Source organism: Ptychodera flava, chromosome 5 (assembly GCF_041260155.1).
Source record: "Ptychodera flava strain L36383 chromosome 5, AS_Pfla_20210202, whole genome shotgun sequence".
Lineage (NCBI taxonomy): Eukaryota > Metazoa > Hemichordata > Enteropneusta > Ptychoderidae > Ptychodera > Ptychodera flava.
In genome coordinates, this window is record NC_091932.1 from 39038206 (window position 1) to 39288082 (window position 249877).

The window sequence follows — 249877 nt, forward strand, 5'->3', positions numbered from 1 at the left end:
AAAAAGACAGGCACAAAATAAAAACACAACTGTATTTTAATTTTAATTAGGTTTCTTTTAGAAAAATAATAATTTTATTTTAATAGTGTTAAGATTGTGTTTTCTTCTTGATTTTCTCTGAAAGCCAATCAGCACCCTGACCGTGGCAAACAAAGAATTTTATTTAAAGCGCCCAATGCAGTGAATTCTAACTGTAACTTATGTTTATTTCTGGAGCTATACGTCATACGACATGGCCGTTCGCGACATTCTAAAAGATGGGGATTCCTGGACCGAAGCCATTGCCACCGTACCGGTTCGGACTGAATTCCAAATGAGTAGAGTGAGCATTGATGGTAGTGAAGGTAGAACATGTCGATGAAGTAACCCCTTAGATTACGTAGACATTGTACAACACAAATCACAAGATCGCTCTGTGCACTCTCTCCCAATTAATCGTTCAGTAAGCAACTCATATACTTTCTGCCTTAATATTCGCAAGCTCGCTGACGTGGGCTCATGAAGGGCTGAATTTTCGAAGAGAAATGTTACAAATTAGCTGCCATCTAACCTACAGTTAACGCTAATACCCTCTTTCTGACAAAATAAATTACTCAATATTATAACATATTTGTCACTTTTATATGACAGTTAACTCCTTTTCATTTCGATTTTTTTCCGTATTCAACCATATTCGCAGGGTACATACAAGAAAGATCTGGTACGGCAAGTAGAGCAAAATATTTCGGTGAGAATAACATTATATTATGTTAAACTCTGACACAATGTTCTTGCATACATTGCAAAACTGTGTGTATTGTATCTCAACCATATACCGCTTAACAAATAACAAATTTAATGATAATACCATTTAATGCATCTGATTTGCAATTACAAGTTGGTCAGTACCGATGTTGCACAAAGACAATGACTTTCCTATTTTCTGTACTAAGAGGTACGATGGGCTGCAACCTACGCTAATACGTGCTGACCCAGAGCTTTGTGAGAACAGGCCTGTGAAAAACAGTTAACGTAGTTTTACAACAAAAGAGTGACTATCTGCAGGTTACAGGAGGAATATAGAATCAAAATTTACGGTTTAAAATACACAACAAATAAGAATAACGATGTTTCTATCATCATTATATAAGAATAATGTTCACCTACTTTTGGAATACATGAATGGTACCATGGGATCAAACTGCTACAGAGTAAAGACGATGTTTATACGCCTTTCGCATGTTAGCAAGAAAATGCTTAACCTGCTCCAATTGTCACGGCATTTTCGAATTATCTTTAGCAATACATTTGTTTCAGTCAAACCAAAGCTTCTCCTGCGCTTATGTGCTGGTCGTATTTAAGTGAATCGTTGTGCACGAGAGACTGCGGCTCACTGCTTCGTGTTCTATATCGACGGTCACACTTGGACTCGTGACCGATAAGCACCTTCCTATGGTGCGTAATCAAGGCAAGACCAATAGTCGCATTTCAATTTTTGAACTCTCACTTTTTGACTTACTCCCGGTTTTTGGACTGACTTCCATTTTGATATCGTATTAGCATTTTCAACTTTCGAATTCTCCCATTTTTGAGTAACTCCCAGTTTTGACTGACTAACATTTTGGACTCATAAATCGCGTTTACAACATTCGAACTCTCATTGTCCCCGCGATTTATAAGTCCGAAATGTTAGTCATCCAAGCTATCCTCCATTAAGCTTATTCATACTCTTGCTCCCTCAAGGTGAACTTGTCATAGTTTCGTATTTGTGTCATAGATAAAACCCTGTCACACCTTGACGATTTAGCCAGTTCGCACACGTTACCAATAAGTTACTCATCGGTCGAAATGCGTCGAGATAATTGTCCAGCGTACCCGAAACGTATTTTAACCTATGAGTACCATTTAGCCAGAGTGTGCCGACGAATCAAAATTTCTCTAAAACGGTGGCTTTTTCAATTTTTGACGCATACACAGCGTATTCATAACGTCCTGAAAATAAAAAAATACGTTTTAGGTACGCTAGAAAATTATCTCGACGCATTTCGACTTCTGAGTAACTTAAAAGTAAGGTGTGTGAACGTGTCTCAACGAGCGCGAAACCTACCTATACAACGTATGGTCCGCGTGTGCGGGACGTATGAGCCATACGCTGGCATATGTCGAAAGTTTTGAGCATGCACAAAAGTTTCGACGATCTCGCCGTACTACGACGTATACCAGCGTGCTTCAGCGTGTCCTTAACTTATACAAAATTTACCCATAACGTATTCGACGCACGCCCAGCGTATTCGCCAAATTTTTCATACGTTGGCATGTGCTGGCTAAATCGTCAAGGTGTGAAAGGGCCATGATATTGAAAAAAAATCATTAGCCAGCGTTTTGGAGAAATTTTTAACAGGGCCATGATATTCCAAAAAAAGTCATTAGCCAGCGTTTTGGAGAAATTTTGATATGTCGGCGTACGCTGGCTAAATCGTCAAGGTGTGACAGGGCCCTTACCGTCAGGTTGACAAAGACATTGGAACTAAACAACCAGTCGAGTCTTCAAAATTACAGTGAACGCAATATGATGTACAACGATTATACATTTAGAATTCAGAGCTTCAATGTGGTCTCATAAAATACAGATAGACATCACAAATAATGATAGCAATGAAATGCTCAAAATGTAACCTCGTTCGATATTACATAAATTTTGATTTTCTCCCGAAGACAGCAGAGACTTCATATCTATCAATTGTAAGAAGCAGATAGTCAAAAATACTTAAACGTTTTTCTTATGTTCATTAATATTGAGACAGTGCAGTTTGAATACAAGGGGATCTCAGCTCACATAGTCTTTGAAAAAGTCCAACAATTTAGCGTTTCTTGTATGAATAATTTTCTTCTATCCACGTACTGTGACTTTATGTCTACTTTTAATTTTCTCTCTTGCTATGCTTTTCTCTTCTTCTGTTTTCCTTTATTATAAAAACGAAAGTGTAAAGTCAGCTCTGTGTTTTCGATTTTGTCGATTCAGTATGTTAAATTGTATGCGTCCGTACAATAATAATCTCTAAACGACCATTGATATTTCGTTGGAAGTTATTACATGAATGAAGTATTTAGATTAAAAGTATAGTTTCAATTGGTGCGTACAGCCTGTCATTAATGATGTGAAAACGATAATGTAGATACAAAAACAAATCTCACACCATTACTTACAATTTTATAACCAATTCTTGAATTGTAGAACAGAAAACAACATAAATGTTAGACGACAAGTGCACGGAAAATCTTTAACGGCAGATACACAGATATTTGAAATTTAGGTTATATGCATACTTTTTTAAAAATCACAATTTTTGATATTCATTCTGTATTTTATGAATTATCTGACAAACCTTCGCATATCAGTCGAGTGAGTCGAGATATTTGCACGGCCATCTCACACTGGGCAACTCAAAATGCCCTCAAAGTCTTTTGCCGGTACAGAGTAACTGCAGGTTCTTACTTTATGCGGATGAATATCATTAATTCTGCGTTTCACATGCATTCTTAATAGCGAGCGACCAAATAAATGTTTGAACCGGTATCTTTCTCTTAACTGTAATCGCCATATTGTTCAATTATTTGCATGCTTACGCTTCTTTTTACTTTCATTAGCTGTAGAGGAAGGTAAACGTACGGATATGTGTCCGTTGAACGAAGTTGGGAAAGCAGACCTGAAGAGGTCACTATAGACCCTCCCTTCTATGAATTTTTACATACATTAGATGCTAATGGAGGAATCGCCATGGTGCGCAGGTCAGTATCATTGTGCAATTACTGCTCCCTATGGATGTAACAAGCGGATGTCTTATTCAGCAGAGCAGATCTGATGTGTAATTTTCTGCTATAAAAAATGCCGTGTTGGACGTAGACGAGAGTGATCAGCGCTGTATCGACGTTTCATTGCATGGATGTCACTGAATAGGTGTTATCAATTCACTTACCTCTCCCTAGTGAAACCAGCGCACTATTTCTCCTTAGTCACTGAGCTACCCTAAATTCACTTAAATAAGATGTAAGACGGTTCAATATTCCTTTGTCGCCATTTGTCGTCTTTGATGACCCTTCTGGACTTCAAAACTACAGGCATGGTGAATCACCTCGTATACAACAGAATTCAAGCTGATGAAATTTTTACAGATTCACAATTGCTTTTTAGCAAATATGCAAATCATTTCACGTCACATATGCATTGATTCCTTTCCTTGGTGCCAATATTGTGGACCATGATGAAGTCGATATTTTCAAAGATGTGTATATGGCAGTCTCCATGTGCTCTGCAGTCAAACTTGTGTAAACTGATCTGCATATCGATGTTACTCGTGGGAATTTAGAGCGCCCTCGTTGTCGTAATATGCATTCGGTTAAAATGCCTGCTGAAGTTTCCCATTTCTTGCGTGACGAGAGAAGTCATGCGTTTTGTTCACTTTATATTTTTCGAATAGGGTTGTAGCAAACACCATTATGTTGTCATACAGGTAAGAATATTTCTTAGTTTGAAGCAAACTTCACCTTTAAATTCGATCTCTTTGAATATTTCAGACCCGTACCCAAAGAATTGCAGATTCTTGTGTTTTTGGACATGAAAATTGCATTGAGGTACTTTGCAATCGATGACAGATACTGTCTCATTTACATTAACCAGTCACAAAGGTGACATTTCGTTAAATAACTGATAGTACATGTTTGGTGCAAAGGACAAACAAATCGATGTGTTTGCTCTCAACACTTAGATACCGAGGAATTAACTTGTAAACGCACAAACATGAGCAAGCCACGCGATATAGGTACGGAAAATTGGACTGTGTGCGAAAGACGCCACTGTCTATGTTAATTCTGACATCAATATGCACAAAGAAATGTTTTTCCGTAAATTTAGATTACATTGTTGTGAAATAACGCATGCAAAAACGACGAAAATACAACTCATTAGACGACTGTTAATGTTTTGATGAACACCAGAAAAGACTCATTAAGGGCTCAGACTGCAAGCTACAACATCAGCTACGCATGCGACCTAGACAAAATTTGTGCGAATTTATAGCAGCCGTGTCCGATGTCCCGCGTATGTATCTATATCTACAACCGCGACCACCTCTATCGTGACGTAGCCTTCGAAATTAAGCCATACTTCACCTTTCTCATAAAGCGCAACTTTTTTAAGTGATTATCTTTGTTCTGTTCCTTTTTTTGAGTCATATTCATCCTGTACTTCTCATGTCACATTTCTCAGCAGCATAGACTGAACAATTAATTTTTAACTTTTTGCCATAGATGCAGATACGACAACTATACAGTAGATCGGTGACCTGAACATAGCGCGTCACCTGTTTTGACTATGTAAGGCAATGTCTATTCGCATTGCACCAGCCCTGTAAACAAAGACTTAGAGTACAAAGTTGGGAGCTATACTGACCTAGTTTACACATTCAATAAACCAATTCAGCGGCGTGTGCCGATGACGTCAGTTATGTGCGCGCGCATCGTGCATCTAGATGTACTGTGTCCTCTCGCCAGTTTGTGGAATGACCCGACAAGGACAACAGGAGCATGGAACTCTTTGGCTGTGAACTATCTATGTCCCTTCTCCTTGTCATCACAGTGGTGATCCTTCTCTACCTGTAAGTATGCCGATCTGTCCGGGATTTTGTTATGCCCCCGAGACTTTAGCAAGGGACTCGGGATCATAACTTGCTTGCAACATATGATTAGCCCGCATATACGATAATGCACGTATTGTTAACCCCGACTCATATTTGAACCATTGTCATTCGGTACCTGTTTTAAATTTGTTTATGTGTTTTAGAAGGCAGAGTCCTTAAAAAGTATGGTGATATTTCACCAAACAGTTATGTGCGTTGCTCAAAAATGTTCGGTCCAAGTATTGTATGGCGTTTCATACGTTTTATAGAATAACCTCTTGATAACCCTGTTGGTGGCGCACGACTGAATGTACAAAGGGTGATAAAGTGGGTAGTGGAGTTTTAACGAAAACCAATAAATCTTGTGATAGCTACGTTTATGGGTTTATTTAAATTTTGAATACAGGTGTATTTACTCGAGTACTCAGAGACCGCTACGGTGCTTCTTCACGACTGCGCACGTGCCATTTTTATCAGCAGGTTTCGGTGACTTATCCCATGACTTCCATATCGCCCCCTGCGCGGCTGCCGGGCGCGGCTGATCCCCTTACTTGTACTCGGTTAGACTTGCCCAAGTCTGAGGGCCTACGCATACCACAACAGAGTAAATTGAAGGTATAAACTTCAGGTGACAGTCATGGCTATGGTTGAAGCGATATACTTAGCAGACTGGTGTAGATAGTGGTGTGAACGTAAAGCTCTGCGATAAAGCACAGTGGTGGAATAGTCTAGTACTCATATAGTCACTGAGACAGCTCCAATGAGATCATATTAACGTCGATTCTGTGGTACAACCGTAGACCCAAGCAAAACAAAATCTACGGTACAACCTATAATACAACATAACTTGTGTCAAGAATGAAATAGCTAAGTTGATACGAACTTGCAAGTGCGTATTATGGAAAACATGTATCCTGTATTCAGTGTCACAAAAAAGTGACGGAAGTTGTGTTGATCGGTTGTTGTAAAACAACAGATCGTAGCTGATTATAATACACTGCCAAGCTGTTGGTAAACCAAGTTCGTTGTAGAGCTTCTAAATGTATTCCATTTATCTTTTGCTAATACTTGACATCAATAAAAACTTGTTATGTGCGGCATCGCGACAGTCTAATCCGTCAGTTACGAATGTATAACCAAAGGGCGATCTGCTCATCTTATGCGAAACCCTAGGGCTTCTACCAAGACGTGGATAATTCTTGGGTTAAATTCTTTTTGTTCGTAAAGGTACGCGACATGGCCGTTTTCGACATTCAAAAAGATGGGGATTCCAGGACCAAAACCGTGGCCACTTTTTGGCAACATATTCGAGATGAGTGCTGTGAGTATTCTAAAGTTTTATTCAGGAAATTCTCATAAATATCCACTGTGACAAAGAATACAAAAAGGTCTCATTCGCTTCTGTGACGTATGTTTGCATTCTCATAAATTCTGGATTTTACGGGATAGAAATAGCTCACATCAGGTAAGATAAACATATCCTTCTCGCGAAGTTATTACGTTTATGAGGATCATAGAAAATCGAGGTTTGCATTGTCTACAAATATCGCATGTTCTGTAAACTTCGAAAGAAGAACTAACGTGGCCACTTTGTGTAAAGAGTCAAATGTAAATTTTACTTGATGAATCTATTCAAGAAAGAACCGTCCTTTGGTATTATATGGTAATTTGAGGACAACATGCCATCGTAATATCTTGCAATGTTACAAATATAATCCACACAAGTTGTCAGCGGCTGTCTTTCTAATAGTTCTCAGTCAATCTTGGGATTCGAGTGACGTATATTAATATGCAATTGTAAATTGCAGTGTATGTTGCCGTGTTACATTTTGATGATGGAAAAGAAAGCTAGTCATTCTGTCGATTATGAATCTTATGTTCATCTTTGATATTATTTTACAGGGAATATACAAGAAGGACCTCGAGTGGGTTAACAAGTATGGCAAAGTGTTTGGGTAAGTGTGAAACAAAACTAAATGTTGAAATGGTTGAAGTATAAAATTAGGCGTGATTTTAGTTTCGATGAGTGAATTTTTCTTCTGAATCACTGCAGTAACTACTTGGCCCGAATACAACTTTGTAGTACGCCTGAGGTCGCAACGTGTACACGTCATATCCTAAAATTAGGCTCTCACATTTGGCGCATAAAGGTATCTTACATGTTCGAATGCTTGTATTGGCTTATAACAACTGTTGCTTATTTCCATCAATAGTTCGATGAGTCGATCTCGCCCATTGTCTGCTGATGGCACTGTTAAATATGGATCCTCTATTATTCGGTGTTTTCTTCTCCTTCCAGGACTTACGAGGGAAGACAGCCGGTGTTAGTCTTTGCTGACCCTGAGATTTGTAAACAAATCTGTGTGAAAAATTTCGCGTCGTTTTATAATAGAAGGGTAAGAACTTGGATTTCAGACGAATGTTCAACTACTGTAGGTCAGTAACACACTCCGGTATGGGAAATCTCGAAAGACGATATACATAATAAACGATGTATTAGACTCGGAAAGTTACACATAGCATACAAAAAACGTCATAAAGAAACTAAAGAGTGCTGGCATTACGGTGCATCGTGCAGCAGGCTTTCACTCATTTATGCTTGAAAGGGACAGCAGTATAGTTATTTGACGAAAACGGATATCTTTAGTAAAATATATGACTAATTGGTTGTGTGACATTTCCTTACCTTCCAGATTCTACCCATTAACAATAAACCTCTGGATTCTGGATTGTCAATGCTTGTGGATAAAAACTGGAAGGACAAGAGGAACACACTAACACCTGCATTTAGTGGATCCAAAATGAGAAAAGTGAGTTTGGAATATAATGGATCATCTTAGGCACTGCTAGCAGTATTTTACAGCATAAAGATTACGATAGTTCTTTAAAAATCGAATGATAATTTCAACTCTATAGAATTATGTCTACTTACATAATAACAATATACATTACAGATGACACCTATCGTCAACAACGCTGCGGATACAATGGTTAAAATTTTGGAGAAACACTGCAAAGAAGGCACAAGTTTCCAGTGCAAAGAGTAAGTGATATCACAATAGTGTTTGTTGATGTTGCTGTTTTATGTCCTTAAAGTGGCACTCCCACTTGGTAACATTTTTAAAAAAACATTTTTTTAATACCAACGGTCGATATTTGATGTGGCGACTGCGCGCGGATCGCGAGATATCGATAAAAACATGTCCTCAAAAAAGTAAAAGTTTGAATTCCGGTGGCCCACCTAAATTCAGCTTCCGAACATCGAACGTTCGGCACTGGGGCCATTGTCAACTAAGCTATGGAGTACGAGTCTACGCTGACGCTGCTGTCTGTACGCCACAGTACCACTCGCGTCGGCGATCGGTCATGTCCCGCGGGAGAAAGCCGAGTCTCACTGACTCGGCAAAAAAACGAAAAACAAAGTTTGCTGATTCCACCAGAATTCGCATAGGTGACCAGCACAGTTACGTTTGGTTGATACATAGCGGCCGCCGCGTGGTATGCAGACCCATACCACGTCGCGGCCGCTATGTATCGAACCACGCGTAACCGTGTGGCAGACGACAAAATGTAGTCATCACAGGCGGCTAATACTTTACACGTAAAAACTGATATCTCTGTGGTATTGGTTAAAAGTCTAATACATCTGATTGAGAATAATGAAAACGACAAAAACTAAGGAGAAGTTTTTAAAAAAATTACCTGAGCTAAAGGCATAATGATGTATATAAAGTCTTCACAGTGAGCGTCATTCGAACGTTTTTGGACTCCCTAGAATATCGTCCATCAGCACAACAACAAACCTTCGGGGGATTTCGGGTCATAATCAGAAACTTCGGGATGTGAAAAATACGCTCGGGAAATGACATGTTTTTATCGATATCTCGCGATCCGTGCGCAGTCGCCACGTCAAATATCGACCGTTGGCATTAAAAAATGTGTTTTAAAAATGTTACTAAGTGGGAGTGCCTCTTTAAGACTGAGCTACTTCATTGAACAGACTAAAATTTAGTTATAAGATGTACAAATAAATTTTACCCCTCAAATTCAAGCCCTTATGCAATTTCTTCTTCGTCACTCCCGCATTGTAGTGTATTTGGTGGTTACGTTGTGGATAGCATAGCAAGTGCTGGCTTTGGTGTTGACATCAAATCACAGGAAACACCAGACCATCCATTTGTCAAGAATATCAAAGAAGCCTTTGATTTTGGGTTTGTAAATCCAGTCTTACTGATAATGTGTAAGTATCATTTGATCATACAGATAGACAGAACAGATAATAAATATGTCAAGACTGTCTTCTCAAAGTGAATTTAGAAAACAACTGATGAATGTATTCAACTGTCATAATGTATCGCATGTGTGTATCGAAGTGTGTATTCATATATAACTGTATGTACTGTGATGATAATCGACGAACAGATGAGCAGATGATGAAAAAATTGTGAATCTCCTTTTGCCTTTGTCAATCTTCGAGTATGTATGTATGTATGTATGTATGTATGTATGTATGTATGTATGTATGTATGTATGTATGTATGTATGTATGTACGTACGTAAGTACGTATGTGTGTGTGTGTATGTATGTATGTATGTATGTATGTATGTATGTATGTATGTATGTATGTATGTATGTATGTATGTATGTATGTATGTATGTATGTATGTATGTATGTATGTATGTATGTATGTATGTATGTACGTACGTAAGTACGTATGTGTGTGTGTGTGTGTATGTATGTATGTATGTATGTATGTATGTATGTATGTATGTATGTATGTATGTATGTATGTATGTATGTATGTATGTATGTATGTATGTATGTATGTATGTATGTATGTATGCCGTGCTGTCATGACAGTTTTACAAAAAGGTGACCCGATAAATGGAGACATTGAAGCATGGAAAGCATGTTCAACGAAATTTCCAGTCGCTAAAGCTTTAGGGGATCCCGCGCGTCGTTCGTTTTAATGGCTCAGTAGCGTCGCTCAATGTAGACGTCGTACCTGACGATCCTGGCTGGAAGAGACACCCGAAAACTACCGTATTATCTTCGGGAAAGCGACATAGAAGGCACAAGCATAAAGTAATTCGACGAATAACAATACATTTCCTTCATCAAACAAAAAATTCCATGAATTCTTGATCGGAATCGAACCCGCGGCGTATAGGCTGTAACGAAGACATAAGCTGTCGAGCTGTAGTCTAGACTCTGCAGTGCAGCGCTGTATCGAAAGTTGACTCGGACAACAGAACATAGTTTCCGTTAAGTAAAAAGAATTGGATGTATCCACGGGCGAGATATGTGTCACTGCAAAAATGAAAGTCCAGACGAAAACGTGGAAGACCGAGATCGGGATCGACGAGTTGACACCGGCGGAGACCGGTGACGGCAGCGTTGTGCCTACATTGAGGTACACTCTGTGTGCCATCAAATCGAATCTTTCGGGCTCGCCAAGGTCGTAAACGTGTGATATTTTTAAAAGCCACGGTATCTCTCAGAATGAAAACTTCTTTTTCGATCGTGTCGTTGTATTTACATCATAAAGATATTTGGAAATATTCTAAATATCTCTGAACACTATGTCTATTCGTCGTGAAAGCGATGTCCTCCGATAACCGATAACCGACCTGCTTTAGCGTCGGGACAGCGCGAGACAATGATTGACACGATCACATGACCGTATCCGTATGTCTGATTGATGGAGATACGATTCGGTGTATCAAAATTTCAACTTGGTCGGGTTTATGAATGAAAGAACCTGTAAATCATTTGCATATCTCCTTGGTGACGGACCGCTTTACTCATAAAATGAAAGTAATCCTAGTAAACAAAACACAAATCGCGACAAAAATCAGGCAATTTGTGACAATAATTTTGATCCATCCATGTCAAAAGAAAAATAAGAAGACTGTTCATGTGATAAATACATAATCTCATGTCTTTTTTCTCTGTTTGACGTCATCGTATACTGGTGTTTTTCGCGCAGCCGTACGACTTCGAGCCGCACGAGCCGCATATATATATATATATATATATATATATATATATATATATATATATATATATATATATATATATATATATATATATATATATATATATATCTGTATGATGATTGCAGGATGCATGAAACTTAAGTAACAGACACCATTACTTTGTACTTGAAGTAATTTTGTGTTTATATATATATATACATATATATATATATATATATATATATATATATATATATATATATATATATATATATATATATATATATATATATATATATATATGTACACACACGTAGTTAGTAAGAAGTAATGAGGAAGAGTGGGCGATCCTGCAATAGAGCAATACTATTCATCTAAAACACCCGTTTGTCTTTTTCGTTTCTAAATATTATTCCAGTCTTTTTCCCATTTTTGGTACCTCTCCTCAACTGGCTGGATATCGGGTTCTTTCCCAAGAGGATCATGAATTACTTCACTGATTTAACAGAGGACACCATAGCGGTGAGAAAAAGCCAAGATTCTTCTTCAAAGGTGAGCGAAATCTTTCGTATGAATCGGATGTTAAATGGTTTAGCTCCGAGGTACAATTGTGATGGAAAGTTACCATCTTAAAATGACCTTTGCCTTAATAGCAGTTATTCTATACGGCATTTCTTGAAAACTGTTCATTTACAAATAATATTAAATTCATTTTCAGAGAGTTGACTTCTTACAACTGATGTTGGACGCGCACGAAGTTTATGAACAGTACATCGAAAGTAATGAAGCCCAACAAGATGATGATGATGTCACATTCGTCAGGGATGGAAAGTCGGACTCTGATGATAACTTCCATAAAGGTTTTACAAATCAGGAAATATTAGGACAGGTGAATGAGTAGTTTCTGCCTTGCAGTGACTAGAATTTTGAAGATATTGATACTTTGAGTGCAACACAAACAATCTTTACATTTCAAATCATTTGCAAAATCCACAAAGAGTAAAACTGAGCGATGTATAGTCTTGACGGACGATGACATAATGATCAAATATGGCGAACTATTAACTACGGTAGCTGAATGAAGCCAAAGGCCTGGAGTAATTTTGTTCTTTCGTACCTGTAATTACGAAAAACATTATAGGTATGAAAATATACAGGTATTGAATAAAAAAATAACTCCTGAAGCGTCATTAAGTCGAAGTTTAATTGCAGTACTTCCTTCAACTATGAAAAAATGCGTTTCTTATTTTAAGGCAAATGATTCCAGACTGGCGCTTTCCCTTTACGGTGCCTATACGACTTCTTCCATATTCACTATCTTTAGACCGACCGAATTCTACGATTCAAAACGTTTGGGGATAATGTCTTTTCAGTTGCGGAAATCAAAAGTAATATTCTCTTTGTTTAAGGCACTGACTTTCTTTTTCGCTGGTTATGAGACAACAAGTACTTTGATGGGGTTTCTCGCCTACTCCTTGGCAACCAATCCGGACATACAAGAGAAGCTGTGCGCAGAAATCGATGACGTAATGGCGAAATATGGCGAGCCTACCTATGAGGCTGTTTCTAAGATGTCTTATCTGGATATGGTTGTCTGTGAAGCTCTTAGGATGTATCCACCAGCTTTAAGGCAAGTGACTGTGTGGTAGTGTATTCGTCCCTGTAATATATATGTTGATAAAAGATGCATTACCCACCCAGCAGAGTTCGCAAATTCTGTATTTGTCCTAACAATATGCAACCGTATTATTTTCAATATTAAGATAGTTCATGCCTTGAAACTGAAGGACTTAAATATATGTGACTTTCCACAAGAAAACCTTAACTCTCGAAATAAAACATAAAATATTAGGGTCATCGTACAAAATATGGTACTGTAGAAACAAATCACCAAATATTTACTTACACTTAAAATTCAAAATGGCCACTATCCCTGCATTAACTGCAAGGGAAAAATTAAATTTTGGATTTTCACAAAACTATGCTGTGAAAACTCTGTTTACTCCATAAGCTTCAAAATGAACCCCCACAAGTGGTAGGCCAGAAATGTATTGTAAAATGCTGAGACTCCAAATATGAGGGCAATATACTTACGAAGGAAAAGAACCCTGTGTATTGGAAATTGTAAACGTCGTTGATTTGAGCAGAATGGAAAAATAGAAAGTGGAATTCACAAGTCAGCAATTCTCTATACAATTGCAATACTCGCTGGATTGAACTTTTGATTATGACATCGTTAGCTAAGAAATACTAACCAAATAAATTCAACTGACCAATCAAGGGTGGAATTTCTCACAGTCTGCTTTAGCATGTTCATGCACCAAACTTTGTCGAAAGTATGCAACAAGACAATAAAAATGGGAATGTTTACAGAGGGATGTAAAATTATTCGTTTTTAGGTTTGACCGACAGTGTACAGAGGATGTCACTATCGCTGGAATTCACATCCCTAAAGGCATGGTCATTGCCGTGGCACTTTATACAATCCATCATAATCCAGAATTTTACCCTGATCCCGAAAAATTCATCCCGGAAAGGTAAGTATTCTTCCTGTTACGAACTGAGCAACAATGGCTTCAACGTTGCTTAAGTTGACATTGATAAGCGCTGATGAAATTTCGTTACGTAATGATCAGTTATACAAACGTCAACTGTTGAAATTTGTTTTTTAGATTTACGAAAGAAGAGAAAGAGAAACGTCATCCTTACGCATGGTTGCCGTTCGGAGCTGGTCCTCGTAACTGTATTGGAATGAGATTTGCCTTGATGGAAGCTAAGATTGGTCTTGTGCGCGTGTTTCAGAATTTCACCTTTGAGCCCTGTGCGGAGACGGAGGTATGCCAATTACACTGTGTTACTCGTTCGTAGCAAAAACAAATTTACAGACACTAAATTCCGCCCAGTGTGATGTTATCTGGTCATATTTGCCCTCTGTTCATAAATTAAACACTATGACAGGCATTGAACCATGGGGGTAAATGTTATTGAACGTTTAGTCATAAGGAGTATAAACAGATGCCATTCTTAAAATAATCATGATGACAACTAATCCAAAGTACACAAATATTTCTTGTTTTTTGCGACAAGATATCATTTTTCCTTTGAAGATCTATTAATAGGACAAATATTCCACATTTGCCTGCAGATACCCGTACAACTTGGCAAGACCGGTTTCATATCACCGAAGAATGGCATCAAACTCAGCGTGAAGTCGAGACGATAACTTAACATGGGAGAAGTCTTGAGTAAACTAGAAGGGTCTATCGACAGAATCATGTTATGAAGACCCCTAGTTAAAGATTCACTTTTGCATGCATCATATCCATGAATAATATTTGCCAGATTTTGTTTCAATAATAGTTTAGACAGATAACAATAACGAGATGCGCGTGTCGAGTTTACAAAGCCGGATAGAATGATGACAATCGACCGTTTTCCATTGAATACATGTGTTGTCGATCTGCCCTTAAGTTTTATGTTTCAAATTGTTTTTCAGAAGAAATACGTTCTCTATCAAAAATTTGAAAATGACGTAAATCATGGAATTATTCCCTTGCATTTAATGCAACCCTAAAATAATTTTTTTTTGTGTTCTGCCAAGTTCCTCGCCCATCTCTTGTTCTCTTAATATCACACGGCATGAATGTAATTTTACCTAGCCTCTGTACAATTTCTAATAAATAAAAGGATTGAAACTCAACATAACAGGACCAAGTAGAGTTCAATTATACTCATCTTAGAGTGGCTTTATGATAACCATGACAAACACTCTGCATAGAAATTGATCGTTTTTTGACTGTGTGTACAACTCGTAGTCAAGTTGTTAAAAAACACCAAACTATAGTATCGACTGATGTTTGTTCAGGCCAGTTCAAGTTCGTCAAATGCCGAACGTAAACTCTTTTTGTGTGACTCAAGTTACATGGTTTTTTTCATAGAGCGGGGAACTCTTACGAGTAAACTCCTTTTTTGTTTATCGCATCTTGTATTCATAACTAGTTTATATTGCATCCATATAGTATAAATTCAAAATCTATACGCAGAAATTATCAAATATGGATCATGATATCAAAGACTAAAAGTAAAATTATAGTTGAGGTAGTACGCGACTCGAAAATAAAATACTTAAAACAATTTTTGCACAATTTTTCCCGATGAAACTTTCAGCCGTTCCCTTTCGAAATCAAGAATAAAAATTAGGGGTGGCGGAACAAAATTTTGGTTCTAGAGAAATAAATAATCCTAGAATTACCAATATTTGAAATTGAAAAATGGTCACCATACCCGTGTTGACTCAATTGATAAATCAAATTTTCGACTTTTGAAAAGGTAGGGCAACGAAAAACTTTCTTTCACCAAGAGCTTTAAAATGACTTCCGCCTTAAGTGGACCAGAAGGTTTTTTAAAAAAATTCATAGTAAATATCTGTTCTAGCACGTTCTAGCCTTAAGATTACCGCACCTGCTCAAACATTTTGCAGATCTGAAGGACCTAAATTATTTTAAATGTATAATATTAGATGTTTTTTAATCTATAAATGTTGTAAAGTGTTGTTAAGGGCTACAACACAATTTATATTTGATTTGAGAAAAAATGAATAAACAGTCTACTTGACGCCAAATAAAAGTAAATTTTTCACTCAAAGGTTGGTTTCCTTTTATAAATTGTGTGCACCATGTGTCCCTGCCTCTGTCTCCAAGACGTTATCTCTACAGTAAAATGTCTTTGGTTCACCATAATACAAAGTACAGCCTCGACCAGGTCTAAAACATTGTTATAAAGGTTCGTTTATCGTTTGAGAAATACATTTTTGTAATATACCGAATAATGTACTAATAACTGATAAGACATTTACACAATCGAAAAGTTGAATAATTGAAAAAACCTCATATCGAATAAACAATTTTATCCTCTTATATATTTTGATTGATGTCCCCTAAAGGAATGTAATTGTAAAGTACTATAAAATACACACTAAAGGTAAAACGTTTTGTATGTTGGTTTTGTTTTCTCTTGTTCACGGAAAAGTCCCATCTTTCATTTATTCTTGTGTTTGTCTCCTATCAAAATTAGATGACTAGATTCTTGTATTGAATCCGAACAATAGTACCAAAAGTTCCACAGTGACGAACTCGTTGTAACAGACACATTCAGAACAGCACATTAGATAGACAACAAACAAGTACTGGTACATGATCCGTTTCCGTCGTTACTTATTATAGGTTGTCAGCTAATATTAATTTCGAAAAATGTATCGTAGGTTAAAGCCAGAGTGTTGTCAACAACTTTATCGTCTATCACTTAGGCGGGTATCAGAGAGACTGTGGACGGCGTGCATTTACTATACAACAAGATTACATCTCATATATATATATATATATATATATATATATATATATATATATATATATATATATATATATATATCATATATATATAAAGTCATAAACATTTTCAACGAGAATGTCAATAACTCGACTAGTGTTCATGATGATATTTTGTTCTGAAAAATGCAGTTCGTTACCCTTCTGTCAAACCCATGAACGTGCATGTCCTGTGTTGAAAAATGTCTGTGTGTATGGCTATCTATCCAGTATTAGTGTTGCTATACTATATGAATTTTAGTACAGGCATAGCGGGAATTTATTCCTAACAAAGCAACAATATATTGCTTAGAATGCTTTGTATTTCAAAGCTGTCATACATAAAGGTGAAAAAATGAAATATGGCCGTTTCTTCGAAAATATATAATGAAAATGTCTTTTAAGTTCAACGACAAAGCAAGTCAAATGCACTCTTTGGCGCCGTGTCATTTATATTTCCTTTGACCAAATCCGAAGTGAACTTGTGAAAGTTTTGAAAACAGTGTATAACTGCCATATCAACGGAATATCTATCCAAATATTTGTATTCACCAGAGGAAGCAATTCCCTCGAGTCTTGGACGGTACTGTGCAAGGAAGATGTCAAAATCAATATCCAGTATCCTTTCAATCCCTGAAAAAAACAGTGAAACAAAGGTACAGAGGTTTGTATATTCAGTTGCCGATGCAGTCTCATGCAAAAATGATATCTACACTATGAAATCTCATCCAACAATGAGTTGGGATTCAATCATAATTTCTGCGACAAAAACAAAAAGGCAACATTGTTAAAGGTACGAGAACAGCCCTCCACCAGATGCATTTTTCAAAGAGTAATTCTTTTCTTAAGCAGATTATTACAACTAGAATTCTAAAACAGATGAATGCGACCAATGAAATATTTTTAACTTACTATCATTCAGTATGCGGCTAGAGACAGAATCGTTGGGTTTCCAGTCGTAGGGCCACTTGTGAGTAAAATATTCCATCGAGTTTCGCAACAGCTCCTTACCAGCTTCGGCTTGCTGTTTTTGGTCCAGGCATTTGGACTGCACAGAACTTTGTAGTTTATGTTGTATTTCTAACACACGCTTCATGAATTCAATATCTGGTTCCCAGTGAGACTTGTGGAGAGGGCGAAATGGGAATATACCCTCTTGTTTCTGCTCAGAAAGTCTGTCACTGAGTGCTATGAGAACACTGTCATTTATTTTGTGAAATAGGTCTCTTTCAGGGATGAAATATGCAGGGCACCATTTTTCGTTTAAGCATGAATGCAGGTCATCTAGTAAGTCTTTAATCCGGTCATTTTTGTCTTCTTCTGTCCATCTTTCACGTGGGATTTTCTCCAACGCCCAAAAGAAAATATTTTTCAAATGATAGGATTTAATGCCGCGCAATATCGGATGCGTTAGGTAGTGTTGCACAATATCCTTGAAACCAATGTATGTATCCTTTTGAGTTTTCGATAGATCGTTTGCAAGTGTACGTTCTGCCTCTCCGAAGGAAAGTCGCCACTCGGGTGAAGTTATATTGTCTTTTGCTGGTTTTGGCACCAGTCCACAACCTTTGCCAATAACCTCTCCGACAAGATGGTTACATGGCCATGCACTCGCTCGTTTTCTGTTCATCCATTCCTGGCACACACGTGGCCACCCATGGACCGGTATAGTAATGGCAAAATCACACTGTGAGGTTTTATCTGCTTGATAATTTGTAAACACACAGATGGCTGGATACTTTGTTGTAATATATATTTCAAATTGCTTCGACTTTGCCATATGCTCTTTAGCTTGTCTGTTGTGAACTAATGCAGAGTATTCACATCCCAGTTGAAAATCATCGAGTACATCCTTTGCTTCAAATAATCTGCTACCAGCATCTTTCGCGTCATGCATGTTAATGGTTTGAGTGTGTTTACTCACTTTAAGGTCAATAAAGCCAGGTGTATTAGACGGTTGCATTTCCAAGCAGGTCTTCCCTGAAGTTTGGTCACCATATCCACGGTTGTCAACAGCATGAGGATCAACGGCAATCACAGATTGCAGGTAAACATTGGCATCAATCTCTAGATATGACTTCTCAATGCGTCCATACAATGGTCGATCCTTTCGGGAGGAAAGTCCTTCAAAACTACTACCGACGCCTGCAACTCTGAACTTTTCAGCATGAAAAAGAGAATGTTTCAATTTGGGATCTATCAACGAATGGGGTCTGGTAATGTTTGATAATGAATGACGTATGAAGAGCCTTATGTTCTTAAGACAGTCGTCATGGTTCTTGGCAAATCCTTGAATGTGTCTGGAAGACATCTTAAAGTTTGGTTCACACTGACGTATACTTCTTCTTGCTGTTCCAAGGCAACACTTAACTTTCTTGAGAAACATTCTGCAAGATGTATTCTTAAAAAATGGAAAATAAAGACATTCTATCTATAACATATGTTTTGGTGGCTACATTTACTAAGAAAGTTTGTTTTACAGCATAGATTTATCAGCATATATTGTAGCATTTCTGATATACAAAAATAATAATCGTTTGTTAGTTAGATACGAGGAACTTAATGCTCTGGCAATCAAAATCTTAGTCCTTGTGATCAAATAAAGTTTGATAATTTAGTAGCACTGTTCTCATACTTTTTTTGTCGAATTCCAGTCATTGATTATCAATCACAACTCAGGCTATTGTAGTAACAACAGTGATGCCAAATGCAAATACATTGACACGGGAGTAATTAAGGTGTTACACTTTCTAATTGACAACATATGTATATCGCATTTACAGGAATGTCATGAGACATTCAATAGGCATCCCTATGGGGACAAACTGTGCAGCAATTCTTGTAACTCTTTTTTGTATTCTTGTGAAGCTGAGTTCATGCAGTCTCCTCATAGTTCTGGGTCTTAAAGACATGCAAATGATACCGATATACATCTCGATGATCTGGTTAGTTTGAACACTCCTAGTATTTCTAATTACCTCCATCACATCTATCAAGAAGAATTAGAGATAAAAATAACAACAGATAATGTGAACTCAGCGTCATAACTTGATCTGTAGACAATGTAAATTTCGCTGTATGACAAAAGGGACGATCTTCATTTTAAAATAAGTAACTTTCCCTACTTAACCAGTAATATTCCATCGGGTCCAGCTTATTGTGTATACAATGCACAACTCCTGGGATTCTGTAGAGCTTCTGATTCATATGAAGACTCTCAAGTGAGACACAGCTTTCTAGTCTATAAGCTAGTGAGACAACGATTTTCACTAAGTAGGCTGGCTAGACCATTTACGAAGGTCCGTGGTAGATATTGAGATATTATATCAAAATATGACAAATCAGTTACTCAGGTGATGAGAGACAGTATTTCCTGGCTTTGACTCACAACAGCAATTTGGCTGAATTACCGTACAACTATTTTGTCACTTTAGTTCAATCTTGGTGTGTGTAGCATGCTAGCAGGGTATGCTTGCCCATTCCGGACATCTGGTACCACCACTTAACTGTTGGTTTGAGATTGCACTATTGATTTTGTCAGTGTTTTGTTGTTGTTGTTGTTGTTGTTTCTTGGACCTGGTGATTTACTTGCCTTTTATGATAACGATTGATGGAATTGATTTGATGTCATACAAGGCAAAAGTCTCAATAATAGTCAAAATAGACACAGTTTGTTTATATTAGCCTCATTGATAACGCCTTCAAGGCACGCTTTGCAAACACGTTGACTGATAACGCCATCAAGACACGCTTTGCTAATCACGTGGCATCGTTTACTTGGATGGACAAAAATCGATTTATGTTTTTTCCAAGGATCACTCTCAATTAATGATATAACAGCACATAAACTAACAGATATGCAAATGCACGGCTTGCAGGATAATTTCATTCTGAATTCGATCCAGTTAAAATGCGGATACACCGAATGCTGTTTTTACCAAGGCCAAATAAAAAATATACGTCTTTCTAGTATCCCAACCTACCCAGAAAACCCACACGTACTAAGAGCTTTTTCGCATTACAAACGATCGAATGAAAATCTCAATGTTTTACTATAGTTTATGGGTTTCAGCCGATAAATAAAGAAAAAATCCAATGTCCTGCTGAGCCTAATTTTCAGAGGCATGGTAAACTAAACGCTCATATTGTTTCACTGGGCCCAAGCAGATAATACAGTTAAAACCCTTGAAAGGTATAAAAACAGCACCAGTGCGAGTGTGAAAGATAAAAAATTACTAGAAAAACAGATAAAAACACTGAGAGTCAGCTAAGTTGGTGTATTATATTAAATGTATACGTTACGATAATTTGTACGTAAGTTAGACCACGACCGATTTGTCGAACACGAACTAACTTTTCAAAGACAAAAAAAATCTCGTTTCCTGTCATCAAACATTTTTGTACACCACCGCACCGTGGTGCTGTTGACATCAGCATGGCAGCTTTGTAAAGTTTTGATACAAAGGGGAGATATCATTCGCCACATCATGGAACAGTCAGTTATTTTCAAGCTTGGCACTTTCATATATTCCAGTTCTTTAGTGGTTGTCGTTAGTTTTTAATGTATTCGCCATGCTTTCTTGCTCTTAGATCTTGACACATAGTGCCTTTCTTAGTCACCTACGAAGGGTCGAACCTCGAAACGTCTGTATTTTTAATCCTCTACACCCAGTGTTTTTGTCTGCCGTTTTTTTCCGGTTTTGTAACTTTATCTCACAAGTAGTACAGATTCAGTAACGTTCACTTGTCAATCGTTGTCTCACGCTGTCTGGATTAGTCTATGATTAAAATTTAACACGATTGGAAATATTTTGGGATAATAGGATATTGTAGTAATATTGGTTATTCAGTAAATTTAAGCTCATCTACTCTACTGTTTTTGCAATCCACATGTTTTTAAGGGTAATCTGTAATATTGTAACTTTCAGCTATAGGGTACCCGACACTTTTGATAAATTTGCACAATAAATAGATTTCTACCATTTCAAAATGACAGATCCTATTGTTTTCTTTGAAATTGTCATTATTGTTTTGTCCATTCCCCAAGTTTTGGTAATTTGAGAAAATAGAGGGTCATTTCCAAGGTGGCCCTGAAAAATAGAGGGTCATGTCCAAGGTGGCCTTGAAAAATAGAGGGCCATGTTCAAGGTGGCCTTGAAAAATAGAGGGTCATGTCCAAGGTGGCCCTAAAAATAGAGGGTCATGTCCAAGGTGGCCTTGGAAAATAGAGGGTCATGTTCAAGGTGGCCTTGAAAAATAGAGGGTCATGTCCAAGGTGGCCCTGAAAAATAGAGGGTCATGTCCAAGGTGGCCTTGAAAAATAGAGGGTCATGTTCAAGGTGGCCTTGAAAATTTAAGGTAGTGTTGTCATGTACAATTTTTAGACATTTTCAACTTTTCAATTTCAAAATATGTTTTTAATACAAATATTTCACCAGCTACTTGAACTCCTTGTATTTTTTAAGTAGATAGAATAAAAAAATACAATTTCAACTATTTTACTTTGCCTTATTGAGGTACTAACTTCAAAAGTATGAAATAGCTTAGTTTCCTGAACATCTACCACACAATGAAAATGACGGTTTAGCAAAATAGGAGAGTTTACAATGTACTATCAGCAGTCAAACAAAGTAGTGGTTATAACTGTTCGAAAAATCGCAATTTGACAACCGTGATATATCAAAAACAGGTAAAGGATCAAAATTTGTAAGATTCAAAACATTCTGCAGAATTATATGATAAGTACAGTTTGCAAAATTTTGTTTATTTCACTGTATTACATTTGCAAAAAAGCAAATTTGACTAGATTTAGTAAAAAGTAGTTAACTTAACTTTGTTGCCAAGTAGATTGAACAAAATAAAGAAATTTAGCTTAGTCTGTAGCAACAAATTATGGTCTGGTGCCTTATTTTTCAATAATTTTTGACAAACTTTTCAAAATCCTATAAACCCAAAATATTTCCAATCGTATTAAATGGATGTTAACCATTAATATTCATTATGCCAAATTATGGCACACTTATTCTGGCTAGTTTTGTGAGCAACACCCATTTAATAATTAGCCAATCATGAGAGGAACATTTTGACTGATTGACTTTAAAAGGAGCGCCAGTAACGTCATGGTCTCTACTGGAGCACATTCACTTTTAAATGAGCTATTTTGCATTCTATGGTATAAAAGGTGAACCTCGAGACTAGATGGAGTGTGTGGACGAAGGCCAAAAGACGAACACTAGGGTCTGGACTACTCGACCCCTAGCTTTCCCACAATTAAGTTAAAATGATGGCTTTTGCATGGCACCAAATGCACCGTAACCCATGGATTTTGGACCGTTGCACCTGTGGCACCAGACCCTCTGGCTTACCAAAACGGTTAAAAATACGGAACCTTACCATTTAGTTCATCAAGAAATGTTTCAATTGTGGTAACCGACGCCGTAGCTTACCCTAAATAGATGTAAATGGAAAAAGAACACTTTATCGGTGTACCAATCCATCCTCCTGTATCACCACAAGTGCTATTGTCCCAAATCTGGGGGTTATGATGCCAGTGTATATTATTAACATTTACCAACAAGTACCACGTCCTTATTGAGCCATACGATTGAAGCTGTGAACTTGGGTCCGTCGAGCCCTTGTACCGTGTAGGCTATTAGGAATTGTTAATTAAAGCCTGTAATAGGACTCAAAATTTCGTTAGACACGTGCTTAACATGTCTAAATGTACCGCATCACCTTTCTGGGATTGTTGTGAGAACAACGTATCGATCGCGTTATATCTGAAATGCTGGAAACAAGTTTGACTTTCTGAGAACGTCACTCATTATGTTTTGTCATCACAATGATCATTACCTGGATGCTCCCTAATACCAATCAAAATGTAGAGTAACGATTTTACTTACATATTTAACGACGGAAAAGTTATGCAAAATAGTCGTTGAATAGAAGAATTTGAAATTCATTGATTTCTGAGATTTTACTTGTTTTAAGTAGGGATTTAATACTACTGTATTAATACTTTTGACTTTTAAATCATAATTATTTACATTTTAAATTAGGGTCGCATTCTAACAAGACCTGGCCCGGATCGCCAAGTTTTATTTAGAACGAACCGGATTAAAATTCAATCATACTCGTTATGTTTTTCTTGTCACCTTTAGTAACTTTTATTTTTCGTACAGGCTAGATAATTCATTTTACCGCAACCTCAGGAAAATAAATAGGAGGGCTACAGGTAGTTAATGGCGTTTTACTCGTTTTACGATAATTGAGTACATTTGGACACCAATTAAGATTGACCAAAGGACAGCACTTATTCTTCAATCTGAAATTGCCCGCTGGCATTACAATATATGACAGGGACGCACAACTATCTTCCAAAATTGTATTTCCTTTATTATTGAATTGAATGTTATCATTCTCTTTCAAAATGTCGCATGTACTTCTCAAGGGCTCCTAAACTATATATTTACTTCATAGTATTTTACTTTAAAATAGATTTATTCAAGAGCAGTTTTATATTCATCACAGAGTATGTTGAAGAAAATGATTAATAAGCGTTCTTTTCACGAAAATTAATTTCGGCCACGCAATCAAAATGACTATAATGGCTATGTACTACATTCCAAGCGTACTGAGGACATAAGTATCACCGACGATGTTCGATGATAAAGAATCAGAGACCTTTTATTCGATAAAGTTAATCTTTAACTACAATTTAAGTTGCCAATGTACAATACATATTGGCTTATTGATCCTTGGCGCGCCCTCGACAGGTTTGGTTGCAATCTTTGAAACTTACAACTTCGTGTGCAAATGGAAAATCGATAAATTCCGTTCGACTAAAGCATAAATAAGGTGACCAAAATCCCAAGATAGACTAAAGGCAAGCTTAAAGCAGATTTATAACACATCCAAAAAATCACTGGATCCAGCCCAATTTTTGGCAGCCGCTATGTAACATTTGAGCAATAGCATTGTAAGAAATGTTGGTCGTTCACCGCCGAATCTCACGCGAGTTACTATGTAAACAACAATTCATCAGTTATTTAGCATTCTTTGCTGACTCATTAAAATTTTGTCTTGTTTTCAAAGCAGTGACTGTGCTTGAGCCGTAAAGTCTGAGTCGTACGTTTACAAATTCATCCATATTTTTCTGACACCATTCACTTGTCGGTTGCGCCAGTAATCTGAGAGATTCGCAAAGAAAAACTGTAATCATATTGTAATATATTGCGTGTATTTTCTTTTCGATAAGACTAGTGACAATCGCGCTGCAGTGAATTATGTATAGCTAATTTTGTGTATTCCCATGGAAGGAGTTGTTGGTTAATCACATTGCAAAATAAGGACAGATAATCCAAATATTCTCCAATTAAGCCGTCCTGTCAAATAGACCGAAAAGTACACGTCCTTCGACCACATTTACGCTGCCGTACATTCAGAAAACGGATAGAAGTCAGGATTTTGTTAAGCTGAAATAACTTGGCCATTTTTCCTACTTACCCACATAGCGTCACTTTAGCGTAACAATGACAGGCTTTCCTAGATCCTGACAACTGATCGAACAGTCACGTAGTCCTTTTTTATAACAATGCCACGCCACAGTCATGTGAGCTAGCGTCATGGATGGTTATGCAAATAACAAAGGGATACTAGCATGCTCCTCTAGAGCCAAATGACATGCCCTTATAAGGAAGTGAACAGAGAAGTTAGAGAAAAAATTAAATAAATAATACTGTTCTATACATTTATGCCAAGTATAAAACGGAATTTAGAAAATAAGTCGTTTGTAACTTTCAAACACCTACTAACCAATGAATTAAATAAATTAATTCACGTGATCGAACAGAAAGAGTCTGAGAGGATGGGTATTATGTTTAAATGATATTAATAATAAATATTTAGCAAGTCCAGGGGCGTTCAGCGCTCATTTGAAAAAAGGGAGAGAGATTCCACATGTAAAGTTTCTCCAAAAACCTCCATAGTCTCATAGTCTCACTATGTTGACATCATTGCGACGTCAACAATCTGATAGGTGAATAGTGATAGATTTTCCAATAAGCTATAAAAAGTGTAATAACATATTTCCTGAAGATGAGGAGTTATATTTTTATTATAAAGTTTTCCATATTGGAAGCTAAGATTGGTCTTGTACGCTTATTCCAGAGTTTCACCTTTGAACCCTGCGCTGAGACTGAGGTATACTCAAACACAGAGACACATAGACAGAGTCGCAACGGGTATTGTTTAAGGCGTAAAGCGGTAACGTAACCCATCCATGTTCGCCTCGCCTCAGGCTGCTCTCACCTCTCTTTTCCGAAGAGTGCCGACCATGTATCCTTCGGTAATTTTCGGATTTTCGCCAATTGTTAAGCGAAAGTATGTTCGACAAAGTTTGTGTTGTTGTTGTCGTGTGGTGCTGAGCGGAATTGACGTGCTGGCGAAAACGGGAGTGTTTAGAACTTCGGGAAAGTGAGTTTTACCGTTTTAAAAATTCCATATTTTTATGAATATATAATGAGTGTGTTTGAACCAAATTTGAAAGTCTTTTATCGATACTGTCTGGTTTTACTCAATGGTTTACGGTCAGCCATTCCGTCTTTTACACGTGCGTCAAGGAAGGACATGTTTATGAAACTGCTGGCGTGTTATGTTTTGATTTGCGTGAAGCAGTGTTTCTGGCCTGAGAGCTAACAAAGTAACTATGGTTGCTACGCGACTGGCAGTACGATGCCATCTCGTCGTATTTTTCGCATAATCTCGTGCAATTATCAACCACAAACAAAGCCTCTCAAAGGTTTAACACCTTTGAAGCTCATTTTAATATGAGAAGCCAATAGTCTACCAGGACGACCATGGAACAAAAGGCATGCCGTGTTTCCAGTCTGTCTATATTTGTCTGTGACTCAACCAGGTTTTTAAGTTTGACCTGATTAAACCTAAGGCATCGAACCATTCACTTTTCTGCAATTTTTACTTTTGTTCATCACAAATATCATTATACAGAAGGTTATAGAAGAATGCAGAATGATTTTTGGCAAAATAGGCAATTTCCTTTTTATATCCTTAAAGGTACACGGTAACCGTAAATTTGCATAGTCCATGGTAAAGGGAGCGGGGCTTAGCGTACGTACCGTCGACTGATTGTTTTCAAGGATGCCATTTTCTTCATCACGAAGTTTAAATGTTTTCGTCGTTACGATGGACCATGGACGTAACCAACAGTCTGCTATAGCCCTATTTAGTGTAATTGAAGCCGGTTACATCTAAGTAAATGAAGGGGTAACGGGATGTGACCCAACTGTCGCAGAAACCCAGTCTACTTGTCGCTGCAAGGGAGCTGTCGGTCCTCCATATTTGATACGTCAAAGATTATGCAGACGACTTTGCTAAGCATGTCAAGGCTTGTCGTTTGGAGCGCCTTTTTAAAAAGCGGCAACCCGATTAAAATCTGTGATTAGCTATTAAAAACCAGGTGACCGAATACCTTTAAGGTACCCGTACAGCTTGGCAAGACAACTTTCTTGTCGCCCATAAATAGTATTGAAATTACATTGAAGACGAGTAATCTATACGGGATAAAATGAATAGGCCTACAGCACTTATGTTTTATTTAATGATATTCATTCGGACGGTAACTTAATGAAAAACCTGTAAAGCGTGGAAAAACTTACAATGCTGCTAGTGGGATAGGCAAGGCCACGTATTTTGTATTAAAGGTAATTGAAAGCCGGCACTTCTAAATTTATCGAAATTTGTGGTTAGATTCAATCATTTAAATAGGAGAAATCCTGATTCATCCGCTACGTCATCTTTAAATTTATTTAGCGTCAGGGGTGAAACATTTACCCAGATAAACTAATTCGAGAATATGAGTTTCACGTATTTTTGTGAAAATGTCTCAGAGGTTTATCAATACCATAATATTACTTTGCTTCACCAATGATAATGCAAGATACGGCTCCGTACAGGTCAAAACACAATTTACCCTTCACCCATATAAAATAGGTTCAATTATCACTTGAAATATACTATTTTAAATTTGTAACAAACTGAATGATTTGTTAATTATTGATTACATATTTACTCAAACGGAAGGCCAAATGTAGGAAACTTCACCTATCAAATGAATAATTTCCAACATTTTTACATAATGATTTTATGAAGAAGTGTAATTGTACTCTACTCTGAAAGGCATACCGAAAGATTATCAATGTGATGTCTTCCGTCGTCGTTTTGTCCGTGTTAATGAAAAATGTGCCAGCTTTCATTCATTCTTGTAATTGTCTCGAATCTCAATGCAAATGAACTAGTATATTGAATAGGGAAATAGTTTGATTTGTTTCCATCGTTACTCAGTGAAATCTAGCTTCCTATTGAACAGACTACATTCTACATAGGTTGTTTGCTAACGTTGATTCCGAGAGATGTGTCGAAGAGGTGTTGTAAACATGTTCATCGTCTATCACCTACAGGTAGATAGATGAGTACAAGAGAGAGACTGGACGGCATGCCTTTTCTGTACAACTTTTACAGCTCTGTATACATCAATAGGCATTTTCAACGTGAATGTATATTACTCTGCATTAATTAGTATCCCCCGAAATTTGTTCTGAAAAAATGCGGTTTGTTGCATAACTTTAAGAACCGTGATGACCGAGCGTCGAGTGCTGAAAAGTATGTGTATGTCTACTGTCCAATATTAGTGTTAATATATGAATTTTAGTCCAGGCATCGCAAGTATGCATTCCTTAGCCAAGCGACTCTAGTTTGCATAGAATGCGTTGTATTACAAAGGTATCATACTCAAAGGAGAAGAAAATGAAGTGCAGTCGTTTCTTGGAACAGAAATAATCAGTAAAACAGGACAAATATTATCAAAACTTCTTCTAGCTAATATACTTTACGGTTTGATTCTTCTAGTAGATCGTCATTTGGATATTATTGAACTCGAGGTTCACAAAGTGGAAAAGTGTCTGTTTTAAGTTCAACGACGAAGCAAGTCCAATACGGTCTTAGGCGCCATTTGATGAACATTTTCTTTGACCAAATCCAGAGTGAACTTGTGAAAGTTTTGAAAACAGTGTGTAACTGCCATATCGATGGAGTATCTGTCTAAGTATTTGTATTGAGCAGAACAAGCAATTCCCCCGAGTCTTCAGCGGTACTGTGCAAGGAAGATGTCAAAATCCCTATCCAGTATTCTTTCCACCTCTGAAAAAGATAACAAAAATAGAAAGTTATTACATTTTCAATTACCGATATAGTGCTTAACGTCTCATGCATAAATGATATTAACGCTATAAGAACTCTTGGGACAATTTTATCACATAAAAATATTAATTAAGTGTTTTTAAAAAGTCTTTGGTTAAGAAAAATTACAGTTGGGTATCTCTTTGGTTAAGAAAAATTACAGTTGGGTATCAACCATCTTCATCCTGGGACTAAAATGACAAGCAATATTGGAAAGGATAAAGGAACGAAATTGTCAGCAAACATTTTCCTCCACCAGATGCGTTTTTCCTAATTAGTACTTATCCTGAGTAGCTTATAACAACTAAAATTCGAAAGTTGATGAATGCGACAACTGAAATATTTGTAAGTTACCATTTTTCAGTGTCCAGCTAGAGATAGGATCGTCGGGTTTCCAGTCATAAGGCCACTTGTGAGTAAAATCTTCCATTGAGTTTCGCAACAGCTCCTTACCAGCTTCAGCTTGCTTTTGACGGTTAAGGCGTTTGAAATGCACACAAGTTTGCAGTTTATGCTGTATTTCCAACGCACGCGTCATGAATTCTATATCGGGTTCCCAATGAGACTTGTAGAGAGGGCGATATTTGAATCTCTCCCTTTCTTTCAGGGCAGAAAGTCTTTCACTGAGAGCTATGAGAACACTGTCATTCATTTTGTGAAATAGGTCTCTTTCTGGGATGAAATGTGCAGGGCAAATCTTTTTGTCTACGCATGAATGCAGGTCATCTAGTAAGTCTTTAATCCGGCCATTTTGTCTTCCTCTGTCCATCTCTCGCGTGGGATTTTCTCCAACGCCCATAAGAAAATATTTTTTAAATGATAGGACTTAATGCCACGCAAAAGGGGATGCGTCAGGTAGTGTTTCACAATGTCCTTGAAATAAATGAAGGTATCCTTTTGAGTTTTCGATAGATCGTTTGCAAGTACACCTTCTGCCTCGCAGAAAGAAAGTCGCCATTCTGGTGAGGGTACCCTGTCCTTCGGTGCTTTCGGTACCAGTCCACAACCTTTGCCAACAGCCTCTTAGACAAGATAGTCACATGGCCATGCACTCGCTCGTGTTCTGTTCATCCATTCCCGGCACACAAATGGCCATCCATGGACTGGTATGGTAATGGCAAAATCACACTGTGAGGTTTTATCTGTTGGAAAATTGATAAACACACTGATAGCTGGAAACTTTGTTGTAATATATATTTCCGATTGCCTCAACTCCGTCACTTGCTCTTTAGCTAATCTGTTATGAACCGATGAAGAGTATTCACATCTTAACCGAAATTCATCGAGTACATCCTCTGCTTCAAATATTCTGTTACCAGAATCTTTGGTGTCGTGGAAGTTAATGGTCTGGGTGTTTTTACCGACTTTCAGGTCAACAAAGCCTGGTGTATAAGACGTCTGCATTCCTAACCAGGCCTGCCTTGAAGAAGAACTCTTTCGGCCCTGGTCTTTTTGAGATAAGATATTATATCCATGGTCGTCAACAACATCCTCGTCAAGAGCAATCATTGATCTTAGGTAGACATTGGCATCAATCTCTATATATGACTTGTCAATGTGTCCGTCCGTTGATCGATACTTTCGAGAGGAAAGTCCTTCAAAACTGCTACTAAAGCCTTCAGTGCTGATTCTTAAGTAGCATCAAATAGGAAATGTTTCTTTTTTGAGATTATCAATCAGAGGAGGAGGAGGAGGTCTGGTAATGTATGATAATGAATGACCTATGAAGAGCTTTATGCTATTTAGACAGTCTTCATGATTCCTTGCAAATTCTCGAATGTGTCTCGAAGACATTTTGAAGCGTCGCCCACACTGAAGTATTCTTCTTCTTGCTGTTCCATAGCAGCACGTAACTTTCTGAGAAACATTCTTGTAGAAATATTATTTAAGAAATGGAAAATATAAACATTACATAAATAAGATATGTCTTCGTGAAATATTTCCAAACTGTTAGCTTTGTCTTACAGAGTGAATTTATCAGCGTTGATAACATGTACCTTTTCTGATAGATAAAGGTACAGGTCTTCGGCTGTGAACAAGTGCATGTTCATCTGTTACAGAGATTATTTATGTCACACAAAGGTTTATGCACCAAGGTGGCCATCGACACAAGCAAAATTATTCATTAAAACAACAAGATCTCAATTATATAAGTCCATATTAACCATATTGGCGGCAAATCCACAAAGACGCTAATTAGCCTTTACGATGCTGTTATCGAAGTTTAAATGCAACGGACGTTTGAATGATATCAAATAACGAAAATAAGAGTAGCCTACACTTGTAAAGGAAAATGAGAATTTCACATGATGTGTTTACAACGTGTCACGATGACGTTTTAATATTAATTGTGACAAATAAATATAAGATGAAGACCTGTATTAATGTTTATGATTGGATGTCTCATTTTCTCTTTAATTCATATCTATCGTATAATCAATGTCATGTCTTAAAGATGAAACCCCTTTCTAAAACAATACGAGGGAGAGAGGAGTACAACGGACAAGGGAAAGGAATACAATAGACATTGCAGGAAGACAGAACGACCAACGAGTAGTCCAAGAAATTTAGACATTTGGAGAAGCGTATCTTGGGCGATTACTCTTGTCAAGCTCGTCTACCGAGAAATAAAGTCTATGTAGTGAACACAACCTCTGTATGTCTCGTGTACTTTCATTCATAAATCCGATCTATTTGAAATTGGGATACACCAAACGCTGTTTTTACGAAAGTCAAATAAAAGATATACATTTTCCGTAAGTCGAACAACCCATGAAAAAACCCGTCGACCCTAGACATTTTTCGCATATAAGGTAGTATGCACCCCGAAAGGGAAAGACTTAAACTTTTGCTATTTTCTTGCCAAATCAATAATACAAATCGGGCGTCACCATGCAAAGTTTGGTACTATTGACACAAATTATGCAAGATTTACCGATATTTTAAATTCAAAATGGCCGCTATCCCTTTGTTAACTCTATGGAGAAAAATAAAATTTCGATTTTCGAAAAACTAAGCATGTGAAAAGTTTTCTTACGCCATGAGCTTTAAAATGAACCCCCACAAGTGGTAGGTCGGAAATGAGTTGACAAAGTTTGGGAGTCCGAATATCTGTCCCCGAGGCGCTTTCTACCTCAAAAGTCTAGTAAACACCTATATTTTACCATATTTTATTGGTCTCAGTAAAAAAAGAATTGGAGGTCTGATACAGAATACACACACATTTCCGCACTGAACCCAATCAGATAATACAATTCAGTGACTTCAGCTTGTGAATCATATTGTCTTTCGCTGTTGGGACGTCAAATCAAGATACCCATTACCCGGCTAGGGAATTTTACCAGCCTTATGGTGTACCGTCAATGTAATAAGACTAATTTAGACACAGTTTCATGTAACGACAAGATCTAAACAGCATAGAGCATTATTTATCCTGGGAGGTGTCGTGACTTTCAAAACAGCCTCAAGCATTCCCGAATCAGCGAAACGAATTTGTTCGACGGTTTGCGGGCGACCTCGTTATATGCTTCAATTGTGGCTACAACGCCGCCGTTACCGGTCTCTTATCTGCCGATTTCATCTCATCAATTCCGATCCCGGTAGTTAATGTTTAAGTTTTACTGAGTATGATGTTCTCGGTAGCAACTATCCTCTTCGTAGATTCCTTCAAACTTATGTCACTTGACGAAAGCTCTGTTCGATGTTCGACAGTATATCCACTGCTGCAGCACTGCAAATTAAAGCGGAGTTCAGGCTTCAACTGGCAGCTAGATGTGTTCGCTAGCCCTACGCCGCAGGGTCGAATCTGATCGAGATTTTACAGAATTTTTTATATGATAAAGAAACTGTATCACCATTTGTTCATGGACTCAAGACGTTTGTGCCTTGAGTGTCGCTTTTTGAAGATCATGAAGAGATTGACTTCATTTATTAAGTTGAACTTGAGTGTATATGTATCTTCAAGGTTTATTGCCAAGAAGACATCTGCATTGGCAGTACAACCAGTGCCGCGACCTAACTATTGAAGTTTATCGGATCGCATGCATGCATACATCACCTATTACGGATTACAGGTATTACAGTCGATCCCTAGTTACCTTTAAGGTTATTATGAATAGCTATAGCTAAAGCTTTACCAGCGACTCAACATTTCTTTGGACATACTTTCTATGTCAAAATGTATCGCAGCACCTTTTCGTAATTGTTGTGAGAAAACGACATCGATCGCGTCAGATCGTTATCAAAAGTTGAAAAGTGTAACGACTGGTGAGCTAGAGACAATGAGTTGACGCCGACTAATTGATTATTTCTCATATATGTTCAAAAATTGTATTTCCTCTACCTTACTATCTAAACCATCACCATAATTAACCGTGTTTAAATTTTATCATTCCCTAACAAAATGTAATACCTGCACAGTAATTTATACCAAACTTTGAGGGATATATTTTACACTAATAAAAATGAAATTCTAAAGGGCTTCCAAATTATATAATAATTCAATTTTAGAAATCTAACAATTCAAGTGACGATATTTAACACGCAACTTTGGCCCGTTATAATGCATGGTTTGCAAAAGTTTATAATAATTAGAAACATATACATGACCCGTTCACTTTGCAGATTGTCAAATGATCGGCTACAATCACGGTTTTACACAAGGTGGTATCAATTAACGCTTACGCAGATAGTGTAATGAAGAAAAATAACTTATCCGCATTGATTGAATTTCGGTAGCGCAATGTAGTATTCCAGAACTAATCAATCTGACTATACCGGCGGTGTTCTCTCATTTCAAGCATACTGTGAAAATAAGTATCAGTTAAGATGATAAAACATCTCAGTGAGCATTTGTTCGAAAAAAGTTAATCGGTTACCGCAATGTAAAATTTCCCGATGTACATGACTCTATCGAGTTTTGGTTGTATTCTTTGTACTAACACCTCTCTATGCAAGTGAAAAACTCGATTAATTATGTTCGACTGCATTGTGTTCGACTGCATTACAAATAAGGTGACCAAAATCCCAAGATTAATAAAGGCAAGCTTAAATTAGATTTGCAACAAAACCAAACATCACTTGATCAAGCCCGATGGTTAAAAGTTTTTGACAACTCCTCTGTTACATTTGAGCAGTAGCATTATAAAAAGCGAGGGTCGTTTATCGCTGGACCTGTCTCACGCGAGTTATGTAAACATTATATCAGTAAGTTGTCGTTCTTTGCTGACTCATTAAAATTTCATGCTGTTTTCAAATCAGTGCCGGAAAGTCTCAATTCATGGTACATATTTTCTGACACCACTAACTTGTCAGTTCACAAGTCATCTGAGACCGGCAAAGCGTAACTGTAAAATATTGCAACATTATTTAAAAGACTCGTGACAATCAGGCTGCAATGTAAAATTATCCCTATATTTGCGTATTTTGCTTTGAAGGCGTTGTCGGCTATTCAGATTGTGCAAAAATTAGAAATTAAAGCTGTTGTAGCACTATCCTTCAATTCAGTCGTTCTGTTTAACACACCGCAAAGTACACATCCCTTGACCACATTTACGCTGATGTAGATTTTAGGAAACGTATGGAAGTCAGAATTTTTGTTGAGCTTAAATGCTTTTTCATCACTGTTGTAAAATTACTGCGGTTTACCATAATGAAAGATACAGTTCTGTACAGGTCTAAAATTTTCGACGTTTATGTAATAAATTCGGATATAACTTCAGAAATACTACTTTTATAACATATTGAATAATTGACTAATATTTAATAACATTTTACTCAAACGAAAAGCTGTATAAAGGAATCAATTTTACATGTCAAATGAACAGTTTCCAGCATTATACATATGTCTCCCAATATGTAATTGTACTGTATTCTGAAAGGCAAACCAACAGATTAACAATTTGGTATCTTCTGTTTTCGTTTTGTCCGTACTCATGAAAAGTGCCAGCTTCCATTTATTCTTGTAATGGTGTCGCATTACAATATAATTAACTCGTTTCTTGAATTTTTGATTTTTTTGTATCGCTACTGAGTGAAATCTAGCTTCTGAGAAAAAAGACTGCATTCTTCATAAGTTTTCTGCTAACATTGATTCCAAGTGATATATACTGAAGATCAAAGCCAATGTATTGTAAACAAGTTCATCGTCTATCACTTCGACGAGTGATAGAGACACTTTGGACGGCATACTTTTTCATAACAACTATTTTACAGGTCGTCTGTATAAAGCAATAGGCATTTTCAATGTATAGGATAAAGCCCGAGTACGAGGGCTCTTCTGGTATATAAAGTCCAACCCAACGATAAAATGTCGAGGCCGCAGGCCGAGACATTTTATCGTAGGGTTGAACTTTATATACCAGAAGAGCCCGAGTACGAGGGTTTTATCCGACTTAAAAACTATCGCCCCTGACTGATATATTTTCGTTTTCAATGTGTTTACGTCAACCGTCCCCTTTGTCAATGTAACATGTTTAGGATATGAATTAAAACTTTTATTTGTGAAATAGCCTTCCAATGTAATGGAACATCCTATAAATGCCTTAGGGCACATTATATAAATGCCCTAGGGCACAGCAGATTTTGTGTTGCAGCTGGTTTCCGCTGTGTTACCAAATTTGAATATTAAAACGTACCAGATGTCTACAGAATATGACATGTTCACTTTTGATTGGACAGTACTTTACTACGGCGCTGTCATTCGTTTCTGGAATTTGGTGACCAAGGCTTTACGAGTAGATAAAACACCCTGAATTGAGCACTCTGATTGGTCAATCAACAGTAGATAGTTTTTAAGTGAATATAAATAGCTCTACTTTGAAAAGTGTCCGCCGTATATTGTTCTGAAAAATACAGTTTGTTGCCCTACTTTCAAAACCATGACTGAATGTCCAGCATTGAAAGCGTCACTATGTGTACATGTATGTCTACTGTCCGATATTACTGTTAATATATGAATGTTAGTCCTGGCATCGGTATTCCTTAGCTATGCAACTCCATCTTGCATAGAATGCATTGTATTTCAACGGTGTCATACTTAAAGGGGAAACAATGAAATGTAGTCATTTCTTGGAACAAATATAATGAAAACACTATCAAAGTTTCTATCAATGATACCTTTACCATTTGATTCTTCTAGAAGACCGTCATTAACGATATTCTACTTGACGTATTGAATCGATGTTCACAAAGTCGGAAAATGCCTATTTTCTAAGTTTATCGACGAAGCAAGTCCAATGCACTCTTTGGCGCCATTTGATCAACATTTCCTTTGACCAAATTCAGAGTGAACTTGTGAAAGTTTTGAAAACAGTGTGTAACTGCCATATCGATGGAATATCTGTCCAAATATTTGTATTGAGGAGGAAAAGCTATTCTCTGCAGCCTCCAACGGTACTGTGCTAGGAAGTTGCTAAAATCTCTATCCAGTATCCTTTTCATCTCTGAAAAGAAAAGTTGACACAGGTAAAAGATGGTTAGTTTTCCCAATACCGACGCATTGCTTAACGTCACATGCATAAGAGATATCGACGCTAAAAACATATTTTAACAACTGTATCACATAAAATATTAATCAAGGATTTTTAAAAATTCTTTTGTTGAGGAAAATTACAGTTGGGTATCAAGCATCAGTATCCGATGACTAAAAGGAAGTTTTGTAAAAGGTAAGGGAACGAAAACGTCAAGAAACAGATTCCCTCCATTGCATGCACTTGTCCAAAAGTAGTTCTTATCTTTAGTGGCTTACAACTACAATTCGACAGAAGATGAATGCGACCATTTGAAATACTTAAGTTACCATTTTTCATTGTCTGGCTAGAGACAGGATCGTCGGGTTTCCAGTCATAAGGCCACTTGTTTGCTATACTTTCAATCGAGCCTCGCAACAGCTTCTTACCAGCTTCGGTTTGCTGTTTTCGGTCAAAGCAGTTTGAATGCACAGAATTTTGCAGCTTATGTTGTATTTCCAACACACGCGTCATGAATTCAATATCGAGTTCCCAGTGAGACTTGTGGAGAGGGCGAAACTGGAATTTTCTCTTTTCTTCTTTCAGCGCAGAAAGTCTTTCACTAAGTGCCATGAGAACACTGTCATTTATTTTGTGAAATAGGTTTCTCTTCGGGATGAAATATGCCGGGCACATTTTTTCGTTTAAGCATGAATGCAGGTCATTTAGCAAATCTTTAATGCGGTCATCCATGTATTTCTCCGTCCATCTCTCACGTGGGGTTTTCTCCAACGCCCAAAAGAAAATATTTTTCAAATGATACGATTTAATGCCGTGAAAAAGGGGATGCGTCAGGTAGTGTTGCACAACATCCTTGAAAAAAATGAAGGTATTCTTTTGAGTTTCCGATAGATGGTTTGAAAGTATACCTTCTGCCTCGCCGAAAGAAAGTCGCCATTCTGGTGAAGGTACACTGTTTATAGATGGTATCGGCACCAATCCACAACCTTTGCCAACAACCTTCTTGACAACACGTTCACATGGCCATTCACTCACTCGTGTTCTGTTTATCCATTCCCGGCACACGTGTGGCCACCCGTGGACTGGTATGGTAATGGCAAAATCACACTGTGAGGTTTTATCTGCTTGAAAATTAGTAAACACACTGATGGCTGGAAACTTTGTTGTAATGTATATTTCAGCTTGCTTTGACTTAGCGACTTGGTCTCTGGCAATTCTGTTATGAACCAAGGCAGAATATTCACATTTCAACCGAAAATCATCGATGACATCCTTTGCTGCCACAGTTCTGTTGTCGAAATCTTTCATCACCATGTCATGCGGGTTAATGGTTGGAATCATGATTTCCGGAACTTTGAGGTCCACAAAGCCTGGTGTATCAGAGGAGTGCATTTCCAAACAGACATTCCCTGAAGAAGAGTTCTCTCGGAGTCGTCCATTTCGAAGTAACACGCTATTTCCTTGGTCGTCAGCAGCATTGGCGTCAACAGCAATTACAGATCTGAGCTTGACGTTAGCATCAATCTCTTGGTAGGAATTCTCAGGGCGTCCGTAGAATAATCGATCCTTTCGAGAGGCAAGTCCTTCAAAGCTGCTACCAATGCCTTCAATGCCAACATTTGTGGCATCGAATAGGGGATATTTCGATCTGAGATGTTCTACGGAAGGAGTTTTGGAAATGTGTGATAATGAATAACGTATGAAGAGCTTTATCCTGCGTAGACAGAGTTGATTGTCAGTTGAAATATCTCGACGGAGTTGATAATACAACTTGAAGCGTGACTGAGCCTGAGGTAGCGTTCTCCTTGCAGTGCTAAAGCAATAACTAACTTGCTTGAGAAACATTCTTGTAGAAGTTTTCTCTGAGAAAGATGTAAAAACTATGTGAATACATGTAGATATTCTGCAACAAGCAAAACAAAAACAGCATAAACACACAAACAACATGTTTTCCTTTGTTATTTACCTATTGACAAAACAGGGAGCCTCAGAATTCGTAGCAAAGCGCGTCACATAATTTTTTTCAATACATGGGAAAGAAAATATTTATTTTATCGAGTAAGAGGAAAGTACATTTAAGTCGGATTTCATGATTTCGCTCTTCCTCGCTATTTACTTATTTATGAACCAGGGAGCTCTATTTTCCACTGGTCTATTACGGGATGGTCTAAATGCACCAAATCATTTAAGCCAAATTTAGCTACCGCTAAAACATTGTAACAGAGTAGTTCTTATAGCCCCTTTCATTCTTTAGGCAAACACCTGGACGTGTGCAACGTGTTTAGACCCAAAACGGAACTCGGAGTTTAATAGAAATGGGTTCTGAACACATAGTATGTGAAGAGGGCATTGTTTGTGACGAATAAATAATCAGGTTACAAGTATACCGTTGATTTCGTGTTTAGCTTATGAATAAAATCTTCCCTTTACATAAGGTCGACTTAAAAAAAATCCCGTTGCTCTCTGACATTGGTATGAAACATTGCAATCAGCATTTTGACAACAAAATAAATTAAAACACATGTCAGAGAAACAAGTACATTCTCGAGCAAGACTGGTTTGCACACGTTCGTCGGGCAATTTCTTTTCGCTAATGAGAATAATAAATCTTGGGAAAACGGTAGTACGTCTTTGGGTTGCCATACACCTGCTCGACCACCGTGTCCCTTTATAATTAGATCAAGTCAGAATAACTGCATTATTCATGTGCATCGTGGCAATTTTTCTATGAAGGTTGACGCAAAATGACCCAATGCGTCAGGATACAGACCCCTTACCGTCACCTGTATACCTACCTTTCGACCGTCAAATGGTGGAACTCACTAACTTCTATTTATTGCGTCCACTTTTTGTCCTTTTTCGTTTATGAGTAAATACAATACAATACGAAAGATTTGTTTGCACCTGTAGTCTCATACAATATGCAGTCAAACGAGTAAATCCATCATGATATAACGGAGGTGTATGGAATGAGACGCTGCTGTAAGAGAGGTTGGGCTGTGAAACAGTGTTAAAAAGCGGCTACAATTATAATTCCTCTACAATTTATAGTTTCACCACAGGGACCTATGGATTTAGAAACATTAAACAAACGAATAAACTGACAAATTACGTCAAGAAATAAGAAAAGAACATAATTAAAAACACCAGACAAACCAGTGATAAACAACCACATACATTAGCAAACTAATATATAAATATACAAACAAACATAAAAACAAGTGTATAATCATTATCACCGTCATTTCCGTGAGATTGCTTTATGCTTTTAAAATCGCAGAATAAATGACCAACTTTCTGTTTATTTGTGCAAATGTATATGAAAGCTGGAAAACCTGACGACTCATTTTATCTAAATTAGTATCATACAGTATATAAAATAGTGCTCTCATACTATCCTGCGGTAGCAAATCGATTGTCCTCCTAAGTCGTTCTAGCAGTGTGCATAGCCGAGAAAGCTTAAAGCTTATTTTATGGCTAGATCATCATTGACATTGAGAACAGTCAATCATATACACAATAACCTTGGTCTCAGACTTTTTAAGTTGCATTGAAAGGGCCGGTATACACATATGTACTGCGGTTTTGATCCCCACCCTTATCGCCTCATGTAGATTGTTTACTGAGTGTTTAAAAAAGATGCATTTTACCACTATTTTTTACTCTGAGACTGCGGCAACTTTTAATCAAATACACATATTTGACCAATCATATATTGTTTTTACCCTAAGGGTAAGGCTTTCGACTCGGTATGGAGAGTTTGTCTTTTTAATAAACTTCTCGAAAATAACATTCATGGCAAATTATACAGACTTATAAAACACATGTTCGCCAACACAAAAATACACATCAAAACAAATAATTTTATCTCGCCCAGCCTGAAAGTTGAAAAAGGAGTAAACAGGGCTGTGTTCTAAGTCCTAGTCTGTTCAATTCATATGTCAATGACTTGAAAACAAATCTAGGCAAAGTAAATACTCATCCACCAGTGTTGAATAATACCCCAGTTAACTCATTATTTTACGCCGATGACCTAGTCTTAATCTCTACTTCAAAAGAAGATTTGCAGAGGGAGTTAAATACACTACACACATTTTGCTGCAATTGGAAACTTGATGTTAATTTACAGAAAACCCAAGCAATTAATTTTAGTAAATCTCCTTGGATAGATAAACATTTATTTAACTATGGTAGTACATGCATCAAATCTGTTAAGAGCTATACATACTTAGGACTGACAATTTTAAATCAAATGGTAGTTTTAGTGCATGACACAATTACAAATTTGGCTGATAAAGCAGCAAAATCTTTGTATAGTTTAAATAGGGTTTTATTGCACAACAAAAAGACAAAATTTTCCCTACATCTATTCAATGTTTTCATTAAACCTGTTTTACTGTATGGCTCAGAGATTTGGGGGCAAGATATTATGGATTACAAGAAGAGGGATAAATCAGCAATTGAAAAAACTCACCTCAAATTTTGTAAGAACATTTTACAGTGTAATAGACAAGCTTGTAATGCTGCTGTGAGGGGTGAACTAGGACAATTCCCATGAGATCAAACATAATATTGTTAAAGACTGGCTTCATATCGTACAACTGCCACATTGTAATCTTGCTAAAGAAGCTTTTCTGGAGCAAATGGTAAACAACACTAACAATAGATCCTGGTTTATCTGTTTAAGTGCTTAAATTAAAGACAATGGAATGGACTTTCTCCTTGGTAAAGCTCCATCACTTAAACACCGCAAAGTTATAACTTGATTAATGGAAACAAATTAAACAAACAATTATGAAGTCTTTTGGAAAAATTTGATCACTGATGAAAATAGTAAACTAAGAATGTATGCCAAAATAAAACGTAATTATAGATTAGAACCCTACTTAACACAGTTACAAGATGAGAAAAGAAAATTACTCACCAAACTTAGCATTAGTAATCATGATCTAGCAATTGAAAAAGGGAGACACACTGTTCCAAAAACCCCAATTACTGAAAGATACTGCAATCTGTGTAACACCAACAGTATTGAAGATGAAACACACTTTTTATCAGTCTGTCAGAAATACAAAGTCAAAGGAAAGAACTTTTTCAGTAAAATCAATTTCCCAAACGACAATACTGAAAATCAGCTTATTTCTCTACTCACAAAACAAGAGTTATCTTTTAATAAACAACTTGCAGATTTTATTTTTACTTTACATAAACAAAGAAATGCCTAGTTATATTTATTATTAGCTACTATTATAATACTGTAATACTTTAATATTGAAGAAAATTTGAACTTATTTTTGTATCACACTTTTATTGCCACAAATGTGATGTAAATCCTATATTTACAAGCAAGCAATAAAAATATTATTATATTATAATCTGCGGAGTAGGCTGAACTGCATGCAACTATTACACCATTTCAAGTTCTCTAGTAACTAGTACCACAATATTAATGGTGACCCCTGATTTTTTATTCTTTCTTAGAACGTTTCGTTGACTGAAGACATTTTTAGAAAATTTTAAGACTCTAAATTTCAAGGACAATACTAACCCTAAAACCTAAGAGAATGTGCAAAACACTTTCAAACGCATGCAGCTTTATATTTCACAATACTGATTGGTAAGCCGTCCAAAATAAAGTTGAATGCATACTACTGTATATACTTTAACTCATGCATGCATAAAAGTACATTAGCTACACATCAGTGGTGCTGGCATACGACCACCTATAGGCTAGTCAATTCCACCAATGTAATTGTATTGTAAATCATCTCTCGTGAAGAATTGAGCGGGTGTGTGTCAAGTTTTACATTTCATATGAGGCTTACCTTCCACGATCGCTCTCAGTCAAAAATGAAGGCTCCCTTATTCGAACCCACTTTCAGTCTTATTGTTTTTCCTCCATTCATGGCTAAGCTATTTGGCAGAGCTCCAAGGTTCTCTTGACGACAGGTCAAAGACATTAGAGACAACACAAACATATAGCGACAAACGTTGTTTCAAAACCGCAAGGTGTCAGATTGGACAGTCACCCAGGCCTTGTTAAAGCAGTGGACTCATCTTCGCCCGCCATGGTTGTTTATTCGCTCAGCGTCCCTTCTTCAAACAGCGCTAGCGGCAGATTACACTGCGTTGAACTAAACAGGCAACCAAGCAGGGCGGACCCGATGATGCCAGTAAGCTTTACCTGCTGTGTAGTCAGTGTAGTACCTGGGAGTTCTTGTATGTGAATTGGTACTTAGATAGGGGGTCAATATTTTTCACACTTTCGCTGCGTGAAGACACTGCGCATGAACGTTTTATCAGGGTTAGTTATTATTAGTAAAATGGGGAGATAGGGGAACAGGGTAACCGAAAAATTGTAAATTAAATAAATAAAGGTAGTGAGGGATGGAAAACATTAGATAGCAATGTAATTTTAACGATCAAATTTGACTAAAGGACATTACCGTGGCCGTTCATCTCTTTCACACTCTCATCTAATCTCTTTCATTCATCTTCGTCCACCATATGATAGCTGGATTTCGCATTTCAAGGACGAGGGTAGCGTCTGCTCCTCTTTCTGACTCATATTTAGTTTGGATTCGAAGATTCAAATTATTAATAGCTAACTTGTTGCAATTAGTAACGCATAGACGTGATGTGTGGTCGTTATTTCATGACCCCATCCCTTAATGCAGTTATATAAAGTTACCGCCATTTTCGAACTTGGTGTCTCCGCTCGAGAAATAAATTTGGCTACAATTGGGTCACTTTATCGTTTTACAAACCCTTAAAACTTGGTTATACCAATGTGATATCATGTGATGTCGCAGTATGCCGATAACGGTCTCGTATACCAGAATATCACATGATAATCATCTCAGCAGAGGTCACAGTGGTTACGCTATAATTCAGGACCATCAGTAAGGTCAAGGGTGTTAAACTTTGTTAATAGGTAAGCACTGGGATCGTTGATAGATTTAAAGACAACCAAGGGTAGCTGAACAGCTGACTCCGAAAAATGCTTTCACCAGCAGCTTCTTGACACTTTATTTTCCTCGTCTCAGCTGACAAAGAAAAATCTTTTCGTTCAAACTTTGGGAAAGCCCGGGGGGGGGGGTAAGATTTGTTTGCTTGCGAATTGATCGTATGGATTTACCAATGAAGGAGGTCAAAAATCGTTAATGCGGAGAGGACAAGTAGCAAAATTTCCCACGAACTTGTTCCTTCTTTAATAAAAAAGATAACCGTCAAGAGAAAAGGCGTTCATATCCCGTGGATATAAGACTCTTTTTGGCAGATTGTGTTTAGAAGATTACCTGCACATGGATTCATTGGATATATATTACATTTGCTTGTGAAATTTATCTTTTGTGCCATGACAACATCTACCGGAGACATATCCTACAATATCGCAAACAGCATGTACAGCGTGTAATCAAACTTAGATTTCAGTAGTATACTTAGGCTACTAATTTACATGTACCAATGCATTACGTTATTTAGGAAATGAAAGAAAAGTCTTGTAATTAAGTTTAGGAGATAAATAAAAAACAGTCATTAAAGATGTGCCTAAGAATCTATTTCAGGTAAAACCACAGAAATAGTGTGTAACGTCTTTAAAATGAGATATATAAAAATAACGATATTATCAATATTATTCTTCTTCGATTTTCCGCCCATTTTAACTTTCATATTTCATTTATTTACGGCTGTCGTGACATGCAACTTCCTGGACTGGTGTTTTTTTTTCCTGTTTTTCTGCTATTCGCAGAATTTCATTGATGGATAAACACCGACAAAATTATATCCTGTACTCGATGATTTCAACGCTAAAGAAACTGTCCATGAAAACCCAAGAGTTCATTGACAAGACTCATTATCTGGAAAGCATTACTGTAATCTCTGAAAAGCTATAAATAATATCATAATTATTGAATGGTCATGTTGAATAATCTGCTTGTGGCTGGATCACAGGCCGAATCCAAACTACGCATTAAATTGTTGTAATAAACACTACAATATATTTTTGAGATATTTGCGACAAAAGTCTCCCTTCTCAGTTAAACGGTACTCTGGCTAACGCACCGTCTCTCATGATAGAATTGGCACGGTATCGACACTCGACTGCCTTGTCATGGCCCTTATAGGGTGACCTGAAAGTGCTTGATACTGTGCAAGGGTGCCTGAAAGATTCAGCTTTGATTGAACCTACATGTTTGGTGCTTGATAAGTCACTCGGGTGCCAAATCGATCATATATTCACCAAAAAGTTTCAAAAGAACCACAATGCACAAACAGACAAATATAGAATAGCATTGTCTATCATACTTTTGTCAGTGCTAATTTCATTTTGTGTTGTGTTAGCTCAGCACTATTTTTTTCTTCCATTTATTTGTCAAAGTCCATGAAAGCAGTTCTCACACGGTTTTTTAAATTTTATTCCCGATTTATTCACATTAAAACTGTTAAACTTTTGAAGTGACAGCGACTGAGAAATAGTGAAAGTGGTAGTTCGATTCTGACATTTTTATAATACACCATTGCAGATGCCATGATCTATAATACATTTTGTATGTTGCATATTTATAAGATTGCCTTGAGGTAAAGAACACGGTACAAAACTAGCGATTGTGAAAGTATCAAAGAAAATTATAGTAAACTGATAATAATGTGATTTTTTTACAACTTTTAAGTAAGGTTGAAGAACCAGTTAGTGTAGCGAAAACGTAGAGACACCATTATTTAATAGAATCTCCCATATTGCAACAGGGGAACTCGCATCTTGCCCATACTGTTACTAAACATAGAATAAACGATAGCAACAAGAATGCAGTATTTTTTAAATAACAACGACGGTGTGATTGTTGTACAATCGCAGAATGCAATGCCCAATATACTTCAAATGTGACTAGTAATCGAAAAAATTATCGTCCAAAAAAATTATGCGTTTCACCCAAAACACTTATGAAACTTGCTTCTGTCTTATTTGTGTGAACAAAATCGTTTTAGAATTGCCTATTGTGCGCACCATCGTCAAATATATTCAAGATCTACATAACTAACGACCATTGACTACCAAAATATTTATATTGCGCACTTTCGAATTCGAGTTCGTTCACGTCACTGCCAATTATTGCAAGTATTTTCGAATATTGCAACCACCAAATACTGAGTAATAATACTGAGTAATATATGTTTCATGTTATATAAAATGTATGACTCTGCACACATATAGATACAGACATACATATACATATACAAATTATACTGATATATGGTATATACAAACATATACATGTACACAGAATAGATATGTAAATTTCTAAATAGTTTGTTTACATATACAAATTATACTTATATATGATATATACACACATTACATGTACACAGAATATATATATATGTAAATTTCTAAATAGTTTGTTTGGTTTTCTGTGCGTCAAGGACGATGTCAAAGTTGTTTAATGACTGCACTTACAAACGCGAGGGCTAGTAAGTGTTCGTCAAGGAGTTTTTCAACCTCACGAACTGCGATCGAATGCATAGGGTCATCTCCAACGGTGAGAAATTGTGATAAATTGGCGGACGCCAAGCTTGAAGTTCCCATCTCATTGAACTCTGTACGGCTGGACTCCACCAAGATTTTGTGGAACGTTTCGAGGCTGTCTATGGCGGCAAGATCGATTGAGCTTTGGTTGAAATAGTCTCCCTTCGTAAGTGGCGTTATCCCGACGAGATCCCAACGGTAATCTCTCATGGAAGTTACAAAGTCTCCGCAAAGAATGGTGTCGATTGCTAGAAGAAAGGAACATGAATAATTTGATGTAACAATGATCATTTGTCCGTTCAGTGTTATTTTTTTGGTTCATGATTCTGCTGAAAAAATTTACAGCATTCTACCGACGATATGTTTCCAATTAAAGATACTTAATTGCGCGACAAAACAATGTTTAATGATCAAAGTACACTTTACCCTAGACTTGGTTCAAGTCGGTGGAATTTAAAAAAATGAAATAATTTGCAAGTGTCTATCGTGTCTCTCCTATTTCATGGTAACCCAATTAAAATATGGAAGCTCATGACAGATTTTCCTGACGATCGAACGCGTTACCTTTGAATCAGAGCAGTACTGATTCAAGGTGAAACTCCCGCTTACTTCTTCACCCCACTCACACGTTTCATTTTGAAAACAGAACACAAATCGTCGTTTTACCCCACTCAAACATTCACAAATCACAAGTCTAACGTAATCCAAAGACGAAGAACCAATACAGTAACTACCATACGGTCCGATTGAAATGAACAACCCTATCCATGCTTATTTAAAGTATATAACTTTAAACCCAAACATGGCAAAAGGTGATGTGTCACATTATACCTAGCCTTAGATTATGGTTAAAATATTCAGACTCCAGGTGATCATCGACTTGGTGCCACTTAGCAATCATCGCTTCCATGTTATCCCTCAGCAGGCCGATGGCCATCTGCATCTGCTTTTCTGGCACAAGTCGTTCCCAGTGTATTGAATCCTGCAGCCTTCGCTTTAGTTCGAATACGCTCTTCATCATCTCGCTGTTCGGAGTCCTTCGAGATTTACGCTGAGGGAGGAACGCAATACTGATGTCCCTGTTGAGTATGGACGGAATGTGCAGTATGGCCGCCTGTAATCGTTGGTGTACTGCGAACAGTAAATCACCACTAATCTCGGCGAAGAGATTTCTCTGTGGGATAAAGTACCCTGGGCATTTGTGGCGCAGAAGACACCAATTCAGCCGGTGCAGTAAGTCGATGACTCTCTCACAGATTTTATCCTCACTCCATTCACCGCGGGGCACTTCTTCCAATGCCCAGAAGAAAATATTCTTTAAATGGTAGGATTTCAGTCCAGTCAGGAGTGGTTGTGTAAGAAACTGTTTCGAGACCTGTTTGAAAAGAATGTAACACAATTTTTGCTCCCGCGTTAGATCATCCGCCAGGACTCTCTCCGCTTCACCGAAAGATATTCGCCACTCTAGTGATGTCACGCTCCCCTTTGGTGACCTTGGCAACAACCTGCATCCTATTCCCACAATATCATCGATCAGATGCCTCGGCGGCCATCCACTCGGACGTTTCCGTGTGATCCAGTCCCGACACACCGAGGGCCACTGACGGCAAGGGATCGCCACCGCCAGATCGAATTGCATTATGAACTCGTGGATCTTTGCAACGAGGCATATAGCTGGGAAATTTGCTCTGACGTGCAGTTGTACCAGCTGTAGGAAATTCTCCCTCTGTGCAATCCTGCTGTGCACATGCGCACTATACTCACAAAATAACTTAAACTCCTTCAGTATGTCAATCGGTGACAAGTAAGTCTGAGCTTCTTTTTCCCCAATAGACATCATATGGTAACTCATTGGTGGATTTACCGTTGGGACTTTTACATACACGTATCCTGGTTGATCACTTTGTATAATTTCAACGCGTATTGGACCTTCCGGAAACGTTCTAGAGCCTTTTTTCTTCTTGTGGTGCGTTTTACCATGCTCTACGTCTGGGGAGGTCTCAATGGCAGTAATCGAACCCAAACACACATTGATATCAACCTCGTCGAAGAGTTTCTTTTCCCCTGTTGATAGTGACTGCAACTCAGGGAACGAAAGCCCTTCAAAGCTACTGCCAACGGCTTCGATCTTAATATTCCTGACGTCATACAAGGGAAATCGCGTTGCTAGCATCTTTATTGGGGGTATGGCGTCTTTCTGTGAGAAAGGTAAAGACAAGAAGTGTTTTATCATCTTCATGTGGAGACGATAGTTCGTTTGCAGTTTCTTGGATTTCCGAAGCAGCATAATTAAGCCCACGTGGATCGGAGGAAAACCTGTTCGTCTTCTCGGAGCTTCACAGCAAGAATATTTTACAAGTTTCGAAAACGTCTTTCTCCATGCAGTCCTAGAAGAGATATATAGGATATATCACTTAAGAGAGTTGATGCTGTTTCCTCTCTCCTCTCTCTCTACCGCTCTCTCTACCGCTCTCTTTACCTCTCTACACTGATAAAGGTTACAGTTTCAGTGTATAAGGTTGGAGTTGCATGTTATGACCTAATGGTATAATACTGCTTGAAAAAGAATTGTCCAGTTTTAAGAACACAAAGTAACTCATCTACTCCACGTTCTACCCGCAATGAAACATTCAATGTCGTTATTAGAAAGTAGTTTGACGTGAGAGTAAGTTCTATCAAAATTAATCAACGTCTACATCGAGATAATAATTCTCAGAGGTAAATACGGATTTATTGATTTTTTGTTTGTCTAGGCTATAATATCCAAAACATTACAGTCCGGAGGAAAAGTGCTCGTTTCGAGGATAGTTTGATAGGCAAAAACGGGAATGTATGCATTGATTTATTGTCGCCTTTGATTAAACTGTTCTGCCAATCTCTTCCAAGAGATCAAGGTGAAATTTGATCTTCTCACACAATATTTTGTCTATTTTCTAATGTGTTTGTCAATACTTTGTGGAAAATTATCCACCAGTGACAAAGGAAAGTATACTTATTTATAATTTACTAATCAGAACAACATCCGAACAACAATGGTTATGCCTGGACAGATAACAGTCTCTCGTTAAATATGATCTTAAACATAAATCATTTAACAGTATGCGTGGTAGATATCAAAACGTGACGCACCTGTCGCGAAAATGATATGAGGCAGTATTGCTGTCTTTAACCACGGAAAGGATTTTATATTGACTTTTAAAATACAGCATGAATTGATGAGCAAATTTGACGATTATCATGCTAGAAGGGTACGCTTACCCCTCTCCGGACACGTTGTATATATTAACTACTTTAATCGAAAAGGTCCATCCCCGCATTTCTTATCCCCTTACTGAACCAGAGAACTGTTAATTTTGTTACCTTAGGTTTGTAAGATTACATTATTCTCTTGGCGTTCACGTCAAACGCGAGCCACAAAAGACACTGTGCCTCTGCATGCTTGGTTAATGAAGCGTTTAAAGTAATCAGCCATAAGTGCAAATAACAATAGCTGAATTCTATCGGATCTGTTAAGAAGCCGTTTAAAAATTGAAATAAATACAATTGGAGCGTGAAAATAACACAACAACAGAACCGCTGCTGCTACTGCTCCTGCTGTTATCGCCAAATATTCACATATCTGGACAGTAAATATCTGAAACAATGCATGGTCTCCTCTGTCTAAAAACAACGAAGGTAAAAATAGCTTTTGCGTATCCTCCTTCCATAAACTGGTCCTCCGTAACACTTCACGTGCAGAAAGGGCCGTATTAAAGAAATAGGTCAGTCCCTACTTAATTAATTGGAGGTATATCATTAGCTATAGAGGGTATGTGTCGCCGTATTTTGAGTTATATCTTAAGGACACTGAATTTTTCATGCCTTCGAAACACTACGCGTGGACACCAGCCACTTTGTTTTATCAAATTGATGTGTATTTGCAATTGGTCTTTTAGAATAGGTCAACGTCATAGAGAAGTGATTCTACAGATAATGAAGAAAAATAGTGACTATTATATACTGCAGTGCTTCTAATTGCTTTTAATGGAGTTCAATGTGACAGTGATACTTCCCAGAGAAAGTCAGCTAACCTTTCAACCGAGTAGGTGTCATAGGTCAGGATCGTATATTATCGAGCAAAGTCTGTGATCACGCAAACAATTGTAAACATAGCCACAGTCCTTCCGTGGGTGGTGGGACTGGGACACAGCCTTGGTCACAACCCGACAACTACAAACGATGTGCAAAAATGGTACAAATTGAATCAGTACGTGACAACTTGAGACTTAACATTCACTTGTGCTGTTTTGTTTATGTACTGGGTCGACGTCATTGTCGATCGCACTAAGGAGCATGTTTTCATGACTGAGTATTTACCTACATGGTATGGCAGAAGTGTGCTGCAAACACGAGATCAATGTGTACCGGATATCCGCGTTACGTACAAGCCGAGAGATAAGTATTCACACAGAATTTGCGCACGCAGTTTAGTGAAATTATACAAATTAAAGGCCAAAAGCAAAAAGTGCACAGGCTAGACCGGCTGCAGTCGACATAGAGACAGCTTGACATGTCGGAAATTAAGGGTCTATGGAAATACTTACCGTAGGATTACATACTAACAACAGCCCGCTTTCTCTTTTCACCTCCAGAAATCGGTGAATATGGAGATCCCCATGTCACTTCTGAACCACAGCAATTGTCATAGCTTGTCTCCGAACACATTGACGAATGACGTAATCAACATTAAAACTCGGAATACTACATTCACACACACTCAATAAGTTCGATCGCGACAGTCAGTGCTGCCATTATGGCCGCTGTCACCCGGCTTCACAACAATGAAAGTAGCTTGCTGAAAAACAAATGGCATTGTCTGATGTCTCGTGTCCATTGATATGCAAATGAGCAACGCAGGTTGTAACCTTAAGTAGGGAAACTTTAATGTCCTTGTATACTGGTATTTGTCTGTCAGGTTTCACCAAAAAGACGTAAATCGAGCACAATAAGTCATTGAAATCGAAGTCTCCTTAAGTGTCTCTCTATGGTAGATAAAAATCCCACGGATAAGTGATCTAAATACGGCTTATTGTATGGGGGACTTTGAGTTAACCACAGACAAATAGTGGCCTAAGTGAAGTTCTCGTAACATAGTTCGGGTTCACCTTTAACCTAGCATGATATAAATACTATGGAGTACACTCTACAATTGGTATTATATGGTAAAAGGGAGGCCTGAGGAAAAAGAAAGTTTCTTGACAAAAACGCTCATTACTTGCCGGGAGGGTGATCCAATACACTGCCGAGATAATATGTATACAGATTGTCAGCGCCTTATGGAACCAAATCAAATATAAATATTGTTGTTCCATACTCACCGACACAAAGTACAGTGACTGTAAGGGAGAGGTGATTTCGTTTCGGTCCACTTCACACAGGGAGTGTGAGGTATGAACATTAGGTAAAGTACTATAAATAGGGCAATACCAGTGATTTCATGGAAGTGAAAGCGTTTGCCGAGAAGAAACACGGAAACAGGAATTTACACTAAACTGGATATAGAAGAACGTTAGAGAAGTGAAACATTCATTTACAAATGTTTGTTCTTTTCACCGCGGAAAACTGTCTGAACAGAACATGTTGCATGTCAGGCGGTCGTCTGTGATCTCAAAAAGAAGATTAATCTATGATTGCACCGTAGATAAATTGGACGTGTCCACACGTCGTGTGTGCCGAAAACGACTATGCCCAGTTCAGCAGCCTTCAAGTCAAAATCAGTACATTCTTCTCAAATTGCTGGGATGGCGTCTCAAAATTGAGTACGTTTGTTTTTTTCCCCGACATAAAGATAAAGCCACATCATGTAGCGACATCGATATCTGGTTCTGATTGCGTTGTAGTTGTTGTGGATTTCGTTTTGCCTGTTGTTGTTGGAATCTAACGATAGACTGACCAATGGATTTCAAACGGGAATATCAAATACGGAAGAAAACAGATTGTTTTGTGAGATGTATAAAGTTGAATCATTCAATTTTCTATCTATATGGTGTACTGATGGTTACATGATGATTGGATAAAATATTATCAAGCGAATTCAATAAAGGACGAAAATTGCTACATCACTGCGGATCCTCATTGAATTGGGTCTTTAGTAGAAATATCAAACACTTGGTTAGTCGATAAAATTTCCGATTAAATTAGAAAGGGTACGTATAATCATGAAATATTTACTTATGTAAACATATTTATACAAAATAAAGTATTTAAATCTGTCGTTCATTAACTAGTAAGTCCCATAACATAGTAAAACGGTAAGCTCATACTTGCTTTTGATAATATCGATGCGAAAGGGACAGTCACCAAATCATTTTGCCTTGCATCAGACTGTCTTTCACTTCTTTCACACTTCTCACGCACAGGCATTTTTGTGAAAAATATTAAGCTCACAAAACACTCATTTACTTTTTTTTGCTACTATAAAAGAGTATGCGTCATTTGGTTTTTAGCTTTTTAAGGTAGTATGTACTTCAAATTTGCTCAAACTTTTCTCAAGAAATCTTTTAACCTTTCTCTTTCAAAATCAAAAATTAAAATCGGGGGTCATCGTGTAAGTTTTGGTTCTAGGGAAACACATTACGGGGGACTTACCAATATTTGGAATTCAAAATAGCTGCCATTCCTGTGACGAAGCAATATAAACTTTTCGATTTTCTAAAACTAAGACGGTCAAAGTCTTTCTGCACCAAGAATTTTAAAAACGAGTCCCCATAAATGGTAGACCAAAAATAGCGATTGAGAGTCCGAATTTCTGTCCCCAAGGCGCTTTCCACTTCAAATGGACCAAACCAATTATGTCAATATTGTTACTTATCGTCTTATTGCTAACGAAACAGTCCTTTTAGAAGAAAATTTATTGGCTTTATGCTCTTAACGACTGTGCGTTATATTTTTCTGATTATTGACATTGTCATTAGGTAAACAAAAAACACGGCGTCTATCAAACAGTGGCTGTTAGCATAAGACAGAGATTCTTGTAATAACCAAATCACCTTTCAATACATCCTCACCAACAGCTAAACAGCACCACATTGTGCACGCAATGTCAAATTCAAATCCTAGCTAGCGTCGTCTCTTCACAGCGAGAGTTATTCCTGCAGGTGGCGCTAAGAATCCACCAGCACCAAGTTTGGGTGGTATCTGAAAAATAGAAGTGTAGCTCTTCATGACTTTGTATTTTAATATCATAACGTTGGTGACAGTGTATATAACAGGAAATGTGACATATTAGGCAAATTAGTTTCCTTTATACTTGCAAAGTGTTCTTTAAATTACCATTGATTTAAAGTCTTTTGCTGAAAAAATAATCAAAATTAACTTCAAAAAAATAAACAACATATATTCAGAAACCGTAAGCTATTTATCATCTTGTGAGAGCGTATGATGTCCCAACAGTTTGTTAACAGCTGACTTGTTAAAACATAGACAATAGCTATGGTTAAAAGTAGTGGAGGATGTCAGAGCAAGTTACAGAACAAAAGACCTATGTTTAAACATCTCTATCTTCGGACACGCACTACGATTTAAAAAGTCTGATTGTGCGACGTTGAAGATTTGAAGTTTAGCAGGCCAACTCAATTTGGTAGGTTTTAAGGTAATAGTCTCCGCAGCGGCTGCTAATTAAAGTAACTTTTCTTTATACAAAAAGTTCATGTGCGTCAGACGACCATCGCTTTGGAGCTATAGGTCTCACCTCAGTCTCCGCACATGGTTCGAAGGTGTATTTGGTGAATATGCGGACAAAGCCAATCTTCTAAACGTAATAGTTCGGTCTTGGAGTCTCCTTTGCGATACGGCTATCTGAGATGTATTCCTTGCTTACTGGTTTCAAACAAGTATCTCACTACTGTTCTTTTAATGTTGATAACTTTTCACCTTGAAGAACCATGTCAATCGAAGGTCAGCTTAGGTCCACCAGAGCTCTCTTGTAGATCGAAGTAAACTAGTTTAAACCCTTCGTTTTCACAGGAATAGATGATTTAATGGCACTTTCAAGTTGACCTCAGATTATCAAGCTTGTCGTGAAAGTAGACTTGATACAATTTTGTTTGGAAATCACGAATTTTATGACAAATCATTTTCGGATGAGAATGTCTATCACTATTAAAGCTACCATAGTCTACATCTTTGATACAAACGTAAGCGCAAATGTGGCAATCTCTTTCGAGAAAGTTGTCTGAAAATATGATATGTGAACGATAGCAAGTACTATATCTGTTTTAGCAGATGATCGGCATCCCATTGGTTTCGGCCTCGCAAGATGGATCAACTTTTGGTAGTTGCCTGACCCACTTGGCTCTGGTTCATCCATGACCTCCACTTCACTGCTTATCGGAAGGAAGCCTCTTCCATATTAGAAATGCTAGTAGTGCATTACTTTACTTTACAGACGTCTTTATTTCATTGCTTGCCAGTGTTTTTTCTCTCCAGACTGTTGGTTGCTAGACATTTTGCAATAAACCATTCTCAGCTTATCACAATGCAGTTGTGGTTTGTTCACAAATTTTAGTTTGCAAACGAAATATAATTTTTGCATGATGATCTGGCGGGAAATAATCAGGCAAAGTGCAATAAATGGAAACCACTGCAACATACAAAGTGATTCATTTTCTGATGGGGCGCTTTGGTAAAAATAGCAAATGCTTGCTTTATCGATAAAATTTTCAGTTAAACAACATATAGCATGTATAACCATGAAAATATGTCTGTTATATTTTGAAATTATATATTAACAATAAAATATTTTATTAGTCATTCTATAAAATCAATAGTTATGTAACAAATTAAAACATTAAGCGTATACTTGATCTGTACTATCGACACCAAAAGGGCAATAAATGAAGCAGATTCCTAGTAGGATTAGGTCTTTGGTAGAAATATCAAATACTTACTCAGTTGTTTGTTATGAAACATTAAGGTATGTATTTACATATTTATACAAAATAAAGTATATCAATCAGTAGTTCATGAAATAGTAAGTCCCATAACATAGAAAAATGGTAAGCTCATACTTGCTTTTGATAATATCGATGCGAAACGGACAATTTATGCCGCCAAATCATTTTGTCATGCATCAGACTGTCTTTCACTTCTTTTACACTTCTCACGCACGGGAATTAGGGCGAAAAGTATTTAACTAACAAAACATTTATTTACTTATTTTTGCTACGGTAACAGAGTATGCGTCATTTGGTTATTAACTTTTTATGGTAGTATGCACCTCGAAAGTGATTCAGAAAGACTTGAACTTTTGCTCAAATTTTCCTCAGAATCTTTCAACCTTTCTCTTTCAAAGTCGAGAATAAAAATCGGGGATTATCGTTTATAGTTTTGTACTAGAGAAACACATTACCAAATATTTGCCGATTTTTGCAATTCAAAATAGCCGCAGTCCTGTGTTAATTCTATGAAGAAGAATAAAAGTTTCGATTTTCAAAAAACAAAGATGGTCAAAGTCCTTACACAAAGAGCTTTAAATGAGTCCTCACAAGTGGTAGACCAAAATGAACTGTAAAAGTTTGAGAGTCCGAATTTCTGTCGCCTAGGGGAATTCTACCTTAAATGAACGAGACTAATTGTGTCAGTATTAATATTGTTACTTATCACTTCATTGCTAACGAAATGGTCCTCTCAGAACAAAGTTTATTCGCTTGATGCCCTTCACAACTGTGCGATTTAATGTTTTGCTGATTTTTGAAATTGTCATTAAGTAAACAAAAAAAACGGTGTCTATCAAACAGTGGTTGTTAGCATCAGACTGAGGGATTCTTTTTATAACCAAACCACCTTCCATTAAATCATCATATAGATCCAGACCAACAGTCATACAGCACCACATTGTGCACGCACAACCGTACGGCACATTCAAATCCTCGTTAGCGGCGTCTCTTCACAGCAAGTGTTATTTCTTCAGGCGCTAAGAATCTACTGGTCCCAAGTTTCGGTGGTATCTGAAAGTAGAAATAAGGCTCTCTATGACGATGTATTATAGAAATAAAGGGCGACGCTCTGGCCACTAGCGTTTCTTTATAGGCAAGTGGCGGCAGGAAAGTCAAAAATTAACGGGCGAGGCTTGCCAAGCACATTAATTTTGGCTTTCTCTCGCCAGAGTCAAAACGTTAATCGTCAGGGCGGAGTCTGTTATTTCAATTATATTATCAATGAACCCAAGAAAACGTCAAAATTTATGAAAATTTCCCACGCAAAAGACAACAGGGCCCAAGACCTTGAAATTGCTGAACCTGGATCTCTGGACACCATAAGTCGGTTGTTTATCACCTCTTAAAAGCGTATGGTGACCTAACAGTTTACTAGCAGTGGACTTGCTAAAAGTAGGGGAGATTGTCAGGGTAAGAGAACAAAAGACATATTTAAACATCTCTGTCTGCGGACATGAACTTGGGATTAAAGTGCTTGATTGCGCCACGTTGAAGCATAGAAAGTCGAAAGTAGACAGGCTCGACTGTCTACGGTTGAAGTTTTCAAGTTAAGCAAGGTAACTCCATTTTGCATGTTTAAAGTTAATAATCTCAGCAGCGGCTGCTGATGTCCTTTTGTCAAAGTAACTTTTCTTTATACAAAAAAGTTTATCGTTTGCATCAGACGACCAACGTTTTGGAGCCATAGGTCTTACTTCAGTCTCCGCACAGGGTTCGAAGGTGTATTTGGTGAATATGCGGACAAATCCAATCTTCAAATCCAATAAAGCAAATCTCATTGCGATACAGTTACGAGGACCAGCTCCAAATGGCAGCCACGAGTAAGGATGACGTTTCTGTTTTTCTTCTTTGGTGAACCTAAAATATGGAGATGTTTCGTCAAATTTTGTGTAGCAAGGATTTTTGTGTTTGATGAATTTTGTTGAGTGACCAACAAAGTTTATCCGGTACGTATTTTCGGATAAAAATTCTTGCAATTCTTCGCTTATATATAGCTATAGATTTATTTTGTAACACAAAAACGACATTAAATTTTTATCTTCTTGGTTTTGTAGACTCGTTTTTTCAAGAGTTAATTAAAGGAAATGAAGGCCAGTTTGTTCGAAATATTTTATATTTAAAGTCAAAGTGTGCGATCCTCTTCTAATCTGAACATTTTAAAGTGACCATTGATTTTATTCCTTATGGCGAAACTTCGATTTTTGAGGTGTATACGTTATATGAAATATCTATCCACAGGAATGGTGGTTAATTTATGCATTATCCAACAATCTACACACAGAAGTCGTTATTTCGTTGTTAAGTATCCACTGTAAAGAGAACAGGAAGCTTAGGGAGCCTTCAGTAAATACAGGGGGTGGGCCGGGGGAATTGGGGGGAGGGTCACTTTTTAGAAAACAGTTCAAGGGGCAGGGTCACTTTTTATAAACCTATCTTCGGGGACGGTCACTTTTGACAGAAGCTGATTTTATGGCCAAAGCTTTGATTGTCCGTGTGATATTTCCTGAATAGGAAATCACCAACAAAATATGTACTTATTATCAACAAGTTTCACAAGCAAAGAAGATGCAGGGCATCCTACATTAAACACCTTGAACAGTTATAACTGATAAAAGACAAGAGACAAAAACATTTGCAACCGGTGGAAAAGTGTTTATCAATTATCAAATGTACACAAAAGCAAAGATATTGTCAGTTTTATATTAGTTCTCTCATAGACTACCATGTACAGTAAATCAAGTTTTGAGTGAAATTCCAAAATCTAATTTCTTGCACAACTATGGACTTATAACCACTCTAGTCTAATCGAGAACAATAATCTAAATAATCAAGCGCACATACATGCACAGATTTACCTAGTTTTGTATTGGGAAAAAATTATTCATAGTTTCATCATAGACCGCCATGCATAGTTAATCGACATTTCAGTGAAATTCCAAAATCAAATTTCTTACACAACCATTGACTTGTAACCACTCTAGTCTAATCAAGAACAATAATATCAATAATTAAGAGTACACAAATGCAAAGATATACCTATTTTTGTATTGGAAAAAAAACTATTCATAGTTTCCTTATAGACACCATGGATAGTGAACCAACTTTATAGCTAAAATGCAGAAATCAATTTCTTGTACGCAAAATTAATGCACATTTTACTTCCCATTCAAGCAAAGTACTTTTAAATACATTATCAAACATATATAATATACAGATATAGCATGTTTTTTTTGGGAAAATTGTCAATAATTTGCCGGATAGAATCCGTGTTTTTGGATGAAGCACTAAATCAGCCACATCTTGCCTTCTTATAGTTGCACAAAATATGGTGACCCTCCCTCAAATGTATGAAATACCACATCTCTTCAAAAAATGTTCCGTGATAAATTGCGACTGTCCCTCCAAAAACACCAGCCCTCTCCTCTCTAATTTGTCCCTAACATAACAATTGAACCAATTGTTATGTAAATTAGCTTATACTGTTTAAGTTATTCCTGGGGAGAATGCCGTAGTGGTTGGGGGAAGGTCAAGTTTTAGAATGTCCGATAAGGGGGAGGGTCACATTTTAGACAGGAGAATAGGGGAGGGTCACATTTTACGGTACAGTTGTGCACGAAATTCCCCCGGCCCACCCCCTGAAATTACTGAAGGCTCCCTTACATACCTTTCTGGTATAAATTTCTCGGGTTCAGGATAAATATCTGGATTGTGGTGTATGGCGTTGGCAGCAACGCTTATGTACATTCCTTTTGGGATTCGAGCACCTGCTATTGTAACATCCTCATTGCACTCACGCTCAAATCTACAATTGAAAATTTCAAATCATTTTATTCTCTGACATCACCACAAAGCTTGACTTTGCCAGTATTAATAATTATGCTATTCTATATAGGAAACAATAATAGACGGATGATAAATCTGTAACTCTCTACTTACCTCACAGCTGGCGGGTACATCCGAAGGGTTTCACGAACGACCATATCCAGGTATAGCATTTTAGCAACGGCTTGGTAGTTGGGCTCGTCATATTCGGCCATGACGTCATCGATTTCCTTGCACATTTTGTCCTGAATGTCTGGATGGGTTGCCATGACGTAGGCTAGGAAAGACATCGTTGTACTGGTTGTCTCAAGCCCGCCCAAGAAAAATACCAATGACTTGGAATAAAGATTGACAATTTGTTAAAAAAAGGATATAACATATGTATAGTTTTAGTGTCGAACATAAAAATAATTCGTGTCACAATCTGAAACTCAAACAGCTAATTTCGTTTCTAGTCATGAATCTTCTCACAATAAGATACATGTTCACGGTTTCCGTTAGGTTTTCTGAATTCAGGTTTTTATTCTTTTTACTATCAATTTTATTTTGAAGCTTTAACTCAATGTTCAATAATTCCACGAAAAAGTAGTTGCAAAATTCTCCGGGTTGCCATTCTTAAACAAATGTTACAATCATACGGTGCAAATATCACTGCTTTTCACAAGTCGATACGGCCAATGCGACCTAAACAGTAACTACTTTTGTTTGTTTGTTTCTCTTTTTTTAGGGTCCGGATGAACTGACCTGGCCAAGTATATCCTCGTTCGTGAATTTTTTACAGAATTCACGAGTGTCTGACGTCCCATCTTTGACAAGTTTTACTCCATTTTCATCCTCCTCTTCTTCATCTTCATTTCCTTTGATGTATTGATCATATACATCATGGGCATCCATCATCTGCTGAAGTAAGTCCACCCGCTGGAAAAAACCCAGCAAGATCAGGAATCAGGGGATCTACCAATGTACTGGTATATCCGGAGAAGGCGTCATTCGAAATATGAAAAATTGTGTTGACCTCTGACATTTTCGATGGTGGGCTTATATAGAATGCAGTGTACGATTCCCGAATTCAGGAAAGAATTTGCACAGATCTGGGCAAGTTGTCAATTATTCGCTTAGACAGAGATCATTCCAGAGTAAATGGTTTCGGCAAAATTTCCTACCTTAACAGAGGGGTCTTGGCTTTTTCTGAGGGCAACAGTTTCATCCACTAAATCCACAAAGTACTTCATGAGTCGCTTCGAGTGGAGTGTAATATCAAAGAACGCGAAAAAAGGAATGAGAAAAGGGAAGAAAACTGCACAAGAAAAAAATACGGCTGTTAGTTGAAGTGAAAATGGATTGACTTGATTATATGGTTCATGAAAGGGCGACACTGTAAACAATTATATTGTCGCTTCAAATGTTTCACACCCTACAATACAAAAAAATATAAGCCGTTTGTAAATTCCTTCCATTCACCCCATAATGCTATATTTCACTATTCTTTGCTATGACAAAATGTTCTACGCTGTAAATTGTTCAAAACTATCACTGGTACATTATACTCTGTAAATACGATTAGAACTAATTTGGGATAATTGAATCTTCATATTTTTCAAATTTCTCGAAAATGTTAGGCTATAGCTGAATGTTGCAATATTACGAATTACTCATAAAAAACAAGTATTTAACATAAAAAGAAAGAAGATCCATTGCAGATTAAATCGACATTACTTCACCGCCCAATTATAATAATCCTAATAAAATTAGTTCCAATCGTGTTTAGAGTACACCATACTATGCTGTGGCCCGCTATCTTATATTATGTTGCACAATACCGCTACGGGGAGACACAACATACAATTCCATGCTGCATTATACAACGCAGAGTTTTTAAATGTTGTCCTGGTAATGACCAACAATACCGTATAAAACTTACATATTACGATAAAGATTGGACCGAAGGAAAAGACTTTCTTGGCATATCTGACAAATGGATTATCAGGGTTTTCTTGAGAATTAACATCCACGCCAAAACCTGCACTAGCCAAACTGTCAATCCCGTAAGAACCAAAAACGCTGAAAAAAATAAAACAATGACAAATGGCATATTTTCGTTCCACGTATTAAAACAAACTACGAAAAGATTTATCGATGTTACTTTCTGAAACAAAATTCCTGATGCTCGATCAACATGCTAAAATACCTTTTCAAATGAAAGCTATATTGAACACTACAGAAACACCAAATGTTCCTTCCAATCATAAAACATAGGAGTCCAGAGAATATAGTTTTTCGCTAAGTAATATTAACACTTAGAAATGATTTGAACAGAAGTGAAATGTAACTTTCCCAAAACGAATGTGATATTAGGTAACAAAAGCTTACGGCAGTGAACTTACTCTCTGCATTGCATTGGTTTTACACTCTCACAGTGTTTTTTCAGATTTCTGACCAGGGCGTCCGCGGCAGTGTTTACAAGTGGCGTCATCTGCCAATAGGGTACAATCAAAATATAGATTACTTAAGAGAAAGCTAGAGGATGGCACGATTAAGATAGGAAATTATCATACCTAAGACTAAATCAGGAATGTCATTTTATTTTTGGTAATTGGGGTGAGCTTTATCGCCGTTCAGAACACTTTTTAAGCCTGTGATTTTAAGCCCGTGATCCTCGGTCTAAATCCATCGTTGTTTACCCTCTCAAAAGTATTCAACAGAAATGATAAATGAATGTAGTTATTTGTGATAATCATATAAAACTGTCGTGGCATACAGCTCGGTAATACAGCAACGTGATATTATTTTTTATGTGAAGAATGCTAAACCAACTAAAGACCGGGGATATTAGAATGCAGTCTTGTTAATCTGAGAAATTCGACAAGACAGTTTCTACAATTTTCAAATAACGTTCGAAAATGGGTGGCTTAGGGGCTTCCAGACCTATTATTACGATTTTCAATGTGTACTTACGCTCTCACTTCGAACGGCGACCTCGGAGACATCCGCTTAGACAACAAAGAACTGTATATAAACTTACCGCCTTCATTTTGGATGTACTGAAAGCTGGTGTCAATGCATTACGCTTGTTCTTCCATTTCTGATCTTTCAACATGTTAAGGCCCGTCAGAAGTTCTTTGTTTGTGAGAGGTATTGCCTGTGGATAAAATCATAGCAAAATGGATTTGCAAATATGCTATTGCATTCTCCTAACATTTTTCATTTGTAAATGAAAGAAGTTACACCATCTTGACTATCTAGACTCGAGGCTTTACAACACTTTTCAATATTATGTGCAAACTCTTTGATTTCTTCAATCAGAAAATGGAGTAAAATCCTCGATTTCTAACCCTGGATTATTCAAAAGTGTTCTAAAGAAGTTGAACCAGGCATTTTGTATGATTCGAGATGTTAAAGCTGATTTACCTTTAATGAGAGACCAAAATATATATACACAAGAATTTGAAACATCCATCGATCCCTCGATCTATCGATTCATTGATCAATCCATCGATCCATCTATCGATCCATCCATCCACACACACATACATACATACATACATACATACATACATACATACATACATACATACATACATACATACACACATACATACATACATACATACATACATACATACATACATACATACATACATACACACATACACACATACACACATACATACATACATACATACATACATACATACATAGGCAGACAGACCGATGCCTTTTTCTGCAATCGCCTACATGTAGTACGCGTATGCTCAATGTATATAACGAAAGTCTTGAAGATCAGAACTTGATCACAGAATCCGTTATTTTTCGGCGGAGAACAGGAACGTTTTCGGTTCTTCCTTGAATTTAACGTAAGACAAAGGCGACTGTGATGACAACCATTTTTAAGACATTACATTCGTCTTTGCGCTTTTATCATATTTTACTCTTCTACATGATGTATCTACTGTCAATCGACTTTAAAGCCGCCTTTTAAGGCCTTAACAGTTGCATTTTGCTGTCCGTCTCTGTAGTCAAAAGCACAAGGAATGCATGTGACCGACATCATACACCAAAAAGATTAGTAAGCCATGGAGGTAGAGTAGCTCTCTACTACCTCCATGGAAAAGCTGATACTCACCCTTCTGTTGTAAAACGATGTAAACTGCTTGACACAAATCTGTTTACATATTTCTGGATCTGCGGTAACCATCATCGGTTGGCGCCCTTGGAAGGTTCTGAAAATCAAATCATAGATTGGGTTCCACCAGAGTAATACTTTAAGTTTTGCGTGGCGATAATCTTATATTTATTACTTATACTCACGGCCATACTCACGTATACAGTAATTGTAAATAATGCTACCGCAAAGACCCATCAAAATGAATGTCGCCATAACTCGACGTTGAAAAAACTGAAAAACTAATGGAAACGGTATTTATATCATATTTTTAGCTTTAATCGAAACGAACTCTTATATCCTGGTGGCGACGATTTTAAACTGTTGGAACACGTTTTGCACGATTTATGAATATTGTGACTTGCCCGAACAGTTTGCCATACTTCTTAGACCACTCTATGTCCATGTTGTACATGCCCTGTAGAAGAAAACATGTTACACTCAAAATCCTTGAAAGTAAAGTTTGGCCTCATAAGCGACACTACATTGGTCATGGAATGACTAGGCATTTAACATAGAGTTGATCATGTCACACAGATAACATTTTACATAAACAACGCGCTAACTGCCACTTTTGTGTAAACCTCCAGCCAACAAATTTTATGAAATCCTCTTTTATATTCAGGTAGAATGCTCCTCGGGGGCAGATGTTCAGAATCTCAAGTTTTGGCAATATTTTTAGTTTTTTATCGCTTCTGGTTCATCATTTTAAGTTCGTAGCATAAATGCAGTCTTAGCCAGCTTATTTTTGAGAAGCCACAATGTAATTTTAGCCCACTGAGTTAGATAGTGGGCAAAGGTAATTTTGATTTTGGAGTGTTGATAAATATTAGGAGATTTAACACCATACTTCTGAATTTTGTGAGATAACAGTGATTTGTATTCTTGATTCTGAATTGAAATGGGAATTAAACGTTCTTTGGGGAAAGTTGTAGCACAAGGTTGACGTCTTATATTTTTGAAGCGTTCAGCCCCTCTAATCAATATTTATACTGTATTGATGTCATAATTCATTTTAGTATCACTAACTATTCCAAAAATTCCAATTTCAAATTTGTTTACGCCGACTGCTAGTTGATGACCTTCAATGTTGCCAACTCAAGACTGACCCAAACTGTCAAATTCATACATAAACTCATCATGTGGCCTTCAGAGTGAGGAAAGTAACAGTAGTTTAGCAGTACTATCGTTATATGAACCCCGTTATATATCACAAAAAGGGCAGGTTCAAGACACGTCACCTGAACTAATGGGCAAAAACTAATATGCTAAAAGCTTGACCTATATTGATTTCTCTCAAACCTTTACTCGCAATTGGTGTATTTTCTATAGAAATGTCATTAAAAACTTACAGATTAACAATGGTATTATACTCACAGGACCCAATTGGTGCATGTTACCGAATACAGGCCATGGTGTCGGACCAGGGATACCCAGTTTTTTGAATGTGCTGAATGTCCATGTGTAGTACCTAATGTATCAAGTTTTAATGTCAGCAATGTAAGTGCCACACGTCTATTTTTCAAATATATAACTTTTTCTGATGATTGTTGTCAGAATGTTGAATGCATTTCAGGTATTTTTGATGCCGAGTTAAGATTGTTATTGAAACATTATCGTTCGCCCAGTTAAAGCGATGAATTCGTTTCTTCGCTTCGATAAAGTGTGTATGTGCGATGTATGATAGTGAGCATACTTGCGTGAGTGCTTCACGAACTCTACAACGTGTTGAGCGGTCTCAGTCAAAAAATGTAACAACTTAGCCGGCTATTGAACCACTCTTTTTTGGGAGTGGAGATTTAGCCGAGCGGTTCTGTCTGTGGCCTCTCAGCTAGGCAACTGATGCCGTATGTTGTGGGTTCGAATCCGATTGAAAACTAGCCGTATTTTAAATCGATCAAAATAGCCGCAGCTGTACACATACAAAACAGAGAACTGACAGTCGTCTAATTAATCTTAAGCTCGTTGATAAAGAGATTTCAAAATGGACATGGTCGGCCTCGATAGTGCGCCGAAGAGAACAGTAATGCAAGACTTGTCAGAACTGTAGCAGTCTCTCATTGATGAAAAGTGAAATCACGGCTACAAGCACAATTTGTGTAGTTATCTTGTCGTTTGGAAAGTCTCCGACATAATTCAAATTATGTTTAAAGTATGTCAACGAAAAACGGTTGACTCTGCTTACAGACTGAGCTGATTAAAAGAGCGGTAATGTCATTTTTGTTGGCTGCTTGAAAGATGTCGATACTTACACATAGAACACGATGATGAGAATTGCAAGTGCAAGGAGAACCGACGAAAGAGAGCACAGTTCCATTTTAGTTCTGGAGAACACAGCTCACCGCTAGTCGGAGGTCAACAGACGTTTTGTCCTCGTTACAATCAGCTGTCCTCAATGACCTACTGGGTGTTGTGTCAGTGTATTTATGTACTCAAAGATGCGCACGCAATTCTTCAACAAAGAGACCCACAGTGGTGTGTACCTTGTGACCTGCTCACGCTCTTGAAATTCTGCACATTGCTTTGTTGGTCCGGCGATCAATCAACGTATTTTACGAACTGCCTCCTACGTTTCTGTATCGTAAACGTACTAATTTCAATGCGGAGTGTAGCGGTTATTTCATGTGGCTTTGGAGTCTCTTTTGCGATACTGCTGTCTGAGATGGGTCCCTTGTAATTACTGACAGTTTTCAAACAAGTATCTAATAACTGTTCCTTTAATGTTCATGACCTTTCACCTTGAACGACCATATCAATCAGAGTGAAGCTAATTTTAGATTCACCAGAACTCTCTTGTAGATCGCCGTAAATCACTTTTACCTTGCGTTTTCACAGCGACAGTTGATTTATTCGCACTTTCATCAAGCTTGTTTCCCAGGAATCTGATAATCGATTGTGAATGACAACAACTGTTTAATCATTCAATTTTACTTCGCAAAATATAACTGTTACATGATGATTGATAGGAAATTATCGAGCAAAATTCAATAAATGAAGGAAAACGCCACAACATCCTAGAAAATTCTTTTCCAGTTGGTATTCACACATTATCGAAAAATACAAGTTTAATAACAAACAAAACGTTTCAATATGACATTCTTTAAAGGTCAATAGTCCTGTAACAAGTTAAACAGTGATCGTGTACTTTTTTCTCTAATATCGACACCAAAAGGACAGTTTGTGTCGCCAAAACTGTCATGCATCTGATTATAGTTTACTTCGTTTGCATTCCTTAAGTACAGGCATCCGACCCGGTGATTATTGTAAAGCACAGAATACACCTACTGTTATGAAAATAGTAATATGCCTGTCTACATTAATCGTTGGGTGTGATTGCTCATCTGTTCAAATGGATACAGCCAATTATATCATTTTTGATGCATTCGGCAATCGCTTAATTGGTAACGACATGGTCCTCTCAGGTGAAAGTTACATCGCCTTAAGCTCTCCGTGATTTTGTGATGTAATGTTTTTCTAATTTTTGACTTTTTTCTTGTTTAAAGTAAACAAAAACAAGTTATCACAAAGTGATTGTTGACAATAGCATCAGGCTCTCAGATCTATATGATAATAAAATTTCTTTCATTAATGCACTATTTACATTCTTGCAAACATCCGAAAAGTACCACACTGTATACATCGTTATATTCTTCGCTAGTGTCGTCTCTTCACAGCGAGAGTTATTCCTGCAGGTGGCGCCAAGAATGCACTATTGCCAAGTTTCGGTGGTATCTATAAAAAATAGAGGTGTAGCTGTTTATGACTATGTACTAGAATATCACCGAGTTGGTGACAGTGTACAAATTAGGAATGCGACATAAGCAAATTTGTTTCCTATATACTTGTAAAGTGTTCTTGAAATTACCATTCGAGTTATTTATAAAAGTCTTTTGCTGAAACATAATCAGAATAAAGTTGACAGCAACATATGGCCATTTTTTGTAACCACATATATATATTATTTATCGCATTGTAAGTGCATGTGGTGTCCCAACAGTTTCTAATACATGTAACAAGTGGCGGGGTGTAAGAGCAAGAGTTCAAAACACGTATGCACCTCTCGACACTGTTTTCGGATATGAGCTCTTAATGATGGGAGAGGTCGATTACTTCACCTCTTCTCAAAAATAAAACAAAACAAAAAAAACCCGGTAAGTTCGATTTGCCTGGCTACTAGTTAAAAGTCTTCACAGAGAAAAACTGGGGGCAAAGTTACTTTTGGTAGATGGAAAAGTTTTAATATGAGCGTCTGACGACTAACGCCTTCAAAATCATGGAAATCCTTCAGTATTACCTCAGTCTCCGCACACGGTTCGAATTTGTATTTGGTGAATACACGGACTAGGCCAATCTTCAATTCCAAAAGAGCAAATCTCATTCCTATACAATTTCGAGGACCAGCTCCAAATGGCAGCCATGCGTAAGGATGACGTTTCTCTTTCTCTTCTTTGGTGAACCTAAAATATGGAAACGTTGTGTCAGATTTTGTGTGCTAGGGCTTTTGGTGTCCGCTGTTATCCTTGTTTCCATGACAAAAGCAAAGTCCCGCGTGTTTGGATTAATTACATTAACATTAATTGTTATAGCTACAGCTATAATAATTTTTCTATGCTGCTGTTATTGATTTGATATGTAACATGAGAACAACATTACGTTTTGTCGTCATGATTTTGTAGAAGTCTAAATTTAGAGTTAAGTGACCCTTTGCTAATCTAAACAAATTATAGTGACCCCTTTTTTATGCATGATTACTGAACGTCCATTTTCGAGGCGTATATGTAAATTATCTAGTATAGCTTTCCACATGAAGAGAGGTTGTTTCATGCATTACCTTACAATCAACGCACATATTGTCACGTCATTGCTTCATATCAATTACAAAGGGAATATACAAAGCTTACATACCTTTCTGGTATAAATTTCTCGGGTTCAGGATAAATATCCGGATTATGGTGTATGGCGTAGACAGCAACGCTTATGTGCATTCCTTTTGGAATTCGATAACCTTCTATTGTGATATCCTCAGTACACTCACGATCAAATCTGAAATTGATGAAGTCGAATTATTTTATTCTCCGAAATTATCACAAAGTATTACTTTGCAAGTGTTAGCCTCATTCTCTAAGACAAAATTATCGATGGATTCTAAATCGGTAACTCTCACTGTTGCACAAATCCTTACCTCACAGCTGGTGGATACATCCGAAGGGTTTCACGAACAACCATATCTAGGTATGGCATTTTAGCGACGGCTTGGTAGTTGGGCTCGTCATATTCGGCCATGACGTCATCGATTTCCTTGCACACATTGTCCTGAATTTCCGGTTGGGTTGCCATGACATAGGCTAGAAAACACATCGTTGTGCTGGTGGTCTCAAATCCGCCCAAGAAAAATATCAATGACTGGGAACGAAGGTCGAAAATTTGTTAAAAGACAAGAATATTACACAGTAATAATAGGATAACATAACACACGCCAAAAGACAACACGTTGATTTCATTTTAAAGGAGGGGGCTATACGCATGTGTATTGCAGTAGCAGCCTATTCTATTGGTTTGCATGCAAGAAAACATCCTTGTTATATTGTCATTTTCTTGAAATTTTCGGAAAAGACTTTGCATAAGAAGCCATTTTGAAAAATATACTCAAAAAGTGGTGTCACTGTGATCGATTTCAAGATAAAATGGCAAGATTATTCCTTTCTCTACAGAAAAACTTGCAAAAAATGCTGGCTTAGTAGTCTATAGTGCTTTTGAAACATGTGATAAACATGTACCCTTATTTCGCGGTCAACTTTGCAGGGTTTTCTTCATACCAATTTGAAAGTCATTCTACACCTTCCTACATGTTTGGGGCTACAATTTGTTATGAAGAAATGTGAACCGCCCAAAGTAAAAGGTTATATGATCATCGTACTTCTTCTCTACTCGCTATACCTGACAACAAGTGCAATATTAAAGAAAATGACAATATTATTGATATTGCGCAGTCATCCACCCTTAATCATGTTCTTTCTCTATTTGGAGATATATGGTCACTTGTTTGATGTACCGTTTTCAATGATTCATGGTTTGATTGATTTTAGTTTTGAAAACTATGGCGCAATATTCACTCAAAAATTCCAGAAAATTCTCCTTCATCACCGTTATAATTTCAATACATGTATACCCATCATATCGTGCACATATTACTGTTGGCCATCTTTCTTTCAGTTTTGTTCATTTCAAGTGACGCGTTGACTAACTGACCTGGCCGAGTATATCCTCGTTCGTGAACTTTTTAGAGAACTCATGAGTGTCTGACTTCCCATCTTTGACAAGCTTGACTCCATTCTCATCCTCCTCTTCCGCATCCTCGTTTCCTTTGATGTACTGATCATATTCATCATGGGCATCCATCATCTGCTGAAGTAAGTCTACCCTCTGGAAAAAATTATAGAGTAAGGGATCCACAATTAGATATAGCGAGAGGTGCGCGCCAGCCAGAACACACAATCCTTTTTTACCTGAGACGTTTTACGTCATGACGCGCAATAATAAGATCACACCGAAAGTAATATGTGTTTTATAATGGTTAATATTCAAGTTTGCACGACGTATATTTCGAAGATATTTGAATTCTAGTCAGGACCAGTATTCACTCATCAACAAGAACCATGAAGACTGTACGTGAAGTGTATTGACTCAGTCGACAAGCTGAATACTGTGTATCTCATCGTGCTTTGTGGTGTAGAACAAGAACTATAGTTGACGTTTAAAACAAAAATATGACAAAATCAACAAAATTAAAGTTACTGGCCCTTCGATTATTTGCCCGAAAACAGATCCTTCAGATGTAAGTCAGCAGCCTGACTCATAAATCTCAAGGGAACTGGTTTCTGCAGAATTACTCACCTTTACAGAGGGATCTTGGCTTTTTCTGAGAGCAACAGTTTCATTTATTAGATCCAGAAAGTACTTCATGAGTCGTTTCGGGTTGATTTCAATATCAAAGAACTCGAAGAAAGGAACGAGAAATGGGAAGAAGACTGTAAAAGAAATAATATGATTAGCAGATAGCTATCCCGTAAGGCGTATTGATTAGTTTTCTCACAGTTGATGGAAGGATGAAAATTGCAAAGATATGTTACTACAAATGTTTCACACCCCTTCAATATGGGTACCTTTCTTAAATAATTTCTGTATTGTACCATACAACTCGGCACTGTTTCGAGTATTACTTCAATATACCTCATAACGCTATCTTTTCCGGCGGCGCTCTGCTGTGCTATATTATGCTATGCTATATGCCATTATGTGCTATGCTGTAATGTATAACGCCAGCACTGCTACTCTATACTACATCTGCCCAGTAACCCCATTTGGTACTGTGCTATGCGATGAAATATCACGTGCAATGCTGTCCTGGCAATGGCGCACAATACTATATAAAACTTACATATTACAATAAAAATTGGATGGGTCACTCCAAAAGAAAACGCCTCCTTGGCATTTGTGACAAAAGGATTATCTGGGTCTTCTTGAGAATTGACATCCACGCCAAAACCTGCACTAGCCAAACTATCAATCGCGTAAGAGCCGAAAACGCTGGATATAAGAAATAATAATAGAAAATCACAAAATGTCATGTCAAATATTTTAATGCTATGTATTGAAAAAATATACCGACTGGTGCTAGGTGTCCTGTATAAATTTCGGTAAATTCTCGATGGGATTCGACCTCATCTCGTACGGCATCCAGTCACCAGCGATAACATCACAGTCAAAACGGCTCATACTTTTGTAAAAAATCCCTTGTGCTCTGACAAAACTGAAAACATCATCAGAAATCAAAGCAATATTGAACAATAGGGGGCGTTTACGAGTCCCATCAAACCATAAAGCATTCGAGATCAGAGAATATGATTTATTTGCGAGACAATATCTGAATCAACACTTAGAAATGCCTTGCCCAAGTAAAAGGCAGACGTCTAAATGAAACTTTACCTCAAGTAGTGAGATTTATTGAGGGTATATATAAATGGCAAAGCATAAGACAAATGACTCACTCTTTACACTGCATTGGTTTTCCACTCTCACAGTGTTTCTCCAGATTTCTGACCAAGGCGTCTGCGGCAGTGTTTACAAGCGGCGTCATCTGTACTGATCGAGTAATCAAAGGACACATTCTTTGAGAGATAGCTTGAAGATGGTACGATTAAGACAGAAAGACTTTATCATAGCTGATAAAGATTGAGGAATGCCATAGTAATCGAAGTAATGGAGGGTGAACGTAAATTGGCAGTACACAACACTCTTACACTCTAAATCCATCACTTTGTTTCGACTGAAACGTATCCTAAATAAATAAAAAAGTCTTGATCTACAGTTTGCCACTGCGGTGATCTTATGTTTGCGGAGAATATCAGTCCGACCAAGTGCCGTGAAAATCAAAAGACAGTTTTTTTATCCAAAAGAGTAGATACCACCACTTGCAATCATTTCCAAATAACGTTTGAAAATGGATGAGATTCGGGCCACAGGGCTTATTATTGCGATTGTTAACGTGCCCATCATACGCTATTAACTTGGCACAGGAAGACCACGAAGACATTCGTAAAGACGACCAAAGCTACCTTTACAAACTTACCGCCTTCATTTTGGATGTACTGAAAGCTGGTGTCAATGCATTACGCTTGTTCTTCCATTTCTGATCTTTCAACATGTTAATGCTGGTCAAAAATTCTTTGTTTGTCAGAGGTATTAGCTGTGGACGAAATAGTAGGAATATGCATTTTGCAAATATGTTCTACGCATTATTCATCATTTGTGAAAATATCTGATCTGACAGTCTTAAGGAATTCTTCTGTAATTTCCTGAGTGCAAAATTGTGACAAGGTAAATGGACGAAGAAGTAATTGACTAATTGATAGACTTGCCGAACATTTTCAAAAATTATACTCACCCTTCTGTTGTAAAATGACGCAAACTGCTTCACACAAATTTGTTTACAGATTTCTGGATCTGCAGTAACCATCATCGGTTGGCGCCCTTCGAACGTTCTGAAAATGAATTGATAGAAGAATTATAGTTGAGCAAATGCCAATATCGTATAAGTTTTGCATTGCCATAATTCTTATATAATACTTTGGTATACAGTAACAGTTTACCACAGTACCGCAAAAACGTGTCAAAATGTATCTCGACATTACTCAATTTTGTAAAAAAGTGGGAAGCGATTTGTTTGATATTGTTAAGTTGTAGTCGAAACAAAGACATTTATTTCGGTGACGTTTTTAGACTTCTATTACGTATTATTTGATTCATGGATATATTATACTTGCCCGAACAGTTTGCCATACTCCTTTGACCACTCTATGTCCACATTGCGCATGCCCTGTAAAAGAAAACATGTTACATATGCCTTTGCCTCTCAAGAGACCGTACATTTGTCATTGAATGACCGGACACGTGACGTGGAGTTGAAGAGGTCACAGAAAGAACATTTTACTTGCAACATACGTAAAGAATTTTGGCAAAGTCCTGGCGTGAAGAACTTGAAAACCAACGAAATTTGAAATTTGTGTGAAATCCTCATTTTAAGTTTAGTTATAATGCGCCCAATGAATAGATACTTACGTGTTTTGCAATTCTATATTTTAGTCTACCACTTCCTGTAGGATCATTTTAAGATCGTAGAGTAAATGAAGTCTTCACGTCTTATTCTGTGAAGACGCAAATTCAGTTCTTGCCAATAGAGTTAACAACGACCACTTTAAAGTGTTTATAAATATTAGGAAATTTAGCACTCTACTTCAATATTTTGTACGGTGGCCCTTATTTGTATTCTTGATTTGGAGAGGGAATTGTTAAGTTTGAGCAAAGGTGTACTGTATTACAAAAGTGTACTGTACTACCATGGTACTACCGTCATGCTTACTGTGGTGTTGCGTACGTGCTAAATTGTCTGTATAATTCCAACTGCCAGTTGACTATTTTCAATAAGCTGTCAATTCAAATCTGACCCAAACTATCCAAATCATAAGTAACCTCATCACTGTAGCCTTTAGACTGAGGAATTTTACAGTTGTATAGCAACGTTATCATTATATCCATCACAGAAAGGGTCGTTCTCGACACGTCACCTGTACTTATAGGTAAAAAATTAATAGTTTAACGAAGAGCAAATAATAATTTCTCTCGAGTATTCAATCTTACGAGAGGTATTTCTATACAGGAATATCATTTCAGGCATTGGGATTAACAATGAAATTAATTATCAGGGAAATATACTCACAGGACCTAATTGATGCATGTTACCGAACACAGGCCGCGGTGTCGGACCAGGGATACCCAGTTGTTCGAATGTGCTGAATGTCCATGTGTAGTATCTGCAAGATTAGTTATTAATGTCAGTAGTACAATCACCAAATATTAAAATGTCTGAACACAGTGCAATTCTAGTGCTGTTAGATGATTGTGGTAAAAATGGACCGATAAACTAAGCAGTGGCAACATATTATAGGAGAAAGTATATCAAAGGTCAAAAGGCATGAAAACTAATAAATGCAAAATCTAGAAATGATTAACAATACACTTAGATCCCCATTTTTTCAATCTTATAATCTGCATCTTATATGCATTTCGTGTTTGACATAAGTGTATTATGATGACGATTTACATATTTTTGTTGAAACAGTCTCCCTAATCGAGCCAAACAGTGTAACATTATATGTACAACATGGATAATTGCTGTTAACAACCTTTGACTCCTAGATAAAGAGATTTCACAATCTGCGTGGTCGGCCTCGACAGAGCGCCGAATAGAGATAGCAATGCGAGACTTATTACTCAAACTGTAGCATGTTATGTTCGATCGTAAATAGCAAGTGAAATCGCAGTTGTAATTAAATATTTTTCACCATATTGTAGTTTGAAGAGTCCCTTCTGTCGGTTAGAGTATGCTGGATGTGTGGTCAACAAATATATTCGGTCGACCAATATTTGACTGCACAAATGTAGACGCGGAACCTAAATTGTGGTTGGTGTAGTAAATATGCTGATACTCACACATAGAGCACGATGAAGAGGATTGCAATTGCAAGCAGAACCGATGAGAGAGAACACAGTTCCATTCTAATTCTGAGATCACAGCTCACCGCTAGGGGGAAGTCAACAGAAGTTTTCAACGGTCTTCGGTACAATTAGCTGTCCTCACTGACCCCACAGTGTCCTAGTTCTTATGAATAATTAACAACGATGCGCATGCAAGTGTACTGGATACTACTATTTCTATGTGTTGTGCAATACCGTGAATTCTAATAATATCGCATTGCACAATCCAATATTGCTGACATACGCCAATAATTACACAAAGGATCTCACAGTCATACCTTGTGACCTGCTCGCTGGCACGATGTCAAAGCACATTACATACATGCCAATGTTGTTTGGTTGATCTCGACTATTTATCAATACTGTGCACATCTTGCACAGTTTCTCATGAGGAGTGTATATGTGCCGTAAAAACTGCTTATAATGATCATATGTCGTAAATGATTTGAATTTTAATTCAGGGGAGAGCTATTAGGGGGACATGCAAACTTAGGAAAGGCAATTATCTGAAATGGCCTTGGAGTTTTCTTTGCGATATGTCTGACGCCTTCACCCCTTGGAGACACATAAATAGACAATGTACCACATAGTAAAATTACCATACTTCGAGTGACACAATGTAAAATGAGCTGCAACTTTTTACTTAATTCCGCAAGTCACAATTCAGGACCATCCCTTTACATATGTGACATAGCCAATGGTATCAAATATAATTATCCTCCTTATTAGATGGCTGCACGGCCGGGACACTTTTGGAGTATAATAATTTTCACGTTCTGTGTGTGAGGCAATAAACAAAAATGTCTTGTTGATGTCAATAAATCGCGAACTCCTGATTCGTCTCGTATGGAAATCTCCTATGCGTGGCCATGATCTGATGAAATTCATGTTAAGCGTTTTGTCGCGGAATTAGCGATGGTCCAAGAGTTTGGATGTTATTGAAAGCGGGCGCTAGTCACGATAAGTACCGGTGGCATCAAAGCGTATAATATTTTTCATAGCATTTCCCACAATTTTTTCGAATTCTTACACCAACTTGCAAGTTTGCATGGATCGTAGAGGGCATCAACAGTTGAAAAGGACACATGGATGACCTCATCTGTATCGTAAATCACTAAAGCATTTGAATCTGCCATAGTGTTTTAATCATCGATACTCATTGAAAAAAAAAACAAAGCCACACATATGATACTTTGGACCTAAAGTCTATAGTCGACAAAAGAATACAAGCTTTTAGGTCTGTAGCCTGACCAAATTACCAAGGGGGCAGAACGTAGCTTAATTTGAATTTGGGTAATTTACATAAATGTACATATTGACAGGATGTAAAATGTCAAAGGGGACAGCTGCTTCCCCCTACGACCCTGCTAATGACGGCACATGATTAGTAACCTTCGGCAGCGTTGTGAAAAAGAACATGCCTATATCAAGTAGGGCAAGGTAACCATCAGCTTTTGTGATGGCTTTTAACACCAACCCTCTCTAAGACGTTGACCCCTTTTATCAGTTCACATCAGTAGACCGACAAATTCCATAACCTCTATGGACGCCATAAATAGAGAAAATCTAACAATAAAATGAAATTCGATTAAAGTACAATATCTCTCTGCTGCATTTACTACAGCTCTCTAAATGGTCAAGGTAGACTTAAGCGAGCATACTTTTCTTTGTCAGGCTTATTTGCACCATTTCTGTAATATTTCTTTGGAGCAATTTTGCTATACGCTTTACACGACGCCCAAGGTGAACCTTTCGACCGGTCATGCAACTTTATTACAATGCCTCTTTTTGACAAATCACTCACGATGCAATCGGTGCACTGAAACTGGGCTAACCCCGTTTAATACAGTGTGGAAAGTGTTGTGCGTTGGAGAAGAAGGCATTCACATTCGACAACTAGAATACATCGTACAACCGTCAAAGTTATTCTAATACGCGCAAAAGAGTAAAACCAAACGCATTCAAGCTAACAAAAGCACGGCCATACAGATAATTGAGTATGTTGGGTCCACAAATTCCATAAGATACAAACATATAACATTTAAATGACCAAGTAAAAAGAAACATGTTGCAGATGACACATTTGCCGACTTAAAAGGTTAACAAACTTTTCGTTGCAAGCCTAAACATTTTGAAAGTAACTGAACGGGATATGTGTGCGTCCCATCGTCAAGAATAAAACTTGTCTAGAACCGTCATTGGTAAAGTAAGGGTTAATTGTAATTTCGGTCTTTTTTTTAATCAGGCGTTGCTCTTTACCTTGTACCTAAAAATATGATTCAAGCGACGAAGACAAATGCGAGTGCTAAACCTTTTCAATCGTGAATAATGAATGGGATGCGTGGATTTATTACATACATGGTAAAACTGACACGGACAAGACACAGTGGATAGATTGATCAACGTGTTACCAATACTTTATTTCGATAGGCAATGCAGTTCAATTGAAAACTTTTCTGTTAACATGACGATGGCGTTAACAGAGGATACCCATCTTTCACATGAATAGATATAGCTTTATCATACTGCGTTTCGTGATCTAAATCAAAATATGTTTGTTTTTATCATCCACAGTAATATATAGAAATGTATAGATGACTTACTGTTTGAGAAAAAAATTACTTTCCGTAAAGGTCTAAATCCGATTCAACCATAGTAACTTTTGGTCATAAAAATATCTATTTAGTAAATTTAACAGAAAATTTCGTTCGCATATTTCTGTTAGTCTATTTACCATCTCTAAATTTCGTCTTGTAAAAGTATTTTCCAGTTATACTTGTTTCTAATGTCGCGGATACGTTTAAACTGCATTCATAGATGTGCATAATGCATATTTTTTATCTCAGCAATCTCACACTCCGGTATGGATACAATTAATTTCAAATACTCCTCATTACATGAATTCTATTAAACAATTTGACATTAATATAAAAAATACGTACTCTGAGTACATATATGGACAATACCATATTGACATTTGAATTAGGAATTATATTGCAATAATTGATGTCAACAATATTATTGCGATTCAAGAAATGCTGTCTACAGACTACTATCATTATCATTGGATTATAACATTTGCTGCTTAATACGTTCCTTTAGAAGCTCAGTATTATCGTGAATACCGAAGCCTCTTCATTGCTGGCAAATCAAGATTTCGCTGTTCGCATAGTGTAGGAGTTGTATGCCAGATACCAGGTTTCAATATGTTTATTGAGTCGCATCCTCCAACCATTTAAGTGATGTCAATATAACAATAGCATTCCAGGTCATATTCTTGCCTTCACATTAAGTTTGACACCATTCGGTGGTGTTAGAAATCCAGCCTTGCCGAGCTTTGGAGGTATCTAATAAAGGATTAGATAGATTAGATACATTCATGAAACTTTAAAGGAAAGTTAATAATAATAATACCTTAAGTTAATAATAATAATAATAATACATTCATTTTACTTCTACACTTTGAAACTCTACCAAACTTTGCATGGAGTAAACGTTTATATACATCATGCCATTTACTTAATATACTTGTTCGTAGAAAAAAATCAATTCTAAACAGTTCATACCTCAGTCTCGGCGCAAGGTTCAAAGGTGAAGCGCTGGAAAATACGGACCAGACCAATCTTAACTTCCAACAAGGCAAATCTCATTCCGATGCAGTTACGAGGACCAGCTCCAAATGGCAGCCATGCGTAAGAATGACGTTTCTCTTTTTCTTCTTTGGTAAATCTAAAGAAATGTCATTATATTTTACAAATAATGTAAGCATTAAATTGCCCTAGTATTTTATTGCACCATTGTTGTTGTTGCCTGTGTTTCATGGTTGCTTTTATTGTCCTTCGTATTGAGATTAACCTTGTTTATATCGCGCAAAATGTACAAGTACGTTATGGCAATTTGTACATTGACACTAAATGCCGTTCGACATTTTAAAAAGATATTGAGAACTTCACTGCAACAATTGTTTGAAAGAATATTTTTGAATGCTTGTTTCTGAAGACATCCATTAACTTCATGAAGTATTTTGTGACTCAGCGTTGACATCAGAAATGTGTAGCGAGGACATGATATAAAAAACTAGTTAACCGCCTACCTTTCCGGGATGAATTTCTCAGGTTCAGGGTAGATCTTTGGATCGTGATGGATAGCATAGACAGCAACTGCAATAAACATTCCCTTCGGAATGTGAATCCCAGAGATTGTGACATCCTCATTACACTCTCTGTCAAATCTGTAGAATAATTAACATATTTAGCATTTGCGATCAGAACTAATTCTCCTAAATAGGTCAACACATATATGTAACGACTTTGATCACATTCAGAAACGGTTGTAAGGAATTTATATTTTGAAGTTTCTTTCAATATCAGGCAATATCAGAAGATTTAAATTTAAAATTTTTCCGATCTAGGATAAAATCCGTCATTATCCAAATGATGATGATGGTGGTGGTGGCTGTGCTGGTGGTGGTAGTGACGGTGGTGGTGTGATTATTATGATGATGATGATGATGATGATGATTACAAATATTTATGATCTTTACAATCATCATCATCATCATCATCATCATCATCATCATTATCGTCGTCGCCGTCGTGTCACCACCACCATCATTAATATTAATATGTTTTTATGTTGCAATTGTTCAGCAAGTCATCATTTTGTCGCGAATTAGCTCTACTCATTTTGTACTTCTGTAAGATTGATCATGATCATTTTGTAGCTCATATTAGTGCCCCTACCCATAATATAATATCTTTGTTATTATTTATACCAGCTTAAGGCAAAATTTTCAATGTTAACAATCGTTTTACGCTTGATTTCAACATGCGGAAAATGTATGAAGTACGTCGCTCTCACAGTATCGTAGGTTTTTAATTCATTTTGCTGACGTTAAGTTTTGCTGCACATATTATACATAAATGGCAGTCGGAGCATAGATGTTGAGAGTCAGATTTGAATCTTCTTTCATATGTCAGCTGATAAATGCTTTTTCTAACCTTACGAGAGGAGGATACATTCTGAGAGTTTCACAAACAACCATATCCAGGTAAGGCATCTTAGACACAGCCTCGTAGGTAACTTCGTCATAGTTTGCCATTACGTCATCGATTTCAGCGCACAATTTGTCTTGCACATCGGGGTTTGTTGCCATGGAGTAAGCGAGGAAACTCATCATGGTACTCGTCGTCTCATAACCAGCAACGTAAAATATCAATGACTATAAGAATAATAATAGATTGTCATGTGATCATGTTTCACATAGTACTGAGACAAGAACGACTGAATATTCATGTCTAGTTGGTCTTGTTAAAGGATCATTGTTACATGTACAGTTTACATTTTATAGAATAACAGAATGAGCACAATAACAGAAAGAAATGGCTAAAGACAATGAAATTTACTTCAAATGTATATTTGACCTTCAACAATAATTGCGATTTAAAATAATGGCAATAACAGATCATTGTGAATCTCGTAATCAAAAACATATTCTATTTAAAAACTGGATATCAGCAATGATTTGATATCAGCAGTACTTATTTCTATGATACAAATATTTACGTGAAAACGGATTTGGAAAAATGCAAGTCAATGCCCAAATAACACTGTTCGGCATATTTTCCTTTGTCTAAGAATATATCTCAATATAAACATATTGGTATACACTGTAGAGGGTATTATCGATGCACATCATTCTTCCGCGATGAAACTGTTTTTCACTTTTCTTACCTGTGCCAGGAGCTCATCATTTGTAAAACCTTTATGGAAATCATGTGTGTCTGATTTTCCATCTCTCACAAGTTGAACTCCATTCTCATCTTCGTCTGCTTCATTTTCTTTGACGTACTGATCATATACTTCACGGGCATCAAGCATTTGCTGCAGAAAGTCGACTCTCTAGTACAAAACATGTGCAAGTATTTTGAAGTATAACAAATTTAAAAAAAAAACATTATGTGAAAACAACATCTAGGGTACGCTTTCTTCTTCGGACATAAAACTTCGATATCAGCCTTTGTCAGTCAGCTCGGGATCTTACTAAATTTAGAAAATATCTTCACATTACCAGATATAGTATTTCTTCAAAAGAAGGCTAAACAGCATACGCTATAGGCTCAAGCTGGATGACTATAGCATACACATTAAAAACATCCAATGTACATAACACACAAACTTCTGTAAAATTTGGAGCAGGAATAATCCAAACTGGTGGTAGTAGCCGTTAAATCGATTTTGTGAAGGAAATCAACGTGAAGTCCAATTATAGCTTGGCGACTATCTCCTACGGCCCGCCATGTTGGTTACATTTTGTCGCTTTAAACAACCTTGATTGAGGTCATGGCAGGAGAATTGTCATAAACGATTTACTATGTGGGGTAACAATTCGACGTTTCATATATTTTGTAAGTTTCTGAACTGTCTGGCCCGCTCTCCTAATTTGACGGTTTGTTTTCAATTTCATCCTAGATTCTAAGTACAATCATCTGTTTTTACATTTTTTTCAAAAAGTAAATCCTACTTTCCGACTAAAGGCAGAAGTTCTCTCGAAGTCTATCCAAATGTTGTTATCTACTCTACAACAGAGAAATCTATAATCTTGCAATAAATTAATAAAAAATATGTTGATTATCTACCTTCTCTGAGGGATCTTGTTTTTTTCGCATTTCGACTGTGGTTTCAGTTAAATTTACGAAGTAATCGATGATTCGCCGTGGGATAAGTCCAATATTTAGCCAATTCAGGATCGGTGATACAATTGGGAAAAGGACTGCAGTTGGATGAGATGAAAATGGTTGAAGATTTTGTATAAACAAGACGCGGGATTACAGATTGGATGTTTACAACATACTATAATTTGCATATTTTAATGCTCCATGACCATGTTTGATTTACCTTATGTTCACGAAAATTATCGAGTTACAAATGCATAAACGTTAAACCTGGACATAATTCTTTTCAAACAATATGACAAAAATCTGAAAGTGATTTGAAACCATATTATCTTTCAGTCGTATTCAACAGTTACGGATGCGTGAGCGATAGACACTTGTACAGACGGAAGTTTGGAAAATAAAAACTCTTGCAAGTGCATGTATTTCGCACAGAAATAAATAAAACACTATTTTAAATGATTAGTTTTATCGCAATAAAACCTACAGTTATTCCGATTACGTTTTTTTACACAATTTTTTAGTTAAATTATGTTTTTTTAAGATTACTCGAACTAGCTGATCCGTTACGATCATTCATAAACCAAGACACATACACGTAGCCATGTCATTTGCGGGATAGCTACTTACAAACAGCCAAAAGCACTGGATTAAAAAAGTCAAAGGCAAAAGCTTCCTTGACATGCTTGACAAAGGGATGGTCAGGTTGCTCTTGTGAGTTCACATCCACTCCAAATCCAGCACTGCCGATACTATCAACCACATAGCCACCAAAGACGCTGAGGTAATAAAAAAGACAACTTCAGGTGGAACGTTTTGCTAAATGTGCAATATTATTTTCATCAAAAGGCAATAACTGTATCTGACCCATGGTTCGTTGAGTTTCCAGGTTTCATATATGCGCTTGTCCTTGGGCGCAGCTACGACAATTGCCTTTGGGACGAAATCTTGATGAAGAATATGAGCGCACTTGTTATGAACTCTACTCCATTGGAGCCTTTCAGAGGTAAGGTAGAATGTGCCTCAGGAACAGATATTCAGACCCTCGAACTTTTACAATTCTTTTCTAATCAACCACTTGTGGTGGCTCATTTTAAAGCTCCTGGCGTAAGAAAACATTTCACCGTCTTAATTGTTCGAAAATCGATTTTTTTTCAATATGGTTAACACAGAGACGGCGGCAATTTTTAATTTCAAATGTCGGTAAATTTTGTGTAATTCCTTTCTCTAGTACCAAAATTTGTACAGTGACCTTTGATTATTATTCTTGATATTGAAAGAGAATGGTTTAAATATTCCTTCGAGAAAAGTTTCACTGAAGTTTATAGGTCTTTCCTTTTCGAGGCACGAACTACCTTAATGACTTACTCTTTGCATTGCACTTGCTTTCCTTCTTTGCTGTGTTTACCAAGAATTCTTATCATAGTGTCTGCAGCATTGTTGACAATAGGAGTCATCTGAAAAGATATAATGTGATATGTTTTGTTTCAGGAGGTATTCATGAACTTCCAATTTATCGTAGTTACTCGAGATAAGGACCTCATATGTGAGGTTTAATATTTAATCACAGACTGGTTTAATTCATGAAATGAGATTTCCATGGCGTTTCCTCTCCATTGTGATGTCTCGATCGTGGTGACTATTTGTAGTCTTCTTACAGACAAATTGCACATTGCAGCTTGTATTATCATTTTTGTTTTATTGTTCTGTTTGATAAGTCTAAATTTTTGCAAAATGGTCATTTCGATATTGTGTAATTTACTCTAAAAGAATCAGTCTGCGAACTAGTAAAGATTTAACATATACGTATTACAAGTATTAAAGAAATAAAAGAAATCTGAAACAATTACTTTGTAATATTATTTTCTTATAATTTTACTTGACATAAATCTGTGTTTCGGCCTCATTAACGGAGAAATTTCACCTGTCATCAATAACAATGAAGCCTACATGTGTGCAGAGTGAAGCATGATGATTCGTATGTTTACACGCTGTGGAGTTGCTATTGCACAAAATGCTATGATTCAAACAAAACTAGTGAAAAATTTATTAACAGTTACAGCTATGTTGTTCAAGTTTTCCTTTGTCGAATCATCAGACGTGAAACTAGACAGAAACATGACGTTATCTCACAATTCTCATTTTCGCTCCGCTGAAAGCTGGTGTGAGAGTGTTTCTCTTGTCTTTCCAATGTTGATCAACGAGGACCGTTAGCGCATGGTTGAAGGGTTTACTCTCGAGTGGAAAACGCTGTAAAACGATGAATGCATTCATGATGAGTACAATCAATGTCATTCCATTGCAGGCATATCAATACAAGGTCTTATCAAGTACAAGATTACAGTAAGTTTGTTTACTCTATGCAAATATTAATTTTCAAAATCAAAAGTGATAAATTTCTTGTCGTCGTCATTCTTTACACTATTTCTAATCGCAATGTCATAATGCCAGCAGTGGTTGAAACGATTCTATTCTTTGATGTACATTCATTAATACAATTTGGCTGGCCACAGAAATATCTGTGCTTTGCATGATACTAGAACCGTTCCTCTGTAAAAATGTACATCTCTCGAAATGTATGTCACAGAGAATAAGCCATTTAAACCATTGTTATTTCACAAAGCTGATCAATTAAAGGTTAAAGAATGAATATTTCACGGAAACATTAATGCACTCACTCTTCTGTTGTAAAAGGAGGTGAAGTGCTTGACGCAAATCTGCTTACACATCTCAGGGTCTACCACTTCAAGCACTGCTTGACGACCTTCGTAGATCCTAGGCATATTGTTGTTAAAATTAAATTGGTTTTTTACATTGACATTGTCATTTGACAATAAACCAAACAACAGCTAGAGAGGATTTTTATAGCTGGCGCGTTGTGGATGAGTGACAAACATTGCAACTTTGTTAACCTGTATGAATACGAATATTCCTTTTGTGACTTTTTGTTTTCTGTAAAGTTAGATATATCAAATGCTCTCCAAGATATAGTTTCGTCTTTTTAGGGCTGGTGCAGTTCTCATGTCAGCAGATTCCATATCGACAATTTGCAGTCGCATATCTTAGCTCGAAGGAATAGAGTGATCTTGAGTTAACGCCACATTGCAATCACAACTATTTTGCAGTCTGAAAATTAATTTCCCCAATTCCTGTTTGAAAGTTTTGTATGGTTGGCCTAGAATGAAAATAAAACATTAATGTTTTTCTTTCACATGTTTCCCTAGTAGCCAATTTTGTGATATGAAAAATCCTACATGCGTGGTACTAATTCAAGGATATCAACATCACAGATATCAAGGAATTCTAAGCCTGAAAAGATTCGTCCGAAGGAATCACAATAACAGCTATCCTGGGATTCGAAAATTAATTTAAAAAAAATTATATTTCTTGGCATTTTGATCGTTTCGGAGAAGATATGGGAGGCATTATGGGGTAGTAGTTAGAGTACTGGTCCAACAATAAGAGGATGGTGAGTTTGAGACTCTAACAGGGTGTTGTGACCTTAAGCAAGGTACTTTACTCCTCATTGCTCCATTAGGTAGTGGGTTTTGGGTACCTCATCCTGTAGTTTGGCGTTCGCCTGTCTGATTATGGATTGAATAAATAAATTGGCCCATATGAAAATAATACTGCCCATATTGCTGTTAATTGATACAGAGATATCAAAATAACATATGGAATATCTACTGATGTTTTCATTTCTTGTTGACATTGGTCTACAACGATACTTTGTTCATCCCCAGTCCCTCATCCTACGACGGAAGGACCACGGTTCTTCATTCATCCATAGAGTCAAAATATCGAAGAATGTTTTTTTTTTTGCTGTCATTTTGTGTTCGTATTAATATTCTTGTCAAGTTGGCCTTAATATGCAGCATATTTGATATTTGACCGAGTAGAAAATAATGTGGAATTCAAGCCTATCTAAACAGCCAATCGGATGATAGAAATATCAAAATTTATCTACATGATACTGACGACAGCCTTGACCCTCCCTTTTCAATAACTTTGCAGTTGAAATATATGGCAGTCGAAGTTTTACTTATGATGCTAATATCTTTGAATCAGCTCAACATACAGATGATTTACAGCATAATCAAAATGACAACAGAGGAAACATAGCAAAAGTGATTCTTCATTATCTTTGAGGGCAAAAATATATCATGTAATTTTGCAACCATTTAAATCTCACAAAACAGAATTTAGTGGAAATTCATTTTTAGACTTAAATAATAGTTGCGATTGCAATGAGGCCTTGCACTTGGCATCAACGCTTTTCCCTCCAGCCAGCGTATATGGCGTATAGTTCCTATCTTAGCATTAATTAGCATCAATGTACGATACGACAATATCGTTGAAATTATGAATGTTTTCGACGTTAGTAATGGGCCCAACTATCACTTACCCAAAGACTTTGCCGTATTTTTTGTACCACTCCATCTCCTTGTATTGGACACCCTACAAGTACAAACGTTAATAACATATAACGCTTACAACAAATTATTTCGAACTACTTAATTTTAAATGCCAGCAAACCATATCTGCAGAGTGATCTTTTTCATAAAAGGAATTTTTGACTCTTAAAAACAATGCATTTATAGTGATGACACATATAGTTAGTTTTTGCTTTTCGTCATTAACTTAATAATAATAATAACAATAATAATAAGATTTATAGATCGCCATATTTCCTTAAAAGTTCATAGGCGCTTTACATGACAGTAAGAATCACAGTAAAAATATCTGCAAAAATGTAGTCAAAAATACGTTTACAAAATTTCAAACGCTACACTCAGATATTGTAAGCCACTTTAAAATGATGGGTCTTCAGTTAACTTAAACATGCACTATCATCTTTCTGTTAATGCATCGCCATTACAAACTTTAGTGGATGTCCCAAAAGTCAACCCACATTTGTTAGATATGAACATATATACCAATTTTGACTAAATTGTCTTGCCGTGGGAACGCTATGGAAACATTATCAAGCATTAATGCAGTACTGGCGTACGTGAGGAACTCAGTTTTGTCGATATGCTGAAAGACATCCGTAAAATAAAACCGTTTGCCTCGTGTCAAAACGGAATTTAAGAACAAGTGCTCGTAAATTCACTAAGTAAATAGAAAATATGGAAGTCAAAGTAACAGAGAAATAGAAACATGGAGGGAAGCTTAGAAATTAGAGAACGTCACATGATCAAGGGAAGATGGAAAAGACTGACATATGGACCAATGGGAATTGTCAGTCAATCGGAAGATAATACAAACGCTCTATGCAGCTAAACAATAGAGAGACAAAGAAATGCGGGAATACATACATAAATACAGAGAAAGACAGATATCAAGGTATGTTCATGTACATAATTGATTGACTGACTATGTTATAGTAGGTCTTGGAAACTCACCGTGCTCATTTGAAAAAAGTTTCCTACAAACGGCCACGGTGCTGGTCCAGGAATTCCCAATTTTCGGAATGTGGAAAATGGCCATGTTGCATACCTACGATAGATATAAAAACAACCTGTTAGTGTTTTGTTGTTGACCTCAATCAGATGTACTGTTGTCATAATGAACATTACAGTTTGTGTTTAAATTCGAAGGAAGTTTCACATGAAGAACTATGGCAACCACACCGTGTATTTTACTATTTCGTGCCTCGCGTGGCATCAAATTAGCAAACTTATGCCCATTACATTCATTTGTTGGCTACAAATTCTTTGAGAAGGAAGCACGTTTCTATAAATTCTATACCAAACTTGTAAACTATATATCAGACAGAAGCCCTTGCCCAAACTAAATCCGATGACCACTTTAGCAATGTCATTGTACATTTACACGTTCACACAACATGGTGTGAGTTTACTTGACGTCCAAATAGCTTTGTCTATATAATATTCTGTTATATATGCAGGATGCCTTTACGGTTAAGATATTTTCGTTTCTTTTCTGTTCTTCGCTTCTCATTTCGCTTTTTCTTTCTTCTTTTATTGCCTTTTTGAAATTTTTGATTAACAATTTCAGTATTACAAAAATTAATATAGGAAAAGGCAAACATGGAACCAAAAAAATAGCTATGTACCTGCTGCTGATGCAGTACCGAAAAGCCAACACTGTCCTGAAATGGTTACAGTTAGCAAAGGGGGCAGGGCGAACCTTGCCCCGAATTTTAACACTCTAGCTACAGATGGCATTGGTTTTCCCCGTTCCGAAAGGGGTTACTTGTGTCGTACTTATTTTTCAACCCTCTTATCTTCCTACCTTACCTTAAAGTTCCAAACCTTATTGTCGGATCTCCAAATATCCATTTAATCGGACAAAACCAACTATCTCAAATTTATATAAGAAACCTGAAGAATATACGAATTTCACTGATGTGATTTGACATCAATGTTAACGTTTAGAAAATGCGGTGAAGACTACCCTTCTGTCAGCTTCTAAAAAGACTCGTCCGTAAAACGTGACTTGTATTGCCTTCACCATTACTTGACCGTTTTGAATGTCAAATGTATTGTCGTCATCTGACACAGATATTTCAAGTTATTGGCCGGCAGTAGTAGACGCCAAGAGTGCTCTCACCACCAGGCTTATACAAGCTCCCGTTGTGAGTACGTCATTGACTTCAAACTTGTGCTGACACAGCAGTCGCCCTCTCTTTCTGTCTGCGATACGCCGTCTTTTGTATGTTATTTCCGCACAAAATGGCATGTCAAATACTTACAAGTAAAACAGGACCATTGCTATTACAGAAAGTACCATCCAGGCAGATATTTCCAAGCCCAACAATTCCATGATTTCGTCGATCTCAGGCCAGAAAGAACGGTGTACTGTACAATGTGACTTGCGTAAATGTAAATGGAGGTGTTGTATGCACGTATGTACACTCTTAACAGTTCCCTTGCCTTAAATACTGTTGAAAGTGCGCACGCATCACACAGAGGTCGCTCACCTTTTTTGTGCAGAGCATATGAATGAGTCATTCGAGAGGCATATAGGTCACGAAGAATTTAAACGCGATCTACTTTACGGTGTCTGATAATGGCACTAACTAGTACAAGTGTGTCATACTGGATAAATGTTACGATATTGATATAAACAATGCTGCCATTACGATAACCGATAAATGTTAAAAACAGCGTAGTTGTACTGAACATGTCCAACTTATGACAATTTACCATGCGGAAGAACCTTTGAAGCAGGTTTCGAATCTACGTTAATGTCTTCTCATACTTTACAAACACTATTACCAGGATAACCCAAACTCACTTCTTACAGAAGTGGAAATATTTTCACTTTTCTTGTAGAAAAATTAAGAAGCATGTTTTAAAAATGTTGAAAATTATCACATCGAGAAACTTAAAATCGAGCATACGACCAGCTCGGTGAGTTCATAAACATATCCTACACAATACTAAGAAACTCTAATAGGGAACTAACAGAACGTCATCGGCATCTTAAATAAACAGACGATTAAACATAAAACAAAAGCAAATAACTGGAGACATGGCGTTTTGGGAAATTTAGTCTTCAGAAAGTATGGAACAAGTGCGCCATCGTGAGTTCACATTTATACTCCACATGATCTGAAGACGAAACAAGTAGAGTTTTATGGTAACACTAATTATGCACAAATGTAACAATGACGCGCATTTCAAATCGCCTAGGTGCTTACCGGTATTAGCGTCTAGGAATCAATTACCAGTTTAGTATGATCTTATCACAGTCAGATTATCTAGCTTGATCGAAACTTGTCAGATGGAGTATCAGTGAAAAATAGAGACAATAGACTTACAGATGTTAGCGCCCAGGAATCAATTACCAGTTAGATCTTACCGGAGTCAGATTATCTAGCTTGATCGAAACTTGTTAGAAGGAGTATCAGTGGAAAATAGAGAAAAATAGACTTACAGGCATGACAGGTATTGGCACCAAGGAATCAATTACCACTTTGGTACAATCTTACCAGAGTCAGATTATCACGATGGATCAAAACTGGTTAGATTAAGTATCAGTGAAAAATAGAGACAATAGCGAATTTAAACATATGGAAAGTTGGTGTTGTCGGAAAAACAATTTTTCCATGCACCAATTCTATGGTCTTTTCATGAACTTTGTGATCGCAGATCCTACTATAACTGCTAGTCGTATACATTGCATTTTTCATGTATTGCCGCAAATCAGAAAGGTTCATAATATGATATTGAAAAAAACTAATACCTTTGAACGTCCATGTTTTAAAGAAGTTACAGAATTTTGTTACACGAAGTATTACGTCGGCATGTGAGTTGCCTAGAACATTAACCCAGATGTAGTTCTAAATTCGTTTTCTTTATTGCACCCCTTAAACTTTGTTACTCACTTTCAGACATTGCACTCTATCTGATGAACATTCAGTTATAAGTATTTTTTATAAATCATGTACAGATGATACAAAATTGGTTCAAATAAACTTTGTCAAGGCATAGTTTTGCTTGATTTATATTCATTTTCTTAGAAACGGCCAGTACTTTCCTTTTTTACGGAATGGGTACTTTTAATGTATCCGAATATGCATTGCTTTCATGGTTTTTATCGCAACAAACTAATTCCTCTGTATTGAAAATCTATTATCATCTTTAAGGTAGAACGCACCTCGGGGACAGACATTCGGACTCTCAAACTTTTAGAATTCTCTTCTGATATACCACATGTGGGGTTCATCTTAAAGCTCTTGGTGAAAGAAAGCTTTTCACCGGCTTAGTTTTTCGAAATTCGAAAATTTTTCTTTTTCTCCATCGAGGTAACACAGGGATGGCGGCCATTTTGAATTTCCAATATCGGTAAATCTTGGGTAATTTGTTTCTCTCAAAATTTGCACGGTGACCCCTATTTTATTCTTGATTTTGAAAGAGAATGATTGAAAGATTCCTTGAGGAAAGTTAGAGCAAAAGTTTAAGTCTTTCACTTTCGAGGTGCACATTACCTTAAGGCGATACCAAAGAATTCGGCGCGCGCTATTGCTAAGGCTGACAGCGTTCCAAATGCGCGCGATTGCACGTGAAAATAGGACTGTGAAGGAGTATGTCAAGTATCACTACGTAAAATCTCAGGGGATTTTGAGCAAATTTAGAGTAGAATCTTTTCAAAAACATGTTGTGTTAATTTGCATATCTATGACGTCACCCGTTCCATGATCGGCAACCATGTGTCTGCTCGGTTTTGATGCCATTGTTTTGCATCTTCGGGCCTATAAATGCAACAAAACTCATATTTTCGGGGATTTGACAAATTTTCCTTTGCAACCGTTGCCTAGATACTTGAATCCTTCGGTATCGCCTTAAGGATGTACGACCAGAAAAATTGAAACTGTTATCAAAAGTTTGGATTGGAGAATTTCTAAATCGGGAATATCGGAATGATGACAAATTAAAGAAAAAAAGATTAGGTCACCGAACTTGATTTGTCGGCGTGGCGAAGCGATGGTAAAAAGTCATCGTCTTTCACGAATATCACTGAAAATGAATATTACAAGCCGTTCATTTCACGTTCTTGCAGAAAATGAAATTCCAGTATTCTCATTGTACAATAACACAAAATTAAAACTTCACACAGTAAAGATTATTGAAATAAAAGAAATATGTAACAATAAACAGCATCATTTATTTTTTTCAAAATGTGCCATAATTATGCCGAATATTTCAGAGATATATAGTTTTATTCAGTGGAAAATAAATTCTAAATATTATCTAGACTTCCAAAAACATAATTTTATGAAAATTCACCATCCTAAATTTTTCACTATTAGTCAAAATGCATCCAGGAATTTACAAATGCACAATCTGTAATGGTCATTGGGTTTCTGAGGAGCGGCTATCATGCATTGACCTAGACAGATTTCTTTGAATTCAAGTTGGCTAAGACAAACAGATTCAGGAGACAAATTAACAGACAAATGATGTATCAACTTAATACCTTGATTGAGGATTTACAGTTCAATAAACTGCTGAAGGCATCACTATCACCATTATAGAATATATATCAAAACTTACGTACTCTGAATACATATATGGACAATACCATACTGACATTTGAAGGTAGGAATTATATTGTAATAATCGATGACAACAATATTATTGCGATTCAAGAAATACTGTGTCTCCGGAGTACTATCATTATTCAACGGGAATATGACATTTGCTGCATAATAAGTTCCTTAAAAAGCTCAGTATAATCCTGAATATCAAAGCCTCTACATTGTTGGAAAATCAAGATTTCGCTGGTCGTATACTGTAGGAGTTATATACAAGATACCAGGTTTCAACATGTTTATACGGTAGCATCCTTCAACCATTTATGCGATGTTTATATATAGCTTTCCAGGTTTTTTTTTTTTTGTTTTTTTTTTAACGTTTTTATTGGAGTTGTCAAAAATTTTCAAATACATGTCTCATTAAATCTGAGAAAAAAAAGACATTACAGAAATCAATAAAGTAGTGATCATACATCATTATTGTGTATGTCTGTTGTGCTAGGGTCTTGGTGGATATTAGTACTGTAAATTCTCCACTTTTTATTATGGGCAAAAATTTTATCTTTTCTCAAGGCAATGTGATACTCAGTTTTTTGTATAGAGTTCACAAATCTTTTGTATGCTGTAAAGTTAGGCAAGGTCTTTTTACAACGACAAATATAAATGTACCTTTTTCTTGCCTTCACATTGAGTTTTACACCATTCGGTGGTGTTAGAATTCCGGCCTTGCCAAGTTTTTGAGGTATCTGATAAAGAGATAAGATACATTCATGAAACTTTAAAGGCATCACCGAAAGTTCATTGCCTTAATAACAATAATATCAACAACAGATAGTATTCATCACCTACATCATCATCATCATCATCACCAATTCATTTATTGTAATTCTGCACTTTCCAATTCTACCAAACCTTGCATTAACTAAACGTTTATGTACATCATCCACCAGTCTGTTCTGCAGCATATGTCATGTCATTTACTTAATATGGTCGTTTGTAGAAACATCGGTTCTAAACAATTCATACCTCAGTCTCGGCGCAAGGTTCAAAGGTGAATCGCTGGAAAATACGGACCAGACCAATCTTAGCTTCCAACAAGACAAATCTCATTCCGATACAGTTACGGGGACCAGCTCCGAATGGCAACCATGCGTAAGGATGACGTTTCTCTTTTTCTTCTTTGGTAAATCTTGAAATTTCATAATATTTTGAAAATGATGTAAGTATTAAATTTACGTTAGTGTTATATTGCACCATTGTTGTTGGTGCGTGTCTCATGGTTGTCTTTATTGTCCTTTGCATTGGGCTTAAGCTTGTTATATTGCACAAAATATACAAATACATTATAGTTATTTGTAAATTGTCACTAAATACAGTTGTAAAATTTGAAAAATATTGAGAAGTAAGTCATGAGCTTCATGCAGTATTTGTGACTTTGCGTTGACTTCAGGAATGTATATAGCGAAGGCATGATATGAAATACCAACCACCTACCTTTCCGGGATGAATTTCTCAGGTTCAGGGTAGATCTTTGGATCATGATGGATTGCATAAGCCGCCACTGCAACAGGCATTCCCTTAGGAATGTGGATCCCAGCGATTGTGACATCCTCATTACATTCTCTGTCAAATCTGTTGAATTATTAACCCAATTTTGCAGTAGGACTATTTCTTCTAACAGGTGTAATTACGGAATTAAATCACATCAGAAACGGTGGTAAGGCATTTATATGTTCAGGTTTCTTTCGATATCAGGCACAGAAAGCCAACAAAGCAAATTGAAATTTTCCTTCATTATCCCAGTGATGATGATGATGATGATAAAGATAATCACCATCATCATCATCACCATCATCGTCGCCGTCGTCGTCGTCGCCATCGTCGTCGCTGTTGTATCATCACCTTCACCACTAATATTAATATATTTTCTTATGTTGTTATTGTTTAGCAACTCATGGTTATTGTCGCGAATTAGCTCTACTCATCTTTTACTTCGGTAAGAGCGAATTCGTAGCTCAAATTAGTGCTCCTACCCATAAAATAATATCTTCATTGTTATTTACACCAGCTCAAAACAAAATTTTCAATGTTTACAAGCGTATCTTACACTAGTTCTCAACATGCGGAAAATATATGAATTACGGGACGGTCTCACAGGATCGCAGGTTTTTAAATTCATTGTGCTGACGTTTCTTGCGGGACATTCATTCGGTCTTTGGCAGGTTTCACAGATATTTAATGATAAATGTTTTTACTAACCTTATGACAGGCGGATACATTCTTAGAGTTTCACAAACAACCATATCCAGGTAAGGCATCTTAGACACAGCGTCGTAAGTAACTTCGTCATAGTTTGCCATTACGTCATCGATTTCAGCGCACAATTTTTCTTGCACGTCGGGATTTGTTGCCATTGAGTACGCGAGAAAATTCATCATGGTACTCGTTGTCTCATAACCAGCTACGAAGAATGTCAATGACTATAAAAACGATAACAACAGTTCACTGTCACATATTACAGTTAAAGTGGATGCCGTTGAAGCAATACTTAATGAAATTGATCCACGTAAAGCTAGTGGCTCTGACAATATTTCAGGTATTGTCTTAAAAAACTGTTGCAAAGAGTTATCTATCCCCCTTTCCATCATTTTCCAGACGAGTATCAACGCAGGAATTTTTCCCACCGAGTTTATACATGCTAATGTTATGCTTGTGTTCAAGGGTGGTAATAAACATCTGCTCAATAATTATCGCCCAATTTCACTCTTGCCTCTAATGGGAAAAGTTTTTGAACGCATTCTTCACAATAATGTGTACCCTTTTGTTGAAAGCTATGTAACTGAATTTCAACATGGTTTTGTAAAAGGACGATCAACTGCAACTAATTTAGTTTCATATGTTGATTTTCTTTCTAAGTCTCTTGACTCAAGAAGCAAGCCGACAGCATTTATATTGACTTTGCTAAGGGAGCCGTCATTATTTACGACCTGGGGTCGGAGAAATCGCTTTAGAAACTCCAAAATTTCGAGTACCCCCCTGCAAACCAAGACGTGTTCGATTAGCCCCGGGCCCCCACTCTGCTACAGAAATTTTGAGTGACCCCCCCCCCCCAAAAAAATGGAAAGTTAAATATCATACAGTAAAATGGATTGCTGCTGCGACAGGATCTGTACAGACCCTGATTAAACCCTGATTAAACCCTGCTGTACAGATCTGTGTGGGAAGGAGGTTCCATTGCTCTGACAGGGGCTGATGTAGAGGTCTGTATCCAGTGCTCTGATGTCATGCAGTGTGTCTCCGAGGGATGTTTTTACAAGAGGGCGAAGATGTGGTGCGAAAGTACCACAAGCGACAGCTCGAGCAGTCGCGGGGGGAGGTCAAAAGGGGGGGGGGTGTCCCCCTCCTGCCATTGGAGCTTTTGAAAAATAGAGATTAAAATGGTGTTATTTGGTGGCACTCGGGGAGTATTTTTTTCAGATTTTTTTTCGTATAAAACACTCAAAGGAACAGAAATCTGAGACAGTATTCAAAAAGTTATATTCCAGTTCACTGATTTCAATGAAGATTACATTTTTTGAAAACGAAAAAATAGCGACAGACATACATTTATTCACATTTATTATTTATTATTATTTTCCTGCAATAAAAGATGGGTTTGTTGTCAAGGCATTCCACTGGTTTTAAACTTTATACAATCAGAATTAGCTTGCTTTACACATTTTCCCCTATCGGTAACCTATACAATGTAGAATATAGAAAGCAGACGTTTCTCATGAATGATCAGGCAAGTATATCAATCTTTAATCGGGAAATACTGAAAAATGTACTCAGTACTAGCCTGTAAGGCTTGCCACGTCGAATAGTTGATCATTCTCGTCTGAAGATCGCTATAACGTGAAACACATAAAACACATAGTGTAATGAGATTTTAGTTTCTACTTGAAACCACCTGTATTATACACACACACACACACACACACACACACACACACACACACATATATATATATATATATATATATATATATATTTATATATATATATATATATATATATATATATATATATATATATATATATATATATATGTGTGTGTGTGTGTGTGTGTGTGTGTGTGTGTGTGTGTGTGTGTGTGTGTGTGTGTGTGTGTGTGTAGGTGTGTACATATACCGGGTATGAACATACATATCTCAAGCATATATATTGCTGTTCTTTACTATTATTGTTGTATAGTCCGTGGGCTGGAGGGGCCCACCGTGCACTCCCCATAAACCTACTACATGGGTATTTTTTTGTTCTTTGGGATCTGCTGAACTGTAAAAAAGATGTTAACATTGGATATTTTGGGATGCACTACCTGTCTGCACTGGTTTTTGATTGTATGTACCGCAAAAAATGGCGAAAAATGGGTAGGGGTAGGGGTACTATATCCTCCCCTAAATTAAATAAACCAGCATGAAATAGCACAAACCTTACATTTTGGAAAGCTCAGATACTGCTCTTTCTGAGGAATACCAACTTTAGCAAAATTGATTTGTGTACATTGAATAGGACGACTTTAAAGTGAATTTTTTTGACAATTTTGAAATTTTTTACCCTAATACCATGTAACAATTGTGATTTACTTTTTATTAAGCAAATTTTCACAACTTTTTGTGTTTTAAATTATTTATTCCAATATATTAAACAAGAAAAAAAGTGTTAACATCAGATATTTAACTCTACACTACTTCTCTGGAGTCAATTTTGAATTGCGTGTATCTGTATGGGATGTACAAAAGCTAGGGGTAGGGGTACAACATTCTTTCCTTGATGAAGTAAACTGGCTTGAAATGCCATATACCTTATAGTTTTAGAAAGCTGAGATACTGGTCTTTCAAAAATGCATAAGTTTTTAGTAAAAAAATATGACGTCATAGAATTGGATAACTTTCAATCGATTTTTTTTCTTGTAATTCAGTAATTTTAACCGGAAGAAAATACGATAACGATTGTTTTCTCCCAATGAAGCAAATCAAACAGATTTATGGATGTTATTTACTAATTGCAATGTGCTGAAGAAGAAAATAAATGTCAAAATTGGGTATTTACAATACATAATTGTCTCTTCTCACTAAAATTGCAATTTTGCTACATTGGTATATCGTGAATGGGCATTTTATTGTTATGCAATGAACTAATGCACAGCCTTAAAAAGAAGACTTTAAAACGCGCACACATAGTCATATTGCCATTTTCTCCTTAAAGTAAATAGATTGTTGATGACTGTCTATTTTTATAATTTACTTTTTAAATATTTTTTTATAAAATAATTTTGATAAGACGTATTTGGAAAATTGTCTATGCCACCTTGTCTTACTTATACAGCAAGCATTACTAAAAATCTATTAGGCCGTGGGCTAGAGGGGGCGTCTACGTGCACCTTCCCCCATCCCCCCCAACTCCACAGGATAACAAAACTTTATTTTTCAGAAGCCTTGGGATCCCTAGAATAAGTAACAGACAACATACATACCGGTAGGGACTGAATAGCTGTCACGGTCATGTTTTGAAGGGTACCGCAAAATCACGATTTTGTGACCCACATGGATTTTTGTCAAACCTGTCTTCATGTACGTCATCTGCTGAGCTTACTGTTTAATATGACCTAGCTTATGGGGTATCTTTAGAAAGGTGATTTATTCTTCTTGAAAATGGTATATAGCAATATGCAATATCTTCTATAGTTTTCATGAAATAGGGCCATAATTTACCCCATACCCCAAAGTTTATGTCGCAAATTACTGTCAAAACTAATCTAAATTATACCAATTATTTACCTATACATAATACAAAGGGCAATACTGTGTATTAACTTTGTTTTATTTTCTACAGGTAAATGTTAGAAACCAGAAATAATCTTTTGACAGAAAAAATATTGTGATCCTGTAGCTGTAACAGTCATATTTTGAAGGGTCCCGCAAAATCGCAGTATTACTGAATCACATTCGTTTTTGTTAAACTGTCTTCTTGTAAGTCTTCTGCTGAGCTTATTTTGAACATAACGAGGCATATGCGGTATCATTAGAAATTTAATCTACTTTTCTTTAAAATGATATATTGCAATATGCAATATATCTTCTATAGTTTTGATGAAATGAGAGCAAAACTTACCCCATACCCCTAAGTTTTATGTCGCAAGTTACAGTCAAAACTAATCTCAATTCTACCAATTATTTTCCTAGACACTTTACAAAAGGGATACTTTGTATAAATATATTTGATTTGGTCAGCAGATGACTTACAAGACGACAAATTTAACAAAAACATATGCGAGTCGTTAATACTCTGACTTCACGGTACCCTTCAAAATTTTGTCTGTTAAAAATCTAACTCATATTTTTGACATGTCCCTGTACCAAATCAAATATATTTTATACAAAGCATCCCTTTTGTAAATATATTAACTTTAAGGAGAAAATGGCTATATGACTATGTGTGCGCGTTTTAAAGTCTTCTTTTTAAGGCTGTGCATTAGTTCATTGTATAACAATAAAATGCCCATTCACGATATACCAATGTAGCAAAACTTGCAATTTTAGTGAGAAGAGACAATTATGTATTGTAAATACCCAATTTTGACATTTATTTTCTTCTTCAGCACATTGCAATTGGTAATAACATCCATAAATCTGTGTGATTTGCTTCATTGGGAGAAACAATCGTTATCGTATTTTCTTCCGGTTAAAATTACTGAATTACCAGAAAAAAATCGATTTAAAGTTATCCAATTCTATGACGTCATATTTTTTTACTAAAAACTTATGCATTTTTGAAAGACCAGTATCTCAGCTTTCTAAAACTATAAGGTATATGGCATTTCAAGCCAGTTTACTTCATCAAGGAAAGAATGTTGTACCCCTACCCCTAGCTTTTGTACATCCCATACAGATACACGCAATTCAAAATTGACTCCAGAGAAGTAGTGTAGAGTTAAATATCTGATGTTAACACTTTTTTTCTTGTTTAATATGTTGGAATAAATAATTTAAACACAAAAAGTTGTGAAAATTTTGCTTAATAAAAAGTAAATCACAATTGTTACATGGTATTTTGGGTAAAAAATTTCAAAATTGTCAAAAAAATTCACTTTAAAGTCGTCCTATTCTATGTACACAAATCAATTTTGCTAAAGTTGGTATTCCTCAGAAAGAGCAGTATCTGAGCTTTCCAAAAATGTAAGGTTTGTGCTATTTCATGCTGGTTTACTCAATTTAGGGGAGGATATAGTACCCCCTACCCATTTTTCGCCATTTTTTGCGGTACATACAAATCAAAAACCAGTGCAGACAGGTAGTGCATCCCAAAATATCCAATGTTAACATCTTTTTTCTAGTTCAGCAGATCCCAAAGAACAAAAAAATACCCATGTAGTAGGTTTATGGGGGGGGGTGCACGGTGGGCCCCTCCAGCCCACGGACTAGTATTAATTCATAACTTCACTAAATGCTTCAGTACATATCAACAAAAATGAGTAGGCCCCCCTCTTCTTGTTCTCAATTTTTGAGCAACCCCCTTTGTAGCTTTCGATTTTGTGAGTGACCCCCCTTAGATTCCTCCGACCCCCCAGGCCATAAATAATGACGGCTCCATAAGGCCTTTAACACTGTCAACCACAAACTGCTCTGTCGTAAGCTCAGTTCATTCGGTCTGTGTGGTCTTCTTCTTAAACTTTTTACTTCTTATCTTACAGACAGATTTCAAAGTGTTATTATTCATGGAAAATCATCCATTAGCACCCATGCTCCATCAGGGGTGCCTCAGGGTTCAATTTTAGGACCCCTGCTTTTTTTCACATTAACGACCTTCCTAATGTCCTTCTTCACAGCCAGATCAGTATGTATGCTGACGATTCTAAATTATTTCGCGAAATTCATTCTATAGGCGATTGTACTCTGTTACACGAGGATTTGTTGAGGATTGTTAATTGATGTACTTTGTGGAAGCTTAACCTCAATATTCTGAAATGCAATGTTATTTCCTTCAACAACAAGAGAAATGTTATTTTGTACGATTATTCCATCGATGGTTGTCTGTAAAAGTATGTGTCTGAAATTGCAGACTTGGGTTTTATATTAGTTTCTGATCTATCATTTAAAAGGCATATTGAATAAATGTGTAAACGAGCTTTCAAAATGCTCGGTTTGAGATCCTGTGATACATTTTTCTTCTTCGAGAGCTTTGACATCCTTGTATGTATCTTTAGTAAGAAGCAGATTAGAGTACTGCTCTGTGTTATGGTCTCCGAACTGTCAATATTTGAGGGATCATGTAGAGAAAGTTCAAAAAAGCTTTTTGAAATATATGTGTCTGAAGTTTATTGGGTACTATGATAGTGATTACAAACAGTCCTGTATGCATTTTAATCTCCTTTCTCTCTCGTTTCGGCGGAAGGATTTAGATTTCATACTTTTAAACGGAATAGTTTCCGGGATATTTTCTTGTCTCTACCTTTTAATTTTTATATCAATTTATGCACCACACATACGCCTCAGGGCCCCGTCTTTATTTCAAGTTCAACGTTGCAGGGTGAATCTTAGAAAATATGCTTTTATCCCAAGGTCTATAACACTATGTGATGACATTACTTTGGATATTTTTTTTACCTAGTACTGCTTTTAAGACGTCCGTGTCAATATATTTTTATTCTTAGGGCCCTTTCTCTGTATTCATTCTGTACATATTGTATTTTTAGTTTTTATTATGTTTGTTGGTACTGTACAGTTTGCTTGTTTGTTTGTATTTATTTTCTCGGAGTCTGTTATTGGGCCTTCGGGCCTGTTGACCCGTCAAATAAAGAAATAAAATAAATAAAAATAATACATTGCCATGTGAACATCTTTCACATAGTACTGAGACAAGAACGACTGAATATCTATAGGTTTGTCTTGTTAAAAGACGAGTGTTACATTTTATAGAATAACAATTAACATAATGACAGAAATAAATCGCAAAAGAGAGGAAATTAACTTCAAATATGAACTTAAGCAATAATTGCAAGGCAAAATAATTGCAATATCGGATCACTGTGTATCTCGTAATCAAGACCGTATATTATATAAAAAAAAACTTGATATCAGCGATTCACCAGTTGGTACAAGCAATACTTATTTCTAAAATACAAATATAAGCATGAAACTGATTCGAAGAAATGCAAGTCAATACCTAAAGGAAATTAGAACATATTAACCTAAAGAACGCTGTTGTGCATGTGTTCTTTTGTCTGAGGAAATATTTTAATATCAACATAGTGGTTTACACTGTACAGGGTATTATCGATGCACATCATTCTTCAGTGAGATGTAATAACTGCTTTTCAGCTTTCTTACCTGTGCCAGGAGCTCATCATTTGTAAAACCTTTATGGAAATCATGTGTGTCTGATTTTCCATCTCTCACAAGTTGAACTCCATTCTCATCTTCGTCTGCTTCATTTTCTTTGACGTACTGATCATATACTTCACGGGCATCAAGCATTTGCTGTAGAAAGTCGACTCTCTAGTACACAGAAATGTACAAGTATTTTAACTATATATTATATAATAGCAAAAGTAAAAACATAATGTGAATACAACATGTAAAGTACGCTTTTTTCGGACAAAGACTTTCCGTTCAGCCTTTGTCTGTCAGTTTCGGAACTTACTAAATATAGTAAATATCTTCACGTTACCGTATATAGTATGTCTTCCAAAGAAGGCTTAAACAGCGTACACTACAGGCTCAAGTTTGATGACAATAGTAAATACATTAAAAACATCGCCTGTACATAACACACCAACTTCTGTAAAATTTGGAGCAAGATTAATCCAGACTGTTGGTAAAAGGAAATCATTAAACAATGTTGTGACAGAAATCAACATCAAGTCTGGTTTTAGCTGGGCGACCATCTCATACGAATCGCCATCTTGGTTATTGCTGGTCACTTTCTAAACCTTTAATTGAAGTCATGGCAGAAGCATCTATTTTTATTTCATTTATTTATTTATTTTGCATAAAATGGTACGTAAAATGACCAGCAAAAACAACAAATCGTGCATGGATTACACAGAAAAGTCTAAAGATTTATTTCCACTGTGGTTCAATAGCATTGTCATGAAAAATTTACCGTGTATGGTAAAAATTTCTCTTTAATATATTTTGTAAGTTCTAGAACTGTCTGTTCTATTTTCCGATATTGTCAATCGGAATCAATTTCATGGCAGATTATAAATACAGTCGTATGTTTTTACAACATTTCAAATAGCAAATTCTGCTTTCCCACTGAAGTCACAAGTTCTATCGTAATATAAATTATTGTTGTTATCTACTCTACAACAAAGAAATCTACTGTTTTGAAGAACAGAATGACGAAAATTTTGATTTCCTACCTTCTCTGAGGGATCGTGTTTTTTCCGCATTTCGACTGTGGTTTCAGTTAAATTTACGAAGTAATTGATGATCCTTTGAGGGATAAGTCCAATATTTAGCCAATTTAGGATCGGTGATACAAACGGAAAAAGGACTGCAGTTGGATGAAATGTAAAGTAAAAGAGCGGTTGAACAGTTTGTATAAACAAAACGCAGGATTACAGATGAATACGCAGGATTTCAGATGAGATATTTACAACACACTATAATTTGCATATTTTGATGCTCCATGACCATACTTGATTGACCTTATGTTTACGAAAATTATTCCACGGCTTAAAGATGCATAAACGGAAACCCTGGACATAATTCTTTTCAAACAATATTACAAAAATAGAAAGCGATTTGAAAGCAGTCGTATTGAACAGGAGAGGACGCGTGCCAAATAGACACTTGTACATAAGGAATTGGGGAAAATAAAATCTCTATAGCAAGTGCATTTTTAAAAGAAATAAAAAAAATATTATTTTGGACGATAAACATACTTTTAGCGAAAGTTTCTTCGCGATAAAACCTACAGTTATTTCGATTATGTTTTTATGTAATTCTATATTTAAATTACTAATAGGATTCTGTAAGATTACTCGAACAAGCTAATCCGTTGCGATAATTCATAAACCAAGACACATACACTTAACCATGTCGTTTGCAGGAGAGCTACTTACAAACAGCCAAGAGCACTGGATTAAAAAAGTCAAAGACAAAGGCTTCCTTGACATGCTTGACAAAGGGATGGTCAGGTTGCTCTTGTGAGTTCACATCCACTCCAAATCCAGCACTGCCGATACTATCAATCACATAGCCACCAAAGACTCTGAGGGAAGTAAACAAAAACAATTTCGGATCAGCTGGTTTGCTAAATGTGTAATTTTCTTTTCATTGAAGGAAATACCCGTATCTGACTCATGGATCGTTGAGTTTTCAAGTTTCGTATAATGTATATCTATTCGCCTGTCCTGGGGGCAGTTACGACAATTGATACTCAGATGAAATTCGACGGAGAATATGAACGCGGTTATTATTCCTTTAAAGCCTTTCAGAGTTACGGTAGAATGCGCCTCGGGGATACGACAGATATTTGACTCTCCAACTTTAACAATTCTTTTCTGATATAGCACTTGGGGGGGGGGGCTCATTTTAAGCTCTTGGTGTAAGAAAACATTTCGCCGTCTTAGTTTTCGAAAATTGAAAATTTTATTTTTCGCCATAGAATTAACACAGAGACGGCGGCCACTTTGACTTTCAAATATCAGTAAATTTTGCGTAATTTCTTCCTGTTGTACGAAAATTTGCAAAGTGACCTCTGATTGTTATTCTTATTTTTTTGAAAGGGAGAAGTTTAAATATTCCTTGAGAAAAGTTTCACCAAAAGTTTATAAGTCTTTCATTTTCGAGGCACGAACTACCTTAATGACTTACTCTTTGCATTGCACTGGCTTTCCTTCTTTGCTGTGTTTACCAAGAATTCTTATCATAGTGTCTGCAGCATTGTTGACAATAGGAGTCATCTGAGAAATACAATGTGACATACTTCGTTCCAGGAGGTATTCATGAACTTCCAATTTATCGTAGTTACTCGAGATAAGGACCTCATATGTGAGGTTTAAGGTTTAACCACAGACTGGTTTAATTCATTAAATTTGATTTCCATGGCATGTCCTCTTCATTGTGCTCTCCATCGTGGTGCCTATTTTTTGTCTTTTGACTGACAAATTGGCACATTGCAGCTTGTACTATCATTTATGTTTCATTGTTTTGATAAATCTTCCTTTTTTGCAAAATGGTAATTTACACTGCAGTCTGCGAATTAGTAGAAGCTAACACATTTACGTATTTCAAGTATTAACAAAATTCAAAATGAAATCTGAAACAATAACTTTGTGGTATTATGTTCCGATAATTTTGTTAACATAAATCTTTGTCGGCCTTATTATTGCAGAGTGACTTGACAAGCATGGTGATTCGTATGTTTACGTGCTTGGGAGTAGCTATAGCGCAAACATTATGATTGACATTAAAACAAAACTAGTGAAAAATGTATCAACAGTTACAGCTATGTTGTTCAATTTTTCCTTTGTCGTATCATCAGACGTGAAGGTAAACAGAAACATGACGTTATCTCACAAATCTCATTTTCGCTCCGCTGAAAGCTGGTGTGAGAGTGTTTCTCTTGTTCTTCCAATGTTGATTAACGAGGGCTGTCAGCGCATGGTTGAAGGGTTTACTCTCGAGTGGAAAACGCTGTAAAACGATGAAAGAATTAATGATGAGTACAATCATTCTCATTCCATTGCAGGCATAACAATGCAAGGTCACGAGTAAGTTTGTTTATCACATGAACTGGCCCGTATCTCCACCTGTGTAATGTACACCAGCACAGATAAGAAATCCGTATTACCCCTGTTGTACGTCATCAACCGGAACTTTTTTCCTGCTATGGTACCCTTCACGCATGCACGTATACACGTCGCGACACAGACCAATTTTCATGACCGATGCCGTGCTCTCATGGCAACCAGAGGAAGGTGACCCGATAAATCCAGATATGGAAACAAAGAAGGCATGTCCAATGAAATTTCGAGTCGCTAAAGCTTTAGCTATTCCCAAGAATCGAATGAGGATACCGTCGATCGTTTTAATGGCTCAGTAACGTCACGGCATCAGTCGAACCTAGCGATCGCCAAGCAACGTCGTACCTGGCGATCCCGGTTGGCGATAAACCCGAAAGATACACCTCAACGAAAGTTCAACTTAATAAATGAATACTGTATAATCTTCAGAAAAGCGACATAGAAGGCAAAAGCATAAAGTCATTCGACGAACAACGATAACTTTCCTTCATCACACAAATTATTCCGTTGTTTCTCGATCGGAATCAAACCTGCAGCTTGAGGCTGTAGTGAGGACATAAGCTATCGACCTGTACAGTGCAGCGCTGTATCAATCCTATGCAATTTCGAAAGTTGACTCGGGCAACACTCACAACAGAACAGAGTTCCCGTCAAGTAACAAAATTGGGATGTACCTACGGGCGATATATGTGCCACAGCAAATACCAAAGTCCGTGAAAATATTGACGACTGAGATGACCACAACCGGTGACGACCGTGCCCACTACAAGCCTACACTGTGTGTGTCATCGATCTGAAACTTTCGGGCCAAGGTCGTAAACTTGTGATTTTAAACGCCACTGCATCTCTAAGAATGATAACTACTGTTTCGATCGTGTCGTTGCATTAACTTCATAAATGCAATTGTAAATATTCTAAATAACTCAAAATACTGTGGTTATCCGTCGCTAGCGCAGTAAAAGCTATGTCCGCCGATGGCAGACTTGCCTTGGCATCGGTCCAGCGCGAGACAATGATTGACAGGTGCACGTGACCGAATCCGTATGTCTGATTGGTGGAGATACCATTTTCAGCTTAATGGGATTTATGAATGAAAGTATACCTGTAAACATTTGCACATCTCCTTGGTGACGGGCTGCTTTACTCATAAAATGTAAGTAATCCGCGTAAATAAAACACAAAATCGCGATAAAAATCATGCAATTTGTTACAATAATTTTGATCCATCCACACCAAAGAAAAATAAGAAGACTGTTCATGTGATAAATATACAATCCCATGGAATTTTTCTGTGTGTTGACGTCATAGTATACTCGTTTTTTTCGAGGAGCCGCACAACTTCTCGCGTTGGGCTCGAAGTTGTACCGCTCCGCAAAAAACACTCGTGTACGATGACGTCAAACAGAGAAAAATACCATGGGATTATATATAATTACTCAATGCAAATATTAATTTCAAAATCCAAAGTGGTAAATTTCTTGTCGTCGTCATTCCTTATACTATTTCTAATCATGATGTCATAATGCCAGTAGCGGTTTAAAGCCATTCTATTCTCTGTTGCACACGCATTAATACCATTTGGTTGGCAAGAGAAATATCCGTGCCTTGCATGGCACAAGAACCGTCAACATTTCTCTGTAAGCATGTATATCTCCGAATATTTTTGGTATTCTGAATGTATGTCAGACAAGAGAAGCCATTTAAAACATTGATATTTCATAAAGCTGATCAAACAGAGGGTAAAGAATGAATTTTTGGCTAGAACATTAATGTGCTCACTCTTCTGTTGTAAAAGGAGGTGAAGTGCTTGACGCAAATCTGCTTACACATCTCAGGGTCTACCACTTCAAGGACTGGTTGGCGCCCTTCGTAAATCCTTGGTATATTTAAAAAAAATTAAACGAGTTTTTTACAAGTCATATTGACAAGAATCTTAAAAAAATTAAAACCAAACAATAACTTTAAAGGATTTTTATAGTTATCGCTTTGTCGATGAGCGACAAACTTTGCAACTTTGTTGACCTGTATGAATACAAACTAAAATAATATTTCTTTTTTGATTGTTTTTGTTTCTGTAAATATCGTGAATGCTCTCCAAACTGGAGTTTCGTCATTTGTGGGGCTTATGCAGTTCTAACGTCAACAGGTTGTACATCGACAATTTGTAGTCGAATAACTTAGCTGGAAGGAAGAGAGTGATGTTAAGTTAACGCCACATTGCAATCACAACTATTTTGCTGTCTGAAAATTAATTTTCCCGATTCCTGTTTGAATGGTTTGGACTATTGCGAAATTAACTTAGTCTACAGAGATAATTTGGCTTAGAAAGAAAACAATACATTAATACCGATCTTAACACATGTTTTCATGGTAGCCAATTCTATGATGTAAAAAATCATACATACGTTGTACTAATTCAAGGATACCAACATCACAGACATCAAAGAATTCGAAGCCAGATAAGGTTCATCCAAAGGAATCACAACTGCAGCTGTTTTTGGGTTTGAAAATTTAGTTCCCAGAAATCTGTTTCAAAGCATTTTGATTGCTTCGAATAAGATAAAGGAAGCGCCATAGGGCAGTAGTTAGAGTACTGCTTTCACTATGAGGATGGTGAGTTCAATACTCTAACAGGGTGTTGTGCCTTTGAGCAAGGTACTTTACTCCTCATTGCTGTATTGGGTATAGTAGGTCATGGGTACTTTATCCTGCAGTTAGGCGTTCACCTGTTGGATAATGGATTGAATAAAAAAATATGGTCCATATGTCAACTATACCGCACATATTGATAATAATTGATACAGAGATATCAAACCTAAAATGAAATTAGATATCTAGTTTCACTCTTGTTAACATTGATGTACAACGATACTATGTTCATCCTCAATACCCAATCAAATGATTGAAGGACCACAGTGTCGCATAATCTTAGCGATATACTTGCGTGGTCATTGCCGGTCTAGATAGTATAGTTAATACTCACTAAGTTGGCTCTTAGTGGCTGAACATATTCATGAACTCTGTGTAAGTTCTATGTGCCTGAACTTTGACTCTTTTCTAATGTAATGCACGAAATTCACATGCTCATCTAAATTATGCATGAGTCTAATTCATTTCCAAATTTTTGAGCTATTTTTTTCTAAATTTGGATTGATATTTCTGTAAATACGCAAAAGATGATTTTGTCGTAATACAAGAAAACAAAAACAAACTGAACAACTGGCTCTTAAATTGGGTCTTAGCCTATTTTCTAGATGTCAACTGTACATAGATTTTGGTCTGTGCCGAACATGACAGTTTACTCTTTTGTATCGTAGAGGAGTTCTTTCCGAGTGATGTAAAGTTGTTGCTGCATTATCAACTTTTGTCGCGTGATTAACGACGCAGCCCTCAACTGCTGACCTGTGATTTGATGCTGAAACTTGACTGACTTTTCGACACTTGGGTTCGTCATTTGTATGTAGAGTTGACCTATCGAAGAATTATTTCTTGCTGTCATTTTATGTTCTCATTAAATTCGTGTCAAGTTGACCTTGAGCTTTGACTTCCCATATGTGCAGCAAATTTGATATTTGACCGAATGGAAAATAATGCGACATTTAAATCTATCTCAACAGCCAATCAGATAACATGAAAATTTATCTACATGATATTGACAACAGCCCTTACCCTCCTTTTCAATAATTCTGCAGTCGAAATCTGTGACAGTCGAAGTTTTACTTGTGATGCTGATATCTTTGAACAAGTTCAACATACAAATGATTTACAACATAGTCATAATGAATACAGAGGAAACATAGTATTCAAGCATTCAAACTCCCAAAACAGAATTTAGTGGAAGTTGATTTTCAGATTTAAAAATAGTTGTGACTGCAAAGAAGCCTTACAATTGGCATGACCGCTTTCCCTCCGGCCAAATTATACGGCGAATAGTTAATATCTGTTTATTAATTAGCATCAAGGTGCGATACGACAATACCCTGAAAATTACGAATGTTTTTGGCTTCAGTCAATGTGCCCATCTATCACTTACCCGAAGACTTTCCCATACTTTTTGTACCACTCCATCTCTTTGTATTGGAGACCCTACAAATACATACGTGTAATGAAATCAATTGCTTTCAACGACTTATTTTGAACGACTTTGTAACTTTAAATGCCAGCAAACCATATCTGTAGAGCGACCTGTTTCGAAACAGGGACTTTGAACTCTTAAAAGAACGCATTTATCGTCATGATTACGCGTAGAGTTTGTGTCCGTATCCCTTTCGAGTTAAACTAAAGGTTGAACTTTGGGACTTCATCAAAATCTTTACGTTTGCTTTTTGTAAATTAATATTCAAAGGCTCACCGATGACAACTTAAACGCTCAATATTGGTTAATGCGTCGCCATTTTAAATATAAGTGAATGTCCTAAAAGCATCCCACAATTGTAAGATATGAAAATCTATACCAATTTTGACTGAATTCTAAAGTCGTAAGAACGTCATTGAAACGTTATCAAGCATTGATGCAGTACTTGCATATGAGGAAGTCAATTTGTCAATATGCTGAAAGCCAACCGTGAAATAAAACCATTTATCCCATTTTAAACCGATCCTCAAAACAAGAGCGTGTACAAACACTAAATAAATAGAAAATCTGGAAGTTAAAGTAACAGAGAAACATAAAGTTTGAGGGAAGCTTAGAAATTATAGAACGGCACACGATAATGGTAAGATAGAAGAGGCTGCTGTATGGACGAACAGGAATCGGAAGGCAATACAGACGATCTATGTAACTAAACAATAGAGAGACAAAAAAGGCCAGAATAAATACATACAGACAGAGAAAGATGGATATGAGGCTATGTAGATATACAAATTGATTGACTAACGGACTGTATTACAGATAGAGCTTCGAAACTTACCGTGCTCATTTGAATAAAGTTCCCTGCAAGTGGCCACGGTGCTGGTCCAGGAATTCCCAAATTCCGGAATGTGGAAAATGGCCATGTTGCATACCTACAAAGACGTGAGACAACGTGTTAGCGTTTGGTTGTCGACCTTTATCAGATGTAGGATTGTCATAATGAGCATTACAGTTAATGTTTAAATTCGGATCATCAAAGAAGTTTCATCATATAGTTTTCACCACGTATTTTGCTCTTTTGTGCATCGTGTGAGTTTATTCGAAGTCCAATAACTTTCTCTATATAACATTCTGTTAGATGTGCACGATGCTTTAATAGTAAAATGCATATTTCTGCAACCCACGGTCGGAAATTGGCTGTTCTGTTAGTTGGGCTCCGCCCCTCATTTGAATGCGGACTATTGTAAATTATGAAGTAGTCCTTATCTTAAATTCGGTAAACTCAGTTTATTAGTCGAAGACTTATCATGATCCTAATACTCCAACGATGTTAATTCTCTTGAATCGCGGTACAACAATATGCCAGAAAACGAAACCAATAGTTACCAACGCGATGTAAATTGATACAAAAAAGAGAAATACAGGCCACTCTGTAAAAACGATGCATCATCACAATAGTGACAAAGACAATAACGAGCCAGGGCACGAAAACACATGGGTTACTAACATGACGTGTTATATACCACAAGGAGGCACCCGATTTTTATGATCAGTATAAATAATAACATCGTCAAAGCTGTTGGATAGTCAACATCAAAATCGTATCTACGATCAATAAAAAGTTCCACCATGACAGGTTCTGATAAATAAATCGACAGCGACAAGATCTTTCGTTGTCATGACAACATCCAAAAAAAAAGGTATAAACCAAATTGAAAAAGGAATGCGATTGATTCTGAGACTCTCAGTTCATAGAAGATTCAAAGTGCGATCACGTATGCGACTATACTTGAGACTCGCATTTCGCTGGGGGATTTCAGCGAGTGAATTTGAAACCGCGTCTGAGACTCTTAAACGGCCAATACGACCGTTCGAAACCCAAAGATTTCTAAAACCAGATGTGAACTGAATGTGCTCACGTGTTTCACAACAGGTTCATTAATAGTAGTACGCTTCACAAAACAATCAGATATCTGTCATAAGTGTTATATGCAAATGACTCCTACAGATTTTAAGCTTGACAAAATTACAAACTTAGTTATCACATTGAAATTGACTGCTGATGACTCGACATGTATTGACATTTATCAGACATTATATTACCATGCCCTGTCTGTCGCATTTTGATTGGTCGAGCTGAACCACGTGACTGACCACAAATACACAGTAATGGTCTGTTTATATGCCCGTGAATATGAATAATAAGATTAATAACTCAAAGTATCGTAACTTTACAGCTCAAACGTAAATCATAATCAATCACAAAATAAAATGGAGCACTTGTGGGCCTAGTTGAGATACCTTTTTCTGAAAATATTTCCAGATTTGCCAACATTTTACAGTGCGCGTAACAGTGCGTCGCGTATTGCTCAGTTCTGGGGCCCAGTTGTCGTTCGCTCCTGAAATTTTCGGAAATTTTTACGGTTTTCTTGGGTTCGCTGATAATATAATGGAAATAACAGACTCCGCTCTGACCATTAACGTTTATTTGTGGTCGCGGGCTCGAGGAAAGCCAAATTAACGGGCTCGGCAAGCCTCGCCCGTTAATTTTTGGCTTTCCTCTCGCCCTTGCCCACAAATAAACGTTAATGGTCAGCGCGTCGCCCGTTATTTCTATAATATTGGACGCATGAAATAAAACAGTATGGCATGAATTACTGCATACTTTTCGGCTGTTATGAAGTTATGTAAGATAATTGTACCTTTGACCTTTAATTTGACAAAACAAGAGCAAGGAGATGTTACGCAACATTTGCAGACCTCATTAGGATAATCACTAACCAAAACAAAAGAACAAAGGCTGACATTGTATATTCTGACAGCAGTTCAATTGAGCACACAGCTCGGAGTGGAAGACAGACTACTGATACCACTAAACGTGTATCCGGTCTACTGCCAAACTACATGTAACGATCTCTGGCGAGTACTTATTTTATTACGTTTATCAATACTTCTCTCAATAAACCCAATTCATACTAATATAATCGACATCCAAGTGAGGCGTGTTGCAAGAACAATCAAATATCTGTTATATTATTATATGTAGCAGGTTTTATAACCTTTCGCACCGTACTGTCAGAGTGAAATAATTAATCGCAAAACTTTATTTAATATGCAAATCAGCTATTTGTTAACTTGACATTGCTCATGCTAATTCACACGTTTTATCAATTTTAATGCTGTAATTGTGGAGTAATATCACTAATTATAAAGTTAATTGAATATGCAAATGAACCCTTCATTATCTTGATACTCATCAATGTTTCATATCAATATTAGATATTTACCAGATCAAACATCTGTAGCAGGTTTCACCAAATTTGATGCCGTAATTTTAGAGTTATATACCCAATTACAAAGTTCATTAAATATGTTAATAAATCCTTAACTTTACACAGCTAAATGCTTTACAACACAGTCAGATATCTTTCGGACCAGTATCTGCGGAGGATTTCATCTCATTTAATGCATTTATATCAGAGTAATATGACTAATTACAAAACTTCATGAAATATGCGAATGAGTTATTGATTAAATTGACGCCCAATGCTTCTCAGTACGATTAGATATTTATCAGATCAATATCTGTAGCAGGTTTCATCGGGATGGGTACTGTAATTTCAGAGTTATATAACTACACACTTGTAAATACTTTACACCACAGTTAGATATCTGTCGTCTTAGTATCTGCAGCAGACTTCATCAAATTAGGTGCCCTTATTTCGGACTCATATGACTAATTACAAAAATTCATAAATATGCAAATGAGCTATTTATTAACTTGACACTGCCCAATACTTCTTATTACAATCAGATATATATCAGATCAATATTTGTTGCGTGTATAATCAAATTGGGTGCAGGAATTTCAGAGTAATATCACTAATTACAAAAGTTCATTAAATATGCAAATGAGCAGATAATTGACATGACACTCACAGTATCATCATAATGTTCTGAGATTGTCACCTGTGAAAAGTTCCATATAATTTTGTTGAGTATTTCTTGATATATGTCGACACTGTCATTAGTGTCTCAATAGGAACCATTATAAGACAAAAATGATGTCATAACTTCATTATTATGCAAGCCGCTCTAACCAAAATCTAATCAGTTATGTGACGTAGTGTCATGTGATTATTATTCATGAGCTGTCATTACTATTCATTAGGGCATGTATATCTCTCTTAGCCCACGTGTACTCAAGCCAGTCTACAGCTTACCATCACTCTATGTACGTAGCTAAGAGCTTAGTGAATAAAGTACCTCTTAGATTATCTAGTGCTCGCTGTTTCCAGTCGTCTTTACATCCCTTCATCATTGGAATACCAGCCTTGCCGACCCCGACACGCTACCACATATTCGACTATACCATCGTAACCTCGATTATATCACAAGTTCCTACAAGTAGCATATGGTACCAGTCTACCAAATCTTATTTGAATCTGTTCAGGCGTTTTTGAGTTATCGTGTAAACAGACAGACAGACAGGTAGACAAGTAAATAGACAGACAGACAGACACACGCACACACATGGACAGACAGACAGACATCGCTATGAAATTTGCTCACGTGCGTGAACACCTGAGCTTATAACGACGATTGTGATGAACGCGTTAAAAAATACTCGAAGTTCAGTGTACAGAGAAAAGACAACAAGTTGTTGCAGGGTAGAAATACATCAGTTTGGAATATATATTCTTTAAATTGTCGCTTGAAGGATGTGTGATTTCCATGGCAATGCTTGTTAATCACAGTCTGTTAATGGAAGCGAAGTTCACAAAAGGTGAAACGGCCTTGAAAAGAAGAAGATATTTATTCCGTAAAAAAGTGCTATTCACTCCACTAATGTTTACTGAATTTCACAACTCACGAGACTCAGTATGATTGACAGCAGTTTTAATCCATTAAAACTGCCGATGTACCATTCCTTTTTTGACCAAAGCTACCTTTTTGATCAATCTCTTACTCTCATGCTCAGAATCTGACATGTATCAAATGGTAAAAGAGTGTTCTTGAATCGGGATTAAGGGATTACTTCAGACCACAGTACGCGTAGATGGAGTAACTGGCGACACGGGAATTAACGTTGCGCTCGAAACTTTATTTCCCCAGGTCGGCCTGATGGCTGCCTGGGGCAACTCTTAGCTCCGAGAGCCTGGAGATATGCTCACTCCAAGGCCCCCAAGGTCCGACTCCCAAATTTACAATACTTTGTCGACAAGAAAACTTGCCAACGCTTGTTTCACAATGATTAATACATAGTATGCATGAGACATGTCACAACACCATTGTTTTAAATCCAAGCTGTGAAAATATGAAAAGCGATACTTAACAGCTACAGTTCTGATAAAAGTTCGACTACATTGTCTTTCTATTGTCCAACCTTGCGTGAGACATTTCATGCATAATCATAGGAATTCACAAGACATGCGGGTGCCTGGAATGGCGTTGCCATTGAATTTAAACAGAAGAGACTTGAAAATGTAAATTGCCGCCAATTTTGAAGAATTACACCTCCGGTAAATCGTGGGAAGAGAAGCCCAAGTGGCGAAATGTTGAAATTTGGCGAATTACTAGAATGAAGATTTACAGTAACCCGTGCAAATTATAGAAACATGACACATGTTTGGATTGCGATGGCATTTTATAGATGTTTATGGGTTTGTGAAGCATGAAACGTTGCCCAGAAAATCCCTTCACAAGGAAACTGCTTTTTACGGAGCCATCTTTTACGTTGTTTGACATCTGCCATTTAAATTACATATGCATCCCGCGTAGAAGGATCCTTTTTTATATCCTCGATAGGCCTTTAAGATATTTTCTTTTTTCTTTTCCTCTTATTTCTTTTCTTTTCTTTCTTCTTTTATAGCAGTTTTGGAATCTTTGATTTACAAGTTCACTTTTACAAAAACTCATATAGGAAAAGGCAAAAACTCTGTCCTGAGATGGTTCAAGTTAGCATAGAGGACAGGACGAATCTTGCCCTGAATTTTTACATTTCACGGTCGACTTTGGATCTCCCCGCTCAGAAACGGGCCACTTGCGCCGTCACGTTACTTATTTTGAAACTTGTTATCTCCCTACCTTACCTTATAGTCCTAAACCTTATTGTCGGATCTCCAAATATTCATTCCATCGGACAAAACCTATAGTCCAGAATTTATATGACAAACTTGAAGAATATAAGAGTATCACTGCTGTTATTTGACATCAATTTTTAGAAAATGGTACAAACTATCCTTCTGTCACATTCTGAAAAAAGTCGTTCCATAGTGTTGCCTACAACAGTCAGTCACCATTACTTTACCGTTTTCAATGTCAAAATGAATTGTCATCTGACAGATATTTCAATTCATAATTATTGTACGGCACTAGTAGACGCCAGGAGTGCTCTAACCACCAGGCTTATACCAGCTCCCGTTGTGAGTTCGTTTTTGGGTTCCACTTTCTGCTGACACAGCAGTCGCCCTCTCTCTCTGTCCGCGATACGCCGACTTTTGTCTGTTGTTTTTCGGATTAAATGCCATGCCAAATACTTACAAATAAAACAGGACCATTGCTATTACAGAAAGCAGCATCCAGGCAGATATTTCCAAGCCCAAGAGCTCCATGATTCCATCAATCGTACGGCAGAAATAGCGGTGTATCGTTCAATGTGACTTGCGAAAATGTAAATGGAAAGGTTGTGTGCACGTATATATGTACACTCTTAACGGTTCCCTTACTTTAAATGTGATATCGCTCTTCGATTGTTTAGAATTTTAATCTTGATAATTACTGACAAAAAACTGACCAACAGTAACCCCTGCACGTGGTGCATCGTGAGAAAGATCTCCCTTGTTTATTTTCCTGACCTTTGAAGAAACCGTTTATCCTGTGGTGAATGTGTGTTTTTGAGAATAGCCCAAGTCAATACATTGGCTAGACGCTTAGATGATGATGTTCGTCCTGTTTGACATTCTCCTTTAGTGGGAGCAACCTTCCTGCCTTTCGCCTTTCCGACTGTCTTTAGATAATTATAGTCGGATACAAAGTCATGGTCATATGTAGATTTTGGAGATGATTTATGTTGTACACTATATAGACAGACGTGCTCTTTACTTTACGCTTACCTAGGCACCGAGATGTACACGCTCTGTGACGTTGACGTACTGACTGTCGTGAGAAGTCAAGTCTGTTTGACTATGGTGAACCACGTAGACAGCCGACTTTTCTAGATACTGTAACCATGTAGATGTATATTGATTAAACTAACTGAATCATTGTGCACTACTCTCCTCTATGTGCGTCATTACCGGACCCCCGTACGAGCAATCGAAATAGCACCGATCACCACGAAGAATATACACACCGGAACTATTACGACCAAACTACCACTCGACTAAGTCACGTTCGTTACACTAATATTGGGAGTGCGCGCGCATCTCAGACATATCGGTCAACTCTTTTTGTGCAGAGAATATGAATAACTCATTCGAGAAGAATTTTGGTCGCGAAAATTAAACGTGACCTACTTTGCGGTGTCTGATAATAGAAATAACTAGTACAAGTGTGCCATACTTACCGGATAAATAATACGATATTGATATACCGGTAAATAATGCTGCCATTACGATAACCGATAAATGATAATAAAAATATCGTCACGGACGCTGTGCTCACATTCGGTTTGAATAAGTCTATTCAACGAATATTTAAGGTGGAGCTGCAGGTCGCCAACACACTTTTTTCAAAGTAATATTTCTCATCAAAGATGACAAGGAAACCCCCTCATACAATATTTTTACAAAAGGTTCAGTATGAGAGTAATAGTTTTACTCGAAGGATGAAATTGATGTACATTTTGGGTAAAAAGCTCCAGCTCACTTTTGGTATTAATGATATAATTTAATTTAAATCAAAAACTTGAAACTATCTTCTGAAGTGTAATATTTCGCTTGCAAGAAGAGTATATGTAGAAAAAACGACTATTTTATCTGGCATTTTTTATCTCTCCTCATTCTAAAATGGCATGGGTTGAAAGACTAACACGAAAAAAGTTATTAAAATCATGATCGGTAAAATTAAAATGCCTGTTATTCAAAATGTAACCAGTATAATGCCAAACAAAATAGTCGTTTTGTTCAGCAGCATTAAGTGAACTATAATAAATCTCCATTAACAACAAACATTATTGTAACGGTTTATTGTTGGGACTGTGCTTTCAACAAACATTATTGTTACGGTTTATTGATGACAGGCGGGAGTAATCCTGGTTTTTGGAGAAGCCGAACAACGTCACTATGTAAATTACACAACGTTGTGTCATTCAAGATGGATTTTGCAAATAGCGATGCAAATTTGTCCACGATATTTACAAAAGCCCCTAATTTGACATGGGATAGCCACGTGTATTTGTTTTGATTTTTAAAAATCGTGAATTGCACGGAAACCATTACTTATCTTGAAATATATAGCGGCACATCTCAATGACAGGCCTTACTTTAAGGCGTATTCTCGGAGAATTTTAAAAACTTGACAGAAAAATGATCGATTTTGTATTAATCATCCTTAAATGGATACAGCCAATTATATTTTTTTGTTGAATTCGGCAATCGCTTAATTGGCAACGACATGGTCCTCACAGGTGAAAGTTACATCGACTTATGCTCTCCGTGATTGTACGACATTTTTTTCTAATTCTTGAATTTTTTCTTGTTTAAAGTAAACATAAACAAGTTATCACAAAGTGATCGTTGACCATCGCATCAGGCTGTCAGATTCATATAATAATCGAAGCATCTTTCATCAATGCACTATTTACATTCTTGCAAACAGCCCAAAAGCACCACACCGTATACATCGTTATATTCTTCGCTAGCGTCGACGCTTCACAGCGAGTGTTATTCCTGTAGGTGGTGCCAAGAATGCACTATTGCCAAGTTTCGGTGGTATCTGAAAACAATAGAATAGTGGCTGTTTATGACTATGTACTTGAATATCATCAAGTTGGTGACAGTGTATACAAATCAGGAATGCGACATAAGTAAATGTGTTTCTTTAATACTTGTAGAGTTTTCTTTAAATTACCGTTGGAGTTATTTTAAAAAGTCTTTTGCTGAAACATAATCAAAGTAAACTTGAAAACAACATAATCTGAGACCATACATAAGTTATTTATCGTATTGGAAGTGCATGTGGTGTTCCAAGAGTTTACTAATTCATGTAACAAGTGGTGGGGTTGTCAGAGCAAGAGTTCAAAACACGTATATATACCTCTTGACTCTGCTTTCGGATTTGAACTCCTTAATGTTGGAAGAGCTCGATTACTTGACCTCTTCTCACAAAAAGCAGGGTAAGTTCGATTTTCTAGGCTAAAAGTTAAAAAGTCTCCGTAGAGGAAAACTGGGGGCAAAGTAACTTTTGCTAAATGGAAAAGGTTTAACATGAGCGTCTGGCGACTAACGCCTTCAAAATCATGGAAATCATTCAGTCTTACCTCAGTCTCCGCACACGGTTCGAATTTGTATTCGGTGAATACACGGACCAGGCCAATCTTCAATTCCAATAAAGCAAATCTCATTCCGATACAGTTACGAGGACCAGCTCCAAATGGCAGCCATGAGTAAGGATGACGTTTCTCTTTCTCTTCTTTGGTGAATCTAAAACATGTAGATGTTTTGTCAAATTTTGTGTGCTACGGCTTTTGGTTTCCGCTGTTTTCTTTGTTTCCATGACAAAAGCAAATCCCGCGTGTTTGGATTAAAAACATTAATTGCTATAGCTACAGCTATAATAAATTTGTTCTGTGCTGCTGTTATGGATTTGATATCAAACATAAGAACAACATTCAGTTTTTGTCGTCATGGTTTTGTAGAAGTCTAAATTCTGAGTTAAGTGATCCTTTGCTAATCTAAAAATTTTTATAGTGACCCCTTATTTTATTCATGATTACTAAACTTCCATTTTCCATGCGTATATATAGATTATCTACTATAGCTTTCCACGTGAATAGTGCTTATTTCATGCATCACCTTACAATCAACACACATATTGTCACGTAATTGTTTAATATCAATTACAAAGGGAATATACAAAACGTACATACCTTTCTGGTATAAATTTTTCAGGTTCAGGATAAATATCCGGATTATGGTGTATGGCGTAGACAGCAACGCTTATGTGCATTCCTTTTGGAATTCGATAACCTTCTATTGTGATATCCTCTGTGCACTCACGATCAAATCTACAATTGACAAAGTCAAATTATTTTACTCTCCGAAATTACCATAAGGCATGACTTTGCGAGTATGAACGCTATTCTCTAGGGCAAAAAATCGAACGATTTTAAATCTGTCGCTCTCACTTCTGCAAATATCCTTACCTCACAGCTGGCGGGTACATCCGAAGGGTTTCACGAACGACCATATCTAGGTATGGCATTTTAGCGACGGCTTGGTAGTTGGGCTCGTCATATTCGGCCATGACGTCATCGATTTCCTTGCACACTTTGTCCTGAATTTCCGGTTGGGTTGCCATGACATAGGCTAGAAAACACATCGTTGTACTGGTGGTCTCAAATCCGCCCAAGAAAAATATCAATGACTGGGAACGAAGGTCGAAAACTTGTTAAAAGACAAGAATATTACACAGTAATAATAGGATAACATAACACACGCAAAAGACAACACGTTGATCTCATTTTACAGCAGGGGCTATACGCATGTGTATTGCAGTAGCAGCCTATTCCATTGGTTTGCATGCAAGAAAACATCCTTGTTATATTGTCATTTTCTTGAAATTTTCGGAAAAGACTTTGCATAAGAAGCCGTTTTGAAAAATATACTCAAAAAGTGGTGTCACTGTGATCGATTTCAAGATAAAATGGCAAGATTATTCCTTTCTCTACAGAAAAACTTGCAAAAAATGCTGGCCTAGTAGTCTATAGTGCTTTTGAAACATGTCATAAACATGTACCCTTATTTCGCGGTCAACTTTGCAGGGTTTTCTTCATACCAATTTGAAAGTCATTCTACACCTTCCTACATGTTTAGGGCTACAATTTGTTATGAAGAAATGTGAACCGCCCAAAGTAAAAGGTTATATGCTCATCGTACTTCTTCTCTACTCGCTATACCTAACAACAAGTGCAATATTAAAGAAAATGACAATATTATTGATATTGCGCAGTCATCCACCCTTAATCATGTTCTTTCTCTATTTGGAGATATATGGTCACTTGTTTGAATGATGTACCGTTTTCAATGATTCATGATTTGATTGATTTTAGTTTTGAAAACTATGGCGCAATATTCACTCAAAAATTCCAGAAAATTCTCCTAGATCACCGTTATAATTTCAATACATGTATACCCATCATATCGTGCACATATTACTGTTGGCCATCTTTCTTTCAGTTTTGTTCATTTCAAGTGACGCATTGACTAACTGACCTGGCCGAGTATATCCTCGTTCGTGAACTTTTTAGAGAACTCATGAGTGTCTGACTTTCCATCTTTGACAAGTTTGACTCCATTCTCATCCTCCTCTTCTTCATCTTCATTTCCTTTGATGTATTGATCATATACATCATGGGCATCCATCATCTGCTGAAGTAAGTCTACCCTCTGGAAAAAATTATAGAGTAAGGGATCCACAATTAGATATAGCGAGAGGTGCGCACCAGCCAGAATACACAATCCTTTTTTACCTGAGACGTTTTACGTCATGATGCGTAATAATAAGACCACACAGAAAGTAGTATGTGTTTTATAATGGTTAATATTCAAGTTTGCACGACGTACATTTCGAAGATATTTTAATTCTAGTCCGGACCAGAATTCACTCATCAACAATAGCCATGAAGACTGTACGTGTAGTGTATTGACTTAGTCGACAAGCTGAATACTGTGTATCTCATCATGCTTTGTGTTGCAGAACAAGAACTATAGTTGACGTTTAAAACAAAAATATGACAAAATCAACAAAAATTAAAGTTACTGGCCCTTCGATTATTTGCCCGGAAACATAGATCCTTCAGATGTAAGTCAGCAGCCTGACTCATAAATCCCTAGGGACTGGCTTATGCAAAATTTCTCACCTTAACAGAGGGATCTTGGCTTTTTCTGAGAGCAACAGTTTCATTTATTAGATCAAGAAAGTACTTCATGAGTCGCTTCGGGTTGATTTCAATATCAAAGAACTCGAAGAAAGGAACGAGAAACGGGAAGAAGACTGTGAAAGAAATAACATAATTAGCACGTAGCATTTCCTTGAAGTTGATTGACACCCTGTCACGAAAATTGTAAAAGGCATGTTATGACAAATGCACACCCTTACAATATAGTTACCTTTCTTGAATAATTTATGTATAGGTACGGTTTTGTGTATTTCTTCAATATACCTCACAACGCTATCTTTCACTGTGCTTGCCATGCTTTGCTGTGCTACGTTATGCCATCCCATGACAAGTCATCATGTGCTAGGCTGTATAATATGTAACGCGAGCTCTGCTACACTGTACTTCATCTGCCCCGTTATCCCATTTGATACCATGCTTTGCTATGCAATTACACGTGGATGCATACTACGCTATGCTTCACAATGACACGCTGAGGTGAATTAATGCTGTCCTGGCAATGGCTCACAATACTAGATAAAACTTACATATTACAATAAAAATTGGATGAGTCACTCCAAAAGAAAACGCCTCCTTGGCATTTCTGACAAATGGATTATCTGGGTCTTCTTGAGAATTGACGTCCACGCCAAAACCTGCACTAGCCAAACTGTCAATTGCGTAAGAGCCGAAAACGCTGGATATAAAAATAACAATAGAAAAATCAAAATATGTCATGTCATATATTTTCATGTTATGTACTGAAAAAAATACCGACTTGTGCTAGGTGTCTCGGTATAAATTTCGGTAAATTCTCGATGGGATTCGAACTCATATCGTACGGCGTCCAGTTACCTAGCGATTACATCACATTCAAAATGGCTCATACTGTTGTAAAAATCCCTTGTGCTCTGGCAAAACTGAAAACATCATCTGAAATCAAAGCAATATTGAACAATAGGAAGCGTTTACGAGTCCCATCAAACCATAAAGCATTCGAGATCAGAGAACATGATTTATTTGTGAGGCAATATTAACACTTAGAAATGCCTTGCCCAAGTAAAAGGCAGACGTCTAAATGAAACTTTACCACAAGGAGTGAGATTTATTGTGGGTAATGCCAAAGCATAAGACAAATGACTCACTCTTTGCACTGCATTGGTTTTCCACTCTCACAGTGTTTCTCCAGATTTCTGACCAAGGCGTCTGCGGCAGTGTTTACAAGCGGCGTCATCTGTAAGGATCGAGTAATCAAATGATGCATTCTTTGAGAGATAGCTTGAAGATGGTACGATTAAGACAGAAAGACTATACCATAGGTGATAAAGATCGAGGAATGTCATTGTAATCGAAGTAATGGAGGGTGAGCGTTTTTTGGCAGTACACAATACTCTTAAAGCATGACATCTAAATCCATCATTTTGTTTCGACTGAAACGTTTCCAAAATAAAAAAAGTCATGATCTACAGTTTACCGATGCGGTGATATTTATACAAACTTACCGCCTTCATTTTTGATGTACTGAAAGCTGGTGTCAATGCATTACGCTTGTTCTTCCATTTCTGATCTTTCAACATGTTAATGCTGGTCAAAAATTCTTTGTTTGTCAGAGGTATTAGCTGTAGACGAAACAGTAGGAATATGCATTTTGCAATTATTTATTTATTTATTTATTTATTTATTTCGAGAACCAGCTCATACACAAAAAAACATACAGAAAAAAGGGGGACTGATAAACTATAAAAAACTATAAAAACACTAATCATGAAGTAAATTAAAGCTGACAGACAGAGAAACTTTAAAAGCAGTCGGAAAACAGTCTTTTCCAGAACAGGCTACCACACATAATATATGTATTGATAGCAGCACTAATAAGAGAATTTTCACTATTCATCAGCCTCATATAAAATTTCGAGCGTAAAGTGCGCTGTTTACTTTCGAAAGTCAAAATGTTGCTCTGAACAAAAGTGTTCGAGATACTTAATCTTCTGTCAATACCAAACAAGATTCTAAAACCGTGTTATAAGCAACGCGAACATTATTGATACACTGATTTGTGAACTTACTCCAAAGATGTGAGCAGTACATAGAAGTACAATATGTTATAAAAAGTCTCGTTGTGACAGAGTACGAACAGTTCCAAAACTCACGGATTAACATGTTAGCTCTGGCATAAAACAACCTCATTTGACGCTTAATATCATCATTATCATCGCCATTGCTGTTGAAAATGACACCAAGATAAGAATGCTTACCTACAAAAGAAAGCTCTTTGTCATACAAGTACACATGCGGAATCTTACAAATATTAAGCATATTAGGCAAAATGGCAAGACACTTAGATTTCAAAGCATTAAAGACAATATCATGGTCATTAGCATATTGAGTACAAATATTCAAGAGGTTGTTGATACCCTTTACACTATGACAAATCAGTACTATACCATCAGCATATAACAGGTGATTCATGCACTTTCCACCGAGGAAGCAGCCGATATTTTTCTTAACAAGTAAATGACTAAGTTTATCAACATAAACTGAAAAAAGACGTGGAGAAAGTATGCCTCCTTGTCTCACACCATTACATGTTTTAAAATGTTTAGATAACACAGAACCCCATCTTACAGCAAATTTTTGATGCCTATACCAATAAACCAACATACGAACTATAAAATTCGGAATACCTCTATCAATCACTTTGCGAAATAGTGTCCAATGATTCACTTTATCGAAGGCTTTTGTCGCATCAAGAAAACAACGGAAAACAGGGGTATTATGACGCTTATAAAAATCAATTATTTCTTTTACTAAAAATACACACATATCAGTTGAGTGACTTTCTTTAAAACCAAATTGATGATCACTTGTGTACAGTAGACTATCACACTTATCAAGAATGAATAATTCATACATCTTAGAAATGGCAGTGGCAATAGCAATAGGGCGATAATTCCCAGAATTAGTAACGTCACCATTTTTATTCTTTACAAGTGGAACCAAAGTGGTGTCCATCATGCGAGATGGCAAGTAACCGTGAATATGCGCTGCAGTAAGCATCACTGACAGAAGAACGTGCAGGCGTGCATGCGCAAACTTTAAATGCTCAGCTGTAATGCCATCTGGACCAGCAGATTTACCACTGGCCAATTTTGCAATGGAATTTCTAATGGCAGTTTGAGTGACAATCATATCCTCATCGAATGAAAGAATCGAAATAATATTTTTCACAAAACACTCATTACCGTTGTTGGTGACAGAGGAAAGCAGACTTGCAAAATGGTCACGCCATAAATTAGCAATGTCATGATGCCCATAACAGCCATCAATGGTTGATGCAAGAGGAGACTTCTTTTTACTACTAACACGCTTCCAAAACTCCTTTTTATTATTGTTACAGAGGTTATCCGCTAAGGCGTTAGCTCTCATTTGAGACTCACTCTTTTTACAGATCTTAAAAACATACTTAAACTTAGCACGTAATGTCCTCATGAGATCAAAAATCGGACCTTGTCTGGGACTGCCAGAGTCCCGCCACAACAGGAAAGCATCACGAGCAATGGCATGATATTCTTTAACATGTTGATTCCAACCTGGAATTGATTTAGCCCCATTATTACACTCAATGTTAGAAGGAATGCTTTGCAAACCAGCATCCTTTAAAGCTTCAACAATATCATCATACAGTTTTGAAATTGATTGCAAATGAGAAGAGTTATTACAGTTTGAATTTCAACAAAAAGAAGGCATCTTTACCAATGTTAATTTCTCCAAGGTTATTACATGAACTGTTGAGATAACTATGCAATGATATATGATTCACCTTGGACCAGTTAATGTGAGAACATCCAGAGTTAACGACGGGAGTTGAGTCATACTTTTGAAGATCATCAAGGTTACAAATGACACGTAGCGGTAAGTGACCAGATCCAATATACTCGTGTAAAATACTAATATCTGTAATACAGTTATATGCAGGAGATGTTGAAATACAGTGATCAAGCCACGAAGTTGAATGGTGTGCTTCACTTTAATATGTAAAAATACGTTGATTGTGAGTACCAAGTAGATTGACATCAGAAGAAATGTAATTATTATCTTCACAAAATCTAGACAGTTCGTTACCTAAGTCAGAATTGCTAGTGATATCGGCATTCCAGTCACCAATAACCATAACACTATTAGTCGGTGCTTCCTCGATGCAATAACGGATTTTCTGTTAATATTCTAGAAATTCATGATAATTGTCTCTGTTATGTGTTGGCATATAAACATTTAGAATAAGTAAAATACCTCCACTGTGTCTGATCTTAATACCAATTAAACGACTGTCATTGTAACGTTTTACATTTACAGTACCAAGAGATTTCCTCCACATTACTGCAACACCACCAACGGGCGACCAAGGCGAATACCGACCTCATCGTCCATAGCTGATTCACCAACGGCGTTGAAATCTTCATTGATACGGAGAGTAAACTGAGCTCAGGCTTTGACAGCCAGTGTTCCTGAAGAAAACATATGTCACAAGAACCACATATGTCCTTTATGGTTTCAATCGACGATTTAATTCCACGACAGTTGTACGATGTTATAGTAAGATTCATAAAGATTACTGCTAGTTTCTTGCAGGATAGAACTTCCTCACCAAAGTGCCAGTTGGCCACACACTAGCAGATTTACAGATTTCCGAAATCGAAATAAGCTTGAAAGATGAATACGAATCATATTTGGTCTGCAATGTCATTATTTTTACTTCACAAAGGCCAAGGTTTTCTAAATGTGCTGATATGTCATCTGCTTTAGTACCTGGAGAAAGACGGCTAATAAACAATGCACTAGACTGGGAAGTATTCGAATTCACAGCTTTAAGTGACGTCAATTCTGCATTGTTCCCAGTGATGACCGATTTAGGTTTGGGGGCAGATCGTTTCGAAGGTCGATGCCGACGATTAACAGTGACGAAGCCATGGTTGCTGGAGGATGAAGGCAGGCGGGTGGGTGCATCATACGATACTCCTTGGCAAATGCTGACTACTCGATCTGGTACCGAACGATCGACGGCTGGGATGCCAGAAGTTGCTACTTCGCTATACGAACGCGAAACTATTTCTTTGACAGCTGTAATTTCATCATTATCAGCATCGCCAGCAAAGGTCGAATCATCAGTATTTCTCAAGTGTGATTGGTTACACTGTATATCAGGTTGCTCATTCATGCGTTGACCATCTGTGGACACGTCTGCTTTGGTATGCAATTTATTGTTCAACACTTGTTGCGTGAACGATTTCTTCATGACATTCAACTCCCGTCTCAGGGATGCAAATTCTTCTCTTAAACTTTCACGTTCATCGAAGGTACCATTACCCTTCAACTGAGAAACCTCCCGTTGCAGTCCTCTGATTTCGTTTATCAGGATGGACACATCAATGTGAGAAACGTCAACGTGTCAGATCTTGTGCGACAAAACATGGCACATTACTCTGATCAAGTTCATGCAATAAATTCACCATATCGTGTAGGTTATTATTACGTTTGTGTTGGCCCTGGCGTCGTATAAAGCGAATTTTATCAATATTGCATGAATCAAAGAGAAGCCTTTTCGCATATTCGACCTCTTTGTCATCATACGTATCAGTACAGAGTTTTACAATCATGTCTGTTGGTAGAATGTCAATTTTGTTCCACAGAAAGCATAACAGCTCATTTACAATGACGCTTCTTTCAGTTACACCGCCTTTCTTCACAGACTGGGCACAAGTCCAAGTCACCCTGGCATAAGGATACATTTTCCAAACTTCCACAGTCCACACACTGCATTTTGACAGTGGCCTCACCAACGATGTATTACGTAACAGCTGTACCGGTACATCAACTGAAGATCTGGTGAATTTTATACAACTGGTTTTTCTAGCGAACAGTCCACAAAAGCGCTCAGAAAAGACAAGTCAGCCGACCAGATAATGTTCATGAAGGGATTTGACCTTCAAGAATACCAAAAGTACATCAAATTCACACCAGAAAGACTTACAAAGCAGGACAGCAAAATGTCTGATCTGATAGTTTAAAGGAATTCTTCTGTGATTTTCTAAGTGGAATATTGTGACAAGGTAAATGGACGAAGAAGTAATTGACTGATTGATAGACTTGCCGAACATTTTCAAGAATTATACTCACCCTTCTGTTGTAAAATGACGCAAACTGCTTGACACAAATTTGTTTACAGATTTCTGGATCTGCAGTAACCATCATCGGTTGGCGCCCTTCGAACGTTCTGAAAATGAAATGATAGAGGAATTATAGTTGAGCAATATTGTACAAGTTTTGCATTGCCATAATTCTTATCTTTCTTTACCAAAACTTAGGTTTACAGTAACAGTTTACCATAGTACCGCAAAAACCTGTCAAAATGTATCTCGACATTGCTATATTTTGTAAAAAATGTGGCAAGCGATTTGTTTGACATTGTTAAGCTGTAGTCGAAACCAAGACATTTATTCCGGTGACGTTTTTAGACTTCTATTACGTATTATGTGATTCACGAAATTCAATATATTATACTTGCCCGAACAGTTTGCCATACTTCTTGGACCACTCTATGTCCACGTTGCGCATGCCCTGTAAAAGAAGACATGTTACACATGCCTTTGCCTCTCAAGAGACCGTACATTTGTCATTGAATGACCAGACACGTGACATGGAGTTGAAGAGGTCACTGAAAGAACATTTTACTTGCAACATATATAAAGAATTTTGGCAAGTCCTGGCATGAAGAACATGAAAACCAACGAAATTTGAAATTTGTGTGAAATCTTCATTTCAAGTTCATTATAATGCGCCCAATTAATAGATGCCTATGTTTTTGCAATTCTATATTTTTGTCTACCGCTTCCTGTAGGATCATTTTAATATCGTAGAGTAAATGAAGTCTTCACGTCTTATTTCCGTAAAGTCGCAAATTAAATGCTTGCCAATAGTGTTAACAGCGACCACTTGAAGGTCCCAAGATGAGAAATTGACCTTTCTAAGATAACAATTCTCTAGTACTAAATAAGCTCAGAAGCCCCGTAAATTATATATTTTTGGAAAGCCTAGATATAGGGAAACATTTTAGTTACCATAGTGTCACTATTTTTTACATAACTATCACGTGACAGGTAATTTGCATAACCTTTCAAAATCCGTTTTCCCTATGTTTTGTTTCAATGCTTTGAGATACGTGGCTGAAATTTTTGTGAGTGCAAGCTCTTCTAAGGATCTCTCAAAGTCTGTCTAAGAATTTTTTTAAACCGTCTTAAACAATTTTTATGCCAGAAAAACTTCCAGACCGGTGAATTTAACCTAGTTGATTTCTTTAAAATTGTGCTCCATAAAAAACTAGGCAAGATATAAAAAATCTGAGACATACTTTTGAAGAGCGTTGTGACAGCTTGCATTCCAGCAAGTTTGAGTCAGATAATTTGAAGTATTGAGACAAAACATAGGGAAAACCGATTTTTGAAAGGTTATGCAAATTACCTGTCACGTGATAGTTATGTAAACGGTGGTGACACTGTGGTTACAAAAATGTTCCCCTATATCTAGGCTTTTAGAAAATGTATAGTTTACGGGGTTCTGAGCTTATTAACTACAAGAGAATTGTTAGATTAAAAAGGTTTATTGTTTGTCTTGTCTTGATAAATATTAGGAAATTTAGCACTCTACTTCAATATTTTGTACGATGGCCCTTATTTGTATTCTTGATTTGGAGAGGGAATAGTTAAGTTTGAGCAAAAGTGTACTGTATTACAAAAGTGTACTGTACTACCGTCATGCTTACTGTAGTGTTGCGTATGTACTAAATTGTCTGTATAATTCCAACTGCCACTTGACTATTTTCAATAAGCTGTCAATTCAAATCTGACCCAAACTATCCAAATCATAAGTAACCTCATCACTGTAGCCTTTAGACTGAGGAATTTGACAGTTGTATAGCAACGTTATCATTGTATCTATCACAGAAAGGGCCGTTCTCGACACGCCACCTGTACTAATAGGTAAAAAATTAATTGTTTAACGAAGTGCAAATAATAATTTCTCTCGAGTATTCAATCTTACGATAGGTATTTTTATACAGGAATATCATTTCAGGCATTGGGATTAACGATGAAATTAATCATCAGGGAAATATACTCACAGGACCTAATTGATGCATGTTACCGAACACAGGCCGCGGTGTCGGACCAGGGATACCCAGTTGTTCGAATATGCTGAATGTCCATGTGTAGTATCTGCAAGATTAGTTATTAATGTCAGCAGTACAATCAACAAATGTTAAAATGTCTGAACACAGTGCAATGCTAGTGCTTTGAGATGATTGTGGTAAAAATGGACCGATAAACTGATGAGAAGGTAAACTAAAGGTCAAAAGACATTCAAATGAAAACAAATAAATGCAAAATCTATAAAAATATGTGATACACTCAGATCCCCAATTTTTTCAACCTTTATCTAATGCTTGATAATCTTCATGTTAAATGCATTTAATGTTTGGCATAAGTGTATTATGATGACGATTTACATGTTTTTGTTGAAACAGTCTCCCTAATCGATCCAAACAGTGTAACATTATACGTACTACAAAATGGAAAATTGCTGTTAGCAACCTTTGACTCCTAGATAAAGAGATTTCACAATCTGCGTGGTCAGCCTCGACAGAGCGCCGAATAGAGATAGCAATGCAAGATTTGTTACTGAAACTGTAGCATGTTATGCTCTCGTAAATAACAAGTGATATCGCAGTTGTAATCAAATAATTTCCACCATATTGTAGTTTGAAGAGTCGCTTCTGTCGGTCAGAATATGCTGGATGTGTGGTCAACAAATATTCCGTCGACCATTGACCGTACAAATGTAGAGCGCGGAACCTAAATTGTGGGTGGTGTAGTAAATATGCTGATACTCACACATAGAACACGATGAAGAGAATTGCAATTGCAAGCAGAACCGATGAGAGAGAACACAGTTCCATTCTAATTCTGAGATCACAGCTCACCGCTAGGGGGAAGTCAACAGATGTTTTCAACCGTCTTCGGTACAATCAGCTGTCCTCACTGACCCCACAGTGTCCTAGTTCTTATGAATAATTAACAATGATGCGCACGCAAGTGTATTGGATACTAGTATTTCTATGTGTTGTGCAATACCGTGAATTCTACTAATATCGCATTGCACAACCCAATATTGCTGACATACGCCAATAATTACACAAAGGATCTCACAGTCATACCTTGTGACCTGCTCGCTGGCACGATGTCGAACCACAGTACATACATGCCAACGTTGTTTGGTTGATTTCGACTATTTATCAATATTGTGTACATCTTGCACAGTTTCTCATGAGGAGTGTATGTGTGGCCATACAAACTGCTTATAATGATCGTATATGCAGGGGAAAGCTAATAGGGGATTTAACTATGAAACCTGCAAACTTAGGAAAGGCAATTATCTGAAATGGCCTTGGAGTTTTCTTTGCGATACGTCTGACTTCTTCACCCCTTGAAGACACATAAATAGACAATGGGCCACATAGAGTGACACAATTTTAAATGAGCTGTAACTTTTAACTTACGTCCGTAAGTCACAATTTAGGACCATCCCTTTACATATGTGACATGGCCAACATAATGGTATTAAATATAATCCTACATTGTAGATGGCTACACGGCGGGGACACTTTTGAAGTATAATAATTTTCTTGTTCTGTGAGTGAGATAATAAAGAAAATGTATTGTTGATGTAAATAAATCGCGAACTTCTGATTAATCTTGTATGGAATCCTCCTGTGCGTGGCATGACCTGATGAAATTCATTTTAAGCGTTTTGTCGAGAACTAGTAATGGCCCAAGAGTTTGGATGTTAAGCACCGGTGGCATTCAAAACGAATAATATTTTTCATAGCATTCCTTACATTTTTTTCGAATTCGTACACCAACGTGCAAGGTCTCATTGATCGTTGAGGGCGTCAACAGTCAAAAAGGACACATGTACATGTTTTATGTCATTAGAATGGATGACCTCATTGGTATTATAAATCACTACAGCAATTGAAACTGCCATAGTGTTTTCTAATCAACGATACTCATCGCAAAAAACCCAAGCCACATGATACTTTGGACCTAAAAGCCTGTAGTCGATAACAGAATACGAGCTATTAGGGCTGTAGCCTGACCAAACTATAAAGGGGAAGAACGTGGTTTAATTTGGATTTGGTAATTTACATAAGTGTACATATTGATAGGGTGGAAAATGTCCGAGGGGACAGTTGCTTTCCCTATGACCCTGCTAATGACGGCACAACATTATTGAGCTTCGGCAGGCATTGTGAAAAAGAACATGCCTATATCAAGTAGAGCAAGGTAACCTCTAGCTTTTGTGATAGCTTTGACCCCTTTTATCAGTTCACATCAGTAGACCGACAAATTCCATAAACTCTATGGACGCCATGAATAGAGAAAATCTAACAATAAAATGAAGTTCGATTAAAGTACAATATGTCTTCGCTGCATTTACTACAGCTCTCTAAAGGGTCAAGGTCGACTTAAGGCGAGCATACTTTTCTTTGTCAGGCTTATTTGCGCCATTTCTTTAATCTTTCTTTGGAGCAATTTTGCTATACGCTTTACACGACGCCCAAGGTGACCTTTTCGACCGGTCATGCAACTCTATTACAATGCCTATTTGTTGATAAATCACTTACGATGTAATTGGTGCACTGAAACTGGGCTAACCCTGTTTGATATAGTGTGGAAAGTGAGAAGAAGGCATTCGCATTTGACAATTTGAATACATCGTAAAGCAGTCAACGTTATTCTAATACGCGCAAACAGAGTAAAAACCAAACGCATTCCAGCTAACAGAAGCACGGCCATGCAGATAATTGAGTATGTTGGGTCCCCCAACTTCCGCTCAATACAAACATATGAACTTTCAATACTGTAACCGAGTAAAAAGAAACATGTAGCAGACGACACATTTGCTGACTTTTCAAGGTTAACAAACTTTTCGTTGTAAGTCTAAACATTTGGAATGTAACTGAAAGGGATATGCGTGCGTTCCACTTTCAAGAATAAAACTTGTCTACAGCCGTAATTGGTAGAGTAAGTACATTCATCTATCGAATGTACTTTTGGTCTTCGAATCAGGTGTTGCTCTTCACCTACCAAAACAAGTAGTTTAATATTATTCAAGCGATGAAGACGAATGCGAGTGCTAAACCTTGTAAAATAAAGAATGGGATGTGGATTTATCACATGCATAGATAAACTGACACGGACAAGACACAGTGGATAAATTGATCAACGTGTTACCAATACTATATTTCGATAAGTAATGCAGTTCAATTGAAAACATTTCTGTTAACATGACGATGACTTAACCCTTTGAACCCGGCTCGGACAGAAATGTCCGATGACGTCATAGAGTACCAGGGGGTCAGGGTGCAATGGGTAGAGTACAGTGCATCTTTCAAATGAATAGTTATAACCATATCCTGATTTTTTTCGTGATGTAAGTCAAAATGATTTTGTTCTTATCATCTACAATGATATATAGAATAGTATAGAGCAACTTACTGTTTGAGAAAAATGACTTGATGTAAAGCTTTAAATCCAATTAAAGATAGTAAAAATTTGTACAGGAGTTTACATGGTAATAAAAATCTTTATTTAGTACATTAACTGTACATTTCGTTTGCATATTTTTTCTTGACTATTTACCGTCTCTAAATGTCGTCATGTAACACAGGCGGCCCAATCACTATTATTAAGCTTATTATTGAGTTTTTCTCAGTTTTCTCTGTCACTGTCTGTCCATCTCCTTTTCTTCATGCTCTGACTGATCGTAGTAAATAAAATAAATGACTATATATCCTAATCTATAGCCTCTTGACTCTTTATTTATTTTACACCCCATTACAAGGACGCTTATCTCTCATATACACATCTTGTAATTAATTAGTCAACACAACTAATTATGCTAATCCGTGGACTTATCAAGGATTCGTCAACATTGCAAAGATAGAGATGTAAATGAAAAAGGAGTTTTTCTATCTTTCGCGATGTTGACTAACCTATAAAATCCCTGATAAGTCCACGGATTAGCATAATTAGTCATGTTGACTATTAATTACAAGATGTGTGTATATGAGAGATAAACGTCCTTGTAATGGGGTGTAAAATAAATAAAGAGTCAAGAGGCTAGGTTAGGCTATAAAGTCATTTATTTTTATTTACTACGATCAGTCAGAGCATGAAGGAAATGGGAAGAACTGATAGATAAAACTCAGAAAAACTCAATAATAAGGTTATAATCGTTTCTAAAAACGCTTAAATGTAATATAATGCGTATTCTTTAGCTCAACAATTCCACTCTTAGGTATGGATAAAATTAATTTCATTCATTACATGAATTCTATGAGACAATTCAACGTTACTATAAAAAGTACGTAATCTGAATACATGTATGCACAATATTATACTGACACTTGAATATATAAGTTATTTTGCAATAACTACTGAAAATAACATTATTGTGATTAAAGAAATACCATGTGTACAGAGCACTTTTATTATTGGAATATAATATTTGCCGCTTGATATGTTCCTTTAAAAGGATACAGACGTCAGAACTGCGCTCAAAGGTCGTTAGGGACCCACACACCAATGCAAACACTATTTCCTAGGTACTGTGGTGATTAATGAGACTTAACACACGTCTGTCATAATCTACATCGTGTAGTTTAAATGTTGCAGCTATGATGACGAGGTGCATCTAGATATCGTGCACCAAACACATTGTTTGTAAACAGGAAACTCACACAGGCGCAGTTCCGATGACGGTTTCCCTTTAAAAGTTCAGCATGATCCTGATTATCGAAGCCTCTTCATTGTTCGCAAATCAAGATTTTGCTGTTCGTATACTGTAGGAGTTTGATACCAGATAATATGTTTGCACATGTTCATTGAGTCGCATCCTTCAATCATTTAAGTGATGTCTATATAATAATAGCTTTCACATTCTTGCCTTTACGTTGAGTTTCACACCATTTGGTGGCGTTAGAAATCCATTATTACCGAACTTAGGAGGTATCTGATAAAGAGATTCGAAAAATTCATGAAACTTCAAAGGCATCTAGAGAAAGTTCATGTCCATATCAACAAGAGTAAGTCATCATCATCATCATCATCATCATCATCATCATCATTCTACGTCTTAACGTTCAAACATACTCAAATCTTGCAGTAAATAAACTTTTGTGTGCATGCTTAAATGACTAAATCATCCCCAATTCGTTATGTGGCGTATGTGATGTCATTAACTAAATGTGCTTGTTCGTACAAAAGTCAGATCTTAACTATTCATACCTCAGTCTCGGCGCAGGGTTCAAAGGTGAACTGCTGGAAAATACGGACCAGGCCAATCTTAGCTTTCAACAAGGCAAATCTCATTCCGATACAGTTACGGGGACCAGCTCCAAACGGCAGCCACGCATAAGGATGGCGTTTCTCTTTCTCTTCTTTAGTAAATCTGTACATATGTCACAATATTTGCAATTAATGTGCACTTTTTATGTGAGCGCAGTACAATATTTCACCATCGGTGTGTATCATATGGTCGTTTCTATTGTCTTTCGCGTTAGGATGAATCTTTTTTACCTCTCAAAATGTTATACAGGTTCATTGTAACAATTTGTGCATTGTCATTAAATGGCGCCGGATAATTTGAAAAATATAGACATCTTAACAGTAGCAATTTTTTGAAAGAATATTATTCGAACCTGTTTCAAAAGTCAGTCATGAGCTCTTCGGTAGTATTTTATAACTCGGCGTCGACATCATAAATGTGTGGCAGAGAAAATCTACTTGTGATATGACAAGTCAACCACCTACCTTTCCGGGATGAATTTCTCAGGTTCAGGGTAGATCTTTGGATCATGATGGATTGCATAGACCGCCACTGCAATGATCATTCCTTTCGGAATATGAATCCCAGCGATTGTGACATCCTCATTACACTGTCGGTCAAACCTGTTAGAAATTAACCCATTATTTCAACAATGTCAGTTTAAGTGAAATCTTCTAAACAGGGCAATATGCATTATTACGGAATTAGACTAAACTCAGAAACAATGGTAAGGCATTTATATCCTGGTGTTTTCCGATATCAAGCATTGATAGTCACTCCAGGCACAATGTAATATACAATAATCGCGTTTCTATCCAGGCTAAAAATCCGTCATTATCGCAATGACGACGACCACCACCACCACCACCATGATGATGATGACGACGATTACGATGATAATGATGGTGTTGATGATGGTGTTGATGATGATGATTACGAATGTTCATGATCGTTATAATAAGTCATCATATCTGTTGTCGTAATCACCATTATTAATATTAATAATATTGTTATTATTGTTGTTCAGAATTAGACGTATATAATTCATCGTTTTGGTCGAGTCATTTGCGCTCATGCCAAAAATGCAATATTCTCGTTATAATTTATACCAGCTCAAGACAAAAATTTCAATGTTTTAGAGCGTATTTTATACTCGCTCTCAGCATGACGAAAATCTATGGATTACCGGATGCTTGCACTGGATCATAGGTTGTGTTGTTTGTTGATTGTGCTGACGTTGATGTTGATTCACCTTATGCTGCTTTTATAGACAAATGGCAGTCTAGGCCTTGCTGTTGGCAATCGTACTTCAAAGGTTTAGAAGATGTTTAAAGGCATACAGTCACCTGTAATCTAAATATGTTCATATACAGTCAAAGGGGCGTTCCTTTTCCTTTGTATTCAAAATGCCCTTGTGAGGGCGTTGTTTTTAAACAGCGGCCACCCGCTTAAAGTCTTGATTGGTTAGATTTTCTCTTTCCATGGTAACTGTGGCAAAAATTGGAACAGCTGACGGTATACCTTTAATGATAAATGATTTCTCTAACCTTACAACAGGCGGATACATTCTGAGAGTTTCACAAACAACCATATGCAGGTATGGCATCTTTGACACAGCGTCATAAGTAACTTCGTCATAGTTTGCCATTACGTCATCGATTTCAGTGCACAATTTTTCTTGCACGTCGGGATTGGTTGCCATGGAGTAAGCGAGGAAACCCATCATTGTACTCGTTGTCTCATTACCAGCCACGAAGAATACCATTGACTTAAAAAATAATAGATTGTCATGTGACTATCACTTTCGCTTCATTGATATGTACGGAAGAATATTTATTCCTAGTTGGTATTGTCAAAGATCAGTTTTTCTCTTGAAACCTAATGATTTTAAAGTTAATAGATAATAGAATCAGCACAATAACGGAAATAAATGACAAAAGAGATGACATTAACTTCAAATGTATATTTAAACTTATCTATAATTGCAAGTAAAAATAATGACAAAATCAGGTTATTGTGAATCTCGTTTTCAGGATCACATTTTGCAAAAAACTGAAGATATCAGTTATGCAGAAGTTGACATCCGCATAATGGTGTTCCTGAAACAGTAGTGCACGCGCGAAATTCCGTTTGGAAGAAATCCATGTCAATTATTTAAGAAATGAAGACATGTAAACCCGACGAAAACCTTTCCACATTCTTCCTCGTTTGTCTAAGGATATATTTGATTATCAACAAAAATTTATTCAGTGTCACTCTTAAAGATATGATTGAGGGACACCACTCTTTAGGAAAATTTACCTGCTTTTCAGTCTTCTTACCTGCGCCAGGAGCTCATCATTTGTAAAACCTTTATGGAAATCATGTGTGTCTGATTTTCCATCTCTCACTAGTTGAACTCCATTCTCATCTTCGTCTGCTTCATTTTCTTTGATGTATTGATCATAAACTTCACGGGCGTCCAGCATTTGCTGCAAGAAGTCGACTTTCTAGTAAAAAGTAGATGTGCATATATTGTAAACATATCAAAAGTAACTGTTAAACATAAATGTTAACATAATATGTAGGGTTCGCTTTTTTAGTATGTGAAACTCTTTGATTTCTGCCTTTACCAGGCAGGCAGGGAACTATAAAATATCTTCAAATATCTTCATATCTTCAAATAGTAAATATCTTCACGTGACGTATATATGCCAGATATAGTATTTTTTTAAACTTGGCTAATCAGCGTACACTAATCTAGGATCAAGTTTGGTAGCTAAATACCTTAGAAACTCTTAATATGCATAAAACACTGACTTCTTTAAAGTTCGGTGCACGGATAATCCGAACAGTAGGTATAAGAAATGATTACATTGATTTCGTGAAAGAAATCATCAGAAAATAGGGCTTAAGAGAGTCGGCCGTCTCATACGGACCGCCATCTTTGTTATTGTTTGTCGCTTGCAACAGTCTACTTAAGATTGAGGTCATAGCAGGGGTCATAGCCTCATTTTGATGAAAAATATACCGTATATAGTACAAATTATAATTTATTATATTTGGCAAGTTCCCGAACTGTCTGTCCTGTTCTCCTATATTGAATATTTGTTTTCGATTTCATTGTAGTACATTCAAAATTCATTCGTACGTTGTTACATTGTTTCAAGTAACAAATGCTACTTATAAATTCATTCGTACGTTGTTACATTGTTTCAAGTAACAAATGCTACTTATCCACTGAAGTCACAATTTGCTAAAGTTCTAGCGAAATCTATCCAACATTTTTATCAACCCTTCAACGGGGTAATACAAATTTTAAAAGAAATGTGTAACGAAGATTTTGATTTCCCTACCTTCTCAGAGGGATCTTGTTTTTTTCGCATTTCGACTGTTCTTTCAGTTAAATTCACTAAGTAACTGATGACTCTTCGTGGAACAAATCCAATATTCAGCCAGTTCAGGATTGGTATCATAAATGGAAAAAGGACTGTCGTTGCATTGAGATATAAAATAAAAGACCAGTTGGATAGTATAAACATAACGCAAGATTGAGGAGTTGCTATTTACGATACACTGTAATTTTTATATTTGATGCCCCGTGACCATGTTTTATCGACTTCATGTTTATCAAAATTATTCAACGAATTAAAGATGGATAAATGACAAATCTAGGCATGATTTTTTGAGACAACATGACAGAAGCGGAAAGAGATTCGAAACCATATCATCTTGGAGTCGGATTTTAAAAGATACAAATGCGGGAAAAACTCTAACAAGTAACACCCGCTAGTGTATTTAAGTTTCGCTCATGTAATTTTAGCTGAGTCATTTAACGTTAAAGTTTGATTAAAACAGAAAAATGATGAACAATTACGATTTATCGGTACATTTTCTTGACTTATCGGTAGTTGTACCTATGCTAAAATGTATATTGTTATTCTGTCCCTCTTATAATCGCATTTTGACTGTGATGACTCAGCAAGAATTAAATTAACGAAACCCAAAAATACATCAGGGGCGTTCAAGTGTATTTTGAAAAGCAATAAAATGTATTATTCTGGACTCTGAACACCCTTCAGGCGAAAGTTCCTTCGCAAATCTATTTCGATTGTGACATTTTATATATATTCTGTATTTAAATTTTGATTTGTGTATGATTGCTCGAACTAGCTTATGTTATGATCATTTCTAAACCAAGACACATATACTTAGTAATATCGTTTGCAGGAAAGCTATTTACAAAGAACTATTAACACCGGACTAAAAAATTCAAAGGAGAAGGCTTCCTTGATATGCTTGACAAAGGGGTGGTCAGGTTGCTCTTGTGAGTTCACATCCACACCAAATCCTGCACTGCTCATGCTATCAATAACATAGCCACCAAAGAAGCTGAGGGAATAAAAAAGACAACTTCAGTTCAGCTGTTTTGCTAAATAGGTAGTTATCTTTTCATGAAAGGAAATACATATACAAGAACCAGACCCATGGATCACTGAGTTTCAAGGTTTCGTATAACGGATATATGCAAGTCGAAACAAACCTGTTCTTTGGTGAAGCTTCAAAATTGTCTTTCAGGCGAAATTCGGCGGAAAATATGAAGACGGTTGTATAGGAACTCTATTTCATTACAGCCTTTCATAGAGAATGACTTACTCTTTGCATTGTAGTGTCTTTCCTTCTTTGATGTGTTTACCAAGAATTCTTATCATGGTGTCCGCAGCCCTATTAACGATGGGAGTCATCTGTGAAGATATAGTATGATATTCTCCGTTACGGGCGGTATACATGAAACTTCCTCCATATTACTCTTACTCGAGTAAGAACCTTATGAAAGCAAAGTTACATTTATGAATGTGAGGACTTTCAAAAGGTTCTACGGTCGACATGATGACATAGTGGCCAAATATGACACCTCGGTCACTCAAATGAATAGTGACAGCATTCCATTACAGTGATTCATATCCTGTATCATTTCATACAATATTTAGACAATTTTGGGACCAATTCTGACGGATGTGGCATGCTAGCAGGGTATTCTTACCCATTCCGGCCACCTGGTACCACCACTAACTGTCAGTAGTTCAGGATGGTCCTACTTAATTTTTTAAATCACAAATGTCCCATGGACCTGGTAATGTATTACCTTGAATGGAAAATATTATTGGACAAGTTCAATGTCATATTCCTTGGCGTGTCCTCTCTATCGCCATGCTCCGATCGCGCTATCAATTTTAGTTTTCAAACTAACAAGATTATACATTGATGCTTGTATTATCATTTATGTTGTACTGTGTTATAAACATCTTTATTTTTGCGAAATGGCCTCTTCCTTATTGCGTACGATACCTCAGAAGAAACAGTCTGCCAATCAGTAGAAGCTTAAACATTTAAGTATCAAAATTATCAACAAAATGTAGACGGAAACGTGAAACAATGTTATTAATATTATGTTCTGATAAATTTTGTAAACTTGAATCCGTATTTCGACTTTATGAAAGGAAAACAATTCACCTGTCGACAACATAACAACGCAGCTTACACTTTGGCAAGGTTACTTGACAAGCCTGATAGCGCGTGCCTTACCATGCTTTGGGAGAAGCACATGTCACTTTGGTTATCATTAGAAACAAAACTAGTGAAAATAATATCATCAGTAACAGGTACTGTACTGATTGTTCACTCTTCCTTAGTCGTATGTCATCAAACTCGAAGCTAGAAAGAAACAGGACGTTATCTCACACTTCTCATTTTCGATCCGCTGAAAGCTGGTGTGAGAGTGTTTCTCTTGTTCTTCCAATTTTGATCAACGAGGAGCGTCAGCGCATGGTTGAAAGGTTTACTCTCAAGTAGTAGACGCTGTGGAAAGATGAAAGCTTTGATGATGAGTACAATCGTTGTCATTTCAGTGCAGGTATGTATATTCAAGGTTATATTAAGTCCACAATTACAGAAAAGGTTTGTTCATCTAAATGCCAACACAAATTTGCACATCTTTAGGGTATAATAAATTTCAAGTCGTCGTCATTTGTCATGCGATTTGTTATCGTAATGTCGTAATGTTTGTAGTGGGTTAGGGTCAATTCTATTCTCTATTGCACAATCATTAACAGCATTCAATGGTCACAGTATGTTCGCCTTCCTCGAAATATATGTGCTTTGCATGACTCTTTATAAATGTTTAAGTTAGAGTGCCAATTGACTTAAATGTGGAACTCCTCTGTAAATATACACATCTCCGAACATTTTTTTTGTCATCTAGATGTATGCTACACATAAGCAGCAATTTAAACCATTGGAATTTTGCAAAAAAAAAACCGGATCAAATAAAGATTCAAGAATATTTCGCTGTAACATTAATGACTCACTCTTCTGTTGTAAAACGAGGTGAAGTGCTTGACGCAAATCAGCATACACATCTCAGGACCTACCACTTCAAGCACTGGTTGACGCCCTTCGAAAATCCTGGGAAAAATAATTTTAAATACTTAAATGAGATTATTACAAGTCATACTGACAAGAATCTTACAAACGTGAATAAAAATAACAGCTAGAAGGATTTTTTATAGTTTGCACATTATGGATGAAAGACTAATATTGCTTCCTTGTTGACATGTATGAATATGAACCAAAAATAATATTCCAGAACTGCTTATTTTGCTCCTTTGTCTTCTATGAACTTAAATGGCAAATGCATTCTAAAATGCGGTTTTGTCATCTTGGAGCTGACGTAGTTCTGATGTTTAGCAGACTGCTATGATCTGCTGTCAAATTCGTTAGCTGGAGGCAACAAGGCAGGAAAATATAACGCCACATCGCAATCAAAAGTATTAGCAATCTTAACATTTATTTTTCCCAGTTTCCGGCTGTAACTTAAGGTCTTTGCAAAATTAACGTCTTGGCGATAATTTAGTCAAGAAAGATAACAAAACGCCAACTTTACTGTTGCATGTGTCAGTGGTACCTAATTTGATGATGTCGAAAATCATACTTATGTGATATCAGCATCACAGATATCAAAGAATTGTAAGCCTGATAAGGTTAGTCCAAAGGAACTCCAATGATTTACTTGAAAATTTTGTTCCCAAAACTCATATCTATAGTCGCGCATGGGGCTTACTTACTACGCATGCGCAGATTCATAATATACTATGCGAGTAACCGGAAGTGTACCCATTTTCTTGGGAGCAGCCATGTTTTTTTGAGTGATCGTAAATAAACAAATACGAAACGTACAAAGTATTATTTTATAACATACCATTAATAAAATATATCTCTTTAATTGGCTTATGAATATAATTATCCAACTTGTCACTGATACAAAATATTACTATCACGCCTAAAATATAGAAAAAAGAGAAAACTGTCTTGCATGTGAACGAGAACATTCGCAAAGAATGTTGGGATTTAATTTTCGAAAAGCGCCCTCTGTGTCAATAATTAGATGCAAAATTTGCTAGTTTTCAGACGGAATGCTATAGTTTCAACTAGCAACTTGACGTTGAGCAGTGTAGTTACTACTACAACGATAATGATGGCACAATACGTTCCTTGTTAAACACAATAGGTAGTTAGTTAGAAAGACGATTTTCCAATTTTGGACAATAAAGCTATTCTAATTCTAATTCTAATTCTAATTCTATCACGGTAAAAATTGCCAATTTTTGCCCAACATTTTTACACATTACAGAAAATCTTTACCTGCAGGGTATGACATCTTGTACGTGAACTGTTTTTATCAGAGTGTAAACGTATATAGCAATATAAATAACATTTCAAATCTTAACCCCTAGTGCGACACCAAGGGCTGAGCCCAATATAATATTAAGCATTTTGATTGCTTTGAAGAATATATGGTCCGTTTTTCAAATATATACCACATATCGACGATAATCATTAATACAGGAATATCAAAAAGTGACATGAAAATTCTAGTATTGTTTTCATTCTTGTTAACATGAGTATCAAACAATATTATGTTCGTCCTCGGCCCCTCATCACGTGATGGAAGAGCCATTGTTATTTTTTTAAAGAAATGCCTATCTTAAAGCTTGCTGTCATTTTGTGTTCTTATTAACATTGTTGTCAATTTGAATTCAATTTTAACCTTCCAATATGCGGTATATTCGATGAACAAGTAGAAAATCATGCGAAATTCAAATCCATCTAAATATCCACTCAGATGATAGGAGAATGAAAAGACATCTAAGTGATATTGACGACAACCTTGACCATCCCTTCCGATAATTCTGCAATCGAAAGGTGTCTGAGTTTTACTTGTGATGCTGATATTCTTGAATCACCTCAACATTAAATGATTTGCATGATCATTAAAATTGATACCATGGAAACACGCTAGAGCAAAATTGATTTTTCTATATTTTTGTTAGCAAAAACATACGACGTTGAGTTTTGCAACCATTCCGACCTCACAAAGAGAATTTAATGGCGGTTAACTTTTAGACTTAAAAATAGTTGCGATTTCAATGGGGCCTTACAATTCACATCATTGCTCTTTAACTGTGTATAAAGGTATTAAATAATAGTATCGTCGAAATTAGTCATGTGCCCATCTATCACTTACCCGAAGACTTTGCCGTATTTTTTGTACCACTCCATCTCTTTGTATTGGACACCCTACAAATACAGATATACATGTAATGAAGTCTTACGCTTACATCGAACTATTTAGAACCTCTTGGTAACTTTAAAATGCTAGCAAACAATATCTGTAGAATGATCTGATTCATGAAAGGAAATTTGGACTCTTGAAACGATGCATTTAGTCACGATTCATATAGCTTGTGTCCGTTCTCCTTTCGAGTTAAACTGAAGTTCGAACTTAGGGAGTTTATCACATGTTTATGTTTCATTTTCGTAGTTAATAAACAAACAACTTAATCGCGCAATATCATTTTTTGTTAATGCATCGCCATTAACAAAAATATGATATTGCGCGATTAAGTTGTAAACTTTTGTGAATGTCCCAAATGCAAAACCTATATTTGTGAGATATGAAAATGTATACCAACTCTTGACTAAATTCTATTGTCATATGAACGCCATCTAAACGTTGTCAAGCATTGATGCGTGCATAAAGGGATTCAATTTTTTTGATGTGATTTAAAACAGCCGTAAAATAGAACTCTTCTTTTCAAAGTCATCTTAAAGTTAGAACTCGTACACACACTAAATAAATAGAAATCTTGCGATCAGACAAATAAATTGAAATGTGGAGGGACGCTTAGAAAATATAGAACGGCACATGAGCAAGTAGAGATAGAAAGGACTGACATATGAACAAGCAGGTATTGCCAGTCATTCGGCAGGATATACAAATGTAGCTATACACAGATAGACAAACAAAGGCGGGAATGCATACAGGCAGAGAAAGACAGAAAGCAAGGTATGTAGATATACAAATAGATTGACTGACTTTTACATAGAGAGGTCTTTACAACTCACTGAGCTCAATTCAATGAAGTTTCCTACAAGTGGCCACGGTGCGGGTCCAGGAATTCCCAATTTTCGGAACGTGGAAAAATGCCATGTTGCATACCTAATATAGACATGACAACAACCTGTTAGCGTTTGGTTGTTACCCTCTTCAATTAGCAGATTTAGTAATGATATAACATACATTTCGGTGAATGTTAAATTTGCGTCACAAAGGAAGTTTTACCAAATATATCTCTATTATTTCCATTTATCGGCTGCAAATTCTTTGTGCCGAAAGCAAGTATCTAGAAATTCTGTGCCAAACTTATTGTCATTACGCCACATGGCGTAAGTTAAGGGCGTGCTGTACCCATCACAGCGTATTTTGCTCAAAAGTTACTTTTTTCAAATATTCATTCAATTTTAATTGATTTGCTTACCCAAGATTAAAGTATTGGTTTGGTTGACCCTTCAGGTTGTCAAGCAGACGTAAGTTGCGTGATGAAGACATGTTTATTTATGCAAATGTATGCACATCACTCGACTTCCTGGCTTCGTTTTCCTTAGAATTTCAGAATTTCCAAATAATTTAACACCCTTCTGGCTTGGTCAAATTTTCTAAAATTTTCATATTATGTTATTTAAATGCTATTTAACAAAACAACTATTTTGTTTGGCAATATAGTTCTTACATTTTGAATAAGAGGTTTTTTAAGTTTGCTAATTATTATTTTAATCACTTTTCTATAGTGTCAATTATTCAACCCTTGCCATTTTAGAATGAGGATAGGTAATGCACAATAAGTGAAATATTACATTACAGAAAATAGCATCACGTTTTGACTGAAATTAATTTTTATCATTAATACCAAAATTGAGGTTTTTAACCCCAAATGTACACCAATACTACCATGGTACCATACTAAACTTTACAGTCTCTTTTTTAAAATATATATATTATAAAGGAGTTTTCTTGTCATCTTTGATGAGAAATATTGCTTTGAAAATAACTGTTGGCAACATGCAACTCCACCTTAAATCAAAGTCCTGTAACTTCCTCTGCAAAAGGTTCTGTTAGTCGTGCACGATGCTTTTTAAAGTTAACATTCTTTTTTTCTTCTTTCTTTGTCTTTTTTAAAATCTTTGACTTACCATTTCAGTATTTCAAAAACTAAAATAGGAAACAGGCAAATATGGGACCAGAAAAATAGCCATGTAGCTGCTGCTTCTGTTGCAGTACCAGAAGAGCAAACATTGCCCTGACATGGTTATAGTTAGCAAAGAGGACAGGACAAATCTGGCGCCGAATTTTTGACACCTTGGATTTCCTTGCTCCAAAATGGGTCACTGACGCTGTCACATTACTTATTTTCCAACCATCTAGTCTAACTACCTTACTTTAAAGATCTTTAATCTTATTGTTCGATTTATTATTATTTGCTTCATCGAAAGAAACGTATAATTCCCAAGTTTAGATGAGAGACCTGAAGAATATACGAGTTTCACTGATGTACAATGCTGTAATTTGACATCGATTTTTAGAAAATGCGGTACGGACTACCCTTCTGTACATTTCTGAAAAAGAGCCATCCGTTAACGGTGACTTGTGTTGCCTTCAACAGTCGCCATTACTTGACTGTTTTGAATAACAAATGTTGTTGTCGTCATCTGACACTGAGATGTTTAAGTTATTGTCCGGCATTGGTAGACGCTAGGGTTGTTCTAACCACTAGGCTTTTACCACCTGCCTTTGTGAGCAAGTAGGTCATTGAGTTCAACATTTTGCTGACACTGCAGTCGCACTCGCTCTCTCTCTGTCTGGAATACGCTAATCAACGTTTGCGTGTTGTTTTTCGGGCAAACTGACATGTCAAATACTTACAAGTAAAACAGAACCATCGCTACTACAGAAATCAACATCCATGCAGATACTTGAAAGCCAAACAACTCCATGATTTAGTCGATCTCACACAACAAATCACCGCGTACTGTTCACTGTGACTTACGTAAATGTTAATCAGCTCCCTCGGTTTTAAATACTATTATCGTAAGTGCGCGCGCATCACTTCGAGGTCCCTTACTTACTTTATGCAGAGAATATGAATGACTCAATCCAGAAAAAATATAGGTGACAGAAACTTTAAACGCGACCCTAATGGAAATAAGTAGTGTAAGTTTTGACTGCCGGCATGGTATAATCTGATATCCGTCATACTTACTTGATAAATGTTACGATACTGATATAAGTGATACTGTCATTACGATATCTGATAAATTAATGCCAAAAAAAACTGCGTAATTGTACGGAATATCTTTGCCAAGAATTTACCATACGGAAGAACCTTTTAAGAAAGATATGTATATGCATTAACGTCTGGACGTATCATACAAACACTATTACCAAGATAACGGAAACCCCAACTCTTACAAAATATGTGTTTCTTACAAGTTAATCAAAATGTGCTTGAAAACGTGAGAATGCTGCATATAATCACATCGGGGGAACTTAAAACCAAGCATAGACGAGTTCGGCGAGCTCATTAACATATCCTATACAATACTAAGAGACTCCAAATGGGGACTGACAGAACGTCATCGGCATCTCAACTAAACCATACACCCTAAAGAAAAACTAAACTTTCTCTGGAGTCTATGAATAAACCGACAGGTGAACAACAACAGATACACTGAAATAACTGGAAACAAGGCGAATTGGAAACTTAAGTTGTCAGAAAGTACGGATGTCAAAAGCGCGATTGTCAGCTCCCGCGGACTCCCCTTCAACGAATGAACGAATGTACTGATGACATATTTCAAATCGTCCCCGCGCTTTTTTTGGCAATGGCGAATGAATTCGAATATGCGTGGCTTCGATAGTTTTGATCAAGTAAACTCGTTGTTCAGTATCGAAGCGAATACCTTCTAATCTTGTCTTTAAGGTTGTGGGATCAGAAAAATAGAAACTATTGTCATACTTTTTCATGATGAATGGTTTTCTAAAATCAGGCATTTCGGATTGGTAAAAATTAAAGAATTGAATTTGTTTATAAAAAGTCCCTGTCAATTCATTTCAAGTCCATGCAGTAAATGAAATGCCCGTATACTCATTGTACGTATACTCGTTGTATACTCGTTTTATACTCATTGATAGAGATTATTTAAATAAAAGAAAAAAATGTGTGAATTAACGGTGTAATTTATTATTTACCAAATTTGCCATTATTATATCAAACATTAAAGAGATAAAGTTTTGATCTGTAAAATAATACAATCTTGTACAATTGTCAAGTTTGTCAAACTTTTACAAGTTCTAGGTAATGTCTAGTACTTTAAAAACATAATTGCTTTGTAAAAGTCACCAAGCTCAAAATTTTACCATTAGGTATGATGTATCCAGGACTTTAAATTGCGCAATCTCTCATGATTGCTTTTGGGGCGCTTATCAGCGGCCATTACACATCGGCCAAGCCGAAATTCGATTGTCTCTAATCGGCCCAGACTGACAGATTTAGGCGAAAACTTCACAATAAAATGATAAATCAATTTAGTTTTGACAGAGGATTTTAGGCTAAACAAACTGCTGAAGGCTTCACTTTTACCACTGCAGAATATTTACATGTCCACCGTGAAAGGTAGCCTCGAACAACTGCGCAATACATAATTATTTTTTTCATCGCGTACAGTTCAACTAAATATAACAGCAAGTTTGCGGTCTGAGTATATGTATGAACTATATATGTTATACCTTCATTTCAGTGTAGAAACAATTCGCAATATTTCATAATGACCATGTTCCAATAAAACTTTCACCACATTTACTACGTTTCTGATGTTGCAGCTACATTTTAGTGTATTCAAATATATATAGTGCATATTTTTATCTCAGCAAACTCGTCATTTTTCGGTATACCTTGCTTGCTTGGCGAATTAGACAATCAAACTGGTCAGATAATAGATGCAGCATGCTGATAAAACGTTTACGCAAGATTGTCAAGGGCAGTAAAAGACCAAAACACCAAAGTTGGGTAGAATAAACTTTTATTAGCAATACAACAAAACACTTAACCAACCCCTGGGGACGGATACATAGGCTACCCCTATGCCCCATCCCACGGCCTTGCTTATGATGGCACAACATTATTGAGCTTCGGCAGGCATTGTGAAAAAGCTAATGCCTATATCAAGTAGAGCAAGGTAACCTCCAGCTTTTGTGATAGCTTTTAACCCCAATCCTCTCTGAGACTTTAGCCCCTTTTATCAGTTCACATCGGTACACCGAAAAATTCCATGAGCTCTATGGACGCCATAGACAGAGAAAATCTAACAATAAAATGATGTTCGATTTAAATGCAACATGTCTTATTTTTCAAGCGAAGAAGACGAATGCAAGTGCTAAACTTTCTAAAATAATGACTGGGATATGTGGATTCATCACATGCATAGATAAACTGACACGGACAAGAAATCACAGTGGATAAATTGATCAACGTGTTACCAATACTTTATTTCGATAAGTAATGCAGTTCAATTGTAAACATTTCTGTTAACATGACGAAACAGAGTACAGTGCATCTTTCAGCTCACTTGAATAGTTATAACCATATCCCGACGCTTTTCGTGATGTAAGTCAACATGATTTCCTTCTTATCATCTACAGTGATATATGGAAATGTATAGATGACTTACCTTCTGAGAAGAATGTCTTTGCGTAAAGATTTAAATCCAAGTAACGATAGTAAAATTCTGTGCAGAGTCTATTTGGTAATAATGATTGGTATTTAGTAAATTTAAGCGTGAAGATCGTTTGCATTATTTTGCTTGATTATTGAGCGTCTCTTAATGTCGTCATGTAAAAGTATCAGTTATATTTTCAGTTATATTAGTTTCTAATACCATGGCTTCATTTTAAGTGTATTCACACATACGCATGATGTTCTATAATGTTCGTATGTTCTATCACAGCAAACTCACTCTTCGGCATGGATAAAATTAATTTGCCAATGCTCTTCATTAAATGAATTCTATGAAACAATTCAGCGTTACAATAAAAAGTATGTAATCCGCATACTTATATGGACAACATTATACTGACAATTGAAGATAGTAATTATTTTGCAATAATTGATGACAACAATGTTATTGCTATTCAAGAAATAATATGTGCACAGAGCACGTTTATTATTGGAATATAATATTTGCCACTTAATATGTTCTTTTAAAGGGAAACAGTCGTCGGAACTGCGCCCATAGGTCGTATGGGACCCACGCGACCGATGGAAACACTGTATCCAAGGTACGGTGGTGATTGATGAAAGTTACAGGAAGTCTGTCATAATCTACATCGTGTGGTTTAAATGTTGCAGCTAAAGGATGAGGTGCATCAAGATATCGTGCACGAAACACATTGTTTGTAAACAAAAAACTCGCACAGGTGCAGTTCCGATAACGGTTTCCCTTTAAAAGCTCAGTATAATCCTGAATATCGAAGCCTCTTCATTGTTCGCGAATCAAGATTTCGCTTTTCGTATAATATAGGAGTTGCATACCAGATACCAGGTTGCAACGCGTTTATTGAGTCGCATCCTTCAACCATTTAAGTGATGTACATAATATAATAATAGTCTTTACTTTCTTGCCTTTACGTTGAGTTTAACACCATTTGGTGGCGTTAGAAAGCCAGACTTGCCGAGCTTTGGGGGTATCTGATAAAGAAATTAGAAAAATTCATGAAACTTCAAAGGCATCTAGAGAAAGTTCATGTCCATAGTACTAATATTAACAAGAGTAAATCATCATCATTCATTATTCTTCTCCCAAATACTTAAACTTACTCAAATCTTGCATAAAATGAACGTTTGTGCACATGCTTAAATTACTAAATTATACCCCACCCCCCTCCCCCAAATTCGTTATGTGGCGTATGTCATATCATTTACTCAATATGCTTGTTCGTACAAACGTCAGGTCTTAACTATTCATACCTCAGTCTCGGCGCAGGGCTCAAAGGTGAAGTGCTGGAAAATACGGACTAGGCCAATCTTAATTTCCAACAAGGCAAATCTCATTCCGATACAGTTACGGGGACCAGCTCCAAATGGCAGCCATGCGTAAGGATGACGTTTCTCTTTTTCTTCTTTAGTAAATCTAAAGATAAGTCATAATGTTTTGCAATTAATGTGCACCTTTATGTGTGTGCAATATCATATTTAACCATTAGTGTGTATCATACGATTGCTTTTATTGTCTTTTGCATTGGGATAAATCTTCTCTATCGCAAAATAATTTATACAGGTTCATTATAACAATTTGTACATTGTCATTAAAGAGTGTCGGATAACTTGAAAAATATTGCCATCTTCACAGCAACAATTGCTGGAAAATATTTTTGAAAACCAGTCAGGCATGAGGTAGTATTTTATAGCTCAGAGTTGACATTAGAAATGTGTGGCAGAGCACTTCTTGTGATATGACAAGTCAACCACCTACCTTTCAGGGATGAATTTGTCAGGTTCAGGGTATATCTTTGGATCATGATGGATTACATAGACCGCCACTGAAATAAACATCCCCTTTGGAATGTGAATCCCAGAGATTGTGACATCCTCATTACACACTCGATCAAACCTGTTAAAAATAAACCATTATTTTAGCATTATCAGTATAAGTAAAATCTTCCAAACAAGGCAACATGTATTATTACGAAATTAGACTACACTCAGAAACGACGGTAAGGCATTTACATCCTGAGGTTTTTCCGATAGCAAGCATTGACAGTCACTCCAGGCACAATGTTATATACAATAAGTGCGCTTCTATCCAGGCTATAAATCCGTCATTATCGCAATGACGACGACCACCACCACCACCATCAACATGACGACGACGACGACGACGAAGATGAAGATGATGATAATGTTGATGATAATGATGACCACGAATGTTTATGATCGTTATGATAATAATAATAATAATTAATTTCATCATATTTCTTGTCGTAATCACCATCATTAACATTAATATATTGTTGTTATTGTTCAGCATAAAAGGTATATATTCCATCGTCATGGTCGTGCCATATGCGCTCATGCCAATAATGCAATACGGTCGTTATTATTTACACCGGCTCAAGGCAAAATTTTTATGTTTTCGAGCGTATTTTATACTCGCTCTTAGCATGACGAAAATCTATGGATTACTGGCCGCTTGCACTGGATCATAGGTTGTGTTGTTTGTTGATTGTGCTGACGTTGTTGTTGATTTACCTTATGCCGCTTTTACAGACAAATGGCAGTCTAGGCCTAGATGTTGGCAGTCGCATTTCAAAGGTTTCGCACATGTTTAATGATAAATGTTTTTTCTAACCTTACGAGGGACGGATACATCCTGAGAGTTTCACAAACAACCATATCCAGGTACGGCATCTTTGACACAGCCTCGTAAGTAACTTCGTCATAGTTTGCCATTACGTCATCGATTTCAGCGCACAATTTGTCTTGCACATCGGGATTGATTGCCATGGAGTAAGCGAGGAAACCCATCATTGTACTCGTTGTCTCATAACCAGCCACGAAGAATATCATTGACTTAAAAAATAATAATAGATTGTCATGTGACCATGACTTTCGCTAAATTTATGTGTACGAAAGAGTATTTATTCCTAGTTGGTTTTGTCAAAAGATCAGTTTTACTATTGAAACCTGATGATTTTAAGCTTAATAAATAATTGAATCAGCACAAGAACGGAAATAAATGAAAAAAGGGATGACATTTACTTCAGATGTATATTATAGAAATAACGGGCTACGCGCTGACCATTAACGTTTATTTATTGGCAAAGGCTAGGGCAAAGCCACAAATTACGGGCGAGGCTTGCCGAGCCCATTATTTTGGCTTACCTCGAGCCCACGCCCATAAATAAACGTTAATGGTCAGGGCGGAGTCTTTTATTTCCATTAAATTATCAACGAACCCAAGAAAACCGTCAAAATTTGCGAAAATTTCCAAAGCGTTTGGCAAATTCGAAGATGTTTTCAGAAAAAAGTCTCTCAACTTGGCCCACGAGTGCTCCATTATAATTTGTGATTTATTATGATTTACTTTTCAGCTTTACAGTTACGATACTTTGTGTTGTTAATCTTATTATTCATATTCACGGGCATGTAAACAAACCATTATTGTGTATTTGTGGTCAGTCACGTGGTTCAGCTCGACCAATCAAAATGCGGCTGGCAGGGCATAGTAATATAATTAAACTTTATCAATAATTGCAAGTAAAAATAATTACAAAATCAGATCATTGTGAATCTCGTTTTCAAGACCACAGTCTGCAAAAAACTGAAGATATCAGTTATGCACAAGTTGACATCCGCATCATGTGTTTCTGAAACACAAGTGCAGGCAGAATGGGACACCACTCTTTAGGAAGATGTACCTGCCTTTCAGTCTTCTTACCTGCGCCAGGAGCTCATCATTTGTAAAACCTTTATGGAAATCATGTGTGTCTGATTTTCCATCTTTCACAAGTTGAACTCCATTCTCATCTTCGTCTGCTTCATTGTCTTTGATGTATTGATCATATACTTCACGGGCGTCCAGCATATGCTGCAAGAAGTCGACTTTCTAGTAAAAAGCAGATGTGCATGAATAGTAAACTTATCAAAAGTAAAACATAAATGCTAACACAACATGTATGGTTCGCTTTCCTCGTATGTGAAACTATTTGATTTCTGCCTTTCCGGTCAGGTAGGAAACTATAAAAATATCAAATATCTTCACGTGACATACATATACCAGATATAGTAGTTTTAAAACTTGGCTAATCAGCGTACACTAATCTAAGCTCAAGTTTGGTAGCTACCTACGTTAAAAACTCTAAATATGCACAAAATAAACACTTCTTTAAAATTCGGAGCACGGATAATCCGAACAGTAGGTATAAAGAAACGTTTACATTAATTTCGTGATAAAAAGCAATAGAAAATAGGGTTTAAGCGAGGCGGCTGTCTCATACGGACCGCCATCTTTGTTATTGTTGTCGCTTGCAACAGCCTACATGTAGATAGAGGTCATAGCAGGGGTCATAGCCTCATTGTGATGAAAGATTCACTGTATATAGTGCAAATTATGATGTAATATATTTGGTAAGTTCCCGAACTGTCTGTCCTATTCTCATATATTGACAATTGGTTTTCGATTTCATTGTAGATTCTAAATTCATTCGTACGTTGTTACATTGTTTCAACTAACAAATGCTACTTATTCACAGAAGTCACATTTTGCTAAAAGTTCTATCGAAATCTATACAACAAATTTATCAAGTTGAACTCAAAATATGAAAGCAATGTGTAACGAAGATTTTGATTTCCCTACCTTCTCAGAGGGGTCTTGTTTTTTCCGCATTTCGACTGTTGTTTCAGTTAAATTTACTAAGTAATTGATTATTCTTTGTGGAACAAGTCCAATATTCAACCAGTTCAGGATTGGTATCATAAATGGAAAAAGGACTGTCGTTGCATTGAGATGTAAAATAAAAGATTGGTTGGATAGTATCAACACAACGCAGGATTAAGGAGTTGTTATTCAAGATACACTGTCATTTTTAATAGTTGATGCCCCTTGACCATGTTTGATCGGTTTCATGTTTACCAAAATTTTTCAACGAGTTAAAGGTGAATAAATGACAAATCTAGGCATGATTTTTTCAGACAACAGGACGAAAACGGAAAGTCGTTTGATACCATTTTATCTTGGAGTCGGATTCACCAGAATCTATGCAAATGCGTGCTGAATAGACACTTATCCATAACGACATTGGGAAAAAACTCTAACAAGTAACACACGCTCGTGTATTTTAAATTTCGCTCATGTAATTTTAGCGGAGTCGTTTACGTTAAAGTGTCATTAAAACAGAAAAATGATGCAAAGATTACGTTTTATAGGTATATTTTCTTGAATTATTGGTAGGTGTATCTGTGCTACAATATATTTTTATTCTGTCCCTCTGAAAATCGCATTTTGACTGTGATGACTCAGCGAAAATTGAATTAACGAAACCCAAAATACATTAGAGGTGTTCAAGTGTATTTTAAAAAGCAATTAAAGTTATTATTCTAGACTATGAACACCGTGAAGGCAAAAGTTTCTTCGCAATCAAAACTAGCGCTATTTCGATTATGATATTTTATATCATTCTTTATTTAAATTATGATTTTTGTATGATTGCTCAAACTAGCTTTATATGTTATGATCATTCCTAAACCACGACACACACACTTAGCAATATCGTTTGAAAGAAAACTACTTACAAAGAGCCATTAACACCGGACTAAAAAAGTCAAAGGAGAAGGCTTCCTTGACATTCTTGACAAAGGGGTGGCCAGGTTGCTCTTGTGAGTTCACATCCACACCAAATCCTGCACTGCTGATGCTATCAACCACATAGCCACCAAAGACGCTGAGGAAATAAACAAAGACAAGTTCAGGTCAGCTGTTTTGCTAAATGTGCAGTTATCCTTTCATCAAAGGAAATACATGTATCAGAACCAGACTCATGGATCACTGAGTTTCCTTGTTTCGTATGATGGAAATATGTACGTCGAAACAAACCTGTTCTACGGTGCAGCTTCAAAATTGTTTTTCAGGCGAAATTCAGAAATATGAAAACGGTTGTACAGGAACTATATTCCATTAAGCCTTTCATAGATAATGACTTACTCTTTGCATTGCACTGGCTTTCCTTCTTTGCTGTGTTTACCAAGAATTCTTACCATGGCGTCCGCAGCTCTATTAACGATGGGAGTCATCTGTGAAGATACAATATGATATTGTTCGATACGGTTGTATACATGAAACTTCCTCAATTTTTCTCTAACTCGAGACATAGACAAAAAGCAGGGTTTAATTCATGAATGTGATTTTCTTAGCGTGTCCTCTCCATCGCGATGCTTCGATCGCGCTATTAGTTTTTAGTTTTCAGACTAATAGGTTGACACATTGATGCATGTATTATCATTTATGTTTTATTGTGATTTGAACATCTTTATTTTTGCAAAATAGCCGCTTCTTTATTGCGTATGATACCCCTGAAGAAACAGTCCGCTAATTAAGTAGAAGCTATAAACATTTAAGTATCAAAAGTATCAACAAAATGTAGATGGAAACCTGAAACAATTACTTATTGATATTATTTTCTGATAAATGTTGTTAATTTGAATCCGTATTCCGGCTTTACTAAAGGAAAACAATTTACCTGTCAACAATAACAACGCAACTTACACTTTGACAACCTAGGTGACTTGACAAGCTGGATAGCGCGTGCCTTACCATGCTTTCGGAGAAGTACAAAGTGCTTTGGTTGCCATTAGAAACAAAACTAGTGAGAAATATATTATCAGTAACAGCTACTGCATGTACTGATTGTTCACTATTCCTTTGACGTATGTCACCAGGCGTGAAGCTAGAAAGAAACGGGACGTTATCTCACAGTTCTAATTTTCGATCCGGTGAAAGCTGGTGTGAGAGTGTTTCTCTTGTTTTTCCAATTTTGATCAACGAGGAGCGTCAGCGCATGGTTGAAGGGTCTACTTTCCAGTAGAAGAGGCTGTGAAAAGATGAAGGCACAGATAATGAGTAAAATCGTTGTCATTTTATTGCAGGCATATCAATACAAAGTTATATTAAGTCCACAATTACAGAAAAAAGTTTGTTTACCTCAATGCTGACGTTAATTTGCATATATAAAGGTTGTTATAATTTCATGTCGTCGTAATTAGTCATGATATTGTTATCGTAATGCCATAATGTTTATATTGATTTAGAATCGATTCTATTCTCTATTGCACAATCGTTAGAACACTTCGATGGCCAAAGTGTGCGACTTTAAAGGTCATGTGCACTTTACATGACCCTTTATAAATGTTTCAGTTAGAGTGTCCATTGTCTAAAATGTGACATTCCTCTGTAAGTACGCCATCTCAGAACATTTTTGTCATCTTGATGTATGCCAGACGTAAGAGGTAATTTAAACCATTGGAAAAAACTGATAAAATAGAGGTTCAAGAATATTTCGCTGTAATATTAATGTACTCACTCTTCTGTTGTAAAACGAGGTGAAGTGCTTGACGCAAATCGGCATACACATCTCAGGACTTACCACTTCAAGCACTGGTTGACGCCCTTCGAAAATCCTGGAAAAAGAATTTAAACTACGTAAATAAGGTTATTACAAGTCATATTGGCAAGAACCTTACAAAAATGAATAAAAATAACAGCTACAAGGACTTTTTATAGCTTGCACATTATGGACGACCGACTAATATTGCTTCCTTGTTGACATGTATGAACATGAACTTAAAATAATATTCCAGACGCCTTAATTTTTTTTTATTCGCCTATTACAAAGTTATTCATTGTAAAATGTGGTTTCGTCATCTTGGAGCTGAGGTAGTTCTGATGTTCAGCAGTCTACGTATCGAGGATTTGCAGTGGAATACGTTAGTTTGAAGGAACAAGGCTTGAATATTTGATGCCACATTCCAATCATAACTATTTTTGAAAATTTAGTTTTCCCAGTTTCCGTTTGTAAGCTGTGGGCCTTTGCAAAATTAACATCTTGGAGAAAATTTAGCCTAGAACGGTATCAAAACATGAATTTTGCTGTTGCATGTGTCCCTGGTACCTAATTTGATGATGTCGAAAATCATACGTATATGATATCAGCATCACAGATAGTATCAAAGAATTATAAGCCTAATAAGGTTAGTCCAAAGGAACCACAACGATTTAATCGTTGATAGTACGTTGAAATGGCATCTAGTTTTAGGTTTGAAAATGTTGTTCCAAAAAATCATAAATTAAAAGCATTTTGATTGCTGCGAAAAAGATATAGTCCGTATTTCAAATATACCGCATATCAACGATGATCATTAATACAGGGATATCAAAATTTGACATGAAATTTCTAATATTATTTTCATTCTTGTTAAATTGAGTCTAAAACATTATTATGTTCGTCCTCGGTCCCACGTGACAGGAGAACCATTGTTAATTTTACGTCCATAGCATCGAACTATAGAGAAATATCTTTCTTGAACTTTTCTTTTTTGGTTTCCCTAAACTTTCTGCATTGAATCCATAAAGTGTAATTTAATGCCAAGTATTTGGCATATCAATATAACCTATATGAGTATAATCTACATTGTTATTGTTGACAGTTGTATTCAAGTCCAGACTATAATTCATTTGTAAACAATAATCACTACACACATACAAGCTTTGTTGACAAAAATAATACTCGAAATTTCAGCATGACAGATGGATTAGGGTCAGACACGGTACTTGATGTACAGAAGCAGAATACTGAAAAACTTGCCACAAGTGACAGCTTATGTCCCTTAAAGCCTGCGTCATTTTGTGTTCTTATTGACATTCTTGTCAATTTGACTTTGAACTTTCACTGCATGAAAACCCAATAATTCAGATAAATTCACATTAATGAGTTGCCTGTATTATAGTGTAATACACGTGAATTCACATGAATCCACATGAATACAGGCTTGCTGAATACAAAAAATGGATTCTTGACTGTATTCATCTGTATATGCACTCTTCAGCTAAAATACAGGCAATAATCCATGTTAATACAGTAAGTATTATAGGGTTTTATGAAGTGTTTAACCTTCCAATATGCGGTATATTCGATGACCGAGTAGAACATAATGCGGAATTCCGACTCATGTAAACAGCCAATCAGATGATAGGAGAATAAAAATACATCGAAATGATATTTACGGCAGCCTTGACCATCCCTTTCGATAATGCTGCAATCGAAGAGTGTCAGAGTTTTACTTGTGATGCTAATACCTTGAAACACCTGAACATACATAATATTATGATTTGCAGTACCATCAAAATGGATACCATGGAAATACGCCCGAGCAAAATTGATTTTTCTTTATTTTTGTTGTCAAAAATATACGACTTTAAGTTTTGCAACCATTCAGACCTCACGAACAGAATTTAATGGTGGTTAATTTTCAGACTTGAAAATAGTTGTGATTGCAATGGGGTCTTACAATTGACCTAATTGCTCTTAATCTGTGTGTTAAGGTATAAAATAACGGTATCCTAGAAATTAAGAATTTTTTCGACTTTACATGTGCATCTATCACTTACCCGAAGACTTTGCCGTATTTTTTGTACCACTCCATTTCTTTGTATTGGACACCCTACAAATACATGCATATAATGAAGTCTAACGCTTGTATCAAATTAGTTCGAACCTCTTGGTAACGTTTAAATGCCACTAAACGATATCAGTAAAGTGATCTAATTCCTAAAAGGGAACTTTAGACTTTTAAAACGATGCATTCAGTCATGACGCATATAGCTTGTGTCCGTACCCCTTTCGAGTTAAACTGAAGGTAGAACTTTGAGACGTTATCACAAGTTTACGTTTGCTTTTCGTAATTAATAAACAAAGGAAAACTGTTGACAACTTAAACATGCAATATCATCTTGTTTTTAATGCATCACCATTGTACATTTTTGTGAATTTCCAAAATGCCACCTATATTGGTGAGGTATGAAGATATACACCAACTCTTGACTAAAATCTATTGTCATATGAACGTCGTCTGAACGTTGTCAAGCATTGATGCAGTATACGTGCGCACATGAGGGATTCGATTTTGTTGTACCCGTAGAATAAAACCCTTCATTTCAAAGGATCCCATAAAGCTAGAACTCATACACACAATAATAAATAGATAGAAAATCTTACGCTCAAACAGAGAAATAGAAAGATGGAGGGACGCTTAGAAAATATAGAACGGCACATGACCAAGGAGAGATAGAAAAGACTGATGTCTAAACCAACTGGTATTGCCAGTCATTCGGCAGGGTATAAAATGATCTATGTAGCTATACAAACAAAGACAGGAATACATAAAGACGGAGAAAGATAGAAAGCAAGGTGTGTAGATATACAAATAAATTGACTGACTTTTACGTAGACAGGTCTTCTAAACTTACTGAGCTCAATTGAAGGAAGTTCCCTACAAGAGGCCACGGTGTGGGTCCAGGAATTCCCAAGTTTCGGAATGTGGAAAAATGCCATGTTGCATACCTATGATAGAAGTGACAACAACCTGTTAGCGTTTGGTTGTTTACCTCTTCAATTAGCAGATGTAGTATTGACATGACATACATTTCAGTGAATGCCTAAATTAGCATCACAAAGGAAGTTTTACCTGAAGAAACTATGGCAATCACAACATAAATTTTGCTATGTTGTGCAGTGCATGGAATCACATTAGCAAATATATCTCCATTATTTTAATTTGTTGATTGCAAATTATTTTTGCCGAAAACAAGTTTCTAGAAATTCTGTTCCAAACTTGCAAACTTAATATCGAACAGAAGTCGTTGACTTCTCTAAATCCGATGACGACAATAGTAACGTCGTGATACAGTTTCACATTCACACAACACGATGTAAGTTAAATCGAAGTCCTATAACTTTCTCTATATTACGTAAAGTTAAGATTCTTTTCTCTTTTTTTTCTTTTTTCTTTGCCTTTTTGAAAACTTTTTACTTACAAATTCAATATTTCAAAAACTGAAATAAGAAACAGGCAAACGTGGCACCAGAAAATTGGTATGTAGCTGCTGCTTCTGTTGCAGTACCGGAAGAGCAAACACTGCCCGGACATGGTTATAGTTAGCAAAGAGGATACGAGGAATCTTGCCCCGAATTTTTGACACTTCATAGTCGACCTTGGATTTCCTCGCTCCAAAATGGGTCACCGACGCTTTCACGTTACGTATTTTCCAACCATCTAGTCTCATTACCTTACCTTAAAAATCCTTAACCTTATTGTTAGATTCCTATTATTTGTTTCATCGAACAACACTTATAATTCCCGAGTTTAGATGAGAAACCTGAAGAATATACGAGTTTCACTGATGTAGAATGCTGTGATTTGACATCAATTTTTCTAAAACGCGGTACGGACTACCCTTCTCTACACTTCTGAGAAAGAGCCATCCGTTAACCAGGGCTTTCATTAAATTTTTGATCAATGGCGAAAAAGAAATATCAACAGGCTTGTGTTGCGGTGACCTACAGTCACTGCTGCATCGGCAGGGGGATGAGCTCGAAAAGGGCTTTTGGGAAATGTGCCCTGGCCTCTTGAAAGGGGGTCCTTGAGATTTTACGGTTTTTAGAGGCTATTGTGAACCCTTCTGTACACGTTTTGAAACACTTTTAAGGATTTTCATAGGTAATTTGTCAAATTTTAAAGTAATTTTGAAACTTTCTGATTGGTGGTAAGTTTTAGAAGCTATCTAAACTGTACATTTAGTGCAATCCAAAAGCTCTGTAGTTGAAAGTGAGTTAGTAAAATCAGTGAAGTTGCTCTTGCTGCCTGATTGCAATACAGATTACATTGATTTTAATACTTAGCCAGCCACACATTACACACAGGAATACATTCACAAAAAGATATTTAATCAGTGTTTAACTTAATTTTTCTTTCTTTCCTGTTATTGTATTAAATCATAAATTGTTATCATAATCATTAAAATCGTTTCCAATTTCTTCATGTATCAGCCGTAAGTTTTTTTCTAGAGCAGTTATTTCCTACTTCAATTTCGTTACTTAGTTTACGCTTTGGATTCCTACATCTGAAATACCTCTGATACTAAAAAAAATAAAATTTAGTACAAAATACACATAATTGAGCGTACTCATACTTTATTGATTTCTTCATAAAACCGGCTAGATACTACAAATAACGGCATACGAAATCAAATCATGTACGGCCAATGAAGATCGGCTTTGCTCGTTCACGTATTATCATAACAGAATTGACGCTGTACCGGCAATGTATACGATGCATATGGACACATGCGTAACAATAGCATGGGTATCGACTTGTCTGTTCTCCTTGGCAGACCGCAGTTAGGCGAAAATTCATGACTCGAACAAACTAAAAAGAAACATCCTTTCTCTCTGCTTTGATTGCTTTTTCGAACCAAAAAATATCATTTGGTGGTGGCATTTATCTCTTGCTTACACAGGATCGGTGACGGTACGAACTTAACGATGCCTTTGAGAAAGACACTATAGTTGACTGCGTGTAAAATTTAAGCGAATCAGAGCAGCTGATACATGTCGGGATGTAAACGAACAAATCACAGAAAACAATACATGAATTGTAAAGCTGATGATTGGATATATAGAGAACAAGCATCAGACGCCGAGTTTAGCCAGGAGTTCAGCGATAAACCCGGTAGTAACTTAGTGAGAATAGAGTATGTCATCTACTCGTACCGTTCATCGCGTTTGTTACGTTTTCTTTTCAATTTTTTTGAAAGATTATAGCCTTATCATTTATGAAAGTGGGTAAAAGAAGCAATCTGGGCCTAATTTCAACCGGCTGTCGTCCTGCTTTCAGGAGGTGAAAAATCGCCCTGTACGGTTAACTTGTGTTGCCTTCAACAGTCGTCATTACTTGACTGTTTCGAATAACACATATTGTTGTCGTCATCTGACACAGAGCTATTTTAAACGTATTGTTTTATTGTTTATTGTTGTTTTATGGGTAGACGCTAGGGTTGTTCTAACCACCAGGCTTATACCATCTGCCTTTGTGAGTAACTGGAGTAAGTACTAGTAGGTCATTGGGTTCAACATTTTGCTGACACTGCAGTCGCACTCGCTCTCTCTGTCCGAGAGACGCTAATCGACTTTTGTCTGTTGTTTTCCAACAAAATGTTATGTCAAATACTTACAAGTAAAACAGGACCAGTGCCATTGCACAAAGCAGCATCGAGGCGGATACTTCCATGCCAAACAACTCCATGATTCAGTCGATCTCTCGCCAGAAATCACTGTGTAATGTTCACTGCGACTTACGTCAATGTTAATCAGCTCCTTTGGTTTTAAATACTAATATCGTAAAGTGCGCGCGCATCACTTAGGGGTCCCTTATCTTTTCGTGCAGAACATATGAATGACTCAATCGAGAAATATATGTGACTTAACGCGGCCCCTTTTATGGTGCCTGATAATGGAAATAAGAAGTACAAGTTTTGACTGCCGGCACGATATAATTTGATGTCCGTCATACTTATTAGATAATACGGTGGTTTCAATCGCTTCAAACTCACAACGTACGGTATCCAGTCACCTAGCGTAGAAAGGCAAAGACAAAAGCGCTTCCGATACTGTCATTACGATACCTGATAATTAAATGCTAAGAAAATGTGTAGTTGTACGGAATTTCTATGCCACGCGGCAGAACCTTGTTAAGAAAGATACGTATATGCATCAACATCTATCATACAAACACTATTACCATGATAGCGCAAACGTCAACGCTTAAAATTTTTCTTTGCTCTTACAAGTAACCAAAAACATGCTTGAAAACGTGAGGACGCTGCATATAATCACATCGGGGAACTTAAAGCCAAGCATAAGACGAGTTCGGCGAGCTCATTAATATACCCTACACAAAACCGTGAGACTCCAAATGGGGGCTGACAGAATGTCATCAGCACCTCAAATAAACCATATACCTTAGAGAAAAAACTATAAACTTTCTCTAGAGTCTATATATGAATAACCGTTAGGTGAACAATAAATAACCAATATACGCAAATAACTGGAAAATCGCACATTTGGAACTTACATCGTGAGTTCTCATAGACTCCACTGAACCTGAAAACGAAACAGGTAGAGTTTTTCATTACATGCCTCAAATTTGGAGCAAATCAGTGCACTGATTTGAAAAGGAACGTCCGGGGAGTTGGCCGGCCGGTGAACGATATACTGACCGGTTGCCATGGTTACACGGTCCAGTGAAGCCCTTCGGCGTTTTTGACGTCAAAGTAGACGCTTAACGCTAGATGTAAAATTATATTAATGCGCGCACAAAATATTTTTACTTTCGTTAAAATATGTTGGATGCTTGTCGATAACGGTAAAATTGTTTGAAAATGCCCTGCGTGTAACTAAATGTCATTTAGCATTAACTGTGAAGAGGCATGTAATAAAAATATTATTGTCTGAATACATGGGTCTATGTGCCCTCGCAGCAATTTGCCCTCCTGGCGTCAGGCAAATTGTCACCTGCTCTCGGGCACACAAACCCATGTATTCAGGCAAAGTGTGAATGAACGAACGAACCGATGACAGATTTCAAATCGCCCCGGTGCTTTTTTGTAATGGCTAACGGATTCTAATATGCGCCGCTTTGATAGTTTTGATCAAGCAAACTCATTGTTCAGTGTCGAAGCGAATACTTTCTAATCTTGTTTCTAAGGGTGTGTGATCAGAAAAATTGAAACTATTGTCATACATTTCATGATGAAGGGTTTTCTAAAATCAGGCATATCGGAATGGAAAAATTGAAGAAAAAGGCTCAAGGAACCGAATTTGTAATATAAAGTCACCGGTTCATTTCAAGTCCGTGCAGTGGATGAAATGCCCATATACTCATTGTACGCACGGTAAAGATTATTTAAATACAAGAAGCAATGTGTGAATAAACGGCGTAATTTATTATTTACCAAATTTGCCATTATTATATCAAACATTTCATAGATGAAGTTTTGATCGGTAAAATAATACAATCCTCTACAATTGTCAATTTTGTCAAACTTTACAAGTTCTAAGTAATGTCTAGTACTTTAAAAACATAATTGTTTTGTAAATGTCACTAGGCTCAATTTTTTTAGCATTACTTGAAATGTATCAAGGACTTTGAAATTGCACAATCTCTTATGATCGCTTTTTGAGGCGCTCATCAGCGGCCATTATACATCGTCCAAGCTGAAATTCGATTATCTCAAGTCGGCCCAGACTGACAGATTTAGGCGAAAACTTTACAATAAAATGTTAAATCAATTTAATTTTGACAAAGGATTTTAGGCTTAACAAATTGCCGAAGGCATCACTTTTACCACTGCAGAGTATTTATATGTCGACCGTGAAAGGTAGCGTCGAACAACTGCGCAATACATAATCATTTTTTCGTCGCGTACAGTTCAACTAAATATCAACGCAAAGTTTGCGCTCTGAATATATGTATGAACTATGTATGTTCTACCTACAGTTTTTTGTAGGAACAATTCGCAATATTTCATAATGACCATGTTCAAATAAAAGTTTCACCTCATTTACTACGTTTCTGATGATACAACTACGTTTTTAATGTATTCAAATATGTATAGTGCGTATTTTTATCTCAGCAGCCTCATCATTTTTCGGTGCGGATAAAGCAATTTCGGATATTCTCCATTACTTTAATTTCAAGAAACAATTGAAGGTACTATTGAAAAGTATTTGCTCTGAAAACATGTAAAGACAAAAGTATACTGACATTTGAAGGTAGGAATTTTTCAGCAATAATTGATGAAAACAACATTATTGCGATTAAGGAAATACTACGTGTATATAACTCTATCATCATTGGAATACACTATTGGTTGCTTTATATGAAAAAGCTCAGTACAAGTACTAAATATCGAAGCTTCTTCATTTTCGGAAAATCTAGATTCCCTTGTTCTAATACTGTGGGAGTTGCATAACACACACAAAGTTTGCACGTGGGTAATGGGTCACATCCTTCAACCAGGTGATGTCGATATTGAAATAGCTTTCCAGTTCATGTTCTGGCCTTTACGATGAGTTTAACTCCAGCCGGTGGGGTTAGAAATCCCGACTTGCCGACCTTTGGAGGTATCTAGTATAAGGAGAAAAAAAAACATTCCTGGAACTCTAAAGGCATAACAGAAAGTTCATTGTCATACTACTACTTCTACTACTATTAATAACATCAACAACAGTCAGTATTCATCACATACATCATCATTACTATCATCATAATCATCGTCATCATCGTCGTAGTTGTCGTCCATCCATTCATTTATTCGACTCCTAGACTTTAAATCTTTACCAACCTTGCATTAAGTAAACGTTTATGTACATGCTTAAAAATGATTACATCATCCACCTGTCTGTTCTGTAGTATACGTCATGCCATTTACTCAAAATACTTGCTCGTAGAATCATCGGTTCTAAACTGTTCATACCTCAGTCTCGGCGCAAGGTTCAAAGGTGAATCGCTGGAAAATACGGACCAGGCCAATCTTAGCTTCCAGCAAGGCAAATCTCATTCCGATACAGTTACGAGGACCAGCTCCAAATGGCAGCCATGCGTAAGGATGACGTTTCTCTTTTTCTTCTTTGGTAAATCTAAAGAAATATCATATATTTTGCAAATAATGTAGGCATTAAATATGCTTCTAGTATTGGATTTCACCATTATTGTTGCTGCTTGTGTTTTATGGTTATATCTATTGTCCATTGTTTTATCCCACAGAAAGTACAATTAAATTATAGCGATTTGTACATTGTCACTACATACCGTCGGATAATTTGAAAAATATTGAGAACTTCAACGCAACAGATGTTTAAAAGCACATCTGTGAATGCTTGTTACAGAAGTCTCTCATGAGCTCCATGCAGTATTTTGTGACTCAGCGTTGAAATCAGAAATGTGTAGCGATAACATGATATGAAATACTCACTGCCTACCTTTCCGGGATAAATTTCTCAGGTTCAGGGTAGATCTTTGGATCATGGTGGATTACATAGATCGCCACTACAACAAACATTCCCTTCGGAATGTGAATCCCAGAGATTGTGACATCCTCATTACACTCTCTGTCAAATCTGTTTAAGAATTAACCCAATTAGTATTTGCAGTCAGAACTAATTCTCCTAAATAGGTTAACGCATATAATTACGGAATTAGATCACATTCAGAAACGGTGGTGAGGAATTTATATTTTTAGGTTTCTTTCGATATGAGGCATAGCAGCCACTCCAAGTAAATGTCAAATTACAATTACGAACCTTTCTTTCCGATCCAGGATAGAATCCGTCATTATCCCAATGCTGATGATGATTATAAATGTTTATGATCGGTATAATTATGGTAATAACAACAATAATCACCAGCATCATCATCATCATCATTATCATCATTATCATCATCATCGCCATCGTGTCAGAACCATCATCATTTATATTAACATATTTTCTAATGTTGTTATCGTTCAGCATCTCATCGTTTTTGTCGCGCATTATATCAACTGACTTTTTTACTTCTGTGTAGTCGATCCCGATTGCTTTCTAGCTCAAATTAGCTCTCCTGCCCACAATGTTGTGTTTTCGTAGTTATTTACACCAGCTCAAGGCAAAAGTTTCAATGTTAACGTGCGTATTTTACGCTAGCTCTAAACATGCGGAAAATGCCGTATTCAGAGGATCGTACGTTTTTTAATTCATTGTACTGACGTTGTCTTTGCAGCACTTTCAGCCGCCTTTCCAGACAAGTGGCAGTCGAGGCCTAGATGTTGTCAGTCATACTTCAAAGTTTTCCCATATATCAGGTGATAAATGCATTTTCTAACCTTACGAGAGGCGGGTACATTCTGAGAGTTTCACAAACAACCATATCCAGATAAGGCATCTTAGACACAGCGTCGTAGGTAACTTCGTCATAGTTTGCCATAACGTCATCGATTTCAGCGCACAATTTGTCTTGCACGTCTGGATTGGTTGCCATGGAGTAAGCAAGAAAACTCATCATGGTGCTCGTTGTCTCATAACCAGCAACGTAGAATATCAATGACTATAAAAGTAATAATGGATTGTCATGTGACCATGTTTCACATAGTACTAAGACATGAACGATTGAATATTTATATCTAGTTATCTTGTTAATAGATCAGTGTTACGTTTGATTTTACATCTTAAATTTGATAGAATAATGAGCACAATGACAGAAATAAATGACAAGAGAAATAAATGACAAAAGAGAGGAAATTTACTTCAAATTAACATTTGAACATTAACAATAATTGCAAATGAAAATAATGACAATATCGGATCGTTGTGAATCTCGTAATCAAGACTATATTCTATAAAAAACTAGATATCAGTACTCCACAAGTTGACATCAATGATACGTATTTCTAAAACACAAATGTATGAGTGAAAACTTATTCGTAAGAAATTAAATCCAAGTCAATAACTTAAAGGAAATTAGAACATATTAACCTAAAGCATACAGTTCCACATATCTTCTTTTGTCGAAGAATGTATTTTAATATAAACAAATTGATATACACTGTAGAGAGTGTTATCGATGCACACCACTCTTTAGCGCGATGTAATAACTGCTTTCCAGTTTTCTTACCTGTGCCACGAGCTCATCATTTGTAAAACCTTTGTGAAAATCATGTGTGTCCGATTTTCCATCTCTCACAAGTCGAACTCCATTCTCATCATCTTCTGCTTCATTTTCTTTGATGTATTGATCATATACTTCACGGGCGTCCAACATATGCTGCAGAAAGTCGACTTTCTAGTACAAAGAAATGTACAATTATTTTAACTATAGCAAAGTAAAAAATTAATGTGAATACAACATGTTAGGTACGCTTTCTTCGGACATAAAACTCTTCGATTTCATTTCAACGTTTATTTGTCAGTTCGGGAACTTACTAAATATTATAGTAACTATCTTTACATGGGAAATATTTACTTGATATTGTATTTCTTCAAGGCTAATCAGCGTACACTATAGACTCAAGTTTGATGATGATAGTAAATGCATTAAAACCATAAAATGTGCATAACACACCAACTTCTGTAAAATTTGTAGCACGAATGATCCAAACTGTTGGTAAAAGAAAACCACTAAATCAATTATGTGATAAAAATCGACACATGGAGTCGCATTTTAGCTGGGCAACCGTGTCTTACGGACCGCCATCTTGGTTATTGCTCGTTGCTTTCAACAGCCTTGACCGAGGTCAAGTCAGTAATCTTTTACAAGTTCTAGAACTGTCCATCCCGCTTTCCTAAATTGGCTTCCTATATTGGTTTTCAATTTCATTGTATATCCTAAATACAATCTTATGCTTTTACATCGTTTCAAATAGCAAATGCTACTTTCCCACTGATGTCACACGTTCTATCGTAGTGTATCCAATGCTGTTATCTATTCTTCAACAGAGAAATTTTGATTTCCTACCTTCTCTGAAGGATCTTGGTTTTTTCGTATTTCGACTGTTGTTTCAGTTAAATTTACGAAATAATTGATGACTCTTCTTGGGAATATTCCAATATTCAGCCAGTTCAGGATTGGTATCACAAACGGAAAAAGGACTGTGGGATTCAGATGTAAAATAAAAGAGCGGTTGAAGAGTTGACATATATTTAAACAAAACGCAGGATTGCAGATGGGATATTTACAACACACTATAATTTGCATATTTGATGCTCCATGACAATATTTAGTCGACTTTATGTTTATCATAATTATTCCATGAGTTAAAGATGCATGAAAGGCAGACATAGGATAATTCCTTCAAACAACATGACAAAAATCGAAAAGTGAGTTGAAACCATTTGATATTGCAGTCGTATTGAACAGATGCGGATGTGTGCGATTAGACACTTTTACATAAGGAACTGGTGAAAATAAAAACTCTAGTTAGTGTATTTCGAAAAAAAATTTAAAAACCCGTAATTTTAGACTATAAATATTCTTTGAAACCTACAGTTATTCCGATTATGATTTGTTATATAATTCTCTGATTAAATTATGATTTTTAAACATTACTCGAACTAGCTGATCCGTCACGATCAATAGCAAAACAAGGCACATACACTTAGCCATGTCATTGGCGGGATAGCTACTTACAAAGAGCCAAGAGCACTGGATTAAAAAAGTCAAAGGCAAAGGCTTCCTTGACATGCTTGACAAAGGGATGGCCAGGTTGCTCTTGTGAGTTCACATCAACTCCAAATCCAGCACTGCCAATACTATCAACCACATAGCCACCAAAGACGCTGAGGGAATTAAACAAAGACAAGTTCAGGTCGGCTGGTTGCTAAGTGTGTAATTTTATTTTCATAAAGGAAATACCTGTATGTGATTCACGGATCGTTGAGTTAGCAGGTTTCGAATAATGTATATCCATACGCCTGTCCTGGGGCGCCGCTACGACAATTCGAAGACAAACATGAACGCGGTTGTTGTGAACCGTATTTCATCGGAGTCTTTCGGAGTTAATGACTTACTCTTTGCATTGCACTTGCTTTCCTTCTTTGCTGTGTTTACCAAGAATTCTTATCATGGTCTCCGCAGCCCTATTGACGATGGGAGTCATCTGAGAAGATACAGTATGACATGCTTTGTCACTTGACATGTACATGAAACTCCCTCTTTATCTTAGTTTGTCGAGGTAAGGACCCTATACGTAATGTTTAATCACAGACTGTGGTTTAATTCATAAAATAATTCATAAAATGAGATTTCCATGGCGTGCCCTCTCCATTGTGATGTTTAGATCGCGCTCTCTATTTTAAGTCGTCCCACAAATTGGCACATTTCAGCTTGTATTATGTTTTATTGTTGTCTTTGATACGTCTTTATTTTTGCAAAATGGTCTGCGATCCAGTCTTCGAATTAGTAAAGCCTTAACATCTACGTATTACAAGTATTAACAAAATAAAAGAAATCTGATACAGTTACTTTGTAATATTATTTTCTTATAATTTTCGTTAACATAACCTGTGTTATGGTTTTATTAAAGAAAAAATGTCCTGTCAACAATAACAATAAAGCTTACATGTGTGCATTGTGACTTGACAGGCACGATGATTCGTACGTTTATATGCTTACGAGTAGCTATAGCACAAAAAACTATGAATGCTGTTGAAACAAAACTAGTAAAACAGTTATCAAAAGTTACAGCTATGTTTTTCACTTTTTCCTTTGTCGTGTGTCATTAGACGTGAAGCTAGACAGAAACAGGATGTTATCTCACAGTTCTCATTTTCGATCCGCTGAAAGCTGGTGTGAGAGTGTTTCTCTTGTTCTTCCAATTTTGATCAACGAGGACGGACAGAGCATGGTTGAATGGTTTACTTTCCAGTGGAAAAGGCTGTGAAACATCAAAGCATTGATGATGAGTACAATTATTATCATTTCATTGCAAGTATATCAATGCAAGGTCTCAATAAGTACACGATTACAGTAAGTTTACCTTAATGCAAATATTAATTCAGAATTAATACAATTTGGCTGGCCAGAAAAATATTTGTGCTTTGCACGATACTAGAATCGTTCCTCTGTAAGCACATCTCCAAATTTTCTTGGCCCTCTAGATAAATCTCAGACAGGAAAAGCCATTAAAAAGCATTGACATTGCACAGAGCTGATCAAATAGAGGTTAAAGAATTAATATTCGGCTCGAGCATTAATCTACTCACTCTTCTGTTGTAAAAGGAGGTGAAGTGCTTGACGCAAATCTGCTTACACATCTCAGGGTCTACCACTTCAAGCACTGCTTGACGACCTTCGTAAATCCTGGGTAAAGAATTTCAAATACGTAATAAGCTTATTGTAAGTCATATTGACAAGAATCTTAAAACATAAATCAACAACAGTAAAGAGGAAATTTATGGTTTGCTCGTTATGGAGGAGCTACGAACATTATATCCTTGCTGACCTGTATGAATTATAACGAAAATAATATTCCTTTTTTGACTCTTTTTGTTTTCTGTAAAGTTAAACATAGCAAATGCTATCCAAGATGGAGATTCGTCATTTTGGGGCTGACGCAATTCCCACGTCAGCGGAATGAATTTTGACAATTTGCAGTCGAAAAAAATTGCTGGAAGGAACAGAGTGATATTAAGATAAGGCCACATTGCAATCATAACTATTTTTCAGTCTGAAAATTAATTTTTGCCAATTTCTGTTTGAAAGTTTTGGATCGTTGCAAAATTATTATAGTAGAGATAATTTGGCCTAGAAAGAAAACAAAACAGTAATGTTGATGTTTCACATGTTTCCATGGTAGCCAATTTGATTGTGTAAAAAGTCATATATACGTTGTATTAATTCAAGGATATCAAAATCACAGATATCAAAGAATTCTATTCTAGGAACCACAATGGCAGCTATTTTTGGTTTGAAAATCTAGTTCCCAAAAATTATATTTCTAAGCATTTTAATTGTTTCCAAGAAGATATGGGAGACACCATGGGGCAGTAGTTGGGGTACTGATCCCTCTATAAGAGGATTGACGACAGCCTTGACCCTCCTTTTCAACAATTCTGAAGTCGAAATCTGTGACAGTCGGCGTTTTACTTGTGATGCTGGTATCTTTGAATAAGTCCAACATAGATATGATTTACAGCATAATTAAAATGGCTATCGTGAAAATTTAGGAAAAGTGATTTTTGATTATTTTTGTAGGCAAAAATATACGTTATGATTGAAATATCACAAAACGGAATTCAATGGAAATTAATTTTCAGACTCAAAAATAGTTGTGATGGGAATGAGTTCTTGCAATTTGCACCGACGCTTTTCCATCAGCCAACTTTTATGGCGTATAGTTCATATCTGTGTATTTATTAGCATCAAGGTGTGATACGCCAATATCCTGGAATTGCGAATGTTTCGACTTTAATCAATTGCCTAGCACTTACCCGAAGACTTTGCCGTATTTCTTATACCACTCCATCTCTTTGAATTGGACACCCTACAAATACACACATGTAATAAAATATAACGCATACAACAAATGATTTCGAACGAATTAACTTTAAATGCCAGCAAACCATATCTGTAGAGCGATATGTCTCAAAGCAGGAACTTTGGATTCTTAAAACAAAATATTTATAGTCATGACGCATATAGCTTGTGTCCGTACCCCTTTCGAGTTAAACTGAAGGTCGAACTTTCCAGCTTTACCACATGTTTAGGTTTGCTTTTCGTAATTAACACGCAGAGGATTACCGTTGACAACTTAAGAGCGCACTATCATCTTTTGGTTAATGCATCGCCATTTTTAAATTTAATTTTTAATTTAATTTAATTAATTTTTAAAGACAACCGTAAAATAAAACCGTTTATCCCATTTCAAAGCGATACGTAAAACAGAGCTCTTATACAACTAAATAAATAGAAAATCTGAAAGTCAAACAGAGAAATAGAAAGATGGAGGGACGCTTAGAAATTCAATTTTATAGAACAGCACATGATCCAGGAAAGATAGAACAGATATGTATGGAACAACATGAATTGTCTGTCAATCAGGAAGTTATACAGACTATCTATGTAGCTAAACAAGAGAGAAAGAAAGGCTAGCCTGGACTATACAGGAAAAAGAAAGACATATATCACGGTATGCAGATGTACAAATTAATTGATTAACTGACTTTGCTTTAGATAGATCTTCGAAACTCACCGTGCTAATTTGAATGAAGTTTCCTAAAAGCGGCCATGGTGCTGGTCCTGGAATTCCCAAGTTTCGGAATGTGGAAAATGGCCATGTTGCATACCTATGAGAGACATGAGACAACTTGTACTAATGACAATGAACATTACAGTTAATGTTTAAATTCGCGTCACGAAGGAAGGTTCATCTGACGAACTATGGCAACCACGCCATCGCGTGGCATCAAATTAGCAAACATATTCCCTTTATTTTCATTTGTTGATTGCAAATTCTTTGGCAGAAAGCAGGATTCTAGAAATTCTGTACCAAACTTGCAAACTACATATCTGACAGAAACCGTTGCCCCGAACTGAATCCGATGACGACTGTACTAATGTCATTGTACACTTACACATTTACACAACATGGTGTGAGTTTCTCAAAGTCCAATAGCTTTCTCTCTAACAGTATTCTGTTAGATGTCCACGATATTTTTATAGTGAAGATGTTTTCGTTTCGTTTCTTTTCTATTCTTGTCTTTATGAAATATTTGACTTACAAGCTCAGTATATCAAAAACTAATAAAACGACAAGCAAATATACCTGTTGCTAATTCAGTACCGGAAAAGTCAACACTGCCCTTACATTGTTATAGTTAGCATAGGGGGAAGGACTAATTTTGTCCCGAATTTTTACACTTCACAGTTGACCTTGGATTTTCCCGCTCTCACAGGGTCACTTGCGCCCTGACGTTACCAATTTTTGATTCCAATCGTCTTAATATGTTCCTGCATTACCTTTTAGTCCCAGATCTTATTGTTGGATCTACAAATATCCGTTTCATCGCACAAAACCAATAGTCCCGACTTTATATGAGAAACCTGAAGAATATACGAGTTTCACTGCTCTGATTTGACATCACGTTTTTAAAAATGCGGTACGGAGTGTACCCTTCTGTGACCTTTTGAAAAAGATTCGTCCGTTATAACGTGACTTGTGTTGCCTTCTACAGTCACCATTACTTGACCGTTTTGAATGTCAAATGTATTGTCGTCGTCTGACACAGAGATATTTAAGTTATTGTCCGGCACTAGTAGTCGCCAAGAGTGCTCTTATCACCAGGCTTATACCAGCTCCCTTTTTGAGTACGCCATTGGGTTCAACATTTTGCTGACACTGCAGTCGCACTCGCTCTCTCTGTCCGAGATACGCTAACATCGACTTTTGTCTGTTGTTTTCCAACAAAATGTTATGTCAAATACTTACAAGTAAAACAGGACCAGTGCCATTACAGAAAGCGGCATCCAGGCAGATACTTCCAAGCCAAACAACTCCATGATTCTGTCGATCTCACGCCAGAAATTACTGTGCACTGTTCGATGCGACTTCCATAAATGTTAATGGAAGTGTTGTATACACGTATGTACACTCTTATCAGTTCCCTTGCTCTAAATACTAGTGCGCGCGCATCACAAAGAGGTCGCTCACCTTTTTTGTGCAGAGCATATGAATGACTCATTCGAGAAGAATAAAGGTCACGAAAACTTTAAGCGCGACCTACTTTGCAAGTGTGTCCCACTTACTGGATAAATGTTACGACACTGATACTGGCATCACGATAACCTATAAATGCTGAAACCAGCGTGGTGAACAAGTCCAACTTATGACAACGATTTACCACTGGTGGAAGAACCTCTACACTAACACCTCGCAGTACAATAAATTACGCACAATTCTCTATGATTTGTATCCTTGAAGGTTCTTTTCTAAAAACTTTTTCAGTTCTGCATGTAGGCACAAGTGTGCAGCATCAGAATAATTGTTATTATAAATTCACGAATGTACCGATGACACATATATCAAATCGCCTCGGTGCGTACAGGTATTATCGCCCTGGAATCAATTACCAGTTTGGTTTGATCTTATTATCAGAGTCAGATTATCCAGCTGGATCGAAACTGGTTAGATGGAGTATTAGTTCAGTGGAAAATAGAGACAATAGGTGATTTAAACATATCAAAAACCGGATTGACAACTTTTCCAACAAAAAAAAGTACCCATGCACCAATTCTACGGACTTTTCATGAAATTTGTGATCATAGATCCTACCATAACTGCTCGTCGTATACATTTTTCATTTATTGCTGTAAATTCGTAAAGTTTAAAAAAATTACATTGAAATAAAATCTGAAAGCACTGAACTTTGTTACACGAAGTATCACCGCGCTGGATTCGAAATAACCGGATACACCATGCACTGTGCAAGTCAATTTTACCTTCACGTTGGTGAAGGTGATTTCAAAGCAATCTGCACGCCGTGCGGGTTGAAAATAATGAGGGTCTAATCTTTACTTTACCATGAAATTCTGGATTATCATTTTCTTTCGTTTTATGCGGTCAATTTTTCATTACATTTTGATTTCTTGCCAAAACTAAAACAAAATCCGAATTACGAATTGAGCGGTTATAAAATCAACGCGGAAGTTAGATTAAAAAGCCAAGTGAGGGCCAAGGTCTTCTGGAGTCTCGCCTAGTAATACAACGATACGTGTATACATCTCACAAACAACACTGTACTAGAGGGCCGAGGGCCTCACCTATGGCCTCTAGTGTTTTCTAGGCACCAATCGTTGATGTCAGTCGTATGGCATTGTTTTCATTCTGTGAGTTTTCATTTTGAAATTTTAATTAATTGGACACATGGGAAATAATATTACCCTTCTAAATTTTGGGATCAAGCGGGTATCAGAGAAGCCATATAAATAGAATCTCTAGTCGTGCTATGAAAATTCAGGCAGTAGTACGAGATCGGTAGAAATGTGTCAACGCACATGTAGCCTAGTCATGCCATTATCTACGTCGCAACTGTCAGAGGAACTTTCATGGGACGATCGACTGGGATGGGGAGTTAACATATTCTGATGATAAACTTTAACTCTTACAGTGGTGCAGATAATTAAAGTCTGGTGCATGTTGATGAAAAAATGATGTGCACAGTGTGCATGCTGATACGAAATTAATTTTCAATCCCTACCTCGGCAGGTCAGTTGTCTAAAATATTAACCCGGATGTAGTTGTAAATTCGTTTTCTTTATTTCACCCCTTTAGACTATGTTCAGTTAATTACCCACTTTTAGACATTGCACTGTGTCTGAGACGTAATCCGATGAACACTCATTTATTACGAATTTGTTATTAATCACGAACAGATGACAAAATTGTGTCATGAAAACTTTTTACGGCATAGTTTCTTGATCGTTTTTCATTTTCTTAGAAACAGTCATGTAAAAACTTTATCAGCACTTTACATTTTTGATGCGATGGCTACGTTTAATGCACCCGAATATGCCGTGCTTTCATGACTTTTATCGCAGCAAACTTATTCTTCAGTATTGAAAACATTAATTTCTAGTCTCGTCTTTAAGGATGTAAGATCAGAAAAATTGAAACTATTATCGTACGTTTTGGACTGGAGAATCTCGAAATCGGGTATAGCGAAATGATGACAGATTAAAGAAAAAGAGAAGGGTCACTCAACTTGATTTGCCGAAAAAAGGATGTCACCGTCTTTTACGAATATCACAGAAAATTAACATTACAAGCCATTCATTTCAAGTTTATACAGAAAATAAAATGCCAGGATTGTCATTGTACAATAAAACAAAACTAAAACTTCGCACAGTAAAGATCCTTGAAACAATAGAAACAGTGTAAGAATGAAGAGCATAATTTATTTTTTACAAAATTTGCTATTATTATTCAGTCAAACATTTCAAAGATATAGGGTTTTATTCAGTGGAACATAGGTAATGTCTTTTACTTCCAGAAACATAATTTTGGAAAAGTTACCATCCTCAATTTTTTACTATTAGGCAAAATGTATCCAGGAAAATACAATTGCGCAATCTCTCATGATCGTTTTGGGGTCGCTCATGAGCGGCTATCATGCATAAGGCTAGCCGGATTTCTATGGAGTCAAGTCGTCAAAGACAAACGGATTCTGGTGAAAACTTAACAAATAAATGATGAATCAACTAAATAACTTGACTGACGATGTACGGCTAAACAAACTGCTGAAGGCATCAATATCGCCATTATAGAATATATATCAAAAGTACGTCCTCTGAATATATATTGGACAATATTATACAGATGTTTTGAAGTAAGGAATTATTTAGCAACTACATTATTGTCATTTAAAAATACTACGTGTACAGAGCTCTGTATCATCATTTGAATACAATATTGGCTACCTAATATGATCAATAAAAAGCTCAGAACAACTCTAAATATCGAAGCTTCTTCATTTTCGGAAAATCTAGATTTCCTTGTTCTTATACTGTTGGAGTTGCATAAGACATAAAGTTTGCACGTAGGTAATGGCTCACATCCGTCAACCATTTAAGTGATGTCGATACTGAAATAGCTTTCCACTTCATGTTCTTGCCTTTACTGTGAGTTTAACTCCAGCCGGTGGGGTAAGAAATCCAGCCTTGCCTAGCTTTGGAGGTATCTGATAAAGAGATTAGAGACATTTTGGAAACTCTAAAGACATCACAGAAAGTTCATGGTCATAATGATAACATCAAAAAGACAGTATTCATCATCATTATCATCATCATCATCATCATCATCATCATCATCAAAATCATCATCATCATCATCATCATCATCATCATCAGCATCAGCATCAGCATTCGTTCATTCATTCATTCAATTTCTTCTACTTGTAAACCCTTTACTTTACCAGACCTTTAAAACGTTAATGATAACATGATAACATCCAGCATGCATGATGCCATTTACTTGATATGCTTCTTCGTAGAAACGTCAGTTCTAATCAGTTCATACCTCAGTCTCGGCGCAAGGTTCAAAGGTGAATCCCTGGAATATACGGGCAAGGCCAATCTTAGCTTCCAGCAAGGCAAATCTCATTCCGATACAGTTACGAGGACCAGCTCCAAACGGCAGCCATGCGTAAGGATGACGTTTCTCTTTCTCTTCTTTGGTGAATCTTAAGAAATGCCATTATATTTTGCAAGTAATGTGAGCATTAAATGTTCTGGTAATACTGTACTATATCACATGGTTGTTTTAAGTGTCTTTCACATTGTGATTAAGCTGGTTTACATCGCACAAAATGTATTAATACATCATAGCAATTTTCTCTTTGTCCCTCAATAACGTAGGATAATTTGAAAAAATATTGAGAACTTCGCAGTAACAGTTGTTTGAAAGAATATCTTTCGAATGCTTGTTTTCGAAGTCATCCATGAGCTTCACGTACTACTTTGTGACTAACCGTTGATATCAGAAATGTGTAGCGATAACATGATATGAAAAACCAACCGCCTACCTTTCCGGGATGAATTTCTCAGGTTCAGGGTAAATATTTGGATCATGATGGATTGCATAGATCGCCACTGCAATGAACATTCCCTTCGGAATGTGAATCCCAGAGATTGTGACATCCTCATTACACTCTCTGTCAAATCTGTTTAAGAAGAAACCCGTTACTTTAGCATTGGCAGTTAGAACTATTTATCCTAAATAGGTCGACATGTATATATAATGAATAAGATTGCACACAGAAACAATTGTAAGACATTTAAGTGGTTTCTTCCGATATCAGGCATTTACATTCACTCAATCCACAATGAATCTACAATCACTTTAATTTCTGATCCAGGCTAAACTCTGTCATTATGCCAATGATGATGACGTTCATGATGATGATGATGATAATAATAATCATAATCATCATCATCATCATCATCATCATCATCATCATCATTTTTATCATTCGGATCATCATCAAAAATAGTATGTATTTCTAATATAGTTGTATTGTTCATCACATGAGGTATATAACTCATTGTTTGTTCAAGAATCAGCCCTACTAATATTATGTAAGATTGATCAAGAATTATAATATAAAGATCAAATAAGCCCCATATCGATAATGCAGTTTCGTCGTTAATATTTACACCGAGTCAATACAAAAACTTCTATGTTCATGTCAGCGTATCTTAAACTCGCGCTCCAAATTATGTTGATTGTGCGCCGCTTGCACTTGGCCGAAAGTTGTATTGTTTGTTTATTGTGCTGATGTTGTTGCTGCAATTTCAGCCGCTTTTACAGACAATGGCAGTCGAGGCCAGGTTCATCAGTTGGCAGCCATATTTAAAAGGTTTGGCAGATATTAAATGATAAATGCTCATTCTAACCTTATGGCAGGTGGATACATTCTGAGAGTTTCGCAAACAACCATATCCAGATAAGGCATCTTTGACACAGCGTCGTAGGTAACTTCGTCATAGTTTGCCATTACGTCATCGATTTCGGCGCACAATTTGTCTTGCACGTCGGGATTGGTTGCCATGGAGTAGGCAAGAAAACTCATCATGGTACTCGTTGTCTCATAACCAGCCACGAAGAATATCAACGACTATAGAAATAATAATAGATTGTCATGTGACCATGACCATGACAAAAGAGATTTAATTTACTACAAATGTTTATAAACTTTATCAATAATTGCAATTTTAAAATAATGACAAAATCAGATAATTTTAAATCGCATATTCTATAAAAATGTGTATCTGAACCATTAGGGTATGCCTGAGAACTGATTTGGTAGAAATCAAAGTCAATATCTAAAAGAAATTACAATATTTCAACCTGAAGAATACTTTTCCCACATTTTTCTCGTATGTCTAAGGATATTTCATTATCAACAAATCCGCAATTAATCTAGAAGATATAATGGATGCACACCACTCTTTAGTGAGATGTAAGAATAACTGCTCTCCAGTTTTCTTACCTGCCCCAGAAGCTCATCATTTGTAAAACCTTTATGGAAATCATGTGTGTCTGTTTTTCCATCTTTCACAAGTCGAACTCCATTTTCATCTTCGTCTGCTTCATCTTCTTTGATGTATTGATCATAAACTTCACGGGCGTCCAGCATTTGCTGCAGAAAGTCGACTTTCTGATAAAAAAAGTTGATGAAGGAATGAATGCTTTATTTCACTAGATGCTTCACAGTATGTAAAATAATAAAGAATGAAAAGAAACGGTGTCTTACTGAAGTTGTACAAAGTCAAAAAAGAAGAACATTGCAGTATTGTATAATCTGGTAGATGTACAAATACTAAAAGTAAAAAACATGTGAACAAGACATGTAGAGTTCCCTAACTTCGTATATGAAACTCTTTGAAATAGTAAATATGTTCACATGAAGAATATTTAACAAATGTACCCGGTAGTATTTTTTCAAAACGAGGCTACACAGCGCACGCTAATCCAGGCTCAGGTTCGGTGACTCCATACGTCAAAAAGCACTAAATATGCATAAAGCGTCCATTTCTGTACAATATTGAGCACGAATAATAAAATAAAATAAGTAAAAAGAACATTACATTAATTGTCCGATAGAAATCACAGAAAATTGGGTTTTTGAGTGGCGACTGTCTCAAACACACCGCCATAATAAATTGCATGTCGCTTACAACGGCCTAGGTCGAGTTCATAGAAGAGGCACTATGATGAAAACTTTACTGTTAACAGTAAAAATTCTTCTTTGTTATATTTGGGTAGTTTCCGAACTTTTAAAATTCTATCGAAATATGTCTGATGCATTATTCTACTTTTTGTGACAGAGAACTCTAACACACTCAGAGAGAAGTTAGTAACGAAGATTATGATTTTCCTACCTTCTCTGAGGGATCTTGTTGTTTTCGTATTTCGACTGTGGTTTCAGTTAAATTTACGAAGTATTTGATGACTCTTTGCTTGAAAAATCCAATGTTCAGCCAGTTGAGGAGTGGTATCACAAACGGAAAGAGGACTGTCGTTACATTAAGATTTAAAATGAAAGAGAAGTTGAAGAGTTAGTATATTAATACAATGCAGGGTTAAGGAGTTGACGTTCAGAACACACCGTAATTTGCATATTTGATGCTCCATAACCGTGTTTTATCGAGTTCATATTTATCAAAATTATTTCACGATTAAAGATAAAGGAATGACTAACCAAGGCAAAATGACAAATGGGAAAGTAATTTGAAACCATTTGATCTTGCAGGCGGGTTAAACAGGCACGTTAAACAATATGCACTTGTCCATAATAAAAGGTCCGGGAAAATAAAAGCTCTGGCAAGTATACTAGTATTTCGTAAAGAAATCAAAATAGTAAAAATATTATTCTAAGCGATAAACATCCCTATGAAGGCGAAAGTTTATTTGCAATCGATTCTACTATCAGTTCGATTATTATTTACATACGATTCGTTATTTATAGTATGATTTTTATTTGATTATCGGAACTAGCTAAAACGTCATGTTCATTCTTAAATCAAGACACACACACTTAGCGATATCGTAGGCAGGAAAAGTACCTACAAACAGCCATAAACACCGGATTAAAAAAGTCAATGGAAAAGGCTTCCTTGACATGCTTGACAAAAGGATGGCCAGGTTGCTCTTGTGAGTTCACATCCACTCCAAATCCAGCACTGCCAATACTATCAACCACATAGCCACCAAAGACGCTGAGGAAATTAAAAAAATGACAACTTCAGGTCAACAGGTTGGTTTAATGTGCAGTTTCCTTTTCATCAAAGGAATTACGAGTATTTGACTCATGGATCACTGACTGACCACGTGTCGTATAATTCAGTAAATAAAAATGTATATTTATAGGTCAAAACAAGCCTGGCCTTGGGTGTAGCTACAATAATAGACTTTCAGACGAAAGGCAACGAAAATATGAACGCAGTTGTTTTGGAACGCTATCCATTGGAGTCTTTCGGAGTTAATGACTTACTCTTTGCATTGTACTTGCTTTCCTTCTTTGCTGTGTTTACCAAGAATTCTTATCATAGTGTCTGCAGCACTATTTACAATAGGAGTCATCTGAGAAGATACAATGTGATATGCTCCGTTACAGGAACATGTACGTGCAGATATACCCATCGTAAACTTCCTACATTTTACAGTTACTCGAGATAAGGACCTTTTCTATTTTTAGTCTTCTCATATTGAAGTTTGTATTATCATTATGTTTTGTTATTGTGCTTGATGTTCCTTATTTTTGCGAAATATTCTCATTCTATATTACGTGTGATACTTTAGAATAAACAATCTACGAATTAGTAGAAGCTTAAACATTAACGTATTACAAGTATCAACAACATCTATAAGGAAATCTGTTCCGGCTTTATTAAAGGACGGCGATTCGGCTGTCAACAAAACAATAACAATGAAGCTTAGAAGTGTGCAGGGTGACTTGGCAAGCATGATGATTCGTATGTTTACACGCTTGGGAGTAGCTATGGCGCAAAATGTTATGATTGCCGTTAACACAAAGCTAGTGAAAACTTTATCAACAGTTACAGCTATGTTGTTCACTTTATCCTTTGTCGTGTGTCGTTAGATGTGAAGCTAGACAGAAATAGGACTGTTATCTCACAGTTCTCATTTTCGCTCCGCTGAAAGCTGGTGTGAGAGTGTTCCTTTTGTTCTTCCAATTTTGATCAACGAGGACCGTCAGCCCATGGTTGAATGGTCTACTTTCCAGTGGTATACGCTGTGAAACATCGAAGCATTGAATATGAGTAAAATCATTGTCTTTCATCATAGGCATATCAATGCAACGTTATGTTAAGAACACAATTGCATAAAATTTGTTTACCTCAATGCAAACACCAACTTTTACATCTAAAATGATAAAGTTTATGTCGCCGTCATCCCTTGTGCTATTTCTTATATTAATTTTCTAATGCATGTAGAGATTTAAAATAAATTATATTCTCTGTTGCACACAGTCTCAAAAATAATATTTCGCTTGCCACAGTGTGTTTCCTTCTGTGAAATATCTCTGCATTGCACAACCCTCTATAATGTTGGATGGGCTTTTTGAAGTACCAATTGACTAGGATGTGACGTTCTTCTGTAGTCATGCACATCTCCGAATGTTTCAGATCGTCTGGATATAGGCCATACCAGGCGATTTAGACATTGACAGTTAGCAAATCAAATAGAAGTTAAAGAATTAATAGTTTGCTGAAACATTAATGTACTCACTCTTCTGTTGTAAAAGGAGGTGAAGTGCTTGACGCAAATCTGCTTACACATCTCAGGGTCTACCACTTCAAGCACTGGTTGACGCCCTTCGTAAATCCTGGGTAAAACATTTTAAATTCCCAAATGAGATTTATGAGCCAAAGTCCCAAGGCTCTTAAAAAGTAAATCAAAATAACAACAAGAAGAGATTTTTATAGCTTTTTATAATCGGCAAGCATCGCATCCATGTTGATATGTATGAATAGGAAGAAAGTAATAATCTCCTTTAAACAGCAAATGCACTGCATGATAGAGCTTGTCATCCTGGCGCTTACGTGGTTATCAAGTCAGCTGACTGTAAATCGCCGATTTGTTATCAAATAAGATGGCTTGAAGGAAAAAAAACCGACGATGTAAATTTAACAGCACATTCCAATAGCAACTATTTTGTCGTCTGAAAAATAATTTAACCCAATGTTTGTTTGTTGGATCGTAGCAAAATTTACACTTTGGAGAAAATTTAGCCATCAGTCGATATTGATGTTTTATGTGTCGATGGTAGCCCATTTAATGATGTAAAAAATCAAATGTTATATCAAAGATATCAACACCACAGATGCCAAAGAATTGTAGGCCTGTTAACGTTCGTCTAAACGAAACGAGAGGGTGTAATGTTAATGCCACTTCGCGAAGGCAGCGATTTCCGAGTTTTAAAATTAGTAAGCATCATCAAAATGGATATCATGGAAAAATTCAACAGCAAAATGGATTTTTTCATTATCTTTTTAGGTTTTACAACCATTCAAACCCCACAAAAAGGGTTTAGTGGAAAGTTATTTTACTGCTTAATAATCGTTTTGATTAAAATGTAGCCTTACAATTGATATCATGCTGTTTCCTAAAGCCAACTTATATGGCCTTTAATTTTTTGTGTTAATAAACATTGCGGTCCGATTACGAATGTTTTCGACTTTTGTAATGACTTATGAGCATCTATCACTTACCCGAAGACTTTGCCGTATTTCTTGTGCCACTCCATCTCTTTGTCTTGAAAACCCTACAAAGACATACATGTAACGATATCAAACACTTTCAATAGATTATTTCAAACCTCTTGGTAAGTTTAAATGCAAGCAAAATATCTGTAGAGCGATGTGCTTCAAAAAAAGAATTTTGGACTCTTGAAACAATGTGTAAATATATTGCCAGGACGCATAAAACAGGTTAAACAAGAGATCGAACTTTGATACTTCGTGAAATATTAACCTCTGCATTTTGCAATTAACATACAAAGGATTGCCTACACAACAACTTAAACGCGCAATATAATTTTTTGTTACTGCATCGTCATACTTTACATGGATGTCCCTAAAGCCAATTTACATTTGTGGAGCTGAAATTCATATTGACGTTGGCTAAATGTCATTGCCTATGAACGCTAAATAGCGTTGTCAAGCATATTTGCAGTTATTGCGTATGCGAGGGACCAATTAAGGGTGTCGATGTGATTAAAACACTCCGCGGCTGAGCCGCAAAATACAACCCTTCGTTTCAGAGGAACCCGTAAACAAAAAACTCGCAGACACTTTAAATAAATAAATAGAAAGTCAGATAGGCAAACAGAGACTTTGAAAGATGGAGGGACGCTTAGAAATTATAGGACGGAAAGTAATCAGGAAAGATAGACAAGACTGACATATTGACCAATTAGATATGTGGAGATACAAATTGATTGACTGACTGACTCACTGGGATATAGACAGGTCTTTGAAACTCACCGTGCTCAACTGAATGAAGTTTCCTACAAGTGGCCATGGTGTTGGTCCAGGAATTCCCATATTTCGGAATGTGGAAAATGGCCATGTTGCATACCTGCGATAGGCATGACAACAAAATGTAAGCGTTTTGTTGTTGACATTTTCAATCTGATATAGTATTGACATGGTAAACATTTCAGTGACTGTTTAAATTCGCGACACAGAAGAAATTTTGTCTGAAAAACTATGTAAATAACATAATATATTGTGTTATTTTGTGCACTACCTGTCATTAAATTAGCAAATATGTTTCAATTATTGTCATTTGTAGCATACAAATTCTTTAGCCCGAAAGCACGTTTTTAGAAATACTCAGGCTGTACCAGACTTGCAAACTATATGTCGAACACAAACCGTTCCCCGCACTGAATCTGATAAAGAATATTGTAACGTCGGTGTATAGTTTCACATTCACGCAAAATTGCGTGAGTTTACTCGAAGTCCTACAGCTTTCTCTATATTATATCCAGTTGGTCCGATGTTATAATTAAAGTGAAGATTATTCCATACGGTATAGCAGCTGCTCCTGTTGCGGTACCGGAAGGCTTCACTGCCCTGACATGGTTATAGTTAGCGTAGGGACAGGGGAATCTCACACCGGAGTTCTGCACTTCACAGCCGACCTTGGATTTCCCCACTCCTAAATGGGTCACTTGCACTGTCACGTTACTTATTACAAACCTTCTAATCTCCCTTTTTTACCTTGGAAGTCCTTAACCTTATTGTTCATCTGTCAATATTTGTTTCATCGAACAAAACCGAAAATCCCGAATTTAAACAGAAACCTAATGCATATGTGAGTTTTACTAATTTAGAATGCTTTCATTCGACCTCAAAATTTAAAAAAATGCAGTACAGACAATACCCTTTGAGTACACTTCTGTGTTGCCTTCAATAGTCTCCATAACTTGACCGTTTTCAATGTCAAATCCCGTTTTGAATGTCAAATGTTGTTGAATGTCCTCATCTGACACGAACATTTCGAGTTGTTGGGCAAAAGTAGACGCCAGGAGTGTTCCAACCACCTGCCTTGCCATCTGCCTTTGTGAGTACGTCATTTGGTTGACTTTTTGCTGACACTGCAATCGCCCACTCTCTGTCCGAGATACGCTATTCGACTTTTGTGTGTTGTTTTTCCAACAAAATGTTATGTCAAATACTTACAAGTAAAACAGGACCAGTGCTATCACAGAAAGCGGCATCCAGGCAGATACTTCCAAGCCAAACAACTCCATGATTCAGTCGATCTCACTCCAGAAATCACTGTGTACTGTTCACTGCAACTAGGTACTAGCGCCTATGTAAACTTTTAACAGTTCTTTGGCTTTAAGTAAGAATGTTGAGAGTGCGCGCGCATCGCACGAAGGTCGCTCACCTTTTTGTGCAGTGTGCAGAGCACATGAATGACTCATTCAAGAAGAATATAGGTTGCGAAATCTTAAATGCGACCTACTTTACAGTGTCTAATAATCGACTGCTTACATGGTACTATATCTAAGGTCATGACACTAATGTACACGATACTAGCATTTTACGTTAACTGAGTATCTACATCAAGGTTTGCATGTACCTAGACTTGGTTCAAGTCTGTGATTTTTGAATGTTTGAGTGGGGTGAACGCGATAATTTGTCTTCTATTTTCATGGGGAACGTGTGAGTGGGGTGAACGCAATGAGAGGGGTGAACGCTATACAGGGGAGTTTCCCCTGGAATCACAGGTGAATCCGGCAGAAACTAACTCACTACTGCGCAGACTCAAAGGTAACGTGTTCACTTAATCGCAAGGAAAATCTGGCCTGAGGCCATGGCTGCTAAATTCCAAATAGGTTTGTATAAAATAGGAGAGACACAAGAAAAGTATTACAAAAGTTTTTTTAGAAATTCACCGACTTAAACTAAGTCTTGCATGTACCATACAAACGCCACTACATCGATAGCCAAAATCTCGCTGCTTACAAAGTCGGAAATATTGTTAATTTTCCTGTACAAGTAACAAGAAACTTGCTTGAAACTTGATAATGCTGCAAACAATAACATCGGGAAAATTTAAAAACAAGTGTAAGACGAGTTCGGCGCGTTCATTAATTAACATATCTTACACAATACTCAGAGACTCTAAATAGTGACCAACAGAAGAACAAGTGCGAGATCGTGAGTTTACCATGGACTCCACATGAATGCACAAGCAGCCAATGACACATATTTCAAATAGCCCTGGTGCTTACAGGTGTTAGCGCACCAGAAATCCATTAACAGTGAGGCATGATATCTTATCAGAGTCAGATTATAACTATGGAGTCGTTCCGACGGTGGTTAGTCGTTAGCTGAAGACACAATGGAAGATAGAAGCAAAGTGTAATTTAAACATATCAAAAATCGCATTGTCGGAAAGACAGCATTTGCAATTAAAACAGTAACAATGCCACCCATAGGCACTTTTCATGAAATACCTGATCGCAGATGCTACTGTTCTTCGTATATATTTGCAGTTACAACTGCAAATAAGAACATTTCAATGTGATATTATGTATAGGTTATCGCAAGAGTAACGGTGCGCTTACGGTTGTTATCACAGCACTTTGTCATCAGTTTGTAAAAGCCACTCGGCCTGCGGCCACGTGACTTTCAAAACTGATGACCAAAAGTGTCGTGATAACAACCGTAAATGTACCGTTTCGAGTTGTGATAACCCTCTTATACCACGAAACACACAAATTTGGCCAGTATTTCGTATGTCACTTGAATGACGACCGTTCATTTACATGTGAATTAGAACCAAGTACTGAACAGAGCATCTGTGTGGGAGGAAACGGTTTTCTGATTGGTTCGTGTATACGCGCTTCCTTTCGATTTTTTCTAATCGTCCCTGGCAAGCGCAGGTGGTGCTGAATGGGCTACTTTTTATTGGCTTATTTGAGTTTCATATGCTAAGAGATTCATGTGATTGGCTCAAATCAATTAATTGTTCATGAAGTTCTCACCACGTGCACTGCCCAGCCAAAGTTCTCAGTTTCTACTTGGCTCCTGGAGTGTAGACATGGACGCTGCTCAATATTCCGATATTTCCGACGATGACAGCGATATTGAACGTTTTGTGTCTCAATATGATAAAGCAGCTACCAACGAGGAAATAGCAGTAAGTGCGATCACATTTTGCAGCTCCAGTTGGCAATGAAGATGTTGCTAACGTGTACCGGAGAACACGAGGAGAGCAACAAACTGGGATGTTACTAGCTGCAAAATTGTAGCTCTACGGTGAGGCGGTCGGTCGCAAAAACCAAAACTCACCGACCGCCTCACCGTAGAGCTACAATTTTGCAGCTAGGATGTTACAGTCTGCGATACCTGGGGTCGGATGAGGAATGAACGTATCAGTAAATCAGGCGGAGGAAGTAGTGAAGTGTTCACATTTGTGCCTGCACTATCGTATGATATAGACGCGAGGGAACTCCACTCCGGCTTTGTCGTTTCATTGTTGAAGTTCGTCGAGTGGAAGGGACAAGAATATCCATCACAGAGTTTGAGATCTTTGTATCGTAGCATTCATAGGTATTTGCGTGACGAATGTCGTCGGCGAGACTTGAATTTTATGAACACCAGCGATACGCACATCTTTCTTGATTGCCACTATACAATTGATGGAATTAAACATTGATAGACGTGGTATCGGGGTTGACTAAAACCAAGCACGGCCGTTCACACGAGAAGAAATGTAAGTTGTCGGAGAAAGTTTTCTTGTCATAATTCTGCCAAGTTGCGCTGTATATTTGTACGTGTCTAAAGTAATCTATAAGTTGTATACTGGTTCACACTGGACACGGCTCGAAAAAGATGAATTTCCATTTTAGACAATGCCAATTATATGCCTTTCAAAATAAGATGGCTTTTTGTGTTCATTGTAAATGCGTATGAATGGTTGGAATCCTGGATTTTCAGGTGATTTCTACTTACATGCAGATTTTGTTATCATCCACCCTTTATTTCATATGTTGATAAATTATCACCACCCTTTTTGATATGTTAATTATCTGTATTATTAAAAGTGTGGTGATCATGTCAACAAATGAAAAAGTGGCCGATAATATAATCTGCATAAATACAATAGGAACCTTGTGAGTTTATGAGAATAAATGCACTGCAAGAACAATTATAGGTCACATGACCTAGAGTGGTATAAACGGAAATAAAAATCCAATACCTTTGAACGGCTATGTTTTGAAAGAATGAATACACATGACACTGTGACATAAAAATTATCTCGGCAAGTCGGTTGCCAAAACAGTTACTTAGATGTAATTCGAAATTCCGTCGTCTATATTGCACGACCATAATTTTTGTTAATCACTTTCAGACGAAAACCAATTTATTACAGATTTGTAATAAATCACAAACAGATAACAAAATCGGTGCAGTGAAACTGGCTTAAGGTGATATGCGCCTCGAAAGTAAAAAACTTAACAACTTTTGCTCAAACCATAGAAAATAAAAATCAGGGGTCACCGTGCAAAATGTTGTACTGGAGAGACAAATTACCTACGATTTCCCGATATTTTGAAATAAAAATGGCCGCAATCTCTGTTTTAACTCTAATGAGGAATATAAAATTTTCGATTTTCGAAAAACTAAGCCGGTGAAAAATTTTATTTCACCAAGAACTTTAAAATGGATCCCAACAAATGGTAAGAAGAGAATTGCTAAAATTTGAAAGCCCCGAATCTCTGTCCCCGAGGTGCATTCTACCTTAAGCATACTCTTGCCTGATCAGAAAAATTGAAACTATTGTCATACTTTTTGATTAGGGATATTTGAAATCGGGTATATATGTGAATGATGAAGGTTTAAAGAAAAAAGCTGGGTCACAGAAATTGATTTGTTTATGAAACGGTGGTTAAAAGTCACCGTCTTCCATGAATATTACAGAAAATCAATATAACGCGTCATACATTTCAAGTTCATGCAGTGAATGACATACCCACATTATCATTGCAAAACAACACAAAACTGAAACTTTACAAACGAAATAAACGAAATAATTTATTTTCTACCATCTGTGAAAAATTACAAATGATCTTCTAGAATTTTCAATCTTTTCAAACGTTTGCAAATTCCAGGTACTGTCTTGAACTTTCAAAAACATATTTTTTGGAAAAGCCATAAAGCTCAATTTTTCACCATTAGGCGAAATGCATTCATGAATTTACGATTTCACATTCTCTCAACGGCTATCATGCATCGTCCCAACCGCCGTTGGATAGTCAAGCCAGCTGAGAGTAACTGATTTAGGTGAAAACTGAACAGAAAATGACGAATCGATAAAATAACATGACAAAGGATTTATGGCTCATCAAACTGCTGATGGCATCTCTATAACCACTATAATGGAACATTTATAAGCTTACGTGCATCGTAAAAAGGCAGCGTCGAACAACTGCGCAATACGTGTTTACATTTTCTGCGCGTACAGTAGCTACATATAGATGAAAAAAATTTGCGCTCTGAATACATGTATGAGCTATTTATGTTCTACCGACATTGGAGGGGTAAATTTACTAGATGATGACCGATAGATTCCGTTCCAAAAAACACTACATTTTGTGATATTTCTGATATTACGGCTATGTTTTTTATGTATTCATATATTATGTATACTGCATATTTTTCTCTCAGCAATATTACTCTTCTGTATTGTTAAAACAATTTCCAATACTCTTCAATACGTGAATTCAACGGAGCAAGTCAACGTTACTATTCAAAAAGTAGTTACTCTGAAAACATGTATGAACAATATTACACTGACATATGAAGGTGGAAATTATTTTGCAATAATTGATGACAATAATATCACATAGATTCAAGAAATGCTACGTGTACAGAGCTCTGTATTCAATGGAATATATGCAATGTTTCCTGCGTAAAATGAGCATTACAAATTCATATCGAAGCTTCTTCTCTGTAGGCAAATCAGGATTCCTTCTCCGTATTCTGCAGGAGTTGCATAACACCTACTAGGTTTGCGCATAGGTACTGAGTCACATCCTTCAACAATTTAATAAGTGAAGTTGGTATAAAAACAGTTCTCCAGTTCATATTCTTTCCTTTACGGTGAGCTTCACACCGGCCGGTGGTGTTAGAAATCCAGCCTTCCCGAGCTTTGGGGGTATCTAATAAAAGGTCGGAAACATTCATGAGACTCTAAAGGCATCAGAGAAAGTCCATAACCATAGTAACAATATCAACAAGATTATGTAAGCACCACCGTCGTCGTCGTCGTCGTCATCATCATCATCATCATCATCATCATCATCATCATCAATCTTTTTCATCATTCAGTTATTCTACTTCTAAACGTTCAAACTTTACCAAAAAGTTTGCATTAAGTTAACGTTTGTGTACATGCTTAAAATGATTCCATCATTCCCCATCTGTTATGTGGCATATGTCATGCCATTTACTCACGGTAGAATGCGCCTCTGGGACAGATATTTAGATTCTTAAACTTTTTCACTTCTTTCCTGATCTACCATTTGCGGGGGCTCATTTTAAAGCCCTTTGCGTAAGAAATCTTTTAACCGTCCTAGTTTTTAAAAATTCGAAAATTTTATTTTTCTCCCTAGAGTTAACACAGGGATGGCGGCCATTTTGATTTTAAAATATCGGTAGATGTCAGGTAATTTGTTTCTTTAGTATTAAAATTTGCACGGTGTCCCCGATTTTTATTCTTGATTTTGAAAGAGAATGGTTGAAATATTCCTTGAGGAAAGTTTGTACAAAAGTTTAAGTCTTTCACATTGGAGGCGCATACCACCTTAAGATGCTTTTTCGTTGAAACAAGAGGTCTGAACTATTCATACCTCAGTCTCGACGCAAGGTTCAAAGGTGAATCGCTGGAAAATACGGACCAGGCCAATCTTAGCTTCCAACAAGGCAAATCTCATTCCGATACAATTACGGGGACCAGCTCCGAATGGCAGCCATGCGTAAGGATGACGTTTCTCTTTCTCTTCCTTGGTAAATCTAAAGAAATGTCATAATATTTTGCAAATAATGTGAACATTTATGTGTGAGTAATATCATATTTCACCATTATTGGTGATGTGTATCTCACATTTGTTATTATTGTCTTTCGCATTAGGATTAACCTTGTTTTTTTCAAACAAAATGCTGTACAAGTACATTATAACAATTAGTACATAGCCATTAAATAACGCCCGATTATTTGAAAAATATTGAGAACTTCAAGGGAACAGTTGCTTGAAAGAATTTTTTGACTGTTTGTTTAAGAAGACAGTAATAAGCTTTTGGTAGTATCAATGACTCATCGTTGACATCGGAAATGTGTGGCAAGGGAAGATGTACTTGCGATATGACAAATCAACCGCCTACCTTTCCGGGATAAATTTCTTAGGTTCAGGGTAGATCTTCGGATCGTGATGGATTACATAGATTGGCACAGCAACAATCATTCCCTTCGGGATGTGAACTCCTTCGATTGTGACATCCTCATTACACTCTCGGTCAAATCTGTTAAAATCAATCCATTACTTTAGCAGCATGCTACAGTAGTTTGCACAACATCTCCTAGACAGGTCAACGTATATCAGGTGCAGCCAACGGAGCTATTCATCGAAAAAGCTATTCCGGAAGCAATTTTTGAGGGCAGGGGAAATTTTAATTTTGCTAGGGCAGGGGACATATTTTTAGGTGGCAGGGGAGCAAATTTTAGTTTTTTTTGTCGGGCAGGGCAGATATTGGTTAATTGTCTTGGGGACAGGGCTTGGCGAAAAACGAGGAGAGGGGAAACTACTTTTAAAACGGGGACAGGGGATTTTCAGCCATGGTGTTTCTAGGGATGAGGACACAGTGCAAGTACTTATACCTTTTAAAGGTTACCCAGACTACTTAGCCTATCGATTGATCCCACATCTCACTCTATGTACTGCGAGATGGAAACCAAATACAAGGCCACTGCAGTATGTGTCTGCATGAGAATGTTAATTTTCAGGGGAAATTTTTTCTCAGGGCAGGGGAAAATCGACAGTTTTTTTTCATCACAGGGTAGGGTAGCTTCATGTCTGCAGGGGAAATGGAATGACAAAATTTTGAGGGGAATTATTTCCACGGCAGGGGAAATAGCAATTTTTTTCACCACAGGGCAGGGGAGCTCCAAACAATCACAGTGGGGAGGGGAATTGGCAAAAATATGTGGGGATCGGGAAAAAAATGAAGTTTGAGTGCGGCAGGGTAAGTCGAAAAATTTTCAGTGGGAGGGCAAATTATGAACAGAAAATTAATTACCCTCTTGACTTAAAATTAGTCAGTTCACATTACTTGTCATGTACAATATATCTTATCATAGTAAGGACCCCTTTAAAAGTGCATAGTTCGTTGGCTGCACCTGGTATATTCATGGAATAAGATTACACTCAGAAACGATTCACCGCTTTTACAGACAAATAGGTCGAGACCTAGATGTTGACAATCATACTTTCAGGTTTCGAAGATGTTTAATGACAAATGTTTTTTTTCTCCTAACCTTATGCCTGGTGGATACATCCTGAGAGTTTCGCAAACAACCAAATCCAGATACGGCATCTTTGACACAGCGTCGTAAGTAACTTCGTCATAGTTTGCCATTACGTCATCGATTTCAGCGCACAATTTGTCTTGCACGTCGGGATTGGTTGCCATGGAGTAAGCAAGAAAACTCATCATGGTACTCGTTGTCTCATAACCAGCTCCGAAGAATAACAATGACTACAAAGATGACGATTATCATGTGGCCGTGACTTTCGTATTGTGTACGAGTGTGACTGAACATTTATGTCTAGTTGGTCTCTTTAAAAGATCAGTGTTACACTTGTTACCTAATGATTGTACATTATACAGAATAATAAAGTCAACACAATAACGGATTTAAATTGCAGAAGAGATGAAATTTACTTCACATGTATATGTGAGATTCACATTTGATTTTGTCATTATTTATTTTGCAATTATTGATAAAGTTAAAATTTTTAACTTTATCAATAATTGCAAGTAAAAATAATGACAAACTCAGATCATTGTGAATCTCGTCGTGAAGACCACATTCTTTAAAAAACTGTTGATATCTGTATTTCACGAGTTGACATCTACATAATGGTGTTTCTGAAACAGAAATGTATGAATGAGAACTGATTTGGAAGAAATCCGAGTCAATACATAAACGAAATGAAGACATGTAAACCTGAAGAAAACCTTTCCAATTTTTTTCTTGCTCGTCTAAAGATATATCTTGGTATCAATAAATTGGTATACACTCCAGAAAATATTAACGAGGAAAACCACTCTTTAGTGAGATGTAACTGCTTTCTAGTTTTCTTACCTGCGCCAGGAGCTCATCATTTGTGAAACCTTTATGGAAATCATGTGTGTCTGATTTTCCATCTCTAAAGAGTTGTACTCCATTCTCATCTTCTTCTTCTTCATTTTCTTTGATGTACTGATCGTATACTTCACGGGCGTCCAACATTAGCTGGAGGAAGTCGACTTTCTAGTAAAAAGTAGATGTACATGTATTTTAAACATAAAAAACATTGATGTGAACACAATATGTAGGGTTTGCTTTCTTCGTATTTGAACTTTTTGATGTCTGCCATTTTTCTGTCTGTTTGGGAACTTAATTAATATCTTCATGTGACGAATATTTATCATATAGGGTATGTTTTTTAAAACAAGGCTAAACAGCGTACGCTGATCTAGACTCAGGTCAGATGACTGCATACGTTACAAACACTGAATATGCATAAAATTTACACTTCTGTAAATTTCGGAGCACGAATAATCCGAACTGTAGGTAAAACAACCGATTGAATTAATTTTACGATAGAAATCGACAGAAAATCAGTTGTTAGCTTGCGACTGTCTCATATGGACTACCATCTTGGTTATTGCTTGTCGCTTACAACAGCCCAGGTTAAGGTCAGAGCAGAAGCATTGTGATGACAACATTACTATATATAGTAAAAATTTAACTTTACTATATCTAGTTATTTCCCGGACTGTCTGCCCAATTCTTCTATCTTGACAATTTGTTTCCAATTTCATTATAGATTCTAAATTCAATCATATTTCGTTACGTTGTTTCACATAGCAAATGCTACTTACCCGCTGGAGTCAGTTTGCATTTTCTCTACGACAGAGAAATCTACAGTCTTGAAAGAAATTAGTAACGAAGACGTTTTCCTACCTTCTCTGAGGGATCTTGTTTCTTTCGTATTTCGACTGTTGTTTCAGTTAAATTTACGAAATAATTGATGGCTGCTCGCGGGAAAATTCCAACATTCAGCCAGTTAAGGATATGCATCACAAACGGGAAGAGGACTACCGTTGGATTGAGATGTAAAATAAAATGCAATTTGAGGGTTAGTGTAAACACAACGCAGAATTAAGGTGTTGATATTCACATATTAACAACACACCGTAATTTGTATATTTGATGCTTCATGACCATGTTTGATCAACTTCATGTCAAAGGTTATTCTATAGATAAAGATGGATAAATTACTATCCTACGCATACTAATCTTCAGACAACAGAAAGTGATCTGAAATCAGTTGATCTTACAGTCAGATTAAACAGATGCGCAATCGAAACTCATCCAAATCAAATTTGGAGAATAAAAGCTTTAGCAAGTGTATTTCGAATAGAAATAAAAATATTATTCTTGACAATAAATGCCACAAGGCGAAACTTTCTAAGCAATCAAAACTACTATTATTCCGTCAATAATTTGTATACTATTTTTTATTCAAATTATGATTTTTGTAGGAGTAATCGAACTAGTTTACATGTCATGATCATTCCTAAACCAGGACACATGCACTTAGCGATATCGTTCACTCGAAAGCTACTTACTAAGAGCCAGAAACACCGGATTTAAAGAGTCAAAGGAAAAAGATTCCTTGACATGCTTGACAAATGGATGGCCAGGTTGCTCTTGTGAGTTCACATCAACTCCAAATCCAGCACTGCCAATGCTATCAACCACATAGCCACCAAAGATGCTGAGGAAATTAAAACATAGGGCCTATGTCCCTCAAGCTACTATAGACATGGATGGTACAGAGGACGTACATAGCATAATACTTGATATAGTGAGTGCAGAGGTCCTTTGGCAATATTCTTATGGTAGAAGAATTGTTTCAGTATGGCTCATACATATCCCCTATATACACAGACATTCATCAATATCCTGTATCCTGCATCTTGAGCTTATTTGCATATTTTCAATGATATAAAAAAACGAAAACAAGATAGTTTGTCATAATCATATTTTGGATCTGTGGTTCTCAAGATATTTAAGTGGAAGATATCCTCACAAACATACATACATACATACATACATACATACATACATACATACATACATACATACATACATACATACATACATACAGACAGACAGACAGACAGACAGACAGACAGACAGACAGACAGACAGACAGACATACATACATACATACATACATACATACATACAGACAGACAGACAGACAGACAGACAGACAGACAGACAGACATACAGACATACATACATACATACATACATACATACATACATACATACATACATACATACATACATACATACATACATACATACATACATACATACAGACAGACAGACAGACAGATAGACAGACAGACAGACATACAGACATGCAGACTTACGACGGAAGACGGACAGATACCTATTCCAATATCTTCTATAGACAATAGTATATAGTAACTAAAAACGACAACTTCAGGTCAACAGATTTGCTAAATGTACAGTTTTCTTTTTATGAAAGGAAATACCAGTACTCGATTCATGGGTCACCGACATTCCACGTTTCATATAATGTATATCTATACGTTGAAATAGGCCTGTCCCAGGGAGCAGCGGAGCTATGACCATCGGCTCTCATACGAAATTCGACGAAAAATATGAGTAAGGAATATTATTCCATGGAGTCTTTCAGAGATAATGACTTACTCTTTGCATTGTACTGTCTTTCCGTCTTTGCTGTGTTTACCAAGGATTCTTATCATGGTGTCCGCAGCATTATTTACTATGGGAGTCATCTGAGAAAATATAATATGATATGCTCTGTTACGGGAGGTATACGTGCAGTTAATGCCGTTGTAAAACAGTGTGTTACAGTTACTCGAGATAAGAACCTTGCACAAGCAAGTTTAATTCATGAAATATTATTTCTATGGCCAGTCCTCTCTATTGTGATACCTCGAACGCGCTATTTTTAGGCTTGTTATGTTTATACATCTTTTTTGAAAAAAATTGTCTATTCTGAACTGCGTATGATCATTTACATATCACAATTGTCAACAAAATCTATAAGGAAATCTGAAACAATTACGTTGTAATTCTATATGTTCTGAAAATTCTTGTTAGCTTGAATCTGTGTCCCGGCTTCATTAAAGAACAACAATTCACCTGTCAGCTTACACATGTGCAGGTTGAGTTGACAAGCTGGGCGATTTGTATCTTTACATGCTTTCCACTTATTGGTAATTTGATTACAAATCCTTGGAGAGCGAGGATAAATGTCTTTATTCACTGTTAAAGCAATGTAAGCTCAACATCTTCCCATGAGTATGACATTGTCCACTCACTCATGCTCAAACCAGGTTGTGCGTATTTACATAACATTTGTTAATACTGAGTATCCTTGCGTGAACAATGAATCACTTATAATAAACTATACACTGTCAGATTTTGTGTTGCTGTTTACTACTGTGTTACTGTGAGTGGACAATGTGGGGGCCATACCTGTCCGAAGATGGTCCCTTCCATATCACATGATGCAAGCTCCAAACCTGGAGCTTTTTCCCATGATGCAAATTACATGGACAACTTCCTGTACTTTTTTTATCGGTTTTTGTAAAAAGTTGCGAGAGTTATCAATGGCGAAAATAGCTTTTCCGGGGTAAGTGACCACAAAGCTTGCACATATGTAAAAATCATCCTTGGTGAACTTCCCCTTTAATGTCTTCACACAGTATTACAGTACTCAGAGATCAACATCTATGCCATGTTTCATCAAACACTATATCTGGACATATCACTCTAATAAGAAAAGTTCATTTAACATGCAAATTAAAAGTGTATTGACATGAGATAGAAACAAACCAACAATGAGATTATAGAAAAAAGATATATCTCGTATAAAGAAAGATGTTAATCTCACCAACCGTCAACGATACCTCACCGATAAAGATAAGGAGAATGACATAAGAACAAAACTGGTTTACACAACGACCTTCAGTCCATTCATCAAAACCAGTCAAATCAAACAATGTCTAACAAAAAATTGGAAAATAATAGAAGCCGATCAAACACTGGCTAAAGTTTTTCCAGAAAAACCTATCATAGCATACAAAAGGAAAATAAATATAAAAGACATCCTCGTTCAGGCACAAATCAAGCACGAGGATAAAAATAAACACGAACGGTCCGACCAACAAACCACTCAAAGTTCAGACCACAACATAACCATACTAGCATCTCTATTTGATGAACAATCGCTACTATCAAATTAACATGTGGGATAACAAAACAATTCGAGCGACAGATGAAGGAAACACCGTTAATATGAATCACTCTAACACATAACCGGTTCTTTCCCAGGGACCCAGATAACATGACCAGGGTCAAAGCACTATCGATTCACCGGTGTCTCGCCATGTTTCTCCATATCATTAAACCACATTGATCGAGTCAATATACCGCATCAATATCAAAGGTAGAAAACGATGTGTAAAGTTGCTCTCATTTTCTTATATGTTCTGATTGAACACTGTTTTTTTTTCCTTCTCGTGTTTCATTAGGCGTGAAGCTAGACAGAAACTGGACTTTATCTTACTTTTCTCATTTTCGATCCGCTGAAAGCTGGTGTGAGAGTGTTTCTCTTGTTCTTCCAATTTTGATCAACGAGGACCGTCAGTGCATGGTTAAAAGGTTTAGTTTCAAGTGGTAGACGCTGTGGAAAGAGGAAAGCATTGATGATGAGTACGACCGTTGTCATTTCATTACAGGCATATCAATGCAAGTTTATATTAAATGCTCAATTACAAAAAAGTTTGTTTACCTCAATACGCACATTGATTTTCACATCCAAAATGAAAAAGTTCATGTCGTCGTCATTCCTTATGTTATTTTCTAATTGTAATATCATAATGCCAGTAGTGGTTTAGAATTGATTCTTTTGCATATTAAACACTCATTAATATCATTTAGCTGACCACAGTGTGTGAAATTTCTGTGCTTTGCATGACCCCTTATAAATGTTGAAATTAGCTTTTGAAGTGCCTATTGACTAGAATGTGCCGTTCCTCTCTAAGCAAGCACATCTCCGAACATTTGGGTTTTCTTGATGTATGTCGGACGAAAACAGGGATTTAAACCATTGAAATTTCGTACAGAATAGAAGTTCAAGAATGAATGTTTCGCTAAACATTATTATACGCACTCTTCTGTTGTAAAAGGAGGTGAAGTGCTTGACGCAAATCTGCTTACACATCTCAGGGTCTACCACTTCAAGCACTGGTTGACGCCCTTCGTAAATCCTGGGTAAAGAATTTCAAATTCGTAAATGGGGATATTTACAAGCCATATTGACAAAAATCTTTAAAAAATAAATAGAAAACGACGAACATTGCTTCCTTATTGACCTGTATAAACAAGAGCGAAAATGATATTATTTTTTTAACCAGCAAATGCACTGCAAGATGCATTTCGTTATCCTAGGACTAATCGACGATTTGCAGTCGAAGTTGGCTAGAAGGGGTAGCAGTGGTGTCAATTTAACGCCGCATTGCATTCACAACTATTTTGCAGTCAGAAAAATAATTTTCCCAAATACGTGTTTGTAAGCTTAGGATCGCTGCAAAATTAACACATTGGCGATAATATGGCCTAGAAAGATAACGAAAGATCAATGTTGATGTTTCATCGTTATATGGTAGCCAATTTGATGATGTAAAGTATCATACGCATGTTGTACTAATTCAATGATATCATCATCACAGATGTTGTAACGTTCGTCTAAAGGAACTACAATCATGTAAATGTTAATGCTACGTTGCGATGGCAATTATGTTGGAATTTTAAAATTTAGTTAGCATCATCAAAATGGTTACCATTGAATCATGCAAAAGCAAAATTGATTTCTGATTATCTTTCAGCAAATACGATGGTTTCAATAGGGCTCCAACTCACAACGTACGGTACCCATGCAGTCACCTAGCGGAGAAGCCAGAGACAAATTCGCTCGGCCAAATCCCCGATCTCAAAAAGATTGGTTCAATAACTAATATGGCGTATGATTTTGATCTGTCTTAAACAGCATCAAGGTGGGACATGACAATATCCTTGAAATTAATGTTTTCGATTTTAGTCATATGTCAACCTATCACTTACCCGAAGACTTTGCCGTATTTTTTGTACCACTCCATCTCTTTGTCTTGGAAACCCTACAAATACAAACATGTAGCGAAATCAAACGCTTACAACAAATTATTTCAAACCTCTCGGTAACTTTAAATGCCAGCAAACCATATCTGTAGAGCGATCTGTTTCAAAACGGTAACTGTGGACTCTTAAAATGATGCATAGACGCGGGGAACTTATGTCTGTACCCCTTTCAAGTTAAACAAAAGATCGAACTTTTGCACTTCTTCAAATGTTTACGCTAGCATTTTGTAATTGATATACAAAAGATTGCCGTCAACAATATAGATGCGGAATACCATCTTTCAGTTATTGAATCGCCATTTTAAACTTTACGTGAATACCCCAAATGCCAGCTTACATTTGTTAGATCTGAAATGCATGTTATTTTTGGCTACAATATTTTGCCATGTGAACGCTGTATAGACGTTGTCAAGCATTAATGCTATAATAACGTACTCGAGCGACTTAATTATGTCGATGTGATTAAAAATAGCCGTAAAATAAAACCCTTTATTTCAAAGCGATCCTCCGGAACTCGTAAACACACTAAAAAAATATAAAGTCGGACAGGCAAACAACGAAAGACATGGAAAGATAGTGGGACGCTTAAAATAATAGAACGGCTTGGATCATGAAAGATAGAAACGACTAATGTATGGACCAACGTCTATTGCCAGCCAAGCGGAAGGATAGACGGATAATCGATGTGGCTATACATTAAGAGACATGGAAAGGCAGCTAGACAGACAGACAAACAGACAGACTGACAGACAGATATGTAGAGGTGCAAGTTGATCGATTGACTGAGTAGGACATAGCCAGGTCTTTGTAACTCACCGAGCTCAACTGAATGAAGTTTCCTGCGAGTGGCCACGGTGCTGGTCCAGGAATTCCCATGTTTCGGAATGTGGAAAATGGCCATGTTGCATACCTACGATAGACATGACGACAAACTGTAAGCGTTTGGTTCTCTTTCAATCTGATGTAGTATTGCTATGATGTACATTTCAGCGACTATTTAAATTTTGGTCACGAAGGAAGTTCTATCTGCCGAATCTATAGAAATCACAGAATGCAATGTGCTATTTTGTGCATGGACTGAAGTCTCTTCAGTATATATATATATATATATATATATATATATATATATATATATATATATATATATATATATATATATATATATATATATATTTCTATTGTTTTCATTGGTTGGCTGTCCCATATTTACTGACAACATATCGAACAGAGGCTATTGCCCGCACTGAACAAGATGGTGAATATTGCAATGTCGGTGTACTGTTTCAGAATTACATGACATGGCGTGAGTTAACTCGACGTTCTATAGTTTTTATCTATATTATATCCTGTTAATTGTGCACGATATTCATGGTTGATTTCATACGGTTTTAGCAGCTGCACTGTTGCGGTCCCGGAAAGGCAACACTGCCCTCACATGATTATGGTTAACGAAGGGAGTTTTGCACTTCAAAGCAGACATTTGGTTTCCAAGCTCCGAAATGGGTCACTTGCGCCATTACGTTACATATTCTCCAACCTTTTAATCTGCCTACCTCACCTTAGAGGCCCCTAACCTTATTGTTACATTTGTCAACATTTGTTTCATCAAACAAAACCGGTAGCCCCGAATTTAGATGAGAAAACTGAAACATAGTTTCATTAATTTAAATGTAGAATGTTTTGATGACCTCAAGTTTTAAAAAATGCGGTATAGACGATACCCTTCTGTACACCTCTGACAAAAGACTCGTCGTAAAACTAGTGTTTTCTTCACCATTACTTGGCCGTTTTGAATGTCAGATGTTGTTGTTTGACACAGATATTTCGAGTTATTGTCCGGCAAATGTAAACGTCAGGAGTGTTCTAACCAACGGGCTTACAATCTCCCTTTCTGAGCACGTCATCGAGTTCAACCTTTTGCTGACACTTAACTCGCTCTCTCTTTGTCCGAGAGACGCTAATCGACTTTTGTTTTTCCGAACAAAATGTTATGTCAAATACTTACAAGTAAAACAGGACCAGTGCTATTACACAAAGCAGCATCCAGGCAGATACTTCAAAGCCACACAACTCCATGATTTCGTCAACGTCACGCCACAAATCTATGTGTACTGTTCAGTGCAACTTTGTGTAAATGTAATGGAAGTGCTGTATACGTGTACGTATACGGTTAACATAGAGGTCGCTCACTTTTTTTCTGCAGAGCACTTGAATGACTCGTTCGAGAAGAATATTGGTGGCGAAACCGACCTACTTTACGGTGTTTGATAATCGAAATAACTCGCACATGTTTTGACTGCCTGCATGATATTATTTGATTTCTGTCATACTTACGTGATAAATGTTACAATTCTGATATATATGGTACTCCCATTACGATAACTGATAAAATGCTTAAAACGGCGTAGTTGTAAGGAAACGTCAAAATGATTACAACAATTTACCACGCGAAATAATATTTTTAGCTCACGTGTTAACACACGTGAGCTAATGTCATAGCGATGTCTGTGTGTCTGTCCGTGTGTGTGTGAGTGTGTGTCTGCCTGTCTGTTTACACGATAACTCAAAAACGCCTGTACAGATTCAAGTCAGATTTGGTAGACAGGTACTATATGCTACTTGCAAGAAATGATTAGATTCTGGTCAGTATGGCCTGCATATTAATGAAGTTATAACGTATCTTTTTTCACATAATGGTTTCCATATGGAAACAATAATGGCAATGTCGACATATATCAAGATATACTGCACAAAATTTCATGAAACTTTTCACAGATGACAGCCTCAGAACATTATGATGATACTGTGAATGCCATGACAATTATCTGCTCATTTGCATATTAAAAGAACTTTTGTAATTAGTGACATAACCCTAAAATTCCTGCACCAAATTTGATGATGCATGCAACAAATATTGATCTGATATATAGCTAATTGGACTGAGAAGCATAGGGCAGTGTCAAGTTAATTAACAGCTCATTTGCATATTTTATGAAGCTTTGTAATTAGTCATATATAACTCCGAAATAAATGCGCCAAATTTGATTAAATCTGCTGCACATACTGATCCGACAACTATCTAACTGTGGTATAAAGCATTACGTAGTGTGAAGATAATTAGGGTTCATTTGCATATTGAATGAACTTTGTATTTAGGTATACAACTCTGAAATTACAGCACCTAAATCGGTGAAACCTGGTACAGATATTGATCTGATATGCATCTAATTGTACTGAGAAGCATTGGGCTGTGTCAAATTAATAAATAGCTCATTTACATATTTTATGAAGATCTGTAATTAGTCATATAACTCCGAAATAAATGCATTAAATCTGATGAAACGTGCTACAAATGTTGATCTGAGCACAGGGGCTCACAAGTGGCTATATAAGTCGATATTACAGCGTTTTTCTTTCTTTTTCAATGTTACAAATAAACTGGCTGAGCCTGAAGAGCACAACACTTGTGTAGCTGTCTTTTGTGTAGCTTGTATTGGCATGTATAGTGCGCCCTCAACGGGGAATATGATCATATGTAAATGCGACCTTTAGTTCTGTGACCTCCAGCCATGCCTTCCCTCTCCTTATGGCCGGCCATGCGTACAGACGTCGCTGTGTTTACTGACGTCGCTGTGTTTGTAAGCATAGCGAGGACAGGAAGTAGGAATGGCTAGAGGTCACGGAACTAAAGGTCGCATTTACATATGATCACACTCCCTATTGAGGGCGCACTATACATGCCAATACAAGCTACACAAAAGACAGCTACACAAGTGTTGTGCTCTTCAGGCTCAGCCAGTTTATTTGTAACATTGAAAAAGAAAGAAAAACGCTGTAATATCGACTTATATAGCCACTTGTGAGGCCCTGTGGAGTTTATCTGAGAGATATCTAATCGTCCCATGACGTATTGAGTAGTATCAAGTTAATTAAGGGTTCGTTTGCATATTTAATTAAATTTGTTATTAGTGATATTATTCCCAAATTACATCATTAAATTTGATGAAACGTGCTACATATGTTGATCTGATAGATATCTAATAGTCCCATGAAGCATTGAGCAGTGTCAACTAAATAAACACCTCATTTGCAAATTAAAGAAAGTTTTGTAATTAGTGATTTAAAGCGCAGTGGTCGTCGCGCTGCGCGTACGCGATTTTTTTGTTGATAAACATAAATGTTTGTAAATATAAGTCTTCTCAACTTCAATCGGAGTGAGATTGGAGCGGTCCCTCACTTTGTTAACGCCTTTGTAAGACTCAACATCATGCAATAGTAAAATATTAAGATCGGAAACGAACTTCAGTTGTGTATTTCTATCTATAAACTCATGTAAGGCTACAAACATTGAGACACTCTGCACATTATGTCGCCGAGCTTACTGAATGCAGTCACAGTGAACAAAGGGGTTTGATCGCGCGCGGTCACTCTGGTTGTACACAATGCCATGTACAGCAAGTAAAAATACATCACTAAAATTATATATATATATATATATATATATATATATATATATATATATATATATATATATATATATATATATATATGTAGACCAGCAACAAGCACAATTCCTACCTTGTACTTTGAAAAACATGACGTTTTTGTAAAAGTCATCAGGCTTAATTTTTGCACTATCGGGCAAAATGTATCTAGGAATTTACAATTGCAGAATCTCGCTCATGATCGTTTTTTGGTGGTGCACCCACTAATGAGTATCATGCATCGGCCCTGCCGGCTTTGGATGGACCCAAGTCGAATCAGACCGACATGTTCAGGTGAAAGTTTAACAGAAAACTGGTAAATCAATTAAATAACTTTACCTAGGATTTACGGCTCAACAAACTGCTAACGGCATCTCTATAGTCACTATAGAATATTTATACGTGCATGATCATCTTAAAAAGGTAGCATCCAACAACTGCACAGTACGTGTTTATTTTTTCTGCGCGTACAGTTCAGATACCTATTGATGAAAAGTTTGCGCTCTGAATATATTTATAAGTTATGTCTGTTCTACCGTTAAAAGCTATAATCATTTCGTAATAATTAATGATGGCCATATTATTTCGATCCAAAAATTACATTAAATCCTCATCAAAATCGGAAAATAATGTATTTGCTACTTAAGGTAGAACGCGCTTCGGGGACAGATAGTCAGACTCTCAAATTTCCACAATTCTTTTCTGATCTACCACTTGTGGGGACTCATTTTAAAGCCTTTAGCGAAAAAAAACTTTCACCGTCTTAGTTTTTCGAAAATCCAAAATTTTATTTTTCCACATAGAGTTAACACAGGAATCGCGGCCATTTTTAATTTCAAATATCGCGAAATGTTAGCTACTAATTTGCTTTGCTAGTTCCAGACTTTGCACGGTGGCCCCTGATTTTTATTGTTGATTTTGTAAGAGAATGTTGAAAGTTTCATTCAGGAGATTTTGAGCAAAAGTTTAAGTCTTTCACTTTCGAGGCGCATACTACCTTAATATGATCAAGAAACAGCTAAGAACGACTACGAATATCAGTTCATCTTCCTTCTTGGCACGTCGTAGATCTGATCTAATTCTCTGCTTCATAACACTCACTGGGTTTGAAGATATCGGGATGGGGTCACGTCTTTCAATGGTTAAAAAGAATTCGTGAGTGATGTCGACATGCAAATAGCTGTCCTGGTCATACTCTTGGCTTTACGGTGAGTTTAATGCCAGCCGGTGGTGTCAGAAATCCAGTCTTGCCGAGCTTTGGAGGTATCTAATAAAAAGGTTGAGGAAAAAAATTCATTAATCTCTGAATAAGGCAGAGAAAGATCATTGCCATAGTAATAATATATCAACAACAATGAGTATTCACCATCACCACAATAATCTTTTACACTTGTAAAGGGAGACGTTACAAACTGAATACTGTGCATAACAACATGTTTTGGAGTGAAGAACAAAGAATTATGCTTGACATTAAAACAAAAATAGTGAAAGTTTCATCAAAAGTTAGCATGACTGGCCTTTTTATGGTAAATGTTCTATACATGTTTCAAATTAATTACATGGTGACCACTATGTTATGCAATCTACATCTATGTGTTAGCTGGTCGGAACAGCGAGCTTAAATTGTCCATACCTCAGTCTCCGCGCATGGTTCAAAGGTGAATCTCTTAAAAATACGGACCAAACCGATCTTAGCTTCCAACATGACAAATTTCATTCCAATACAGTTACGAGGACCAGCTCCAAATGGCAGCCATGCGTAAGGATGACGTTTTTCTTTCTCTTCCTTGGTAAATCAACAAAAAAATTACATTATTTTGCAAATAATATCGACATTTTTGTGTAAGTAGATTTCAACATCTTTCTAGGTGCAGAATATGATTTGCATTTCATTTCCTGTTGTATTCAGATGAAAAATATTTCCGTCTTTATTATCAAATGATAATACTTTATATATTGTCATTGAATAACACTGGATGAGCTTCGCAGTTACTAATATTTAATGTTTTTGATCGCTTGTTTGATAGACTAGTTGTAGGTTTCAGGTATTTTGAAGACTCAGCTATGACAACAGAAGTGTGGAGCAATGGAAATAACTTGTGATGTGAGATCTAGCCGCCTGCCTTTCGGGGATGAATTTCTCAGGTTCAGGGTATATCTTTGGATCATGATGGATTACATAGATCGGTACGGCAATAATCATTCCCTTCGGAATGTGAATCCCAGAGATTGTGACATCCTCATTACACTCTCGGTCAAATCTGTAGGGATAAGATATATCATAACTTTAGCAACAACTACTCCTGAATATGCTAACATCTGTAAGAATAAAAATACACCCAGTAATAATCGTAAGGAATTGCTATATTTAAGTTTCTTTTCTTTGTTAGGGATTCTCGATCATCGCAGGCACAACAAATGTATAATTACGAATCTGTTTTACGATTTTGGCCAAAAAATATATCGTCGAGATGACGATGGTAATTATACTGATCACTATCATCATCATCATCATCATCATCATCATCATCATCATCGTAGTCGTCGTCATCGTCATCATCATCATCTCTTTATCATTCTTCTTCTTCTTCTTCTTCTTCTTCTTCTTATTATTATTATTATTATTATTATTATTATTATTTCGTTGTTGTTGTAGTTGCGTTGTGTTGTTGTTAAATAAATAAGAGGAACGTAGGTGAATTTTTCGTCATAAAGGAGTTTTCCTCATTTTTACTCGTAATAAATTCACTGTGCATAATAGTTTTGGTGATGAACGTCTGTGCTAGCCAACAATGAAATATCGTTTATGAAAAACCAAATCAATACAAGACAAAAAGTTAAAGTGTATTCAGTTATATTTTGCACGCACTCTCAACATGCAAAAAAGCCATGCAATTAACGTTTATGTTTTTCGTTGTTGGTGTTGACGATTGTAATACAAAAAATGACAGTCTAGGCCTAGACGGTAACTATTACATTCAATTAAGGATGTTTCGCCTGGATCTTAATAATGAACGCTTATTCTAACCTTATGCCAGGTGGATACATCCTGAGAGTTTCACAGACAACCATATCCAGATACGGCATCTTAGACACCGCTTCGTAGGTAGGTTCATCGTGATCTGCCATTACGTCATCGATTTCAGCGCACAGCTTCTCCTGAACGTCTGGATTGGTTGCCATGGAGTAGGCAAGAAAACTCATCATAGTACTCGTGGTCTCATAACCACCCAGGAAGAAAATAAATGACTGTAAAATGGAAATATTTTAGTGTGATGAAAGCTTGAACGATCGGTGATTCAAAGTTACCACTGCAAAATAATGAATGATTTGTTTATAATGTTGTAAAATAACAGAATTGGCACAATTACGGAAAATGAATGTCAGGAGTGGCTAATTCTCAATATACCCTTCAACTTCATCCACAATGGCAAGCTGAAAACAATGACAATATAGGATTACTGTATATCTTGTTATTGCAAAAAACTCATACCGTACATTTACATAACTACCAAACCGTTGATAAAAACATCTTGTTGAAATCACTGGATAAATATGTTTCTGAAACAAAAAGGTAAGCATGAGAGCAGATTAAAAAACATTTTAAGGTAGTAGGCGCCTTGAAATTGAAGGACTTAAAGGTATACTGTCACCTGTTCCAATTTTGCCACAGTTACCATGGAAAGAGAAAATCTAACCAATCACAGATTTCAAGCGGGTGGCCGCTTTTAAAAAACAGCGCCCTCACATGGGCATTTTGAATACCAAGGAACGCCCCTTTGACCATATATGGGCATATTTAGATTACAGGTGACTGTATACCTTTAATCTTTGCTCAAATGTTCCTCAATGAAGCTTTCCATCAAGCCTCACCCTGCAACATTTTTAGTAGAGAGGCAAATTACCTCAGATTTTCCGATATTTTAAATTCAAATTTGCCGCCATCCGGGGGTTAACGCTCAGAGAAAACAGAATTTCGAATTGAGAATAACTAAGAGGGTAAAAGCTTGTCTTACACCAAGAGCTTTAAAATGGACCACAATTTATAGATGAGAATAGAATTAATAAAATACGAAAGCTTGAATATCTGTCCGCGAGACACTTTCTACCTAAATAATGACGAACTATGTAGCTATTGTAGCAATGTACAATGTAGCTATAAACCTGAAGAAAAGTTGGTCCTAAATGTTTAACAATTGTAATCTGCTTGTCGTAGAACATCTTCAAAAACAAATATAAATAAGAGCACAACTCATAGCGTGTTGGCGAGGCATACCTCTTTAGGTAGGTATGTCTGCTTTTCATCTTGTCTAACACTTACCTGTGCCAGCACATCATGTGTGTCTAATTTTTCATCTTTCACAAGTTGAATTCCATTCTCGTCTTCTTCTGCAGCATTTTCTTTGATGTGTTGATCATAAACTTCATGGGAGTCTAGCATTTGCTGCAGGAAGTCGACTTTCTGGTAAAAAGTAGGTGTACATGTATATGTTAACAAGTCACAATTAAAATCACTTAAAACCCGTTTGAAGGGTTCAGTTTCTTTATCTGTGAGACTCTTTGATTTCTGCCTTTTACTGTCCTGCTCTCCTAAAATTCGTTTTTAATTCCACTTTAATGTAAATGGAAATGTGAATTGCATTTTGTAAATTTTTAAAAGCCAATGCGACTGACAATCTGAATTAACATACTGCTTCAGGGTTCTCAGAATCTATTTTTCTGCCAGGGATAAACTTGAAGCCGGGGTCCTCGAAATTTAATCCATACCTTCTCTGACGGATCTTGGTTCTTCCGTATTTCGATTGTGGTTTCGGTTAAATTCAAAAAGTATTTCAGTACTCTCTTTGAGAAAAATCCAATGTTCAGCCAGTTAAGGATTGGTGTCAGAAACGGAAAAATGACTGCCGTTGGATAAAGATATTCAACAGTTGAGCAGCACGAAAGTTGAAGGAATGGGGGGGGGGGGGGGCGCATGATATTCAGAACGCGCCGTATTATGCATATTTGACAAACCATGACCATGTTTGCTTGATTTATAGCAAATATGATAATTATTGGATGACAAACAGAAGCACGATTTTGCAAATGAAAAATGAAAAGTGATTTGAAATCTAGTGATCTGAACAAGAGCTCGGGTTGAACGGATGCATAAGCATGCGCAATAAAAGCGTCCGCAGAGCTTGTCTAATACATTACAAGAACTTCAGCGAAATAATAATGGGATAATATTGCAAAATTCAATATATTTTCCCCGTATTTAGCAACCAAAAATATCCTTCCATTCCTCAAACCCCTTCAATTTTTTCATGTTGGCAACAAGACACCATAGGCATCAAGCGGCAGCCATATTGTTTTTGTACTTTCACTGTAAAATTACAAATGTAGCTCGGGAACTTTCCAAAACTGATGACGCTTATCGAGCTAATATGCCGACGTTTGCCGCAAAATACCACGGGTGATATTTTACGGTAAAGGTCATCGGGATTGAACGATATGGACATGGGTACATGATGATATTGATGATGATGATGATGATGATGATGATGCATCTACGATTATAACATGCACGAACATGGCCAAACTAAGACACGCAATCAGTAATAGCAGTAATAGTATCATTCGCAAGAAGTAGCGAGAGGCTACTCACAAACAGCCATAAGCACTGGATTATAAAAGCCAGAGGAAAAGGCTTCCTTGACATGCTTGACAAAGGGATGGCCAGGTTGCTCTTGTGAGTTCACATCCACTCCAAATCCAGCACTGCCAATACTATCAACCACATAGCCACCAAAGACGCTGAGGGAATTAAACAATACAACTTACTTCTTAATTGCAGTAAAGACCAGCATTTTACCCTTGCATTTCTTAGTTTTCATCTTTAGTATATAATTTGTCGTTTAGCGAAGAAAAATTATGTTCAACTGGCGAAATTGTGTCAAACATGGGTAGGTAGGTCACTAATGGGTTTTTTCTTTCAACCTTTTCTTTGATTTTCAGAATTCCTTTTCAACATGCTTTTCGTGCTGATATACCCCTCCCCATATTCAGTAGTAATATACACTAATTATAATTTCAAGTGGCACTCCCACTTGGTAACATTTTTAATACAATTTCTTTTAATGCCAACGGTCGATATTTGACGTGGCGACTGTGCGCGGATCACGAGATATCGATAAAAACATGTCCTAAAAAAGTGAAAGTTTGAATTCCGGTGGCCCACCTAAATTCAGCTTCCGAACATCGAACGTTCGGCACTGGGGCCATTGTCAACTAAGCTATGGAGTACGAGTCTACGCTGACACTGCTGTACGCCACAGTACCACTAGCGTTGGTGATCGGTCATGCCCTGTGGGAGAAAGCCGAGTCTTACTGACTCGGAAAAAAACGGAAAACAAAGTTTGCTGATTCCACCAGAATTCGCATAGGTGACTGGCACAGTTACGTGCGGTTGATACATAGCGGCCGCCGCGTGGTATGCATAGACGCATACCACGCGGCGGCCGCTATGTATCGAACCACGCGTAACTGTGTGGCAGACGACAAAATGTAGTCGTCAGAGGCGGCTAAAATTTTACACGTAAAAACGTATATCTATGTGGTATTGGTTTAAAATATAATAGAACTGACCGAGAATAATGAAAACGGCAAAAGCTGAGGAGAAGTTTTTAAAAAACAAAACTTACCTGAAGTGAGGGCCTTATGCTGTAGGCCTATATAAAGTCTTTGCAGGTAAAATTACGTCGTTCGAACTTATTATGGACTCCCTAGAATATCGTCAATCAGCACAACAACAAACCTTCGGGGGATTTCGGGTCATAATCAGAAATGATCGTAAAACTTCGGGATGTGAAAAATACGCTCGGGAAATGACATGTTTTTATCGATATCTCGCGATCCGCGCGCAGTCGCCACGTCAAATATCGACCGTTGGCATTAAAAAAATGTGTTTTAAAAATGTTACCAAGTGGGAGTGCCTCTTTAGCATATCACTATTTTTTATATATTAATTTTTCTTACTGAGAACAAATGTAGTATATATGATATATTTGTATTGATGCAGTATAAAACATGGAGGTAATTCATGTGTAAGCTTTTGTGGAGGAAGAAAATGCTGAAATGGACCAAATATATGTCCGTCGGGCCTGTTGTACAGGTTTTGGAGGAAATTCGATAGAAAAAAAATCAATTTGCTTGTATAGGAACTCTGTTCCTCACTGACTGTCAGAAATGACAACTTACTTTTTACATTGAACTGTTTTTCCTTCTTTGCAATGTTTACCAAGCACTCGTATCATGGTGGTTGCAGCACTGTTGACAATAGGAGACATCTGTAAAGATACTGTATTTTTTTATTTTGAACAATGATTAGACAGTCACTTTTATTGTCGACAGATTGAGACTTTTCTAGAGTAGAAATTTCTTTCTTTGCAGTGGCCATTTCTGAAATAGTATCGCATGGTATGTTCAGACTGATGCGAGCTACAGTATTCCCTTTATCTCGACGTTAGCTGTAGTAAATATAATGAGCGAAATACATAATTCAAGTCTTTCAAATGTATGTTCTCATCTCCTTCTTCGTCTATCCCTTGTGTTGTTATAATTATTAATTACTTCTTGGTTTAAAGGTATACTATCACCTGTTTCAATTTTGCCACAGTTACCATGGAAAGTGAAAATCTAACCAATCACAGATTTTAAGCGGGTGGCCGCTTTTTAAAAACAGCGCCCACATGGGCATGTTGAATACCAAGGAACACCCCTTTGACCATATATGGGCATATTTAGATTTACTGGTGACTGTATACCTTTAAGTCGGGTGAGCAGTTTGTCGAATATTATATCCACAGCATGAGCTCTCCATAGTGATACATAACGCTGTCTGTTTTATCTCGGCAGTGATATCTAGGTTTTGTTATTTGAAACCTCTATTATCAACCGTTATTGTCTTTGTTTATGTTTTATGCATCTTTATTGTGCAAAACGGCTTCTCGTGTATTTGTAATTGTAGTCTGCAAAATACGGTCTGCGATTAAGTACGTCTCAGGTGTTACAAATAACAACACAGCACAGCAATTCTGCAATAATGACTGTAATATTATATTATGATATTAGTTTTTAACTTTCAACACGTGTTTCGTCCCTTGGGAAGTGGGATGGCCCGCTGTTTTGCGTCGTTGGCGTAAGTCATCCAACGTGAAGTAAGACAATGGGAAATTTGAGAAGAACATGAAGAACATGTAGCCGTACACTTCTTATTTTCGCTCCACTGAAAGCTGGAGTAAGAGTGTTTCTCTTGTTCTTCCAACGTTCATCCACAAGAGATATCAGCGCGTGGTTGAGGGGTTTACTGTCAAGTGGTAAACGCTGAAAAGAAAGATGCAAGCGTTGTTGAACTATAGAATGTTTGCCATTTCGTTGCATGTGTATCAATATAAGATTATATTACGTAATCAACCTTAAATGATTGGTTAGCACTAGGTCAACATTAGTTATTGAACGCAAATGGTTGATTTGACAATGTGATTCGGAATACTCTTCTATATTATTTATGACACGCTTATCCCTGGCAGGTGTTTCACTTTGTTCACTTCTGTGAAGCTACACAGGTTTCCAATACTATTCATAAATTTTGCAGTAAGTTTATTAAGTGTCCATTGACTACAATTTGACGTTCCTGTGACAGCATGTTCCTTTGGACGGTTAGTGTCATCTTGATACAACAGGCGAAAGCATCAATTATACAACCTAATACTTTAGACGAATGATTAAATAAAGGTTTACTGGATCATGAAATTGAATCTACGCACTCTTCTGTTGTAAAAGGAGGTGAAGTGCTTGACGCAAATCTGCTTACACATCCCAGGGTCTACCACTTCAAGCACTGGTTGACGGCCTTCGTAAATCCTAAGTGAATTGATTGCAAAACTTTAGTTATGTTGAAATATGCTTTTTAAGACATTAAATAGAAATAACAGCAAGAAAGGTATTTTATAGTTCGCGTGTAATGGACGAAACCGGGCACATAGAATCCTTGGAGATCTGGGCAAACAAGGAAAACAATCCTTCTTTATTTCACACCCCTTACAAACGGCAAAAGTACTGCAAGACACATGTTGTAGTGTTTCGCCGTACAGCCGACATGGTCCGCGCCGGCAGGATCGTACCAGTGTGCGTGTACATTGATAAATGTTTCTACATGAGAGCTAGAAAAATATTGTCAATAGTTCCATGTTTGTGATGAAGTACTTCTGTCGACTCAAAATATGACATTATTCCTTGAACCATGAGCAAACATGTTTTGAATTTTTTGCGCTTTGTTGGCGGAAAAGTTACATAATTTCGATATAATTATCATCGTTTCGCAGTACATTTGAAAATGTAGATCATCTTATCTGTACAACGCGCCAAATGCTTACAAATTAACTTAGGGAGAAAACTAATGTCGGCACTGAAAAGTTGTGCCGAGCATTACGTCGTCCGCTGACAATTCCCGGTCGATAATATTGAGATATCTGTGAATCAACTATAATAGGTGAGAACTATAACAACAAAATTCAAATGAAGTACGTTTTCGACTCCAAAAAACGCAACTAAGTCACACGCTCATCAATAACTTACCCGAAGACTTTGCCGTATTTCTTATACCACTCCATCTCTCTGTCATGGAAACCCTACAAAAACAACATACAACGAACTCAAACACTTACATCAAAATATTTCAATCTCTCTTGTTAACTTGCGCAAGACAGAAGAACAATAACTATGGAGCGATCGATCATTACACACCGACAACTTTTGACACCTTAGTAACACTACATGTAGTCATGGCATTTTCTTCAAGATTAAAGTTTGTAATTTATGATTAAAGTACAAACGACTCCATCAACAATGACTGTACCGACTACAATGACATAGACCTTTTTCTGGAACAAGTATTTTCTCGGTATTTGTTACAGTTATTGTCTTGTCTGTGTATTTAACTCTGTATCTGTATTTTTTCTAACAGGTTTAAATAGATGGCCTCGGCTGTGGGAGTCACTATTTATAAAATAAAAATAAAAAAATGAAATAAGTAACGCAGCTTTAAGACTTACGCAAATGTTCAAAAAAAACCATATTTTTGAGATCTTAAAATACGTATTTACTTCAACTCTAGCAAAAAATTGCCATTAGACCGCCATGTAAACTCTGTCAAGCGTTATCATTGCAATCCTTGAGTGCATGAGAGACTCTATAACTGTTAATATGATTAAAATACCATGGAAAAATGTTCCCTATTTCAAAATAATCATAAGCGAGAGCATTCGCGCAGGCATTAAGGCGATACAGAAGGATTCAACGCGCGCGCGATCGTTAAGGCTGCAAGTGTTCAAATGCGCGCCATTTGCATGTGAAAATCGTTAACATTTACATAGTTTTCTAGGCACTTTCGCCTTCTGCTCTTGTGCAAATGTTTAAAAGCTTTCAAGTCGGCAAATTTTCAATCTGTTGAAGTGAATTTCGGCAGAATTGTAGACACTGCGAAGATAAATGCGTTTTAGAAAATTCTCAATAATTTTTAGATATGGTAGAAATAGGATTAAAATTGTACAAAATTACAAAGTAGATTTTTGCCATTTCAAAACACAGTGTTTGTTTCACGACTGACCAATTCCATGGGGCTGTGAAGGAGTATGTCAAGTATCACTGTGTAAAATTTCAGGAGATTTTTAGCAAATTTGGAGTTGGTTAATCTTTTCAAAAATATACTGTGGTAATCTAGATATATATGACGTCTCGCATTCCACGGTCGGCAACCACGCGTGTGCTTGGTTTTGGTGTCATTGTTTTGCATCTTCGGGTCAATAAACTCACAAAAACTCTTATTTGACAAATTTTCCTGAGCAACCATTGCCTATATACTTGAATCCTTCGATATTGTCATAAATGAAGTGACAGGCATGCAGGCAAACAGACAGATAGACAGACAGACAGAGGCACGGACAAACGAACAGAAAGATAATGAAACAGATTTAGTATAGATAGAAAGGATTTATTTATTTACAAATAATTGTCACCCGATCGGACGTACAGAGAGAGGGACAGGTAGACACATTGACAGCTAGCTACACTTATAAAGAAACGACTGAAGGTCATACAGCCAGTACGAGGGTTGGATGAAAAGTTTTGAGCCTAATTTTGAAGTCCTACTGGAATGAGTTTCTATGCTATGTATTTTCAACATAGTGCCCCTTCCGGTCCACACACTTCTGCCAGCAGTGCTGCAGCGCTTGGATCCCTGCTTTATATAGAAGGTTCAATCTTGGTCGACGAAAGAGTCCTGAATATAAATGGCGGATATGACGTCATCATCTTCGTCAAAATGCTTTCCAGCTCACTGTTTCTTTATGTTGGGGAAGAGATGAAAGTCTGAGGGTGCTAGGTCAGGAGAGTGTGGTGGATGTGGAAAGAGTTTGAAGCCGCAGTCATGCATTGTTGCCATGGCAATGACTGACTTACGGGGTGGCGCATTGTTCTGATAGAACAAGACATCTTTTCTCAATTTTCCTCGTCGTTTTTTATAGCCTCCCGTAACTGCCTAAATAGGTCCCTTTTCTAGGTTGTCATCTGAAGAGTTGAAATAAAATGCAAACTAAGCTTCATTGATCTGGCATCGCTCCCTCAAAGTTAGGCTCAAAACTTTTCATCCACCCCTCGTACGATATATAGATATATTTTAATTAATAAATTTAAATTGACTAAGACAATGATGGATTTGTGAGTCTCACCGTACTCAACTGAATGAAGTTTCCTACAAGTGGCCATGGTGTTGGTCCGGGAATACCCATTTTTCGGAACGTGGAAAACGGCCATGTTGCATACCTATGATATAGATTACATAAACCTGTTCAAGCTGTTACCTATTGTTTCGAAACCTTAAGTTTTCACTTAGTAGATCTAGTGAAGGTAGATCGACAATTCATTCTGTTAAAATCGAGTTACTAGGGTGTTTAATTCGAATAAGGTATTGGCAGATTTCACACTCTTTAGACAAAGAGCACGTTTTCGAAAATGTCACATGTTAACTTTGTCGGAAACATGTCACTGATGGCACTGAATTCGATGACGAGTGTCTTAACCCAACCCTCTCAGACCTAAACTCCTATATACAGCGTAAACTCTGGTAGGTTACAAAAAGTCAGGCCTGAAAGGGTAAATGTTGGCATAGTGTAATATTCACAAGACCTGGCTTTCAACAAATTTTTTGTTAGTTTTCTTTAACTTACAGTTGGATATGTATTGTCCAATACAATATTGCTGCTGCTGTAATTCACGAAAGAAAAATACCATCGGCAGTAGAGCCGTGTTTGTGGCTTTGGTCATGACCTGAAAAGTCCTCACTACCATTGTATCTGCCAATATTAACTGTTTCAATGGATCAAACCGACAAAGAGTAGGACACGAATTTCACTGCCGTATAGCATGCTGTGATTTGACCTCCGATTTTTACAAAAGGTGGTATACAGATGACATCCTCTATACACCTCCGTGAAAGAGGTGCCCCTGAAACATGATTGTGTCGCCTGCAATTATAGTGACTTTCCCATGAACTTAAACTTTTCAAGGTCAAACATCATTCTTTCATGTCACACAGTTGAAGTGAGGAGCTTTTAACCACAACATCGTCTCGCAGTGTAAGTACGTCGTAGGGTTCAAGTTTTTAGCTGACACATTAATTAGTCGCCCACTCTCTGTCCAAGAGACGTAGTAACCGTCTTTCATGTATTGTTTTTCGGATTTAATTTTATGTAAAATACTTACAAGTAAAACAGGACCAGTGCTATTACAGAAAGCGGTATCCAGGCAGATACTTCAAAGCCCAACAACTCCATGATTCAGTCAATTTAACACCAGAAATCACTGTGTACTGTTCAATGCGACTTGGCAGGTGTAAATGAAAATGCCGTGTATTCTTCTCTATACTCTATACAGTTGATTTATGAATAAGACCAGATATGAACTGAATATGCTCACGTGTTTTACAACAGGTTCATTAATAGTTGTACGCTTCACAGAACAATGAGATATATGTTATCACTGTATGTAGCAGGTTTTTCAACTTCACACGGTACTCTCAGAGTCTAATCACTAATTACAAAACTTTATTTTATATGCAATTAACTTGACACTGCTCAATGCTTTATGAACAATTAGATATCCACCAGATCAACATTTGTAGCACGTTTTATTTAATTTAATGCTGTAATTTAGAGTAATGTCACTAATTACAAAGTTCATTAAATATGCAAATAAACCCTAAATTTACTTGACACTGTTCAATGATTCATAGCACAATTAAATATTTATCAAATCAACATCTGTAGCAAGTTTCATCAAATTTAACGCTGTAATTTTGGAGTTATATACCTAATTACAAAGTTTATTAAATATGCAAATGAACCCTTGATTAACTTTACAGTACTAAATGCTTTACAACACAGTTAGATATCTGTCGTATCAGTATGTGCAGCAGTTTTCATCACATTTGATGCAGTTATTTCGGAGTTATATGACTAATTATAAAAATTCATGAAATATGCAAATGAGCTAATTATTAACTTGACACTGCTCAATGCTTCTTAGTACAATTGGATATTTATCAGATCAACATCTGTAGCAAGTTTCATCAAATTTAACGCTGTAATTTGGAGCAATATCACCAATTACAAAGTTCATTAAATATGCAAATGAACCCTTAATTAACTTAACGCAACTCAATGCTCTACACCACAATTAGATATCTGTCGGATCAGTATCTGCGGCAGATTTCATCACATTTGGTGCAGTTATTTTGGAGGTTTATCACTAATTACAAAACTTCATAAAATATGCAAATGACCTATTTGTTAACTTGACACTGCAAAATGCTTCTCAGTACAATTAGATATTTATCAAAACAATATCTGTACTCAATTTCATTGACCTGGGTGCCGTAATTTCAGAGTTATATACCTAATTACAAAGTTCATTAAATATGCAAATGAACCCTTAATTAATTTCACACTACTAAATGCTTTACACTACAGTTAGATAAAAATCGGATCAGTATCTGTAGCAGATTTCATCTCATTTGGTGAAATTATATTAGAGTTATATGACTAATTACAAACCTTCATAAAATATGCAAATGACCTATTTATTTACTTGACACTGCCTAATGCTTCTAAGTATAATAAGATATATATCAGATCAATATTTGCTGCAAGTATCATCAAGTTTGGTGCAGGAATTTCATAGTTATCTCACTAATAACAAAAGTTCATTAAATATGCAAATGAGAAGATAATTGACATGACACTCAGAGTATCATCATAATGTTCGTAGATTGTTATGTGTGAAAAGTTTCATGAAATTTTGTGCAGTATTTCTTGATATATGTCTACACTGTCATTACCGTCTCCATAGGGAAACCATTGTAAGGAAAAAAACAATATTGCATAACTTCATTAATATGCAGCCACACTAACCAAATCTAATCAGTTCTTGCAAGTAGCATATGGTACCTGTGTACCAAATCTTACTTGAATCCGTTCGTGCGTTTTCGAGTTATCGTGTAAACAGACAGACAGACACACACACACACACATACACACACTATAACACACACACACACACACACACACACACACACACACACACGGACAGACAGACAGACATCGCTATGACAATAGCCCACGTGTTTACACACGTGAGCTAAAAATGCGCGCGCATCACATTCGCTTTAATACCGTTGTTGTGCAGAGTATGTCCATGACCTATTCAAGGGGATTGCAGATGGGAAAGACTTGAAATGTGACCTTCTTCGGGGTGATTAACAATAGAAACAGTTACAAGTTCGATTGGCTGCATGACATTCTTTGATGTTCGTCAATAAACTTGATAAACCGTGAGCTAATGTCGTAGCGATGCCTGTCTGTCCGTCTGTTTACACGATAACTCAAAAACGCCTCAACGGATTCAAGTCAGATTTGGTAGACAGGTACCATATGCTACTGGAAAGAACTAATTAGCTTTTGGTCAGTATGGCTTGCATATTAATGAAGTTATGAAATATATTTTTTTCATATAATGGTTACCAATGGAGACAGTAATGACAGTGTCGATATATATCAAGAAATACTGCACAAAATTTCATGAAACTTTTCACAGATGACAATCTCAGAACATTGTGATGATACTGTGAGTGTAATGTCAATTATCAGCTCATCTGCATATTTAGTGAACTTTGTTATTAGTGATATAACTCCGAAATTTCTACACCAAATTTGATGATACCTGCTATAAATCTTGATAGTATAGATATCTAATTGTACTGAGAAGCATTGGGCAGAGTCAAGTTAATGAATATATCATTTGCATATTTTATGAAGTTTTGTGATTAATCGTATAACTCTAAAATGACTGCACCAAATTTGATGAAATCTGCTGCAGATACTGATCTAGACTCTCCACAGTCGCTGTGCCTTGTTTTGTGCGCGCCCACGATGGGCCTGCATTCGAAGACTACGCTGTGCAGCTGTGAGCACGCGCTGCCAGACACAGCGACTGTCCGTTTTTGCAAGGGTATGAATATTCATAAGGGTAGTGACCTCAAAAGAAACACCTATCTTACTGGGCGGAGAGAATATATACTAGTAGCCGGTAGACCTATATACGTTGTATGTTTTATTTTTCATTTGTCATTTTATTTGGCTATGCTACTTGTCATTTTTGTTTTGTTTAACGGGTGTGTGGAGTTCTATAAAGTACCCGGATCAGGCAGAAATCCGACCGGTCGCTTGCAAGAACGTCCAGACCCTGGGATTCGCGTCGCGTCTCTGAAGGGCGCGCGTGTTCCAACAGGGGAAACGCGAATCGCAGGGTCTCTGCCAGACTAATACTGATCCTACAGATATCTGACTGTGTTGTAAAGCATTTAGTAGTGTGAAGTTCATTAAGCCTAACTATACATTTTTGCCCCTGACAGTTATAAAGACATTTGTGCCCAAATATTTTTTTATTCTTAGTGTCCATTCTTTGTGTAAATACTGCCCATATTCTATTTTTAATTTCTTTCTGTATATTTTTGTTTTGACTGTTGTTATTGTACTGTTTGTTTGTCTTTGTATTGCTTATTTTCTCGGAGTCTGTTGTCTTTTAGCCCTTTGACCCGTCAAATAAGTAAATCAATAAATTACTGTGTAAAAAACCTGGATTACTGCGAAGACTCAGTAGCGCCGTCAGCTTCATTATGGAAATCACCCAGTTTGATGAATTTCAAACACTCGAAGTTAATTTGGTTTGGAAAAATATCAACTCACCCAGCATTAGGAAGAGCTACAAAGAGGTTTTGGAATATCGTTTAATTGAAGTCACCATTAAACTGGTACTTCCCCTATAAATGCCGATTTATCTTAAATCTATGCAAATGTGAAACAGCCACGCTACTCATCGGACCTGCCGTGTTTGGTCCCAGAATCCCATAATTTTGCCATGTTTCAGGCATTCATTGTCATGTAATCTTGCATATGATGTCTGTGAATATATAGCGACTAAACTTGAGTAAAAAATAAACTGAAAAAATGTTCCATCTTTGTCGGAGAATGCATATGTTTCATAATGTGTTCCATGTACGATCATTTGACCCCTATTTACATATGACACGAAAGTGTCCATCATCATTATTCAGATTTATCATACTGTCAAAGCGATGCTATGAAATTCAAAAACTCCCGCCCAGAGTATGCAAATAGATGCATCTTCCGTAATACCCCTATTGTGTGCCCACGGCCCTGTAACTTTCCAGCAAGTTTGGTCACGGAAAAACCATTTCTATTGTCAAGATAACAGAGATAACCAGTGTAATGCACACCGGGGCCATTTTTAAGAAAGACATTTGTCCCAGGAACTTCTGTTCACGTTTAACTGGCAAATGACAGTTTATTTCCTTCGGTCGATAGGTAAAATACATTTCAAAAAATTTGTAGGACATTTTGAAATTTGCATACCATTTTTATCTTATACATAAAATGTAGATTATAGGAACATAGATCTTGACGACTTCTTCGATCATCACGCTCTATTTCCATTGATTCCTTTTTTCTCTCCTTTAAAATATTGTCTTGGTTCACAGGAGCAGAACGAATATATCTATGACAACTTCTACGCGCGAAAGTAACTGATTCAATGCATAATGATCAGTAACGACTAAAAGAATGTATTCATTTACATCAAACAGAATGGTTACATCGCAGAACGCTTCTTCTGGATAGAAAGGTGAGCACATTTTAACCTTTTGAGTTCAGTACTTTTTAGTGCAACATTTTACCAATTTTATGAATTTTTCTGTATGTTTTGTTATAATTTTGGACCAAATAGATATCATATTGGCTACAGTTTTTTATCAACATTTTGGCAAAAATCTGAAAAAAATTGACTTGGTTATATATTATAAAGGCAACAGAAAGTGACTTTGGCGCTCACAGTGTTAATAGTAAAATCGGCAACATCTCCTAAAATATATTTGATGTTCGCCTATTCTTTTCTCCGTGTCGCAAAATATCCGTACAGTTGCAAAGTAGTCGTCATTAAATGCTGTATTGCCGTTCACAATTTTATTTTATTCTAATAAAATTACTGAAGACGCCTCCTCCTGGATGGAATTTTCATCTATTGATACATACATGTTTGGAGGCATTTAGAGAAAGTGAACGTTGAGCAACAATCTTTGATGTACGTTAACTTTACAGAAAACTGTAAGCAAAATCTTTAAAATTTTATTGAGATCAATGAACAATTTCTTCGATTGTGAAAATGTTCATCTTTAAACCAGACGGAGGTGTGTCTAAGTCAATTCATACTGTCTCTAGGGATTTATCAAACGTCCATAAACTCTGGAGTTTACGTGTGATATAGTTGAAACAGCAAAAAAGATCACGTTCTTGGCTTGACTGAGAGTTTCACGCCGTTAGGGGGTGACAGGAATCCAGTCTTTCCAAGCTTTGGAGGTATCTGATGAAGAGATTGAGAACAGTTCATCAAGCTCATTCAGCGTTAGAGTGCCTTCATAAATTAATGCAAAAGGAATAATAATACTCATATTACTAACAACACGCAAATTCATTGTCTTCAACATCGCCGACACCTTCATAAAAAAATCATTATCATCATCATCATCATCATCATCGTCATCATCATCAACGTCATCACCACCACCACCACCACCAACAACAACAACAACAACAACAACAACAACAACAACAACAACAACACTTTCTGCTGTTGTTACAGCCCATGATCATATCTTGGATGAAATGCTTTCTATTTTACAAAGCTATTTTACACAGCGATTCCATTGTCTTATTATTCGTACCTCAGTCTCAGCGCAAGGTTCAAAGGTGAAATTCTGGAAAATACGGACCAGGCCGATTTTAGCTTCCAACAAGGCAAATCTCATTCCGATACAGTTACGAGGACCAGCTCCAAATGGCAACCATGCGTAAGGATGACGTTTCTCTTTCTCTTCCTTAGAAAACCTGAAAGGTGTAGTGAATTTTTCATTGTGCTGTGGTGCGTGAAACTTTACGTGGACCACATACACGTGTGTATGGAGTATTGAAGTATGAACATGTATAAGGAATAAAATCACAGCCTTGCAGGCAGGGAGATAGACAAGCGTACGAAGAAAGAACATTTACTGTCTTGAACGATTACTTTGAAATCCAGTTTGAAAAATCTATGACATCGTGAACTTGAAAACAGCGGAAGACTCCCACGTTTACAACAATTTGGATACTGGCAGTGATATACGCTGTAAAGGTAACACAAGCCCTGGCCACCTACCTCTCTGGATCGAATTTCTCAGGTTCAGGGTAGACCTTCGGATCGTGATGAATTACATAGATTGGCACAGCAACAAACATTCCCTTCGGAATGTGAACTCCAGCAATTGTTACATCCTCGTTACACTCTCGATCAAATCTGTCAAGGGAAGATAACAAATCACTTTGACGTCAACTGCTGCGACTCATTCGACAAACACATATAACTAACATAAAGATGATATACTCTGTATCAGCTAACAAAATTGCTTATTTACCAAAGTTGGTCTATATACATATAGGATACGATTGATTTGAGAAACGGTGGTACGGAATTAATATCTTTGGGTTTTCTAAGTGTTTTAATGATTGACTATCGTCGCAGGCGATACGCAAATTGTTTTCAAGTCCAGGCTAAGGCCATCATTCATCGTCCAGATGATGATAATAATTAACTAGGGTAGTTGTGATGCAAGTGCTGCTGTTGATGATGGTGGTGGTGATGATGATGATGGTGGTGATGATGATGATGTATATCATTGTTGATGTTGTTGTTGTTGTTGTAACATGTCATTGCTGTTTTGTTAGTTCTAATGAACATGTTGAGACAGCTTGAATGTTAAAGCGAAGGGTCGACCTGTCTGAGGCTGCGCGACGACTTTCTCGTTGATAAACATTATCGAGCAAATGTGCAGCAAATGCAGCATTTGATGACTGTTCATAATTCACCGGTTTTGTAACTTTCAAATTCTGCAAGACTTTGCCTAATAAACTGTAGTAGCGTCCCTGCGTTTATATGAAGATACTCCTGCCGCCGTTCAGATCCCCGCCAGCCGCCATGTAAAATTGTGGATATACGCAAGGGATGTTGGGATATGTTGTGCATAGAAACAGATACATTGTATTGTCCCATGTACGCAGCCGCAGACAGAACACCCACCCTTTTAATAGTCAGATTGCAAACGTTACAAGAATCTCGACGAAAATGTTTGCTTTCACCTTATGGCAGGTGGGAACATCCTAAGGGTTTCACAAACAACCATATCCAGATATGACATCTTGGATACTGCTTCATACGTAACTTCGTCATAGTTTGCCATTACGTCATCGATTTCAGCGCACAATTTGTCTTGCACGTCGGGATTGGTTGCCATGGAGTAAGCAAGAAAACTCATCATGGTACTCGTTGTCTCGTAACCAGCCAAAAAGAATAACAGTGACTGCAAAAATAATAATGGCAAATTTGTAAACTTTTATTATGGTTTATGAGGAAAAATTATCATATTGTCACATTGCGATTATTTCCAGATCTTACAGATTTGTATACTTTACTTTCATAATGTTTCTTTTATTGTTTAGAGGACTCCAGGAGATTACAACCTCATTGGGGAATTTTTCCCGATTTGTAATTGTAAATGGGAAATTCTTCATTGTAAATAAATAATAAACAAACAAATAAATTAAACATCACATTTTACGTTGGGCGTTACAAAATTAGTTTTACGAAGCAGCAACTTCGAGTGAAAGAAACACTTATTCATGAGTTGTCAAATTTTTGGCTCCAAATACCTGGTGAATCGACTCAATTAAATGGTAAGTAGATGTGCAAGGATAGAAATGCGGAAGACATATTTTATGTAAACACTGTAGATACAATTCTAGTTAGATTCGAATGAAATATACAAAGAGAGAAAAAAATGTCATCAAAATAATATGCCAACTTTACCATGACGATAGTTCATAAAATTAAAACATAACTAATGGACGAAGTCACAATATGTAAAATTGGCAAATGTGTAAAATAGTAGCCGAGATCCCGCTTACAGTATTGCTACTTTTGTCCCCGGGAAATCTTCTGATGACAAAGAATTGTAACAAATGCAAATATTAAAATGCAATGTCACTTTCTTTCAGGCCTTATCTTTTTACGATACTTACCTGAGCCAGCACCTCATCGTTTGTAAAACCTTTATGGAAATCATCTGTGTCTGATTTTCCATCTCTCACAAGTCGAACTCCGTTCTCATCTTCTTCTGCTTCATTTTCTTTGATGTATTGATCATAAACTTCATGGGCGTCTAGCATTTGCTGCAGAAAGTCAATTCTCTGGAAAGGCAAGCGTACACGGCATTGATTGTGACGCTACAGTAGTGTACACAAAAAAGTGATGCAACAGCTCTTTATGTTATCATATCTAAGTTGTGCAATCGTCTTACATATCCTTCCTTGCCCGAAAATTTACAATATCTGTAATTTGACTTTGTAAGATATTTTAGATTATTGATAGTCCTGATCTGCAATCTTTGTCTATACTGGCAGCTTGTCAATGTTCGGTAAAGGTTATATTCGTCTATAACAAAAAATTTTAATCACGGGAGACAGTGACCTTACCTACCTTCTCTGAGGGATCTTGTTGTTTTCGTATCTCAATTGTGGTTTCAGTTAAATTCACGAAATAGTCCATTATTCTCTTGGGGAAAAAACCGATGTTCAGCCAATTTAATATTGGTGTTAGAAACGGGACAAAGACTGCAATCGGATAAGAAGAAATACAATACTACAATGATAGCGTCTTTTACGCGTCATCTTTGAACGGCATTCATGATTTGTTAGCGGTATTCTGGGCGCATCGATCATTAACGTTAAGGTTGAAGGCCTATGCGCATGCAAAGTGAAAGACTTAAACTTTTGCTTAAACTTTCCCTCAGCAATCTTTCAATCATTCTCGTTCAAAATAAAGAATGAAAATCGAGGGGCACCGTGCAAATTTTGGTACTAGAGAAACAAATTACCAAACATTAACTGATATTTGAAATTCAAAATGGCCTCCATCCCTGTGTTAACTTCACGGGGAAAATAAAATTTTCGATTTTCGGAAAACTAAGACGGTGAAATATTGTCTTACACCAATAGCTTCAAACTGAGCCCCCCTCCCACCACAAGTGGTAGATCAGAATATAACTGATAAAGTTTGAGAAGCCGTGTTTCTGTCCCCGAGGCGCATTCTACCTTAAAGTATAGTTCAATTTAACATTCGTTTTTGATTTCAGAGACACAACTTTGACTGTCATCGTGGTAAAACCGAATCATAAATTGATAAACGCATATATTTTTAACATTTCTATACCATCACTCATTCTATTGTCGATGTATATTGGTGTTATATTCCTACGCAACCAATAACACATCCATTCAACACATTCACACCTGCCGAATACGCACACATTAAGCCATATCTTATTTACGCATCACCAAAAGAGCACTTACAAACAATCAGAAACACAGGGCTGAAAAGCCCTGACCCAAACGCTTCCTTCACATGCTTGACAAATGGGTGGTCAGGTTGTTCTTGTGAGTTCACGTCAACACCAAAGCCGGCACTGCCGATGCTGTCGACCACATAACCACCAAAGACTCTGAAATAATTCAAAGACGTCAGGTAAGCAGTTTCAAAAGAGAGTTTCATTGCAAGTATGTAGAACAAAATTGTCTGAATCGTAATTATCAAGTTTTTATGCTATATATATTACATTACATTACATTACATTACATTACATTACATTACATTACATCATATTATATTATATTATATTATATTATATTATATTATATTATATTATATTATATTATATTATATTATATTATATTATATTATATTATATCATATCATATTATATCATATCATATCATATTATATTATATTATATTATATTATATTATATTATATTATATTATATTATATTATATTATATTATATTATATTATATTATATTATATTATATTATATAGCCAGAACATATCACAAGTTTCTGCAATGCAAAGGGGTTATTAAAAAGGGAAATACAGGTTTTATGATAATCGCACTTAACTCTAACCATTTCCCACAACTGTGCGCATAAAGTGCTAGTTTGGTAATGTAGAGGCAAGTCTTACACTTGCCGGGTGCACACGCACAGAAAACAGATATCAGCCGTGAAGAACTTCAGTGAACTTTTGAGTTAATGTCCATGTTTGGTTCTCATATTACTTGAACATTTCGTTCAGGTTTCCGCCAGACGAATTGCTTTTTAAAAATTGAAAGCACAAATTTCAACATTCCTATGCAATGTAACAACAGCGACAGGCTACTAAAACTACGGTTACACCGCCTGCTATCGCTCATGCGTTAATGATCAAAATCTTACAGTACAGATCAAGTCCCCAAGCCAAAAAAATAAAGACGATGTGGCCGAGGTCAGGACACCTTTTACGCCATATTTGGAGGCCCAATTGTCTCATGTTCGATATATGCGACATGTAATACTATTTTTTATACCATTATACAGGTCTTTGTCTTAAGGCACGAGGGCATCAGTTTGCTCCTTCTGCGATGAAAAAGTCACATTGCAAACTCTGTTGCTTTTTCTAAAATACACCGTAAGAAGAGGACTTACTCTTTACATTGTACTGTTTTTCCTTCTTTGCAGTGTTTGTCAAGAACTCGTAACATAGTGGTTGCAGCGCTGTTGACAATAGGAGTCATCTGTAAAGAAACAACATCGGGATTCATTAGTCTTTCGGGAATCAACTCTTCAACGGCGCAAACTGCTACATCAAGAGTGGATACTGAGCAAGTTTTGTCTCAAAGTTTAAAAATTCTCAGACTTCGCGGTATCACGCTTCATGATGGCCACGGTAAACAGGCAGTTACACGTCTAGACGTTCACGTGCGATGCCTGTGGCAATGATTTTAATCATACTCACAAAAGTATTTGACGTGTATTTTATAAACGAGGGTATTTGTAGTAGTCTAAAAGCGAAGGAATCTTTTTTTTTCTTTCATTGCTTTAGATATTTTTCTATGGGATACTTGTCTCGAGGGGCTCTAATTTCACAATGCGTTCTTCTTCTTTTTGTCACACTGTCTATAGTCTAATAAAGTATATATTAATTATCGTTAATCAATACTTATGGTTCACAAATCTTAAAGCAAATTCATAATATGAAATAGCTGTCATCTCCTAAGTTCTTCCTTAACACGGTGACATGGAACAGTGTCGCTCGGAATTCGAAACATTGTGCACTAGTAACAACAAACACGATTGGAACTAATTTGGGACAATTGGATCTTCATATTTTTCAAATTTCTCTAAAATGTTCGGTGTCTTATAGCAGAATGTTGCAATATTACAAATTACTCATAAAAACAAGTGTATAACTTAAAAAGGAAAGCAGATGAGCTTACATTTGCAGATTAAACAGACATTACTTCACCATCCATTATCCCAAATTAGTTCCAATCGTGTTAATAGTTAGTATCATTTGGAAGCTACATTAACTTCCAATGATTCGATCATGTTATTGACATTTGTTCTTTGCAGGCGATCTCTTTGGGGTAGTTATATGTGGTCTGCATGCTACCGAGGAAGCAAAAGATCTTGCGTACTGAAGATTGAGATGGCTTCAACTTGCATATAAATTGTTTTACAGTCACTTTTGATGCATTCTTTTCCTCTAACCGTAGACTTGATCTGAGTTTTGTTGCATTGAAGAGGGTATTCTCAGCTCACTACACTGGAAGAATGTTATCTGATATTTGTTGGGGCAAATAAAACATTGCGAAGACTCAAACTTACAATTCTCATTTTCGATCCGCTGAAAGCTGGTGTTAGAGTGTTTCTCTTGTCTTTCCACCGTTGATCAACAAGAACCGTCAGTCCGTGGTTGAAGGGTTTACTCTCGAGTGGCAAACGCTGTAAAATCAATAAAAGACATATTTGAACATATCAATCGCTGTCATAAAAATGGGCTAAATGTCCCTGAAGCTACTATCGATGGTACCGGGGACGTATAGCATAATACTAGATATAGTAAGAGCAGAGGTCCTTCGGCAATACAGTGTATTCTCATGGCAGAAGAACTGTTTCAGTGTGGGTCATACTTACGTAGCCCCCTATATACACAGACATTCATCAATAGCCAGCATAGGAAACTACCACCTATGCCTATAAAAATGGCAAAAATTGCCCGAAAATAGTAGATTTCATCATTATTTCAATGCATCATAAATACGATAACCCCTACAAGCTTGTGTATCAAATATCAAAGCTATCAGCTGAGCAGTTTTTGAGAGACAAATTTTTGACCAAAAATGGTTATATTGCCCAAAAATTACAAAATTGCAGATTTCATCATATTTTGAATATATCACATTTTGATCATCCCTATGAACCTGTATATCAAATATCAAAAGCTGTCAGACAAGCGGTTTTGGTGAATAAGGTTTTGACCAAAAATGACACAAATTTTCATATTTCTGCACCATTTCTACAAATCTTAAATAGCTAGAGACCTATATCCAAAATATCAAAGCTGTATAACATGCAGTCTGAAATAGAAGATTTTTAAAGATCTTTTGAACAAAAATGGCAATAATTGCCTTAAAAATACAAACTTGCATATTTCATCACACTTTGAACAAATCTAAGTAAGGTCATCCCTAGGGACCTGTATACTAAATATAAAACTGTCTGATCAGCGGTTATAAGGAAGAAGATTTTTACCAAAAACGGCCTTTTTGAGCTAATTTGCATATTTTTAACAATATCAAAAATTTAAAATGGGGTAGTTTGTCATAATCATATGTTTCACATACACAACAAATATCAAGTCTGTAAGTACTGCGGTTCTTCAGATATTTGAGTGGACGGACATCCTCACAAACGGCCATACATACATACATACATACATACATACATACATACATACATACAGACAGACAGACAGACAGACAGACAGACAGACAGACAGACAGACAGACAGACAGACTGACGACGGACGACGAACGGATACCCATCCAGATAGCTTCTATAGTCTATAGTAGCTAAAAATGGAAAATGGATATCTAGAGCTAGTATTCGACTTGAACGTGAAAAGACTTACACTTTTGCGTAAATTTTCCTCAAGCCATATTTCAACCATTCTCTTTTAAATCAAGAATCAAAATCGGGGTCATTGTTCAAATTGTGGTACTTGAGAAACAAATTAACCAAGATTTACCGATATTTTAAATTTTAAAATGGCCGTCATCCCTGTGTTAACGCTATGGAGAAAAATAAAAAATTTCGAATTTCCAAAAAGAAAACGTTTTCTTACGCGAAGAGCTTTAAAATGAACCCCCACAAGTGGTAGATCAGAAACGAATTGTCCGAATACCTGTACCCGAAGCGCATTCTACCTTACATAGGCCCTATATAAAACCGAGGCGCATTCTACCTTACGTAGGCCTTATATAAAACCTAAAAGTAACCTTTCATGTTTTGTAACAATCTCTGAACCAACTTCTGTTAACGATTAATTATCAATTTTAATGACGCAATCGTTCATTACGTTTCAGCCCCCGTGACAATGTCAACAGCGCATCAGAACCACTCTCACCCTACGAGTAGACTTTGTCTTTACTGTAATGTGTCTCCAACTTACGCGTCACTATTTCAACCACAGATAAATAGAGGACTGTCTTTCTATTTGTCTGTGTTTTAACATAAGCCTGCCATTTGTTTTGACGAACTCGGTTTTGTAACGTTTCTCTCATAAATTAGCTCGTGTAGAAAGTTACTCTGGCAAGACAGATAAAATCATCGCTTCACATCCACTGATTGATCGAACTGAAGTTGCTAGGCACTCACCCTTCTGTTGTAAAATGACGTGAAGTGTTTCACGCATATCTGTTTACACATCTCTGGATCAACCACTTCCAGCACAGGTTGACGACCTTCGTAAATCCTTTGTGAATGATCAACATTTAGAAAGGGTTAGTGTGGTTTACTTTCCAAGAATTATTCAAATGAGAAAACAGCATGACTGCAATTCAAGAAGACATGCAATCTGATTAAATCAGATGTACAGATGATCACGTTTCCACCTTTGCTTGTTCTTTGCTGTTACCGTTGGCTGATAGTAGCCTTACTCAGGTGCCACCAATATGTGAATTTCGTCAGTTTTAAAAAATCACCACAAGCCATGTTTCGAAGGCTGGTTTACTGATTTTACACACACTCCCTCACCCCCACACACAGACGTATATATATATATATAATATATATATATATATATATATATATATATATATATATATATATATATATATATATATATATATACTTGTTTAGTTCAAGATCAGCTGGAGTAGAGTGCTCAATACTAGAGTAGAGCTATATATATATATATATATATATATATATATATATATATATATATATATATATATATATATATATATATATATATATATATATTACACTGACCTAAAATTTTGAGGGGAAGTAGAGCTGTTCTTCAGTGCCCTCCCACTGGCAAATGCGGAAATACGCTCTCCACTGAATTTTGACGCCCACTGCCCTCCAGTATCTATGGTCCGCCCGCTACCCATTCCTCGCAACAGTTCAAGCTCCCCACTGCCCTCTCCCCACCACTGACACTACCGCCCATTTTTATTTAATAGATTGCATATATTTTTAAAGGGCAATAGCAAGCCAGCGTTAATTTTGGACTGAAACCTATTTTTCGGTACCAACTTCCAGAAATCTTCTCCCCGCCCACTGTAAAAAACTGAAATTTCTTCCCGCCCAATGTAAATATTGACTTTTTGCCTGCCCGCAGTTTTTAAATTTTCCCGCTCACTGAAAAAACTGCAAACGAACACCTTTTTGCACAAAGAGCTTCGTTGGCGACATGTACACCTGCAGACTGCTTACTACATTTGAAGAAGATCAGAGAAGATCACGTTCAATTCTGGCGCTTTGCAGAAGTCAATCAGGTTGTTCCAAACACGATTCGCGTATGAGTGTGAGGTGAAAAAGTTCGCAGTTTACGTTGGTTTATTTTGGCTGTACACGATCAGGGCAGATTTTGTGTGTTAATCTGCCGTTATTAATCAAACTTACCCGAAAACTTTGCCGTATTTCTTATACCACTCCATCTCCTTCGCTTGGAAACCCTACAAATATTACAAATTACAGGAGTGTAATGCTTTGACAGTTTACGATACGATATGTTTATCTCTCATTCACGCGGTAGAATATTCAAACAAATCTCATGGCAAATATGTTTTGAAACTGGAATTTGGACTCTCAATAAATACATCCAGTCGTGCACATGAAATAATAACGATTGCTATTACTCACTTCTGTATTTAGTCACTGAATTTCGAACTTTGTCCGTTCATGACGGGCCAGCTAGGTCGTTATAAGGCAATATCTAGACCACATAAGAATATCACGTTTCAAAGCGTACAGACTGACAACGACGGATAAATAGAGAGGATAGTAGACCTGCGTTCACGGTTCAGGGAGCTACGCTGATGTACTGATTATAGTTTATTGCTTAATATATTTATCAACTGATAGCTTGATTATTTGATAGCTCAACTGGTTGATTGATGTAGTTTTCCAAACTCACCGTGCCTAATTCAATGAAGTTTCCCACAAGAGGCCATGGAGCTGGACCAGGAATTCCCATATTTCGAAATGTGGAAAGTGGCCAAGTTGCGTATCTGGAACAGATGTTGCGGTTAGCAGATAGAGATGTCGACGGTAACATTTTGGCCTGTGGTTTGTCAAACTAATGTTTGCAGTGAAGCAATTATCTGAAAAGCTGTGCAAACCATAGGGCGAGGCGTTGACTCGGACGGCTTGACATCACCAAAATACGTATGCAGTAGTTCTTGTGATCGCATATGTTCCATGGCGACCAAAATAAAATCTTGAAACAAGGTGAAATACAGATCATTGAAGACAAATATCACTTATCATTCTCGACGAACCTAATTGTTTTGGCTGCGGTATAAGTTGCGTATCTTGAAGGGAGGCACTTTGGTCAAATAACGTGTTCGACTTCTTGGCATATATCCATGAGACGCTACTTCATGAAAAACTACCGCAACATCATTGCTCCTGGCTAAACTAAAACTGCCCTGGAATGACAATAGCCTTTTGCGATGAATGACGACCGTTCCCGTTGAGCATTCGATTTCCCAATCTGATCTTTGTACCTCTTTCAAAATAATGGCTCACACTGAGTCATCACTTTATCTCATTTCTGCCCTATTGAAAGCCGGCATGACCTTAAAACCCTCAAACATACAATAGATGCGAGTGTTTAATTTGGAGCAAAAGTTCGGATTTACCACTCTTGATGTGACAAGCAAAGTTCACATAGATAAAACATACCATGATTTGACATATACTTTGAGACAAAGATGAAATACGACTTTGAATTCTGGCTTCTTGTCAATTTAAATGGATGCGCTCGAAAAATGAAGGAGTGATTTCTTAGTTTTCAATGTAAAGTGAAGTTTTAGTCTACATACTACTTTCTTGAAATCTATAGTTAATAGGGTTCCTAGAGTTTCAACAGCAATGCAATAGTTGTATTAAAGTGAGTCCTCGGCTTACACAAGTCAAATTGTCCATTGTACCATTGTAGATATTGATGACCTTGCCACAGTCAAAGCACTCACTAAAGAAAATACTCGGTCACCGTCTTTACTTTCTCACACTTGCTTCTTGCTTCAGTACTGTAGCTCCACGTTTTGCCTGGGTATTTGGGTCGGACGTAAAACTCTAGTTTTGCCTTCCGACACAAATACCCAGGCAAAACCTCGAGCTACAGCACTGCAGCTTATGCTCATTTGCTTCCTGAAGACAATGTACGGTACTGCAAGGTTACGATAAAGAGTAACCTTTGATATTGCCAATACTTACAAGTAAAACAGGACAAATGCTATCACAGAAAGTAGAATCCATGCCGATATTTCGAAGCCAAAGAACTCCATGATTTCGCCGATTTTACCGCCAGATGCAATGCTGATCTGCGTCAATGGTGCTCACGTAGATGTCAAGCCGTCCTGTTTTTCGCTGACCTGGTTGTCCTCATTTATACATAAATAAAAGATGCGTGCGCATCGTATCGAGGTCACTCAAAGTTTGCCTGTGCAAAATCCAGACTATGAGTCATCATGAACAAGATAAGAGGTGAATACTTTGACTACGGAGCCTATACAATGAACTATTCTCCATTGTTGGAACATGAATATTTCATGAGGTAAGAAAATGTTGCGAAACACAAAAATGCAGACGTTCTAACGATAGATTTGCTTTGCAAAAGAAACATATTTTATAGAAGCAGCGTATCAGCCTGCATCGAAATAATATATGGTGTTTTAATAATAATATGGTGTTTTACATGTAAAGTTTGTATTCAAAGGTTCATGAATAACATTTTCCCGCCAGCTAATACCAGATAAAAATACCCAACAAAGAGCAATTGTGAACACCTCTTTTGAGAATAGTTTTCTTGGCTACTGCTGACTTAACCCTTTCACCACCATGGTTTGTCCTAAATCCATTGTTTTCTATGGTAAAGTTGGACCTGTATACAGGGAACTGGGGGTGAAAGGGTTAAGCTGTGAATAAACCATGGATTGACTTTTCTGCCCGCACGACACAGGCAGTCATCACTATTTTCACAGCTGAGCTAAATGGCAACAACAAAGCGCTTTCGTCATGATTAATATAATGACATAATGCTGCTATTTATATGAATGACTGCCTCGTTTAGTACTCTCTGATTTCCTGTGATTAATTTTAAGATCTTAGTTATATTACTCATGCAACCGTTAGCAAATGGATCTTCAAAAGCGGCCCTGCGCACATCAATTGATACCATATATAGTCACACTTAAAAAGATCTATAAATTTACATCAAACAGAATGACTACATCCCTAAACGTGTCCACGACAAATACGTAGACACCCCGTAGATTACATTCCTAAAAACTATTAAGTGATCACCCATTCTCTTCATTCAGTATCGTAAAAAATTCCTTGCTAGCATTCATCTATAATGTTGTATTTGACGTTGAATTATACTTAGTCAAGCAAAAATAAGTTCCTATACAAAACGGTTTGTACGCCGAGTTTTTAAAATGTTGCCAATATTGTTGCGCAATATAATCTTTAAAAGTAAAACATACGACTATATAAGATAATCATACGTAGGTTTGTCTCAGACAATTTGCATGACAGTTAATAGATATATAGAATGGTTCCACCGACGGTGGAAAAAGTATAGAAAGACCAAAATCACAAAACAAAAAAGAAAGCCTTTTGTTTCCACTATTGGTTGCATGTGGACGTTTTTCATCCAAAAGTTGACCCTCTACGCGGCTGTTTGGTCGGTATCGGTCAATATTATTATTGAATGTGAGTTAAGACTACAAGTCAAATCAATTTATTTAAATAACACGACGAAAATGATAAGATTTAGCCATTTTGTCAGCTCCAGCGCTCCGGCGGCAGGTTTGGTTTGGGTTAAAGAGCGCCCTCACTCGCCAGTTTATTCACTTTACTCCAAAATAGGGCAACAATTGTTGATGCTCATTCGTCACCTCACTCTGAATGTACATGGCAGCATAAAACTGTTTTATCTGGTATTTTTCACATTTTGAGCTCAATAGTGAAAAGCATAGCTGTAGGTCGCAAAACTTTAAGTCAGATACTACTTTCCTTACGAACTATCTTCCCAAAGCAGTCCGCATGACAGCGGACAAATAATCCAGAATTGTTTCCAACGACAGCGGAAAACAGTTCAGAGAGGCCAAAAACACAAAGAAAACAGAAAAACAAATGTCTCCACTCTTGGTAGACATAGTGTCAATCAAGGTCATCTAACTCATAAGTTTGCGGAAGTAAAACAGCGTTATGCACGCTAGGGGGTTTATTGTTTACGGTCCGCGATTTGGGGAAAACATTGAGCTGATGCCCGATTGCGTGGCGAAATATCTTCTTAAAAGAACGCAGCACTGGATATATTTTGATTTGGTTCAAGTCTACCATGGCAGCGTGTGGAGATTTTTCATCCTAACGTTGACCCGCAAGGCGGCTGTGTGGTCGGGAAAAGTCAATAATATGCTTGCGTGTGAGCTAGGGTCTACTAACAATTTAGGGGAAAGTAAATCATTTGAATTTCAAGGTACAAAACAGCTCTTACTCTCTTACTCTTACAATAAACATTCACTTGGTACTCTTGACGAAGGGGTGGTCTGGTTGTTCCTGTGAATTCACTTCTATGCCAAAGCCAGCACTGCCAATGTTGTCGATTATATAGCAACCAAAGACGCTGGAAAGATTCAAAGAATAACTCAATTTAGGCATTTCTGCAGAGAGCGCAGGTTACTTTTTTTTCAAAACGACAAAGACTATCGTCAAATTTACTAATAAACGAATATACTTAAAATGTCCTATTAATTCTAAGGTAGGGTTGAGTAAGTTTGCATTTTTGTTGAAAGTTATAAGTCAGTGTTTGTGTACATTTTACGTTGGATGTAGAAACGATGTCTTACTCTTTACATTGTACAGGTTTTCCTTCCTTGCAGTGTTTGTCAAGAACTCGTACAATGGCATCGGCAGTACTGTTTACATTTGGGGACATCTGTAAAGACATAACGTGTTATGATCAGTCTTTGAAGGCCTGCATTATTCTCAACTACAAAATGGTATCCCATTGTTACTCTCGCGACATAACAAGCACAACATTGCAATGTTTCATATTAGCTACTTCATATGTACGATCTCCTCATGCCTTAAACGTTGTCGACCACATAAGGACGATTTAAATATATCTCTTGAATTCAAATATTGTCATTTGCCCTTTGTAAAATAGCGTCAATGACACTTCACTTTCGTTTTATCAGAAGCGATCCATGTACAGTGGTTTGTCAAGACAAGAGTGGCAGCAATACTTTGTTCGGCGTATAGTAAATGCAGAGTCTAAGCGGTGTAAGACTTTTTCTTTACTATTATTTAAATATTTCGCTCTATATGGTTGTATATGAACAATATCAATCTATGCATGAATGTTGTGAAAGAATGCAATGTGACCACCTTTTTCCTATCTCAACAAATATGCTGCAGAATCCTTAAAGTTGTTATAAAAACTTATCCTCCATTATATACACATTTTGAAAATTTAAAGTCAAATTATTCAATGAATCGCACCCGTATTTAAAGCGTCTACGGAACTGATTTGTCTGAATACCATACTATCATAAGTTTGTCATATGTACAATGATAAGCATGTTGGCAAGCCACAACAAACCGAGGTTTGTGGTTTGAACCATCAGCATTACGTATAAGGTGTACTGGTGGCAACCATCAACAGCAGTTGTCTTCAGTGATTCGTATAATTAGAAATAGCAGAGGTTGTGTTTGAAACGTTCTGTTGAGTATTTTCTATTATGTGCTTACCCGCGACGAAATGGGGTTTTCTGGAGAGGATTTTTACATGTCTCAGACATATTGAAAACTTTCGAGTACTTGGTATGGTTGTTTGCAAATCAAGCAAGTTGCCAATCGCCCTATGGAATCTATGATATTTTTCATTTCAAATCTATGATATCTCACATTTCATTGTCATTTCAATTAGCTTTATGCTATGATCTTGCCGATTTTTCGGTAAGATTCTAAGATCTTGGGATTTTAGTTCTAAGATTTTATAAACTAGGTCATCATCTTGATGATGTAGGAAGACGTATGCCTATATGAACAACTTCAGTAAACAAATTCCTGTTTTCTATTTACTGTCTTGGATAGTATGTCTAGCAGAGAAAATCATAATATTAAATGATTCTTTAAGCCTTAAATTTTACTTTTCTCAAAATTGTATTGTCTATCAATTTTTTTTGTGTTTTCTTTTAAATTCATATTGAAAAGCTTTAAACTTATTCAAATAGCCTGGGTATTAATATTCAGTTTTCTTAAGAAGTATTCTCATATGGTTTGGATTTTGATTTGGTATTCACATTCTCATCGTACAATAACACAAAAGTACAATTTTGAATAGTAAAGATTCTATTTTAAAAGAAAACATTTTTGAATAAATTGAGTTGGCATTTTCTACTAAATGTGCCATCATTACATTCAAAATTTCAGAGATTAAAAGTTCTATGTCATTGAATATTTCAACTTTCCAGTGTTGTCAATTTTGTAAAACGTTTAAAAGTAGCGTCTAGGTGATATATGTCTTATACATTTAAAAAAATGTTCTTCGGTAGGTCACCATGCTCAGTTTTTTACTATGTGCAAAGTGAAGCCAGGAATTAATTTGCATACTCTCTCATTATCTTAATACATTGAAAATGAATCAATTTAAGAACTTGCCTGAGGAATATAGCTCTACAAATCGCTGACAAAATTTCTATAATCACTACAGTAGTGTGCCGATATGAAGCGCCACGACGCAAGCAAATCGCCGGCGACGCAAGGATTTTCATATATTAAGTTACATGTAAAGATATGGGACTATACGCAAAGAAATTTCAACAATTCCTCAAAATGACGTAAAGTTTCTCGGAACACATTTTTGTTAGAGGCATACCGCACTACAGAATATTAACATGTGCGTCAAAAGAAGGTAGTGACGAACATCTGCGAGCAGAATCATGACGACATAAAGAATACTATAGAGGGCACTAGACTCAAATCAAGATCACAATTAGTCTGGTTCCCTGACCCATTTCCCCGGTAGAGGGCGTGGGGAAATATAGGGTCAGGTACCGGGTAGCTATCTTGAACAGAATTTTGTTCGAGATGGCGGAGGTTAGTCACCTGACAGAAAATGCTACAACTAATATGGCTGCTACCATGAAAACGCCGGTCAAAATTCGACTGGATCAGAATTATGTTCGAACACTGGTATCCGAACCAAAAACATTGGCACACGAGACGGGAAACATAAACTGAAAGGATTAATCCAGAAGTACGGGAAAATAGAGGTGATTGAAGGCTGGCTGTAATATCAATCAATCAATCTTTATTTACTCAACACATACTAACGGAGAGTATGGTATGGTACATCAAGGTGTGTTACAAATGTAGTGAACAATACAGAGAAAGAAAAACCGCCATTCATCTCTGTAATACGAAAACATGCAATAATTACATTCATTGGAGCTGCTTGAGCTCAGTATAAACATGTGCTCTTTAAGAAAACAGTAAAAGTCTGAACACAAATGAACAAAAGTTACCGGGACATTTTTCAGCCCGGAGCTGCTGGAGGGTTCAGCATACATTTGTATTCTTTAGAAATACAGCTAGATCAAGAACATTTTGTTCCATTAACTTTTTAACAACTTCTTCTTTTTCTAAGAGACTATAACATTTACAAAAATCTGTACCACTACTTTGTCCCAATAAAATTCTTTCTGAAGTATGATTTTTACATGAAAATAATAAATGAAATTCATCATCAATTTCATTATAATCACATCTCTGACAGATTCTTTCACTCAAAGGTAATCTAGGTTTACTTTTTCTTCCCATTTCAATACCCAAGTTATGGTCACTCAATCTGAATTTGGACAAATGTTTACGGAGTGTAAAGTCAGACAAGCAATCTAAGTAATTCGATCGAAGACAAACTCAGTTTTGAAAATTCTATATGTACGTAATTTGTTACCATTTCCATTTTTTCTTACATCATCAAACAGATTTCTCCTCCATGAACCCAAATATTCACCTGTAAGATTTTCTTTATTTTCTTCTTCAGTTGACAATATGATTTCACTCCCAATGAACTGAAAACATGTATATGATTACAATCCCCCAAATTGTGATTAATAAATTTCACCCAAAAAGATTGAATTTTTCTGTTTTCTGTAAGTGCCTTTTTAAGAATGTGATTTGAAGGCAAACTGTTCAGTCTACACCAATATCTTATAACAGACATATAAAGTGAGATCTTCAATGGTAGTCTACCCAACTCAGCTCTTATGCCTTCCAAAGGAGTACGTTTACTGACTCCTAGAATAAATCTGTAAAACGACATACAAAGACTTTCAAGACAATTATCAGTACTAGTGATTTCTGTTGCCCAAATTTCAGAAGCATATGAAAGAATTGGAACAATCAATGTGTTCGCAGCAGTACTTGTTTCGTGTATCGAACGCGCTAGGGTCATTGAGGTCATCGCCGACTGTGGCGTGACCCCAATGACCCGAGCACGTTCGATACATGCCACAAGTACTGCTGCGATATCACAGCTAATTGAAAGCAAACTTTGTTGGAACTGTGAATGACGATTGATTTCGATGGATAGAATGGTGTCCGAATTTCTTGAAAAATGCCAGGCAACATGTCGACGTTCCAGAAGTATTAAGAGGTGTGCTAAATCACAGTGGCTAAATCATGGAGGTAGAAAGTCTTTCTTTCTACCTCCACGGCTTTGTGGTACAAACAAGAAGTTGGTGTCAAGTGAGCCTGAAAGTGCGAAACCCAAGAAAGATGAGAAAAAGTTACAAGTGTTACTTTCATCCAATCACAGCTTGTTTTATTTTAACCCAATAGCGTCCATGTTTACATTAGCCGGTACCTGACCCTATATTTCCCCACGCCCTCTACCGGGGAAATGGGTCAGGGAACCAGACTAGATCACAATAGACCCCACACTCCAAACAGTGGCGGCGCTCTCACTTCCGTTTCACTTCTGCTCCCGCTTTGATAGGGGTAGTGCGCGCGACAGGGAGCCTGTCACCTGGGAAATGGAATGTGTCATGTGGGAATGCTCACGTTTAGTCACGGAATATGAGATCAAAGGTCATAGGCCAGGCTTTTGCGCAAGCGCTTCCCTCAAATAACTATTGCTGTTCGTACATATATCTATACTGCATACAACTGTACAGTCTTCTCCGCTAGGTGACAGGGTACCGTACGTTGTGAGTTCGAACCCGATTGAAACCACCACATTTGTTAATAGAGAAAGTGCATGAGCACAAAGTGAGTATCATTTTTTTGTCATTTGTGATAGACTTGTAACAGAAGGGAATAAGACGCAACAACTGTTGCAGCACTATGACTATGACTTATCGTATCCATATCTCATTCATTTTACGTGAAAATGTAGAGATTCGCAACATATCTCTATCATAATAATGGTTTTGCTTATCAATGTTTTCCTTCATGTTATTCCTTGGTGACATATTGTATTTGAGCATTGACATTGACATTTTATGATATCCATTGACATTTAGAAAATTTGGAGTTGCACACCTGTCACATGGGAATGAAAAGGCTCTCAACACATCTCCAACCGCTAGCATGGAATTATCTATAAATATTTATCTTCATTTCTTTCCTGGTGACATATTGGGAATCATTTTGAGCATTGACATGGGAATCTTGTTGTATTGATTTGCATTTAGAGCATTCAGAGTCACACACCTGTCACGTAGGAATTGAGAGTCTGTCAACACATCCCCAACAACCATAATTGTGTAACTTATCTATGTTTTCCTCAATTTTCTTTCTTATTGACCTATTCTGAAACAATTTGAGCATTAATATAGCAATTATGTTGTATTGATTGACATTTAGAGCATTCAGAGTCATGACACACATGTCACATGGGAATGAAGAGTTTCTCAACACAGCTCCGACAACAATATTTTATGTCTTACACATCTTCTCATATCTTTTAAGTTTTCCTCACCTATTCTCAACCCCTTTAATTTATTACATTTGAATTTTGTTGTATTACTTGTAATTTAGACCTTTGGGAGTCCCACACCTGTCACGTGGGAATGGAGAGTTTCTCAACACAGCTCCAACCACAATATTTTGTGTCTGACACATCTTTCCTATCTTCTAAGTTTTCCTGACCTATTCTAAACCCTTTTTAATTATTGCACTTGAATTTTGTTGTATCACTTGTTATTTAGACCTTTCGGAGTCACACACCTGTCACGTGGGAATGGAGAGTTTCTCAACACAGCTCCAACCACAATATTGTGTGTCTGACAATTCTTCTCCCATCTTTTAAGTTTTCCTGACCTATTCTGAACCCCTTTAAATTATCACATTTCAATTTTGTTGTTTAACTTGTAATTTAGACCTTTGGGAGTCACACACCTGTCACGTGGGAATGGAGAGTTTCTCAACACAGCTCCAACCCCATATGTTGTGTCTGACACATCTTCTCATATCTTTTATGTTTCCTGACCTATTCTCAACCCTTTTTAATTATTGCATGTGAATTTGTTGTTTAACTTGTAATTTAGACCTTTCGGAGTCACACACCTGTCACGTGGGAATGGAGAGTTTCTCAACACAGCTCCAACCCCCATATTTTGTGTCTAACACATCTTCTCATATCTTTAATGTTTCCTGACCTATTCTCAACCCTTTTTAATTATTGCATGTGAATTTTGTTGTTTAACTTGTAATTTAGACCTTTGGGAGTCGCACACCTGTCACGTGGGAATGGAGAGTTTCTCAACACAGCTCCAACCCCCATATTTTGTGTCTGACACATCTTCTCATATCTTTAATGTTTCCTGACCTATTCTCAACCCTTTTTAATTATTGCATGTGAATTTTGTTGTTTAACTTGTAATTTAGACCTTTGGGAGTCGCACACCTGTCACGTGGGAATGGAGAGTTTCTCAACACAGCTCCAACCCCCATATTTTGTGTCTGACACATCTTCTCATATCTTTTATGTTTCCTGACCTATTCTCAACCCTTTTTAATTATTGCATGTGAATTTTGTTGTTTAACTTGTAATTTAGACCTTTGGGAGTCGCACACCTGTCACGTGGGAATGGAGAGTTTCTCAACACAGCTCCAACCACAATATTTTGTGTCTGACACATCTTTCCTATCTTTTAAGTTTTCCTGACCTATTCTCAACCCTTTTTAATTATTGCATGTGAATTTTGTTGTTTAACTTGTAATTTAGACCTTTGGGAGTCACACACCTGTCACGTGGGAATGGAGAGTTTCTCAACACAGCTCCAACCCCCATATTTTGTGTCTGACACATCTTCTCATATCTTTTATGTTTCCTGACCTATTCTCAACCCTTTTTAATTATTGCATGTGAATTTTGTTGTTTAACTTGTAATTTAGACCTTTGGGAGTCGCACACCTGTCACGTGGGAATGGAGAGTTTCTCAACACAGCTCCAACCCCAATATGTTGTGTCTGACACATCTTCTCATATCTTTTATGTTTCCTGTTGTGTCTGACACATCTTCTCATATCTTTTATGTTTCCTGACCTATTCTCAACCCTTTTTAATTATTGCATGTGAATTTTGTTGTTTAACTTGTAATTTAGACCTTTGGGAGTCACACACCTGTCACGTGGGAATGGAGAGTTTCTCAACACAGCTCCAACCCCCATATTTTGTGTCTAACACATCTTCTCATATCTTTAATGTTTCCTGACCTATTCTCAACCCTTTTTAATTATTGCATGTGAATTTTGTTGTTTAACTTGTAATTTAGACCTTTGGGAGTCGCACACCTGTCACGTGGGAATGGAGAGTTTCTCAACACAGCTCCAACCACAATATTTTGTGTCTGACACATCTTTCCTATCTTTTAAGTTTTCCTGACCTATTCTCACCCTTTTTAATTATTGCATGTGAATTTTGTTGTTTAACTTGTAATTTAGACCTTTGGGAGTCACACACCTGTCACGTGGGAATGGAGAGTTTCTCAACACAGCTCCAACCCCCATATTTTGTGTCTGACACATCTTCTCATATCTTTTATGTTTCCTGACCTATTCTCAACCCTTTTTAATTATTGCATGTGAATTTTGTTGTTTAACTTGTAATTTAGACCTTTGGGAGTCGCACACCTGTCACGTGGGAATGGAGAGTTTCTCAACACAGCTCCAACCCCAATATGTTGTGTCTGACACATCTTCTCATATCTTTTATGTTTCCTGTTGTGTCTGACACATCTTCTCATATCTTTTATGTTTCCTGACCTATTCTCAACCCTTTTTAATTATTGCATGTGAATTTTGTTGTTTAACTTGTAATTTAGACCTTTCGGAGTCACACACCTGTCACGTGGGAATGGAGAGTTTCTCAACACAGCTCCAACCCCCATATTTTGTGTCTAACACATCTTCTCATATCTTTAATGTTTCCTGACCTATTCTCAACCCTTTTTAATTATTGCATGTGAATTTTGTTGTTTAACTTGTAATTTAGACCTTTGGGAGTCGCACACCTGTCACGTGGGAATGGAGAGTTTCTCAACACAGCTCCAACCCCCATATTTTGTGTCTGACACATCTTCTCATATCTTTAATGTTTCCTGACCTATTCTCAACCCTTTTTAATTATTGCATGTGAATTTTGTTGTTTAACTTGTAATTTAGACCTTTGGGAGTCGCACACCTGTCACGTGGGAATGGAGAGTTTCTCAACACAGCTCCAACCCCCATATTTTGCGTCTGACACATCTTCTCATATCTTTTATGTTTCCTGACCTATTCTCAACCCTTTTTAATTATTGCATGTGAATTTTGTTGTTTAACTTGTAATTTAGACCTTTGGGAGTCGCACACCTGTCACGTGGGAATGGAGAGTTTCTCAACACAGCTCCAACCACAATCTTTTGTGTCTGACACATCTTCTCCTATCTTTTAATTTTTCCTCACCTATTCTGAACCCCTTACAATTATTACATTTGAATTTTGTTCTACCACTGGTAATTTAGACCTTTGGGAGTCACACACCTGTCACGTGGGAATGGAGAGTTTCTTAACTCAGCTCCAACCACAATCTTTTGTGTCTGACACATCTTGTTCTATCTTTGAATTTTTCCTCACCTATTCTGAACCCCTTTCAATTATTACATTTGAATTTTGTTCTATCAGTTGTAATTTAGACCTTTGGGAGTCACACACCTGTCACGTGGGAATGGAGAGTTTCTCAACACAGACCCAGCCACAATATTGTGTGTCTGACACATCTTCTCCTATCTTTTAACTTTTCATCATCTATTCTGAACCCATTTTAATTATAACATTTTCATTTTCTGGTATCACTTGTTATTTAGACCTTTGGGAGTCACACACCTGTCATGTGGGAATGGAGAGTCTCACAAGACAGGTCCAACCACCATATTTGTGTGTATTATACATCTTCTCCTTTTGTTTTAAGTTTTCCTCACCTATTCCGAACCCCTTTTAATCATTACATTTGAATTTTGTTCTATCAGTTGTAATTTAGACCTTTGGGAGTCACACACCTGTCACGTGGGAATGGAGAGTTTCTTAACTCAGCTCCAACCCACAATCTTTTGTGTCTGACACATCTTCTCCTATCTTTTAATTTTTCCTCACCTATTCTGAACCCCTTTCAATTATTACATTTGAATTTTGTTCTATCACTTGTAATTTAGACCTTTGGGAGTCACACACCTGTCACGTGGGAATGGAGAGTTTCTTAACTCAGCTCCAACCACAATCTTTTGTGTCTGACACATCTTGTTCTATCTTTGAATTTTTCCTCACCTATTCTGAACCCCTTTCAATTATTACATTTGAATTTTGTTCTATAAGTTGTAATTTAGACCTTTGGGAGTCACACACCTGTCACGTGGGAATGGAGAGTTTCTCAACACAGACCCAGCCACAATATTGTGTGTCTGACACATCTTCTCCTATCTTTTAACTTTTCATCATCTATTCTGAACCCATTTTAATTATAACATTTTCATTTTCTGGTATCACTTGTTATTTAGACCTTTGGGAGTCACACACCTGTCATGTGGGAATGGAGAGTCTCACAAGACAGGTCCAACCACCATATTTGTGTGTATTATACATCTTCTCATATCTTTTATGTTTCCTGACCTATTCTCAACCCTTTTTAATTATTGCATGTGAATTTTGTTCTATAACTTGTAATTTAGACCTTTGGGAGTCACACACCTGTCACGTGGGAATGGAGAGTTTCTTAACTCAGCTCCAACCACAATCTTTTGTGTCTGACACATCTTGTTCTATCTTTGAATTTTCCTCACCTATTCTGAACCCCTTTCAATTATTACAGTTGAATTTGTTCTATCACTTGTAATTTAGACCTTTGGGAATCACACACCTGTCACGTGGGAATGGAGAGTTTCTCAACACAGACCCAGCCACAATATTGTGTGTCTGACACATCTTCTCCTATCTTTTAACTTTTCATCATCTATTCTGAACCCATTTTAATTATAACATTTTCATTTTCTGGTATCACTTGTTATTTAGACCTTTGGGAGTCACACACCTGTCATGTGGGAATGGAGAGTCTCACAAGACAGGTCCAACCACCATATTTGTGTGTATTATACATCTTCTCCTTTTGTTTTAAGTTTTCCTCACCTATTCCGAACCCTACATTTGAATTTTATTGTAACCGTTGTAATTTAGACCTTTGGGAGTCACACACCTGTCACGTGGGAATGGAGAGTTTCTCAACACAGCTCCAACCCCCATATTTTGTGTCTCACACAACTTCTCCTATCTTTTAAGTTTTCCTGACCTATTCCGAACCCCTTTTAATCATTACATTTGAATTTTGTTGTAACCATTGTAATTTAGACCTTTTGGAGTCACACACCTGTCAAGTGGGAATGGAGAGTCTCAACATATCTCCAGCCACTATAATGCTGTGACTTATTCTTGATCTCCTACATTTATGTTTTTAGAGCTATTCTGAACCAGTTTCAATAATCACTTTGGACTGTTAGTTATCCATTGACATTTGGAGCTGTCAGAGTCACACACCTGTCACATGGGAATGGAGACTCTCAACACTTCTCCAAACACTATAATGTTGTAACTCATCAATTTTCTCCTTCATTTTATGTTTTTATGAGCTATTCCAAACCAGTTTGAGCAATGACATTGGAATTTTATCTGTATTGCTATTTGGCCCTGGGTCGGAGTCATACACCTGTCACGTGGGAATGGAGTCTCTCTCATACGACATAAAACCTCGTAATGACCATCATGCTTGCCACTTATACCAAAACTTTCACAAACAGTGCATGAATCTCTTGTAACAATACTCACAGCAATCATGTAGATAGCAAGATAATGGGAATTTTAACATTCAGTCAATTTTAAATTCTGTGAGCAATAAGAAATAATGATGATGTAACTTAGTCTATTATGCACTCACTAAACATATTTCCTTAACAGCTGATGTTTTGTAAGAGTATTTTGAAGAGACATTGATTTGAGAAAGTCATAATGCATTTTATCATACACTTTAACACCTCTTACCATCCCCGTCAAAACATCAGATTTTCATTGTTGCAAAACACTACACAGGTATATTAAGTTGTCTTGCTGTGTTTTTCTTTTTTGTACTCAGATTTGCAGTTGACTATGTAGACGAGGTACTTTGCAAAGAAGCAGTTGTCTTGTGTCAAGAAGGAAAGGCATAAGCCTGAAGATGCAGACATTAGCTTTGTATAGTAATAGAGATTTTGCACATATGACGGTTGGGTGAAAAGTTTTGAGCCTAACTATGAAGGAGTGATGCCAGATCAATGAAGCTTGGTTTGAATATATTTCAACTCTTCAGATGACAACCTAGAAAAGGGACAAACTATCAATGGAGAGAACTATTCTAACCTGTTGAGGGAGTTTCGGGAGGCTGACAAAAATACGACGAGGGAAAGTTGAGAAAAGGTGTCTTGTTCCATCCGGACAATGCTCCACCTCACAAGTCAGTCATTGACATGGCAACAGTGCAAGACTGCGGCTTCAAACTCATTCTACGTGCCCACCATACTCTCCTTACCTAGCACCCTCATACTTTAATCTCTTCCCCCACATGAAGAAATAATTAGCTGAAAAGCATTTTGTGTTTTAAGGCATTTTTTGTCATTTTTGGTCAAAAATCTTTTTCATAAAACAATAATTGTCATAGCTTTGATATTTAGTATACAGGTTCAAAGAGGTTATCAACATGTAATATATTCAAAATATGATAAAATGTACAATTTTATAATTTTGGAGCAATATTTGCCATTTTTGGTTAAAAAGTGTGTTTCTAAAATCCTGCTTGTCTGATAGCTTTGATATTTGGTATACAGGTTCCTATGGTCATCCTCGTGTGATATATTGACATTGTGATGAAATCTTCTATTTTATATTTTGACACAAGTTTTACCATTTTTTGTCAAAAACTTTGTTTCGCAAAAGTTGCTCATCTGATAGCATTTTTGTCAAACTGCCTGAATAAGTGTCCACCTAGTGTCAGAGACGGATTGCAAAGACACTGTATAAATGACAGTTTTCTATGCTTGCTACTGATGAATGTCTGTGTAAATATGGATCTGTAATGAAACATTCTTCTGTCATAACAATACATGGTATTGCCAAGGGACCTCTGCACTCAGTCAGTATATGTTTGGTGTAATGCTATGTATGTCCTCTATACTGTCCATGCCTAAAGTAGCTACAGGAACTTTGACCCTATGTTTCATTGTTCTCCTTGTGTAACGGTAGTTCTAGTCTGTTTTTACATCACTGTATTTACACAAAATGAATACAACCTGAACGTGAAAACTCCTGCATGGTAAGCCATGACAATGTTGTATTACCTATGTGGTCCAGTATTTTCAAATAGCTCAGACGTAGGACACTCTGACTCAAAATATTTAGCTATGAAGTATTTCACATGTACTTACATATTTGCTCTGCTTCACATGCATGATTGACATAGCTACGTCAAGAACACTACAGTATGTATTCACAAAATGGGAACACGATTAGAAACAAGAAGTGACATACATGTGAAACACAAAGTTCAGTTCTAAAGAGAACAAGTGATTGATCTTCATGAAACTTGTGGAAAGAGCATTGGTTGCACTGAACTGTTAGCAGAACAGGAAACAGGCAAGCTGTGTAATTGAGGAGTTGCCAACAATGTCAAATGCAATTATCGTCTAGGCTGTAAATGATTAAACAGGGAAACTCAAGCAAATTGCTAAAACTCTACCAGATTTTGTTGAAACTTTGTATGCAGGTTCTTTATGGTGATTCCAGTCACATTTGTTCAACTTATGGTTACAGTTTTGAAAATTGTCTTATGTATTTAGGATCTGTTTGTCCCATTGCTATGGAAGTTGAAATGCATGTTCCTAAAGATGACCTCCAGTACCTAAGTTGGAGACCTTATTTGCTTTTGTCATTCTTTTTTTTTCTGGTTTAAATATTTCTTGAATGGACCAATTGAAACAATGTGAGCTTGACGGTATTTTTATCATTGCGCTGGGTGACCCATTTGTTGTTTGATTTTATAATACTGTCCATGTAGCTGTAGCTGAATTTGACCTTATTTCTTTTGAGAACTTTTGTAATTTGCAATCCTTACATATATGTTATTTACAATATATATATATATATATATATATATATATATATATATATATATATATATATACCCTAAAAGAGCATATATAATTTATATATATATATATATATATATATATATATATATATATATATATATATATATATATATATAATATATATTATATATATATATATATATATATATATATATATATATATATATATATATGCATGCAAGTCCATCCACTTCAAAAACCTACCATCTTAGTATTTGGTGTACAGGAGTGGAGATAAGAATTGGTTCCAATGACAATTTCAGTGCCAAAAATATACAAATGAAAGGGGAAGTTCACCAAGGATGATTTTGACAGTGGACATATTATTATAAGTGATTCATTGTTTATGCAAGGATACTCAGTATTAACAAAAGTTACGTAAATACTAGCCTGGTTTAAGCGTGGGTGAGTGGAAGATGGTCCCTTCCATATCACATAATGCAAACTCCAAGCTTGGAGCTTTTTTCCATGATTCAAATTACATGGGCAACTTCATATACTATTTCTATTGGTTTTTGTAAAAAATCTGTGAGTTATAAATGGCGAAAAAAGCTTTCACGGGGTAAATGACTACAAAGTTAGCACATATTTAAAAATCATTCTTGGTGAATTTCCCCTTTCATTAAAAAAAGGAATAAAACAGCAAATAGCTAAAACTCTGTAACCACAGACCAGCTTTGGTTGAGACTTGGTATGCAGGTTCTTTAAGGTGACAAGTCACTTTTGTTAAAATTGTGGTTAAATTTTTATAGTTGTAGTTTTTTGTCAAAAATATTATTCCCATTGATTTGAAATTTTGAAGACATGGGGCTAGTTTCTGTCATATATATTAAAATTGTGGTTAAATTTTCATAAATTTTATATAGTATATGAAACATATTTACCATCTACCATTATCTTTTGTTCAAACAATCATTTTCTCCAAAAAGTTTTTGTCAGATGCGGCTTCGAAACATGTGTGCTTGATTCTGGGATTGTCTTCTGTCTTAGTTCTTAAAATCGTAGTAAAATTTTCATCTTTGTATTTTTGGGCATTCTTTCGCATTTGTGGTTAAAAAGTAATTTTCTCTGATTTAATGATTTATGGTAGGTAAAATTTATTGTAAGACCGTCAATATTTGTAAGAATTAGTGTATGACTAGCACAACAGGAGACTGCACTCTTTTTTAACAGATTGAAGTCTATGCGCATCATGTTTACAAGTGAATGCAAATTTACCAGATTGTATGTTGTTGTTACATCGTTCAAGATAATAAAATATATGAAAGGTATCATATCGTGTGTTGTCCTACTTCAAATATTTTTTGTCAATAATACATAAAAAGAAATTGAATAGACTTAAGTTCACATTACGTCATTTTCAGGGTAATAAGACTGATTGATAGATCACCACAATGTCATCAGCATTAAATAAATAGTATATTTTTATATCGACTATTGAACTCACAACTGTCGGTAAGGTTATCATTGTAATTAGTGAATAGTATGAGGGAGAAGACTACTTTTAAGATAAGATGAGGATGTGAATGGCTGATGTCCATCAACGAGACATAGATGTAGCAAAATGCGCACACCAAAGGCAGATAATACCCCCCTTTTATTGTCAACATATTTCAGTCAACAGCTAGACAAGGCCACATACTATTTTTCTTCTTCAAACAGAGAAATAAACAAAACCAGGTGACATACTGAACTGTCGTTTCGTGGCAGCAAACTATAACATCATGTTCAGGGTATTATATGTTATGCAGCAGTCAATGTAATCCCCGAAGGACACCACCTCGGGCG

General features: G+C 36.7%; 15 protein-coding genes and 2 long non-coding RNA genes across 24 annotated transcripts; 1 reads left to right on the top strand and 16 right to left on the bottom strand.

Moving 5' to 3' along the window:
• The first annotated feature begins 5473 nt into the window (after positions 1-5473).
• On the top strand, positions 5474-16265 carry LOC139133878 (cytochrome P450 3A8-like). Its single transcript, XM_070700647.1, has 13 exons — positions 5474-5633; positions 6882-6975; positions 7557-7609; positions 7954-8050; positions 8348-8464; positions 8609-8697; positions 9746-9894; positions 12053-12186; positions 12353-12523; positions 13044-13264; positions 14034-14171; positions 14307-14469; positions 14780-16265. Exons 1-13 carry the CDS (start codon positions 5563-5565, stop codon positions 14855-14857), a joined length of 1575 nt encoding a protein of 524 aa, XP_070556748.1. The 5' UTR covers positions 5474-5562; the 3' UTR covers positions 14858-16265.
• An 11313-nt stretch (positions 16266-27578) lies between these two features.
• Positions 27579-33172, bottom strand: LOC139133881 (uncharacterized). Its single transcript, XR_011552667.1, has 2 exons — positions 29607-33172; positions 27579-29213 (listed from the first exon to the last, which is right to left on the bottom strand). It is a non-coding gene; the product is annotated as an uncharacterized lncRNA (long non-coding RNA).
• Positions 33173-34981: 1809 nt separating this feature from the next.
• Positions 34982-42933, bottom strand: LOC139133882 (cyclic GMP-AMP synthase-like receptor 2). Of its 4 annotated transcripts, none has more exons than XM_070700651.1 (3): positions 42547-42933; positions 37051-39701; positions 34982-36694 (listed from the first exon to the last, which is right to left on the bottom strand). In XM_070700651.1, the coding sequence occupies exons 2-3, from the start codon at positions 38666-38668 to the stop codon at positions 36468-36470; spliced, it is 1845 nt and encodes a 614-aa protein (XP_070556752.1). In that variant the 5' UTR covers positions 38669-39701; positions 42547-42933; the 3' UTR covers positions 34982-36467. The 4 variants fall into 4 exon arrangements, with proteins under 4 accessions (XP_070556752.1, XP_070556751.1, XP_070556754.1 ...); XM_070700650.1 differs by having other exon boundaries at positions 37051-41780; XM_070700653.1 differs by having other exon boundaries at positions 37051-38583; positions 39517-42933.
• A 2178-nt stretch (positions 42934-45111) lies between these two features.
• Positions 45112-51132, bottom strand: LOC139133883 (cyclic GMP-AMP synthase-like receptor 2). 2 transcript variants are annotated; one of them, XM_070700655.1, is made up of 3 exons: positions 50834-51132; positions 47082-48447; positions 45112-46498 (listed from the first exon to the last, which is right to left on the bottom strand). In XM_070700655.1, the coding sequence occupies exons 2-3, from the start codon at positions 48421-48423 to the stop codon at positions 46155-46157; spliced, it is 1686 nt and encodes a 561-aa protein (XP_070556756.1). In that variant the 5' UTR covers positions 48424-48447; positions 50834-51132; the 3' UTR covers positions 45112-46154. The 2 variants fall into 2 exon arrangements, with proteins under 2 accessions (XP_070556756.1, XP_070556755.1); XM_070700654.1 differs by having other exon boundaries at positions 47082-48637.
• A 4001-nt stretch (positions 51133-55133) lies between these two features.
• On the bottom strand, positions 55134-63266 carry LOC139133885 (cytochrome P450 3A29-like). Its single transcript, XM_070700658.1, has 10 exons — positions 63171-63266; positions 62070-62186; positions 61432-61520; positions 60969-61108; positions 60211-60344; positions 59792-59965; positions 59162-59382; positions 58890-59027; positions 56920-57082; positions 55134-56236 (listed from the first exon to the last, which is right to left on the bottom strand). Exons 1-10 carry the CDS (start codon positions 63243-63245, stop codon positions 56162-56164), a joined length of 1326 nt encoding a protein of 441 aa, XP_070556759.1. The 5' UTR covers positions 63246-63266; the 3' UTR covers positions 55134-56161.
• A 286-nt stretch (positions 63267-63552) lies between these two features.
• On the bottom strand, positions 63553-65590 carry LOC139133886 (uncharacterized). Its single transcript, XR_011552668.1, has 3 exons — positions 65462-65590; positions 64587-64680; positions 63553-63627 (listed from the first exon to the last, which is right to left on the bottom strand). It is a non-coding gene; the product is annotated as an uncharacterized lncRNA (long non-coding RNA).
• Positions 65591-66116: 526 nt separating this feature from the next.
• On the bottom strand, positions 66117-74424 carry LOC139133888 (cytochrome P450 3A24-like). Its single transcript, XM_070700661.1, has 13 exons — positions 74259-74424; positions 73486-73579; positions 72533-72585; positions 72154-72250; positions 71839-71955; positions 71258-71346; positions 70648-70796; positions 70104-70237; positions 69459-69632; positions 68392-68612; positions 68115-68252; positions 67504-67666; positions 66117-66941 (listed from the first exon to the last, which is right to left on the bottom strand). Exons 1-13 carry the CDS (start codon positions 74321-74323, stop codon positions 66864-66866), a joined length of 1572 nt encoding a protein of 523 aa, XP_070556762.1. The 5' UTR covers positions 74324-74424; the 3' UTR covers positions 66117-66863.
• Positions 74425-76694: 2270 nt separating this feature from the next.
• LOC139133890 (cytochrome P450 3A8-like) lies at positions 76695-87896 on the bottom strand. Its single transcript, XM_070700664.1, has 13 exons — positions 87696-87896; positions 86383-86476; positions 85383-85435; positions 83656-83752; positions 83111-83227; positions 82346-82434; positions 81608-81756; positions 80942-81075; positions 80037-80204; positions 79304-79524; positions 78397-78534; positions 77870-78032; positions 76695-77650 (listed from the first exon to the last, which is right to left on the bottom strand). Exons 1-13 carry the CDS (start codon positions 87764-87766, stop codon positions 77573-77575), a joined length of 1572 nt encoding a protein of 523 aa, XP_070556765.1. The 5' UTR covers positions 87767-87896; the 3' UTR covers positions 76695-77572.
• A 3500-nt stretch (positions 87897-91396) lies between these two features.
• LOC139133884 (cytochrome P450 3A8-like) lies at positions 91397-115116 on the bottom strand. 2 transcript variants are annotated; one of them, XM_070700657.1, is made up of 13 exons: positions 114967-115116; positions 108690-108783; positions 107813-107865; positions 105559-105655; positions 103553-103669; positions 102848-102936; positions 102094-102242; positions 101389-101522; positions 100352-100519; positions 93243-93463; positions 92478-92615; positions 92010-92172; positions 91397-91729 (listed from the first exon to the last, which is right to left on the bottom strand). In XM_070700657.1, exons 2-13 carry the CDS (start codon positions 108696-108698, stop codon positions 91451-91453), a joined length of 1617 nt encoding a protein of 538 aa, XP_070556758.1. In that variant the 5' UTR covers positions 108699-108783; positions 114967-115116; the 3' UTR covers positions 91397-91450. The 2 variants fall into 2 exon arrangements, with proteins under 2 accessions (XP_070556758.1, XP_070556757.1); XM_070700656.1 differs by lacking the exon at positions 114967-115116 and adding an exon at positions 114395-114569.
• A 908-nt stretch (positions 115117-116024) lies between these two features.
• LOC139133887 (cytochrome P450 3A24-like) lies at positions 116025-129196 on the bottom strand. Its single transcript, XM_070700659.1, has 13 exons — positions 128894-129196; positions 128125-128218; positions 126514-126566; positions 126126-126222; positions 121454-121570; positions 121097-121185; positions 120500-120648; positions 119934-120067; positions 119287-119460; positions 118218-118438; positions 117942-118079; positions 117333-117495; positions 116025-116788 (listed from the first exon to the last, which is right to left on the bottom strand). The coding sequence occupies exons 1-13, from the start codon at positions 128956-128958 to the stop codon at positions 116711-116713; spliced, it is 1572 nt and encodes a 523-aa protein (XP_070556760.1). The 5' UTR covers positions 128959-129196; the 3' UTR covers positions 116025-116710.
• Positions 129197-131276: 2080 nt separating this feature from the next.
• LOC139133889 (cytochrome P450 3A8-like) lies at positions 131277-144825 on the bottom strand. Of its 2 annotated transcripts, none has more exons than XM_070700662.1 (13): positions 144691-144825; positions 142836-142929; positions 141955-142007; positions 139739-139835; positions 139113-139229; positions 138027-138115; positions 137614-137762; positions 136727-136860; positions 135713-135880; positions 134939-135159; positions 133877-134014; positions 133352-133514; positions 131277-133076 (listed from the first exon to the last, which is right to left on the bottom strand). In XM_070700662.1, exons 1-13 carry the CDS (start codon positions 144759-144761, stop codon positions 132999-133001), a joined length of 1572 nt encoding a protein of 523 aa, XP_070556763.1. In that variant the 5' UTR covers positions 144762-144825; the 3' UTR covers positions 131277-132998. The 2 variants fall into 2 exon arrangements, with proteins under 2 accessions (XP_070556763.1, XP_070556764.1); XM_070700663.1 differs by having other exon boundaries at positions 142807-142929; positions 144691-144821.
• Positions 144826-147273: 2448 nt separating this feature from the next.
• LOC139133891 (cytochrome P450 3A8-like) lies at positions 147274-160773 on the bottom strand. The gene is made up of 13 exons (XM_070700665.1): positions 160602-160773; positions 157839-157932; positions 156981-157033; positions 154897-154993; positions 154291-154407; positions 153522-153610; positions 153113-153261; positions 152178-152311; positions 151260-151427; positions 150171-150391; positions 149295-149432; positions 148790-148952; positions 147274-148510 (listed from the first exon to the last, which is right to left on the bottom strand). The coding sequence occupies exons 1-13, from the start codon at positions 160670-160672 to the stop codon at positions 148433-148435; spliced, it is 1572 nt and encodes a 523-aa protein (XP_070556766.1). The 5' UTR covers positions 160673-160773; the 3' UTR covers positions 147274-148432.
• A 1581-nt stretch (positions 160774-162354) lies between these two features.
• Positions 162355-172576, bottom strand: LOC139133892 (cytochrome P450 3A8-like). 2 transcript variants are annotated; one of them, XR_011552669.1, is made up of 13 exons: positions 172389-172575; positions 171153-171246; positions 170392-170444; positions 169165-169261; positions 168720-168836; positions 167971-168059; positions 167591-167739; positions 166919-167052; positions 166079-166246; positions 165291-165511; positions 164403-164547; positions 163905-164067; positions 162355-163555 (listed from the first exon to the last, which is right to left on the bottom strand). XR_011552669.1 is itself a non-coding variant. In XM_070700666.1 (13 exons), exons 1-13 carry the CDS (start codon positions 172457-172459, stop codon positions 163478-163480), a joined length of 1572 nt encoding a protein of 523 aa, XP_070556767.1. In that variant the 5' UTR covers positions 172460-172576; the 3' UTR covers positions 162355-163477. The 2 variants fall into 2 exon arrangements, 1 of the variants encoding a protein (XP_070556767.1); XM_070700666.1 differs by having other exon boundaries at positions 164410-164547; positions 172389-172576.
• Positions 172577-174826: 2250 nt separating this feature from the next.
• Positions 174827-184349, bottom strand: LOC139133893 (cytochrome P450 3A8-like). Its single transcript, XM_070700667.1, has 13 exons — positions 184169-184349; positions 182966-183059; positions 182192-182244; positions 181209-181305; positions 180595-180711; positions 179950-180038; positions 179526-179674; positions 178838-178971; positions 177946-178113; positions 177350-177570; positions 176479-176616; positions 175974-176136; positions 174827-175635 (listed from the first exon to the last, which is right to left on the bottom strand). The coding sequence occupies exons 1-13, from the start codon at positions 184237-184239 to the stop codon at positions 175558-175560; spliced, it is 1572 nt and encodes a 523-aa protein (XP_070556768.1). The 5' UTR covers positions 184240-184349; the 3' UTR covers positions 174827-175557.
• Positions 184350-188008: 3659 nt separating this feature from the next.
• LOC139133894 (cytochrome P450 3A8-like) lies at positions 188009-200670 on the bottom strand. The gene is made up of 13 exons (XM_070700669.1): positions 200524-200670; positions 199335-199428; positions 198465-198517; positions 197515-197611; positions 196909-197025; positions 195021-195109; positions 193901-194049; positions 193233-193366; positions 192369-192536; positions 191538-191758; positions 190388-190525; positions 189856-190018; positions 188009-189165 (listed from the first exon to the last, which is right to left on the bottom strand). The coding sequence occupies exons 1-13, from the start codon at positions 200592-200594 to the stop codon at positions 189088-189090; spliced, it is 1572 nt and encodes a 523-aa protein (XP_070556770.1). The 5' UTR covers positions 200595-200670; the 3' UTR covers positions 188009-189087.
• A 3521-nt stretch (positions 200671-204191) lies between these two features.
• Positions 204192-215874, bottom strand: LOC139133707 (cytochrome P450 3A8-like). Its single transcript, XM_070700471.1, has 13 exons — positions 215804-215874; positions 214771-214864; positions 212621-212673; positions 211810-211906; positions 211250-211366; positions 210242-210330; positions 208650-208798; positions 207770-207903; positions 207324-207464; positions 206031-206251; positions 205127-205263; positions 204636-204799; positions 204192-204269 (listed from the first exon to the last, which is right to left on the bottom strand). The coding sequence occupies exons 1-13, from the start codon at positions 215872-215874 to the stop codon at positions 204192-204194; spliced, it is 1545 nt and encodes a 514-aa protein (XP_070556572.1).
• A 4056-nt stretch (positions 215875-219930) lies between these two features.
• On the bottom strand, positions 219931-232807 carry LOC139133895 (cytochrome P450 3A8-like). The gene is made up of 13 exons (XM_070700670.1): positions 232584-232807; positions 231280-231373; positions 230766-230818; positions 229509-229605; positions 227457-227573; positions 226275-226363; positions 225109-225257; positions 224237-224370; positions 223780-223947; positions 222841-223061; positions 221864-222001; positions 221394-221556; positions 219931-221032 (listed from the first exon to the last, which is right to left on the bottom strand). The coding sequence occupies exons 1-13, from the start codon at positions 232652-232654 to the stop codon at positions 220955-220957; spliced, it is 1572 nt and encodes a 523-aa protein (XP_070556771.1). The 5' UTR covers positions 232655-232807; the 3' UTR covers positions 219931-220954.
• Positions 232808-249877: the final 17070 nt, after the last annotated feature.

Excerpts from the sequence above, each read along its gene's own strand:
- LOC139133878 (XM_070700647.1), top strand. The coding sequence starts at position 5,563 with ATGGAACTCTTTGGCTGTGAACTATCTATGTCCCTTCTCCTTGTCATC. Across the intron at positions 5,634-6,881 it reads GTGGTGATCCTTCTCTACCT|GTACGCGACATGGCCGTTTT; the intron begins GTAAGTATGCCG and ends TTGTTCGTAAAG. Across the intron at positions 13,265-14,033 it reads ATGTATCCACCAGCTTTAAG|GTTTGACCGACAGTGTACAG; the intron begins GCAAGTGACTGT and ends ATTCGTTTTTAG.
- LOC139133882 (XM_070700651.1), bottom strand. The coding sequence starts at position 38,668 with ATGTTGTTTGTGTGTTTATGCTGTTTTTGTTTTGCTTGTTGCAGAATA. Across the intron at positions 36,695-37,050 it reads TAGCCAGACAATGAAAAATG|AGATGAAAAGGATACTGGAT; the intron begins GTAACTTAAGTA and ends TTTTCTTTTCAG.
- LOC139133883 (XM_070700654.1), bottom strand. The coding sequence starts at position 48,537 with ATGCTGCTTCGGAAATCCAAGAAACTGCAAACGAACTATCGTCTCCAC. Across the intron at positions 46,499-47,081 it reads TAACCATAATCTAAGGCTAG|CAATCGACACCATTCTTTGC; the intron begins GTATAATGTGAC and ends CCTTTCTTCTAG.
- LOC139133885 (XM_070700658.1), bottom strand. The coding sequence starts at position 63,245 with ATGATGGTTACCGCAGATCCAGAAATATGTAAACAGATTTGTGTCAAG. Across the intron at positions 61,521-62,069 it reads GTACATCCAAAATGAAGGCG|ATGACGCCACTTGTAAACAC; the intron begins GTAAGTTTATAT and ends CCCTATTGGCAG. Across the intron at positions 59,966-60,210 it reads GCCAAGACCCCTCTGTTAAG|CGGGTGGACTTACTTCAGCA; the intron begins GTAGGAAATTTT and ends GGTTTTTTCCAG.
- LOC139133888 (XM_070700661.1), bottom strand. The coding sequence starts at position 74,323 with ATGGAACTGTGTTCTCTCTCATCGGTTCTGCTTGCAATTGCAATCCTC. Across the intron at positions 69,633-70,103 it reads GCCAAGATCCCTCTGTAAAG|AGGGTAGACTTACTTCAGCA; the intron begins GTGAGTAATTCT and ends AATTTTTTCCAG. Across the intron at positions 67,667-68,114 it reads GAGAAATTTATACCAGAAAG|GTTCACCAAAGAAGAGAAAG; the intron begins GTATGTAAGCTT and ends TCCATATTTTAG.
- LOC139133890 (XM_070700664.1), bottom strand. The coding sequence starts at position 87,766 with ATGGAATTGTTGGGCTTGGAAATATCTGCCTGGATGGTACTTTCTGTA. Across the intron at positions 83,753-85,382 it reads AAATACGGCAAAGTCTTTGG|GATCTACGAAGGTCGTCAAG; the intron begins GTAAGTGATAGT and ends CAATATGCCTAG. Across the intron at positions 79,525-80,036 it reads ATGATGAGCTCCTGGCACAG|TCATTGATATTTTACGTTGC; the intron begins GTAAGAAAAGTG and ends TTATTCTTATAG.
- LOC139133884 (XM_070700656.1), bottom strand. The coding sequence starts at position 114,465 with ATGGAGCTCTTGGGCTTGGAAATATCTGCCTGGATGCTGCTTTCTGTA. Across the intron at positions 101,523-102,093 it reads TCCAGTGCTCTTGGCTGTTT|TCCTTTTTCCGTTTGTATCA; the intron begins GTAAGTAGCTCT and ends ATCCAACTGCAG. Across the intron at positions 92,173-92,477 it reads GAGAAATTCATCCCGGAAAG|ATTTACCAAAGAAGAAAAAG; the intron begins GTAGGTGGTTGG and ends TGAAATTTCAAG.
- LOC139133887 (XM_070700659.1), bottom strand. The coding sequence starts at position 128,958 with ATGGAACTGTGTTCTCTCTCATCGGTTCTGCTTGCAATTGCAATTCTC. Across the intron at positions 120,649-121,096 it reads AAACCAATGCAGTGCAAAGA|CGTTTTCGGCTCTTACGCAA; the intron begins GTGAGTCATTTG and ends TTTTATATCCAG. Across the intron at positions 119,461-119,933 it reads GCCAAGATCCCTCTGTTAAG|AGGGTAGACTTACTTCAGCA; the intron begins GTGAGAAATTTT and ends AATTTTTTCCAG.
- LOC139133889 (XM_070700662.1), bottom strand. The coding sequence starts at position 144,761 with ATGGAGTTGTTTGGCTTTCAAGTATCTGCATGGATGTTGATTTCTGTA. Across the intron at positions 139,230-139,738 it reads CCTCGTTTTACAACAGAAGA|CGTCTACTACTTGAGAGTAA; the intron begins GTGAGTCATTAA and ends ATCTTTCCACAG. Across the intron at positions 134,015-134,938 it reads ATGTATCCGCCTGTTGTAAG|GTTTGACCGACAGTGTAATG; the intron begins GTTAGAGAAATC and ends AATTTCTAACAG.
- LOC139133891 (XM_070700665.1), bottom strand. The coding sequence starts at position 160,672 with ATGGAGTTGTTTGGCATGGAAGTATCCGCCTCGATGCTGCTTTGTGCA. Across the intron at positions 148,953-149,294 it reads GACAAATTCATCCCTGAAAG|ATTTACTAAAGAAGAAAAAG; the intron begins GTAGGTGGTTGA and ends ACTTATCTTTAG. Across the intron at positions 148,511-148,789 it reads AGCCCTGCGCCGAGACTGAG|ATACCCCCAAAGCTCGGCAA; the intron begins GTATGAATAGTT and ends TTTCTTTATCAG.
- LOC139133892 (XM_070700666.1), bottom strand. The coding sequence starts at position 172,459 with ATGGAGTTGTTTGGCTTGGAAGTATCTGCCTGGATGCCGCTTTCTGTA. Across the intron at positions 166,247-166,918 it reads ACCAAGATCCTTCAGAGAAG|AAAGTCGACTTTCTGCAGCA; the intron begins GTAGGAAATCAA and ends TCTTTGTACTAG. Across the intron at positions 164,068-164,409 it reads GAGAAATTTATCCCGGAAAG|ATTTACCAAAGAAGAAAAAG; the intron begins GTAGGCAGTGAG and ends ATATTTCTTTAG.
- LOC139133893 (XM_070700667.1), bottom strand. The coding sequence starts at position 184,239 with ATGGAGTTGTTTGGCTTGGAAGTATCTGCCTGGATGCCGCTTTCTGTG. Across the intron at positions 180,712-181,208 it reads CCTCCTTTTACAACAGAAGA|CGTATACCACTGGAAAGTAG; the intron begins GTGAGTACATTA and ends GATGTTTCACAG. Across the intron at positions 179,675-179,949 it reads AAGCAAGTACAATGCAAAGA|CGTCTTTGGTGGCTATGTGG; the intron begins GTAAGTCATTAA and ends TAATTTCCTCAG.
- LOC139133894 (XM_070700669.1), bottom strand. The coding sequence starts at position 200,594 with ATGGAGTTGTGTGGCTTTGAAGTATCTGCCTGGATGCTGCTTTGTGTA. Across the intron at positions 198,518-199,334 it reads ACTTCATTCAGTTGAGCTCG|GGTTTCCAAGACAAAGAGAT; the intron begins GTGAGTTACAAA and ends TTGTATTTGTAG. Across the intron at positions 194,050-195,020 it reads AAGACAGTACAATGCAAAGA|CATCTTTGGTGGCTATGTGG; the intron begins GTAAGTCATTAT and ends TAATTTCCTCAG.
- LOC139133707 (XM_070700471.1), bottom strand. The coding sequence starts at position 215,874 with ATGGAGTTGTTGGGCTTTGAAGTATCTGCCTGGATACCGCTTTCTGTA. Across the intron at positions 207,904-208,649 it reads TCCAGTGCTTATGGCTGTTT|TCATTTTTCCGTTTCTGACA; the intron begins GTGAGTAGCCTC and ends ATCCAACGGCAG. Across the intron at positions 207,465-207,769 it reads ACCAAGATCCGTCAGAGAAG|AAAGTCGACTTCCTGCAGCA; the intron begins GTATGGATTAAA and ends ACTTTTTACCAG.
- LOC139133895 (XM_070700670.1), bottom strand. The coding sequence starts at position 232,654 with ATGGAGTTCTTTGGCTTCGAAATATCGGCATGGATTCTACTTTCTGTG. Across the intron at positions 231,374-232,583 it reads GCATTTGTCCTGTTTTACTT|ATACGCAACTTGGCCACTTT; the intron begins GTAAGTATTGGC and ends CATCTGTTCCAG. Across the intron at positions 221,033-221,393 it reads AACCTTGCGCTGAGACTGAG|ATACCTCCAAAGCTTGGAAA; the intron begins GTACGAATAATA and ends TCTCTTCATCAG.